The 288,358-nt window shown below is 44.7% G+C and overlaps 1 protein-coding gene across 3 annotated transcripts; it reads right to left on the reverse strand.

Annotated features, from left to right (window-relative positions):
* Positions 1–85,341: 85,341 nt before the first annotated feature.
* BICD2 (BICD cargo adaptor 2) lies at positions 85,342–207,426 on the reverse strand. 3 transcript variants are annotated; one of them, XM_073644556.1, is made up of 9 exons: positions 206,977–207,426; positions 126,259–126,471; positions 103,383–103,535; positions 100,339–100,779; positions 98,705–99,706; positions 98,039–98,190; positions 90,234–90,444; positions 88,456–88,509; positions 85,342–87,267 (listed from the first exon to the last, which is right to left on the reverse strand). In XM_073644556.1, the coding sequence occupies exons 1-8, from the start codon at positions 207,247–207,249 to the stop codon at positions 88,462–88,464; spliced, it is 2,493 nt and encodes an 830-aa protein (XP_073500657.1). In that variant the 5' UTR covers positions 207,250–207,426; the 3' UTR covers positions 85,342–87,267; positions 88,456–88,461. The 3 variants fall into 3 exon arrangements, with proteins under 3 accessions (XP_073500657.1, XP_073500658.1, XP_073500659.1); XM_073644557.1 differs by lacking the exon at positions 88,456–88,509 and having other exon boundaries at positions 206,977–207,425; XM_073644558.1 differs by lacking the exons at positions 85,342–87,267; positions 88,456–88,509 and having other exon boundaries at positions 88,516–90,444; positions 206,977–207,412.
* Positions 207,427–288,358: the final 80,932 nt, after the last annotated feature.

A 288,358-nucleotide genomic window follows, 5' to 3' on the forward strand; every position in this document is an offset into this window, starting at 1 on the left:
GACATCACTGTGTGTATCATCCCTGTACTGTGACATCACTCTGTGTATTATCCCTGTACTGTGACATCGCTGTGTATTATCCCTGCACTGTGACATCACAGTTTTTATTATCCCTGTACTGTGAAATCACTGTATTCATTATCCCTGCACTGTGACATCACTGTGTATTATCCCTGTACTGTGACATCACTGTGTTTATTATCCCTGTACTGTGACATCACTGTGGGTATTATCCCTGTACTGTGACATCACTGTGTGTATGATCCCTGTACTGTGACATCACTGTGTGTATTACCCCTGCACTGTGACATCACTGTGTGCATTAACACTGAACTGTGACATCACTATGTATTATTCCTGTACTATGACATCACTGTGTTTATTATCCATGTACTGTGACATCATTGTGTATTATCCCTGTACTGTGACATCACTGTGTATATCATCCCTGTACTGTGACATCACTGTGTGTATTATCCCTGTACTGTGAAATCACTGTGTATTATCCCTGTACTGTAACATCACTCTGTGTATTATCCCTGTACTGTGACATCACTGTGTATTATCCCTGAATTGTCACATCACTGTTTGTAATATCCCTGTACTGTGACATCACTGTATGTATTATCCCTTTACTGTGACATCACTGTGTTTATCATGCCTGTACTGTGACATCACTGTGTTTATTATCCCTGTACTGTGACATCATTGTGTATATAATCCCTGTACTATGACATCACTGTATGTATTATCCCTGTACTGTGACATCACTGTGTTTATTATCCCTGCACTGTGACATCACTATGTATTATTCCTGTACTGTGACATCACTGTGTTTATTGTCCCTCTACTGTAACATCACTGTGGGTATTATTACTGTCCTGTGACATCACTGTATATATTATCCCTGTAATGTAACATCACTGTGTATATCATCCCTGTACTGTGACATCACTGTGTGTATCATCCCTGTACTGTGACATCACTCTGTGTATTATCCCTGTACTGTGACATCACTGTGTATTATCCCTGCACTATGACATCACTGTTTTTATTATCCCTGTTCTGTGAAATCACTGTATTTATTATCCCTGTACTGTGACATCACTGTGTATTATCCCTGTACTGTGACATCACTGTGGGTATTTTCCCTGTATTGTGACATCACTGTGTGTATTATCCCTGTACTGTGACATCACTGTGTGTATTACCCCTGCTCTGTGACATCACTGTGTGCATTATCATTGAACTGTGACATCACTATGTATTATTCCTGTACTGTGACATCACTGTGTTTATTATCCATGTACTGTGACATCACTGTGTATTATCTCTGTACTGTGACATCACTGTGTATATCATCCCTGTGCTGTGACATCACTGTGTGTATTGTCCCTGTACTGTGACATCACTGTGTATTATCCCTGTGCTGTGACATCACTCTGTGTATTATCCCTGTATTTTGACATCACTGTGTATTATCCCTGAACTGTCACATCACTGTATGTAATATCCCTGTACTGTGACATCACTGTATGTATTATCCCTTTACTGTGACGTCACTGTGTTTATCATCCCTGTACTGTGACATCACTGTGTTTATTATCCCTGTACTGTGACATCATTGTGTATATCATCCCTGTACTATGACATCACTGTATGTATTATCCCTGTACTGTGACATCACTGTGTTTTTTTATCCCTGCACTGTGACATCACTAAGTATTATTCCTGTACTGTGACATCACTATGTTTATTATCCCTGTACTGTGACATCACTGTGGGTATTATTACTGTACTGTGACATCACTGTGTGTATTATCCCTGCACTGTGACATCACTGTGTGCATTATCCCTGTACAGTGACATCACTGTGTGCAATATACCTGTACTGTGACATCACTATGTATTATTCCTGTACTGTGACATCACTGTGTTTATTATCCCTGTACTGTGACATCACTGTGGGTATTATTACTGTACTGTGACATCACTGTGTGTATTATCCCTGCACTGTGACATCACTGTGTGCATTATCCCTGTACAGTGACATCACTCTGTGCAATATACCTGTACTGTGACATCACTATGTATTATTCCTGTACTGCGACATCACTGTGTTTATTATCCATGTACTGTGACATCCCTGTGTGTATTATCCCTGTACTGTGACATCACTGTGTGTATTATCCCTGTACTGTGACATCACTGTGTATTATACCTGTACTGTGACATCACTCTGTATATCATTCCTGTACTGTGACATCACTGTATGTATTATCACTGTACTGTGACATCACTTTGTGTATTACCCCTGCACTGTGACATAATTGTGTGCATTACCCCTGTACTGTGACATCACTATGTATTATTCCTGTACTGTAACATCACTGTGTTTATTATCCATGTACTGTGACATCACTGTGTATTATCCCTGTACTGTGACATCACTGTGTATATCATCCCTGTACTGTGACATCACTGTATGTATTATCCCTGTACTGTGACATCACTGTGTTTATTATCCCTGTACTGTGACATCACTGTGTATATCATCCCTGTACTGTGACATCACTGTGGGTATTATCCCTGTACTGTGACATCACTGTGTTTATTATCCCTGTACTGTGACATCACTGTGTGTATTATCCCTGTACTGTGACATCACTGTGTATTATACCTGTACTGTGACATCACTGTGTATATCATCCCTGTACTGTGACATCACTGTGTATTATCCCTGTACTGTGACATCACTGTTTATTCTCCCTGTACTGTGACATCACTGTATGTATTTCCTTTGTACTGTGACATCACTGTGTATTATCCCTGTACTGTGACATCACTGTGTATAACATCCCTGTAGTGTGTTATCTCTGTTTGTATTATCCCTGTACTGTGACATCACTGTATGTATTATACCTTTACTGTGACATCACTGTGTTTATCATCCCTGTACTGTGACATCACTGTGTTTATTATCCCTGTACTGTGACATCACTTTGTTTATCATCCCTTTACTGTGACAGCACTGTGTTTATTATCCCTGCACTGTGACATCACTATGTATTATTCCTGTACTGTGACATCACTGTGTTTATTATCCCTGTACTGTGACATCACTGTGGGTATTATTCCTGTACTGTGACATCACTGTGTATATTATCCCTGTACTGTGACATCACTGTGTGTATTATCCCTGCACTGTGACATCACTGTGTGCATTGTCCCTGTACTGTGACATCACTGTGTGCATTATACCTGTACTGTGACATCACTATGTATTATTCCTGTACTGTGACATCACTGTGTTTATTATCCCTGTACTGTGACATCACTGTGGGTGTTATTCCTGTACTGTGACATCACTGTGTGTATTATCCCTGTACTGTGACATCACTGTGTGTATTATCCCTGCACTGTGACATCACTGTGTGCATTGTCCCTGTACTGTGACATCACTGTGTGCATTATACTTGTAATGTGACATCACTATGTATTATTCCTGTAATGTGACATCACTGTGTTTATTATCCATGTACTGTGACATCACTGTATGTTTTATCCCTGTACTGTGACATCACTGTGGGTATTATCCCTGTACTGTGACATCACTGTGTGTATTATCCCTGTACTGTGACATCTTTGTGTATATCGTCCCTGTACTGTGACATTTCTGTGGGTATTATCCCTGTACTGTGACATCACTGTGTGCATTATCCCTGTAGTGTGACATCACAGTGTGCAATATCCCTGTACTGTGACATCACTGTGTTTATTATTCCTGTGCTGTGAAATCACTATGTATTATCCCCGTACTGTGACATCAATGTGTATCACATCCCTGTACTGTGACATCACTGTATGTATTATCCCTGTACTGTGACATCACTGTAAGTATTATCCCTTTACTGTGACCTCACTGTGTTTATCATCCCTGTACTGTGACATCAATGTGTTTATTATCCCTGTACTGGGACATCACTGTGTGTAATATCCTTGTACTGTGACATCACTGTGTGTATTATCCCTTTACTGTGACATCACTGTGTTTATCATCCCTGTTCTGTGACATCACTGTGTATTATCCCTGTAGTGTGATATAACGTGTGTATTATCCCTGTACTGTGACGTCACTGTGTTTATTATCCCTGTACTGTGACATCACTGTGTTTATTATCCCTGTACTGTGACATCACTGTGTATTATCCCTGTACTGCGACATCACTGTGTTTATTATCCTTGTACTGTGTGTTAGAACCCTCCTGTTAGTTTTTGCTATCTTTTGTTTTGCGGTCACGTGACCAGCTGCCTATTTATTCCAGCTCCGCCCTTCTGGCTTTGCTGGACTTCAGTGTTTTTTGTCTGTCTCGCTAGCCAGGTGCTTCGGTGCCTATGTCTGTCTAGTTTGCTTGGTGCTCTGGGACCTTTAGTACTTTTTATCAGTTTGTCTATTTGCTCTGCAACAACTTCTGTTAGGAGGTGTCCCATTTTTGCTCCAGTCCTTGGTTCTTTTAGGGACCCCTTCCTTTATTCTATAGGTCTCCGTTCAGACTAGCCGAGGACGAAGGCGGGTCTGTTCACAAGGAACAGGCTGCCCGCTACATCGTAGGGATTCAGCTTAGTCTTACTGTAGGGACAGCATTTCCCATTCTTTCCTTAGTTTATGTTGCAGATAATAACAGTAAGTCCAGTCCAAAAAAAAAAAAAACTAAAAGGAAAGAAATTCGCGGATCAGTATGGTCTCCGTCCAGGAGTTGGCTCAACGCCTGCAGGGATTGTCTTTGGATGGGGCCGAGCTTCAGCAACACGTGAGTAGCTGTCCGGGAGCGCATTTTGTGGAACCGAAGGTAGGACTGCCTGATGTTTTTTATGGTAAACAGCAAGATTTTTTTTTCTTTAAAAATGCTTGCTTGTTATATTTTCATTTGAGTCCAAGATCCTCTGGGAATGAATCATGGTGCATTGGTTTTATTATGTCACTTCTACGCAAAGAACCACAGGGTTGGGCCTTTTCTCTCCAACCTAATGATCCGTGTTTAAGTTCTGTTGAAGAATTTTTTTCTGCTATGGGGCTATTATATGACGATCCTGATCGAATCTCATCTGCTGAGGCAGAGCTCAGGCATTTGAATCAGGGGTCAGATGATGTTGAAAATTATTTCACACACTTCAGAAGATGGGCCTCGGAAGTTAGATGGAATGATCCTGCTCTGAAATGTCTATTTCTTGCTGGTCTGAGTGAAAGGGTTAAGGATTTGTTAATTACATTCCCCGCACCTGAGACTCTGCAGGATGCCATGCAATTAGCTGTTCGTGTGGACAGGATACTGAGATTTAGACAGAATGAGGTAAAGACTCCTGTAATGCCAGGTCCTAGTCCCTAGAAAATCTGCTCTGACGGCGGAGAACCGATGAAGGTTGGGGCGAAGTCGCTCCCTTCTCAGGAAAGATACCGGAGGTTCGCTGAGGGATTGTGTCTTTATTGTGGTAAAGCTGACCATTTGATTTAGTATTGTGAGCTTTGTTTAAGTAAAGAAAAAAAATAGGTCAGTTACGCCCGTATAGCTTGTTTACGCTCTGCAGGAGTATTTCTTTCTGGGAGTACTACTTTGCAGGAAAATTTGATTGAATTTCAGGTATTTGTGGATTGTGGTTCAACACTTAATGTGATTGATAAAGGGTTTTTGGAAAAACTTAAATTGAAATCCAAACCTTTGTCATCACCTATTTCTGTGATTGCAATTGATAACACTCCCTTGAAATGTATTACTCACATGGTTGCTGCATTCCCCCTCACTATCAATGGAGTTCACCAAGAAATTTTGGACTTGGTTATATTAGATAATGTACCCTCTCCGGTCATTTTAGGTTTGCCTTGGTTAAAACTGGACAATCCTTTGCTGCACTGGTCTACTAAGGTGATTAAGTCTTGGAGTCCGAAGTGCTATGATAAATGTTGTAATGGTCGCATTGCGGCTGTGGAAAAAGGGGAATTACGATTTTTGGAGGGTTTTTTCAGAGGAGGAGTCGCAAGTTTTACCTCCTCATAGGGATTATGATTGCGCCATTGAGTTTGTTCCGGGAGTTACTCTTCCCAAGAGTCGCTTGTTTAATCTGACTATCCCTGAAAGAATGCCTTGGAGGAGTACATAGAGACTAGCCTGGCTGCTGATCACATTAGACCTTCTAAATTGCCCGTGGCAGTTGGATTTTTCTTTGTTAAAAAAAAGGACGCGGGTTTACGTCCATGTCTGGATTTTCGTGAAATTAATAAGATTACCGTACGCAATTCCTACCCATTGCCGTTAATTCCTGACTTGTTTAACCAGTTGGTGGGGGCCAAGTGGTTCTCTAAAATTGATCTCCAGGGGGCATACAATTTGTTAGGAGTGAAGGAGGGTGAGGAATGAAAAACTGCTTTTAACACTCCGGTAGGTCATTTTGAGAATCTGGTGATGCCTTTTGGTCTTACCAATGCACCTGCATTTTTCCAGACCCTTATTAATGACATCCTGAGACCTTTGATTGGTAAGACTGTGGTTGTGTATTTGGATGACATTTTGATTTATTCACCAGATGTGGAGTCCCATTGGCAGAGTGTACGTGAAGTTTTGCAGTTATTGAGTGATAATTCACTCTTTGCTAAGCTGGAGAAATGTGAGTTCGCTGTGCAGAAAATTAGTTTTTTGGGCTACATTGTCTCCAGCAAGGGCTTTGAGATGGACCCGGTAAAGGTTCAGGCTGTGCAGGAATGGCCTAGGCCTATTGGTTTGAAATCTATACAGAGATTTTGGGGTTTTACCAATTATTACAGGAAATTCATTAAGAATTTTTCTGTAATTGTTAAGCCTCTGACCGATCTCACCAGGAAAGGTGCGAATACGGACTACTGAGGCCATTGAAGCGTTTGAGTATCTCAAAGAGAGGTTTAGTTCTGCCCCTATCCTTATGCAGCCTGATGAGACCAATCCTTTTTTGGTCGAGGTCGATGCTTTATCTCGCAGCTTCTCTCCTACGGTCGGTGCCGAGGAGGAGGAGAGCATTTTACAGAAAAGAGTTGTGGTGGCGGCATTGGACTCCGTTTTGGAGAATGGGATTCTGAATGATCAAGATGATGCTCCATCTAACACTCCCCATGAGAGGTTGTTCGTGCCTAGAGCCTTTAGGAGAGATTTGTTTGTGGAGTGTCATGAGTTTCGGTTGGCAGGTCATCCAGTTAATTTGGAGACTATCAGTCGCAGTTTTTGGTGGTCTGGATGGCAGAAGGAAGTCATCAAGTGGGTGCGTCAATGTACTGTGTGTGCTAGGTCAAAGGCTTCACATACTCCTGCTGCGGGGTTGCTTTGCCCTCTGGAGGTTCCTAGTGTGCCTTGGACGCATCTCACAATGGATTTTATTACTGATCTTCCTGAGTCCAAGGGTTTTACTGACAACTGGGTGGTCGTGGACCGTTTTAGTAAGATGTGTCATTTGGTTCCATTCATTAAGTTGCCCTGCGCCAAGACACTCGCTAAGGCGTTTGTTAATGAGATTGTCAAGCTTCATGGCGTTCCCACGGATATTGTTTCTGATGGAGGACCTCAGTTTGTGGCTCGCTTTTGGCGTGCTTTTTGTGACAGGTTGGGAGTCCATTTGTCATTTTCGTCTGGGTATCATCCTGAGTCTAATGGACAGACTGAAAGAAAGAACCAGGATGTAGAACAGTTTTTGCGCTGTTTTGTGGCGGACAATCAAGAAGTGTGGTCTGAGTTTCTGCCTCTCGCAGAATTTGCTCTTAACAATCATACATCCTCCTCTGCTGGGTGTTCTTCTTTTTTTTGTTGTACTGGGAGACATCCGTCTTTTGGTTCGTTCTCCAAATTGGGATCGGCGGTGCCGGAGGAGGAGAATTTTTCCGGTGATTTGGAGAGAGTTCGGACTAATGTACAAAGTCCAAAAAGTATTTTGACAGGAAACGTAAGGAAGTTTTGTTTACTGTGGGTGACATGGTTTTGTTGTCCTCAAAGAACCTGCGGTTGAGGATTTGACGCGCCCAGGGGATGGGGACGACTCGGCGCCCGGGCCTTGTTGTTGCCTGATCTTGGGGGGGATGTCGCGGTGGTCAGCTCCCGGGCCCGTACCCTGGGCTCACTCTTAAAAGAAGGGGGAAGTTATATGGGATAGGGGAATGTTCATGACGCCACCCGTGGTGTCTGGTGAGGATCACCAGCGCTGCGACAGTCCTCTGAGGCCGGTGTTTATGCAGCTTAGTTGGTACGACTCCCCACAGGTGGAGCGGCGCCTCAGGGCAGTGTAGGAAAAGGATTCGGGACAGAGAGGACCCAGCCGGGTCAGAGGAAGAATAGGCACACACACAACAGTCCACTTCAGTATCTTTACTGGTGGTGTTCCTGGCACGGTCCAGAGTACTTCAGGGTGAAGGGTGCATATCAGGACTCTCCCCAGTGAGCGGGTGTGGGGCCTCCTGTTCCTTGCCTTTCCTTGATAAGTTTCTGACCTGCCTGGAACTAGGCCTAACTTGGTCTCTGTCTTGCACCTGCTGACCTGGTGGTAGGGCCTTCTGTTGGAGATCACACTCCCTGGTCTCTTGGGCCTCCGTGACTCCTGACCCTGGTACGTAATCAGCTTTTGGTGTTCCTGGGACATATAGTTTGCCAGGGGTTCCGGTTGTTTCTGCTGGATGTAAGGACCCGGTGTCCGGTAAATGGTTTTGGGGTGAGCTGGTTAAGCTCCTCTGCCCCCTATGTTGCTTGCTTACTCCTCTCGCCTTCGGCCACGCTCGGGGCCCTCTCTAGGATCCACACGGGCAGTAGGCCTTGCTACTCTTCACCGCTTTTTTGGCGTCGGCACGCCCTAGGCTCACTAACTCAAGCTCTCTGAGTCTGGACTGAACTGACTGAGCTCCACTGCAAGCTAGCTTCTGCAGGAGCTCCTCTCAACAGACCGACTGAAACTAAGACTCAGACGTCACTGAACTGCCTGGCTCCACCTTCCCTTTATATATCCCTAATGGGCTCCCTCTGCTGGTCTGAGGTGGAAGGTGGAGGTGTGTGAATGCTATCAGGGCCTCATGTGGAGAAGTCCGTCCATGCACCCCTCTGGGATCTGTGGCACCAATGCTCAAGCAGGGCACCACAGATTCCCTCTAAAAAGCTGGGTCCTAAGTTTGTGGGTCCATTTAAAGTGTTTCAGGTTGTTAACCCGTCTCTGGTTAGGTTGGATATCCCTACTTCCTGGAAGATTTATCCTATGTTTCATGTTTCCTTGTTGAAAAAGGCTGATATATCAGATAGGGATTCCACTGTCACAGTTCCTCCTGTGGTGGAAGACGGCGAATATGAAATTTCTCGTATCTTGAATTCTAGATGGCATAGAGGGAGATTACAGTATCTTGTCTCCTGGAAGGGTTTCGGTCCCGAAGATAACTCCTGGGTAAGGGCGGATGATGTCTCTGCTCCTAGGCTTGTTAGAGCTTTCCACCGGAGGTTTCCGGATAGGCCTGGGCCTGGAGGATTCGGAGGATCCTCATAAAAAAGGGGGTACTGTTAGAGCCCTCCTGTTTGTTTTTCCATCTTGTGTTTTGCGCTCACGTGACCATCTGCCTTTATATTCCTGCTCCGCCCTCCTGGCTGTGCTGGACTTCAGTGTTTGACTGTTTCTCTAGCCAGGTGCTTCTGTGCCTTTCTATGTCAGTTCGCTAGGTCCTTCTGGGACCTCTAGTACCTTTGTGTTTGTTTGTCTTTTTGTGTTCTGCAACAAATTCTCTGTTTAGGAGGTGTCCCATTTTTGTCCCAGTCCTTAGTTCTTTTGGGAACTCCTCCCCTTATGCTATAGGTCTTCGTTCAGACTAGCCGAGGACTAAGGTGGGTCTGTTCACTACGAACAGGAAGCCCGCTGCATCGTAGGGATTCAACTTAGTCTTACTGTAAGGACAGCTTTCCGCTATCTTTCCTTAGTACTTGATGCAGATCATAACAACATAACTGTGTTTATTATCCCTGTACTGTGACATCATTGTGTGTATTATCCCTGTACTGTGACATCACTGTGTACATTATCCCTGTACTGTGACATCACTGTGTATTATCCCTGTAGTGTGACATCACTGTGTTTATTATCCATGTACTGTGACATCAATGTGTTTATTATCCCTGTACTGTGACATCACGGTGTATTATCCCTGCACTGTGACATCACTGTGTGTATTATCCCCGTACTGTGACATCACTGTGTGTATCATCTCTGTACTGTGACATCACTGTGTGTATTATCCCTGTACTGTGACATCACTGTGTTTATTACCTCTGCACTCTGACAACACTGTGTGTATTATCCCTGTACTGCGACATCACTGTGTGTATTATCCCTGTACTGTGACATCACTGTGTGTATTATCTCTGTACTGTGACATCACTGTGTTTATTATCCCTGTACTGTGACATCACTATGTATTATGCCTGTACTGTGACATCACTTTGTATATTATCCCTGTACTGTGAAATCACTGTGTGTATTATCCCTGTACTGTGACATCACTGTGAATTATCCCTGTACTGTGACATCACTATGTATTTTTCCTGTACTGTGACATCACTGCGTATATTATCTCTGTACTGTGACATCGCTGTGTATATCATCCTTATACTGTGACATCACTGTGTGTATATTCTCTGTACTGTGACATCACTGTGTATTATCCCTGTACTGTGACATCACTGTGTGTATTATCCCTGTACTGTGACATCACTGTGTTTATTATTCCTGTACTGTGATATCACTGTCTGTAATATCCCTGTACTGTGACATCACTGTGTTTATTATCCATTTACTGTGACATCACTGTGTGAATTATCCTTGTACTGTGACATCACTGTGTATTATCCCTGTAATGTGACATAACTGTGTGTATTATCCCTGTACTGTGACATCACTGTGTGTATTATCCCTGTAATATGACATTACTGTGTGTATTATCCCTGTACTGTGACATCACTGTGTATATTCTCCCTGTACTGTGACATCACTGTGTTTATTATCCCTGCACTGTGACATCACTGAGTTTATTATTCCTGTACTGTGACATCACTATGTATTATCCTTGTACTGTGACATCACTGAGTGTATTACCTCTGCACTGTGACATAACTGTGTGTATTATCCCTATACTGTGACATCACTGTGTGTATTATCCCTGTACTATGACATCACTGTGTGTATTATCCCTGTACTGTGACATCACTGTGTATATTCTCCCTGTACTGTGACATCACTGTCTGTATTATCCCTGTACTGTGACATCACTGTGTGTATGGTCCCTGTACTGTGACATCACTGTGCTTATTATTCCTGTACTGTGACATCACTGTGTTTATTATCCCTGTACTGTGACATCACTGTGTTTATTATTCCTGTACTGTGACATCACTGTGTATTGTCCTTGTACTGTGACATCACTGTGTATTATCCTTGTACTGTGACATCACTGTGTGTATTATCCCTGTACTGTGACATCACTGTGTATATTCTCCCTGTACTGGGACATCACTGTGTGTATTATCCCTGTACTATGACATCACTGTGTGTATTATCACTGTACTGTGACATCACTGTGTATATTCTCCCTGTACTGTGACATCACTGTGTTTATTATCCCTGTACTGTGACATCACTGTGTTTATTATCCCTGTACTGTGAAATCACTGTGTTTATTATCCCTGTACTTTGACATCACTGTGTATTATCCCTGTACTGTGACATCACTGTGTATATTATCCCTGTACTATGACATTGCTGTGTTTATAATCCCTGTACTGTCACATCCATGTGTATATCATCCCTGTACTGTGACATCACTGTGTGTATTATCCCTGTACTGTGACATCACTGTGTATTATTCCTGTACTGTGGCATTACTGTGTGTATTATCCCTGTACTGTGACATCACTGTGTATTATCCCTGTACTGTGACATCACTGTGTGTATTATCTCTGTACTGTGACCTCACTGTATATTATCCCTGTACTGTGACATCACTGTGTATAGCATCCCTGTACTGTGACATCACTGTGTGTATTATCCCTGTACTGTGACATCACTGTGTTTATTATCCCTGCACTGTGACAACACTATGTATTATTCCTGTACTGTGACATCAGTGTGTTTATTATCCCTGTACTGTCACATCACTGTGGGTTATCCCTTTACTGTGACATCACTGTGTATATCATCCCTGTACTGTGACATCACTGTATGTATTATCCCTGTACTGTGACATCACTGTGTGCATTATCCCTGTACTGTGACATCACTGTGTATTATCCCTTTACTGTGACATCACTGTGTATATCATCCCTGTACTGTGACATCACTGTATGTATTATCCTTGTACTGTGACATCACTGTGTGTATTATCCCTGCACTGTCACAACACTATATGTATTATCCCTGTACTGTGACATCACTGTAAGTAATATCCATGTACTGTGACATCTCTGTGGGTATTATCCCTGTACTGTGACATCACTTTGTTTATTATCCCTGTACTGTGACATCACTGTATGTATTATCCCTGTACTGTGACATCACTGCGTTTATCATCCCTGTACTGTGACATCACTGTGTTTATTATCCCTGTACTGTGACATCACTGTAAGTATTATTCCTTTACTGTGACATCACTATGTTTATCATCCTTGTACTGTGTCATCACTGTGTTTATTATCCCTGTACTGTTACATCACTGTGTGTATTATCCCTGTACTGTGACATCTCTGTGTATATTATCCCTTTACTGTGACATCACTGTGTTTATCATCCCTATATTGTGACATCACTGTGTGTATTATCCCTGTACTGTGGCATCACTGTGTGTATTATCCCTGTACTGTGACATCACTGTGTTTATTGTCACTGCACTGTGACATCACTGTGTGTATTATCCCTGTACTGTGACATCACTGTGTGTATTATCCCTGTACTGTGACATCACTGTGTGTATTATTCCTGTACTGTGACATCACTGTGTATTATCTCTGTACTGTGACATCACTGTGTGTATTATCTCTATACTGTGACATCACTGTGTGTATCATCCCTGTATAGTGACATCACTGTGTGTATCATCCCTGTACAGTGACATCACTGTGTTTATTATCCCTGTACTGTTACATCACTGTGTATTATCCCTGTACTGTGACATCACTGTGTGTATTCTCCCTGTACTGTCACATCACTGTGCACATTATTCCTGTACTGTGACATCACTGTGTGTATTATCCCTGCACTGTGACATCACTGTGTGTATTATCCCTGTACTGTGACATCACTGTGTATTATCCCTGTACTGTGACATCACCGTGTGTATTATCCCTGTACTGTGACATCACTTTGTGCATTATCCCAGTACAGTGACATCACTGTGTGCATTATCCCTGTACTGTGACATCACTGTGTTTATTATTCCTGTACTGTGACATTACTGTGTGTATTATCCCTGTACTGTGACATCACTGTGTATATCATCCATGTACTGTGACATCACTGTGTGTATTATCAATGTACTGTGACATCACTGTGTATTGTCCCTGTACTGTGACATCACTGTGTATTATTCCTGTACTGTGGCATTACTGTGTGTATTATCCCTGTACTGTGACATCACTGTGTATTATCCCTGTACTGTGACATCACTGTGTGTATTATCTCTGTACTGTGACCTCACTGTATATTATCCCTGTACTGTGACATCACTGTGTATAGCATCCCTGTACTGTGACATCACTGTGTGTATTATCCCTGTACTGTGACATCACTGTGTTTATTATCCCTGCACTGTGACAACACTATGTATTATTCCTGTACTGTGACATCAGTGTGTTTATTATCCCTGTACTGTCACATCACTGTGGGTTATCCCTTTACTGTGACATCACTGTGTATATCATCCCTGTACTGTGACATCACTGTATGTATTATCCCTGTACTGTGACATCACTGTGTGCATTATCCCTGTACTGTGACATCACTGTGTATTATCCCTTTACTGTGACATCACTGTGTATATCATCCCTGTACTGTGACATCACTGTATGTATTATCCCTGTACTGTGACATCACTGTGTGTATTATCCCTGCACTGTCACAACACTATATGTATTATCCCTGTACTGTGACATCACTGTAAGTAATATCCATGTACTGTGACATCTCTGTGGGTATTATCCCTGTACTGTGACATCACTTTGTTTATTATCCCTGTACTGTGACATCACTGTATGTATTATCCCTGTACTGTGACATCACTGTGTTTATCATCCCTGTACTGTGACATCACTGTGTTTATTATCCCTGTACTGTGACATCACTGTAAGTATTATTCCTTTACTGTGACATCACTATGTTTATCATCCTTGTACTGTGTCATCACTGTGTTTATTATCCCTGTACTGTTACATCACTGTGTGTATTATCCCTGTACTGTGACATCTCTGTGTGTATTATCCCTTTACTGTGACATCACTGTGTTTATCATCCCTATATTGTGACATCACTGTGTGTATTATCCCTGTACTGTGGCATCACTGTGTGTATTATCCCTGTACTGTGACATCACTGTGTTTATTGTCACTGCACTGTGACATCACTGTGTGTATTATCCCTGTACTGTGACATCACTGTGTGTATTATCCCTGTACTGTGACATCACTGTGTGTATTATTCCTGTACTGTGACATCACTGTGTATTATCTCTGTACTGTGACATCACTGTGTGTATTATCTCTATACTGTGACATCACTGTGTGTATCATCCCTGTATAGTGACATCACTGTGTGTATCATCCCTGTACAGTGACATCACTGTGTTTATTATCCCTGTACTGTTACATCACTGTGTATTATCCCTGTACTGTGACATCACTGTGTGTATTCTCCCTGTACTGTCACATCACTGTGTGTATTCTCCCTGTACTGTCACATCACTGTGCACATTATTCCTGTACTGTGACATCACTGTGTGTATTATCCCTGCACTGTGACATCACTGTGTGTATTATCCCTGTACTGTGACATCACTGTGTATTATCCCTGTACTGTGACATCACCGTGTGTATTATCCCTGTACTGTGACATCACTTTGTGCATTATCCCAGTACAGTGACATCACTGTGTGCATTATCCCTGTACTGTGACATCACTGTGTTTATTATTCCTGTACTGTGACATTACTGTGTGTATTATCCCTGTACTGTGACATCACTGTGTATATCATCCATGTACTGTGACATCACTGTGTGTATTATCAATGTACTGTGACATCACTGTGTATTGTCCCTGTACTGTGACATCACTGTGTTTATTATCCCTGTCCTGTGACATCACTTGGTTTATTATCCCTGTACTATTACATCACTGTGTGTATTATCCCTGTACTGTGACATCACTGTGTGTATTATTAGTGTACTGTGACATCACTGTGTACTGTCCATGTACTGTGACATCACTGTGTGTATTATCCCTGTACTGTGACATCACTGTGTATATCATCCCTGTGCTGTGACTAGTGTTGAGCCACCCCCCGTAGTGTTCGAGTTCGGTTCGGGTCGTCGAACTGTTCGTCGAATACCGTCGAACACCGTTAAAACCAATGGCAGGCAAACTAAAACACATAGAAACACATAAAAAACACCTTCAAAGGTGTCCAAAAGCTGACAAACTGCTCAGAAGACACAACTAACACATGGAAAAGTGACAATTACATATAGTCATGAGAAAAGTTAAGAGGTGGAGGAGTAAAAGGAGGGGGAGACACATATATAGGCATGTCATGCCCTTCTAAAACCAAAAAAGTGCGAAGCCGATACGGCCAGTCCGTTCCAGCCTGTGCGACTTCCGTGTCGCCGGGTTTGTGCCAGAGCTGCGGTGGACCCTGACGGCCTGCCCCCCTCTCCCAATACTGGTGCCTGTCCGCTGGTGGGTCGAGCGAGCCCCCCTGTGGTGGAGGCAGGTCTAAGCTTTTTCATTTAAATGGTCTCTCTAATTTGAATGAATACACTTTAAATCCTTTTACAAGGATCTATTGGAGGGCAAGTCTCATGCCAGCAGCCGCGTAATTCCAGCTCCAGTAGCATCCACTAAAGCTGCTGCAGTTAAAAAGCTTTTATAAGGATCGAGCTCGGCTGTCCACCGCAAGGCGTCCTACCGCCAGTCCCAGCCCCTATGCCTTGGGGTGCCTCCTGATGCTCTTCACTGAGTATCCCGGGAGCCCGAAGCATTTCCTTTGAAAAAATTAAGTGTCCAAACTACAGGTGGTGTAGCTTGCTTAACAGCTGGGATAATCCGCTGAATAGCATAGTTTGTAAAGCCGAATAAAGACTTGCGTCCATCAAGTTCGACATGTTAGTTCTGTAATTGCTAAAGTTGATCCAGAGGAGGGCAAAAAACCCAAATGATTTAGCCAATCTTCACCTGAGGAAAAATTCCCTCCCGACTCTGAAACCAGCAGTCAGAATAAATCCCTGTATCAACCCAGTATTTTATTTTATTTTTAAGTATACGCTGAAATTTGCCTGGTATCTAGAAATGCATCCAGTCCCCGCTTGAACTGGTGTAGTGAATCCGACATTACCGTCTCCTCACTCAGTGAATTCCATATTCTCACTGCTCTTACCGTAAAGAACTCCTTCCTATGCTGGTGCTGAAACCTTTTCTCGTCCAGTCTTAGTGAATGCCCTCTTGTTACCGTAATATCCCTCCTTTTGAACAAATCCCGGGCAAGGTCTCTATACTGTCCCCTAACTTATTTGTACACATTTATTATGTCCCCCCTCAACCTTCTCTTTTCCAGGCTGAATAGTCCTAGTTTTGGCAACCTCTCTGGGTATTGCAGTCCCTCCATTCCCTTTATTAATTTTGTTGCCCTCCTTTGTACCTTTTCAAGCTCATTTATATCCTTTCTATATATTGGGGCCCATAACTGAGCACAGTATTCCAAGTGTGGTCTGACCAGTGCTTTGTACAGTGGAAGAACAATGTTCTCATCCTTTGCAGCTATACCTCTTCTGATACATCCCATTACCCTGTTTGCCCTTACAGCAGCGGCCTGACTTTGGGCACTCCAATTTAGTTTGCTATCAATCAAGATGCCCAAGTCCTTCTCCATCTCTGAATTCCCCAATGATTTCCCATTCAGTGAGTACTGGTGACTTCCATTTTTCCTTCCCATATGTATGACCTTACATTTCTCCTCATTAAACCTAATTTGCCATTTAATGCTCCACCTACCCAGCTTATCCAAATCCCTCTGTAGGTCTGCACTGTCCTCTTTTGTATTAATTGTTTTACATAACTTTGTGTCATCTGCAAATATTGATATTTTACTATTTATCCCGTTGACTATGTCGTTAATAAAGATATTAAATAACATTGGGCCTAGTACAGACCCCTGTGGTACCCCACTAGTGACGCTTACCCAATCTGAGGATATTCCATTTATAACCACCCTCTGCCTTTTATCCTTTAGCCAGTTAGCTACCCACTTGCAGACATTTTCCCCCAGCCCCATCATTCTCATTTTGTATACCAACCTATTATGTGGCACGCTATCGAACGCTTTTGAGAAGTCGAGATACACGACATCCACTGGTTCCCCCTGATCTACTCGAGAGCTAACCTCCTCGTAGAAGTCAATCAGGTTTGTTTGGCAGGAGCGATTCCTCATGAATCCATGTTGGTTCGGGATTAAAAGATTATTAGCATCAAGATGCTCCGTAATTGCTTCTTTAATGAAGCTTTCAAAAATTTTGCCCACAACGGACGTCAGACTTACCGGCCGATAGTTTCCGGCGTCACTTTTCGCTCCCTTTTTGAATATTGGCACTACATTCGCCTGTCGCCAATCAAGTGGTACAGACCCAGTCTCAACAGAGTCCTTAAATATAAGATATAACGGTCTGTCTATCACATTACTTAGTTCCCTTAGTACCCGTGGGTGTATGCCATCAGGTCCTGGTGATTTGGTTATTTTAATGTTACTGAGGCGTTTCTGTACCCCAGCTTGGGTTAGATTTGTCATACTTAGTGGAGGATTAAGCTTGTCACTTCTCATTTCTCCTGTTAGTTCTATTTCCTTTGTGAAAGTTGTCGAAAAAAAATTATTTAATAGATTAGCTTTATCCTCATCTTTCTCTATGATTTTGCCTTCCTCACTTTTTATCGGTCCAATATTATCTGATTTAATCCTTTTACTATTTATATACGTAAAGAACAGTTTGGGATTTGATCTACTTTCCCTAGCAATACGTCTCTCTGTTTCCTCCTTTGCTATTTTTATTTGTTTTTTACAGGTTCTCGTTTTTTCCTTGTAACACATTAGTGCCTCCTTACTGTTTTCCTGTTTTAATCTCTTGAATGCCTCTTTTTTGCTATTTAACGCCCCTTTTACGTTCTTGTTCAACCATATTGGTTTCCTCTTATTTCTGGCCCTTTTATTCCCATACGGTATATACCTCTCGCACTGAGTATTCAGAATTCTTTTGAAGGTTTCCCATTTACTATTCGTATTCCTTTGATTAAGTTCTTTGTCCCAGTCAATAAGTTGAAGGTTTTCTATCAGCTGATCAAACTTCGCCCTCCTAAAGTTTAATGTTTTTGTTGTTCCCTTATTGATAACCCTACTGAAGGGCATTTTGAAGTCGATAATATTATGATCGCTATTACCTAGGTGCCCCTCTATCTGTACCTCAGTTATTCTATCAGGCCTATTAGTCAATATTAAATCCAACACGGCCTTCCCTCTCGTTGGTTCCTGCACTAGTTGGGAGAGATAATTATCCTTAATATTTGTCAAGAACCTTTTTCCTTTCTGAGATCTACAGGTTTCTGTTTCCCAGTCAATATCCGGGTAGTTGAAATCCCCCATTACAATCACTTCATTATGTTTTGCTACTTTGTCTATTTGTCCTAATAGCAGATTCTCATTCTCCTCTGTTATATTTGGTGGCTTATAGCAGACCCCCAGTAATATTTTATTATTATTTTTGCCCCCTCTATCTCTACCCACATGGACTCGACCCTCTCTTCTCCCTCTCCTATATCTTCCCTTAGTCTGGGTTTTAGACATGACTTTACATATAAGCAGACTCCTCCGCCTTTCCCCTGTTTCCGGTCCCTTCTAAATAAACTATAATCTAATAAATGTACCGCCCAGTCGTAGCTATCGTCTAGCCAAGTCTCTGTTATACCTACGATGTCATACCTCTCCTCCGATATAAGCGCCCGCAGCTCATCCGCCTTATTGGTCAGGCTTCTTGCGTTGGTCAGCATGCAAGATAAAACTTTGGGGTTATTTAGCATCCTATTCTTCTCTAACAATCTAACTGTACTATCCCCACCCCCCTCTCCACCCTCATTATATTCACTTCTTCCCTTCCCCCTTGCTTGCCTCACATCCCACCTATTTCCTTGGTCCCCCCCCCCCATGTCTCTAGTTTAAAAACTCCTCCAACCTATTAGCCATCTTCTTCCCCAGCACTGCTGCACCCTCCCCATTGAGCAGACACTGCTACTAGGCACAAAGTATTTCCTAGGCTAGATGCAGTTAAAAATTTGTAATTAGATACTCTCGTTGAATGCTGAGAAAGCATTCCATAGAGTCTCCTGGCACGCCATATATTATTCTCTTAAAAAGCTTGGGGTAGGAGTCTAGGGGACCCTTTTATAGCCAAAATCACGGCCCTGTATCGCAATACATCACCTAGGCTGAAGATAAATGGAACTGTAGCACCCCGAGGGCTCGGTTGCTACAGAGGTATTGCACCTCACCCAGAGGTGTGATATCTCACTCTCAGGTAAGGATGGAGTGTGGATCAGAACCACGACACCTGCATGCATTACACCACATTGCCGTGGGGCAGGGCGACCAATATGCCCCTGAGATGGGCACGACAGTCCCTGTCCCTGGCAGGAGTGTGGGGAGGGAACACCGAGGAAGGGGAACCCTGTAGTGCAGGAGCAGGGAGGAAGCAGTTCCTGGGTGCATTGAGAAGGGAGTATAAAAGGTGGGCACCATCTTAGTTCAGTGCAGAGAAGTCTGAGCAGAAGTGACAGGGAGCAGGGGCTCTGCATGAGCTCTGCTCCGGAGGCGGGCCTAGTAACAGAGGCCCAGGCCTGGAAGAGGGAGAAGGAAGGAAGAGGAGCAGAGAAGGCTCCAGGAACGAGGAACGAAGGGATCCCAGGGGTCGCCACCGTACGCCCGAATCCACCTGCGTGGAGGGGTCAGGCCAAAGGGGGAGCCCGGTCCCCGAAAACTAGTGGAGGCGGGAGACGACCCTCATCTATAAACCGGAGGCTGTGACATTTTATGTGGCGCAGCCCCTCGCTACACCCACTAGGAAGGCACCACATAGGGTCAGGGAAACTGGCGCCAAGTTTACCAAGAGGAGGCCCGAGGCAGCCGGACAGAAGCGTTGGTAAGAAAGGCCAGACAAAGGACACACAAAGGGGGTCCTGTGAAGCGCTCCAAAGTTATCTGGGAGTTGTCTGAGCCCCTCACCTGGTGAGCACAGTACGACGTGGGCAGCCGTTACCTGCAGAAGTGGTCTGGATAATAAGAACTGTGAGTAAAGGCCCTGGACTGCATCACTGACTCCGTGTCGTTACTGCTGCTGCCCTGCACCATCACCCCCATCCTCTGCATACACTGCCCTGAGGCTATACTCCTCCCGTGGGGAGTTATACTATGCTCTGCTGCACCCACAACACCAGCCTCAGCGGTCTGCCCTGCAGCGGCGGTTCACTCTGACCGCAATCCACGGGTGGCGTAGTCGGACATTTAAACATCAAAACCACATAAATAGTTCCGCCACTGGTTTGACCACCCTGAGCCACGGAACCGGGTCGCCGCCACGGAGACTACAACCACCAGCATCCACCAAAAAGGGTCCGGCTCCGGGAGTCCCAAGGCCCAGGGGGCGCGTCAGAACATTTTCATCACCTTTCATAATCACCAATGGGACAAGGCAGGGATGTCCTCTGTCCCCTCTCTTATACATCCTAGTGACGGAGCACCTGCTCTCATCAATTCGCCATAACCCTAATATTAGGTGGATTGAGGTGGGAGGCACCGAGTACAAGTGCTCTGCATTTGCTGATGATGTCCTAGTATATATCACTCAATCACATATATCCATCCCTGCTGTTATGGCTGAAATAGATCACTTTGTTACATGGTCAAATTTTAAAATCCAATGCAGTGAAGTCTGAGGCCCTCGATGTCTCCCTCCCCAAATCCATACAGGATTCCATCCAGTCCAACTTTCCCTTTGCCTGGCCCTCACAGGGTATCAAATACTTAGGAATTCCTATTCATAGAGACCTCTCCCGTCTATGTTATCTTAATTTTGGGCCCTTTATTGAACAACTGTTTGTCAGTTAAACTCATTGATGGTGATGTGTGTCAGGGCTCTTTATATCACTGTAAGCAATTGCAGACAGCTGTGCTAATTAGTTTGGCAGGTGTGTCCAATGAAAGGCAAGACTACTTAAGAAGGCTGTCCCACATTATTAAGCAGCCTACATTTTCTGCCAAAATGGGAAAGAAAAAGGATGTGTCGGCTGCTGAGAAGGAACAAATTGTGGAGTGTTTAGGTCAAGGCATGACTACAATCAACATTGCCAAGACACTTCATCCTGATCATCGCACAATCAAGAAGTATGTAGTTGATTCACAGTACACACGTGTGCGTGCTGATAAGGGAAAATTGAGGACTCTTTCCTACAGGCAATTACGTCAGGTTAAAAGAGCAGCGGCAAAAAAGCCTTGTCATAGCAGCAGACAAGTTTTTGTAGCTGCTGGTGCCTCCAACGTCCCCCGAACAACAAGATGCAGAGTCCTTCAGAGGTTTGCAGCTGTGCGTAAGCCATCCTGTCGACCTCCTCTATCCACTGCACAGAAGCAGAAATGGCTCCAGTGGGCCAAACAATACATGAAGACTGACTTCAAAACTGTTTTGTTCACCGATGAGTGCCGTGCAACGCTCGATGGTCCAGATGGATGGAGTGGAGGATGGCTGGTTGATGGACACCCCATGCAAACACGGCTACGGTGCCAACAAGGAGGAGGTGGAGTAATGTTTTGGGCTGGAATCATGGGGAAAGAGATTGTCGGCCCCTTTAGGATCCCTGAAGGGGTAAAGATGAACTCCATAATGTATGTGGAGTTTCTCAAACAGCACTTCCTGCCATGGTTCAAGAAGAAGAACTGTGTATTCCACAGCAAGATCATTTTCATGCATGATAATGCCCCGTCTCATGCTGCACATAACACATCTGCATCTCTGGCTGATATGGGCATAAAAGGGGACAAACTTATGGTGTGACCCCCATGCTCCCCTGACCTCAACTCCATTGAGAACCTCTGGAGCATCATCAAAAGGAGTGTCTATGATGGCGGGAGGCAGTTCACATCTAAGCAACAGCTCTGGGAGGGTATTCTGTCCTCATGCAAAACAATTGAAGCAGAAACCATCCAAAACCTGACAAATTCAATGGACAAGAGAGTTCAGAAGCTCCTTTCGAACAAGGGGTCCTATGTGCAAATGTAACATCACCTAGAATAAAGTTTTGAGTTTAAAACTGTTTGATTTCAGTTTCTAATAACCTGCTAATGCTTATAATTTCAAAAATAACCATTTTTTTGTTCTTTATTAAAATGAAAAGGTTGATCGAAGAGTGTGGGGGATCTAAGAGTGTGGCAACCCAGTAGTCAGGATTACTTCGAATTCTGACAATCTGTCCGTCATGTTGCAGGTAGTGCAGCAAGAAGGCACTCATGTGTCTTGCGCATCTAGGAGCCCCAAAATTATTTTCCGGGCTAGATGCAGCTAAAAATTATTATTAATTTTAAATCTGGTGGAGCTTAGTATAGATGGCCTAATAGAATCAGTACTGCACACTGCTACAAAGCTCAAATTATTTTCCAGCCAAGATACAGATAAACATGATTAGTAATTTTAAAGCTTAAAAGGGTTGGTGAGGTGATTTTAACAAATCATCAAGCTTTTACTCTCCCCAGGATGACACAGGGGTAGAAAAGTCATTTCGGATCCATGATTTGTTCATCTTTATGAACGTGAGTCTGTCTACATTATCAGTGGAGAGCCGCGTGCGCTTATCTGTCAGCACACCACCAGCAGCGCTGAACACACGTTCAGACAGAACGCTGACTGCAGGGCATGACAAGATCTCCAAGGCGTAAGTGGCGAGCTCCGGCCATTTATCCAGATTGGAAGCCCAAAAAGAGCAAGGGTCTAGTGACACAGTCATGACTTCAATGTTTACTTGGAGATACTCCTGTACCATCGTCTCTAGGCGTTGACTATGTGTCAGACTTCTTGTCTCCTGTGGCCTTGCAAAGGATGGGCTAAAAAAGTGGTGAAATGATTCCGCAAAATTGATGTTACCAGCAGATATTGTGTTTCTGTTACGGTTTGAGTGCTGAACACTCGACGGTCCCACGGTTGGCAAGTTGGAACTGTGAGATTCACTACGTGCACCACTGGTGTTTTGTGGAAAAGCACATGTAAGATTCTGCAACAGTCTCTGCTGATACTCCTGCATGCGTGCATCCCTTTCTATGGCAGGAATAATTTCTGCAAATTTACTTTTGTACCAAGGGATCTAACAGTGTGGCAACCCAGTAGTCAGGATTATTTCTAATTCTCACAATTCGAGGGTCATGTTGCAGGTAGTGCAGCAAGAAGGCACTCATGTGTCTTGCGCATCCAGGAGCACCAAGTCCCTGTTGTGTTGGTGGCGAGGTAACAATCATGCTTTCTTCCTCTGTCCTCTCCCCCCAACCTCGCACAACAGAAATGTGATCAAGGTCTCCCTCATCTGATGAGTCTTCCATCAGTTCGTCCTCCACTTCTTCCTGGGCTCCTGCACCTTCCTCACTAGTTTGGCTGCTACCATGCGCCCTGGTAAAACCATCTCCCCCACCCTCACATGCCTGCCGCCTTGGTGCTGCCGACCGTCTGGACCTTGCAGATGTTAGCCCTTCCGCATACAACTTCTCCTCCTCTACTTCCTCCACCTCCTCTTGTGCCACCACCTGACTCCGAATTCTGTTTAACATGTGCTCCAGCATGTAAATCACCGGAATAGTCATGCTGATAATGGCATCGTCAGCACTAAACATCTTTGTCGCCTTTTCAAAACTGTGCAGAAGGGAGCATAGGTCCCTGATCTGAGACCACTCCTCCAGCGTGATTTGCCCCACCTCTGGATCTCGTTGGCCCAGGCTATACGTCAGAACGTATTGCACCAGGGCTTGTTGGTGCTGCCACAGTCGCTGCAACATGTGCAGAGTTGAATTCCACCGGGTAGGCACATCGCATTTTAGCCGGTGAAGTAGCAGGCCCAACGACTTCTGTAGAGATGTAAGTCGCTGAGCTGCGGGATGCGAACGGCGGAAGTGAGCACACAGCGACCGTGTCCTCTGCAGAGGGCGATCTAGTCTGGGATAGTGGGCTAAAAATTGCTGGACAACCAGGTTCAACACGTAAGCCATACAAGGCACGTGTGTGACATTGCCCCGGCGAAGGGCCGCACCCAGGTTTGCAGCATTGTCGCACACGGCCTTCCCTGGTTTCAGGTCCAGTGGAGACAACCATTCATGAAACTGGTTCTCCAGAGCTGACCACAACTCCTCAGCTGTGTGACTCACATTTCCCAGACATTTCAAAGTAAAAACCGCCTGATGACGTTGAGCCCTGCTGCCAGCATAGTAAGGAGGTGTGCAGGATCCCTTCTGCGCAGTTAGAAAGCTTGTGGCATGACCAGACAGGCTTTGGGTGCAGGTGGAGGACCGAGAGGAGGTTGAGGAGGCAGAAGCAGTGGAGGAACTTTGAGATAAAGAGGATTGACGCACAACTCGTGGGGACGGCAAGACTTGGACAGCAGCCCCTTGCCCTGCTGTCACCATAGTTACCCAGTGCCCAGTCAGCGACATGTAACGCCCCTGTCCATGTCTACTCGTCCAAGTGTCTGTGGTGAAATGCACCCTGTCACACACAGAGTTTCTCAAAGAAGCGGTGATGTTGTGTGCGACATGCTGGTGGAGCGCAGGTGTGACACCCCAGGGGTCTGGTTGCCACAGTGATAGAGATATTACGTCTGAGAGCAGGTGGGAGGTCTCTTGGTCAGGGATCCTATGCATGCCACACCTCCTGCCCAGTCCTGGGAGGGGAAGAACTTCCCCTATATAAACCTAGGGCTGAGGCAGGGTTAGTGAGTAGAGAAGAAGTAGAGACAGAGAAGAGCAGCAGATATAGGAAAAGAACATCAGGAGCTCTGTGGGAGCAGTGCTATAAGGAGTCAGGGGCTGGCAGCTGCAGAGCTCGCCCTGACTGAGAAGCTATCACCGGACCCGGAGTCCGAGGCTGTGGGGACTAATCTTTACCCAGCAGCAGAAACCGCCCGGCAGGGGATTTCAGGTCCTCTGGCCAAGAAACCCGAAGGCACGGTCACACGCGTGGGACCAGCACCGCCGTCGTGGAGCGGACGCCACTAGAAGGCCCCGAGTCACCGGCCATACGGGTGAGCACCACACGGTACACTCAGGGACGTGGGCTACTTATACCCGCCTCTAGCAAGGTAGCCAGAAGAGTACAGTCAGTTTGGGAGGCCTACAACTCCGCCTGGCCAGGGGAGATCCCATCTGCTCAAGGACTGACCAGGCCCCGATCGCTAGCCAGTACTCCGGGAGGGTCTATCTTTATCACCAGTAAAGACCCTGAACTACACCGCATCGTCTCTGAGTGATTCCTGCTACCCCCATCATCCACGTCGGCTGCCCTGAGGCCATACCCCTCCCGTTGGGGGTGATACTATCACGCTGCACAATCCTACCACCGGCCTCAGCGGTCTGCCCTGCAGCGGCAGCTCCATAGCTGCATTCAACGGGTGGCGTAGTCGTCCAACATCTACCGCTAATACAACGCCACTTAGTCTGACTCCCTGGGCACGGACCGGGTCACCGCCACGAGACTACAACCCTCAACAGATCCGGCTCCGGGTAAGCTCCTGCATGCGCAACGCTGTGCGACACAGGCCCAGGGGTGCGTCAACTTTTGGCGTAGTCGGCAGGATCTCGTGCCCGCAACCACCGGGTACTGCGTGCCTGAAAAAGACTGTTCAAACTTACCAGTGGTGAAGATTCCCGCCATCCGTGGAGGTTTCCCGCCATCCGGCGCCATCTTCTACCTTCTTCCCACCATCCGCGAAGTTTTCCCGCCATCCGGCGCCATCTTCTGCCTTCTTCCCGCCATCCGTGGAGTTTTCCCGCCGTTGGACGCCATCTTGAAGACGCCGCGCGGGAAGAAGAGGGGCGTGGACTCCGAAAGCGCGCGAGAACTGAAGCCCCGCCTCACGTCCGGACGTTGCGTAAGGTCCTGGAAGGAGCCCAGCAGACGCCGACGTCACAGGAGCGCGACGGAAGGTCCTCAACCCTGACGATCCACTGCGGAGCCGCGGCCTACGGAAGAGGATCATCGCAAGGTAGGCCACGGTCCACTAGGGGGGAGGAAGATGTCGGATACGGAGGAGAGCTTCACTGCCTCAACCCCCGCCAGCGCCACCGCTGCTGCAGTCATGCCTTTCACCATGCCCTATATCCCGGGAGCGGCCTGGCTACCCCAGTACTCAGGGGAGTCACATACCCTGCATGACTTTAGAGAAAAGCTGGATAGCCTCTTCCAGGTGTATCCCCTCACAGAAGAGCAAAAAGTGAGCATCCTGGTGGCCCAATTAACCGGGGCAGCCCAAAGGGAGGTAAAGTCCTGGCCACCTGGGGGGAGAACTGTTGTAGGGATACTAACCCGGCTGAGGGACACCTTTGATACCCGCACTTCAGCCGAGATCAAGCTTAGATTCTACGGGTGCAAGCAGCGAGCACACGAGAGTATAAGGGACTATGCCCTGAACCTACAAGAGGCCCTGAGAGCCATTAAGCAGACCGACCCTGACGGCCTGGGAAACGAAGACAGGCTGTTGACTGAACAATTTATAGAGGGTTTATATTGCAATGCCCACCAAACCCAGTTGCGGGCAATGGCCTTACAGGACCCTCATCTGGGATTTGCACAGTTCAAGGACAGAGCCATCCGGGTGCTCCGAGAACCGGCACCAGGTGGCGTTGTGACTCACAGACGCCCCACTACCACTTACCACCAGGAGGCGGCGCCCTTGTCGGCAGGGCCTGTGGGAGCTGATGCGCAGGCTTTGAACAATGACCCGGCTCTAGACCTGCACCATCAGGTCCAAGAGCTAGCTAAAAGCGTTGCCGCGCTAACCCGAACTGTGCAGTCTTTACAGGTTTCCACACCAGGGAAGATCCAGCTGGCATCCGGACCGGAGGACATCCCGTGGCGTCGACCAAGGAGGACCCCACCGGCCAGAGGAAGACCCAGCGATCGATACAAAGAGGACGGACAACCCATCTGCCGCCGCTGCAATCAACCCGGACATATGGCAAGGTACTGTCCTTTAAACTGGCACAACCTGGGGTAGAGGGCCAAACCCCAGGAAAAAGATCATCAGGCCCATCGAACTGGCGCGACAAATATGTGGGAGGACGTCCAGTCTTGCCTGTGGTACTGGATGGCATCCCTATGAGTGCCCTACTGGACACCGGGTCACAGGTTACCACTATCCCGTACGTGCTCTTCAAGCAGTACTGGAATGACTCGGATATCACCCGCTACCCTGACGACGATTTGAGTATCATCGCCAGCAATGGTCAGCCCGTGCCACAGATTGGATTTAAAGAGGTGACCATTAAAATCGGTAGAGTTGAACTGGCGGCACAGGGACTCATCATTGTAGACATTGACAAGCACGAGAGTCACCCAAAGATAACTCTAGGAACTAATGTAATTGAAAATTGTCTTGCAGAGGTGATTTTCCTTTTACAGCAGGTTGCCAAGAACGCCAGCTCCGGCCAGCAGCGAGTGCTCCAGAAAGAGATCCGGGCACTGATGCGACGGCAACAGATAGAACTCTCCGGTGGTGAGATTGGTAGCGTAAGAATGTGTGACCCTTTCCCTATTGCCATGCCCCCAAAAAGTGAAATGATGATTTGGTGCCGGGCAGCTATTGGTCTGAGAGGTAGAGATTACCAGGCAATGGTAGAACCAGTTTACTCAGACAGTAGGCCCACCATTTTGACAGCACGGGGGGTGGTCAATGTACGCCATGGGAGGGTGCCCGTTCGCATAATACATATCGGGAAGAGGGAAGTGTACCTGCCCCGGTATGCCACGCTAGCCAAATTGTATACCATCAATCAAAATTCCATACAGTCCGTAGAACCCTTGCCTCCATCTTCCCCGGAGGAAAGTAACGGCTCTAAGGAAACAATGGAGGACTGGTGTCAGCAACTACATTTGGGTACTGACTCCACTCCCTCACACCAGAGACAGGGAGTCTATCGGGTGGTTCAAGAGTACGAGAGAGTGTTTAGTAAACACCCGTTAGACTTCGGGCGAGTCAAGGGGGTAGAACACCACATCCCCACGGGAGACCATCTTCCCATAAAAGAGAGGTATCGACCCGTACCCCCTGCACACTACCAACACGCCAAGGGGATGCTTAGGGACATGAAGGAGGCTGGGGTGATCAGGGATAGCTGTAGCCCCTGTGCAGCTCCACTAGTCTTAGTCAAAAAGAAAGACAACACCATGAGGATGTGTGTAGATTACCGGAAAATCAACCGTATCACACACAAGGATGCGTACCCCTTACCAAGGATAGAGGAGTCTTTGGCTGCTTTAAGATCTGCTAACTTCTTCTCTACCTTGGATCTCACTAGCGGGTACTGGCAGGTTCCTGTAGCAGAGGCGGACCGGGAGAAGACCGCATTCACCACCCCGATGGGACTTAGCGAGTTTACCTGCATGCCGTTCGGACTCTGTAACGCACCAGGAACCTTTCAACGATTAATGGAGTGCTGTCTGGGCCACAAAAACTTCGAGACGGTCCTGTTGTACCTGGACGATGTCATCGTATATTCCAAGACTTATGAGGACCACCTGAAACACCTGGCGGAAGTGTTCGAAGCTCTGGCAAACTACGGCCTAAAGGTAAAACCCTCCAAGTGTCACCTCCTAAAACCAAAGGTGCAGTACCTGGCACACGTGGTGAGCGCTGACGGAGTGGCTCCCGACCCTGATAAGATCACCGCAATTAAGGAATGGCCAAGTCCCTCCAGTGTAAAGGAAGTGCGGCAGTTCCTCGGGTTGGTAGGCTATTACCGCAGATTCATCCCCGGTTTCACCAAAAAGGCAGCTCCTATGCAGGACCTCCTGATAGGCCAGTCCCGAAAGGCCAAGAACCAGAAGCCGCCCTTCAAATGGGAGAAGTTAGAAGAAGAGTCCTTCCGCCAGCTGAAGATGGCCCTCACGGGGGATGAAATCCTGGCGTACCCTGATTACAGCCAGCCCTTTATCCTCTACACCGACGCAAGTAACATCGGGCTAGGAGCCGTACTGTCCCAGATCCAGCAGGGGAAAGAACGAGTAATCGCTTACGCCAGTCGAAAACTGCGACCCACCGAAAGAAACCCTGAGAATTACAGCTCATTTAAGCTAGAGTTCCTGGCAGTGGTGTGGGCAGTCACCGAACGCTTTTAAGCACTACCTCGCTTCTTCCCGGTTCACCGTGTACACGGATAACAACCCGTTGACACACCTGGACACGGCAAGACTCGGTGCCCTAGAGCAGAGATGGATGGCCCGTCTGTCCAACTACGAGTTCACAATCAAATACCGGGCAGGACGCTCCAATACCAACGCGGACGCCCTGTCCAGGATGCCAAACCTACCGGACGTAGGAGAAGATCCAGAGGGACTGGAAGAAGTCGAACTCCCCGCGTTCCACCGTCATGGGACTATCCAGTATTCCCATCGGGTAAGGAGTAAGCAAGCCGCTACGTTTAACCCCTTGCCTCACTACAACTGGGAGGAAACGCAAGACAGTGACCCTGCCATCCGACTGGTGAAGGAGATGCTGACTCGGCCAGAGGCTCGCCTTGACCCAGACGCTCCGGAGGAAGCCAAACAACTGTGGGCTGAGAAGAGTCGACTGTTCCTTTACAAGGGGAAGTTGTGCCGCAGAATGGTTAACTCCCGGACGCATGAACTAATCTGGCAAGTAGTGGTGCCACGAAGAGACGCAGCCATGGTGATGGAGGCATACCACGACGGGGCTGGACACTTCGGATGGAAGAAGCTGGAGTTCCTGCTGCACGGGCGGTTCCACTGGGTAGGCATGAGGGGAACCATCGAGAGGTGGTGCAGAGACTGTGGCCCGTGCAACCTAAGAAGGAAGGACCGTGCCAGCCAGAGGACCCCCCTTCAGTCCATCGTCACCAAGCAGCCGTTGGAACTGGTAGCCTTGGATCATGTAAAACTGACCCCAAGCAGAAGTGGCTACGTCTACGCGTTAACCATTGTGGATCATTACTCCCGGTTCTTGGTTGTCGTCCCCGTTAAGGACTTAACAGCTCAAACAGCAGCTAGAGCCTTCCAGCAGCACTTCTGCCGTCCACACGGGTACCCGGACCAAGTGCTGACGGACCAGGGACCTGCCTTTGAAGCGGAGGTCTTCCAGGAATTCTGCAATCTGTATGGCTGCCGGAAGATAAGGACGACACCCTATCATCCGCAAACTAATGGACTTTGTGAGAAAATGAACCAGGTGGTAATGGATCTTCTGAAAACGTTGCCCCTGGAAGAACGCAGTCTGTGGCCTGAGAAGCTGCCCGACCTGGTGGACCTATACAACTACATCCCTGTAGGTTCCACTAACTGTACCCCGGCTTACCTAATGAGGGCAAGGCCTGGTAAGCTACCTGTTGACCTGGAGATGGGAGTCCTGACACCCGAGGACACTTCACCGGAAGCAGACTGGGACACAGAGAGGCAGCAGCAGTACCGGAAAGTACAGGAGAGCGTGGAGCGAAGTCTCTGTCTCGCTAGGGAAAGACAAGAGAAAACTTACAACCAGTATGCTCCCGCTGTTCCCCTGATACCCGGAGAGCAGGTCTTGAAGAGGAAGAGACGGCTCCACAAGTTGGACGACCAGTGGGAGAAGGACCCGTACACCGTACTGCCCTCAAGCCACGATAACCCAAAGGTTTGTACCATCAGTAAAGACGGAGGGGAAACCACAGCCATTGTATCCCGGGATCACCTGAAGAAGTGTCCCGAACAGCTACGGAACCCAGAAGGAGAGCAAGAAGACCCTCGACCCGTAGAGGAAAGGGAAGATATGGTTAGTACTGTGCTCGGAGACTTCCCTCGGTCCTGGACTCAAGTCAATGGTGCAGTTGTGGTACCCGTCCTCACGTTCCTCCAACCAGCATCCCAAGTGCCTACGGAGCAACAGGTAGAGCTGGAAGAGCAGCCGGTCCAGGAGGCAGCAGACTCCACACAAGCAGAACAGGAGGATCAACCCTCTGCTCATAGTGAGCCTGCCGTACCCCTAGTGAGCCAAGGAGCCCGTAGACAGCTGCCCAGTTTACCCTTGTCAGCTCCTACACCCTGTAGTTCAGGGCCAGACAGTCAGCTCCGTAGGTCCACTAGGGCCACTAGAGGCCAGTTACCCGCACGTTGGAGGATTTGAAGTGTTTAAATTGTTTTATTTGTGGTCACCTGTCTGTTACTTGTAAATAATTATGTGTTTCTAGTTATTTTTAGGAGTCCTTGGTGGATTTACCGGGAATCCTTGTACAATTAGTTGGAGCGTAACCCAGGATGGACTAAAAGACTGATAAGGACTCGGGGCAGGACAGACCCCTACCTGGTTACGTCTCCCTGTTTTGGTGAAATGGACACCTTTGTTTTCTTCAAAACTGCACCCGGTTGCGGACACGCCGTAACCATCTTTATGTGTTTTTCTTATTGTATTATTATTGTTTATACCTTGTTATGTTTTTCTAAAAATATGTTTAGTCCCGGAGTACTAAATTTCACTAGGGGGGAATGTGACACCCCAGGGGTCTGGTTGCCACAGTGATAGAGATATTACGTCTGAGAGCAGGTGGGAGGTCTCTTGGTCAGGGATCCTATGCATGCCACACCTCCTGCCCAGTCCTGGGAGGGGAAGAACTTCCCCTATATAAACCTAGGGCTGAGGCAGGGTTAGTGAGTAGAGAAGAAGTAGAGACAGAGAAGAGCAGCAGATATAGGAAAAGAACATCAGGAGCTCTGTGGGAGCAGTGCTATAAGGAGTCAGGGGCTGGCAGCTGCAGAGCTCGCCCTGACTGAGAAGCTATCACCGGACCCGGAGTCCGAGGCTGTGGGGACTAATCTTTACCCAGCAGCAGAAACCGCCCGGCAGGGGATTTCAGGTCCTCTGGCCAAGAAACCCGAAGGCACGGTCACACGCGTGGGACCAGCACCGCCGTCGTGGAGCGGACGCCACTAGAAGGCCCCGAGTCACCGGCCATACGGGTGAGCACCACACGGTACACTCAGGGACGTGGGCTACTTATACCCGCCTCTAGCAAGGTAGCCAGAAGAGTACAGTCAGTTTGGGAGGCCTACAACTCCGCCTGGCCAGGGGAGATCCCATCTGCTCAAGGACTGACCAGGCCCCGATCGCTAGCCAGTACTCCGGGAGGGTCTATCTTTATCACCAGTAAAGACCCTGAACTACACCGCATCGTCTCTGAGTGATTCCTGCTACCCCCATCATCCACGTCGGCTGCCCTGAGGCCATACCCCTCCCGTTGGGGGTGATACTATCACGCTGCACAATCCTACCACCGGCCTCAGCGGTCTGCCCTGCAGCGGCAGCTCCATAGCTGCATTCAACGGGTGGCGTAGTCGTCCAACATCTACCGCTAATACAACGCCACTTAGTCTGACTCCCTGGGCACGGACCGGGTCACCGCCACGAGACTACAACCCTCAACAGATCCGGCTCCGGGTAAGCTCCTGCATGCGCAACGCTGTGCGACACAGGCCCAGGGGTGCGTCACAGGCACACCTTTCTTTGAGAAGTAGTACCGACTGGGCATCTGGTACTGGGACACTGCGACGGACATAAGGTCTCGAAAATTCTCTGTGTCCACCAGGCGAAAAGGAAGCATTTCTGTAGCCAAGAGCTTGCAGATGGTGAAATTCAACCTCTTAGCTTTCTCATGGCTAGGAGGAAGTGGTCTTTTACTTGTCCAAATCTGAGGGACCGAGGGCTGGCTGTTGTGCTTAGACGAGGTTGAGAAGGGTGTCCCCGGCAAACTGCCAGTCTGTGAGGAAGATGCAGGCGGACATGTTAGGTTGCCTTGATCCAAAGGTGGTGCTATCGATGTCGGACAGCGCTCAACACCAGCTGGTGTTACCACCTCCAAAGAAAATGATGACCTGCCAATCACGCTGGCTGTTGCGGGTAAAGAGGTGGCAGGTCTGCGTCCCAAAACAGGTGTGACTGCTGTCCCCCCAGTCACAGAGGATGAAGAGGCCGCGGATGCACAAGATATGGCAAACGGTGGTTGGCCCGGCCGGCTGGGCCGCATTGTAGCACAGTGAGCTTCCCACTGCAACTTATGCTTCATGTCCATGTGCCGGTTCATGCATGAAGTACTCAAACTACGCATTTTTTGGCCTCTACTTAGCTTTTGCTGACAAATGTTACAGATAACACGAGTTGGGTCATCTTTATCGATCTGAAAAAATGCCCAGGCTATGCAAGGCTTAGCACCCATGCGACCTGAAGAGCCACCACGACTTGTGGTCAGAGGCAGAGTTGTGTTTGAGGATGCAGTTGTTGGCGTGCTTCCAGTACTACGTCTCTGTCCAGGAAGGCACAACCTGACCTCGTAGTCACTAGCATCCTCCTCCACCTCCTCTGCTGACCTCATTTCTTGGCTGACTGTGGGTTGACAGTAAGTGGGATCTCCAACCTCATCATCATCACCCTGTGTGTTATCACACCCGTCGTCCTCAGAGCCAACCTGTTCCTGCCCTGACAAAAAACTAAAGTTGTCGCTCCAATCAGGTATTTGAGTCTCATCATCGTCTTCCTCATTGTCTCCACCAACAGGAGTTACAGTTTGGGAACGAGGGTCTACATTATGGTCAGAACCTTCTGCATCTGGTCCTGGATCCGACTCATAAGGGCATCAGTGCAGATCATTTCCTCGTCTGGATTCACAGAAGCTCTGGAGCCGACCTCTGATTCCCAGGCTATAGTATGAGTAAATGTAGCACCCTGAGGATTCGGCTGCTACAGGGGTATTACACCTCAAGCCAGAGGTGTGGTATTCCACTCCCGGGTAAGGATGGAGTGTGGAACTGAGCTCAGTAGGCTGCATGCACTACACACATCCCATTTCCGGGGGACAGACCAATGGTACTCCCACTAGAGAAATGTGCAGGTACGACAGTGTCTGTCCCTGGCTGGAGTGGGAGGGGGGTGGAACATCCCAGTAGTGTAGGGGCAGATAGGGGGAGCAGTCTGGGTAATGCTAGGAGCTCATTGGGTGCTGGTCACCTGAGCTCACACATAGAGGGAGCATATAAGGTGGGAACCATCTTAGAACAGGGTCTTTTGTAGAGGTTTGGTCAGACAAGCAGAACAGCTCAGCCAGCTCCAAGGCCAAGAGAGAGAGAGAGAGGAGAAAGAAGGACCCAGAGGGGGAGAAGAGGGAACTCCAAGAACCCAAAATTAGACCAGAGGGTGAAGAGTTGGCACAAGGGTACCGGATCCCAAGCTGGTGGAGGGCCCTAATCCTTAGCCAGAGACCGGAGGTCGTGGGCAGGATCTGCCACGACCACCCACTAAATCCACCCGGAAGGCAAACCAAGAATAGGGTCAGGGAACCCAGAGACAAGGGTTTACCAACAAGAGGCCCGAGGGAGCCGGACTTAGGTGGATCCCTGGTGGGGAAGGCCAGAGAGAAGGACAAGTCAGAAAGGGAGCTCAGGACCATGCTCCAGAATCACCTGGGGGTTGGCCGAGTCCAGGACCTGGTGGACGCAGCACGGCTCGGGTGGTCACTCAAGGCCGGAGTGACCAGAACAACAGCAGTAAGTAAAACCCTGAACTGCACAGCCCGACTCGGAGTCTTATTACCACTCTCACTGCACCACCACAACCACCACCCTCTACAACTGACCCCCTGAGGCTATACCCCTCCCGTTGGGGGTTATACTACCTGAGCTGCACACACACCACCAGCCTCAGCGGACCCTGCTGCAGCGGCGGCCGTAGTGACCGCAAATCAACGGGTGGCGTAGTCGACACTAAAGAACATCCAGTAACATCTGTAGGACTGCCACACACTGAGCTTGACACCCTGGACACGGACCGGGTCACCGCCACTCGGAGACTACAACCCCCATCTGATCCGGCTCCGGGTATCCCCCAAACAACACTGGCCCAGGGGGCGCGTCAACTTTGGCGTAGTCGGCAGGATTACGTGCCCGCAACAACCGGGTACTGCGTGCCTGAAGAAAAGTTCACCGTTACCTCAAAAAGAAGTCTCCCGCCGGTTCCGGAGGGTCCCCGCCAACGGACCCCATCACAGGTCGTTTCCCGCCGGTTGTCCGCCATTTGCAGCTTTTTCCCGCCATCCATGGAGTTTCCCGCCACTGGGAGACGATTCCCGCCATTTCCAAAGATTTCCCGCCTTGGAAGAGCGGACGCCATTATGGGCGTGCCAGAGGGTGGCAAAAGGCCACCTCCCATTGTGGGCCAGGTCGAAGAATGGCGCCAAAAGCGGAAACCGCGCCCACCAACAGAGACTGTGATGCTGGAAGTGTCCATCAGCGTAAGAGAACTGCCCCTGGAACTGACAATCACAAAGTTGCCCCGGGACCACCCTCAATGTGGGCGGAGACAGAACAAGAGAGCAAAGATGGGTGTCGCCTGGAGCAGTCTGGAGAGAGCGCACCCGGAGACAAGAAGTCTGGAGAGGAGTCCAGAGAAAGCCTACCCGGAGATGGAGGGAGAGTCAGGCAGCACCGACCCAGTGGTCAGGAGCCTGCTGCAAGCAACAACCCCACTAGGCCTAGTGGAGGTCCTGGCACAGCTCCCCCGAGACCGGGAGTGTGCACAGACTGCGCTGGAGGGCCTCGCACGGAGGATGGCCCGGGTGCAGCGAGAGACGTTGGCGGAGTGGAGCCGAGAGATGGCCCAGCAGACCGGAACCCGTCAGCGGAGCACGCCACCCGAGACGAGGAGACAGACCGCCTCTGAGGATGGTGCAGGAGGACTCAAGGCCGGAGACGGCGCCGAGAAGGGAGCTGAACGGACGGAGGCAGGTAAAGGGGACGTTTCTACCCCGAGCCGGGAAACCGTGTACCTGCCCCAGCTCCCCGTCGCAGAGCCCGAAATTCCCCCTGCCGTGCCCGTCGCTGCATCGTCACCGCCGCAGACTAGGCCTCAACCGGAAACCGCGGCCGCGACCCCTGTGACGTCACGCGCTTCGACCCTGAGCGCGGCAAAGCAGGAAATACCATCAGCCTGGTCGAAAGGCCTAGTACCCCCGGGCGCCGCCATTCCAACAGCGCCCCCTACCTCCGCGGAGCCACCAGCCTGGTCGCAGGGCCGAGTAACCACGGGCGCCGCCGTTCTTACGGTGCCCTTTTCCTTTAGCGTGCCCCAAGCCTGGTCGCAAGGCCTGGTCAACCCGGGCGCCGCTATCACCACAGCGCCCATAACACCTAAAGTACCGCACCTGGGTGAGGACCTGTTCGCCCAGCATACGTGCCCGGATGGGCAGCCCTTCATATGGCCACCGGAGTTTCACCATCCCCGACTCCGGAAAGAAAGACCCCTAGATGAGCCCCTGATTCCGGCTCCGAAGCCCGTCAGGAGGACCCAGCCCCCGCTAGAGGAGGCACAGTTTGAGTGGGACCCCACCGGAGGAGACCTCATGGGGTTCACTCAGGAGACTCGGGCGGCCGCAGCGGAGCGTGCAGAGTGCTGCCGCCAGCAGCTCGAGGTCTTTGAGAAGGAGCGGAGAGAGAGGCGGGTCCGGGAACAGCAAGCACAGATAAGGAGCGCGGAGCAGAAGAGCCGGACCAGGAGGAAGCCCCGTGCAGCTCATGGTCCCCGTACCACCGGGACTGTGATTAAATTCAACCTGCAGCATGGGTGGGGCTTCATAAAAGACCATCATACCCCCGGCGACGTCTTTGTCACCCGCAGAGACTTAGAAAGCCATCTGCCGGAGGGACACAGAGGTCGTGACCTGTACGTAGGGGACGAGGTCACCTTCACCCGGCACAAGTGTGCCAAAGGACCCTACGCCCTCCATGTACATCGCCTGACGGAGGAGGAGCTGCGGTGTGAGGAGGAGCAGGAGGACCCGGACGGGTCTAAATCCAAAGAAGGAGCAGGAGGACGCCGTCGTTAAAGTACGGTAAAGAGATTGTAAATAGTTACCCATCGGGGTACAGTGAACTGTTGCTGCTTTAAATAAGTCCCCGTTGGGACAAGAGTGAACTGTTAAACCATGTGTCCCTATTCCCATTACCTGGCCGAGGACTGAGAGCGGCCATATTCCCCTTGTATATAGTTGCGCTTCCTAAGGCGCCCCCTACCGGTTTTATAGTAAACTGTTGTTTTTCTTAAAGAGACTGTCGCGCTTTTCCCGGTCACAAGTTGCACCGTGGCCGGAGGAGCAAGAGTGTTTACAAGGACGTTATTTATGAAGAGTTTTTATGAAAAGTTTTATGTGATGTTTTATATGTTTATGTTTATGAAAAAAAAATTGTATGTTTTGGATGTTTTTATATCTTACAGCCCGAGGACGTGCTGTGATTTACCAGGGGGGAATGTAGCACCCTGAGGATTCGGCTGCTACAGGGGTATTACACCTCAAGCCAGAGGTGTGGTATTCCACTCCCGGGTAAGGATGGAGTGTGGAACTGAGCTCAGTAGGCTGCATGCACTACACACATCCCATTTCCGGGGGACAGACCAATGGTACTCCCACTAGAGAAATGTGCAGGTACGACAGTGTCTGTCCCTGGCTGGAGTGGGAGGGGGGTGGAACATCCCAGTAGTGTAGGGGCAGATAGGGGGAGCAGTCTGGGTAATGCTAGGAGCTCATTGGGTGCTGGTCACCTGAGCTCACACATAGAGGGAGTATATAAGGTGGGAACCATCTTAGAACAGGGTCTTTTGTAGAGGTTTGGTCAGACAAGCAGAACAGCTCAGCCAGCTCCAAGGCCAAGAGAGAGAGAGAGAGGAGAAAGAAGGACCCAGAGGGGGAGAAGAGGGAACTCCAAGAACCCAAAATTAGACCAGAGGGTGAAGAGTTGGCACAAGGGTACCGGATCCCAAGCTGGTGGAGGGCCCTAATCCTTAGCCAGAGACCGGAGGTCGTGGGCAGGATCTGCCACGACCACCCACTAAATCCACCCGGAAGGCAAACCAAGAATAGGGTCAGGGAACCCAGAGACAAGGGTTTACCAACAAGAGGCCCGAGGGAGCCGGACTTAGGTGGATCCCTGGTGGGGAAGGCCAGAGAGAAGGACAAGTCAGAAAGGGAGCTCAGGACCACGCTCCAGAATCACCTGGGGGTTGGCCGAGTCCAGGACCTGGTGGACGCAGCACGGCTCGGGTGGTCACTCAAGGCCGGAGTGACCAGAACAACAGCAGTAAGTAAAACCCTGAACTGCACAGCCCGACTCGGAGTCTTATTACCACTCTCACTGCACCACCACAACCACCACCCTCTACAACTGACCCCCTGAGGCTATACCCCTCCCGTTGGGGGTTATACTACCTGAGCTGCACACACACCACCAGCCTCAGCGGACCCTGCTGCAGCGGCGGCCGTAGTGACCGCAAATCAACGGGTGGCGTAGTCGACACTAAAGAACATCCAGTAACATCTGTAGGACTGCCACACACTGAGCTTGACACCCTGGGCACGGACCGGGTCACCGCCACTCGGAGACTACAACCCCCATCTGATCCGGCTCCGGGTATCCCCCAAACAACACTGGCCCAGGGGGCGCGTCATAAACAGCTCTGCAGACTCAACCATCTGTTCTACCCCATACTCAGACGGACAGCTGGAGACTTGGGAGCTGTGAGGAAGCAAGTGCGATTGGGGTGACACCTCTGAGGACTGGAGTATTTGTGATGTTGAAGTTGAGGTGGAGGAGAGCCCACTTAAAGGAGCACTTGACATCCGTTGAAGCACCTGCTTTTTTTGTGCCTCATCCGGAATTTGTAGCGATTGGCGCGGCTGTAAGAAAGGGATCTTATCACATTGTCCGCTAAAAGAAGTAGACATTTTAGTTTGGCTGGAAGATGGTCTTTCTTCTGCAGATGTTACTGTTGCTTTAACACCTACTCCACGGACACAACCTTTTTTCCCCTTCCCAACATGCCTATTCCCCTTTCCACCAGCAGCAGGCCTTTATCCACTCATTTTGGTGGTTAACTAATTCACAACTCTGGAGTTGTTTGCACAAAAAAACAATGGATGGGAACCGAGCAGAGCTGAGTGGCCAAACTGTGGTATTAGGCCAAAAGTATTGGCTGGGTTAGATGCAGAAAAAAATTATATTGAATTTGCAACCTGATAGAGGTCAGTATAGATGGACTAATAGACCAAGTCCCACACACTGCTAGAAGCCTAAATATTTTTTCAGAGCTAGATGCAGAAAAAAATTATATTGAATTTGCAACCTGATGGAGGTCAGTATAGATGGACTAATAGACCAAGTCCCACACACTGCTAGAAGCCTAAATATTTTTTCAGAGCTACATGCAGAAAAAAATTATATTGAATTTGCAACCTGATGGAGGTCAGCATAGATGGACTAATAGACCAAGTCCCACACACTGCTAGAAGCTGAAATATTTTTTCAGAGCTAGATGCCGAAAAAAATTATATTGAATTTGCAACCTGATGGAGGTCAGTATAGATGGACTAATAGACCAAGTCCCACACACTGCTAGAAGCCTAAATATTTTTTCAGAGCTAGATGCAGAAAAAAATAATATTGAATTTGCAACCTGATGGAGGTCAGTATAGATGGACTAATAGACCAAGTCCCACACACTGCTAGAAGCCTAAATATTTTTTCAGAGCTTGATGCAGAAAAAAAATATTTTTAATTTGCAACCTGGTGGAGGTCAGTATAGATGGACTAATAGAACAAGTCCCACACACTGCTAGAAGGCCAAATATTTTTTCAGAGCTAGATGCAGAAAAAAATTATATTGAATTTGCAACCTGATGGAGGTTAGTATAGATGGACTAATAGACCAAGTCCCACACACTGCTAGAAGCTGAAATATTTTTTCAGAGCTAGATGCAGAAAAAAATTATATTGAATTTGCAACCTGATGGAGGTCAGTATAGATGGACTAATAGACCAAGTCCCACACACTGCTAGAAGCCTAAATATTTTTTCAGAGCTAGATGCAGAAAAAAATTATATTAAATTTGCAACCTGATGGAGGTCAGTATAGATGGACTAACAGACCAAGTCCCACACACTGCTAGAAGCCTAAATATTTTTTCAGAGCTAAATGCAGAAAAAAATTATATTGAATTTGCAACCTGATGGAGGTCAGTATAGATGGACTAATAGACCAAGTCCCACACACTGCTAGAAGCCTAAATATTTTTTCAGAGCTAAATGCAGAAAAAAATTATATTGAATTTGCAACCTGATGGAGGTCAGTATAGATGGACTAATAGACCAAGTCCCACACACTGCTAGAAGCCTAAATATTTTTTCAGAGCTCGATGCAGAAAAAAATTATTTTTAATTTGCAACCTGGTGGAGGTCAGTATAGATGGACTAATAGAACAAGTCCCACACACTGCTAGAAGCCTAAATATTTTTTCAGAGCTAGATGCAGAAATAAATATTTTTAATTTTCACCCTGGTGGAGGTTAGTATAGATGCCCAAAAGGTTTTACTTCACTAGGTGCAGTAAAAAAAATTGTATTCTCTACACAGGTGATGTAGCTTTCAACACAGATAGGCTACTCCACTGACTAACACACTCTGCAATAGGCCAAAAAGGATTTGTTTTGCTAGATTTACCCACATGCTGTGAAAAAAACTTGCACAGCACTGGCACAGACCTGCTTGGCAAAAAGTGATAGGAACTGATGTAACTTAGCCCTGAAAAGGACAGCAATTACAATTAGTCTTTACTCCCAACCTATCTATTTAAGAGCACAGACCTGCCTGATAAAAGTCGTATGAAATGATGTAACCTAGTCCTTAAAAGGACTGCAATCCCAAGCTATCTGTAGATTTGTGCAAAAATTGGCTTGAAATTAACAAAGTATAGCGCACACAGCAATAGCGGTGCCGTCTAACACGCAGCTGCAGCAGTGAGAAAATGGTGGCGACGGGGAAAATGGCTGGGTCTTATAGGGCAAGGACTTGTAACATACACTGCCAATGACACATGCCCTTGCTTGTGTGAAAAAAAGCACTTCGCTCCATGTGTGAGCTGCTGATAGGCTGACAGATTGCACCTCCCCACTGTAAATGCGGGAAAGAGAAAAAAAAAATGGAGATCTTCATTATTCCTGCAGAGATCCATCCCCTGCCCCTCCCCCCGCCCCGCTGTACACTTAAACTGCGTATTAACAATAATTTTCAGCATTACTGAGAAAAAATCCAGTTATGATTTTGGTGCACGAACAGTTATCGAACATAACCTCGAACAGCCGAATTTTTTTCAAATCGTTCGTGTTCGCCGAACGGCTCGAACACCTCCCAAAACAGCTCGAATTTGAGATTGGTGAACAGTTCGAGTCGAACACCACTCATCTCTAGCTGTGACATCACTGTGTGTATTATCAATGTACTGTGACATCACTGTGTATTGTCCTTGTACTGTGACATCACTGTGTTTATTATCCCTGTACTGTGACATCACTGTATGTACACCGCGTGCAGAATTATTAGGCAAATGCGTATTTTGATCACTTTGATACTTTTTATACATGTTGTCCTACTCCAAGCTGCATAGGCTTGAGAGCCAACTACCAATTAAGTAAATCTGGGGATGTGCATCTCTGTAATGAGGAGAGGTGTTGACTAATGACATCAACACCCTATATAAGGTGTGCTTAATTATTAGGCAACTTCCTTTCCTTTGGCAAAATGGGTCAGAAGAGAGATTTGACGGGCTCTGAAAAGTCCAAAATTGTGAGATGTCTTGCAGAGGGATGCAGCAGTCTTGAAATTTCCAAACTTTTGTAGCGTGATCACCGAACAATCAAGCGTTTCATGGCAAATAGCCAACAGGTTCGCAAGAAGCGTGTTGGCCAAAAAAGGCGCAAAATAACTGCCCATGAATTGAGGAAAATCAAGCGTGAAGCTGCCAAGATGCCATTCGCCACCAGTTTTGCCATATTTCGGAGCTGCAACATTACCGGAGTATCAAAAAGCACAAGGTGTGCGATATTCAGGTACATGGCCAAGGTAAGGAAGGCTGAAAAACGACCACCTTTGAACAAGAAACATAAGATAAAACGTCAAGACTGGGCCAAGAAATATCTTAAGACTGATTTTTCAAAGGTTTTATGGGCTGATGAAATGAGAGTGGCTCTTGATGGCCCAGATAGATGGGCCAGATGGATGGGCCAGAGGCTGGATCAATAAAGGGCAGAGAGCTCCACTCCGACTCAGACGCCAGCAAGGTGGAGGTGAGGTACTGGTATGGGCTGGTATCATCAAAGATGAACACGTGGGACCTTTTCGGGTTGAGGATGGAGTGAAGCTCAACTCCCAGACCTACTGCCAGTTTCTGGAAGACAACTTCTTCAAGCAGTGGTACAGGAAGAAGTCGGTATCGTTCAAGAAAAACATGATTTTCATGCAGGACAATGCTCCATCACATGCATCCAACTACTCCACAGTGTGGCTGGCCAGTAAAGGTCTAAAAGAAGAAAAAATAATGACATGGCCCCATTGTTCACCTGATCTGAACCCCATAGAGAACCTATGGTCCATCATAAAATGTGAGATCTACAGGGAGGGAAAACAGTACACTTCTCAGAACAGTGTCTGGGAGGCTGTGGAGGCTGCTGCACGCAATGTTGATCGAAAACAGATAAAGAAACTGACAGAATCTATGGATGGAAGGCTGTTGAGTGTCATCATAAAGAAAGGTGGCTATATTGATCACTATTTTTTTTGTTTTTGCATGTCAGAAATGTTTATTTCTAAATATTGTGGACTGATATTGGTTTACCTGGTGAAAATAAACAAGTGAGATGGGATTATATTTGGTTTTTATTACACAGTACAGTCACAGTACAGGGACACAGTTATGTCACAGTACAGGGACATCACTGTGTATTGTCCCTGAACTGTGACGTCAATGTGTGTATTATCCCTGCACTGTGACATCACTGTGTATTATCCCTGTACTGTGACATCACTGTGTTTATTATTCCTGTACTGTGACATCACTGTATGAATTATCCCTGTACTGTGACATCACTGTGCATTATCCCTGTACTGTGACATCACTGTGTGTATTATCCCTGCTCTGTGACATCACTGTGTATTATCCCTCTACTGTGACATCACTGTGTTTATTATTCCTGTACTGTGACATCACTGTATGTATTATCCCTGTACTGTGACATCACTGTGTACTATCCCTGTACTGTGACATCACTGTGTGTATTATCCCTGTACTGTGACATCACTGTGTGTATTATCCCTGTACTGTGACATCACTGTGTGCTTTATCCCAGTGCTGTGACATCACTGTGTGCATTATCCCTGTACTGTGACAACACTGAGTTTATTATTCCTGTACTGTGACATCACTGTATGTATTATCCCTGTACTGTGACATCACTGTGTATATCATCCCTGTACTGTGACATCACTTTGTGTATCATCCCTGTACTGTGACATCACTGTGTATTGTCCCTGTACTGTGACGTCAATGTGTGTATTATCCCTGCACTGCGACATCACCGTGTGTATTATCCCTCCACTGTGACATCACTGTGTATTATCCCTGTACTGTGACATCACTGTGTGTATTATCTCTGTACTGTGACATCACTGTATGTATTATCCCTGTACTGTGACATCACTGTGTGTATTATCCCTGTACTGTGACATCGCTGTGTAATATCCTTGTACTGTGACATCACTGTGTATGATCCCTGTACTGTGCCATCACTGTGTGCATTATCCCTGTACTGTGACATCACTGTGTGCATTATCCCTGTACTGTGACATCACTGTGTTTATTATTCCTGTACTGTGACATCACTGTATGTATTATCCCTGTACTGTGACATCACTGTGTATATCATCCCTGTACTGTGACATCACTGTGTATTATCCCTGTACTGTGACATCACTGTGTATTGTCCCTGTACTGTGACATCACCGTGTTTATTATACCTGTACTATGACATCACTGTGTTTATTATCCCTGTACTATGACTTCACTTTGTGAATTAGCCCTGTACTATGACATCACTGCGTTTATTATCCCTGTACTACGACATCACTGTGTTTATTATCCCTGTACTGTGACATCACTGTGTGTATTATCCCTGTACTGTGACATCACTGTGTGCATTATCCCTGTACTGTGACATCACTGTGTTTATTATTCCTGTACTGTGACATCACTGTATGTATTATGCCTGTACTGTGACATCACTGTGTGTATCATCCCTGTACAGTGACATCACTGTGTTTATTATCCCTGTACTGTGACATCACTGTGTATTATCCCTGTACTGTGACATCACTGTGTGTATTATCAATGTACTGTGATATCACTGTGTATTGTCCTTGTACTGTGACATCACTGTGTTTATTATCCCTGTTCTGTGACATCACTGTGTTTATTATCCCTGTACTGTGACATCACTGTGTTTATTATCCCTGTACTGTGACATCACTGTGTTTATTATCCCTGTACTGTGACATCACTGTGTATTGTCCCTGTACTGTGACATCACTGTGTTTACTATACCTGTACTATGACATTACTGTGTTTATTATCCCTGTACTATGACTTCACTTTGTGATTTATCTCTGTACTATGACATCACTGTGTTTATTATCCCTGTACTATGGCATTACTGTGTGTATTATCCCTGCACTGTGACATCACTGTGTGTATTATCCCTGTACTGTGACATCACAGTGTGTATTTTCCCTGTACTGTGACATCACTGTGTATATCATCCCTGTACTGTGACATCACTGTGTGTATCATCCCTGTACTGTTACATCACTGTATATTGTCCCTGTACTGTGACGTCAATGTGTGTATTATCCCTGCACTGCGACATCACTGTGTGTATTATCCCTCCACTGTGACATCACTGTGTATTATCCCTGTACTGTGACATCACTGTGTGTATTATCTCTGTACTGTGACATCACTGTATGTATTATCCCTGTACTGTGACATCACTGTGTGTATTATCCCTGTACTGTGACATCACTGTGTAATATCCCTGTACTGTGACATCACTGTGTATGATCCCTGTACTGTGCCATCACTGTGTGCATTATCCCTGTACTGTGACATCACTGTGTGCATTATCCCTGTACTGTGACATCACTGTGTTTATTATTCCTGTACTGTGACATCACTGTATGTATTATCCCTGTACTGTGACATCACTGTGTATATCATCCCTGTACTGTGACATCACTGTGTATTATCCCTGTACTGTGACATCACTGTGTATTGTCCCTGTACTGTGACATCACCGTGTTTATTATACCTGTACTATGACATCACTGTGTTTATTATCCCTGTACTATGACTTCACTTTGTGAATTAGCCCTGTACTATGACATCACTGTGTTTATTATCCCTGTACTATGACATCACTATGTGTATTATCCCTGTACTATGACTTCACTGTGTGTATTATCCCTGTACTGTGACATCACTGTGTGCATTATCCCTGTACTGTGACATCACTGTGTTTATTATTCCTGTACTGTGACATCACTGTATGTATTATGCCTGTACTGTGACATCACTGTGTGTATCATCCCTGTACAGTGACATCACTGTGTTTATTATCCTTGTACTGTGACATCACTGTGTATTATCCCTGTACTGTGACATCACTGTTTGTATTATCAATGTACTGTGATATCACTGTGTATTGTCCCTGTACTGTGACATCACTGTGTTTATTATCCCTGTTCTGTGACATCACTGTGTGTATCATCCCTGTACTGTTACATCACTGTATATTGTCCCTGTACTGTGACGTCAATGTGTGTATTATCCCTGCACTGCGACATCACTGTGTGTATTATCCCTCCACTGTGACATCACTGTGTATTATCCCTGTACTGTGACATCACTGTGTGTATTATCTCTGTACTGTGACATCACTGTATGTATTATCCCTGTACTGTGACATCACTGTGTGTATTATCCCTGTACTGTGACATCACTGTGTAATATCCCTGTACTGTGACATCACTGTGTATGATCCCTGTACTGTGCCATCACTGCGTGCATTATCCCTGTACTGTGACATCACTGTGTGCATTATCCCTGTACTGTGACATCACTGTGTGTATTATCCCTGTACTGTGACATCACTGTGAACGTTATTCCTGTACTGTGACATCACTGTGTGTATTATCCCTGCACTGTGACATCACTGTGTTTATTATTCCTGTACTGTGACATCACTGTATGTATTATCCCTGTACTGTGACATCACTGTGTATATCATCCCTGTACTGTGACATCACTGTGTATTATCCCTGTACTGTGACATCACTGTGTATTGTCCCTGTACTGTGACATCACCGTGTTTATTATACCTGTACTATGACATCACTGTGTTTATTATCCCTGTACTATGACTTCACTTTGTGAATTAGCCCTGTACTATGACATCACTGTGTTTATTATCCCTGTACTACGACATAACTGTGTTTATTATCCCTGTACTGTGACATCACTGTGTGTATTATCCCTGTACTGTGACATCACTGTGTGCATTATCCCTGTACTGTGACATCACTGTGTTTATTATTCCTGTACTGTGACATCACTGTATGTATTATGCCTGTACTGTGACATCACTGTATGTATGATGCCTGTACTGTGACATCACTGTGTGTATCATCCCTGTACAGTGACATCACTGTGTTTATTATCCTTGTACTGTGACATCACTGTGTATTATCCCTGTACTGTGACATCACTGTGTGTATTATCAATGTACTGTGATATCACTGTGTATTGTCCCTGTACTGTGACATCACTGTGTTTATTATCCCTGTTCTGTGACATCACTGTGTTTATTATCCCTGTACTGTGACATCACTGTGTTTATTATCCCTGTACTGTGACATCACTATGTGTATTATCCCTGTACTGTGACATCACTGTGTATTGTCCCTGTACTGTGACATCACTGTGTTTATTATACCTGTACTATGACATTACTGTGTTTATTATCCCTGTACTATGACTTCACTTTGTGATTCATCTCTGTACTATGACATCACTGTGTTTATTATCCCTGTACTATGGCATTACTGTGTGTATTATCCCTGCACTGTGACATCACTGTGTGTATTATCCCTGTACTGTGACATCACTGTGTGTATTTTCCCTGTACTGTCACATCACTGTGTATATCATCCCTGTACTGTGAAATCACTGTGTGTAACATCCCTGTACTGTTACATCACTGTATATTGTCCCTGTACTGTGACGTCAATGTGTGTATTATCCCTGCACTGTGACATCACTGTGTGTATTATCCCTCCACTGTGACATCACTGTGTAATATCCCTGTACTGTGACATCACTGTGTATGATCCCTGTACTGTGCCATCACTGTGTGCATTATCCCTGTACTGTGACATCACTGTGTGCATTATCCCTGTACTGTGACATAACTGTGTTTATTATTCCTGTACTGTGACATCACTGTATGTATTATCCCTGTACTGTGACATCACTGTGTATATCATCCCTGTACTGTGACATCACTGTGTATTATCCCTGTACTGTGACATCACTGTGTATTGTCCCTGTACTGTGACATCACCGTGTTTATTATACCTGTACTATGACATCACTGTGTTTATTATCCCTGTACTATGACTTCACTTTGTGAATTAGCCCTGTACTATGACATCACTGTGTTTATTATCCCTGTACTACGACATCACTGTGTTTATTATCCCTGTACTGTGACATCACTGTGTGTATTATCCCTGTACTGTGACATCACTGTGTGCATTATCCCTGTACTGTGACATCACTGTGTTTAATATTCCTGTACTGTGACATCACTGTATGTATTATGCCTGTACTGTGACATCACTGTGTGTATCATCCCTGTACAGTGACATCACTGTGTTTATTATCCCTGTACTGTGACATCACTGTGTATTATCCCTGTACTGTGACATCACTGTGTGTATTATCAATGTACTGTGATATCACTGTGTATTGTCCCTGTACTGTGACATCACTGTGTTTATTATCCCTGTTCTGTGACATCACTGTGTTTATTATCCCTGTACTGTGACATCACTGTGTTTATTATCCCTGTACTGTGACATCACTATGTGTATTATCCCTGTACTGTGACATCACTGTGTATTGTCCCTGTACTGTGACATCACTGTGTTTATTATACCTGTACTATGACATTACTGTGTTTATTATCCCTGTACTATGACTTCACTTTGTGATTTATCTCTGTGCTATGACATCACTGTGTTTATTATCCCTGTACTATGGCATTACTGTGTGTATTATCCCTGCACTGTGATATCACTGTGTGTATTATCCCTGTACTGTGACATCACTGTGTGTATTATTCCTGTACTGTGACATCACTGTGTATATCATCCCTGTACTGTGACATCACTGTGTGAATTATCCCTGTAATTTGACATCACTGTGTATTATCCCTGTACTGTGACATCACTGTGAGTATTATCCCGTTCTGTGACATCACTGTGTATTTTCACTGTACTGTAACATCACTATGTTTATTATTCCTGTACTGTGACATCACTGTGTATTTTCCCTGTACTGTGACATCACTGTGTTTATTATTCCTGTACTGTGACATCACTGTATGTATTATCCCTGTACTGTGACATCACTGTGTGTTTCATCCCTGTACTGTGACATCACTGTGTTTATTATCCCTGTACTCTGACATCACTGTGTATTATCCCTGTACTGTGACATCACTGTGTGTATTATCCCTGTACCGTGACATCCCTGTGTGCATTAACCCTGTACCGTGACATCCCTGTGTTTATTATCTCTGTACTGTGACATCACTGTGTATTATCACTGTACTGAGACATCACTGTGTTTATTATCCCTGTACTGTGACATCACTGTATATTATCCCTGCACCTTAACATCACTGTGTGTATTATCCCTGTACTGTGGCATCACTGTGTTTATTATCGCTGCACTGTGACATCACTGTGTGTATTATTCCTGTACTGTGACATCACTGTGTATTATTCCTGTACAGAGACATCACTGTGTATATTATATCTGTACTGTGACATCACTGTGTTTATTATCCCTGTACTGTGACATCACTGTGTGTATTATTCCTGTACTGTGGCATCACTCTGTGTATTATTCCTGTACTGTGACATCACTGTGTATTATCTCTGTACTGTGACATCACTGTGTTTATTATCTCTGCACTGTGACATCACTGTGTGTATTATCTCTGTACTGTGACATCACTGTATGTATTATCCCTGTACTCTGACATCACTGTGTGCATCATCCCTGTACAGTGACATCACTGTGTTTATTATCCCTGTACTGTGACATCACTGTGTGTATTATCAATGTACTGTGATATCACTGTTTATTGTCCCTGTACTGTGACATCACTGTGTTTATTATCCCTGTTCTGTGACATCACTGTGTTTATTATCCCTGTACTGTGACATCACTGTGTTTATTATCCCTGTACTTTGACATTACTGTGTATTATCCCTGTACTATGACATCACTGTGTATTATCCCTGTACTGTGACATCACTGTGTGTATTATCCCTGCACTGAGACATCACTGTGTGTATTATCCCTGCACTGTGATATCATTGTGTATTATCCCTGTACTGTGACATCACTGTGTGTATTATCTCTGTACTGTGACATCACTGTATGTATTATCCCTGCACTGTGACATCACTGTGTGTATTATCCCTGCACTGTGATATCATTGTGTATTATCCCTGTACTGTGACATCACTGTGTGAATTATCCGTGTACTTTGACATCACTGTGTATTATCCCTGTACTGTGATATCACTGTGTGTATTATCTCTGTACTGTGACATCACTGTGTTTATTATTCCTGTACTGTGACATCACTGTGTGTATTATCCCTGTACTGTGGCATCACTGTGTATATCATCCCTGTACTGTGACATCACTGTATGTATTATTCCTGCACTGTGACATCACTGTATGTATTATCCCTGTATTGTGACATCACTGTTTATATCATCCCTGTACTGTGACATCACTGTATGTATTATCCCTGCACAGAGACATCACTGTGTGTATTATCCCTGTACTGTGATATCATTGTGTATTATCCCTGTACTGTGACATCACTGTGTGTATTATCTCTGTACTGTGACATCACTGTATGTATTATCCCTGTACTGTGACATCACTGTGTATTATCCCAGTACTGTGACATCACTGTGTGTATTATCCCTGTACTCTGACATCACTGTGTGCATTATCCCTGTACTGTGACATCTGTGTGTGTATCATCTCTGTACTGTGACATCACTGTATGTATTATCCCTGTACTGTGACATCACTGTGTATTATCCCAGTACTGTGACATCACTGTGTGTATTATCCCTGTACTCTGACATCACTGTGTGTATTATCCCTGCACTGTGACATCACTGTTTATTATCCCTGTACTGTGACATCACTGTGTGTATTATCTCTGTACTGTGACATCACTGTATGTATTATCCCTGTACTGTGACATCACTGTGTATTATCCCTGTACTGTGACTTCACTGTGTGTATTATCCCTGTACTGTGACATCACTGTGTATTATCCCTGCACTGTGACATCACTGTGTGTATTATCCCTTTACTGTGACATCACTGTGTGCATTATCCCTGTACTGTGACATCACTGTGTTTATTATTCCTGTACTGTGACATCACTGAATATATAAGAAAAAAGTGTTTCTTCAGCTCACCATTAGATGAATTCCTGTGGCTTTGGGTGTGTACTCCAGGATGGTGCTCGGATAATGCGGCTGTGGTAATCAACAAAAAGCAAGGATCCAGCGACAAACATCCAAATAGGAATATGAATGTGTGTTAAAACTTTATGTTTATTAGAATTCCTTTAAAATCATGCTGCTAAAATTATAAATCCCGGGGATTACGCGTTTCGAACAAAAATGTTCTTAGTCATAACCAAGATCCCTGAAGTGTGACAACACTGAGTTTGTTATTCCTCTACTGTGACATCACGGTGTGTATCATCCCTGTACTGTGACATCACTGTGTGTATCATCCTTGTACTGTGACATCACTGTATGTATTATTCCTGTACTGTGAAATCACTGTATGTATTATCCCTGTACTGTGACATCACTGTGTATATCATCCCTGTACTGTGACATCACTGTATGTATTATTCCTGTACTGTGACATCACTGTGTGCATTATCCCTGTACTGTGACATCACTGTGTTTATTATACCTGTACTGTGACATCACTGTATGTATTATCCCTGTACTGTGACATCACTGTGTATATTATCCCTGTGCTGTGACATCACTGTGTGTATTATCCCTGTACTGTGACATCACTGTGTGTTTTATCCCTGTACTGTGTACATCACTGTGTGTATTATCTCTGTACTGTGACATCACTGTGTTTATTGTACCTGTACTATGACATCACTGTGTGTATTATCCCTGTACTGTGACATCACTGTGTATTATCCCTGCACTGTGACATCACTGTGTGTATTATCCCTGCACTGTGACATTACTGTGTGTATTGTCTCTGTACTGTGACATCACTATGTGTATTATCCCTGTACTTTTACATCACTGTGTGAATTATCCCTGTACTGTGACATCACTTTTTATTATCCCTGTACTGTGAAACACTCTATGCATAATTTTTTGGCAAGTGAGTATTTTGATGACATCTTCATTTTTATGCACATTTTCTATCTCCAAGCTATATAAACTTGAATGTTTACTGGATGAAGCAGATCAGGTGATGTGTATTTGTGCAATAAGGAGGGTGAGACCTAAGAATGCAATACCCTTTATCATGTTGTGCTGAGTTAATAGGCAGCTTGTTTTCCTTTTGCAAAATTGGCCAATGAAGAGATTTAACTGACTCTGAAAAATCAAAAAACTGTTAAAAGTCTTAGGCTTTGTTCACATTGCATTTCCCCGTACATTCACTGGCTCCATCGAGTCTTATATCTAGTATTTTCTGTTTTGTATCTGGCTGTTTTCACCACTGTAAAATATCTTGGAAACCTTACAGGGAACCTGTCAGAAACTTCAACTTTCCACAAATTATTTATATGACTGAGTAGCCCTTTAAAATATAAATCAGATGATCCCTTTGTGACCCAAAAGAAATGCTCCAGCAGTGAAAAATTGTATTTTGCAGTTGTGTCTGGAAATGCATTGGGGCTATAACGATGCACTTACAGCTTCTTAGTCTCATGCTGTATTTCCTACCTATCAGCACCCTCTCCTAGCCGATTGACAGGTCAGTGACCATTTAGCAATACAAACGACCGGTTAATCAGCCAGGGGAGGGTTCTACTTGGTAGAAAATACAGAGTGAGTGTCACGCAAGGTGTGGGAAAGACTAAGTGCAACATGTAGGGAAGAGGGGGAGGAATCCCAAACACTAGGGAAAGGGGGATCGGAGACCCCTAGGCAGATCTAATAACACCCTGCCTACCCAACCATCCCTATATTAGTTCCTCACCAATCGCTGAGCAGGACCCTGAACCCTGTATATCCCTAGAGCTTGGCCCTAGATTGGAAGGGGGATGCGTGAGCACTGGTCAGGCCCCACTGTAACTAAAGACAACAAGGTAGATAAACAAAGGGGATTAATTTAGACTGAGCAGACACCAGAGGAGAAACGCCAACTGTCCTCCAAGGGCACCAGGGAAGAAGCTAACCGACTGCTAGTGCTCCAAGCATGCATAAACGAACATAGATGTATTACCGGCGATTGTCAGAAGCAGACTGAGGGTTTTTAACTCTCATACAAGGGTGTATCAAAGGAGCAGGAGGAAGGTCACCGCTGGGTCTTAAAGGAAGAAGGATTAAGAAGGTGTCTGCAATGCCAAGCGCAGTGACCTTCTACAGCTAGATCCAGAGTGACTGTCTATTACACCTGACACACCCGTGACAGTGAGGCTAAGAAGCTGTAAGTGCATCGTTATAGCCCCAGTGCACTTCCAGGCACAACTTGAAAATGTGATTTATCACTGCTTTGGGTCATAAATATATCAACTGGTTTATTTTTTAAATGGCTACATCATCATATTAAAGTAGTTGTCCACTACTTTTACATTGATGCCCTATCCTCAATGTATGATCGGCCGGGGTCCCGCACTCAGCACCCCCACCGATCAGCTGTTATCGGTGGCAGCGGCGGCCACAGGCCGGAAGTTCTTGCCTGCATTGCTTGGCCGTCCATCTGTAGTGACCACAGCGGCGTACTGCTCATCCGCCTCTCATTGAATTGAATAGGAGGCGGATGTGCAGTAACAAGCGCCGCCCAACTACAACATGAAGGCCAAGCACCGCAGGTAAGGACTTCCGATCATACATCGATTACCTATCCTATGGATAGGACATCAATGTGAAAGTAGTAGACAACTCTAATGGCTTGGGGGGAAAAAATGTAAAAGTTTCTGACAAGTTCCCTTAAAGGTTTAATATATATTTCACAGTAGTGCAAACAACTAGATACAGAAATGAAGACACTGGATCTTCTCAAACACAGATTAGATACTATTAACCCTATAAATACATTTTAACTGGGTTCTATAAACTATCCGAGACTATAGAAATTTGCCTGCAAGGTACATTTTAACTTACAAAAATTGCTGCTGTAGGGAAAAAAAATAGACATGGCCACCCCATAATATATACAATTACTTTCCAAAACTGTTCTAAAAGTATCCCAGGATCCTCTGCTCTGCTCATTAACCAAACTTCGCTGTTGCACTGACAGGTATGACCTCATTATTGCTGCTTTGCTTTTTCACTATTTACGGCCCCGGGGGTAAAAAGCAAGACGATGCTAGATTTTGACAACTTTTTAAAAAAAATTTCTCGACTGATTTCCACTAGAATTTTATAGCAAACGATTCCCATCAGAATGCACAGGGGAAAGAAAAAATCTACATTTACCTGATGATCAATATGCAAATGAACGTCTAGGGGAAATTGAGCTTAATTATCTTCTATTTTCTGTATGAGGGCTAGCTCCTGCGCTGACTCTCAGCACATATGACCCAGATATGAAAATACACAGATGAACTCTTTAATTATCTGCAGATATTTTGTGCTGATTAACGAGATTATCCAGCCGATAAAATGTAAAAAATGAGAGTGGTGGAATGGTGAAAAACAACAAAGTCAGACTTATCTCACCGATACTGGACGATCCCATCTGGAACCCTGCAGATCTTTGCTTCCTGTTCCCTTTTGACACACAGGAAATGACTGTCCAGCCACTCACCGGCCACAATAGTGACCCTCCTCAACTAGTGATTGGATGAGTGATAAAAAAGTCCTATGTGCCGAGAGCAAAAAGCGAGTAGCGACCGTCATGGACCTAGAGGGGGTTTGGAACGGGGAACAATGGGAAATTGTTCAGTTAAGTGTCACTTCTTTTGTTTTTATACCATTCTGATCATTTATGGTAAGATTTTACATGAGTTTTTGGTCAGAAAGGGAACTCTTAAATGACGCATCAGATCTTGATGACGAAAGATAAAAGGTGAATATCTTTACCGATGTAGATTCCGTAATTCGTTGAGAACAAAATGAAATTATCCACGGTCAGTGCAAACCAAAGACATCAACCGATTGAAGGCTGGATTCCAAATAATCTGAAAATCAAAGTAAAATATCGAAATCCCAGGTGGTTGCAATGTGCATGAGTTTCTATCTCGATAACTTATAATGTGATCTTTCCCCACATCCCTGTATGAAATCCTGGTAATGTCATTGCTACTAATGTGACTGTGATGTGGTCGTGGGGAATATCATTCCAGACCTGGGTCAAGGCACCAGATAGGACAGTGTGTGGGGTTAGAACCGATGAGCAAAAAGGATTTTTCAGCACTTCCATCCATAAAATTAATCTTTTTAATAGAAATTCATTTAAAAACAGGAAAATCCATCGTTAGAATCAAACCTGTGGGGTTACTTGATGGTGTTGGATATGTGGCGCCCCTGAGGGTTCGGTCGCCACAGAGGTACTGCACCTCACCCAGAGGTGTGGTGTCTCCTTCTCTCAGGTAAGGAGGGAGTGCTGCCCAGAACCCCAACACCCATATTCAACACTACACTGCTCCAGGCCGGCTGGAAGGGCAAGATGCACTGTGTTTCCTGCTGAGCCCTGTCCCTGGCTGGAGTGGGGGGAACCAAAGAGAGGGGGAACCAGTAGTGGGTGCGGGAGGAGGATGTAGAGTAGGGGAGCACCATAAGAGGAGATATAAAAAAGGAAGCCAACTTAGGGTGGCAGATCAGTCTGATCAGTGAGTGAGGACAGATAGTCTGGGAGCAGAGGCTCATTATGAGCTCTGCTCCACAAGTTGGGGCCTAGTCCTAAAGGCCCAGGAGGGGAGCAGAGGAGTAGGCTCCGTTCTGTTGAAGGGATCCCAAGGGGTACAGCAAGTGCAGGACGACACCCGTATGCCCCGAATCTGTCAGAAGACAGAGGGATCGTAGGCCGCAAGAAGGGGACCGGCCCCTGGTCCAGCCGTGTTACTCTACGTCTCGGCTGGGAAAACAGGAGGCTTCTGGCTTTCATAGTCCAGTTGCCAAAGCCTCATTCCAATCTCCGTGAGGGTCAAGCAGGTCCGGGAACTCCAACGTACAGGAGGGACTTCAGAGAACCCGAGCGGGATTGAGAGTGGGCAGCGCAGGGCAGGAGGGAGAAAGACCCAGCGTGAAGTCTGTCTAGCTAGGAACACAAGAAAGTGGGGTTCTGTCAGGTACTCCTAATCTGCCTGAGGAAGTGCTGAACCCCTACCTGGTGAACGCAGCGCGACGTGGGAGGCTGACAACTGTACAGTGCACCAGTGGAACTGTCATAAGAACTGTGAGTAAAAACTCGGATGACCGCACCGTACTGCCTCCGTCCCTTCTTTTATTTGCGCCAGCTCTCCCTCCCGGCACTACAACGCCCAGCGCAACTTACACCACCTACACTGCCCTGGAGCTAGCTCTACCTGTGGAGAGCTACACCATCCCTGCTGCCGTAACACCAGCTCCAGAGGACCTGCTCCGCAGCGGTGGCACCCTTTAGCCGCAATCCACAGGTGGCGTCACGAACACTATTCTAAAAACCCCCTATTATTATTATTTATTATTATTTATTATTATAGCGCCATTTATTCCATGGCGCTTTACATGTGATAGGGATATACATAACAAAAGCATTTACATAATCTTAACAAAACGAGTCAGCGACTGGTACAGGAGGAGCGAGGACCCTGCCCGCGAGGGCTCACAGTCTACAAGGGATGGGTGAGGATACATTAGGTGAGGGTAGAGCTGGTCGTGCAGTGGTGTTTACTGCAGGTTGTGGGCTTGTTGGAAGAGGTGGGTCTTCAGGTTCCTTTTGAAGGTTTCCACGGTTTCTATAAATAGAAATCTTCCCTTTTTACTGACCGCCATGGGTCACGGACCGGGCCAGCCACCGTGATATCCCCTGTACCAAATAAACCATAAAAATCACTGCACACGTAGAGAGGTATGGTATGCTTTACCATACACTCAGTCTCCTTACTTGACTGCCAGCCCCCACCCCTGGTTCCCAGAGTGACTGCTAAACACAGTGCTAACACAGCTCTGTGTTTCCCATAGCACCTTTTACTTCCTGTGATGTCAGCATTAGTCACATGACCGGCCAGCACACTATATAGCAGGGCTGACTCACTGCCTGCACACACTTGTGCCCTGACAGGCTTGCCTATAGCATCCTCCACTGGAACCACCAATGACAGTGAGTAACCCTTCACCCAGACCAGTACCTTGTTCCCTGCCACTCCTTACTTTTTGTTGACCCCCTTCCCTTATAGGGTTCAGAACATTTAAGGGATCACGTTTAAATACACACGGATCCCTGTACAGGCTTCTCTGGAGCACCGCACCTGCCGAGACCTTAATCTATGGGGGTAATGTTGACTTATTTATTGGATTGGTAAGCTCCCCTCCCCCCCCCCCCTTGTTTTGCCATCCACCATCAACATGTCAATGATAACCCATTCATATTTTATAGGTTTCCTTATCTAAGAATTGCCCCTCACTTCTTCTTGACTGGTAATTCTTCTCCCTTTTTTTCCTGGATGCGTCTATCCACTTGGTAAGTCGCACTTTTTCTTCCAAAAAAATTCTTACTCTTGACCCTGATCATTGTCATGTGGTTATTATGACCTGCTCTCAAAATGCAGCATTTATGTTGATATACCATTTTTTTTCCACCACAAGCGATTTATTATGGTTGAACTTTGTCTGTACCCTGTGAACAGCATTATAACGCGGACATGCTTTCATTCATTGTTTTGTACATATGTATATATGTTGTTTTCTATTTGTTGTACTTATTGTATATTTTTGTACATATTTTCTTACAGCGACATTGTGATCAAGGCCACAGTGTTGGCCGAAACGTCCACTAGTCGCCTCAAGCATCACCCTTTAAATAAAGTTTCACCTAAAGCATACCATACCTCTCTACGTGTACAGTGATTTTTATGGTTTATTACTGACGGAACCACTGGCTCCCTTCACTAGCACCGTGCCTTTCCACTTTGTTGAGCGCTAGCCTTTATCATTTCCATATCCCCTGTACCGGCACCCAGAGGCCCGGCTCCCGAGTACCCCATGGCCCTGGGGGCGCGTCAGATGCACTGATGCAATGTTCCAGAGGTTCTCATTTGGATTCAGGTCTGGGGAATGTGAGGACAAGAAGGCATCAAAGCCTTTATGATCCAGGAACTGCCAACAAACTTTGGCTACAAGAAGCCATGATTCAATTTACACCATGAGAAACCCAGGACCAACTGCACCATCGTAAGTTCTGACCATGGCTGTGAGAATCGCATTCCGGTACATAACAGCAGTCAGGGTGCAGTTGGCTATCATTTGGACGTTAGGGAAACCCTCAAAGGATATGCTTCACCAGAGCATCAGTGAGCCATCAGTAAGCCAGTTGTATGTAGCAAGAAGCATAACGTTCACAATGGCAACTTCAGACTTTTTCACCTCTTTTACGTTCTCAATGAGAACGAAACATAGCGCCAATGATGTTCTCTGGTAAATGCTCCAAAGTGCTGTTCTGTGAGCACAGGTCCCACTACAAGAAGTTGGGCTCTCATACCACCCTAATGGAGTCTAACAGGTTGGTCAGTAACATGAAGACCAGTAGCCCACTGGAGGTCGATTTTTGGGCTTTGAAGTACTCCCCCTGTTTATCCTCACAAGGAGAAGATATTGATCCTTCTGTTGGGTTGATGCCTACTCTATGGAGTATTCCAGCTCTCCATGTGTAACGGCCCATGTCTTGGTATCTGCTCCATGCTCTTGAGACGGCGCCGAGAGACAGAGCAAACTTTTTTGAAATGTATGGATGTGCCCATCTTGGAGGAGCTGGACTACCTGTACAACCTAAATGTGCTGCAGATACAGCCTGATGCCACCAACAGTAACAATGACACTAATAAAACATCCAGCTAGAGAAGACTCAATTAGAAGGATCAGGAGAGAGTAACTGTAGCCAACACTTGCAAAGCCATTCCCTTTTGATGGCTCATTTTGCTGTTGCCGCTTCAGTGCACCTGATGTCACTTTCATTTGCACCAAAGCAGGTGACATTGATTCACAATCATGTCTGTTTCTTAACTGGATATATTGATTTCCCCTAAAGTTTACTTGAATTGGATTTATACAATGGTATGCAAGTGTTTCCTTAATTTATGGAGCACTAATAAATAAAGCCCCAGTGGTCAGGTGACTGCATACAGTGCCTACAAGTAGTATTCAACCCCCTGCAGATTTAGCTGGTTTGATAAGATGCAAATAAGTTAGAGCCTTCAAACTGCAAACGAGAGTAGGTTTTATGAACAGAAGCATAAATCTTACAAACCAAAAAGTTATGTTGCTCAGTTGAATTTTATTAAATTTTAAACATAAAAGTGTGGGTCAATTATTATACAACCCCTATGTTTAATATTTTGTGGAATAACCCTTGTTTGCCATTACAGCTAATAATCGTCTTTTATAAGACCTGATCAGGCCGGCACAGGTCTGTGGAGTTATCTTGGCCCACTCCTCCATGCAGATCTTCTCCAAGTTATCTAGGTTCTTTGGGTGTCTCATGTGGACTTTATTCTTTAGCTCCTTCCACAAGTTTTCAATTGGGTTAAGGTCAGGAGACTGGCTAGGCCACTCCAACACCTTGACTTTTTCCCTATTGAACCAGGCCTTGGTTTTCTTGGCTGTGTGCTTTGGGTCGTTGTCTTGTTGGAAGATGAAATTACGACCCATCTTAAGATCCTTGATGGAGGAGCGGAAGTTCTTGGCCAAAATCTCCAGGTAGGCCGTGCTATCCATCTTCCCATGGATGCGGACCAGATGGCCAGGCCCCTTGGCAGAGAAACAGCCCCACAGCATGATGCTGCCACCACCATGCTTGACTGTAGGGATGGTATTCTTGGGGTCGTATGCAGTGCCATCCAGTCTCCAAACGTCACGTGTGTGGTTGGCACCAAAGATCTCGATCTTGGTCTCATCAGACCATAGAATCTTGAACCAGTCTGTCTCAGAGTCCTCCAAGTGATCATGAGCAAACTGTAGACGAGCCTTGACATGACGCTTTGAAAGTAAAGGTACCTTACGGGCTCGTCTGGAACGGAGACCATTGCGGTGGAGTACGTTACTTATGGTATTGACTGAAACCAATGTCCCCACTGCCATGAGATCTTCCCGGAGCTCCTTCCTTGTTGTCCTTGGGTTAGCCTTGACTCTTCGGACAAGCCTGGCCTCGGCACGGGAGGACACTTTCAAAGGCTGTCCTGGCCGTGGAAGGCTAACAGTAGTTCCATAAGCCTTCCACTTACGGATGATGCTCCCAACAGTGGAGACAGGTAGGCCCAACTCCTTGGAAAGGGTTTTGTACCCCTTGCCAGCCTTGTGACCCTCCACGATCTTGTCTCTGATGGCCTTGGAATGCTCCTTTGTCTTTCCCATGTTGACCATGTCTGAGTGCTGTTCACAAGTTTGGGGAGAGTCTTAAATAGTCAGAAAAGGCTGGCAAAAGAGATCTTTAATCCACACATGTGAAGCTCATTATTCTTGGTGCCTGAACTACTTCTTAATACTTTAGGGGGACCAAACAGAATTCTTGTGGTTTGAGGGGTTGAATAATAAATGACACTCTGAATTAACTTTTTACGTTTTAAAAAAAAAAAAAAAAAATTTGCTGCAGTGCATTTCCCACTTCCAGGCTGATCTACAGTACAAATGTCACAATGCCAAGTTAATTCCGCATGTGTCAACCAGCTAAATCTGCAGGGGGTTGAATACTACTTGTAGGCACTGTATATGTAATTTCCCCCTCTCCCTCTATATCCATCTATCCCTTCCTCATCTAGAATTATTTTTTTTTATCAATTAAAATATAAAGTGAATAACCAAAAGAGAAATCTAAATCATATCAATATTTGGCGACCGGCCCTGTGCCTTCAAAATAGCATCAATTCTTCTCTGTACTTGAGCACAATTTTTGAAGGAGCTCGGCAGGGAGGTTGCTCCAAACATCTTGAAGAACCCCGGATCTTTGGTGGTTGAAGGCTTACTAAGAAATACAGGTAGATACTTATCCACCATTCAACATTATCAGAGAGGAGGCTGATTTGGCTCCAAATTTATTCTGCACCATGACAATGACCCCAAACTTCCAACCAATGTCATTAAAAACTTTCATGAAGGTGAAGAACAAGGAGTCCTGGAAGTGATGATAAGGTCCCCACAGAGCCCTGATCTCAGCATCATCCAATCGGTCTGGGATTAAATGAAGTGCCAGAAGGAATCGGCTCATTCTACACTCACAGAAGATCTGTGGTTAGGTCTCCAAGATGTTTAGAACAACCTCCCTGATGAGTTCCTTCAAAAATTGTGACCAAGTATACCTAGACGATAGAAGAGTTGATTCTTTGATGATGCTTTTGTAGCGCCCCGAGGGTTCGGCCGCTACAGGGGTATTGCACCTCTGCCAGAGGTGTGATATTCCACTCCCGGGTAAGGATGGAGTGTGGACCAGGGCTCGTTTAGCTGCATGCATCACACACACCCCATTTCCGAGGGACAGTTCAACGGTGCTCCCATTAGACAGAAATGCAGGCACGACAGAATCTGTCCCTGGCTGGAGTGGGGAGGGGGGAGGAAAACCCAGTGATGTAGGAGCAGATAGGGGTTGGGTTTCTGGGCATAGGTAGGAGCCCATTGGTTGCAAGTCACCTGGGCTCATACACAGAGAGGGAGGTATATAAGGTGGGCACCATCTTAGAACAGTGTTCAGTCTGAGAGAGGAAGTGACAGAGCACGGCCTCTGTGGAGCTCTGCTCCGGAGGCGGGCCTAGCCTGTGAGGCCAGCCAGCACTGAAAGAAGAGAAGTTCAGACTGTCAGTGCGGAGAGAAGAGGAGTTCAGCCAGAGAGGGCTGACAGGGAGCTGCGGCTCAGTCTGGGCCCAGCTCCACGAGGCAGGCCTAGAGTGAAGGCCAGAGCCAGAGGAGAGGAACAGAAACAGCAAGGAACAGAAAGGAAAGGAAGAAAGGAACAGAACACCCAGAGAAGCCCAGAGACACGAGGGCAGAAGGAACCCCAAAGGCCCAGGAGATTGCGGGTGACGGGTTGGCAGAACAGGGTACCGGATCCCAAGTTGGTGGAGGCGACTAATCCTCAGCCAAGGACCGGCGGTCGCGATCATATCTTGGTGCGACCTCTCACTACACCTACTAGAAAGGCATACCACATAGGGTCAGGGAGGTGAGCACGAAGCCCTCCCAAGAGAAGGCCCGCGGGAGCTGGACAGACATAGTGTCACTGGTGGGGCACGGCCAGAGAAAGGAGTAGAAGGGAGTCCTGTGACACACTCTGGAATTGCCTGGGGGTTGACCGAGCCCCCCCCTGCCTGGTGGACGCAGCACTGCTTGGGCAGTCATTGCCCGCGGAATGACTTGGGACATAAAGAACTGTGAGTAAAGAACTTGAACTGCAACCCCACGTCTCTGTGCTTCATCGCCGCACCAGCACTACTAGTGCTGGGACGCCCGTGCACTATCACTCCCATCATCCACATTCTCTGCCCTGGGGCTGCACTCTTCCCGTGGGGAGTCACACTACCTCAGCTGCATACACCATCAGCCCCAGCGGTCTGCCTTGCAGCGGCGGTCCGCACTGACCGCAATCCACGGGTGGCGTAGTCGGACAATTAACCTAAAACCCATAAAAGACTGCCACGGGTTTGACCACCCTGAGCCACGGGACCGGGTCGCCGCCACGGAGACTACAACCCCCCCAGAGACCTGGTTCCGGGTAGCCCATACACGTGCGCAAACGCAGCCCAGGGGGCGAGTCACTTTGAAGGCAAAGGGTGGTTGATTTCTCTTTTATTCATTTACTTTATATTTTGTTAATTTATAAGAATAAACTATTAACACTTCTATTTTTAAAGCATTCTTTTGCTGCATTTTTTCCACTCGTGCCTAAAAACTTTTTACAATCACTCACACTTATGCATGAGACTCGTCAATCAAGAAAATAAAGGAGACCAGACAGACACTATCCATATGGCGTTAGCTTTCCATGGGTCCAGGGCAAGAAGGTTACAGGAAACTTGACTTGTGGTTTTTTTTTTTGTGAATGTGAAAGAAAAAAATAGATGTCAAACAGTGTCAGAAATGGGTATATGGGCCACAAACAGGTGATTTTATATACAGATGAAAAGTAGTGCAGTTTTATCACAAATTGGACAATTTTTTTATACTGGAGTTGGGAACTCATCGCTGTACAACAGAATATTTGAAAGCTAATACTTGTAAAAAAAAATATCATGGTCCTCTTTCTAAATCAATATTAAATCACATGCTTTCATAGTAAAATAGATCCTTTATGTGTGTCCATACAACAGGCCGGCTTACAGTATGTTCCCCTTCTGAAATTCATGGCCTGTACTTAATGATGGCTACATCTCTCTAAATATAATGAGCATTGCACCATCTAGTGGTCAAATGCTAGAACTACAAACCCTTTCAGATCTATTTTCTTTGGGGAAAGGTGACTGGTTAACCTTCTTTCTGGGATGCTTGTTGAACTGTATAAAATACTGTATTTTAAACATCCTATACATATCACAAAAGTAACAAGGTATGATTCTAACAAAATCTCGGTCATCTGAATTGTACATTTTTTATTTCTTCTTTAATTAAAAACAGAATTTTTTTCTGCAGAAGTTGAAAAAAAAGGGAATACTCACCTCTCACTGATCACCCAAGATCTAGCCAACAGTCTAATGTGTATGCTCCCTCCTTCCTGAATGTCCTCAGATAGAGAAAGGCGGGTGAGATAAGGAATTAGATTTGCATACATGGGGTCACCTGCCAACTAGACGTGTGTGGCCTCTCTCAATGCAAGTGTATTGAGCGAGGCTGGACATGTCTAGTCGAAATATGCCCGGAAGTATGCAGATCACATACTTGCGGTTACAGGACCGACTGCCACGGGTGCCGGCACCGGGAAATCCTCACAGTGCATGCGATGTGAGGATTCACAAGTCTGCAGTTACATAGAGTGACTGCGGGCTTGTATCTTAAGGCTGGACAACGCCTTTAAAAGGGTTGCAGCATTCTTCATTCTCAGGTTTGAAGGTGGGTCAAAAATGTTGGACCCCACCAATCAATAAGTAATAGTATGACATAGTGGTACGCTATCACTTGAGAGGAATATCGTAAGAACTGTATCTGAATGTTTGACAGATAAAATTACAGGAGCCTTGATCTGCATGAATTGTTATACCACCTTTCCGGACACCCAATCCTTTATCTCACCATTTTTACTCAAAGGACAATCACCTGATATTGCTCAGCTATAATTCACAAGTATATCTAGAAGATTTGATGCCGATTTGGAGGCAAAGAGTGTGCACACCAAATATTGATTTGATTGTTTTCTCTTTTATTCATTTCACTTTGAATTTTGTAAATTGCTCAAAATAAACTTAATACTTCTATTTTTTAAAGCATTCTGACTTTAGAGCACCTGCCTAAAACTTTTGCACAGTACGCTAATATAAATATACACTGCTCAAAAAAATAAAGGGAACACTAAAATACCACATCCTAGATATCACTGAATGAAATATTCCAGTTGCGAATCTTTATTCGTTACATAGTGGAAATACGTTGAGAACAATAAAACCTAAAAATGATCAATGTAACTCAAAATTAATATCCCAAGGAGGCCTGGATTTGGAATGATACTCAAAATCAAAGTAGAAAATCAAATTACAGGACGATCCAACTTCAGTGAAAATGTCTCTAGACAAGGAAATGAGGCTCAGTATTGTGTGTGGCCTCCACGTGCCTGTATGACCTCCCTACAACGCCTGGGCATGCTCCTGATGAGGCGGCGGATGTTCTCCTGAGGTATCTCCTCCCAGACCTGGATTAAAGCATCAGTCAACTCCTTGACAGTCTGTGGTGCAACGTGGCGTTGGTGGATGGAACGAGACATGATGTCCCAGTTGTGCTCGATTGGATTCAGGTCTGGGAATGGGCGGGCCAGTCCATAGCTTCAATGCCTTCATAATGCAGGAACTGCTGACACACTCCAGCCACATGAGGTCTGGCATTGTCCTGCATTAGGAGGAACCTAGGGCCAACCACACCATCAAATGGGCTCACAAGGGGTCTGAGGATCTCACCTCGGTACCTAATAGCAGTCAGGCTACCTCTGGCGAGCACATGGAGGGCTGTGCAGCCCTCCAAAGAAATGGCACCCTACACCATTACTGACCCACTGCCAAACCGGTCATGCTGAAGGATGTTGCAGGCAGCAGAACGTTCTCCACGGCGTCTCCAGACTCTGTCTCGTCTGTCACATGTGCTCAGTGTGAACCTGCTGTCATCCATGAAGAGCACAGGGCACCAACATCGAATCTTGGCCAATCTTGGTATTCTCAGGCAAATGCCAATCGCACTGCGCCACCCACTTGTGGTCGTCAGGCCCTTATACCACCCTCATGGAGTCTGTTTCTGACAGTTTGAGGAGACACATGGATGTTAGTGGCCTGCTGGAGGTAAGAGTGTGCAAAGCAGTCATCAAAGCAAAAGGTGGCTACTTTGAAGAACCTAGAATATAAGACATATTTTCAGTTGTTTTACACTTTTTTGTTAAGTATATAATTCCACATGTGTTAATTCATAGTTTTGATGTCTTCAGTGTGAATGTACAATTTTCATAGTCATGAAAATACAGAAAAATCTTTAAATGAGAAGGTGTGTCCAAACTTTTGGTCTGTACTGTTTATATCTATGCATATACAGTACACACACATGTATATACTGTACATATATACAGTACAGACCAAAAGTTTGGACACACCTTCTCATTTAAAGATTTTTTTTTTTAAGGGATCAAAGCTATGAATTAACACATGTGGAATTATATACTTAACAAAAAAGTGTGAAAAAACTGAAAATATGTCTTATATTCTAGGTTCTTCAAAGTAGCCACCTTTTGCTTTGATGACTGCTTTGCACACTCTTGGCATTCTCTTGATGAGCTTCAAGAGGTAGTCAGCGGAAATGGTCTTCCAACAATCTTGAAGGAGTTCCCAGAGATGCTTAGCACTTGTTGGCCCTTTTCCCTTCACTCTGCGGTCCAGCTCAACCCAAATCATCTTGATTGGGTTCAGGTCTGGTGACTGTGGAGGCCAGGTCATCTGGCGTAGCACCCCATCACTCTCCTTCTTGGTCAAATAGCCCTTACACAGCCTGGAGGTGTGTTTGGGGTCATTGTCCTGTTGAAAAATAAATGATGGTCCAACTAAACGCAAATCGGATGGAATAGCATGCCGCTGCAAGATGCTGTGGTAGCCATGCTGGTTCAGTATGCCTTCAATTTTGAATAAATCCCCAACAGTGTCACCAGCAAAGCACCCCCACACCATCACACCTCCTCCTCCATGCTACACGGTGGGAACCAGGCATGTAGAGTCCATCCGTTCACCTTTTCTGCGTCGCACAAAGACACGGTGGTTGGAACCAAAGATCTCAAATTTGGACTCATCAGACCAAAGCACAGATTTCCACTCGTCTAATGTCCATTCCTTGTGTTCTTTAGCCCAAACAAGTCTCTTCTGCTTGTTGCCTGTCCTTAGCAGTGGTTTCCTAGCAGCTATTTTACCATGAAGGCCTGCTGCACAAAGTCTCCTCTTAACAGTTGTTGTAGAGATGTGTCTGCTGCTAGAACTCTGTGTGGCATTGACCTGGTCTCTAATCTGAGCTGCTGTTAACCTGCGATTTCTGAGGCTGGTGACTCGGATAAACTTATCCTCAGAAGCAGAGGTGACTCTTGGTCTTCCTTTCCTGGGGCGGTCCTCATGTGAGCCAGTTTCTTTGTAGCGCTTGATGGTTTTTGCAACTGCACTTGGGGACACTTTCAAAGTTTGCCCAATTTTTCGGACTGACTGACCTTCATTTCTTAAAGTAATGATGGCCACTCATTTTTCTTTACTTAGCTGTTTTTTTCTTACCATAATACAAAATCCTACTGAATAGACTGTTAGAATATCAGCTGTGTATCCACCTGACTTCTGGACAACACAACTGATGGTCCCAACCCCATTTATAAGGCAAGAAATCCCATTTATTAAACCTGACAGGGCACACCTGTGAAGTGAAAACCATTTCCGGTGACTACCTCTTGAAGCTCATCAAGAGAATGCCAAGAGTGTGCAAAGCAGTCATCAAAGCAAAAGGTGGCTACTTTGAAGAACCTAGAATATAAGACATATTTTCAGTTGTTTCACACTTTTTTGTTAAGTATATAATTCCACATGTGTTAATTCATAGTTTTGATGCCTTCAGTGTGAATGTACAATTTTCAAAGTCATGAAAATGCAGAAAAATCTTTAAATGAGGTGTGTCCAAACTTTTGGTCTGTACTGTACATTCACACTGAAGGCATCAAAACTATGAATTAACACATGTGGAATTATAGAGTTAATAAATAACATTTCCCACATGTCTACTTTACATCAGCACAATTTTGGAAACAAAATTTTTTTTTGTTAGGGAGCTATAAGGGTTAAAAGTTGACCAGCGATTTCTCATTTTTCCAACAAAATTTACAAAACCATTTTTTAGGGACCACATCACATTTGAAGTCCCTTTGAGAGGTCTTTATGACAGAAAATACCCAAAAGTGACACCATTCTAAAAACTGCACCCCTCAAAGTGCTCAAAACCACATTCAAGAACTTTATTAACCCTTCAGGTGCTTCACAGGAATTTTTGGAATGTGGAAGAAAAAAATGAACATTTAACTTTTTTCACAAAAATGTTACTTTAGACCCAATTTTTTTTATTTTCACAGGGGTAACAAGAAAAAATGGACCCCCAAATTTGTTGTGCAATTTCCCCTGGGCACGCAGATACCCCATATGTGGGGAAAAAACACTGTTTGGGCGCACAGCAGGGCTCGGAAGGGAAGGAGCGCCATTTGACTTTTTTATTGTAAAATTTGCTTGAATAATTAGCGGACGCCATGTTGCGTTTGGAGAGCCCCTGATGTGCCTAAACATTGGAGCTCCCCCACAAGTGACCCCATTTTGGAAACTAGACCCCCCAAGGCACCTATCTAGATGCATAGTGAGCACTTGGAACCCCCAGGTGCTTCACAAATTGATTTGTAAAAATGAAAAGGTGAAAAAAAAAAACACTTTTTCATTTTTATGAATCAATTTGTGAAGCACCTGGGGGTTCCAAGTGCTCACTATGCATCTAGATAGGTGCCTTGGGGGGTCTAGTTTCCAAAATGGGGTCACTTGTGGGGGAGCTCCAATGTTTGGGCACACAGGGACTCTCCAAATGCAACATGGTATCCGCTAACAAATTGTCGGCTCAAATTGTTAGCGGACACCATGTTGCGTTTGGAGAGCCCCTGTGTGCCCAAACATTGGAGCTCCCCCACAAGTGACCCCATTTTGCAAACTAGACCCCCCCAAGGCACCTATCTAGATGCATAGTGAGCACTTGGAACCCCCAGGTGCTTCACAAACTGATTCATAAAAATGAAAAAGTGAAGAAAAAAAAAACACTTTTTCATTTTTATGAATCAATTTGTGAAGCACCTGGGGGTTCCAAGTGCTCACTATGCATCTAGATAGGTGCCTTGGGGGGTCTAGTTTCCAAAATGGGGTCACTTGTAGGGGAGCTCCAATGTTTGGGCACACAGGGACTCTCCAAATGCAACATGGTGTCCGCTAACAAATTGAATGGAAAATCGGCTCAAATTGTTAGCGGACACCATGTTGCGTTTGGAGAGCCCCTGTGTGCCCAAACATTGGAGCTCCCCCATAAGTGACCCCATTTTGGAAACTAGACCCCCCAAGGCACTTATCTAGATGCATAGTGAGCACTTGGAACCCCCAGGTGCTTCACAAATTGATTGGGGTTCCAAGTGCTCACTATGCATCTAGATAGGTTCCTTGGGTGGTCTAGTTTCCAAAATGGGGTCACTTGTGGGGGAGCTCCAACGCTAAGGCACGCAGGGGCTCTCCAAACGCAACATGGTGTCCGCTAACAATTTGAGCCGATTTTCCATTCAATTTGTTAGCGGACACCATGTCGCGTTTGGAGAGCCCCTGATGTGCCTAAACAGTGGAGCTCCCCCACAAGTGACCCCATTTTGGAAACTATACCCCTCAAGGATTTTATTAAGGTGTATAGTGAACATTTTGAACCCAGAGGTACGACACAGAATTTGATAACATTAGGTCATCATATTGAATAAGTTGTCATTAGTCTTGAGCGCAAGTGCTCGCTACTTGAGTTTGCATCAGGTACTCAGGTATGCACCATGTACTGGGTGTGCTCGAGTGACATGCTCGAGTCCCCGCCCGGATGTTTCACGGTTATTAGACACCCAAAAAAAAACATGCGGGGATCGCTCGTGCATGGCAGGCAATCCCCGCAAAGTTTTTTGGGCCGTGAAGCATATGGGGCGGAGACTCGAGCATGTCACTCAAATACCCATGATACTCAATGCATACCAGAACACCCGATGCAAACTCAAGTAGTGAGCACTTGCGCTCAACACTAGTCGCCATATTGTCATCATTTTTTCTTACTTTTGAAAAAAATCACAACCCCATTACAACCCTAACCCCAACCCCAGCCCTAACCCTAGCACAACCCTAACCCTAGCACAAGCCTAACCCTTGCACAACCCTAACCTGAGAGTTTATTTTTTACGCCGTTCCTCGTGCGGTATAAGTGATTAGACGACCTTATTCTTCGGGTCGGTGAGACTACAGCGATACCAGAATCATATGGGGTTTTTATGACTGACAGCTGTCACACACTAAAAGACGCATTTTTTGTAAAATCTTGTTTTTGCATCGCCATATTTTGAGAGCTATAATTTTTTCCACATTTTGGCAGACAGTCATTTGACGGCTTGTTGTTTGCGGGATGAGTTGACGGTGTTATTGGTGCCATTTTCAGGCACGTGACATTTTTTGATCGCTTTCTATTCCGATTTTTGGGAGGCAGAATAATCAAAAACCAACAATTCAGGAATTGTTTTTTTTGTTTTTTTTTTATTCTGTTCCGCGTGTGGTAAAATTGATAAGGTAGCTTTATTCTTCGGGTCAGTACGTTTACAGCGGTACCACATTTATATCGTATTTCTATGTTTTGCACTTTTACATAATAAAAGCAATTTTATAGGAAAAATTATTTTTTATCATAGCTTTATTCTGAGAGCTATAACTTTTTTATTTTTCGGCTGATGGAGCTGTATGGCAGCTTGTTTTTTGCGGGACGAGATGACGTTTTCAGCGGTACCATTTTTATTTATATTTGTCTTTTTGATCGCGTGTTATTCCATTTTTTGTTTGGCAGTAAGGTGATAAAGCATTGTTTTTTGGTTCGTTTTTTTTTTTTTTTTTTTACCGTGCTCACTGAAGGGGTTAACTAGTGGGACAGTTTTATAGGTCAGGTTGTTCCGGACGCAGCGATACCAAATATGTGTACTTTTATTGTTTTTTTTTGTTTTTTTTATAATAATATTTATTGATGGGTACATTATATTTTTATTTTTGGTGGATTGTTTTTTTTATTTTTTTTTTATATTTTTACAATTTTTTTTTATTTTTTTTTTTCACTTTCTGATAGTTTTTATACTTTATTACTTTGTCCCACTGTGGGACTTTCACTTCCTGCTGTCTGGTGACCCGGATGTTGTCATGACGACATCAGGTAGTCATGGCAACATCCTGGAAGCCACGGCAGACAGCGCTGGAAGCCGGAAGAGGAGGTGAGTATCTGCGATCACCTCTCCAATGCTGCGATCGACTTCGATCGCAGCATCGCGGGGGTTAATGTGCTGGGAGCGGTGCGTGACCACTCCCTGCACATAGTACCGGGTGTCAGCTGTGACAATCAGCTGACACCCGGCGGCCATCGCGCCCGCACAGCCTGTGTGCGCGCGCGATCGCCATGACGTACTAATACGGGTCTGGCTCTTAAGTCCCAGGGCACAGACGCGTATTAGTATGTCTAATGTTGTTAAGGGGTTAATATATAATTCCACATGTGTTAATTCATAGTTTTGATGCCTTCAGTGTGAATGTACAATTTTCATAGTCATAAAAATCTTTAAATGAGGTGTGTCCAAACTTTTGGTCTGTACTGTGTGTGTGTATATATATATATATATATATATATATATATATATATATATATATATATATATATATATATATATATATATATATATATACACACACATACGTACATACATATAACAGAACAACACAGAACAAACAGAGAAAAAAGGGCAAATTGGACATAATTTCACACAAAACCTCCAAAATGACCCGAAGAAAATTGTTGGCACCTTTCCACAGATTTGGGTAAACAACTTTGTTTCAAGCATGTGATGCTCATTCAAACTCACCTGTGGCAAGTAACAGGTGTTGGCAATAGTAAATCACACCTGAAACCAGATAAAAAAGAGGAGAATTTAACGCAATCTTTGCATTGTGTGTCTGTGTGCGCGCAACACTAGGCATGGAGAACAGAAAGAGGAGAAGAGAACTTTCTGAAGACTTGAGAACCAAAATTGTTGAAAAATATCAACAATCTCAAGGTTACAAGTCCATCTCCAGAGATCTTGATATTCCTTTGACGGTGTGCAACATAATCAAGAAGTTTACAACCCATGGTACTGTAGCTAATCTCCCTGGATGTGGACAACAGAGAAAATTTGATGAAAAGGTTGCCATGAATGATAGTCTGGATGGTGAATAAGCAGCTACGATCAAGTTCCAAAGAAATTCAAGCTGTCCTGCAGTCTCAGTGTGCGTCAGTATAATGGTGAACTATCTGCCGACATTTGAATGAAATGAAACACTATGGTAGGAGACCCAGGAAGACCCCACTGCTGACACAGAAACATAAAAAAGCTAGACTGCAGTTTGCCAATATGTACACAAGTAAGCTAAAATCCTTCTGGAAAAGCGTCTTGTGGACAGATGAGATAAAGATAGAGTTTTTTGGTAAAGCACATCATTCTACTGTTTACCGACAATGGAATGAGGCCTACAAAGGAAAGAACACAGTACCTACAGTCAAATATGGTGGAGGTTCAAATAGATGTTTTGAGGTTGTTTTGCTGCCTCTGGTACTGGGTGCCTTGACTGTGTGCAAGACATCATGAAATATGAAGATTACCAAAGGATTTTGGGTCGCAATGTAGTGTCCAGTGTCAGAAAGGTGGCTTTGCATTCTAGGTCATGGGTCTTCTAGCAGGACAATGACCCCAAATATTCTTCAAGAAGCACCCGGAAATGGAATCAAAGCGCTTTTGAGTGCTGGAGTGGCCAGCAATGAGTCTGAATCTAAATCCCATTGAACACCTGTGGATAAATCTTAAAATTGCTGTTGGGAGAAGGCGCCTTCAAATAGGAGAGACCTGGAGCAGTTTGCATAAGAAGAGTGGTCCAAAATTCCAGTTGAGAAGTGTAAGAAACTTGTTGATGGTTGTCAGAAGTGATTGATTGCAGTTATTTATTCTAAAGGGTGTGCAACCAAATATTAAATTGAGGGTGCCAACAATTTTATCAGGCCCATTTTGGGGGTTTTGTGTGAAATTATGTCATATTTGCCTTTTTTTGTCAGTTTTTTTGTGTTGTTCCAATACACACAAAATAAATAAACTAATTGTGAGTAGGATTTATTAAACTATCTTGACTCTATTTTGGTTATTCTACGTGCATCTCTTTGCTTTTCAAAATGGAGACTGACTTTATATGTTTAGATTGAGAGCCTCAGGTATTCCTTTGTCTAACGGACTTAGAGATAACACATAGGAAAGTGAAAATAAGAAGTTGAACCACACCTAAACCATTAAGGCACCTAGACCCTTAAAAGTGGGTGTAGACAGTATTAAGTTTAGCCAATGAGATGTATATATGCTTATGCCAGCACATATAAAAAAAATAAGCTGAGCCAATCATATTGCTACAATGTATGTCCAGTAAATACTTATATAAAGTGACCAATGATGTAATAAATAGAGTTCTGTTCTGATACTAAGCGTGTCAGCATGGCTCTCTCCTTGTACGTACTTGGATTTTACAATTTAATTTGGAACAGTCACAAAGTCTCAGAACATCCCACATTACGTGGTGACGACAAAAAATGGCGCCCAAACAGGGACCCGCTAATCTGTAGGACCGCTGATTCAACCATTTTGCCACCCCCAGACAGACAGAAAACTCAGGACAGATGCAGCAAAAGGTAAGAAGCTTTATTCTTACTCTACCTGAACCTGTCACTTTGTCCTGGTTTCATAGTAAGTGGGTCCATTATTGTTAGACAAAGTACCCTGAGGAGTCCTTGTGTACTGTGTTGAATTCTTGTGTTGTATGTTGTGTGGGAAGTGTGGATTTGGCATTTCACTGGTCATCTGTCAGTGGGGTTGGATTGTAACTATTAGTTGATTGTACCTGGTAGAGCCAACATTGGTGATTGCCGGCAGCAGCCTACTGTATTGCAAACCTATATGGTTTCGACCCCTGAACGTAGGGGCTGATGGTTTCCGTCTGATTCTATATAGTCAGGAAAGGAGACAGAGAAAGAAACCTTAGTGAAAAGTTAGAGTCCCCCGCTGGTTTATATCTAGTCGTGAATTCCCTTTGGAAAAGACAGAAGATGGGTAATCTGTCCACTAAGGAACAGACTGATCAAGATAGGGCTGCTGTCGAGGTGGTGAAGGAAGAGGAAGGAAAGAAATTTGTTCAGAAAATGCATAGGTTTTGTTCAGCATCTGGTTGTCCACCGGGTGGGAGACTTAATTAGGGTTTTTGGATAAGTGTATTTAAGGAGAAGAGAAGATGTTTAAATGATGCTGGCTTGTTAGACCAGGCGCATATGGTGGATAACCCATAAATGTGTAACTAAAGGCGAGTTGAAGGAAGAAAAACATGGTGAAAAGTTTTTGCATGTAAAAGTATGTAACAAAGATGGCAATGATCTACCTGCTGCTCCCAGTTTGACTCTACCCCCTTACATTGTCCCTGAAGGATGGACATCCTGTGTATGCAAGAACCAAAACCCAGATTGGGTGGGAGACCTGCTGTGTATTTGGTGACCACTGTCTACACATAGAAACCAATGAATCTCTTACTCCTAAGCCAGGGTTGTACCCATTGTTCCACAATTCATTTGCATATGACTCGCCCCCTGGGCCGTGGGGCACTCGGATCCGGGCAGTAGGGGAACGATGGGAGTAGTAGTGGCAACCCGGTTCCGTGGCTCAGGGTGGTCAGGCCAGTGGTAGTCCGCTATGCGTTGATGATTATGTCCGACTACGCCACCCGTGGATTGCGGTTATTAGGAACCGCCGCTGCATGCAAACAGCTGGGGCGGATGATGTATGCAGCTGGGATGGTGTGACTCCCCACGGGAAGAGTGCGGCCCCAGGGCAGTATAATGGATGGTGGGAGTGATGGTGGTGAGAGTCCCAGTACCGGTAGTGCTGGAGGCGCGAAGTAGCACACAGACAACAGGTTGCAGTCCAGGGACTTTACTAAAACAGGTAAACTGACCCATAAACAGTCCCGGCTAGGAGGGGACCTGGATGTCTGAGAGCAATGGGGAAATTGGCCCTGGTCAGGGTGAGGGTGTAGGCCTACCGTGCTTTCTGTGCTCCTTCTGGCTATCTCCTCCTTATAGGGTAACAGCCCACGTTTCCGAGCTTTCCGTGTACTCTCGCCTGTATGGCCTGCGACGTGGGTTCCTTTCTGCTCCCGGCCTGGTACAGCTTTACTGGTCCCTTCTGTTGTGGCAGAGCCTCCAGGTTTCTTAGGCCAAGGAACATACAGTCCCCTGCGGACTGGTTATCTGCTGTGGGATGTGGAATCCTCCCAGCCTCAGACACCAAAGTCAGGTAAATTAAGTCCTTTATCTGTTAAGACAGGCTCACTTCGCCTCTTGTCTCTGGCTTGTGGCTCTCCTCCTGCCACACTTCCTCTTAGGTGCAATACAACTTTCTGTCCCTGCTCTGCTCCGGGACAAGTCTCAGTACTGAGACAGGTCATCCAGTTCTCTCTAACCCTGCCCCCAGCACCAGCTTTTATAGGGGCAGCCTGCTCCCCCTACTGGCCTGAGACAGGAGGTACTGCATGCTAATGTTCCCCTGACTAGAGAACCTCCCCCTTGCTCTCAGACACAGCTTTATTACATTTTGTGGCATCCAGGCCAGGGTGACACACATACTATAAGCCCCCAGAGCCCGATCAAGGCAGTGTAGCCCCCCGGCCAGTGTCCAAAGTGCTAGACCCCCACAAGTCTCGGCTATACCCCCATTGTACATCATGCCTGCACTGGATGGGAACAATGCCCCTTCAGGTCCTGCCCTGTTTGTGACAGTCATGTGCATTATTAAAATCGACATTAAAAGTTTGTACAGTTAGACAATAGGATTTTGGAGGGAAAATCCAGGGAAAATGAGAGATGTCTTAAATCTCCACCCCCTGCTCATTTGGAAGAGGCTACATAGAACTCATTCTTGCTTTCCCCCTAACAAGGAATTTTTATTACCGCCATAAAACGTCAGCAAGCATACTGGTATACCCTGGATTTTCCCTCCAATCCTATTGTCTAACTGTACAAACTTTTAATGTCGATTTTAATAATGCACATGACTGTCACCAACACAGGGACCACATTTTTGAGATGTTCACCTTTTTCCAATTGTGATGGTGTGGTTTTCGTGGCTGGGAGACCACCAGGAACCTGGGAAATGGGTTCGGAGCTTCTGAGCGTCATAGAGATATATTTGATATCCATCTTCATGAATATTGGTGACGGCAAACATGATGTCTCCATCTTGGATGTGGGACACCCCCATACCAAGATATGAAATCTGAAGGATTTTTATGTCTTATGCAGCTGGGTGGGTTCACAAAACCGAGCCCCAGTGTGAGGTAAACAAAATGGGTGTCTCTTAGTGTTTTGGCCCCTTACTAAAAACCAGAACGGCCATTTTACTTCATTCTTACCCAGGACATCAGACGCATGCACTCCTCGCTGCGTGAAAGAATCACATTTAATTTCCAGGGAGCCGCCCCCCCCCCACAGAATCTGAGACCATCACCTCGTGGTGCAGGTTTTGCTATTACTTATCCCTTTTATTTTAATAACTGTTTTATGCATATATGTAAATTGTCTGTTTTATAATATCTTGTATATCTTTTGTAAACACTGCCCACTTTCGGGAGTAAATCATTATTATTTACCAGCTTCGTTCTTCTTGTTCTATGTTGAGCAAACACGTTCCTCACCCGCTAATTCACGTTACCTAACGGGTACCCGATCCACCTGTTAAGCGATCGGTGGTGGCAGTATACCAGTATTTATGTGATATTGTGGTTTGAGGGTGGCTGGACGGAGGTATATATACGTTCCTGGAAGGAACTGGTGGTATATATACGTCCTGTCACATCACGTGCCACAATAGTCGATATAAATTAGAGCAGCTGCGCCCGTGCTTATCCTCGGTCAATACCGTGCTTGACCAGCAGGATAAGGGGGCGCCAGAGGGCTGCAAAGTCTGACCAAGTGTTTCGACCCCTGAACGTAGGGGCTGATGGTTTCCTTCTGATTCTATATAGTCAGGAAAGGAGACAGAGAAAGAAACCTTAGCGAAAAGTTAGAGTCCCCCGCTGGTTTATATCTCTAGTCGTGAATTCCCTTTGGAAAAGACAGAAGTTGGGTAATCTGTCCACTAAGGAACAGACTGATCAAGATAGGGCTGCTGTCGAGGTGGTGAAGGAAGAGGAAGGAAAGAAATTTGTTCAGAAAATGCATAGGTTTTGTTCAGCATCTGGTTGTCCACCGGGTGGGAGACTTAATTAGGGTTTTTGGATAAGTGTATTTAAGGAGAAGAGAAGATGTTTAAATGATGCTGGCTTGTTAGACCAGGCGCATATGGTGGATAACCCATAAATGTGTAACTAAAGGCGAGTTGAAGGAAGAAAAACATGGTGAAAAGTTTTTGCATGTAAAAGTATGTAACAAAGATGGCAATGATCTACCTGCTGCTCCCAGTTTGACTCTACCCCCTTACATTGTCCCTGAAGGATGGATATCCTGTGTATGCAAGAACCAGAACCCAGATTGGGTGGGAGACCTGCTGTGTATGTGGTGACCACTGTCTACACATAGAAACCAATGAATCTCTTACTCCTAAGCCAGGGTTGTACCCATTGTCCCACAATTCATTTGCATACTATAAGCCTACAGAGCCCGATCAAGGCAGTGTAGCCCCCCCCGGCCAGTGTCCAAAGTGCTAGACCCCCACAAGTCTCGGCTATACCCCCAATGTACATCATGCCTGCACTGGATGGGAACAATGCCCCTTCAGGTCCTGCCCTGCCTTCCAGCTCCTCCCGACACAACCCAAACAAATGCAGCAGTTATATGTCAGTCTTTTGTTGCCATCCCCAACTTACTAGGACAATTACGCAGTCAAGGTGGCTAGCTCACCTCAACCCCTGCTGCTTGCCCGCAGCACTCGCCCAGATTGCTACCACCAGACCTCACACGCCAGTCTAGGGCAACAGATATTGAAGAGCCCCAGGAGGGATTGTGGCATCCCTGGAATCCAAGTGAAATGCTGGTCATGATGAGTGAACGGTAGACCCCAAAATGTTTCCCATGCCATTTGTTAGAGAGGTAGAGAAAATTACAAAGGCCTTCTCCTGTTGCTGGCAGGATTTAGAGGACCTGTTGTCAGCAAAGGCAGGGGATACCTTTAACCCTTTGTGGCAGGAGCAATAGGGGTCCCACCTGCGGATGATACTTCACTAGACTCAGGGAAGCAGTATTTGAGCAAACTCACCCAGTGGGGGCAGGCCAGGTTAGTCTCCCTGTCAGTCACCCTTCATGATATTCAACAGGATGCTACAGAGTCAGTAGAAAAATATTATATCCGACTCTGGCAGAGATGGTAGGACTTAGGATGAGAACACATCCGAAGTCCACACATGTTTACTGTCCTGTGCCTTTGTTGAAGGTTTAAAGCCTGTGATTAAAGAGCCACTTATAGTGTCCCGAACGGAGTACTGGACCATGTCTCCGGCCATGATATTCCAAGTAGCCAAGGGTGTGGAAGCAACCATGCCCTGAATAACAAGGCACGAACCTTATCCCGAGCCCCTCTTATGGATGACCAGACCCAGCAAGGGGACCAGACCAGGCAAGGACGAAGAAATTTCACATTATAATTGTGAAAATCCTGGACATACGAAGAGAAATTGCAGGCTCCCTCCTAGACCCAGAGGTGAGCATAACCCCCCTCCTCTGCCTTCTCCAGCGGGAGAGTCCGGTTCCCACTAGGAAAATGGCAAACCAGAGTCAGTACCTGTGCGTGTAAGGTCCCTCAGTAATTTTGGTCCGCACCCATTGTCCCCATTTCAGTTGCAGGCGATGATCCTTTGCCTTTTCACATTGACACTGGTGCAGTAAAATCAGTAGTGAGCAGGAAAGTTTTAGATGCTACAGTCTCTGCCTCTTTATGCAGTTTCTTCCTTGTGTTGGGTTGGAAGGAAAAACCATACACACCACTGAAAACCCCATTACAGTTTCCTATCAACCAAATCAGTCGACCCTCAGCAGACTCCTAGTCAGTGACATCGCCTCTGTCAATCTCCTTGGTGCTGACCTGCTGCAGAAGATATGTGCCAACATACAGTATCAGAAGGATGATACTGTGCGCCTCTCCGGTACCCTAAACAATGAGGTTTGCCTACTGTCTGCCTGCAACTATAACCCTTGGTCCATGTTTGTCACAGTATGCTCCAAAGAAGAGACCGCCCAGTTTCTGTCTGCTCTACCATAATATCTCTGCTCTAATGGGCCTGCTGATGTAGGCCACCTTTCTGTCCCCCAGCTAGATTTGACCTAAAGCCTGAAGCCCCTTTGCCAAGAAAGCCACAGTACCCATTGAGTATGGCACAAGCAGATGCAATATCCAAGACAGTGAAGGAGTTCTTAGAAAAAGAGGTTATTGTCAAAATTACATCACCATGTAGTACCCCACTGTTCCCAGTCAAGGGAAAGGTTGAGAATGGTTAGCCTGCATAGTACTGCATGGTCCATGACTTGCGGGCTGTTAATAAGGCCACTGTCCTCGATACGGCCATTGTGCCATATCCTATTGGTACAGATCCCTCACACGGCCACTCATTTTACGATCATTGACATGGCCAATTCTTTTTTCTCAGTGCCACTCCACCCCGATTCTTGGTATGTGTTTGCCTTCATACACCAGAGAAAACAGTATGCCTGAGAGGTACTCACCCAAAGTGCCCAAAATTTGCCCAGCCAATACACGACCGTCATGTCTTCAATCCTAGAGGACTGGCACATACAATCCAACCAGGCAGTCCTTCTCAAGTATGTCGATGAGTCACAGTCTTTACTGGGGTAGCAAAGGAGTATCGAAAACGCTGTCTCTCCTACAGTTCCTTGCAGACAGTGGCTGCAAAGCTTCTAAAAGGAAACCCCAGTTTTGCTGTACAACAGTCACGTTTTTAGGCCACATTATTTCTGCAGGGGTGAAGCAACTCACTACAGGCAGAAAGGCAGCTATTGAGATGCTCATCCTCTCCTTCCAATCTTGCAGCCCTGAGAACTTTCCTTGGCCTTGTCTCAATGCCGCACATGAGTTCAAAATGCCTTGGCCCTTATGCAGCCTCTGTATGATTGCTTATCTACCCAGCCTTTTCAACTGATGTATGAAGCCTTAGAAAACTTCTATACCCTGACACTGACCATCGCATCCACTCCGGCCTTAGACCTCCTAGACTACTCAAAACCTTTAAGGTTGTACTGTCATGAACAAGTCTCAGGAAACGGCAGGTTTCAGTTATGTTACCAATGTCCCACTATCTAACCCTGACCATGAGCTCTTACTGAATGGATAATGCTATTGTTTCCCTCTATGAAACCATAAAATCAGAACTGTGCCCCGACGCATGTCCGCCCAGGAAGCTGAACTCCGTGCCATTGAAGAAGCTTGCAGACATGCAAAAGACCAAACTGCCACCATTTATACAGACAGCCGCTATGCCTTTGGCATAGCTTATGACTATGGACCTATATGGAAAGCTCGCTCTTTCCTCACAGAGGCAGACAAGCCTATCAAGAATTATAAATCCATCCAACGCCTGATGGAGGCCCTACTTTTATTACAAAAAGTTGCCATAGTGAAAGTCAAAGGCCATGCAAAGGATGACTCAACCACTGGTAAAGGCAACCACCTGGCCGACCAGACTTCAAAATCTGCAGCTTACCAACCAAGAGACAACCCTGCTAGAGTGGCAACTGCACAGGTGGCCTCCACCTGTGACCTATGACCTTCTCCAGAAGTTACAGCAACAGGCTGGTGTTGAAGAATTCACCAGATGGCAAGAGAAGGGAGCTGTGCAGTCACCAGAAGGATTGTGACACATGGCGGACAAAGTTGGTCTTGCTCGAGTTCTGTATCCCATGATGGCTCAAGCTACCCAAGACCAATACCCATCTAAGACTGCCATGACAGACCTCGTCCACTGCCATTTGTATGCTCCTGGTTTCAGTGTCACTGCAGCCAAACACGGTCAAGCCTGTCTGACCTGTGTGCTCAACAAGAGATGCACCACCAAGATGCCTATGAGACAAACACCAAGGCCCGCGCCCATTCCAGCATCTTCAGATAGATTACTTTCAACTTCTCAAGGTGCAAACCTACGAGTATGTACTTGTGTGTGTCGACCTCTTCTCAGGATAGCCAGAAGCGTACCCAGTGTGTAAAGCCACTGCCAAGGCTACAGCGAAAAAACTATATCTCAGAAGTCATTTGCAGATACGGGATGCCTGAGACCATAGAGAGTGACCGAGTCAGACACTTTACCGGAGAATTGATGCAGGAAAAAATGTCCGCCCTGGGAGTGGAACAAACCTTTCATACCGCCCGCAAAATAGCAGTAGAGAGATTGAATGGAACCCTGAAACTGAAAATCCAGAAAGACATGGCTGAAACGGGTAGCCCATGAACAGAAAGCATGCGCCTTGCACTCTTCTCAATCAGGTATATGTCCAACAAAAAGACAGGCCTCAGCCCATATGAGGTGTTATTTGGGTCAGCCCCTAGGCTAGGTTTGCTCTTTCCGTAGCAGCTCCTGCTGCAACATGACAGGCTGTCTTATGTTATTGCACTCACAAAACGCTTGTCTTACATATACTCTCGAGTTTACTCTTGTCTTCCAGATCCAGATTCTGTGGAAGGGAGCCACCGCCTGCAGCCTGGGTGGTGGTCAAAAGACACATCAGAAGAGCCCTTGAGCCCTGATATGATGGTCCTTTCAAAGTTCTGCTGACTAATGAGACGACTGTAAAGCTCGAGGGAAAGCTCAACTGGATCTATACCTCACACGGCAAGAAGACAGCGGAGCCCAGGAAAGCCACCAAATGAGTTGGAAGCACACCCTGTGCCTTAACCTTTTTGCCTTGATAAAGGGGCGCTCATCAAGGGCTATGTCCCAAGAGACATTGATTTCTCTCCAGGATAAATGCGCTCCCAATAATCGATAATACCGGTAAATATAGGCACCTAGCTACCAGGAACGTGCAGCAGACCAGCAGTGAAGGAAAACCCACTATTGTGATCCTTAAGGATTGATATGCAAGACTGCAAGATCCATAAATAGGTGAGTACAATATTGATTTGTATGCACCCATCTTAGCGAAGCAGCTACATTTAGATCTGAGCGCTCTGTTTCTTTCTCCTCCTTTTTCTACAGTGGACATATGTCCCAAGAGAGAAGGAAATGGGGAGCTAGTTACCACTTTCCGGTTTAATACCTCAGACTCTGTAGTCAGTTATAAATCTGACCTGTGTAACATGGTCTCCTGCCCTAGGGTTGAGTGGCAGAGTGAGGAAACCTATACTCACCCAAAAGTATATATGCGTCACCACCAACACTGGCTATGGGTCTGATTGTGAGTCCTGGAGTTCGGTGGGGTGGAAGACTGGGCCTACAAACCTTCCATAGCCCGAGATAAGACAGACAGCAAGGGTAGGAGCCTCCTTACTAGAATGATTGTTACCCGTCTTACTTTTAAGTCTGGCAACGGTCTTCCCCTAGACTTGACGATAGAGAACCCCTCTGTTACGGACGCTGGAATATATGTGATGGGCATAAATATCCCGGGGGACACTGAACGATTAGGACACATTTATCTTAAGGATATCAGGGACCGACCTATTCTAAAAAAAAAAAAACCTGAGACCCTGCAGTTGGAATCGGTGTCCATTTTGGTGGTGACAGAATAAAATGGTAAAATGGACAGACTCCGAAAATATATAATAAATTGGGTACAGTAGTTAAATGCAGTATGTGCTGTCAATTTTTTCATAAGAATTTGTGAAAGTTATGAAATGTCCTATAAATGTCTGTTCTATTACTGATCTAAGGATCTAGGCTTTTAGTAGAGATGAATCTGTGCTGCACTTTATGCACATGCTTAGTAGTGAGGCAGGGCTCTGGAGTCAGAGTCGGAGTCGTGGAAATTGAGGAGTCGGAGGTTTGGCTTTCCGACTCCACAACCCTGATTCCTAGTGTCCCTAACCTATGAGGATAAACTAATCTGTGGAAACGGAATACTCTGAGGCCAATTATTGGTTAGAATTGGTAAAATACTCTGTATAGTCTGCACCCTAGACCTCATCTAGGCACGGTGCCCTTCCCTATAAGCAATCAGACAAACCCCATTTCTTTCGCCTGCTTAATTCAGCAATTTTCTGCTAGAGGGAGAAAATACTTCAGAGTTGTATCTGCTCTGGTAGTTGTATCCCCCCATAAACCCTAAACATGTAATGGCCAATGGGGTTAGCCCTTATCCCGGGAATTACACACATTTCCAGAGTTTAACGGGTAACCTTTGACTTGAAGCATCTAGGTTCCTCATACTGCAGTTCCACCAACAATAACTTGGTACAAGGCCATGCCCTCCTGAATTATACAGTAGCTAGGGCTGACTTTGTGATGGATGTGTGGAAATGGTGACTTTTATCCAGTACTGCCAGCGGGATGGGAAGCAGGGCTGTGGAGTCGGTATGAAATGGACAGACTCCAACTCCTAAAATCTATAATAAATTGGGTACAGTAGTTCAATGCAGTTTGTGGGGAATATTTTTTTCATAAGAATTTGGGAAAGTTATGAAATGTCCTATAAATGTCTGTCCTATTCCTGATCTAAGGGTCTAGACTTTTAGCTGAGATGAATCTGTGCTACAGTAAATTTATCACTTACAGATGAGCCATGTATGAGGGAGTCGGAGTTGTGGAATCGGAGTTGTGGAGACGGTGTCATGGAAATTGAGGAGTCGGAGGTTTGGCTTAACGACTCCACAGCCCTGATTGGAGGGCACATGTGCTATTGTTAAATTCCTGATACCATTCCCGATTATGACTCCAAATACAGACAAGCTCCTTGAATACGCAACGAAAAACCAGAGACACAAGCGTGAAACCAGCATTCTTACTTCTTTCGACCCTCACGTGTACATTGACGCTATTGGTATGCCAATAGGAGTACCAGACGAGTTCAAAGCCAGACGAGTTCAAAGCCAGAGATCAAGTAGCAGCGGGATTGTTACAGTGAATAAAAACGTGGTTATCTACTATAACCAATAGAGATTTGTTAATTTTAGTAAGGATGCATTCTGGGGGATAGCTGAACAATTGGGTGCCACCTCGACCATGACCTTTCAGAATAGACTCGCCCTTGACAGGATTCTGGCAGAGAGGGGAGGGGTCTGTAAGCTGGTTGTGTTATCATCCTGTACCCTTTAACACTGCTTCGGATGGTAGCATAAGTAAAGCCCTGAGAGGAATTGATGCCCTGTCCAATGAATTAGCTGAAAACTCCGGTATTAGTAACCACCTCAGTAAGTGGTTAGAAAACACGTTTGGTAAATGAGGATACCTTCTTAGTAACAGAGTGTACTTTGGTGATCATTCTGGTGGCCATTGCGGTACTTGGTTGCTGCCTCGTACCCTGTGTCCGGGGCATTGTTTCAAAATCTATAGACAAGGTTACAGAGCCAAGACCTGTTGCTGGACTGCACCCAGTAATAGTGAAAGATGGAGAGAACTATGACCAACTACTGGATGCTAACTTTTATCAGCACATGGATGTAGCACCCGTATAGTTTCCTTGCTTGTTGTGGCTTGTGTGTGATGGTGTGACAGACAGGCCGATCCAGAGAAGCGGTGAAGGAAGAATAGCTTTTTCTATTAGGGGAGGAGAACGTATCAGGGGGATCCTATAGACGAGCACTTTGGCTGGAATATCCACCCACTGCCACAAGAGAATTGAATTGTGAGATCAGGATTTATTTATCTATCTTGAATCCATTTTGGTTATTCTACGTGCATCTCCTTGCTTTGCAAAATGGAGACTGACTGTATATGTTTAGATTAAGAGTAGCATGCATTCCTTTGTCTAACGGGACATAGTAAAGTGAAAGTAAGTAGAACCACACCTAAACCCTTAAGGCACCTAGACCCTTAAAAGGTGGGTGTAGACAGTATTAACTTTATCCAATTAAATGTATATATGCTCAGGCCAGCACATATGAAAAGTAAGCTAATTATATTGCTACAATGTGTGTCAGTAAAAGCTTATATAAAAAGAGTGACCAATGATGTAATAAATAGATTTCTGTTCTGATACTAAGTGCGTCAGCGTGGTCATCTCCTTGTATGTACTTGGATTTTGCAATTTAATTTGAAACAGAGATATATATCTATACATATAGATATATATATCTATATCGATATCGATATAGATATATGTGCACAAGACAACAATGGCCCCGTTAAGTCCAGAAATAAAAACAAAGACACAAAGTTCCGTTCTTTTTTTTTTTTTTTCATTTTTATTGATACATGTGACTACCCTTACACAGGCAACTTGCTACACACAACCTTGTATTAATGTCATTAACACTTTTCATTCACTAGGCAGACCTTTATAAAAAAGAAGCGCCAATCTATGTGACGGCGAAACCGCTTCCACGTTCTGATCTGTGTAAAGGTTACTTGGCAAGAGTACGTGCATATGACATGTAACTGAAGAACACTTTTGCCACTAAAAATAATGCACAGTAACATAATACAGTACTTTATGAAATCATTTCAAATAAATACCCACAAAACAGATGAAATCATTTGCAGTAACAATATTTTTTAAAGATCAATACTGTAAAAGATGAGCCATATAAAAACCCAACATCTAGAATCCAAACTGTTTTTCCAGCAAACAGAAACCTTTTTCCCCCTCATAACACGTAATTAAAATTTTTCAAAAATTTTTTTTTTTTGTTTCTTTCTTTTCGTCAAGCTGCAAAAAAAATTTGCAAAAACGACGTCCGTTTCCAAGTACCAATTACAAAACAATTTCCTTAGGCCTCAACAAACAGCCGCTGAGCGGAGCTTGTTGATGCCGCTTGCAGATTCTGTTTCCTGAAAACCACAGCAATTAAATACAACATGCAAGAGCAGATATTAATGCGTTGTTTTCCCACATTTGCTAGCGATAGAATGATAAGGCTAAGTCCACCACCGTACACAGGTAACAGATAAGTCCTCGCGTTCCCCCCACCCTCAGAGATGGGCGGACCACCACCACAAATGTGTCAGTAATATATCTTGCCATAATAAAGAGGAAAAAAAATATTTTTTTTTCAAAGCTATTAGTTTTGGTTTGCAGACATTAATTATTCGTCTCAATCCCTGAATTAGCAAGGATCTGCACTGAAAAAGAATCACTGATCAACGGAATTTTTTACAATTTTTCATTTTCCGGAAATATAGACGTAGTATCTCCATTAAAAATATGCAAGATGATGTTTTGTCTTTTGCACTTATTGCTCCACATGGTTTCTTTAATTTTTCCAGAATTTTTTTATTCTTTCTTTTTTATTAATTCCCATCTAACATTTCTCAAAAAAGGCACTACTGGTATCCATAACAAAAGGCTTAGAAACACTCGGTATTTGACAAGTTTAGCATTGACGTTTCTAGATGTACCAGAATTTGGCACAATAATAAAGAAAAACTAAAAAAAAAAAAAAACAAAAAAAAAACCCACAACAAAAAAAATGAAACAATTCCAATTTGGAATTTAATTGGTAACAGTTGTAGAAAATTCGGTTCATCAGCAATTCTTGATTTCCTAAAAATCTGAGTTTTTAGGTAATACTACTTATTAGATGCATTTTTTTTTTTCAAGTGCCTATTACTGTTTTAACCAAAGAAAGTCAAGTTTTTTCCTTGTTACATTAAGCTATTCCTAAGAATAATAATATAGTATGAAAACCCCAGAATTTTCAGACCCTGGATTTTATTTTATTTTTTTTATGAACATGGCAGTTAAAAACCAGCAATTCAAAAAACACACACAAAAAAAATTAAACTGTCGTGGAAAAAAAAAAAAAGCCTTAAGAAGACAGAACATATAAATTTATACATATCCAACATCAAGTGTATTAACCCATAAAACAAAACAAAATCGGTATATTCCCTGCGACGTGCTGATACGTATATCAATACCCAGGGAAAAAAAAAAAAAAAGCCATGTCGAGGCGAATAATGCAGCCACTACATGTTTAGAACATTTCTACATAAAATATAATGAAACAAAAAAAAATATTAAAATATTAAAAAGTGCACAGGTTTAACAATCGGATGTAAAATAATAATAGAATAATAATAATAAAAAAAAAAAAAAAACCTTTACCCAACTTTACTGGAACATTGGATAGTTGAGCGTAGCGTTTTGTTCAGCACTTGTAAGTTTTCTTCCCCAGCAGCATATTATAGTAAAGCTTTTTTTGATTCTGAGATTATATTTCGATAAAACATAAAAGAAATGGGAAGGAACGCTTACTGTAAAACATATCGGATTAAAGGAGGGCGCAGTAGTTTCGCGTCTTAAATATGTTTTTTTTTTTGTGCCATTGGCTCTAATAAATCAAGAGCTAGTTGGATTGGAGGAGTTACGTGCATCGCAGTGCACTGGGATCGCAAGTTCTTCTCCGGGAACTATTCTACGACTGAAAAAATGGGAAAAAAAAATAATTAAAATTAGAAATTTAAAATGACAAGTAGGGAATTTACTGATAAGGAGATGTGCAGATTATGTTAGTTGGGAAAAAAAAATAAAACAAAGCAAGGCCAGGCAGTCATTAGTTTTCCAGGTATATAGAAATAAGCGGTTCGCTCTCTCGGCCACTTTCTTAAAAAGAGCGTTAGCGGGAAAGCGACTTATGCAAGTAGCAAGTTTCTTACAGGTGTTGAACAATATCTGCTAAAGTTCTGGAGTCATAAAAAAAATAAAAAGTGAAGCATTTTTGCACTGAACATGCAGGAAGATAATCAGTGAATGCATTATGTCTTCTACCCCCATGCAGAGAGATAAAAAATAATGTCTAAAGTGAATAATGCATTGGTGTTTATAGAGAAAAGCATCAATATTACAAGAACTAAAAAAATGATATCATTATATAAGAACATGGCAAATATAGGATGCCAACCTAAGAACTTCAGCGCATTCCAAATGTTTGGGAAAAAAAAAACATATGAAAAAGAGCAAATAACTAAAATATAATAAAAAAAAAACAAACAAACAAACAAAAATCTTTATCACTATGCTGAAGAAATAAGAAGTGAATCTGAGCAGATTTTTGTAAAGATGGGGGGCAGTGGATCAGTTTATTCGTGCTAAATATAAGTTGACCCCCAAAAGAAAAAAAATTATATAATATTATTATTATTATTCTAAAATAATATTAATATTAGACAAAAAAAATATTAGGATCAAAAGATTAAGAAAAGACAAAAACAAAAAAGTAAAAAGTGCTAAAAAAATTTGCCTAAATGATTACAAAGTAAAACCAAAAATGCAAAAAAAATAGCCTAACTGATAACAAAAAGACAAAAACAAAAGTTAAAAAAAATAGCCAAAATGATAACAAAAAGACAAAAACAAAAGAAAAACATATGAGTGATCTCGGTTGATGAAATAGTGAAGTATGTGACATTTCCCAATAGTTGTGCATTTCTTTAAGAAGATTTTCTATTGATCAGTTTCTTGCAAGGATACAGAAAAACATTAATTAACGAGGGATATACAAAATCTAAATATTTTATGAAAGAAAAACACAACCCTTTGCCATCATGCAAATTCTCAAAGCTTTTTACACTCCACCACTCGTAAAACCAGGCGATGATTCCTCGATTACCTGAGCCTACTTAGCGGCAGAGTGTCGCGACGCAGGAAGCAAAGTGCTGATGATCTATAAAGAATGGCAGTGATGTGAGAAGAAGCGGTGCCAGGGTCACAGCGTGTAGAAAAAACGAGTAAAAGGGATACAAGCAGGTTAGGGGACTTGTGTTAGGGATAAGGACACAACCCATTCCGACCTGAAGAAGCTAAAATATATGTAAAAAATTGCTAAGAAAATTCCAGAATGAACAGGGCTTTACAATAGTACAAAGTAGGCACTTTAAATAGATTTTTTTTTTCCCCCAAAATAAAACCATTGTGCCGTATTTCAACGTCCGATCAATTAAGACTCGATTATGTTCCTTTTTTTTTCTTTCTGGCACAATTTCCAGTTTTTTTTTTTTTTAACCATTTTATTATTTCCTTTACTTGAATTACAAAACTGCCATAATATAATTCAAGCGTCCTCGCTTTTCCAAAATGAGGCATGGATCCCTAGAGATCAGCATTTCTTTCATTGTAGAGCCCTGTTACGCTATGTGCTTGCATAAATAATGCGGATTTTCTTCTGACAGTGATCCCAGTAGTATTCTATGACAATATAGAATAAGAGGTGTTAATACTATTTACTTACAAAAAAAAAAAAAAAAAAAACTGCCACTAATTCTGGTGTAAATTGGTAAGATGTTTGCGCGCCGGAACGGGGACAACACGCCTCCTTTTCCAGCATGTGTGAAGATTTTGTTTTTTTGGTGTGTTCGTAGCATCAAGTATTCTAAAGTCCAAACTAATTTCTGTATACTGTTAGCTTGTTAATACTTGAGCAGATTTTCCCAACCACGTGGCACATAAGGACTAGAGGTCATTTTTTTTTCTCGATCTGTGCTCCTATTGACTTGGATTAAAATGAAAGATTAGCAAAGCATGCATTAGCTCATACTGCAAGAGATGCTCGTGAAAGGTGGCAGATGGTAAGACCCGGGCTAAACCTCCCTTATTCCTCGACACAACTTTTTACGGCTTACTCACTAAAATTGTGCATGATACCGACACATGCATTACAGCAGGCCAACGACCTAATGGACCAAGTACGGACCACCCCACCAGATAGACGACCTCTGAAGCTTTTAATCACTGCTATGAGATGGGCAAGAATTTCTGCCTCTTAATTAGCATTTCGATTTCCCATCCAAATTCTTCCTCATCTGCAATTATACATTTTTGGATGCGCCCCATGTGTCGTAACCACAAAGCGGCTGAAAATCACTTCCAGACTCGGAGAGACGGGCTGCGATATTTCCAAATTTAACCCATATATTGGTTGTTATATAAAAGGTAATTTTTCTTCATGCATTAACGATAGCTGCCCAACATCTAATACCAGCTTGCGAATATAATGCAAGACCGGACCAAAAACAGTGATTATGGCTTCAGTTTGCAATCCATTTCCCAAAAATAAAAACGAAAACCGCCAGACTGGTTAACTTCGGAAGTGCTGCTCCGTCTCCTTCCTGCATTAACTTGTCGCAAGCCCCCCCCCCCCATACAAGTGTTAGTTAGAATTAAGCTTAGCTTAATAAAACCATTTGCATACACAGTTTAACAACAGACCAGCGCAGGTTAAGTGGCTGAAATATTGTAGCAATTGGCGTTTCATGCGCAGACTATCCAAGCGGGAAAAACAAGGTTCTGCCTTCTCTAGTCACAGCAGATCTTATATTTCTCACTGCAAAACACCTGGTTGTTGAGGACAGAGCCCTCGGACCTGTCCGCGCAGGAGCGAACGTGACTTACACTGGGGTTACTAGTTTTATTTTTGGACGTGGATTTTGTGCGCACGCGCCGGGCCTGCTCGTTGTCAAGCTCCAGATGCTCCAGACGTTGAGTCAGTGCTAGCTTCTGCTGGATGGCCATGCGGAGCAGAGAGTTCAAGGTCTTCTTCTCGTCTTCTGCAGCCGCCAGCTGTCTCTGCATTTCGTCGAGCTGTGTGACATATTCATCGCATCTGGGGGGAGAATTAAAAATATATATTTAAAACACCAGCTATATTTTATGCCAAGAACAGGAGGCTGCTTGGAATGAGTATGGTACAGAGAACATTACTTTGGCGTTATCTATCAACCAACACCCTCTGAAGCCCTACAATGGCCATAGCCCAATGGGTATGGTTTGGCAACAGTGAGACTCTTGAAACTGTGTCACTCTAGTCCATGGGAGAACAAAATTGTACAACCCACGATGGGCACCTTCTCTACAGGCCTTGCCAAAAGTAATGAGCATAAGCTTAGGTGGTTCACATTAAAAAAATGCTCTACACTCAGCACTGCATCGTGGTTCCCATCTAAATGCCCGAAAAGCGGGTTTCGACAGAATCTCAATCAGAGCTGTCCAGTATAATGGCACACATGGATTCACTGTTTAGAACACTCTCCGGCAGTGTCCATCTTTTTAGGTGGACACAAAAGCGCAGTAAACTACACTACTTCACTTTTGTGTCCACCTAAGGAGAACCTCCACCGAAGCCATTCAGCACAGTCACTTTGGTCCACAGTGGCCAAACAGAGTCCAAAGCGACTCCATGTGTTGAATAGCTCCAATGGTGGTTCTGTCTGAACCCGTTTTTTTTTTTTTTTTAATTTGCTTGGAAACCTCTATGCTTCACACACAGGATAAATGTGAACTAGGCACTGCCAAAGTTTTAAGTTTATGCACACCGATTTCAGTCAAGCGTTGGTTAACTATATACAAGTTGATCAACCCTTGTTTAAGACCCATCACGCTGGCTAACAATACTGTATGGGAACAAAATGATTTTTTAACACGATCGTTCTGTTCCCATACAGTTTGCAGGTTGTCGGCAGCATATTGTCCCGTGTAAACTGGACTTTAATGGCATCTCTTAAATCTATCGGCTGATCGATGACAATCTACACCATCCAATGGTCATTGGCCAAATGGGCATTTGAATATCCTCATTTTGTGCTTTTTAAACACCCTCTTCCCTGGCAACAATCCCAAACTACTAGAAACAACCTTAAGCGCCCACTTTTGAGGAACGGTTTACAAAAAAGTCACACCACTTTTTTAACCAGTGGGATTGTCCCAGGAAATAGTAGATTGTTGAGTGACATGTAAGTAGGCTCTAAGGCTTTAAAAATTGCTGCAAAACCGTAGGAGAGATAATGAACTGTAATGCAATGACATGTAGACATATTTGTTATTCCGATTTCTGGGAAAGCGCTCCTTTCCATTTAGTTGTAAACTGGGTGACCTGAATCTGACATGGGTTCCCAGATGATCCCCCTCTATTTATACCTCCAATTTCAGAGCTGCATCTATATAATTACTCTGGAGCTTCCCCCGGGAGCCGCCTTCATGTATTAATAAATCCCTTTGTGCCTGAGCAGCCTCGGGAAGACTTTACTCTCTGCAGTACTAAATGGCTGCAGACTAATTGCTGCACTTACTTCAAGCAACAGAACTTTTCTCCCTTAAATATTCCATTATGTATGACTGGTCCATTCTGTAATATTACTCTCAGCCAGGCTTACAAATAATTCATGTATTTGGGGACCTTCTCTTGCTGGCTGATATATAGCAAAGACTCTATAATTTTTTATTAGGGTGGTGGGGAGGGGTGTAATTTTATATGCCAACTCTAAAAAGGTCTCATTTAAAGGGACTAGCCACAGTGATGAGTGAACTGTAAAATCCTCTCTTTTCATCCTTGGTAATGATTTCAAAATCAGTCACTTTGGTAGTGCCAAAAAGACCCACAATTGAAAACTGTTTTGTAATTTGGAAACATTAAAGGGTTTCTCCAACATCAAACTTTTTTATTTTAAGAAGCACTACTATTAAATAAAGTAGCACTATTTTGTCACCCTATTCCTTTATTTCACTTTTTCCTACTCCCTTCAGCGACCTGCCACCTTCTCCTACTAGCTTCAGTAGAGCCATGAGGAATGCTGGCTTCTGCGCCTGCATTGTTCCCCAAAATTAGGATCAGATTGTTTTGGCTTCTCCGCTCACCTGCCCCATCCATTGCTCTCTGTAGCTGTCCATCCACCTCTCATCTAGGTTTTACCAACCACTGTCTCCATCTTCGCCACCAGCATGTCACTGGGCATGCGGGACTAAAGCCCCCATGTACTTTAGATGGCTGCTGGTCAGCAGCCATCTTCCCAACTCTCATATCAGGAGCACTAGCTAAGCCGGCACTATCTCTTAGAGAACAAAAGAATCGGCAGTCCGAAATCGGACATGCCGGATCCTCATCGGTCACGGAAGAGTCTGGGGCCCCATCGGCTTGTTCAGAAGATGTTAGTCTAATGTGTATGGGGGCCTTAAATGACATTGCCACACGCTCAGTAAAAAGAAGTGTGGAGCTAGTGGATGGACAAGCAAAAGGTAGGGAACACTGAGTGGTAGAAAACCTGCACATGTTCAGTAGAGGAGCCAAGCAGACATCACTGTAAATGTTCTGTTTCAAGCAAGAAGAGGCGATGAAGGAGGAACAAGCGAGAGGAACTTACGGTAGCACCAAGCCCTGGAGCGGAAAGCACCAAGCCCTGGAGCGAAAGCACCAAGCCCTGGAGCGAAAGCACCAAGCCCTGGAGGAAACATTAATGATGATGCTCTGTTTGAGACTCCCCTATGTATGCCAATAGTATCAAACATAACGATCGAAAAGAGGGGAGAAAAAAAAAAAAGAAAAAAAACAGTAAGTGTAGCAAATGATTGGTAGGGAATTTTAAGTGTAAATTTGAAAAATTGTTAGGAATTGAACAAACCCTTTAAAAAAGTCTTCCACAAGTTAACTGTAATTTCCCAATTTTAATGCAAATTGTATACTTCCATGTCTACATGAGCTTGTACTGCTGTGTATGTTCTAGCCAGAGAACTTACAGATATACTGCAGTAGACAGAGCACTGTCATTGATATGACTCCACTGTGAGCGAGCAGGAGCTATAAGGGCTATAAAAAGTCCTATAAATGAGTGTAGGATTAGCCTGCTGTAAATTCCTCTAGCAGTTGGCCTATATATAACCGGTGATCAGATCTGACTGATTAATGTTCTGTACAGGAATGATCAGCACAGATGGGCCGGGTGCTTAAAACCACTTTAATGAAGCCTTTTTGTTTGATTAATAGCATTTGGCAGGAAGGTACGTGACCGGCAGACACAATCAATTTTCAAAGTGAATTCTGCACGTTGTACCAATGCATGTGCCGAAATAATCCTAAATCCAATAGGCAGGGCACCATGATCGCTTCAGACATCAAATGCTAAAACCTCTATTCAGATCAGTGTCAAGGACATAAGGGGATCTTGTTCCTAATAAAAGCAGCAGATTTGCATAGTTATAGAAATGCTGGTAATTTTTATGACATTTACAACTGATTCCAATTTTCTTTAAAAGGGAACCTGTCAGAGGTTTCATGCTGCACCAGCCACGAGCAGCATGAAATTTAGACAGACTCTGGCATTACAGAAATCAGGCTCCACCTTATAACTACATTGGGTTTCAGAGAAAACATCTCTTGGGAAATGAGGAGGGCACGGGAGTAGTCCAGTGGGCGGCTCCATCCAATTTCCCCTGCGTAACTCTGCTTGATTGGGAGAAGAGAGCCCATGGGGGCCGAGCGGGCCAGAGGGCCCGGGGAAAGATGGGGGGGGGCCCATCAGGCCAGAGGGCCGGGGGAGGGCGAGCAGGTGCAGAGAGCCCAGGGGGTGGGGCCGAGAGGGTGCAGAGAGCCCAGTGGGGGGGCCGAGAGGGTGCAGAGAGCCCAGTGGGGGGGCCGAGAGGGTGCAGAGAGCCCAGTGGGGGGGCCGAGAGGGTGCAGGGAGCGCAAGGGGGGCCGAGAGGGTGCAGGGAGCGCAAGGGGGGCCGAGAGGGTGCAGGGAGCGCAAGGGGGGCCGAGAGGGTGCAGGGAGCGCAAGAGGGGCCGAGAGGGTGCCGGGAGCGCAAGGGGGGGTCGAGAGGGTGCCGGGAGCGCAAGGGGGGGTCGAGAGGGTGCCGGGAGCGCAAGGGGGGGTCGAGAGGGTGCCGGGAGCGCAAGGGGGGGTCGAGAGGGTGCCGGGAGCGCAAGGGGGGGTCGAGAGGGTGCCGGGAGCGCAAGGGGGGGGTCGAGAGGGTGCCGGGAGCGCAAGGGGGGGGTCGAGAGGGTGCCGGGAGCGCAAGGGGGGGGTCGAGAGGGTGCCGGGAGCGCAAGGGGGGGTCGAGAGGGTGCCGGGAGCGCAAGGGGGGGTCGAGAGGGTGCAGAGAGCCCAGGGGGGGGCCGAAAGGGAAGTAAGGGCAGGCAAAAACAAGAGAGAGAGTCCACTGGGCGTCTCCCTTTAACTTAGCACTCCAAATAAAGTGCACATGACTTTACTAGGGCAAGAGAAAAAGCCTTGAAAATGATGTGGAAACAAATTACAAACAAATTAGATAGCTATTGCCCAAAGAAGGAGCAGCCATCTTTCCAGACTCCCCGATACACAGGAATGCTCGGCCAAATGCTCCTGTCTTCTCTATGGCAGACTGCCCTGGCAGTGGCTTTTTTCTATCAAGAATAAAAAGGATCGGCCACTATTACAAATGTAAGTACATTTTGTCTCAAGTAACCCTTTTATATCTCCTTCACATACAGTACAGACCAAAAGTTTAGACACACCTTCTCAATTAAAGATTTTCTGTATTTTCATGACTTTGAAAATTGTACATTCACACTGAAGGCATCAAAACTATGAATTAACACATGTGGAATTATATACTTAACATAAAAGTGTGAAACAACTGAAAATAAAATATGTCTTCTATTCTAGGTTCTTCAAAGTAGCCACCTTGGCATTCTCTTGATGAGCTTCAAGAGGTGGTCACCGGAAATGGTTTTCACTTCACAGGTGTGCCCTGTCAGGTTTAATAAGTGGGATTTCTTGCCTTATAAATGGGGTTGGGACTATCAGTTGTGTTGTGCAGAAGTCAGGTGGATACACAGCTGATAGTCCTACTGAATAGACTGTTAGAATTTGTATTATGGAAAGAAAAAAGCAGCTAAGTAAAGAAAAACGAGTGGCCATCATTACTTTAAGAAATGAAGGTCAGTCAGTCCGAAAAATTGGGCAAACTTTGAAAGTGTCCCCAAGTGCAGTTGCAAAAACCATTAAGCACTACAAAGAAACTGGCTCACATGAGGACCGCCCCAGGAAAGGAAGACCAAGAGTCACCTCTGCTTCTGAGGATAAGTTTATCCGAGTCACCAGCCTCAGAAATCGCAGGTTAACAGCAGCTCAGATTAGAGACCAGGTCAATGCCACACAGAGTTCTAGCAGCAGACATATCTCTACAACAACTGTTAAGAGGAGACTTTGTGCAGCAGGCCTTCATGGTAAAATAGATGCTAGGAAACCACTGTTAAGGACAGGCAACAAACAGAAGAGACTTGTTTGGGCTAAAGAACACAAGGAATGGACATTAGACCCGTGGCAATCTGTGCTTTGGTCTGATGTCCAAATTTGAGATCTTTGGTTCCAACCACCGTGTCTTTGTGCGACGCAGAAAAGGTGATCGGATGGACTCTACATGCCTGGTTCCCACCGTGAAGCATGGAGGAGGAGGTGTGATGGTGCTTTGCTGGTGACACTGTTGGGGATGAACTGAACCAGCATGGCTACCACAGCATCTTGCAGCGGCATGCTATTCCATCCGGTTTGCGTTTAATTGGATCATCATTTATTTTTCAACAGGACAATGACCCCAAACACACCTCCAGGCTGTGTAAGGGCTATTTGACCAAGAAGGAGAGTGATGGGGTGCTAAGCCAGATGACCTGGCCTCCACAGTCACCAGACCTGAACCCAATCGAGATGGTTTGGGGTGAGCTGGACCACAGAGTGAAGGCAAAAGGGCCAACAAGTGCTAAGCATCTCTGGGAACTCCTTCAAGATAGTTGGAAGACCATTTCCGGTGACTACCTCTTGAAGCTCATCAAGACAATGCCAAGAGTGTGCAAAGCAGTCATCAAAGCAAAAGGTGGCTACTTTGAAGAACCTAGAATATAAGACATATTTTCAGTTGTTTCACACTTTTTTGTTAAGTATATAATTCCACATGTGTTAATTCATAGTTTTGATGCCTTCAGTGTGAATGTACAATTTTCATAGTCATGAAAATACAGAAAAATCTTTAAATGAGAAGGTGTGTCCAAACTTTTGGTCTGTACTGTAAATTATATCAAATTACAACAGCCTAGATATTTTTCTTGCCTTTTTCATGAAATTATAAATCTAAACTATTTCTAATTATGACGGATATGTCAAGATCAAAGTAAATGAAATACAATGGCAGCAATTACGATTGTAGGAAACCATAAGTGAGAAGAAATCGTGTCCATTCCCTTTCATTATGTAATATAATCAGAGGGCCAGCACTAACTTGTGCCACATATTGTGAATTGTTTTCTGGGGCTTCACAACCTTGGCTGGCGTCTTGGGTTTCAGTCAAACGTCGCCATATAAAACTACTGACCCCACATGAAAGAATCAGGCCTGAGTTTTACAACACCTGTACCCACTTCAAATTACTAATACTTTACAGGCAGAAGGTTTACTAAAGGAGCTACATAGGTTAATGAGGTTTTCTGGGTTAAAAGAAAAAGAAACAAATCCTGTCCTGTCTTTTCTGCAGTTTTTTTTTTAAACAATGTGCTTTAATCACCCTCCCCGGGTCCAGCAGAGTCTTTTCCGCTGTCTGCCCTTGTCTACAGCAAAAATGTCACAGATTACGCTGCAGACAATAACAGACACCGGAAGCAGTGACGGTCACTCAGCACTGGACCGAAGGAGAGTGAGTAAAGCATTTTTTTTTTTAAACAAGCTACACCCGGGAAAAAAAAGAGGTTTTCTGAAACTGGAAAACTCCTATAAATATTGCCATTCATGTGTAACCTTGCGCAACAGACCAACTTGTGGGTATTAAAAAAAAAAATAATAAAAATTAAAAAAAACGGGGGCAACGACAAGTAATGGCAAAATTTTTCATTTGAAGCTTGTTGCCTCTTCCTGCCATGATCAGGATCAGCTGAATGATATTAAGCTGACAAGTTACTGTATATGTTATAGTCAAGAAGTGAATACGCCTGTAACAAGCAATCCTCGGAGTATAATTTAGCTCACAGACGACTGACTGGATACATAAATTATTGGCATAGAAAGGTTTACTTTACAATTCCTCTTTTATGTAGTTTGTATGCATTAGCCAGAGTGGTTAGTGTTGTCAAAAATGGTTCATTTTTGAGGATTTCAAAATACAGTAAAGTGTGTAATACCTCATCTCACCTGAGGAGGCACTGCAGGGAAAAAGGATACTTCCTGCGAGGTTATTTCATTGATTACAGCTGATCATTGGGTTTCCAGCAGAAGGTTAAAATGTGATATCCTTACCATTGAGGGACAAGTCAAAAATAGTGGACAACTCCGCTAAAGAGTAACTAAACTTTTATTTATATATTTAAGAGTTGTGTTCGGCATTTACATGCTGGCCAAAATTATTAGAAGAGAGTTTAGTTATTCTTTAAATAAGGAATTTGTATGCAGTCGTTCATATCTACGTACCTCGTAGCAAACATGGCTCTGAGGGAGGAGAAGGTAGCAGCGTCTTCCTTGAGCGCCTTCAACTCGTTGCGCAGTTTCATCATGGTCTCCGTCACCATGGCTTTCTCATTCTCATACTTGCTCTTCAAGTTGGCGAGAGCGACCTCCGCAGTCTGAAAAAAATAAAAAAAATTAGAACTTCAGGAATTTTATCGTTCTGATCAAATTATTTTTATAGGGATACTTAAGAACTCGTCAATTTCCAACAGCAATTAAAAAAAAATAAAATTGAGGTTTAAAAATGATCAGATGATTCCATTCTAGGGCTAAATTACCATTATATTTATCAATGTAAGGACATTAACTGTGATGTGCCGCAGACTAACAGAAGAATATTACGGTTAAACGCCTTAATCTGGAAAATCAACACTACATATCCATTGGACGCACGCGGCAGGAAACGTTTCTTTAAAGTAAAGATAAGATTGAATAAGAAATAGGATAAGATTGGTCCATTCAATCTAAGAAATGGTTGAGTATTCAGCTGCTCTAGAGATTAATTGCAAATATATTTCCCCCTTTCGAAATAATGAGACATAACCTACTTTCCTCAGAGCGTATCAAGCAATGAATAAATTATAATTGAAAAAAATAATTGCTTAAGCTCCATATCAAATTGGGACTCACTTGTTTGTTGGCTTTGAGCACAGTTCTCAACGTAGCAATCTGTTCCCTCTTAGTGCTCAGAAGAGACTTCAGCTTCAAGATGTCTTCCATGAGTGTTTCTTTGTCTTTATCCACCGCTGGTCCAAGCTCCTGGCTAGCTGCTTGCTGCCGGGATAGCTCCGTGGTCCTGTCTACTGCAGCCTGTAAATGCTTGATCTGATCACGGATTATAGCTATCAGGTTATAAATGTTCATGGGTTCTCTTCTAGGATCAGACACAGGTGATGGGATTGGAGATACAGGAGATCCAGACTCACTATGGCCATTTTCGTTGTTCAACAGACCCTTAGAAAGAAGTATTGGCGATCTACGGCCTTTGCCTTCAGGACTGTTTCTTCCACCTTTGCCCTCCTTATAATAATCCAGCATGACCCGGTTGGGCGTTTCATTATTACACATACACACATGGTGGTACAAATTGGCCAGCTCTTCACTAAATGTTACCAGCTCATCTTGAGCCACAGTGAGGCTTCCTTGCGTCTCTCCAGCTACATCGCTCACTTTCTTTAACTCTTTCTCAAGCCTAACCACTTGGTCTCTGTCTTGCCGTGTGGTCTTCTCAAGCAAGGAGATCTTTTCTACCATGGCTTGTGTTTCACTCTCAAACCTGTTCTTGTCCTCTTCGTATTTTGACTCGCATTCGTCATACTTGGTCTTTACAGTCTTCAGTTCTTCTTTCAGGTCATGTATTTCTGCAGAGGCTACCTTGTACTTGCATTCTAAGATCTCGGGACCATTAATGTCAACCTCATAATAATCTCCATCTTCATGACTATCCCGCTCCTTCTCGTTGTCTAGAGAGGACTGGCGTTCCTTGGAGGCATGAAGTTTCTTCATGGCATTTAGATTTTCGGTGAGCCTGCTGACCTTGTCGTTCTGCTCGGAGAGAACACCTTTGGTGTTCTCTAGTTGTTTCTGAGATTCCTGAAGAGTAGATAACAAACCAACCTTTTCTCTTTCCACCTAAAAATGTTGACGAAAATCATAGTAAATACAATCAAACCATCAAACATGTCACATATCAATGCAAAATATTAAAAATTTCAGCAATATATTGAGCTGTCCTATTATTTAGACTACAGTGTATGGTGGGCTTTAATTACAAATGTAAGCTTAAAAACAAAATTTTAGCAAATGGTACCATAATTTGCTTACTGCTGGTGTCAGGCACTGGGTCTACTACCTACATATCACAAATTGTCCAGTTTTCAAAAAACAAAACAAAAGGGGGCAAAGTCCTACTAGGAGAGCATAGCATAGCACAACTTACGTTCCACTCATGGTATCTGCTCTTATCTACTACTATGGGAGTTCCCAAAACAGTGGAATGGCCATGATGCCCTGACCTATATCATGCCTGGTGGTGTAAACACTCCTATAGAAGTCAGAGAGAGCTGCACTTAAGCAGCCACTCATCTATCCACTGACAGCAGACTTAGCAGCAGTCAGGGCAATGGATCAGGGAACCCCCATTCTTCAGGTCCCTGCAGGGAGACCCACATGTATTAAACATAAAGGTCTACGAAACCCTTTTAAGCTCCATAGCATAGCAGTGGGTTCGGACCTACATAAGTGGTAATATATACAGCTTATACCTGCATCAGTTGTTGCTTGAGTTTCTGTATTTCAGAGATGTTCAGCTCACTTAGCAGATCTGAAACCAGACTTGGCGCTGGATCGTTCTTCTTGGGGGTGGACACTTTATTATCAGCATTCATCTTGATGACTCCATTATGCTCAAAACCATTCACAACGTCATCGTTGTTGGGCTCCGTGATTTCGTCACTGAACTTTAGCCCATCCAAGGAGAAGTTTAGGTGGTTGCTGAACATGGAGTCGTTGATGTTCATGTAGTGGGACAGCTCCTTTCGCAGGTTGTTTTTCTGTTCACGTTCAGTCTTCAAGGTCTCCAGAGCTTCCTCCAGCTGTCTCTCTGAAATCTCTTTTAATCGGATGGCATCTTCGAGCTGGCTATTCAGGAACTCAGTCTCTTCCTCCAGTCTCTTGATTTCATGTTTGAGACCCTCAAACTCCACCTGGAGGCACACCATAATGAAAATATCAAAAACCATAACACATCTTCTAAACATTGAAGCACGAAGACTAGTTATTGCCTACACAAGAGAAAATAAGATTGGGATAACTACTTTCTGTGTGTGCTATTCCAGCAAGTTCGACCACGATCATGATGAGGGTAGCCCCTTCTTTTGAAACCCCCTCTATTTATTAGAGGCATGAGGTACAGTATGTCCAGCAGCCTTTTCAGCCATATGGGATAGCATGTGTCTAATTTCAAGCAATTTCCTTTAATAACTCCAGATCATCAAGACCTCACATCGATAGAATCCGCAATCCGAGTTCACCCCCTAATTCCACAACGTTTGTTTTTAGCCTACAAAATTGCCTATAAAGTATTTTGTTCAAGTCTTTTCAAGTTAGCAGAATAGAAATGGCACCATTTCTGTTAACAGCTCCTGAATTTGCCCATACTTGCCAGAATTTTATAAGATTCCTTACTTAGAGTTGAGCCAAAAAAATAATTTGCAGGGCTCTGTTCTAATGGCCACGTCAGTAGGCTGCCATACCAGATACGTATCTGCCCTACCTTCCTTCTCTTCTGTTTTGTAGGTGTGGAGCACCATCATCGCAGGGCTCTGACTACAATGGCTGACTACAGACGAGGGTCCTGTAAACCATTTTGCTCTACACTACCCTTAATTGAATGATTTATGTTTATCTTTAGACAGAACTCTACCAAAGTCTGCTTTATATCTAGATCATGAAGGTTAAAATTTGCCAAAATTTGTGGCCTTTTTTTTGGGAGACATTGTGCAAAAATAATAAATTCCCTTCATTGATTTCATCTAGTGGATAGAATAGTACAAATATACATATACAAACCACCAAGGGTTGTACTGTATCGCTCAAAAACTGGAATAGAAAAGACACTTAAGCGCAAAAATTTAGCTACTTTTAGAATTTTAACACCAAGTTTTGACACATCTTACGCCAGCGAATCCTGGATCAAGACTTGGTATAAAACACCAGTCTTAATTCCCTCCCATGTCTTTTTATTATAGAGTATACATACCTCTGTCACACAAAGTTATGACTATAGCAATCACGCCTGGGTAAGCAATAACTACAAGTTCTTTACTTATTTTTTTTTTTATCAAGAATACATAGGTGCAACACAATTATCCCTAAAGACCCCCATAAACATGAAAGCAAAGTCATCCAACACATGAGTCGCGCCAGATAACTGTCTTATGTGTTTAGGGGCCTCCAGACTCTACCGTTAGAGACTGTCTCAAGGGGATAAAAAGGGATTGGGCAAGCTGAATTTCAGCATACCCGATCCTTTTTTATCAAAGGAGATTACCCATCGCCAAAGATGTCTGGCAGCAAATTATTTCCCTCTCCTTAAACATATGCAAATTATTTTTATTATTTCGGATGCTCAGCTATGGAAGGTATATAGACGACATTAAGCTGGCTCTGCTTACTTCCACAACTGCAGAGGAACGATATCAGTGACACCAAGTCTATAGATATCTGCGCCAGCCTGTGTGCAGTTATCACATACCCATCCTATTTAATAGAATAGGATAGGTGCGTAAAAGCAGTTAACTAGGACACAGATGCCGGCACATAGCACACACCGATCCTGTTCACCTCCCGATGCAGAAGTGAGCAGAGCCAGATTACCCCCTATAAGGCCACATACCACCGAACTGTGTGCTTGGAGCCTGTATGAGAGCACACAGATCATGGAGTAGGAAACTAAGTTCACTCCATGAACTATTGTATAGCGTCTGTGGATAACAACATGAGAAATATATTATAAGGAAGAATACTGCTGAAACCCAGCATCCGATGAGGCATGCCAAAGCCCTATAAAAGGCACACTATTAGCCCGAAGATTTCTAAAGGTGCTATATTACAGCTCTGTAAAACTCAGGAGTTAGTATGGAGCCATTCTCAGCGATGTGCATCAGCATTAACCTCTATATACTGTGTATTATAATCTTGTTTTAAAAAAAAAAAAAAGTTTAGAAATGTCAGCAGAAACGTAACATCCTCAATTCCGTAATAAAATGTGACATCTTGCTAAACACTGGATTGCAGAACGCAGCTAGGAGTTCCTCTTATTTAGTAAAATTAAAAACCTGAATATGAAAATAAAAAGTCACAATCTATCCAAAAGACAACCAATATTCTGAAATACATAACTACACATGCAGTTAAATGCCTAATAATAAAATACTATAATAAATTATAATTCTAAATAATTACAGACTGTTTGGGGATTTCAAATTTTATATTGAAAAGAATGTTTGCATAAAATAACTGTTCAAACCAAGCACAAGCGATCAGTGCACCCTTGGCGCGGCTGAGCAATTAAAATTCACCTTCCCACCTACTTGTTTTCCATCTATCTCTACCCTACAAGTTCCTGTAAAGTTAGAGGTGTCAATCAAGGAGAAGCGGGATGGAAAGAGATGGAAAAGAAGTAGGGGGGAATGTGCTCAGAACGCCTTGGCCACACCAAGGGTGCACAGTGTGCAAGTGCTTGGTTTGAACAGTCATTTTGTGCTGAAAGATTTCCTTTAAGTGCACAGAGACAACTATTACTTACCTGATTTTGCTTAAGAACTGAAACTTGCTTCTGCAGAGAGATGTTCTCCTCCTCCAGCTCGGTATAATCTTGGAGTAACCTGGCTTCTCGGAATTTGTACTCTTTGATGTCATCGCGTAGGCGAGCTCTTTGGGCCTCCACATTTTGATTCAGCTGAAACGATATAAAGTACAGTATTATATAATATAGCTCTAATGTATAAATGTACTACAATGCAGAGTGCAGGCCTGTGTGATATTACACTGCAGGAACATATCCTATAAAGGTTATATTGTTCCGAAAGATCTATCTGGCGCAGGCAATTTCCAGTAATATGATCATCATACATAGACGGACGGTGATCAATCACCTGATGGAGCCAGTCATCTTCTCAGAAGCAAATTGTTCTAACTCTGAACACTATAACAGGTTAGTGAGACTAAAAGATGAAAATATACTATACAAGGAACATAGATCCTGCGAGTCCTGAACTGTGGGATCACAGCCGAAAAAATAAGCAAGGATTATCTATATGCCTTATTCATTTAAGCTGTAAGAGTTGAGCTCTTTTACTTGCTATTTACGCTTTTTGAATAGACAGTTTATCTTCATTACAATTATGCTAGCACTATATGTGCTGGAACTTCCTTTTCCTCATAGTCATCATATACTGTAACTCGCTTGCCTTGAACTTAAAGGTACTCTCTCTTAAACCTGTATGCAGTTTCACAGACAGGAGAGCAAGAGCAGAAACAAAGAGAGGAGAAAAGAAACAAAGCAAAGAGGAGAGCAGAAACCTGAACCCACTTCCAGTAATTTGATTCTGTGCCACTATAGATGGATTACACTTGACAACAGGCAGTGGACAGCAAGTTATACAGAAGGGAGCCATCTAGTGGCCAGCACTGTGAAGTCATATTTTTTGGGGATATAAGACAACACAAATTTCTGAATAAAATAATTTGCAGAATTTCCATTTATTATATGATCTATCAAATAAAATCACTGCGTCTGAAAAGTATGGTGATCATTTCACGTGATAAAATGACAAATATGCATGAAATGCCATTCCTATGATGCTTTGCAAATACTTCAACCAACAGCTGGAAATCAGAACTAAACTATTTCTTCAGAGCTTTTACTACTACATAAAATAAAATCTACCACCCCCTCCTACCCCCAAAAAAGTGGAGCAATCAAGAGGTAAATGGAAATAAAGGAGGAAGGATAGACAAGGTTGTTACATATCCAGAAGATTAGCACAGGAGATACACAGACATGTAATTATTAGTTCAGCTCTTGGGAGCCGGTTACATTCCTTACCGATTGTCAGAGAAACAGAGAATAGCAGAACAGGGAATGAACGGAAGTGCCCGGATTGCCGTTATTATGCTCTGAGCTCAATCCTGACTGCAAAGCATCATCATAATAATAACAATTACAAATAATATTAATATTAAGAGGGCCGGGAAGGGGTTAAAATAATAAAATACATTATACTCACCTGTCTGTGGCCCTCTTTCGTCTTACACCACTTTTGCTGTTCACAGGTCCTCCGCCCTGGTCTTCGTTTTCTAGTGATTGGCTTCACGATCATGAATTTCGAATTTTTTGAGGAAATATGTAACTAATTAGATTTGTTACAGATCAATATACACATTCGCCGCCTCTGCTCCAATCATTGTGTATGAGACAGACAATCCAAAGGGTGAACATGTGCACCTCTGCTTCTTTCAAGGACGACGCTGCAGAACTCCATTCTCGAGATCACTGAGGAGGTCCCAGCAGTCAGACCAGGGGTGTAACGACCATGGTCGCAGAGGTTGCGAAAGGGCTTGTGCGGGTGGGGGCCCGCCAGCTCCAGCACAATCTTCAACTTTATGTGTGTCCTCGGACAAACATTCAACTGAGGTGTATTGCGGCTCAGAGACTCATCAAGTCCATGCGCAGCAATACACGCTGCCGGCCAAACAGAGGCCAGCCACTGACGTTGGCGTGCACGTGGCTGGGAGCACATGGCCGTGATGTCATGCACTCCCGTCGCTTGCACGCTGAAGTCAGCTGCCGGCTACAGGAGAAGACGCCGCGTGGCGGGGGAGACGAGGGAAGGTGAGTATAATTATTTATTTTTTCTAGACATTAAATAGTAGTGGCAGAATGGAGGAAATACACCAGGATGGGGGATATATATACCAAGATAGAGGGATATACATACCAGGATGGTGCCCAGGCAGGATGAGGGACATATATACCAGGATGGTGCCCAGGCAGGATGAGGGACATATATACCAGGATGGGGGATGTATATACCAGGATGGGGCCAGGATTAGGGACACATACCAGGATGGAGGATATATACCCAGGATGGGGCCTAGGATAAGGGACATATATACCAGGATGAGGCCCAGGATAAAGGGACATATATACCAGGATGGGGGGATATATATACCCAGGATGGGGCTTAGGATAAGGGACATATATACCAGGATGGGGGCCAAGATGGGGTCCAGGAAGGGGAACATACACACGTGGTCAAAATTGTTGGTACCCCTCGTTTAATGAAAGAAAAACCCGCAATGGTCACAGAAATAACTTGAATCTGACAAAAGTAATAATAAATTAAAAATCTATGAAAATGAACAAATGAACGTCAGACATTGCATTTCAAACCTGCTTCCACAGAATTAAAAAAAAAATAAAACTCATGAAATAGGCCTGGACAGAAATAATTGTACCCTGAAAATAATGTGACAAAAGGGACATGTTAAATCAAGTTGTGTCCACAATCTTGTAATCAGTCAGTGGGCCTGTATATAGGGCTACAGATACTCACTGTGCTGTTTGGTGACATGGTGTGTACCACACTCAACATGGAAAAGAGGAGGCAAAGGAAAGTTGTCTCAGGAGATTAGAAAGAAAATTATACATAAGTATGTTAAAGGTAAAGGTTATAAGACCATCTCCAAGCAATTTGATGTTCCTGTGACTACAGTTGCACATATTATTCAGAAATTTAAGATCCATGGGACTGTAGCCAACCTCCCTGGACGTGGCCGCAGGAGGAAAATTGATGACAAATCAAAGAGACTGATAATATGAATGGTAACAAAAGAGCCCATGATAACTTCTAAAGAGATTAAAGGTGAACTTCAAGCTCAAGGAACATCAGTGTCAGATCGCACCATCCGTCGTCGTTTGATCCAAAGTGGACTACATGGGAGACGACCAAAGAGAACACCATTGTTGAAAAAAATCATAAAAAAGCCAGACTGGAATTTGCCAAACTACATGTTGACAAGCCACAAAGCTTCTGGGAGAATGTACTATGGACAGATGAGACAAAAATGGAAGTTTTTGGCAAGGCACATCAGCTCTATGTTCACAGACGGAAAAATGAAGCATCTCAAGAAAAGAACACTGTCCCTACTGTGAAACATGGAGGAGGCTCTATTATGTTCCGGGGCTGCTTTGCTGCATCTGGCACAGGGTGTCTTGAATCTGTGCAGGGTACAATGAAATCTCAAGACTATCAAGGGATTCTAGAGAGAAATGTGCTGCCCAGTGTCAGAAAGCTTGGTCTCAGGCGCAGGTCATGGGTCTTGCAACAGGATAATGACCCAAAACACACAGCTAAAAACACCCAAGAATGGCTAAGAGGAAAACATTGGACTATTCTGAAGTGGCCTTCTATGAGCCCTGACCTAAATCCTATTGAGCATCTTTGGAGAGCGCCGAAACATGCCGTCTGGAAAAGGCAACCTTCAAACACAAGACAACTGGAGCAGTTTACTCATGAGGTGTGGGCCAAAATACCTGTCGAGAGGTGCAGAAGTCTCATTGACAGTTACAGGAAGCATTTGATTGCAGTGATTGCCTTAAAAGGTGGCTCAACAAAATATTAAGTTAAGAAGCACCATCATTTCTGTCCAGGCCTATTTCATGAGTTTAATTTTTAAACAATTCTGTGGCAGCAGGGTTGAAAAGCAATGTCTGACTTTCATTTGCTCATTTTCATAGATTTTAAATTTATTATTACTTTTGTCAGATTCAAGTTATTTCTGTGACCAATGTGTTTTTTTTTTTCATTAAACGAGGGGTACCAACAATTTTGACCACGTGTGTATATACCAGGATAGAGGACATATGTATATGTGTGTGTGTATATATATATATATATATATATATATATATATATATATACACATATATATATATATATATATATACACACACACATATATATACACACATATATATGTCAGGATGGGGCAGGATGAGGGACATATATACCAGGATGCAGAACATACCATACATAAATATATATATCAGGAAGGGGGTCCAAATCTTGCACCGGACTCTAGTTACGCCACTGAGTCAGACAATCATTATATACTAAATATAGGTGGTAATTTGATTTGTTGCGAATGACCCTGTAAAACAAAAAAAAAAAAAACAAAAAAAAAAAAAAGAAGGGTGGATCCCAAACGGTGGCAGGAGCATGCATGAGCCACAAAAACTCATGGGAGCAATTTTTTAGGACAATGGCATTCCTTGGCTTGTTTTGCTGCTGTAGACATTACAGACCGTCCTCTGGATATCAGCGGAATCTGGTGGCGGCCCGCGATTATTCATGTAGGTATCAACTGGGTAAATAATAGTTGTGAAGGGTTGCTTGTCATGAATGATACTTCTGTTTATTTAGCCTTGAATAAAATGGGCTCCGGTGTAAAGACAGATTACCGGTCAGAAAAGGTTTTGTCTGGAAATTCAGTAAACACAATAGGCAAAGTCTAAGTCAATATGGAGGATTATGATATGGGATTTTTTTCCCATTCTTGAGTAAATATTGACACATGCTCAGATCATTTGTATAGTACAAAATTACATTTTACAGGATATATGGTACATTATGTACAGTCAGGAGCTGAACACACTGTCAGCCTCACCGGAGCGAAGCTGCTGCTCAGCATCTCTCCAATCCACCCAAGTAGTGTCTAGTAGGACATTATGGACCAACATGCCCTAATTGGGCAAAATAGTAAAGTTGGCACAGCATGCCAGTAATGGGCTCATGTATTCAGAGCTTTGGATATAGAATAAAATCTCACCAGACCTCCATTGGGCCAGGTCATAGTCAAATTTTTTTCCATTAAGTTAAACCCCACCCAAGCTCTGCTCCCACCTTCTACATGTAAATCTGGACGCCAGGACTTTGCGCCATAGCAAAGAAAAGTTATGCTTTCTGGACGGCTTCTGTTGTGCCCATGAGGCCAACTCTTCCTAGAGTTCTGGAGGTCTTCCTTTTTTTTTTTTTTTTTTTTTTTTAGCCTTTGGGGAATACTACATGAGAATTTTCAAGAATGGGGTAAGTCCACACGAATCTGGAAAAGCATCTGCTGTGGATTTCACGCCTGTCTACACTGAAAGGGGTGGAAATCTGCAATGTAGATTGACACTCTGTGGATTTTCAATTCTGCAGAGTGTTAATTTCCATGAAGAAAGTCCAAAAGTAGGGAGATAAAAATTTTAAAACCTGCTTATAGGGAAACTATCAGCAGAAAATGAGATATTGATTAAATAAGTTGTGTTAAACGTATCACAATCTGTATTGAAATAAAAAAATAGAAATCTTGCAATTTTCTCACTGAACTTTAGGGTTTATTTTTTTTAGACTGTTTTATCAGGACACAAGATGGTCTAAGGGTGAAAGTTATTCCTTGTGGATAGTGTCAAGCCGGCGTAAGGAGACTTTTAGGCCATGTGATGCCGCTCTTGGAATTTAAACATGCAAATAACCACTTCAGAAGGTAGAGGACTTGATCTTTGGCACCATATATTGGATGTAGCAATCCTGAATTTCAACTTCGACCCTTTAACAAGGGTCATATGATTTAGGATAAAAGCCAAAGAAGAAACTCCATTTGCAGGAACATATTTAAGGTTGTTGCCCCTCCTCAGTGCAAATCAGGAAAGCTGATTGGGGTAGATAAGACCCCTCTGACTAAGTTGCTCACCTAGTCAAATCAGATCTCCTGCTTTGCACTGAGGAGGGGCAACACTCTGAAGCAGGTGTCTGCAAATTGAGTTTCTGGGGCTTCTCATCCTAAATCATGTGGCAAGGCCTGTCAAAGGGTCAATATTGACTTTTAGGTTTGCTACATCCAATAGGTGGCGCCAGAGATCAAGCCCTCTTCTCTCTGAAGAGGCTATTTGAATATTCAGGAAACACCACATGTATGATCAGATGTAACTTTTTCTTTTATATTGACACATCTAATAAGCGTGTGAAAAGTTGATTGTGAAGGGAGGGGGATGAAGTCAGCTGTGACATCGCCTCTTGTGATTGGTGGATCCTATATCATCATCACTGTAATCCTAACTCTGCTGATAAGACTGCTCCTGTAAACTCTTCCTGAAAGGACAGGAATTAAGTGTGCAAATTTAAAAATTTACCAATTTTACTATTTAAATCCATTTTTTTTATGATCTTTATTAAAACAATAAGTCATACTGATAATTTCCCTTTAAATCCATTGCAATTTCATCTCATGCGGTCCTACATTTCTAAATTTAAAATAATTGGACAAATTAGTCTATTTCATTACAGAAATCATCTATAAAGTAGATAAATCGTTAGTCGCCTTGTCCAAATTTTTCCATATTTTAGTACATGTGTCAAAGCTTGTAATTGACTGGCTGCTATTGAAACGTCTCCACCTTTTTCTTCCATTACTGTAGTTTTGATAGACCTCCCCAAGTGTTCTTTAGCGTGTCAGGGTACAATATGGTGAGTATCTAAGCATGGCGTCACTTTAGATTATGGTCTTGGATATTCATCATAGTTACAGCTTTACTTGGTGTCAAGACGAGATCGGCTATGTGTTTTATTCCAAGGGGAAAAAAAAGCATAAACACAAAAAGCACAAATTGCAAAACATTAGGTAGAAGAAACATTAAATTAGCAATCTTTATCATTCGGCATCCACACACAACTGCAACATGGGACCTTTAAGGACTTAAAATCCCAGCGTTCCAAGCCCAGGACAATGACCATGACTTACGTCTGATCGTACAATGTGCCACGTAATCGCAATACAAAGGAAGCAGACATTGCCCAAAAAGTGATTTACATACAGCCTGGGCAGAGCCTGACAAGTAATCCACACAACAACAATGGGGTCATTCTCTCACGGGAAGTGTGGCAGTAAATATACGCGACAGATGCCAGCTTATTACACCCAGCGCTAATGAGGGAACATTCATACATAGATGATGGATGGGCACAGCTTAGCCGCAGTGGGCAAAACAATAGTATATCCATTGTAGCTGAAATAATGCATGGTTGAATATTCAGTGGGGACACATGCCACATTCAGGTGGGCAGAAGTGCTCGCAACCAAAGAATGGCCCAAAGGGATTGTCAGGGCACAACAATATTTTTCCCAAAGGACTAGATATGTAAAGCATACTCAACTACTGACACCCACTTGGATCCAGCGTAGGCTGCTCGATGGTCTATGCAGAAATAGGAAGGGGTAATGTAAATCGGACCACCAACTGCTGGACCACCACCGCAGCAGTGCAGAGATAGGAAGGGTAATGTCACTGGACCACCAGCCGCAGACCACCACCGCAATGGTACAGAGATAGGAAGGTCTAATGTCATTGGACCACCAATCGCTGGACCACCACCGCAGCGGTTCAGAGACAGGAAGGGGTAATGTCGCTGGACCACCACCGCAGCGGTGCAGAGATAGGAAGGGGTAATGTCGCTGGACCACCACCGCAGCGGTGCAGAGATAGGAAGGGGTAATGTCACTGGACCACCAGCCGCTGAACCACCACCGCAACAGTGCAGAGATACAAAAGGGTAATGTCACTGGACTACCAGCAGCTGGACCACCACCGCAATGGTGCAGAGATAGGAAGGGGTAATGTCACTGGACCACCACCGCAACAGTGCAGAGATACAAAGGGGTAATGTCACTGGACTACCAGCAGCTGGACCACCACCGCAACGGTGCAGAGATACAAAGGGGTAATTTAGCCAGACAATCAACCGCTGGACCACCATTACAGCAGTTCATCTGCTCGTAGGACGGAGACATCACAAGAAATAGATTCAGACAGAGCAAACTGCAGAGCCGTAGGCAGCAATGGCACAGAGTACAAATGGACTCAATTTGTGCTATTTTTTACTGATGGTGTACATTTTTTCAGACGGGCACAAGAACTAATCAACAAGTACTCTGCCCAAAAATGTTCATTTAAACTCTCGTGTCATTGCAGTCTGTGACTCTATTTGGGTTTCTGTATGACTGTCCAAAACTGGACGCTTTGTACAAACACAATGTGAAAAGGGCCTTATTAATGCCGGCCATGTAAGAATCAAGGCCATATCACTGATCGATAATAACTATCTCATAAGTAAGGGCAGCTATAGGGTTCATGCAGACGTTCGTGCAACATGGTCCGAGCACGGACTGGTCGAGGGACTCTCGACTTGAGTATGACAGCATTATGTCCTTCTGAGGCAGTCACGCTTAGGTCAGGAGACTGTGGCCAGTCTGTGTAATTCGGTCCGTGCTTGGACCATGTTGCACGGACGTCTGCATGAGCCCTTAGACAGTCAGGGCATAAGGCCAGCTGAAAGGAAAAAACTGAAGCTTTTGGTAAGAAAGCGGTTTGGTACGTTGCCATTTTTTGCGTTAGTTTGTTATTGTGGCCCAATACCCTCCTTGCTATAACTAAATGCAGATTTCAAATTTGCAAGCCTAAAATTAAAAGGACCTACAGGGCCTATGTTTTACAGTCAAGCGCCCCCTACTGGTTTTACATGACGCTTTCTGGTCTTAGATGTGTGGAGGCAGATTTGTGATTTCAGGCCTCGTCTATTGCATTTCACAGAAGTCTCCAGGACTTAATTTGTCACCTATAAGACGCACCTCTGTGAATGCTGGAATAAATTCAGCTTGGTTGAGTATGGCTGGAAATGGTCCTCCAAGCAATTTGCTCATTCTGAGAAGGAAACAATCACATGTAAGAAAAGGAACCAGCATAAAAGTTACACACATTTTATATGAGATGGTGTGTATATACAGTGGGTGAAATAAGTATTGAATACGTCACCAATTTTCTAAGTAAATCTATTTCTGAAGGTGTTATTGACATGAAATTCTCACCAGATGTCGGTAACAACTCGTGCAATCCACAAAGGCAAAGAAATCAAACCATAGATGTCCATAAATTATGTGTAATAATGAGAAATGCCACAGGGAAAAAGTATTGGACACTAACTGAAATTTATTTAAGCCTTTGTTGGTGAAAAAGCTTCAAGACGCCTCCTGTATGGAGAAACTAGTCGCAGGCATTGCTCAGGTGAGATTTTGGCCCATTCTTCCACATGAACACTCTTCACATCCTGAAGGTCCCGTGGGCTCCTTCTATGAACTCTGAGCTTTAGTTCCTTCCATAGATTTTCTATTGGATTCAGGTCAGGTGATTGCTCGGCCATTCTTGCAGCTTTATTTTCTCTCTCTCTGAAACTAATTGAGAGTTTCCTTGTCTGTGTGTTTGGGATCATTGTCTTGCTGAAATTTCCACCCTCGTTTCATCTTCATCATCCTGGTAGATGGCAGCAGATTTTTATCAAGAATGTCTCAGTACATTTGTCCATTCATCCTTCCTTCAATCATATGAAGCTTGCCAGTGCCGTACGCTGAAAAACCAGCCCCACTCCATGATGTTCCCACCTCCAACCTTCACTGTTGGTATGGTGTTTTTGGGGTGATATGCAGTGCCTTTTGGCCTCCAAACATGGTGTCTAAATTTATATACACACATGTATATTATACACATAGCACAATAACTGTAGGTGAAAGTCAATATCAATCTCTAGAGGAATCGATCACACTTTCTCAATCAAATCACTGTCAATGTGTAATTACTTTTCAGCCATTACGCTGGTAACTATTGACCAGATGACTGCAGCACTTGCACAGAGGTGGTCAATCATTTCCGTCTCATACCAGCAATATCTGACTTATGGCCTTACATAACCGAGCTGTATCAGTCTCCAGCCCCCGGTATAGTGACACAGGATTTCTTATTCTTACAGGCTTATAAGATAAGTACAAACTAGATCTGTGGAAAAGAATGTGATCATATTATGATCATTCCAACAGGATATTGCATAAAGGAACACAAGATGCAGGCAAAAAAGAAATATCCCAGCAGTCACCCTTTATCTTATCTTTACCTAATACAAATAAAACTGAGAAATATATCAGGAAATCTCTAGTCTCAGGAGATCAGCCATGTCTGCCGTCTGCTGCCTCACTGTCCTGTGCCTGGCTGTAAAACAACTGCAGCTGTATATAGACGGATTATCAGTTATTGTACAGGAGGGGGAGGAGGTGAGCTGTGATATCACCTATTGTGAAAGGTGGATCATGTGTTATCTACTGTATATATAGGTGTTATCAGTGATTGTACAGAAGAGGGAGGAGGAGATGAGTTGTGATACTTATTGTGAATGGTGGATCAGGTGTTGTCACAGCTCATCTCCTCCTCCTGTACAATGTCAGATAGCACCTCTATAAGAAATAGATAAAGCAGAATCCACCATTCACAATAGGTGATGTCACAGCTCACCTCCTCCCCCTCCTGTACAATGACTGATAACACCTCTATATACAGTGGATAACACAGGATCCACCATTCACAATAGATGATGTCACAACTCCCCTCCTCCTCCTCCCTTCACAGTGACCTTTGACTAGATTAGATCATGCTCAGTTTATAAATTCAGAAGACTTATAGGTTAAGGCTCCTTCTATTTCTGTTTCTATCGATGTGGCCAACAGCCTGGTGAGGAGGGTGAAACCGGCAAGATTTTCTATATAGATCAATATATTTTAAATTTTTTACATGTATCAAAATTTTTGGCAATTTTTTTTTTTTTTTTTTTTTTTTTTTTTAAGAGAAGACCTATTACATACATCATATGTTCAGCTCAACGTGAAAAATTTGGTGGAAGGTCCTGTTTAACATAAAAAGTGAAATTTAAAAAATATAAATCATTTTCTGATTCCTTTTAGAAAGAACCTGTCAGAAACATTGCGTTTTTATTTGCTTTTTCCATCGATTCATTTGAATGGTTGAAAAACGCTGCAAAAATGCTGAAAGAATGGACATGCAAAAATGCAGCAAGGCTCAAAATACGCATGTAAAAAAACAGGCGTATGATGCGATTTCAGAAAAAGAACAACCGGGTCCAGCACAGATTCTCCTGGTCTCTGTAATTATCTGCGGCACTGATGTCATATCAACAAGGCTGCAGCCAATTACTGAGCTCAGTGGTTCTGCCTGTGTTGGCGGCATAGGCCACCAAACTCACAGATTGGCTGCAGCGCTGTTACCATGATGTCAATAATAGACACTAAAAGCAGTGAAGTATCAGCTCTGGACCCCGGGAGGGTGAGTACAGCACAGTTTTTTTTTTTTTTTTTCAGTTAATTGCATCCAGGGGACCGGGTTTCCCAAAGCCAGAATACACCTTTAAATAATCTATGCAATGTCAATCTAAAAAAATATGGTTATATCTGCAGCTAGGGCTGCTTGGATATATAAGAATGGCCAATGTCAGGGCCGAAGTCAGAAGTGGCTAGAATGCACACATCCCCCATCCCACCACGCCGGACATGCCGCCTGTTGCCCATCATTTGCTCTTAGTAGCTTAACACTGACATATGTGCCGGTAAGCAGTTGCTCAGGCAGACAAGCAAAGCATGCTGGCATCTGAAGATCAGAAAATCCTAAGGGTACAACAAGCCAACTGAGTATGGGTTTAATCCCAGCCACAATTCAGGAGTGGAGAAAAAAATAAAAAAAACACAAAAAATAAAAAAAACATCTCACCCCGGGGTGGGGTTAAAAGTAACACAAATGTGTCCCGTCTGCTGATTCACTTGTGAAAAGAGCATAATAGCACAGCAAAGACAAAGCCAAAAACAACGCAGACAATAAGGAGGCGGTGTGTGTGTGTGTGATCAATTAGCTCTTCACTAATATAATGAAAACCATGTGCACAACTCAGTGTAGCCTCGATAACAAATAACTAAAGTACTGCTCTGAAAGACGGCAAAAGACGACATTCAGCAGTGTCACGTGAAACGCGTGGACCCTGATGCAAAATCTCCAATAGGGCACTAAAATGTCACGGATCTAGTATTGGTCTTCTCATATAGAGGAAGGGGAACTTTTGAGTCCCCCTTAGACTCCAGAGCCCGGGTGAAACTGCAACCCACTATGGTTACACCCCTGACAATATCCATAACAGTGGTGATCGAGGAGGCGAAATGGCTGTGAAATGCGTCATGCAGTAGACAGGATTGATCTATGCAGTTGCATCCAACAGGGAGAAGTGGTAAGTAAATGACGCAAGAGATGAGGCGCTGATTCGCTTATCTGATACGTGTGAAACTTTTGGGTAATGTTCCCTTCCCTGTTTGTAGGAGCCGGGGAGAAGTACAGCTGCGGCGTCTTCATGACTCACACAAAGAAATTAGTTAAGACTGAAGTTTTCAACTTTAGACCATGACATCATTGTCAGGCTCTCAGCAACTGCACCCGCCAAATTCCAGCACAAGTCTAAGAGGGGGGAGAAAGGCACATGAAGAGGTGGCATTTTCAGCTCCAAAGGCCTAATGCAAAATCTCTACCTCCACCCAAGTGCCCTGTATAAAGATGCTGTATTTTTGTGCAATTAAAAAGGGCATTAAAAAAAAAAAAATCATCACCGGTCTATGCTTACTTTCTGCAGTGATAATGAGCCATCTCTGCACAATCGGCTGAAGCCAATCATTGACCTCAGCGGTAATGCCAGCATGGATGGCGTATCATAGCTGCCAAAAGAAAGCAGAGACTAGCGGGAACCACTGGACTGGCAGCAATGGAATTCAGCAGGGAATAAAACTGGTGGGTATAAATGTAACTGCACACTAGGTGGAAGCACAGCAACTCTTGGGGGGTGCTTTCACACTGCGTTTTGGCACCCGTTCAATGGCCCCATTGGGAATTACGACCGAACCCCCGGCAAAAAGAGATTCGGATGTGTGTGTCGAAGGGGCCATAGACTACAATGGTGCTGACAGAGCGACGTAGTAGATTGCGTCTAGGTGTCCACCTACAGTAGGCGTAACGGCCGAGAATGATGCACGTCAGTGCACATGTTCGCTCTGCCATCACCATTATAGTCTATGGCCCCATCAGGCACATACGTCCAAATCCCATTTTGCGGGAGGTTCGGAGGTAAGGCCCAACAAGGCCACAGAACGGATGCCAAAAAGCAATGTGAAAGCACCCTAAATATTGCTTCCATACACAAGCCACCAAGTTTAGCAGTTCTCAGGAGAACACTGGCCTTCACCTTTTAACACCTATGTACAGGAATCCAACACAGGGACCCTTGGGTTTTGTCCACAGAGTAGATTCTGGCTGGTGGAGTGAGCTGGCAGAAAGAAGGGTCGTCAAGTCAAGGTCAAATAAAGTAGATGAAAGTAGCCACTCCGTGGACAAAACCCAAGGCGCCCTGCAGAAGTCCAGATCACTGTTGTTCACTTCAATGGGAGTTGAGCTTCAGTAACTGAGAATGGCCACTACACAGAGAAAGGGGCTGTGCTGTTTTGGGTCTGTATAATGTTTACATCCTACTGTGACTGGAACTGCAAAGAGCTTATCAGTAGGGCTGGCAGGTGTCCCATACCCCCCTCCTTCCCAATCTTCTATTGATGACCTACACTAAGAAAAGGCCTTCAAAAATCTGAGCAGTGGACAACCCTAATAAGCAAATTATATTAATAAGTTCCATAACTTAATATTTAAAACTAATTTCTGAATATTTTTGCTTAGTCTGGAAAATCCCTTTAAGCAAACTTACTAGTTAACCTCCTTTGCCTTCATTCTGTAGCTGTACACGGTCACGTTTTAGCACCATTATTTCCCATACATAAAGCAGAAGAGAGTTGTTTTCCTTGCCTCATGACCTACTAGCATTACTGTGGATGATGGAACGAGAATCCCAAGGAATATAATGCTGCAAAAGGGCAGAAATCTTTCATTTAAGTGGATAATATCTGCAAGTTCTCCCAGTTTATTAGTAAGTACTCATAGATGACAACCTTGGGAGTAAGGGGTCTCCTAACATTTCATACAACAATTTAGTATTGTATACAGAACAAAATAAGTTCCCAAAAATGCATTAAACCTGCAATTTTATTTGACGCGTTTCGAAGTGACACATGTGGTTGTTTCCTGAGGAAGAAGTGTCTGTCACTTCAAAAAGTATCGAATAAAACAACGTTTAATGATTCTAGGTAATTGACGTCTTCAGTAATTGGCACCACGGAAAGACTCCACAAATTCTCCATACCTTTAAGACATGTATTTAGTCTCTTGTGACTACATACATCTATTGCCCATGACCACGGGACCAACCTGTCGAAGACATTAGTTCACATGACCAATATGGACAGTGATCTTTCAGAATTTATTATTGAACTATTACAGTTTGCACTTACTTGCAACTTTTTTGTCTTTAAAGATCGTTTTTTCCTGCAGCTCCAGGGGACAGCTATGGGGGCAACTTGCGCGCCATCATATGCTAATCTCTTCCTGGGGCTGTGGAAGAAGGATGTGATCTACAATATGAGTGAATTTGAAGACGTGATCTCGTGGTCTAGATAGATTGACAACATCCTATTTGAAAAACAGACTGTCACCTTGACATAAAATCTAAGACAACGTGGTTATAACCGTAGAACCATTAGAGAAGGGTACAAAAGAGCACATACAACTAGAGACCAATTACTAGTGGGTAATTTAAAGAAAAGCCTCTGTGGATTCAGAACCCATCAGATTTATAACTTTCAATTCTAGATGGCCTGAAATTCGTAATATTATTGCTAAATATTGGCCTACATTTCTGATGGATGGTGATTCGGCCAAGCACCTTCTTTTTTACCTTCGATAACTTGTGGATCTAAAAATCTTAAAGACCTTCTTGACTAGAAGCCACTATGTCCCTCCATCTAGACTGTCACCTTTCGGATCAAGTGGCCCTCGTGGGGGGGGGGTCATATACATGTGGGGACTGTACAGTTTGTCAATTTGTTGAGAGAGCAGCTCATATTACCAATTCGGATGATACAAAAGCTTTCTTGATCACACATAATATTACATGCAAAACTGAGAAGGATATATTACATATACTGCCCATGCAGAAAGATATACATTAGTATGACAACAAGGGTGAGAATACTTGAGCATGTGCGTGACATAAGAAATGCAATAAAGTCCACTAATCCAGATCTTAAGACGATCCCCTGCCACTTCTGGGATCATCATAAATCTAACCCTAATGTATAAAAGGTTAAGGGTGGTAGTCGGAGTCGTGGAGTCAGTCATGGAAATTGAGGAGTCGTAGGTTTCGCTTACCGACTCCACAGCCCTGGCTTCAAGCCCTTTATATAAACACAGAACAATTTTTTTTTTATTTCCCTTATGGATTTTTGGTTTCATTTTTGATATCTTTTTTAAATTGTCATTATTTCTTTGTTTCTATGCATTTTTTATTATGTTATCTTTTTGCTCTTATCATTAGTTGCACCAATTTGTAGGGACAGCCAACTACCTAGACCAACTTTTTCATGTATGAATCATCGCTAGGGGACTTTTTCTATTGAACGTTCATTGGACCAATTTAGACCCTTATATTAGTTTATAAAAGCACATAAGAATATGATAATTTATTTAGTACATGTAGCATCTTAGGGTAGGGATTAGAAAACAATGTATTTTTTTATTTTAATTTTTTTTCATCTATACACGTTTTTTTGAATATATATTTAACACTCTAAGACCCCTTACACTGCACTATATAATTTTTATACCCCTCTAAAAAAAATTTAATAATACACATATTATTCACTCTCCATTACACATACAACACATTCACATTTCATAGGGCACTTTATATTTCATTTTTATTACATGTTATACTTAGTTCCTTTTTTTGGTTTTATGCATATCTTTTGTCAGTGTATTTAGTACATGCATCACATATATAATTATTATGTCGCTATTCTGTGTACCGTATATTTTCTTTTTTTTTTCCTTTTTTCTACTCATCCTTTGCAAGTTCCCACATATTTCTTTGTGTCTTATTTAAGGTCCCAGAAATGGTGCTTTTTTTTTATATACAGTACAGACCAAAAGTTTGGACACACCTTCTCATTTAAAGATTTTTCTGTATTTTCATAACTTTGAAAATTGTACATTCACACTGAAGGCATCAAAACTATGAATTAACACATGTGGAATTATATACTTAACAAAAAAGTGTGAAACAACTGAAAATATGTCTTATATTCTAGGTTCTTCAAAGTAGCCACCTTTTGCTTTGATGACTGCTTTGCACACTCTTGGCATTCTCTTGATGAGCTTCAAGAGGTAGTCACCGGAAATGGTCTTCCAACAATCTTGAAGGAGTTCCCAGAGATGCTTAGCACTTGTTGGCCCTTTTGCCTTCACTCTGCGGTCCAGCTCACCCCAAACCATCTCGATTGGGTTCAGGTCTGGTGACTGCAGAGGCCAGGTCATCTGGCGTAGCACCCCATCACTCTCCTCCTTGGTCAAATAGCCTTTACACAGCCTGGAGGTGTGTTTGGGGTCATTGTCCTGTTGAAAAATAAATGATGGTCCAACTAAACGCAAACCGGATGGAATAGCATGCCGCTGCAAGATGCTGTGGTAGCCATGCTGGTTCAGTATGCCTTCAATTTTGAATAAATCCCCAACAGTGTCACCAGCAAAGCACCCCCACACCATCACACCTCCTCCTCCATGCTTCACGGTGGGAACCAGGCATGTAGAGTCCATCCGTTCACCTTTTCTGCGTCGCACAAAGACACGGTGGTTGGAACCAAAGATCTCAAATTTGGACTCATCAGACCAAAGCACAGATTTCCACTGGTCTAATGTCCATTCCTTGTGTTCTTTAGCCCAAACAAGTCTCTTCTGCTTGTTGCCTGTCCTTAGCAGTGGTTTCCTAGCAGCTATTTTACAATGAAGGCCTGCTGCACAAAGTCTCCTCTTAACAGTTGTTGTAGAGATGTGTCAGCTGCTAGAACTCTGTGTGGCATTGACCTGGTCTCTAATCTGAGCTGCTGTTAACCTGCGATTTCTGAGGCTGGTGACTCGGATAAACTTATCCTCAGAAGCAGAGGTGACTCTTGGTCTTCCTTTCCTGGGGCGGTTCTCATGTGAGCCAGTTTCTTTGCAGCTGCACTTGGGGACACTTTCAAAGTTAGCCCAATTTTTCGGACTGACTGATCTTCATTTCTTAAAGTAATGATGGCCACTCGTTTTTCTTTACTTAGCCGCTTTTTTCTTGCCATAGACTTTGTATTATCAGTCTATTCAGTAGGACTATCAGCTGTGTATCCACCTGACTTATGCACAACACAACTGATGGTCCCAACCCCATTTATAAGGCAAGAAATCCCACTTATTAAACCAGACAGGGCACACCTGTGAAGTGAAAACCATTTCCGGTGACTACCTCTTGGAGCTCATCAAGAGAATGCCAAGAGTGTGCAAAGCAGTCATCAAAGCAAAAGGTGGCTACTTTGAAGAACCTAGAATACAAGACATATTTTCAGTTGTTTCACACTTTTTTGTTAAGTATATAGTTCCACATGTGTTAATTCATACTTTTGATGCCTTCAGTGTGAAGGTACAATTTTCATAGTCATGAAAATACAAAATAATCTTTAAATGAGAAGGTGTGTCCAAACTTTTGGTCTGTACTGTATATAATATAAATAATAATAAATATAATGTATATATTTATTTTAGTATATAATATTTATTATAGTATTACATGCATAGCATTTTATTGTTATTTGTATTAGATCAATAAATGATTTTGACATCAATTTTATATTTTAGTCTGCAAAAATAAGACAAGCGCCACACCTTGTCACAGGTTGAGTGTGGTATTGCAGTTGAGCCTCTTTCACTGGACGTCACACCAAATTTTAATTACCGTATACAGCACCCAAATCTGGATGACAATTTATCGGACAGTTTGCCAATAAATCTTTCAGTACATTAATTATAGGGTCCATTTAATTTACCATTTAGAAGGTGTAAAAAATCTTTTATTTAAAAATAAAATTACACAAAAAAAATTGGAGATAATCCACTAACAGTCGGGCAGAAAAGATAAAGTGCCACATCTACAAAAGAAAAGAAAAAAAGAAAAAAAAAAAAAACACACTGCCAGCCAGTACCGAGGAAAGAAAAAGAAAAAAAGAGAAATCCCCATTATAATCAGCCTCCCGGATAATTAGGGCAATTATCAGGAATGGGAATGAAAGAATATTAGCCGTATTACGTGAGTATTAAGTATTAAGTGAGTATGTCGGTGATACAGACAGAAACAAAAAAAGAATAAAAAAGCTAAAATTGTTGAAGGGAAAATTTCAATAATGGGACATTAAATAAAAAAAAGATGGAGAAACATCTGCGGTCGTATTGTGTTTTTTTAAGGACTCTAGCCATAAAGAATTGATATAATCAGACGGGAACCTCACAAAGGACTGGTGATTGCCCCTTGTGTATGTAGCCAGACATCCAGTCTTCTGTCTGGTGGTGACTTGAGTCAAATTATCAGGATCGAAGGGGGCTCTGAAACAAGGCTCTGCAGTCTCTTGAATAGAGGGGAGGTGCACATGCTCAACCTCCTTTCCGTTTATTTTCTATGGGACTGCATGAAATAGCCGAGCACTGAACTCTGCTTTCTCTGGCACTCCCGTAGACAATGAATGAAGCGGAGGTCGAGCACACACCCTTCTGATCCATCCAAAAGAGGGCTCTGGGAACTGGACTCTGCAGAGCCCGATTTTGGATGGATCGGAGGTGCGCATGCTTGACCTCCTTTCCACTCATTGTCTATGGGTCTGTGGGAAATAGCTGAGCGCTGTACTTTGCCTTCTCCAAGAGTCCCATAGTCAAAGAATGGAGCGGAGGTCAACCATCCAAAATGGGGCTCCGCAGAATCCAGTTCCCAGAGCCCAGTCTTGGATTGATTGTAGGTGCGCATGGTCGACCTCCTTTCCATTCATTGTCTATAGGATTGCTGTAAATAGCTGAGCGCTGTACTCAGCTTTCTCCAATAGTCCCACAGACAATGAATAAAGCAGAAATCGAGCACGTGCAGGTCCAATCCATACAAAAAGGGGCTATGCAGACTCCAGTTCCCAGAGTCCCATTTTGCATGGACTGGAGATGCGCACTGTCGCAACATAGGGTTCTGCAGAGTCCGGTTTCCAGTGTCCAGCCTTGGATGGACTGGAGGTGCGCATGGTCGACCTCCTTTCTATTCATTGTCTATGGGACTGCTGGAAATAGCTAAGTGCTGTACTCTGTTTTCTCCAACAGTCCCATAGACAATGAACTTAAAGAAGTTCAAGTTTGTGCACCTCCAATCCATCCAAGACTGGACACTGGAAACTGGACTCTGCAGAGCCCCATGTTGCATGGACATTTTGCAACCATGAGCACCTACAGTCCATCCAAAATGGGGCTTTGGAACCTGGGAACTGGACTCTGCAGAGCCCCATTTTGGATGGATTAGAGGTGCACATGCTCAACCTCCGCTTCATTCACTGTCTATGGGACTGTTGGCGAAAACAGAGTACAGCATTCAGCTATTTCCAGCAATCCTATAGACAATGAAAGTAAAGGAGGTCGATCATGCGCACCTCCAGTCCATCCAAAACGGGGCTCTGCAGAGTCCAGTTCCCAGGTTCCAGAGCCCCATTTGGGATGGTCTGGAGGTGCGCGTGGTCGTAACATGTCCATGCAACATGGGACTCTGCAGAGTCCAGTTCCCGGGTTTCAGAGCCACATTCACAGAACTGTTGGGGGTCTCAGCAGTAAGATTCCCAATGATCAGTAAATTATCCCTTCTCTGATGGATTTGGGGTAATTTACTAATTTGAGAATAATTGTTTAGCGGTCAAAGGTGAATGCAAGGAACCCGAACATTGCCACACAAAATCCCTACTGATCCACACAACGTAATAACTAATTATAAAATGATTCTGTATTTTAATTGACATTCATATGTAATGTAGAGTTTCCCTCTATCTATTGAGTTGGTGGTCTTCTGTGGCTTATACTGGCATCCTATATGCGGTGTTCTCCTTTATGCTGGAGTTGACAAGCACCTTCAGCCTTGGAGAAGTTGTCGAAGGATCCAGGAGCGGGGAAAGAAGCAGTGGAGGATTTGGCTGAGGTTTTAGCTGAGTAAACATTTTTGGTTTGCCTTTAATTTAGTAGCGCGGTAATTCACGCCAAGCGATATTTGCATTTCCAGTTCATTAAGTAACGAAACCTTCCCATTACTTCTAAGTGCCCTTGTGTTTGCAGAGGGCTGTGCGGCCCGTGATGATCTGTTTACTGAGAATCTGTGACTTTGTAATATTTAGCTGGAGGGCTCCATGTCAAACGGCATTAAATCCAATTACACCGAGCGCCTACTTAAAACTGGAACGTTATTTCGGATGGATAATAAATTAGAGGTAGCAGCTAAGTTCACTTTTTACCACTTCAGTAAGGAAGCGGATGGACACAAAAAAGACTAAAAAATTGGGAATTTGTTCTTAGGAAGAACGAACTAATATTTGGAAAGAAAAGTCAACTTTGATCATGTTGGCTGGTCCCATTTATTACATTAATGCGTAATGACATTTTTGTTTTTTTCCTTTTTAACCCCATAGTGACCCTGCAATGATTTTGCTTTGGGAGCCTCACAGCATGATAAAGGGCAAATCGGGGCAACTATAGGCCTCTGAAATAACCCGGTGTGGAGCAGTGGTTGTTCATTCACTTTTAACAGGACCGTTGGAGATCTCCAGCAGTCCCATAAAGAATGATCGAAGCGGTGCATGACCACTGCTACGTTCGTAGGGTGCCTTTAAAGGGGCTGTCCAGTGTTCTGATAAAAGTCTGCTGTCACTGCAGACTTCTGAATCTCGACAGCATGCAAAAGATTGGACAGTCCCTTTAAGAGTCCCTTTCTAAGGATAAGCTTGGGTCAGTGGTCAAATCCATATATTGACCATATACATGAGACTTAAAATGAAAAACACTAAACAAACCAAAAAGGTTTCTATATATTAATATTTTCATGAGAATATGCAGGGGGTTCTTTGCGGCAGAATTAGCAGGACTCTTGTCTGAAAGTGGCCTTACACTAAGGATAGGTTCACACATATTATACAAGTGCACTTGGCTCAGCACTACAGAGTTTCCATCAGGTTTCCAGATAAACAGGATTCCAATAAAAGCCCCAACAGAGTCACTTTAAGGCTATGTTCACATACGTTGTGTTTTTTTCTGCAGCTAAATCTGCTGACAACTTTTCTCTGGCAGGAAAACAGCTGCATCAAAAATGCAGGCTTTCCTGTGCTTTTTGCAGCGTTTTTTTCACTGTCCTTCTGTCTCTATTTAGGCATGTACATAAAATTCTGTGAAAAAAAGACCCCATTTCTATTTTGCCATCAAAAACGCAGCAAAAAACGCAGCAAAAAACGCAGGTTTGTTTTTTTTTTTTACCATCCATTACTTCCTATAGGTGAAAAAAACACTGCAAAAACGCTGAAAGAAGTGACATGCTCTATTTTCCAAAGACGCAAGAAAGGCAGAAAATATGCAGCAAACAAAAAGCAACATGTGTGAAGAGAGAATGCTGGTTTCTCATACACTTTGCAGGTACTGCTAGACGCAGCTGAAAATTTGCATAAAAATTTGCTGCAAAATACCCAACCAAACAAAACGTGTGTGAACATAGCCTTAGGCCAATTGAGTCACTCTGGACCTTGGCCTCCGACCCGGCTGGGTTAATCTCTTTCAGATGTGCACAAAAACGAGGCTGACCTGTCAAGATGGAGGCCACACTGAGCCCAAAGTGACTGCATCAGCTTCATAATAGTGAATGGCTCCGTCAAGGTACCGATGGAATCCTGGTGTTTTTGGTCGATTTCAATGGAATCCTGGTGTTTTGGGTCGATTTCAATGGAATCCTGGTGTTTTGGGTCGATTTCAATGGAATCCTGGTGTTTTGGGTCGATTCCAATGGAATCCTGGTGTTTTGGGTCGATTCCAATGGAATCCTGGTGTTTTGGGTCGATTTCAATGGAATCCTGGTGTTTTTGGCCGATTCCAATGGAATCCTGGTGTTTTGGGCCGATTTCAATGGAATCCTGGTGTTTTGGGTCGATTCCAATGGAATCCTGGTGTTTTGGGTCGATTCCAATGGAATCCTGGCGTTTTTGGTCGATTCCAATGGAATCCTGGCGTTTTTGGTCGATTCCAATGGAATCCTGGCGTTTTGGGTCGATTCCAATGGAATCCTGGTGTTTTGGGTCGATTCCAATGGAATCCTGGTGTTTTGGGTCGATTCCAATGGAATCCTGGTGTTTTGGGTCGATTCCAATGGAATCCTGGTGTTTTTGGCCGATTCCAATGGAATCCTTGTGTTTTTGGCCGATTCCAATGGAATCCTGGTGTTTTGGGCCAATTCCAATGGAATCCTGGTGTTTTTGGCCGATTCCAATGGAATCCTGGTGTTTTAGGTCGATTCCAATGGAATCCTGGTGTTTTTGGTCGATTCCAATGGTAACCCCCCGACGGCACGCTCAGCTGAGAGCACTGTATATGTGCGAACTCAGCCTTAAATCACACACTGCTCACTTTGTGGGTAGAGCAAAGTAGGTCATGGGTGCAGAACGTGCATCATCCCCCACACATAGTAATGCATGCACCATACCTCTCTCAGCTCCTGTGCCAGGGAACTCAGACGCTCGTTCTCAGACACTGTGTTGGCGACGACATTCTTGGACTGTTTCAGCTCGGTTTGTAGTTCTAAGACCTTTTTCATGTAATATTCTTCCTTGGTTGCAGATTCTTGTATGAGCGATTCCTCTCTGCTTTCTCCATCCGCCGCCACTTTTTTATGGTTACTGTGCGCTTGTCCAAATGCCTGCGGGGCGGAGATAACACGTGTTACAGAAACAGACATCGAAAATACAAGCTTCTGAAGAAAGCACAAAATTCCCTGCCTCATCAGTGGTCTAGCTCGGGGGGCTACATTTTCCGGTTATACTTTGTATTTTGTGCTCAAATCTTTCAATTCATTATTCGGGAATAGTTACTGACTCCGCCAATAAGGAGATTAGCGCTCAATAGCCACAAATCTCAGATTCTTGGCTGCAAGCGGAAAAATAAGAGATTCTCAAGGGAGAATAATTTTATGCTTTTCAGACTCCATTTTTATGTTTTAGACTTTTTTTTGTAATGCATGATCAGTGATAAAAAGCTGGAAAAAAAATCTCAGAATAATTTGTATAGATACCGCTCAGTTGACACGAATACGTGACCGCTGGCTCTAACAATGGTGCTTTGGTTATTGCTGTGTGTATGTAACCATACACACCACCAGTATAACAAGTCATGGCTGCCCCAGAGGAAGGAGCCCCCCCAAGATCTGTGTAATTTATGGTATCGTATTCAAGGAGGTTGGGGAAATGGAGAGAGAATCTCTTCTTTCTATTGACAAGTGTATTGGTTTAGGTTACAAATGGCAGCCGTCACTGCGCGCTGTGCCAAACCAGCTTTACATTGAACAGCTGATTCATTTGACTCAGACTAGTTGCTATGTATACAGCTACAAAAATGTAACATATCCTTAGAAACCAGGTCGTCTCAGATTACACAGCTGAAGGCAAAAATACTACTGAGCTAAGGCTAGAAAAAAGTCTTCCATAAAGCCTTTTTGCAAGCTTACATTTTAGAAGAGACATCCTTTAAGGAAGGATCTGTAGCCAGGTCATCAGTGGCCAGTGTTCCTTTTATTTTATTCCCTCTGCTCCCCCAAGTAAGCCGATTTTTGTCTTTTTAAAATCCGACCTACGGCTCCAGAGATATGGGGACTTTTTTATTACAGTTACATGAGGGTGTGGCTTCCAGGATCCTCTGGGGCGTGTCTTTACCCTGTTCTGCATATTACCCTGTGAGCCACGCCCCCAAAGTAACAACCATAACAAACAAAAAGGCCCATATCTCTGGAACCATATGGTGGATTTAAAAAAAAAAAAATCAATCAATCCTCAAGAGAACAGTGGGAATAAAATAAGAGCAAGAACAGCCCACGTATGACCCGGTGACAGTATCCTCTTTAAATAATAATAAAGTTGGAGATGAGAGACTCCTAAGTTTAGAAAGCATAGAACTTGACGAGACGGGAAGAATCTGTGTCAAATTTATCACAGTTGGGACAGCTGTTAATAAATTTACCACATTGTACTAAATATGTTAGACACATTTTTATTCTCTGTACATCATCACATGGTTAGCTTACTTTCCCCCAATATTTTTGTGACAAATCTGGGTTAGTTTTGGACTCAGTTAACCACATTTTCGTTTCTTAGACACTTTTCAAAACTATCTAGTTTGGCGTAAAATGTGTTTAAACACAGAATATATTTGGAGCTCAGTAATTACGCAGGTCCTATTTTTTCGTACAATTTGATCCAGAATTCTATGACGTTTGGCTTAGTAGAGAAGAGGCAAATGGAGAGCACCAGGTATGACCACTATAACTGTAAAGACATTTTTCAGTCCCAGGGTAGAGCTTCATTTTAAGATGCATTATGACAAGCCGACAATCAGCTAACCAGCGCTCATAAGGACGCTAGTTCTTAATTATTGGCCCATGTAAACATGCCGGTTATCACCCAACAAGCAAGGAAAACGCTCATTCATCGGGTGATTGGATCGGTTATGTCCTAAAAATCATTATTATGGGAAGCACCTCATCTGTGCAAACAGGGAACGTGCGGCCGATAACCTGACACTATATGGAGACAGAATGGTTATATTAATGGTCGTTGAAATTCCAATTCGTTTTCGTTGGCATGTGTAAACAAACCAGTAAACATGCAACGACTGATTGGTCGATTGTAGCTCCTTAAAGGGGTTGTCCAGGCTTGGGGCTCAAGTCTGTAGTCACTATATGACTGCAGAATTGTGAATCCTCAGTGCCGGCAGCGGGCAGTCATATGACCACAAGTATGTGATTTGCATACTTCCGGTCACATTAAGACTAGACGTGTCCAGCATCGCTAGTCTGCATGTAACCGCATGTCTGCAAATTACACTGTTGCGGTCACACGCCCACCCACTCAGCAAGTGGAAGGGGTCACAATGGTTGAATCACTGCAAAATTGATTGCATATCCTAGTGACAACCCCCAAGTTACTACAAGAATGCTCTGTCAGTCCAGTAAGGAATAGACCGGTCCTAATCACAGTCAACACGACAGTACAATAGATACTGGAACAGGATGTGCCATCAATGCTACGTACAGATTACAAGGTCTGGTAGACGGACGGAGAAGCCAAAAATGTCTATGCGCACACTTTCGTTTTTTTCTAAAGCAGTCTATCTTTATAATTACTGGATGCACGGCGAGCCGGGTGACTATCCGCCCTCCTGTGACATCTACTGGCTGTCACTTAGCTTCTATAATAAGATTGTATTTGATTTCAGATAAGAAAATCTGTGAAAATAAGATAATAAAAAAACATTGGTCCCATTGGGATACTTTTCACAGGAAAATCCCCAGGGAAATTAAAAAAGCATCACATCAGACAGGGAGGAAATACTATCTGTGCCGAGTCTCTATAAAACCAGCTTCTACAGGTCTCCTAATAGGTGCCATACAATCATTAATAAGCATGCAAATTACAATGGAACAAGGGGTTAAACTAGTTCAATATTATCAGATTTTTTGTTGTTGTTGCTGTACTACTGTAAATGAGGATCCACTACCTGTGCGATAATCCTTAAAGAAACTCGGAAGGTATCATTGTCTACTTTTTCTTAAGGAAAACCTTGAGTGGGAGATCTCCTTCTAAGACAGGGGTCTCAAACACGCGGCCCGAGGGCCGCATGCAGCCCCTGAGGCTGCTTAATGCGGCCCACAGGCACCAGAGCCCCCATATTTGTTCCGGCCTGGTCCTGAGGGCCGCCGAAGTCAGTGATTCTTTTCAGTTGAATGTTCTACAAGTTAGAGATTAGCATGGGCCATTTCTGCAAGATGGGGACCAGGATGAGGTATTACTACAAGACGGGGACCAGGATGGGCACATTACTACAACATGGGGACCAAGATGGGCACATTACTACAAGATGGGGACCAGGATGGGCACATTACTACAAGATGGGGACCAGGATGGGCACATTATTACAAGATGGGGACCAAGATGGGCACATTATTACAAGATGGGGACCAGGATGGGCACATTATTACAAGATGGGGACCGGACCAGGTTGGGCACATTAATACATGATGGGGACCAAGATGGGGCACATTACTACAACATGGGAACCAAGATGGGCACATTACTACAAGATGGGGACCAGGATGGGCACATTATTACAAGATGGGGACCAGGATGGGGCACATTACTACAAGATGGGGACCAAGATGGGCACATTACTACAAGATGGGGACCAGGATGGGCACATTACTACAAGATGGGGACCAGGATGGGCACATTATTACAAGATGGGGACCAGGATGGGCACATTATTACAAGATGGGGACCGGACCAGGTTGGGCACATTAATACATGATGGGGACCAGGATGGGCACATTACTACAAGATGGGGACCAGGATGGGCACATTACTACAAGATGGGGACCAGGATGGGGACCAAGATGGGGGACATTACTACAAGATGAGGACCAGGATGAGGCATTACTACAAGACGGGGACCAGGATGGGCACATTATTACAACATGGGGACCAAGACGGGCACATTACTACAAGATGGGGACCAGGATGGGCACATTACTACAAGATGGGGACCAGGATGGGGACCAGGATGGGCACATTATTACAAGATGGGGACCAAGATGGGCACATTATTACAAGATGGGGACCAGGATGGGCACATTATTACAAGATGGGGACCAAGATGGGGGACATTACTACAAGATGGGGACCAAGATGGGGGACATTACTACAAGATGGGGACCAAGATGGGGGACATTACTACAAGATGGGGACCAAGATGGGGGACATTACTACAAGATGGGGACCAAGATGGGGGACATTACTACAAGATGAGGACCAGGATGAGGCATTACTACAAGACGGGGACCAGGATGGGCCATTACTACAAGTTAGGGACGAGAATGGGCACATTACTACAAGATGGGCACCAGGATGGGCACATTACTACAAGATGGGGACCAGGATGGGCACATTACTACAAGATGGGGACCAGGATGGGCACATTACTACAAGATGGGGACCAGGATGGGCACATTACTACAAGATGGGGACCAGGATGGGCACATTACTACAAGATGGGGACCAGGATGGGCACATTACTACAAGATGGGGACCAGGATGGGCACATTACTACAAGATGGGGACCAGGATGGGCACATTACTACAAGATGGGGACCAGGATGGGCACATTACTACAAGATGGGGACCAGGATGGGCACATTACTACAAGATGGGGACCAGGATGGGCACATTACTACAAGATGGGGACCAGGATGGGCACATTACTACAAGATGGGGACCAGGATGGGCACATTACTACAAGATGGGGACCAGGATTGGCACATTACTACAAGATGGGGACCAGGATTGGCACATTACTATAAGATGGGAACCAGGATTGGCACATTACTACAATATGGGGACCAGGATTGGCACACTACAACAACATGGGGACCAGGATTGGCACATTACTACAAGATGGGGACCAGGGTGGGCACATTACTACATGATGGGGACCAGGGTGGGCACATTACTACAAGATGGGGACCAGGGTGGGCACATTACTACAAGATGGGGACCAGGATGGGCACATTACTACAAGATGGGGACCAGGATGGGCACATTACTACAAGATGGGGACCAAAATGGGCACATTACTACAAGATGGGGACCAGGTTGAGCACATTACTACAAGACGAGGACCAGGATGAGGCATTACTACAAGACGGGGACCAGGATGGGCCATTAGTACAAGATGGGGACCAGCAGGGGCACATTACTACAAGATGGGGACCAAGGAGGGAACATTACTACAAGATGGGGACCAGGATGGGCACATTACTACAAGATGAAGACCAAGATGGGGGACATTACTACAAGATGCGGACAAGGATGGGGACATTACTACAAGATGGGAAAACTACTACAAGATGGGACATTACTATAAGAAGTTGGTCAGAATTACTATATAATGCTAATTGTAAGAAAAAAATCACTATGTGGCCAATTAGGGGACATAAAAAGGAAATAAAAATTGTAAAAACTGTAAAATTGTAAAAACTATAAAACTGTACCATAGCCCATAAAATGAATGCCATTTAAAAGAATAAAATAAAAAAAAGCCAAAAATGTTCAAAAAATGATCCAAAAGGTGTATAGAAAAAACAATATGGTATCATTAAAAACTTCATATCATCCTGCAAAGAATGCGGCCCTTCAAATTCACATTTTTTCTATGTGCGGCCCATATACTTAGCAGAGTTTGAGACCCCTGTTCTAAGATGTCCACATGCTCCAACAATAGATATGAGAAGGGGTTGTCTGAATGAGATACCCGTATTAATCTTAGGGTAAAGACCCCCATATACACAAGACTAAAGTTGGCTAAACCTGGACTGGTCAACAGGGGCCCCCAACTCTTCATCAACATATGAAGTTGGGTGAATGAAAGATCAGCATGTTGAAGTTCCAACAGACGATCATTTGGTTCTTCCGAGTGATCATTCCTGTGAATGCGGGAGTCAGGAGAAATAGCTGTTGAATGTCCATCGGTAATCTAAAGTCTATGGGGGCCTTAAAAGGAATCTGTCAGCACAAAATGACTGCTCAAACCAAGTACAGATCCTTTGTGCCCCCTTGGTCAAACAGTTACGTGCACCTTCCCACCTACCTGTTTTCCCTCCATGGCCACCCTTCTCTGCCTCTAAAAACCAGAACTGTCAATCAAAATAGAGGGGTGGGGCAGAGACAGATAGAAAACAAAGAGATGGGAAGGTGCACTTAACAGTTTGGCCACACCAAGGGTGCACCGAGCGCCTGTGCTTGGTTTGAGCAGTCATTCTGTACTGACAAACTCCCTTTAAGATCAGAGGGAGCACTCGGCTGAGACTAGCTGAAAAGCAGCAGCTGTTGCAAAATGCCCCATAATTCCCTTGATTTTACAGGATGGATCAGCTGAAACGTCACGGGAAAAATTGTGATTGTTCGCATGGTGTTGCACGTGAAACATCAGTTTGCGCACAAAAACAAGTTATTGCTTGTTACTCAATTACAAAAGTGCAGAGCCTAATGGCCACCCATTTTGGATTAAACCCTTGTGTCCAGCATAAAAACATATATATTAATATACTGTATATTAATACAAAGTATTATGTCTGACCTGTAACAGTTTCCTTTCAGTGTTCCATGATTTACAACTTTCTTATTTTTACCATAAAGGTAGATATAATCTGGTGTGTTATTCTATCCATCATATATCTAATTATCGCAGCAACTCCAGCTATATGTAGTGGCTCGAATAACCCTCATTTATATGCACAGTAAATTCTTTTTATTTGCCCCTAACAGAAGAGCAAGATAAAGCAGACAGAATAAATTCTGCAACGTCTGCAAGTGGAAAGAGTCCTCCAGAGCGCTGCTCATTTCCCTCAAGTCGCAGATTTCAAATTGGATTGCAGACGCTGGAGAACAATTTTTTTTCCATTTGCCTAAAGCAAAACTGCAGAGAATTTCTTTTTCTTTTCTTTTTTTTTTTTTTTTGTAATTCTGGGCTAAAATAACTCTGGGACTTTCTTATTCCCCATATTTTAGGTGTTTAAAATAGAAATTGCCATTAACCAGAACAGAGGTAATTAGGAAAAACTAAGGTGCCCTATATGCATTAGAGGACAGCCAGCCACATCTGCCAATTTCATAGGCACAGACTGATCAATATGTAAGGAGGTGTTGCAGCTTAGGCTAAGTTCACATTGATGTGGTCTGCCACACTTTTGTGCATGATAAAAATGAATACTGCCAGATGGTACCTACAGAGACTCTGTAGGCTTCATTGAACTGAATGACTCCATTGAGTTCAGGGTTCCAGTCGGAATAGTTTTTGGAGGATTCCAACAGAAACTCAGTGGAGATCACTTTATTAAAGGGAATCTGTCAGCAGGTTCTGCCATGTAATCTGACAGCAGCATGATGTTGGGGCTGAGAGCCTGATTCCAGCGATATATCATGCAGCTTACTGGGTTCAGCAGTATTGACAGAATCACAGTTTTCTCTGCTGCAGATCAAGCCGAGCTCAAATGCTGAGCAGTGTGTAACCCCGCCCACACCACTGATTAGCTGCTTTCTGTATGCACTTTGCATAGGCAGAAAGCAGCCAATCAGTAGTGGGGGCGTGGCTGGACCAGGAGGCACAAGACACTTAGTCCTGTAGTTAATCTGCTGATATTGAAAGAGCAAAACACAGCCCAGTAAGTGATACATTGCTTGTATCAGGATTTCTGCCCCTACATCGTGGTGCTCTCCGATTTCAAAAGCAAAAAAACTGCTGACAAATTCCCTTTAATGTGAACCTAGCTTTATTCTTATCTCGTCACTAAAAACATACGCATGCTCAGCTAAACCAAGTGTGCATGTGCATTGGGAAATCAGAAAATAATACACAGCCATTGAAAGCATATGCTTATTTTTAGGGGATATCCTGGTAAAGAAAATTTATCTACAATATATTTGTGCCTGATTAGAATTCTTAGAAAGTCCGAAAAAGAAGTCTGCCCCAATGCTTATAACTTCTATAGCTGCCGGACAGAAATTTTGGATGCCCGTTATTTTAACTCATGGTTGGTCGTGACGGATAAAGGGGTCTCTCGTCATAAATCCTGATCTCGAGAGCAGATTTTGCAGAAGAAAGCCACGTCAAGCAAAGTATTTCCAGTGGCCTTTATAGAAAAGATGCAGAATTAGGCCATGTTCACACATGTTGAGTTTTTTCAGCATCACAAAACTGCAGCAAAACTCAACTATGGCAGGAAATCAGCTGCGTCAAAAACGCAGGTTTTGCTGCGTTTTTTTTGTCCTTCTGTCTTTATTTATGCATGTACATAAAGTTCAGCGAAAAAAAAAATCTCATTCTGGTTCTGGCATAGTGGGGGAGGTGAATTGTTCAGGAATAGTTTAGACACTGGCAATGCATTGAGTTTGTATGACACTATTTACTTTCACACTTTGGTCTGCCATTCAGTTGCACAGGTATTGTTCAATCTCACAAGTAGCTCAGCTAATGTTTACACTGTACACATCAGAAATTTAATTAAACTCTCCTAATACAAACAACTTCTCAGTGACCAAGACAAGATAGTAAAATCACAAAAATGAATGAGTTTCACATACTGCTGTACTTGTTTATTTTAACTAAAAACGCCGCAAAACCTGATAGCCATGTTCACACATCATGGATTTTTCAGCGTTTTTCACTACCCATTACTTCCAATGGGTGAAAAACGCTAAAAAAATGCTTAAAGAAGTGACATGCTGTAACATACCTGGCGGCGTCCTTGCATGGTGGTCCATCTCCCACTGTGCAAGAGGGCGCACTTGATCTCCTGTCCAGAATGTCTCTCTGGCTTCCCTCCATGCTGTCTGTTTGTGTCTGTTTCTGCTGCTTAAGGGCGGCGCCCGATCACTTCCTGCCTTTTGTACCTGCTGTGGGTCACACCCCTTGTGCGTCCTCAGCCTATTGCTGTCTGTCACTTGGTATATAGCTCAGCAGCTCCCTTCTATCCCTGCCTGAGCATAGTGTTTCCTTCAGTGTGTGCTTGCACTCTGAAGGTGCCAGGTCCCGTCTCTTGTCTCCTGCTTTTTGTATCAGTTCCCGTGTCTGAACTGACTCCTTTCTGTGTTCTCTTGTCTGTCCTGTCTGAACACGCTCCTTGCCTGTTCGTTCCGCCTCTCTGGGGGCCGTATTCCCAGACCCGCTCCTGTATCCCTCTGCAGTGTCGGTCTCCTCCGTACACTCAGTTCCAGTCTGAACTCTCTCCTGTCCTTTACCTGTTTTGCCTCTATGTCCGTTCCCTTCCTTTTTCTGCAGAGTCTGAACTCGTACCTAACTCCTGCTTGTTGTCTCTGCAAGTACTGTGTGAGTATCTGGCTCTGTCTTTCCCTTCCTGTCTGTTCCGTGTGAACAGAGCCCTGTCCTCCCTGCTCAGCCTTGTCTGCACTCTAGCTGTGCTTGCCTGTAACCCTCTGCCTGTATTGTTCCTGAGTCCCGGTGTGTACTGGGTCCTATCCCGCCTGTGTTCCTACCTGCTAGTGCCTCCCTGTCTGCACTCTAGCTGTGCTTGCCTTTACCCCCCTGCCTGCATACCCGCCTGCCTGCATACCAGTCGTGCCTGCCTATACCCTCCAGTCTGTGTGCCAGCCTACCAGCCTGTTCCTGTATTTCCCTGTGTGGGTCAACAGCCGTGTCCGGGGTCTGTCCTGGAGTAGCACCTGGTCCCTCTGCTCGGTTCCTCCTTGGTGCACTGGCGTCGTATGCCGTCGTGCGACCCTGGTCGGATCGGGTGAATACTTAGTCACGCCCCTCCAGGCATTCACTCTCCGGCACGGTCCAGTGGAATCACTACCAATCACACGCACACGCCGCTTAGCCCGGGCGTGTGCATAACAGCATGCTCAGGCCATGGTTCCCGTTGAGCCCCACGGCCTTCGCTCTTTGAGAAGTTTTTCCAGCGAATACATGCATTAAAATAAAATAAATAAATTTTTTTCCCCCTTTAGCTGAGTTCCAGGCGAGTTACGCACCCGTCCAGATGGATCTATCAGCCCTCGTTCCTGCGGATCCGCCACGTTACTATGGGGATCCAAGACAGTGTCGTGCATTTGTGGAGCAATGCATGCTACACTTTAAGGCCTACCCTCTCTATTTTCCTTCCGATTGGGCTAAAGTGGCCTTTATGATTGACTACCTAGCGGGTGATGCCTTGAAATGGGTCACCCCCCTATGGGAAGCATGGGATCCTGTCATCCTTGACCTGCAGGCCTTCCTGGTGGCCTTTCGTATGGTCTTCGAGGACCCTAACTCTGAAGCCCCTGCTGAAGCTTCACTTCCCAATATCCCGGAGCAGCCCCGACGGGTAATGTGTGTGGGTAGCGCAATAGTCCTCCAGCCCAATGAGACTACTGCCCACCCAGAATCCTCACAGGGTGACTACGCTTTCCGGAATACTTCTCTCAACCTCAAGAGGCAGTCCAGACGTGCTAGACTTAGAGGCAAGCCGTCACGCCAGGGTCTGTCCTCCCTGAGACCTCCTGACCCCAACCTTGAAGTCCCTACTGAAGCTTCATCTCCCTGTATCCCGGAGAAACCCCAATGGGTAATGTGCGTGGGTAGTGCACCAGTTCTCCTGGCCGAAGAGACTTCTGCCCATCCAGACTCCACACAGGAGAACTTCCTGCACCCGGCATCAGATGCTTCTTTCTCTTTAACCGGTGTGCATGTCCAAGGATGCTCCAAAGCTGTGGTTACCTCAGAGTCTGTGCACCTCTACTACCTGGCGGAGGATCCCCTGTTGCCTCCTGAACCCTCCGGGATACCACTCGATGACAAATGGAGAGAGACTTCTCTACACCCGGTACTCAATACTTTGTCCGCTTCGTCCTGTGAGCCTGACAATGGGTACCCCAAAGTGGTAGTTACCTCCGAGTCTCTACACCCCTCCGACCAGGCGGAGGATCTCCAGTTGTCTCCTGAACCCTTCGGGGTGCTATCTGGTAGCGAAAGGACAGAGACTCTCCTATACTCTGTACCTGATACCTCGCTCGCTTCGTCCAGTGAGTCCAACTTAGTGTACTCCGAAGCAGAGGTTACTCCTGAGTCTCTACACCCCTCCGACCAGGCGGAGGACCTCCAGTTGTGTTCAGAATCCTTCGGGGTGCCACCTGGTGGTGAATGGACAGAGACTTTCCTATATCCTGGATCTGATACCTCGCTTGCTTCGTCCAGTGAGTCCGACCTAGTGTACTCTGAAGCAGAGGTTACCCGTGAGTCTCTACACCCCTCTGACCAGGCGGAGGACCGCCAGCTGTCTCCAGAACCCTTCGGGGTGCCACCTGGTGGTGAATGGACAGAGACTTTCCTATACTCGGTACCCGATACCTCGCCTGCTTCCTCCAGTGAGTCCGACCTAGTGTACTCTGAAGCAGTTGTTTTCTCTGAGCCTCTGCACTCTTCTGACCCGGCGGAGGACCTCCAGTTGTTTCCTGAATCCTCCGGGATACCACCAGATAACAAAGAGACAGTGACTTTTCCTCATTATGTACCTGATAACCCGTCTATTTCTTCCTGTGAGCTTGACAAGATGTACCTCGAAGCAGAGATTACCCTTAAGTCTCTGTCCCCCTCCAACCCAGTGAACGACTGGCCCTCGAATTCCCTGCGGAAGATTCTGGCAGGCCTGAAGAAGAGGGGGCGTAAGGGGGGAGGTACTGTAACATACCTGGCGGCGTCCTTGCATGGTGGTCCATCTCCCACTGTGCAAGAGGGCGCACTTGATCTCCTGTCCAGAATGTCTCTCTGGCTTCCCTCCATGCTGTCTGTTTGTGTCTGTTTCTGCTGCTTAAGGGCGGCGCCCGATCACTTCCTGCCTTTTGTACCTGCTGTGGGTCACACCCCTTGTGCGTCCTCAGCCTATTGCTGTCTGTCACTTGGTATATAGCTCAGCAGCTCCCTTCTATCCCTGCCTGAGCATAGTGTTTCCTTCAGTGTGTGCTTGCACTCTGAAGGTGCCAGGTCCCGTCTCTTGTCTCCTGCTTTTTGTATCAGTTCCCGTGTCTGAACTGACTCCTTTCTGTGTTCTCTTGTCTGTCCTGTCTGAACACGCTCCTTGCCTGTTCGTTCCGCCTCTCTGGGGGCCGTATTCCCAGACCCGCTCCTGTATCCCTCTGCAGTGTCGGTCTCCTCCGTACACTCAGTTCCAGTCTGAACTCTCTCCTGTCCTTTACCTGTTTTGCCTCTATGTCCGTTCCCTTCCTTTTTCTGCAGAGTCTGAACTCGTACCTAACTCCTGCTTGTTGTCTCTGCAAGTACTGTGTGAGTATCTGGCTCTGTCTTTCCCTTCCTGTCTGTTCCGTGTGAACAGAGCCCTGTCCTCCCTGCTCAGCCTTGTCTGCACTCTAGCTGTGCTTGCCTGTAACCCTCTGCCTGTATTGTTCCTGAGTCCCGGTGTGTACTGGGTCCTATCCCGCCTGTGTTCCTACCTGCTAGTGCCTCCCTGTCTGCACTCTAGCTGTGCTTGCCTTTACCCCCCTGCCTGCATACCAGTCGTGCCTGCCTATACCCTCCAGTCTGTGTGCCAGCCTACCAGCCTGTTCCTGTATTTCCCTGTGTGGGTCAACAGCCGTGTCCGGGGTCTGTCCTGGAGTAGCACCTGGTCCCTCTGCTCGGTTCCTCCTTGGTGCACTGGCGTCGTATGCCGTCGTGCGACCCTGGTCGGATCGGGTGAATACTTAGTCACGCCCCTCCAGGCATTCACTCTCCGGCACGGTCCAGTGGAATCACTACCAATCACACGCACACGCCGCTTAGCCCGGGCGTGTGCATAACAGCATAACACATGCTCTATTTCCAAAGACCATGCAAGGCACAAAATATGCAACAACAAAAAAAAAAACAAGATGTGTGAACAGAGAATTCTGGTCTCTCATAGACTTTGCTGATACTGCTAGACGCAGCTGAAAATTTGCATAAAAATCTGCAGCAAAAAACGCTGAAAAACCCAACATGTGTGGCTATTGAGACAAATGGCAATCCCTGTAATAGTAGGATGACTTCAGTCCGCCACAGCAGCAGTTCCCTTTAATAGCGAGGCTCTCTGTTCTGACTCATAGGGGTAGTCAGATATTATCAGCACAGGGTGCGACAAATTACAAGAAAAATAAATGGCAGTGGTAAATGAACTATTACGTTTGCAAGAATAATAACAGAGGATCAGAACTCTACGAAAAGATGCTCCCAAAGTTTTATTGGACAGAAAATTAATTTACTTCCTAACACAGATCTTTTTAAAATACAAATTTTTAGACTTCTTTCATAAAGAAAAATAATCCCATCTTATCTAAGCATATTAATATTCATAGATGTAGCTCTGCCAGATCAAGACGATCAAAAGAATCAGACATGTCTCAAGTATCATTCTACAGTGGTCAGTACCAACGTAAAATAAAAAAAAACATTAAAATTTTTTCTTTTACCCAGAAAGTAAAAATCGAAACCTGTGGAGCTTTTTAATGACAGGACAATTTTGAGACAGATTTTTCCTTTCTGCTCCCAGCAGGGTTCCTTGGATAATCCAGCTCTACATGTTAATACTTTTCTACTACTGACCAGCCTGTTCCAAAGGCTCAATCATTATCTCCTTCTAATAGTCGTCTGTGCACCGTATATAACAGGGTTGGAGATCCTGCAAAAATTACCAATAATTTAACGGTAGGAACTGCAGAGTCACCCATCAGGCAGCCTCCCCATACATAGGAGCGCTAGGCTCGAGCGAGCAAAAAGCCACTGCCTTATATCTGCCCAATCCTTCTCTCTCCCAACATCAGCTGTTGAGGGAGAATCGGGGTGACCCCTTACACATCAGATGGCTGTTAACTCCCATCAAAATTAGACAATATTTTTGTATTGGGTATTAAGCCGCAGCTAGACACCTCCGGTAGGAGCTTATCTGTCACGGGAAAAAACGATCAGACATGATACAGAAAGTGCCATATTGCCCTCCAACCCTGACAAATGTCATCGAGGAGAGTTGGAAGTCCCTTATGCACAAAAGTCAGGAGATATCAAGGTGGCTCAGTGGTTAGCACTGTCGCTTTGCAGCGCTGGGGTCCTGGATTCAAGTCGTAATCAAGGACAATATCTGCAAGGAGTTTGTATTTTCTCCCCGTGTTTGCTTGAGTTTTCTCCAGGTTCTCCGGTTTCCTCCCACACCCCAAAGGCTTACTGATAGGGAATGTAGATTGTGAGCACCACTGGGGACAGTGATGATGATGTCTGTAAAGCGCTGAAGAATATGATAGCATGTGAGCATAATATCTTTAAATAATGCGTTTGACCAGCTTAGAGACAGATGATGGCTGCCATGGGAAGTTTATAGGTGCTCAGGAGATTACAGGGTTACAATCCAACAGAGGTGACCATTTACTAACAAAGTCTCAACTTGACCGGGACAATTTTTTTTTCTTGTAAGGACAAAATTGATGTAAAATAAGGTAATTTGCATGCTACCTTTGTCATATAGTTCTCCTTCAATGGAAGTCTTCAAACAGAGGCTGGACAGACATCTGTCTGAGATGGTTTAGTGAATTCTGCATGACCCTGGAGGTCCCTTCCAACTACAACATTCTATCATTCTTTGATTCTTTTATGAAGCATTCAAATTGTCTAAAAATTGATTTCACCCCACCAAAAATTAGAACTTAATAATGTTTATAGAAACCCAATTTTTGCACCCACAGAGGTCGTCAACAAAGTTTGCCTTCCAGAAGTCAATGGAGATGAAGAGCTCCTAAGTGAGTGGTCTCACCATGGTTCCTAACAACTAGAAGCACGCAGAGCTGAAATTCTCCCATGAGCTGGGGAGACGTATGTTGGAGTTGACCATCTCAGACTGATCAAATGATCTTTCCATTATACCCATGGAATTTGCAGCAAAATCTCTTTCGCAAATTGAAGGTGTATGGAAAAGTGAATGCAAGACACCAAGCCACCCATGTTAGTCACTGAAAGACACGTTGTCACGCTCGCAGGTAGTGCACTTGGTTCATGGACTCACTGTGCCACAGAACGGCCGGGTCTGCCTGGGATGGGACATAGCTAAGCGGCTACCAGGTGTTCACTGGAGATCCTGATGGTGGAGACAGACTGGGCTGCAGGTAGCCACTAGGTACCACTCCCAGGCAGACCTCGGTACTGCAGCTGCCAATCCCAAGTGGTCGGGTTCACTGGACGGGGAGACGTGACTGGAGACCCTGATGAGCAGGATATGGAGACCAATGGACTGTACGGACATCTTGGATCCTAAAGATAGGTACTTGGCCGCAGTAGGACCAGGAACTACGGACTTAGGACTGGCCGCACAGGGACCAGGAATTTGGGTATAGTTACCGCCAACAGGGTTTCAGGATTAGGATACTGCCAAAGCGGTCGCAGGAACACGGTCAAATTATATTAGACTAATGGGAACACAGGATACGAGAATAACTTTAACAGACTGAAAAAGGGGGACCTGGCAACATACAGTTACACACACCAACACCACTAAGACTAAACTAGAGAGGTTTGCTCAGGCACCTCCCTATTGGGGAGGGTGCCTCTTACACAAGATGCCTCCCAGCTATTGGGCTGGGAGACACCTTGCAGGTGTTCGCTTTAACTAAATGCCTCCCAGCTGTTAGCTAGGGGCATTTACCATATGCGTGTGCTGCCCCTTTGAGAGCAGGGGAGCGGGAGAAATAGGCGCGCAGGCGGGAGACAATGCGTGTACACGGAGGAAGGAGGGAGAGCAGACGCTGGGACGCTGCCATGGCTGGAGTGGTGAGTATGTCAGTATCCCCGCATGGAGGGAAAAGTGAACCATGCGTGAGCTCTGGCCTCAGACGTTACACACATCCCTGTGTCAAAAAAGGCCACTTTTTTGCTTTCCTTTAATTCCTGGTGCTCTCCTAAGTATTGCACTTTTTTCATTCTTTAAAATCCGCCCTACGGTTTTAGAGATGTGGGCTTTTTTATTTAGTGCATCCAATGTAAATTTTTTTTTTTTTTTTTTTTTTTTTAAACTTTACCAAATGGCTTTCACTCACAGAATTCCCCAGGGTGTGTTTCTTAGCTGCTCAGCATAATCACCCTGTGAGCCACGCCCCCTTGGTAAAGAACAAAAAAAATTTGCATATTTTGGGTGCCCTATTTACTATGCAAAGAAAGGCCAATCAGACTGACAATTTATCAATAAGATTAGAAGCCTTTATAACATAACTAATGGCTGCTCCAGAGAAATAATCCTCCCCAGCAGATGCATATAATTCTATGCTACTCCTATATATACACAGAGGAAGTCAGCGCGGCACTGCCCGGCACGTCCCGGACATCAGATGGTCACACACCCAGGGTGCTTTGTAGGTAACCTCAGATTTGCCTGTCGGCTGCAGTGTGACCTGACTAGACGAAGGACGGATTTGTCTGTAAATGGGTCACCTACTAATGCATAATTCACAGCAGCTACTGGCTGACCGGTCACAAATAGACCGTCGGTGACAGCCGGCAGAGTCTGCGCCTGCAGCAGCAGAAAGTCACTAAGGCAATCTCCGCTCTTCACTCGCTATGAGCTGTGTGTACACGGTGTAATATATCACAATCTGAACTGGGACAAGAGACCATTTAAGAGGATATCCAGGATTTTTAATATTTTTGCTTATGGGGATAAGAATTAACAGGCGGGTACTTGCTAACTACCTCCTTATTCTGCACGAGGACAACAACAGGTGGGGACTTGCTAACTTCACTTCTTTGTTGCTCCCTCCAATCTTTATTTCCAGGGCTGCAAAGGTGTCTACAATATGTGACCGCTGCAGCCAATCACTGGTATTACCTAAGATGCCAAGGTAGACGGCACAAGCTGAGTCGAATGGCTCTTGTAGTCTCTTGTTGTCGACGTGATGTTACCACCTATGCAGAACTGTTATCAATGACCAGAAGGGGGCAGCACACAGGGGGTTTCAGTAAGTACTGTTAATTCTAAAGTTTATCCAGCCAGTGCCATCGGTACCCTGCTTTGAGTAACCAATGTCATCCCAGATTAGCTCCCCAAAGCAAAAGATATACACTGAACAAGCAGGTAATGCTTAAGAAAAATATCCATACAGAATAGGCGGGAATAGTTAAAAGGGTTTTCTCATAATAGACATTTATGGCCAAGAATGGGATGATTGAGGGAGCGGTAAGTGGAAAATCCCCATTTATTATAAATTAGCGTCATTGGTAATAATAATCACTCTCCATGACTGGCAATTGTTTTCTACTTACTTTAAATTAGATTACAAATAAAAAGTGAATGAAAAGATTTATCTCCTTTAATAAATCCCGACATGTCACTTTTAGGGGACAGACGGTGAGCGGTTCCCGGTAGAGATGGTGCCTGATTAGTGACAGAATATCAAACTTTCCTGACAGATGTTCTGTAGTCAATTTAGCAGAACGTGCGGTGATACAGTATCACACATCTGTGGCTGCAAAGAATAGAAGGGATTACATGTCATTACTCCAAAGTGGGAGCCCGGGCGGGCGTCTATCCCAGGGCACAATATAATGCACACAGTGATGTCATGCTACAGGTAGAAGGCTAAGTGCACCTATGTTCAAGAGGTATGGTCACTGGATGGATCTCTAGGCATAAATAACTTATGGTAAAATACTTTTTTCTTTTATGTGAGTAAAATAAATACGATTCTGCATCATCTCGTGTCTGTCCGTGAAAATCGGACCGAACTTGGATTTTCCACAGATCCATATACATGGAAGAACGACTGCCATCCGATTATCAGAGGAAATGATGGATAGCACTCATCCGATTGTTACGGTCTCGTGCAAGAGCCCTAAAACGTATTACTATATTAACAGCTCATTAAAGTTCTCCCAGTAAATGACAGATGGAATCTGATCGTTTGCTCTAAGAGCCCACTCAACTTATCATTTGCACCAATTTGGGTAAACCCCCCCCAGTTTGTTTTAGGTTCAGCTCAATCCCTTCCTTTCCCATTCCCTTCTTTTCCGGTCTAATTATTCTGAACGACCACTGGCTGCCCTCAGAAGCACAAAGAGGATTTTGTACACTAGAAATCCAATTAATTGAATTCCAGCAGCAATGTCTGCTCCCGTGTGCTCCAATATGCAGACAGTGGCGAATGTCAGTGGATGCTTAATGAAGGGCACGCTGCCCTTTTCTCCTGTGCACGGTGCAGAAATCTGACGCCAATTGTCCTTCCCCGGTAAACCCATTGGAGGCTCCAGCTTCATCCAACAGGCACTTGTGAGGCTTTTGTCAATGTCGTGCTCATATTACAGAGCGCATTTGGCGGAGAGAAAAAAAAAAGCAAAACCTGCTCCCAAAACACAGGAAATGCAAAATCAGGCAACATTGTGCAACAATTCATAAAAAAGAAATGACTAATTTCTCATATCACAACTATTAGTCTCCAAAATTTAATTAACTTTTCAAAGGTTTTACCAAAATATCTCAATTAGTAGAGGATAATTACTAGTGCCGACCATGTGCCATTTATCTTCTGGTAGTGTGGTCTGGGTGACCTTTAGGCACCAATGCCAAAATGCATGCTACATTGGCACCCCCGAAAATACTGTTCGTGGCTCAAAGAGAAGTATAGGTTTGTATTTATTTACTCACATGCCGTCCATAGGCCAAGAATAAGACCTCCGACCTAGGAAAAAAATCACTCACAGATGCTATTTTGCAAAAATTGAGCTTTGGTAAGTAAAGGGGTTGTCCACTACTCGGACAAACCTTATACTCACCAGCAGGGCCGGCGACGTCACAGCAGGGCCGGCGCCTGCCCTCACGGGTATTGTGTGACAACCATCCATGCGATTAATCAGTCCTGGCTTTACCCTTCCCGTCTTCGGACAAATCAAGAAATCCGGAGTAAGTGAAAGCTGGCCCAGCTCTCACTTCCTCCAGATGTCAATTACGTCCAAAAGAGAAGAGAGAGTGAAGCCAGCGCTGATGAGCCGCAAAGATTGTGTCACGCCATCCCCGGGAGGGTCAGTGCCGATACCGGAGGAGAGTATAGGTGTCATTATTTTACTGGGCGGAAACAAAGGGATTCAAAAGGGGTTATCCGAGTAGAGGAGAACCCCTTTAAGATATATTCATCTTTACTATGGGAACCCCTTTAATGCAATTTATGCTCCTTATGAAAAGATCTCTCAGTAAATATTAGGAGTGGTATTTTCCAAAGAAAGCATAGACCGTTTCCAAAGCAAACATCTAGCAGGATGTGAGTTACTTGTTGGCTCCTGCCAGAATAACAAGTAGGTAGTTTACATGGAGCATCCTCAAATGTTCTGGCTGGTGTTCCCCCAGTATGAAATAGAGACGCACTGGATTATATTTAAGGGCTTGTCACATTACCGGCATTGCAGACATATCACTCAGATCGGCAGAGGTCTAATCACTGTGTGCCCATTCATCATTTGCTCTTTCCTTTTTTTTAGGCTGCGTGCCCACGTAGCGTTTTTCAAGCGTATATGCTGCGGAATTTCCGCAGTGTATACGCTTGTGAAACGCTAGGTAATCCGCTCCCCATGGTCCCCAAGGGGATTCTGCATGTTCTATGCACATGCTGCGGATTTTTCCGCAGCGTTTATGCTGCGCTCAAAAATCCGCAGCATGTCCATTAATTTTGCGTTTCCGCAAGCGGAATTGCCTTTGTGCGATGCATTAAAAAACGCAAAGCAATTCCGCATGTGGAAAACGCGCGATAAACGCATGTAAGACGCGCAATAAACGCGTGCGGAATTCCGCATGCGTTTTTCCAGGAGAGGACTTGCAGAAATGAAGCAGAAATTTTCTGCTTCATTTCTGCAACGTGGGCACATAGCCAAAGCTACTTTTCTTTTTTGACATGTGGTTTTCACTAACGTCTTTTTGTGGCAAATCCATGAACACCTGATTCATAAATTTTTGCAGAAAGCCCAAACTTGTCCCTAACTACCTTTCGCAACTTTTTAGCAGGAAAAATCGAACATTTTGCAAAATGTTGCTAAAAAGACGCCAAAATATGAACATACATAAAATCACTCCAAGTGTGGGAGCGGAGTAGAGTTGAAACAACTTTTGCAACTTTTTTTTTTTTTTCTATTAAGTTGCATTTCACGAATCTGTCTAAAACATTTGGAAGAGCCAAGTTACCTAAAAATCTGAAAATGAAACCACAAAAGACGACTTGGAGAAAAAAAAAGGTGCAAATCGTTTGAGAAATTTGTCACAAATAAAAAGGTCTCTAAAACTGAGAGATGTTTGTGCCATTAAACTGGTGGAAATGCAATGATGAATCGGGATCTGTGCATCTAGCCGGTCATTAGGATGAGGTGGCCCTAAGAGAAAGTAGCAAACTACTTAAGGCGCCATACAGAAACTAAACTTGTCCGAATCTGCCAATATTGGTGGGATTGGATGACAGTCTAATGTGTAAAGCCCCGGTACAGATTATGAGGTCCTCCCGAATCTCACTTGACAGATGATGTCAGGGGACATAAGCAAATTGTCTCTTCAGAGAGGAAGAGGACTAGAACGCTAGTGTCACCCACTGGAAGTAGCAATCCTAAAAGTCAATATCGACCTTCTAACGAGCCTTGTCACATGACTTAGGATAATAGCCAGAACCAAAATCTCAATTTGCAGACACTGTTTCGGGGTAATGCCCCTCGTTAGTGCAAAGTGTGAGATCTGGTTTGGCTGGGTGAGAAGCGTCTGACCAGGATCCAAGGTGTAACGCTTTCCTTGCGGAGAGTGACATGTCAAGCCTGGCATGCCAAGGTAAGGAGACTATTAAGCCTAAAACTTTTAAGGGGACATAAGGACACAGCATGGCCAACTTCCAAGGGACTATATTTTTGTTTTCTGGGAAATTAAAAGCCACCAAAAGGAGTCTACCAGCGTCTCTCTCCTACAGAACATAGGAGCGTTCGGCCAATAGCCATCTATTGTGTATTGGGTACTTTAGGGAGCCCCCCTTGACAGATGAGGTTAGGGGAGAGAAGGATCAAGTCGTTGGAATTTCGACCACCGATTCTTTTGTTCAGCAGATAACCCACTAGAAGGGGCCCAGAAGCGCTCGGCCAAGGATTCCCGATTGTGAGGCAGTCGGCAGAGAAATCTACCATTCGAACAATTGGACAATTAGGCTTCTATTGACTCCAGATGCCACATGATGACCCATAATAGCCGATGACATTGATCAGACCTCCACCTATCCAACACAAGTGGAATACGTCCAATGAGACATGCTCGGATATTATATAAGATAAGCGCAATTATTAATATTTTCTAGTAAGGTGTAATTAATTTGGTGCAACATTTTTAGAACTTTGTCATCTTTGTGTCGTATCCAAAAATATCTTCACAACTGAATTATAAAGGATTTAACTTCATATAATGACAGCTCAAACTCTTTTATCCCCGAATGACAGCTCAGTCATTTCTCCATTTCTATAATTAAGCTGAAATCGCATCTAAAAGAATGGTGTATGACAATGCTAGAAAAATAGAAACCTCGGCAGTTCGGATCATATAAATGTTTAATTATTGACACATGTAATTGACGTTAGAAGTTAATATGAGGCTCGGCTTTGAAGACGCCTTCAGGTGTGGACAGATTACCATAGACTTTAGGAGCCAGTCAGACCACACCAAAGCCAATATGCAATAATGTCCTAGTAATGAGAGCTACCATAAGGGCTCGTGCACCTGACAGATTATCTCGTACAGATGTCATCTGTATTTTTCACCGATAGCACTCGTACCGATGACGCTTTTTGGTGCTGGGCACATTTCCAACTTTTTTTCTTTGGACTGAGTGTTCTGCGTAAAAAAAAACAGACATGTCCGATTTTAATATGAATGTCATAAAAAAAAAAAAAAAAAATCGGACCACACTCGGATGACCGATTTTCACGGACTGACAGAAAGGGGAAGGTGGACAAATTTTTGTTTCTCTCAAGGTCCGAGAAAAACTGATGTTACTATGATCGAAGTCTGATCAGAATGATCGGAGAGTTTTTCTCATTTGTGGAAAAATCGGTCGTGTGAACCTACCCAACATCTTAGTAGAAAACCACTTGAAAAGCGGGTCAGATTTTTAGGCCCACTGGGCAAATGGCAACTTGGTGTTCCAAGCTTGGATTCCAAAATTGTCCCTAATAAATGGTATAAGAAACTTGGTGTTTATGGGCAGGTTCACTCCAAAAATTCAGAGACTACCAACCAAGGGAGCTAGAAAGGCCTTATATTTCCAATCAGTAGACTATACAATAAGTTACTGGTTATAGTGGGCTACAATCTCTGACGAGAGGACACTCTGAGAAGTCGGAGATGGTTTCATCGTCAGTCGATGTCTGTGAGGTATCTGATCATCCATGGTCACAAGTATTTCTGGCAACATTGGGTGGGACATGGCACAAGTTCATTGTGGATGGTTCATGATTCCATGTTCAAATGGTGAAGAATATGTTAATACAAAGAGTATATTAAAAAGGAACTGTCACTTACTAAAAAAAAATTAGTCAAATACCTTATAAATATCCCTGTGCGCCACTAATTCAGCTGTTTTTTTCCGTTTTGTGCTGGGTCACTCTATTGCAGAGATATGCACAGTTGTTGCTTTTGGTGCGCAGTATGTGAAATCTCTGCTTGTGACATTTCTTTAGAGTTTTCCCTGAGGGGGGGGGGGTGTGCTTTTACCCCTCCCAGACACTGCCAATTACGATTCGACAGCATCTAAGATTGCTATATCAGCTGCTGAGTTGTGATAGGCAGCATCTATGAGGGAGGGGTGAAAGCGCATGCCCCCAGGGAAGACTCTGAAGAAGCGCCCCAAAAAGTGATTTCACATACTGCGCTCCAAAAGCAACAAATGTGAATATTTCTGCAATGGAACGATGCAGAGCAAAAGGAAAAATATCAGCAGAATCGGGGGGACTGCAGGCATTTTACAAGAAATGTACTAATATTTTTGAGCAAGTGACAGGAGTTTTGGGTAGAACATTGTGATGTTGTGTTCTCTTCAATCTATATATCTTACACCCATATCACATGTATTGATGAATGACCTGCATATATATCTTCAAATAAAAATGAAATTGCTGCCTCTGCAGTTTGCCTATAGTCATAACCTATCACGGGGTGCATGAGTCATCTCCTGATGATGCCCCATTTACAAATCTCATTCATTACTTCCACTACTCTCTCTAGTATGGCCATTTCCCTCACTGTAATGATCCTAAGAGTTCCTAGAGTATTTATTGCAAATACGTTGTGTGCGGTGATCAGTCACTAATATTACGGGAACTTGTGGGATTTGTACAGAAGACCTACTGAAAAAAAAAAGTGACTAAAGGTCTTTGTGAATCTCATGACTAGCGATAACAAAAATCCCCACCACACAGTTTTCCTTCCTACTGAAATGCCAAGTCGTAAAACAGAAAAAATAAACACCAGATAAAGTTTTGATATATGCACATGACCCATCTTCATTTTAGAGAAAAAAAAATCAACAAAATTACCTTTTTGCAGCAAAAAAATGTAACCAGATCACTATATTATAGTCTGTAATCACAATGGCGCTCATCGCACCAGCGGAGGTCACGATTTGCCATCGCTGCCTTTTGCTATGAACTTACCCCCGAATGTCAGAATAAGGTCATTGCATTGTCCGAAATATTACAAATATTTTTGCAACATACGAGTGCAGAGTTCTTTCTACCCTTAGGATAAGTCATCAATATCAGATTGCTGGTAGTCCAACACCCAACACACCAACCCATCAGCAATTTGTTGCCCCTGCCGTTGCCATACAATGTACACAGAGTACAGAGCTAGAACAGCATAGAGCTGGAACAGCATAGAGCTGGAACAGCATAGTGGCTATTCTTGTGTTGCAGCCCAGATACCACTAAAGTCCATGGGAGCTGAGCTTCAGTACCGCCGCTATAATGAGCGGATCCGGTTGTGTAGACTGTGCACATCTGGCCACTGCAGGAGTTGCAAACAGCCGACTCTTGGTGGTGTTGGGTGTTAAACCCCAACTGATCTGATAATGATGACTTATTGGAAGTACAAGTCATCACTACAGAAGTCCTGAACAATCCCTTCAAAGAGGACCTGTCACCAGGTCAAAGTTGGCCAGTTTGTGCACTTCATTTATTCCAGCTACTCCCCTGAGTATTCTGGTTTTTGCTTTATTAAAATCCGCCATACTGTTCCAGAACCATGGGCTTTCTTATCTAGTGCTAATCGTTATAAGCTTTACTAAGTGGGCGTGGCTCACAGGCTCCTCTGGGGCGTGTCTTCAGGCTGCTCTGCATAATTACCCTGCAAGCCACGCCCCCTTAGTAAAGTCCGTAAAAAAAATTGCATTAAATCATATCTCTGGAACTGAATGACGGATTTTAATAAAACAAAAACCAGACTACTCAGGGAAGCGGCGGGAATAAAATAAGAACAAAAACTGGCCACTTTTGAGTTGGTGAGAGGTCCACTTTAAGCTTAGTGGTCAAAGTGAAAACTTCAAGGGTTTTGAATTATTTTAAATATAGATTTGGAAAGTATATAAACATCAAAGATTTAAAAAAAAAAAAATAATTAATACATTTGGCATAAAAATTCAATCCAAACATTTTTCTGAGAATATGTTCCCTTTAATGCTAATTTAAGAACAATATGGCTAGATGTCTTCAGCCACGGAGATGATCCTAAGAATATATCACTGCACAGCAAAGGGATTTTCAACCATCTTACGGGGAAACAAGAATCCAACGGCAAATCCACAAAGAAAGACAAAAATAACTTGCAATAAAGGCTCCTGAGAATCTGGCCCAATTCTCCAGCCGTATCGTGTTCCCGACTCAGGAGAAGGAGCAGAGTAAAGACTAGAAAAAAAAAATTAATGAAATAGCGCAGAGACAGCTGAATATCATTATTATATAGATATCCAATCTGAGCTTTAGTCTTACATAAGGGGCTTAAATTAAGCCACAGTCCTGAGATTGGATATGGGGAAACCTGCTGGAATAAAGCGGCTGACCATGTGCTTATAATGTACGATATCAGCCATGAGAAACAAGTGATGTGCGATATCTCAGCCCTAAGCAAAAAGCTGCAAAAATCAAATCACTATAAAAAAAAAAATAATGGAGAACATGTATTCTAGGGAGGGCGCAATAAATTCAGATTTAGCATAATCTCCTGTTCCAATTATCTGGACGGATTTCCGGAGTAGAGCAATATACAGCATGTTATTTAAATCTGATGATCTGGATTTGGATCTTTAGCCGATTCACATCAAAAAACAAAAAGAATTAGATCTAATCGTTCCCGGAAACGTCTCTAAGGAAGAAATAATTGACATTAGTTTGGAGACAATCGAAGATTACGAGAAAACAATGCTGAGGATACAGATCAGACATCATAATTAAAAGAGTATTCTTATCTTAGGGGCTGTTCACACATGGCGTTCTTGATGCTTTTTTAATGTAGAGTAATAGCAAACTGAATTGAATTTCTAGAAGCTTATTCACAAAGTTATTTTATTCATTTTAAAAAATGCAGCATGTAAATTCTTTTGGCCCATGTTCCCACACACTTTTCCTGCTGCTGTTTTGGGATTACCTATCCAAGCAAAATGGATGCATTTTGTACTCCTCCCATTGTGACACTGTTGAATTGAGCATTTTTTTCTCGAAGGGGGGAGGGATGTAGGGGGGTACCCCCTCTATAGGCTGGAAAAATAAGTCCTTATAAAATCTCAGTTGCATTTTTAAGTGCAGAATCAAAGCTTTTCAGTACTGCTTCAAATCTGCACAAAAAACAAATAAAAGGGGAAAACTTGGCAAAAAAAGCAGCAAAAATGCAATCAAAGAATATTGATAATTTAGACACCAGCAGAAAATATGCAGATAAAAAGGAGAAGAAATTGTGCAGCATTTATGGCTTGAAAGAATTACGCAACTTTAAAAAAAGGTTGAAAAATTAAAGGAAAAAATGCACAGTGTGAATTAATTTTTAGAAATCAATCATTTTGTTGTTACTGTAAAAACGGCTTTTTTCTGCATGGGAAAAAAATATATGGAAAACTGCATCAAAAATTATAGGTGTGAAGAAGCCTTAAGTGCAAGATGACCAACAGGAGTTTCGCCTAAATACTTATTCACATGGTGCCGATGCACTGTAGGTTTTTCAGTGATTACAGCTACTTTAATCGCAACCAGGTAGGGTCTGTCCATTGCGTTTTGTTTTTGTTTTTTTATTTCCTGCTTGAGCTCAAAAGCATATATACAGCCACATCACGACTAGCATAGTTTGATCTCTGAGAAAACATGGGGCAGAAGGAGTTAATGAGGCTGTTTAGGCGGCTGCACTGTGTGCAGGAGCAGAGCTGGAGGAGTTGCACTGATGGCTAAATAGGGTAATCCTCAGCTGGGGAGGCAGAAAGTGCAGCCCTGAAGCCCACAAGTCATCTCACTACATCCCCCCCACCCTCTGTGCTTTCTGACCATTCTGCCTCTGGCAATGAAATTGTCAAGGACAAGAGAACAAACAGGGATCCATAAACATTAACACTTCATGCATGAGGCTGAGCCAAGAGAAATAAGATGGGGGAAAGAATGACTTCATCGTCGCCATAACAAGAAACAATGGAAGCAGGAAGAAGCCCCCCGGTATCGACTCTTCATGTTAATGCGCTGCAGACCCAAACAAGACCTGACGACTGTTACCATAATCAAAACCATCTACCACATATAATGGCGACTTCCATAAACGGACAGAAAAGAAACAGAGTTTTATAGTCGGGGTACTTTACATGCTAGGAGTGCATATTAAAGGGTGGTCTGACAAAAACAGACATTAGAGCCCCCTGCATGGATCCTGCACAGCACTGCACAAGGGTTTCTACAGACATCAGAGCCTTATGCACGGATCCTGCACAGTGCTGAATGAGGGTCTCTACAGACATCAGAGCCTTATGCACGGATCCTGCACAGCGCTGCACGAGGGTCTCTACAGACATCACAACCTGGTGCATGGATCCTGCACAGCCCTGCACGAGGGTCTCTACAGGCATCAGAGCCTGCTGCATGGTTCCTGCGCAGCACTGCACGAGGGTCTCTACAGACATCAGAGCCCCCTGCATGGATCCTGAATAGCACTGCACGAGGGTTTCTACAGGCATCAGAACCTGCTGCATGGGTCCCGAATAACACTGCACGAGGGTCTCTACAGACATCAGAGCCCCCTGAATGGATCCTGCACAGCACTGCATAAGGGTCTCTACAGGCATCAGAGCCTGCTGCACGGATCCTGCACAGCGCTACATGAGGGTCTCTACAGACATCAGAGCCCCCTGCATGGTTCCTGCGCAGCACTGCACGAGGGTCTCTACAGACATCAGAGCCCGCTGCACGGATCCTGCACAGCGCTACATGAGGGTCTCTACAGACATCAGAGCCCCCTGCATGGTTCCTGCGCAGCACTGCACGAGGGTCTCTACAGACATCAGAGCCCGCTGCACGGATCCTGCACAGCGCTACATGAGGGTCTCTACAGACATCAGAGCCCCTGCATGGATCCTGCACAGCACTGCACAAGGGTTTCTACAGACATCAGAGCCTTATGCACGGATCCTGCACAGTGCTGAATGAGGGTCTCTACAGACATCAGAGCCTTATGCACGGATCCTGCACAGCGCTGCACGAGGGTCTCTACAGACATCACAACCTGGTGCATGGATCCTGCACAGCACTGCACGAGGGTCTCTACAGGCATCAGAGCCTGCTGCATGGTTCCTGCGCAGCACTGCACGAGGGTCTCTACAGACATCAGAGCCCCGTGCATGGATCCTGCATAACACTGCACGAGGGTCTCTACAGACATCAGAGCCCCTGCATGGATCCTGAATAGCACTGCACGAGGGTCTCTACAGACATCAGAGCCCCCTGAATGGATCCTGCGCAGCACTGCATAAGGGTCTCTACAGGCATCAGAGCCTGCTGCATGGGTCCCGAATAACACTGCACGAGGGTCTCTACAGACATCAGAGCCCCCTGAATGGATCCTGCACAGCACTGCATAAGGGTCTCTACAGGCATCAGAGCCTGCTGCACGGATCCTGCACAGCGCTACATGAGGGTCTCTACAGACATCAGAGCCCCCTGCATGGTTCCTGCGCAGCACTGCACGAGGGTCTCTACAGACATCAGAGCCCGCTGCACGGATCCTGCACAGCGCTACATGAGGGTCTCTACAGACATCAGAGCCCCCTGCATGGTTCCTGCGCAGCACTGCACGAGGGTCTCTACAGATATCAGAGCCCCCTGCATGGGTACCAAATAACACTGCACGAGGGTCTCTACAGACATCAGAGCCCCTGTATGGATTCTGCGCAGCACTGCACGAGGGTCTCTACAGACATCAGAGCCCCCTGTATGGTTCCTGCACAACACTGCATGAGGGTCTCTACAGACATCACAACCTGGTGAATGGATCCTGCACAGCACTGCACGAGGGTCTCTACAGACATCAGAGCCTGCTGCATGGATCCTGAACAGCACTGCACGAGGGTCTATACAGAGATCAGAGCCTGCTGCAAGGATCCTGCACTGCACGAGGGTCTCTACAGACATCAGAGCCTGCTGCATGGATCCTGCACAGCACTGCACGAGGGTCTCTACAGACATCAGAGCCTGCTGCATGGATCCTGCACAGCGCTGCACGAGGGTCTCTACAGACATCAGAGCCTGCTGCATGGATCCTGAACAGCACTGCACGAGGGTCTATACAGAGATCAGAGCCTGCTGCAAGGATCCTGCACTGCACGAGGGTCTCTACAGACATCAGAGCCTGCTGCATGGATCCTGCACAGCACTGCACGAGGGTCTCTACAGACATCAGAGCCTGCTGCATGGATCCTGCACAGCGCTGCACGAGGGTCTCTACAGACATCAGAGCCTGCTGCATGGATCCTGCACAGCACTGCACGAGGGTCTCTACAGACATCACAACCTGGTGAATGGATCCTGCACAGCACTGCACGAGGGTCTCTACAGACATCAGAGCCCCCTGCATGGATCCTGAACAGCACTGCACGAAGGCCTCTACAGACATTAGAGCCCCCTGTATGGATTCTGCGCAGCACTGCACGAGGGTCTCTACACACATTACAGCCTCTGTATGGATTCTGCGCAGCACTGCACGAGGGTCTCTACAGACATCAGAGCCCCCTGTATGGTTCCTACACAACACTGCACGAGGGTCTCTACAGACATCACAACCTGGTGAATGGATCCTGCACAGCACTGCACGAGGGTCTATACAGAGATCAGAGCCTGCTGCAAGGATCCTGCACTGCACGAGGGTCTCTACAGACATCAGAGCCTGCTGCATGGATCCTGCACAGCACGACGGTCTCTACAGACATCAGAGCCTGCTGCATGGATCCTGCACTGCACGACGGTCTCTACAGACATCAGAGCCTGCTGCATGGATCCTGCACAGCGCTGCACGAGGGTCTCTACAGACATCAGAGCCTGCTGCATGGATCCTGCACAGCACTGCACGAGGGTCTCTACAGACATCAGAGCCTGCTGCATGGATCCTGCACAGCGCTGCACGAGGGTCTCTACAGACATCAGAGCCTGCTGCATGGATCCTGCACAGCACTGCACGAGGGTCTCTACAGACATCAGAGCCTGCTGCATGGATCCTGAACAGCACTGCACGAGGGTCTCTACAGACATCAGAGCCAGCTGCATGGATCCTGCACAGCACTGCACGAGGGTCTCTACAGACATCAGAGCCCCCTGCATGGATCCTGAACAGCACTGCACGAAGGCCTCTACAGACATTAGAGCCCCCTGTATGGATTCTGCGCAGCACTGCACGAGGGTCTCTACACACATTAGAGCCTCTGTATGGATTCTGCGCAGCACTGCACGAGGGTCTCTACAGACATCAGAGCCCCCTGTATGGTTACTGCACAACACTGCACGAGGGTCTCTACAGACATCACAACCTGGTGAATGGATCCTGCACAGCACTGCACGAGGGTCTCTACAGACATCAGAGCCTGCTGCATGGATCCTGAACAGCACTGCACGAGGGTCTCTACAGACATCAGAGCCTGCTGCATGGATCCTGCACAGCACAGCACCAGGGTCTCTACAGACATCAGAGCCCCTGCATGGATCCTGAATAGAACTGCACGAGGGTCTCTACAGAAATCAGAGCCCCCTGAATGGATCCTGCGCAGCACTGCATAAGGGTCTCTACAGGCATCAGAGCCTGCTGCATGGTTCCTGCGCAGCACTGCACGAGGGTCTCTACAGACATCAGAGCCCGCTGCACGGATCCTGCACAGCGCTACATGAGGGTCTCTACAGACATCAGAGCCCCCTGCATGGGTCCCAAATAACACTGCACGAGGGTCTCTACAGACATCAGAGCCCCCTGCATGGGTCCTGAATAACACTGCACGAGGGTCTCTACAGACATCAGAGCCCCCTGTATGGGTCCCAAATAACACTGCACGAGGGTCTCTACAGACATCAGAGCCCCTGCATGGATCCTGCACAGCACTGCACAATGGTCTCTACAGATATCAGAGCCCCCTGTATGGTTACTGCACAACACTGCACGAGGGTCTCTACAGACATCAGAGCCCGCTGCACGGATCCTGCACAGCGCTACATGAGGGTCTCTACAGACATCAGAGCCCCCTGCATGGGTCCCAAATAACACTGCACGAGGGTCTCTACAGACATCAGAGCCCCCTGCATGGGTCCCGAATAACACTGCACGAGGGTCTCTACAGACATCAGAGCCCCCTGTATGGGTCCCAAATAACACTGCACGAGGGTCTCTACAGACATCAGAGCCCCTGCATGGATCCTGCACAGCACTGCACGAGGGTCTCTACAGACATCAGAGCCCCCTGTATGGTTCCTGCACAACACTGCACGAGGGTCTCTACAGACATCACAACCTGGTGAATGGATCCTGCACAGCACTGCACGAGGGTCTCTACAGACATCAGAGCCTGCTGCATGGATCCTGAACAGCACTGCACGAGGGTCTCTACAGACATCAGAGCCCCCTGTATGGTTCCTGCACAACACTGCACGAGGGTCTCTACAGACATCACAACCTGGTGAATGGATCCTGCACAGCACTGCACGAGGGTCTCTACAGACATCAGAGCCTGCTGCATGGATTCTGAACAGCACTACACGAGGGTCTCTACAGACATCAGAGCCTGCTGCATGGATTCTGCGCAGCACTGCACGAGGGTCTCTACAGACATCAGAGCCCCCTGTATGGTTACTGCACAACACTGCACGAGGGTCTCTACAGACATCACAACCTGGTGAATGGATCCTGCACAGCACTGCACGAGGGTCTCTACAGACATCAGAGCCTGCTGCATGGATCCTGAACAGCACTGCACGAGGGTCTCTACAGACATCAGAGCCTGCTGCATGGATCCTGCACAGCACAGCACCAGGGTCTCTACAGACATCAGAGCCCCTGCATGGATCCTGAATAGCACTGCACGAGGGTCTCTACAGAAATCAGAGCCCCCTGAATGGATCCTGCGCAGCACTGCATAAGGGTCTCTACAGGCATCAGAGCCTGCTGCATGGTTCCTGCGCAGCACTGCACGAGGGTCTCTACAGACATCAGAGCCCGCTGCACGGATCCTGCACAGCGCTACATGAGGGTCTCTACAGACATCAGAGCCCCCTGCATGGGTCCCAAATAACACTGCACGAGGGTCTCTACAGACATCAGAGCCCCCTGCATGGGTCCCGAATAACACTGCACGAGGGTCTCTACAAACATCAGAGCCCCCTGTATGGGTCCCAAATAACACTGCACGAGGGTCTCTACAGACATCAGAGCCCCTGCATGGATCCTGCACAGCACTGCACAACGGTCTCTACAGATATCAGAGCCCCCTGTATGGTTACTGCACAACACTGCACGAGGGTCTCTACAGACATCACAACCTGGTGAATGGATCCTGCACAGCACTGCACGAGGGTCTCTACAGACATCAGAGCCTGCTGCATGGATCCTGAACAGCACTGCACGAGGGTCTCTACAGACATCAGAGCCTGCTGCATGGATCCTGCACAGCACAGCACCAGGGTCTCTACAGACATCAGAGCCCCTGCATGGATCCTGAATAGCACTGCACGAGGGTCTCTACAGACATCAGAGCCCCCTGAATGGATCCTGCGCAGCACTGCATAAGGGTCTCTACAGGCATCAGAGCCTGCTGCATGGTTCCTGCGCAGCACTGCACGAGGGTCTCTACAGACATCAGAGCCCGCTGCACGGATCCTGCACAGCGCTACATGAGGGTCTCTACAGACATCAGAGCCCCCTGCATGGGTCCCAAATAACACTGCACGAGGGTCTCTACAGACATCAGAGCCCCCTGCATGGGTCCCGAATAACACTGCACGAGGGTCTCTACAGACATCAGAGCCCCCTGTATGGGTCCCAAATAACACTGCACGAGGGTCTCTACAGACATCAGAGCCCCTGCATGGATCCTGCACAGCACTGCACAACGGTCTCTACAGATATCAGAGCCCCCTGTATGGTTACTGCACAACACTGCACGAGGGTCTCTACAGACATCACAACCTGGTGAATGGATCCTGCACAGCACTGCACGAGGGTCTCTACAGACATCAGAGCCTGCTGCATGGATCCTGAACAGCACTGCACGAGGGTCTCTACAGACATCAGAGCCCCCTGTATGGTTCCTGCACAACACTGCACAAGGGTCTCTACAGACATCACAACCTGGTGAATGGATCCTGCACAGCACTGCACGAGGGTCTCTACAGACATCAGAGCCTGCTGCATGGATTCTGAACAGCACTACACGAGGGTCTCTACAGACATCAGAGCCTGCTGCATGGATTCTGCGCAGCACTGCACGAGGGTCTCTACAGACATCAGAGCCCCCTGTATGGATTCTGCGCAGCACTGCACGAGGGTCTATACAGAGATCAGAGCCTGCTGCAAGGATCCTGCACTGCACGAGGGTCTCAGTCTTCTTATGCCTCCAAGTTTTTCATACTGCTATACACGGGAGACATAATAGGTGAAGTGTCAATCACAATCCTGATGACAGACGTGAAGAGCATTGTTTGACTCCAGGATGACAGCCGGAAGCGCGGCCCCCTCCTCTTCTAGCCTCATGTGCCACTGGCTCATTACCTAGGCGGAGAGGGTAGGCGCCCAGCGCCACGCCGCACTGCAGGCCGCCTTCCGGCTATTTTTAAACAGTCTGATTACAAAGACTTTCTGCTTGGAAGCTTAACACAGTCACTTATCATTTTACAGTCCAGCAGCAGATGAGGAGGAAAGAAGGTGCACAGCCTCTGCCCGCAGACCTGGCTGCCCCGCTGCCTTCTGTTACATCCAGGTCGGCATCTACCGCTGCTGAATAGCTGCACATCAGAATGACTATACCGCACGCTATAATACCGAAACATATGCCAGTGCACAAGCCGTCACTCCTAATTAGCACTGCTTGTTTCTTAAGGGGGGGGGGGTGGGAGCTAGCAGTCAATGACATCAGTTGCCATGTGCGAAGAATAAGACGGACATAAGTGAGAATAAAAGTAGCATTCCCATATTCATTATAGCCATACGCACGCCCCATTTATCCTTAAAAGGGTTACAGTTATCCACCTTTATGGAAATTTTGTTTTTTTTCTTTAATGAATGTATTTTGGGCTAAAAAAACATTTTTTCAATTAAATTTTATTAAAAAATTTGCACCATTTGCCATCTGTAGGTACTGCGCTGCACTTGTTCACTGCTGGCTGTAGAAAGAGTTAACTGAGAATCTGTCAGTGAACTCGTTCTGACAGGGAGTTTATGGAGTTAATAAATCTTCCCTGTTTTTTTCTGAGCTCTTCTGTGCTGATTGATGACTGCAGACCACAACAAAGTTGAATAATCAACAAAATAAAAAAAAAATTCACCATTTGGCTTTTGAAGTATCCCAATTGCAAAAATTATTTTTTAGCCCCAACTACATGCATTTAAGGAGAAAAATAGGACCGCAAAAGGTTAAACAACCCCTTTAAAATATAGCTTAATTTTTTGATAAGCAATGGAACTTTTCATTAGTCAACATCGGATCTGCTTCAAAATCCACATAAAAAAATGCTTCAAATACTTTTTGATGTGGAATCTGAAGCAGATCCACTTCAGATTCCATGTCCAAATACGCTGTGTGAACACACCCTTACCAATTTTCTTTTAATTAACTGCTTGCAGGTAACATCCCGGCACCATGTATTGTCACTTTTGCACAGAAAATGAGGTGAAAACCACAGCCTGTCCTGTGTGTGCCCTCCACAATCAGGATTATGGCTGTGGGCTTAACCTCATCCATACATGAAAACCTTGGAGCAGCATCATTCTTGTTTCCACTTACTGTTGTAGAGAAAAGCTAAAAATCCAAAGAAACTTCTCCAGAGAAGGGACATATCACCCGCACATTAAACATATGGGAATAATAACTGGGGAAGTGAGAAACTAAATTAACTGGGGAATTGAAAAAGAGTTGACACTTCAATTGAAGTAGGGATTTCCTGTAATGACCAGGTAATTACAAAAGAGAACCAACCACCAAGGCTCAAAGTACATTCCAAGGCAAGAGCTTCCTCTATTCAAAAGGCTTGTCTTAGACACTTTGGAGGTAGTGGTCAGTGATGAATACTGGGGTTTGCATCAATATGATATTTATGGGAGATATATTTTCGGAGTCGTAGGGAAGAAACGAACATAACACATTCACTCACATCACGAAAGGCCAACCGAACGCCTCCAACTTAATATTGCGCCAATGGATGATGCTATCCATGCCAGGTTTCATTTCTATAGAAAGGAAAAAAATCGCGATCGGAAACCTGATGACAATATCTACCTCCTGGGACCTCCAGGGGCGAAGATATCCTGAAAGTGAAGGACCTCATAAACTTCTAACAGACCTAGCACATCCCACAACCAGCCCCCTGTATGAGCTCACCAAAGGGAGGTATGTGGGCGTAACCTTGATCTAATAAAAAGCATAATTTGGTGTTTTGCATTTTGTCAGTCCTGGAAGGTACAGCTCACAGTGGGTTCTGTCTGTTTTTCTAAGGAGTACCTCACTCCGCTAAGCTCTAAGCCATTTCCGTGACACAGGTTTAGTAATTTTCTTTCATTATAGCTTTTATTCTATGTGATTGTATATACTTTATTATGCTGTTCACATTTTGCTCTGTGAAACGCACCCTTGAAGCCATACGCTACCAGTAATGGGTGTCCAATCGGCCTGTATAAACCTTTGGTGGTGGCAGCTAGTAGTTCCTTTTGTTATTGGGGAGTTGGCAGTGATCGTATCGGGGTATATTGCATTGGAATTGGTGTATATACCATACACTCATTGGGAGTTCCCCAATAACCGGCCTAGCAGTGGAAGAAGCCGCGGCCTCATCCATCACTCATCAGTCAATTGCGTAATTGTCCAGACGATTGGAGGCAGCGGAGTTGTGTCCTCTGACAAACTGGTGGCAGCGGTGGAATCTGCATGATCTCTGCAGTACGTTCCTTGACACTTAAGTTTTAAAGCCCGGAATTTTGTTTTGAATCTGTCACGTCAGGGAACATATAAGACAAAAGTGGTCATACATTATGCATTTCAAAGTTGCATGATTTGTATTTCTAAAGTCATTTGAGAAAAGTCATATACCAGTAAGCATGTGATCGCCTGGCAGCTGATGGGTTAGATTTCATATGAGGTCATGTAAGACTGGACCGGAAGCAGAGAGTCGGCCTCGGAGTGCAGCCTCCAGATTTAGACTACAGTCCATTAGCAGAACGTCTTCCTTCCTTGCTAGCGCACAATAAGATGGCATTAGTCCAGTAGACTGCACTTATCCGCACCATCATAATAGACTGTACTGCGAGGTCTCTTCTTGCCGATTCTTCCTTTTACCTCTGGAGCAACACACTGTCACAACAGATAAGAGTCACATCGGAACAAACAACAGCAATACGGCTCATATCGTTTACGTATAGGTTTTCTTTTCTCTGTGGGATCATCTCCAAAGCTAAAAAAGTAAGACATAGCAGTGATAACTAAGATGATACAATCAACAATCTTAAAGAGAACCTGTGACTTTCCATAAATATATATATAATTATATGTGGTGTAAACGCCGCTGTTCTCCTGAATCCGGCGTAGTTTTTATTTCGCTTCTGCACTTCTCCGTTCAGGAGATCTGGCCCTTTCTTACTTTTGTAGAGTGGGTGTGGCACTCTTCTAGCTGATCACTCCCAGTTGGCTAAAAAAAGATTAGCTCTACATACAGAGAGGAGGGGACCGTATCTCCGGAAGGGAAAGGAGCAGGAACAAAAGAAAAGCAACGCCGGATTCAGGAAAACAGCGGTATTCACACCACAACAAAAAATGTCAAGTAACAGATCCTCCTTTAAGAAGTCTTATAATTTGAATGAGCCTAATTTATCAAAATTGTCCAAAGTAACCAATCTGAGACCTATTTAGGTCAGCTAGATGTATTATAAACGCATTATTGATGGTCCTTTTTAGGCAGTGAAAACCCCACTAGTCCCAAGAACTAAGGAGTCCAGTTTATCCATTTTCTGTGTCGAGATCGCCATATCTGAATACTCTGTCTTCAATGAATTGAATAGAGTTACTGAGACATTGTCGAGTTGCATAATTCCCACTAAAAGGAATCAGTCAGCACAAAATGACTGTTCAAACCAGGCACAGACACTCAGTGCACTCTAGGCATGGCTGATCAGTTCAGTGCACCTTGCCACCTATTTGTTTTGCATTTATCGCAGCCGTTCTCTTCCTTGATTGACAGTGTTGTCTTTGTAGTAAAGAGAAGAGGGCAGGAATAGATGGAAAACAAGTAGGTGGGAAGGTCCACTGAATAATTCGGCCACACCAAGGGTGCACCAAGCGCCTGTGCATGGGTTAAACAGTCATTATGTGCTGATAGACTCTCCTAACTTCAATGGGGAGAGACTGTGGCCCCAATTCATCATTGCCTTTGCACCCAATTCATTATTTTATTTGTGCCTTTTTTTTTTTTTTTTAAGTTTGCCAAAATTTTGCCACAATTTTTGCAAAAACGTTGCAAAAAAAAAAAAAGTTTAAGACAGGGAGAAAGCCTAATTTTGACGTTGCATTAAATTCATACAATCATGTGTGCAATTTTAATGAATTTGGCGCCCTCCAAAAATGGCAACTAATACCCCAAGCCAAAAAAAGGAAAGTGACTTGAAAAAAATGTCAATTATGAATCTGAGCCTGTGTATTTATGGCATCTTTCGCAACTGAGAACAAGGGATAGAACTCTGAAGTTATGGGGTTCTCGGAGGCTATGGGGGTCTTGGAGGCTAGATACTCACTGATCACAATTTTAATGTCTAAGTTGAGAAAATTTAATGACCACCAGTTTACTAACAGACTACGCATACATAAATACTTCCATGCATCTCCATAAAATAAGTAAACAATTTGAAACTTATGTAACGGATTTATCCAGTATGAGAAGTACAAAAACATCCTATAGGTGTAGACACTACATACAGTATTTATGTTCAGCACTGCACAATAATCAGTCAGCACAGTACCCTATACAATAACGCAACGGCCTTGTACACTGGACAATTGCCCAAAACAACAGTCTGTGATCACAATCGTCTTCTCATGCGGCACAGAGAAAGGGTTTAATTTTAAGTTGGCGCCATTTAGAGGAGATTACTGTTTAATTGCAGCCGGAGCTGGTACACAGTGCTAGGCTGGACGATTTCTTTTTGTTTGCAAAGCCTTCTATAGTAGCAGAGGCAACTGTGCGGCAGAAGCAGAACGGGCTCAGGTCCTGGCACTATTCACCGACAGAGGACACCAACCATCCCCACCCCCGTGTGTGAACCTCAAGAAACAAGGAGGAGAGAACGGCAAAACATAAAAAATAAAACCACACACACAAGTCCCATGCAGCTGCCATCTCTTCTGAATAGCCAACAGCATTCTCTGAATACACAAATCTCTCATTGATCTGTATTCAAATGAGATGGTGCAATGCGGAGAGACGAGGTCCTTTATCATCCGTTTCGTTCGTGTCAGTAGATCTGTGCAGAAAGAAAATATTGTTGTCTGCATAGTGCGGCTCTAGAGCTCAGCCAAAAACTAAGGAAATTAAATTGTTATCGACGAAGGAAAGGGAATGTAGCACTAGATGTGACTCATGTATAACATCCAGACAATTTATGGAACGAGTGTTTTAGAACGTCCGTATTTCGAATAAAAGAAAATAAAATACGTAATTTTTATTATCCGGTGTAAACGCCACTGACAACGCCGGATTCGGCAGAACTTTCTCTTGTTCCTACTCTTCTCCGTTCCCGAGATATTGCCCTTGTGACGATATAGATTCTAATCTTAATCAGCTAGACGTCTATATTTGTTAAGCCAAGAGAAATACATTTATAAGTCAACACAAATATAATAGTGTATGTGTATTTCTGTGGCTGGTCAAGAAGGACATACAATTATTTGTACAAGGCCACGGTCCCACTCTCAGTATTTGCTCAGTATTCGGTCAGTATTTTTTCTCAGAAGTGGGAGACAAAACCAGGCGAGGAACAATCAGAGAAAAGGTATAATAGAAACAAGTCACCAAATCTGCATTTACCACCCACTCTTGGTTTTGTCTCCCACTCCTGAGAAAAAATACTGACAAAATACTGATAGTGGGGCCATAGCCTAACCCTGATTGTTGTCTTCTCTTGGTTGCGAAACAATGATGTTTGTTACTATGCTAATTGCATATTATACTAAAGCCAGCTGAATGTTTATTTAAAGAGCCCCCTGCTATACCAACTATGTAAATTGATTAACTCAAACAATGAGACCCCTGCACCTTTACATCTGACTGATGACCTTAACCATATGTGTAAATATTAAGGCTATGTGCCCATGATGCAGAAATGCTCCGGATTTCTCCTGAGCGTTTCTGCATCTCCCTGGCAGAAAAAAAAAGCACGCGGATTGTACATGCATTTTTTCAGCCAGGGACAAGCGTTTGTCACGCGTTTTGTACATGCGATTTCGAATGCGGGTTGTCAAGTGCTTTCCAAGCGATTTTAGCATCACTTGGAAAAGTGCTTGACAGCTTGGTCACACTATATACAGTTATATGAAAAAGTTTGGGCACCCCTATTAATCTTAAGCTTAATGTTTTATAAAAATTGGTGTTTTTTCAACAGCTATTTCAGTTTGATATATGTAATAACTGTTGGACACAGTAATGTTTCTGCCTTGAAATGAGGTTTATTGTACTAACAGAAAATGTGCAATCTGCATTCAAACAAAATTTGACAGGTGCATAAGTATGGGCACCCTTATCATTTTCTTGTTTTAAATACTCCTACCTACTTTTTACTGACTTACTAAAGCACTTTTTTTGGTTTTGTAACCTCATTGAGCTTTGAACTTCATAGTCGGGTTTATGCAATCATGAGAAAAGCTATTTAAAGTGGCCACTTGCAAGTTGTTCTCCTATTTGAATCTCCTCTGAAGAGTGGCATCATGGGCTCCTCAAAACAACTGTCAAATGATCTGAAAACAAAGATTATTCAACATAGTTGTTCAGGGGAAGGATACAAAAAGCTGTCTCAGAGATTTAACCTGTCAGTTTCCACTGTGAGGAACATAGTAAGGAAATGGAAGAACACAGGGACAGTTCTTGTTAAGGCCAGAAGTGGCAGGCCAAGAAAAACATCAGAAAGGCAGAGAAGAATGGTGAGATCAGTCAAGGACAATCCTCAGACCACCTCCAGAGAGCTGCAGCATCAACTTGCTGCAGATGGTGTCACTGTGCATCGGTCAACTATACAACGCACTTTGCACAAGGAGAAGCTGTATGGGAGAGTGATGCGAAAGAAGCCGTTTCTGCAAGCACGCCACAAACAGAGTCGGCTGAGGTATGCAAAAGCACATTTGGAGAAGCCAATTTCTTTTTGGAAGAAGGTCCTGTGGACTGATGAAACCAAGATTGAGTTGTTTGGTCATACAAAAAGGCGTTATGCATGGCGGCAAAAAAACACAGCATTCCAAGAAAAACACTTGCTACCCACAGTAAAATTTGGTGGAGGTTCCATCATGCTTTGGGGCTGTGTGGCCAATGCCGGCACCGGAAATCTTGTTAAAGTTGAGGGACGCATGGATTCCACTCAGTATCAGCAGATTCTTGACAATAATGTTCAAGAATCAGTGACAAAGTTGAAGTTACGCAGGGGATGGATCTTTCTGCAAGACAATGATCCAAAACACCCTCCAAATCTACTCAGGCATTCATGCAGAGGAACAATACCAATGTTCTGGAATGGCCATCCCAGTCCCCAGACCTGAATATCATTGAACATCTGTGGGATCATTTGAAGAGGGCTGTCCATGCTCGGCGACCATCAAACTTAACTGAACTGGAATTGTTTTGTAAAGAGGAATGGTCAAAAATACCTTCATCCAGGATCCAGGAAATCATTAAAAGCTACAGGAAGCGACTAGAGGCTGTTATTTTTGCAAAAGGAGGATCTACTAAATATTAATGTCACTTTTCTGGTGAGGTGCCCATACTTATGCACCTGTCAAATTTTGTTTGAATGCAGATTGCACATTTTCTGTTAGTACAATAAACCTCATTTCAAGGCAGAAACATTACTGTGTCCAACAGTTATTACATATATCAAACTGAAATAGCTGTTGCAAAAACACCAATTTTTATAAAACATTAAGCTTAAGATTAATAGGGGTGCCCAAACTTTTTCATATAACTGTAAATACATGCAACCGGTATGGATTTTATATAGTGTGACTAAGTTAATTAAAAAAAAAAAAAAAGAATAAAAATGGTAAAAAATAAAAACACTATACTCATCTTCCGATGGCCCCCGGTCTCCTTCTCCATCTCCCCGATGGCCCGCGGTGGTGTAAAAGGACCTTTCATGACGTCATTCAGTCATGTGACATGTCACGCAACCACTGACGTCAGCGGTCGCGTGATCTGTCACATGACTGAATGACGTCATGGAAGGTCCTTTTACACCATCGCGAGCCACCGGGGAGCCAAGACGTACCGGATAGAAGACCGCGGGCCATCAGAAGGTGAGTAGAATTTTTTTTTTTTTTTTTACAGGTACTGTGGTACCCGGGTCTGGATGAGAGTCTCCTCTTCTCCAGACCCGGGTACCATCCGCACATTGAATCGCTTAATATCCGCATGTGCACATGTAGTCATGCGGATATTAAGATATTCAATGAAGTCAATGGCGGAAAAAACGCCACGCTTATCCAAAATTGGTAGTGCTGCGGATTTTTCCGCAATGATAATCCGCAGCGGAAATTTCCGCAGCATGTGCACAGCACATGCGGATTATCATTGGGGAACATGGCAGGCCTTATACCAAGCGTTTTTTTAAGCGTTTCTGCGGCGGAATTGCTGCTGCGGAAACGCTTAAAAAACGGATAGTGAGCACACAGCTTAAAAAGGGTTTTTCTATCCTGCTGCAAGGAGAATCACAGAATCAGAGAATTGAAAGAGACTTTACAGGGAGAATACAGGATCAGACTCTCTCAGACCATCCGCTTGGAAGCATGGCTTTAACTAAAGAGACACAGATTTTGATTCTACATGATTATTATTATTATATTATGTATATGGCCCTGACTGGAAAGATACGGCTCTGCTCCACTGACCATCAGTGCACCCATGGATACATTTGGGGAGATCAAGTTGGGTCGATGAAGTCACCTGGCCCCATGGATATGTTGTTTGGGGTTGCCAGGTGGGACCCTCGGTTGCCTGGAACCCATGGAGACATTCCAAGAAGCCAGATTGAGACCGGCCGGTCATCTGGCCCCATGGAAACTCCCGGAGAGGCCAGGGTGGGACCCTCGGGTCTCCTGGCCTTGTACCTCGATGGACTGCTAGCTTTCTAAGCTTGCCGCTACCTTCTCTCTGTGGGGGCACGCCAAAAGCGGGGGCCACTGGTTGAGGTAGTGGGCCCTGGAAGTCCCAAAGTCGCAGCTGTTCTATCCCAGGCGGGCCAGCGGAAGGGTGGGATTGTGTAATGTTGTACCATCTTGGGTATTTGCTGGTACTGTACTATGTGTTTATTGTCCGTTTGGTGGTTTAATAAAGTATTGTCACGCTGTTTTACCCTCACCCTGTGTTGTCTGAGTAGTATTACGCCCACGGAAGACCCCCGGGTCTTCACATCCCTTTTTATAAATCTAATCTTTTTAGCCAAGTGGGTGTTGTCCTCAACTCTGCTCTCTGGACCACACCCAGTTGTCTTAAAAAAATATATATATTTATGTACAGGGAAGATGAGGTCATGTCTCATGAAAGGAGAGGAGAAGAAACAAAAGAAAAACATCGCCGGAATCAGGAGAACAGCGGCATTTACACAAGGTAAAAAATTACATATTTAGGAGAAGTGACAGAAGTGCAACAGTCAGACCGCACCTACGCTGCCAGTCTAACACTACAGAAGAGCGGATCGATTCGCAGGACTCCGGTCCAGGTCAGCGGTACCTGGCGGCTAGACGGAAGGGGGGGGGCACCAAATTTCTTACCTTCCGGCGTGGAATTTTAATTGTCAGGGCTGGTGCAACGTCATCTGTGCAACGTGAAAACAATGAAAAGGAGACTCTTACTTTAATTTAACCGTATCCAAAAACATTGGAACCTAGAGGCTCCAGCCCACACTCATATTTTACTATAATCGAGTGTTTCATTTATTATTATAATTGATTCTATACGTAATTGATTTTCACATTCATTTTCAAGATTTCATTTTGATCCCGAATGTAAAGTGAAAAACACATTAAAAATGCATGTAGCTTTAAAAGAAAATTTACATGGAACTTGTATTAAACGACTCTTTGATAACCATCAGCAATCCAAATGTAAATGGCCGTCATTGCAATCGACCTCATATATTAAGGGGGATCTATCAGCAGATTGCACAATACAAACCACATGCATTTTTTCCCAGCTGGTGTTGAAAAACTGCTATTTTAATCAGCTGATGCATGTTCACTAATGTATAGGATATTTGCAAAAATTAGAAGTACCGTATATTCCGGCGTATAAGACGACTTTTGAAGACTGAAAAATCTTCTGTCTAGTCTGGGGTCGTCTTATACGCCGGTAATGCTTTTGAACTTTCAGAAATTGACATGCGGGGATACTCTGGGGGTGTTAATAAGCTGCCGTGGCCGTATCCCTGCCATGTCGGAGTTAATATAAGGTGGAGGGAGTTAAAATACGGCGGCGGTACGTCCAGACAGTCAGCGCTTCTGTGCTGAAACTGACACATCGCTGCGTATTCCCAGCTCCGGACACAGGGCAGGACTTCTGTGCCAACAGCTTTCACTTGTCACAGAAGCGCTGCGCTGTGTCCGGAGCAGGGAAGTTCGCATCGCTTCTGTGACAATATATAAAAAGCCGGCAATTCAGCAGCGGCATAAGCCGGCACCCGACAATTTAGAATAGAAAGAATAGAGCATCACACATAGATTAGATAGATAGAAACATGTCAGTCACATATATATGAAGTACAGTGACAGTATTGCTTACTGTACTTGTCATTTAGTGTAAAGGATTTATTAAAACAAATAATAGTGTTTTCATGCACTGTCTCTTTAAAAAAGCCGGCCGGCAATTCAGCATCGGTACCCGACAATTTATAACAGACAGAATAGAGCTTCACACATAGATTAGATAGATAGAAACATGTCAGTCACATATATATGAAGTACAGTGACAGTGTTGATTACTGTACTTGTCATTTAGTATTAAAATAAAGGATTTATTATTAAAAAAATTGGCGTGGGGTTCCCCTTAATTTTAGGCTCTAGCGGAGGTTAAGCAGACGACTGGGGCAGATGTTTGAAGCCTGGGAAGGGGGTAATACCCACGGAGCTTCCCAGGCTACTAATATCAGCCCCCAGCTGAATACCTAGTCTTTACTAGCTATTAAAATGGGGAACCCCCCCAAAAAAATGACGTGGGGTCCCCCCTAATTTAATAGCTAGCAAAGGCTAGGCAGACAGCTGGGGGCTGATATTAATAGCCCAGGAAGGGAGCCATGAATATTGGCCCCCTCCCAGGCTAGAAACACCAGCCGTCAGCCGCCCCAGAAATGGCGCATCCATAGGATGCGCCAATTCTGGCACTTAGCCTCGCTCTTCCACGCTGCCCTGGTGCGGTGGCAGGGGGTAATAGGGCTGGGGTTGATGTCAGCTTATAATGCCAGCTGACATCAAGCCCAGGTTAGTAATGGAGAGGCGTCTATAAGACACCCCCATTACTAACCCCATAGTCAAAGTTAAAAAAAACACAAACACCCAGAATAAAGTCCTTTAATTGAAATAAAGACACAAATCTTTATTGTTCTAAATTAAACCATACTTACCATCACGCCCATTCCAGCTGAAGCCAACGATCTCCTGCAATAAAAGAAAAATAATAAACCAACCTCATCCTTACCTTTCCATGGTTCCCAGGACAGCTTCAGCTCTGCTACATCGAGATGACAGGCTGGACCGCAGCAGAACGCTGCCATCCAGCCTGTCATCCCGCAGACACTGAGAAGCGCAGGCATGCTTGCGCTCCTCAGTGTCTCTCTGTGACGGCATCCAGATGAGCCGACAATGAACTCAGCTCACCTCCTGGACGTCCGTCACTGACAGCGTGGGAAACTTCTACTGCGCATGCGGGGAGCAGGAGAATTTTCCCACGCTGTCAGTGACGTGCATGAGGTGAGCCGAGTTCATTGGACATGATCTCGGCTCATCTGGATGCCGTCACAGTCAGACACTGAGGAGCACAAGTATGCCTGCGCTTCTCAGTGTCTGCCGCATGGCAAGCTGAACGGCAGCGTTCTGCTGCGGTCCAGCCTGTCATGTGAATGTAGCAGAGCTGGAGCTGTCCTGGGAACCATGGAGAGGTAAGGATGAGGTTGCTTTATTATTTTACTTTTATTGCAGGAGATCGTTGGCTTCAGCTGGAATGGGCGTGATGGTAAGTATGGTTTAATTTAGAACATTAAAAAATTGTGTCTTTATTTCAATTAAAGGACTTTATTCTGGGTGTTGTGTTTTTTTTAATTACTTTACTAGAAATTCATGGCGGTCATGTCTAATATTGGCGTGACCCCATGAATTTCGGGCTTAGGGCCAGCTGATAATGCCAAGCTGGCCCTAACCCCTTTATTACCCAGTGAGCCACCGCACCAGGGCCCTGGATGAGTTGGGTACAGCGCCAGAAGATGGCGCTTCTATGAACGCGCCATTTTCCGGGGTGGCTGCGGACTGCAATTTGCAGCAGGGGGGGCCCAGAAAGCTTGGGCCTCCCTGCGCTGCAGATTCCAGCCCCCAGCTGCCTAGTTGTACCTGGCTGGACACAAAAATAGGGCGAAGCCCCACGTATTTTTTTTTTTTATTATTTCATGAAATAATTAAAAAAAAAAGGGCTTCCCTATATTGTTGTGTCCGGCCAGGTACAAATAGGCAGCTGGTGGTTGGGGGCAGCCCGTTCCTGCCTGCTGTACCTGGCTGGACACAAAAATATGGCGAAGCCCCACGTCAACATTTTTGGGAAAAATTAATTACAAAATTAATAATTTAGGGACTGCATCTTTATTAACCCCTCAATTGTCATTTAGTGTTAAAATAAAGGATTTTTTAAAAAGAAAATTGGCGTGGGATCCACCATCATTATAGTCTCTAGCGGAGGTTAAGCAGACGGCTGGGGCAGATGTTTGAAGTCTGGGAAGGGGGTAATACCCACGGAGCTTCCCAGGCTACTAATATCAGCCCCCAGCTGAATACCTAGCCTTTACTAGCTATTAGAATGGGGGACCCCCCCAAAAAATGACGTGGGGTCCCCCCTATTTTAATATGTTTATGAGTGACAGTTTTCCTGCTATATACCTGCATGTCATAAGAATTTAAATTAAAAAAGGACCATGTTAAATTCAAATCTGTTTTTTTTTAATTTTTACCGGTGTTTGGTATGCGTTGGAAAAGGGGTAGTCTTATACGGTGAATATATCCTAAACTCTATATTTTAACAGGAAAGTAGGGGGGTCGTCTTATACACCAGGTCGTCTTATACGCCGGAATATACGGTAATTTAGAAATAATTAAAAAATTAGAAATAATTCAGCAGATATCAAAATGCTAGATCTGACCAAGAGGATTTAGGTCAAGATTAATTAAAATGTTATCATGGGGAATAAATCCCTTCCTAATAATATAGATGTAATAGTTGTTCACCTTACGTAAAATATTTCCAAAACACCTCCAAAATGCAAATATCAGAGACTTCTAATCCTAAGGAAAGATTTTTGGGGTTGACCACATGCCTGCGGTTATAGCATCAGTAACATTTGTTCAACATATTGCAGGCATACTTTGAATGGTTTACCCAGGATTTTAGAAAAGTTAGGCAAGAGTAGAGAAAGTTCTAAAAACAAAGAAATAACTTTTTATCAACTGGTGAATCCCCCACCATTCCAGTGTAAATGCTAAAGGAACCCCACAAGTCCTGCAGTAATAACATACTGGTCCATCATACACATAATCGCTGCAGCCAATCACTGACCTCAGCAGAGATGCATGTACAGCATATCACTGTTGAGACTCATGATTGCCTGCAGTGGTCACATGAATAATGCATTGGATGTTATTGTAGCACCCTGAGGACTCGGCTGCTACAGGGGTATTGCACCTCAAACCAGAGGTGTGGTATTCCACTCCCGGGTAAGGATGGAGTGTGGGACTGAGCTCAGATAGCTGCATGCACTACATACATCCCATTTCCGGGGGACAGAACTACGGTACTCCCACCAAGTAGATGTGCAGGTACGACAGCGTCTGTCCCTGGCTGGAGTGGGAGGGGGGGTGGAACATCCCAGTAGTGTAGGGGCAGATAGGGGAGGGGCTCTGGGCATAGAGATAGGAGCCCATTGGGTGCTGGTCACCTGGGCTCACACATAGAGGGAGTATATATGGTGGGCACCATCTAGAGATAGGGTGAGTCTGTGAGTCTGTCAGGAGAGTGCTGAGGAGGAGTTCAGCCAGGAGGGCTGACAGGAAGCTGTGGCTCCGGCTGGGCCCAGCTCCAGGGCCAGGCCTGAAGCAGAGAGGAAGAAGAAAGGCCCAGAGACGCAGAAAAGAGGGAACCCTAAGATCCCACGAGTGAGCTAAAAAGGGTGAAGGGTTGGCAGAAGAGGGCACCGGATCCCAAGCTGACGGAGGCAAAAGTAACCCTTAACCAGGAACCGGAGGTCGTGGGCAAGCTTTGCCACGACCCTCACCACATCCACCAGGAAGGTACACCAAGAGTAGGGTCAGGAAAGCCAGAGAAGGTTTTACCATAGAAGGCCCAAGGGAACCGAACAAAGGTGGATCCCTGGTGGGGACGGCCAGGAGAAAGAGAGAGAGAGAGAGAGAGAAGCTCAGGACCACGCTCCGGAACTGCCTGGGGGTTGGCCGAGTCCAGCACCTGGTGGATGCAGCACGGCTCGGGTGGTCACTCAAGGCCAGAGTGACTGAAGGAACACCTGTGAGTAAAAACCCTGAAACTGCATCTCACGTCTCTGACTCTCCTTTCTGCACTATCACTACCCCCATCATCTACACCTGCTGCCCTGAGGCCATACCCCTCCCGTTGGGGGTTATACCATCCCAGCTGCACCATCCTTCCACCGGCCTCAGCGGACTGTTCTGCAGCGGCGGCCTTGTGACCGCAAATCAACGGGTGGCGTAGTCGACACAGAAACAACATCTACCAAGACTGCCACACACTTAGTTTGACACCCTGGGCACGGACCGGGTTACCGCCACGAGACTACTACCCCCATCTGATCCGGCTCCGGGTAAGCCCCCGTGCGCGCGATGCCGCACGACACAGCAGGCCCAGGGGCGCGTCAACTTTGGCGTAGTCGGCAGGATTACGTGCCCGCAACCGACGGGTACTGCGTGCCTGAAGAGAAGTTCACATTTACCGAAAAAAGGAGTCTCCCGCCAATTCCAGAGGGTCCCCGCCATCGGACGCCATCTCGGATCGTTTCCCGCCGTTTGCCCGCCATCTGCAGTCTTTTCCCGCCGTCCACGGAGTTTCCCGCCATTGGGAGACGGTTCCCGCCATCTGAGAAGATTTCCCGCCCTGGCAGAGCAGACGCCATTATGGGCGTGCCAGAGGGTGGTAAGAGACGACCTCCCATCGTGGGCCTGGTCCCAGAAGAGCGCCAAAAGCAAGGACCGCCCCCACCAGCAGAGACTGCAATGATAGAGATGTCCATCAGCGTGGGGGGACTGCCCCTGGAACTGACAATCACCAAGTTGCCCCAGGACCGCCCTCAGTGTGGGCGGATCAAGAACAAAAGAGTGAGGATGGGTGCAGCCTGGGGGAGTCTGGAGAGAACGCACCCGGAGATGGAGGGAGAGTCAGGCAGCACCGACCCGATGGTCAGGAGCCTGCTGCAGGCCGCCACCCCAGAAGGCCTGGTGGAGATCCTGGCACAGCTCCCCAAAGATCGGGAGCATGCACAGACCGCGCTGGAGGGCTTGGCTCGGAAGATGGCCCGAGTGCAGCAAGAAGTACTGGCCGAGTGGAGCAGAGAAATGGCCCTGCAGGCTGGAATCCGCCAGCATAGGACGCCACCCGCAACGAGGAGCACACCTGCCTCTGAGGATGGTGCAGGAGGGACGAAGGCCGGAGACGACGCCGTGGAAGGAGCTGAAGAGATGGAAGCAGGTAAAGGGGACGTCATCACCCCGAGCCCAGAAGCCGTAAGCCTGCCCCAGCTCCCCGTCGCAGAGCCCGAAGTCCCACTGATCGTTCCTGTTGCTACACCGCCACCGCTCCAAACTAGGCCTCAAGCGGCAGGAGCCGCGGCCACGCCCCCTGTGACGTCACACGCCTTGACCCTGAGCGCGGCCAAGCAGGAAACGCCACCGGCCTGGTCGCAAGGCCGAGTACCCCCGGGCGCCACCGTCTCCACAGTGCCCTTCACCTTTAAAGTGCCACCGGCCTGGTCGCAAGGCCTGGTGAATCCGGGCGCCGCTATCACCACCGAGCCCTCAACCTCCACTGTGCTACCCTTGGGTGAAGACCTGTTCACGCAACATACTTGCCCGGATGGGCAGCCCTTTGAGTGGCCACCGGAGTACCTCAATCTCCGACTCCGGAAGGAAAGACCCCTATGTGAGCCCCTGATCCCGGCTCCGGCGCCCGCCAAGATCACCCCACTCCCGTTGGAGGAGGCGCAGTTCGAATGGGACCCCACCGGCGAAAACCTCATGGGGTTCACCCAAGAGACCCGGGCGGCCGCAGCCCAGCATGCGGAGTGCTGCCGACAACAACTGGAGGTCTTTCAGAGGGAACGACAAGAGAGGCGGATCCGCGAGGAGCGGCTGCAGGTCCAGAGCGCGGAGCAGAAAAGCCGGACCCGGCGAGACCGCCGTGCGGCCCATGGTCCCCGCGCCACCGGGACTGTCATTAAGTTCCAACTGGAGCACGGTTGGGGCTTTATTAGGGATCACAGAACCCCCGGCGACGTCTTTGTCACCCGCAGGGATGTCGAGTCTCATCTGCCGGAGGGACACAGAGGACGTGATCTTTACCTGGGTGATGAGGTCATCTTCACCCGGCATCAATGTGCCAAAGGTCCATATGCTCTCCATGTGCACAGATTGACTGAGGAGGAGCTGCGGTTTGAGGAAGGTCAAGAGGACCCGGACGGGTCTGAAGATTACCCTCAAGAAGGAGCAGGAGGATGCCGTTATTAAAGTACGGTACAGTGAAGCTGTAAATAGTTACCCGTAAGGGTACAAGAACTGTTACCAGTAAAGTATAGTCCCCGTAGGGACCAGCAAACTGTTACCCGTGTGTCCCTATCCCTAACCAGGCTGAGGACTGTGAGCAGCCATCCCTTATTCCCACTGGCCGAGGACTGAGAGCGGCCATACCCTTGTAAATAGTTGCGCTTCCTAAGGCGCCCCCTACCGGTTTTATAGGAGGATTACTGTTTTCCTCCCAGTGACTGTGGCACTTTACCTGGTCACAAGTGCACAGTGGCCAGAAGCTCAAGAACATTTTATATAAAAGAGTTTTATATGAAAAAGTTTATATTGCTAGAATCTGATAATGTTTATAATGTTTTATATGTTGGTGTATGTTTTAAAAAGTTTGTATGTTTTGGTATGTTTTATTCTTTTACAGCCCGAGGACGTGCTGTGATTTACCAGGGGGGAATGTAGCACCCTGAGGACTCGGCTGCTACAGGGGTATTGCACCTCAAACCAGAGGTGTGGTATTCCACTCCCGGGTAAGGATGGAGTGTGGGACTGAGCTCAGTAGGCTGCATGCACTACATACATCCCATTTCCGGGGGACAGAACTACGGTACTCCCACCAAGTAGATGTGCAGGTACGACAGCGTCTGTCCCTGGCTGGAGTGGGAGGGGGGGTGGAACATCCCAGTAGTGTAGGGGCAGATAGGGGAGGGGCTCTGGGCATAGAGATAGGAGCCCATTGGGTGCTGGTCACCTGGGCTCACACATAGAGGGAGTATATATGGTGGGCACCATCTAGAGATAGGGTGAGTCTGTGAGTCTGTCAGGAGAGTGCTGAGGAGGAGTTCAGCCAGGATGGCTGACAGGGAGCTGTGGCTCCGGCTGGGCCCAGCTCCAGGGCCAGGCCTGAAGCAGAGAGGAAGAAGAAAGGCCCAGAGACGCAGAAAAGAGGGAACCCTAAGATCCCACGAGTGAGCTAAAAAGGGTGAAGGGTTGGCAGAAGAGGGCACCGGATCCCAAGCTGACGGAGGCAAAAGTAACCCTTAACCAGGAACCCGAGGTCGTGGGCAAGCTTTGCCACGACCCTCACCACATCCACCAGGAAGGTACACCAAGAGTAGGGTCAGGAAAGCCAGAGAAGGTTTTACCATAGAAGGCCCAAGGGAACCGAACAAAGGTGGATCCCTGGTGGGGACGGCCAGGAGAAAGAGAGAGAGAGAGGGAAGCTCAGGACCACGTTCCGGAACTGCCTGGGGGTTGGCCGAGTCCAGCACCTGGTGGATGCAGCACGGCTCGGGTGGTCACTCAAGGCCAGAGTGACTGAAGGAACACCTGTGAGTAAAAACCCTGAAACTGCATCTCACATCTCTGACTCTCCTTTCTGCACTATCACTACCCCCATCATCTACACCTGCTGCCCTGAGGCCATACCCCTCCCGTTGGGGGTTATACCATCCCAGCTGCACCATCCTTCCACCGGCCTCAGAGGACTGTTCTGCAGCGGCGGCCTTGTGACCGCAAATCAACGGGTGGCGTAGTCGACACAGAAACAACATCTACCAAGACTGCCACACACTTAGTTTGACACCCTGGGCACGGACCGGGTTACCGCCACGAGACTACTACCCCCATCTGATCCGGCTCCGGGTAAGCCCCCGTGCGCGCGATGCCGCACGACACAGCAGGCCCAGGGGCGCGTCATTATCACTGCAGGACCCCCTGGAATTACAGGAGCAATGGTCCTGGAGGGGCCTGGAATTCAGTAATATCTATTTCCCTACCCTGGAACACCCTATAACAACTGAGGAAGGCGGAAGGCCGATGAGGAAGGCGGAAGGCCGATGAGGAAGGCGGAAGGCCGATGAGGAAGGCGGAAGGCCGATGAGGAAGGTGGAAGGCCGATGAGGAAGGCGGAAGGCCGATGAGGAAGGCGGAAGGCCGATGAGGAAGGCGGAAGGCCGATGAGGAAGGCGGAAGGCCGATGATTAAAGGTTTCCTGATTATAAGGGCAATGAGCTGCCAAGAATGATGATTTTTATGCCTGCATAAACGATTCAACCACCCAACAAACGAGTATTCTCATTCGTTGGGTGATCACCTTCATGTGTAATGGTTGTACAAGAGGAGGAGAAAGAGCACCTTCCCAATAGTGGGACCCATACCGATCCTGAGAACCGGGGTTCTGAAATGCCCCATGTGAATGGAGAGGTAGTCGATCATACGCACGATCCATTCAATCTCTATTATCGCCGGAGATGGCCAAGAACAACATATTCCCGTTAAGAATGAATGGAAAGGCAGCGCGCATGGTCAGCCTTCGCTTCAGTCACACGACGTTCTTCAGAACGCAAATTCTCATGATAAATGGGGGTCCCAGTGGTCAGACCCGCCCGCCGCCCCCAGGGATCGGGACATTATATTAAACCCTATCTTATCGATAGAGGATAACTTCCACATTTAATGCATAAAGATTGTAGCGGTTTCTATGAGTCAAACAGTAGAGGCGCGCAAAGAGCATCTTTTTCTAAAGGAGCCCAGGAAACTGAGCTTTATATTGACAGCCAATGGAGGGCGACATAACTACTTCTAAAGGGTTTAATTGAGACTCCACAATGAAAACACAGAGCCCACAGAAGACACACTAAGGAGCTGTGCCAGGTTAGTTTCACCTTAATGGTTTCTTGTAGTCTTCTCCTCCTCCTCCATAATACACAGGAATCCATCTAAGACCACTATCAGTATTTGGGCAGTAATTTTTCTCAGGCGTGGGAGCCAAAACCAGGAGTGGGTGGATAAATGCAGAATTGGTGACTTGTTTCTATTATACCTTTTCTCTAATTGCTCCTCACCTGGTTTTGGCTCCCAATCCTGAGAAAAAAATACTGAGCGAATACTGAAGGGACATTGCTTCTTATATCACTCCATCCAGTAGGAAGACGGACACCATAAACAAATCTCTGTGTTCACAGAGCGTTATCTCCCAGTTAAGAGGCAGGAAGTCTCACATAGCGGTCAAGAAAGTGAGACAGTGTAGAGCCAGACTTTAGTCTCTTATCACTAAATCACTTTCACTAAATTAGTATGGATTTTTTTTTATTACCGTATATTATTTGAGAAAGGGTTCTCTTTTATGGTATGACGTTTCCCAGGATCTAATAGGTCCTTTTTACATTTTCTCCTTGGCATGGAGGTTCAGTTTAAGCCGAGAAGCTGGCGTTCTTATTTTGGTATCAGAAGATGACAATTAGTGGCCATATACAAAGGCAATACCGGGCCGACACAGTCCCGCTGACCTCTACGTGTGTGGCTGATCCTGCCGCGGTACAATTGCAGAGTCTTGCTTTATTTCAAACCTTTTTTTTGGATTTACTGTACTCCAATTTTGTAGCAATAAAAATGGCCATGCCGCAGTGTGCTGGGATAACTTATGGGGCTATTTAGTATGCGTGGCTCTGCGGGGTTTGATGACCAATAAAATCGGTGAGGTCTTCACACGGCGCATCTCTAGGTGAACAATTTATCTCCTCCCGCTGCTGAATGTAGACATCCTCTTACGGGTCTGAAATCAATCCTTTTCCGCAGCTTTCCACTCAGGCCGGGGATTTTTAATAGATCTTTCCAAACCGGGAACATAAATCTGAAAACAATCTTCTTCCACAAAATACCTTACAAGGCACCATGGTATCCGCAGGCCGTGTGACCAACGTGTGGAGCCTTGCAGATCCATCGAGACCATTAATCTGAAGTGTGGCTACAATTTCTTCTTCTATGTCAAGGAAAATAAAACCTATGAATAAGGATATTGTGCAAATAACTGGATGCTGCCCTTTATTATTCCATGACTAAAAGGCATATAGGAAATTCAGGTCAGAAGATTAGTGATCAGCACTAATGATAACCACATTTTACAGAAGGACTTAGGAAGGCTTGGACTGGCCCACAGGAGAACCGGAAAATCCTCCGGTGGGCCACCACCCACTTTTATGAGCAGTACTTGGCACAATACACTTTAATCACTATGTACAGACAAAGGCAGCATCTTATTCATCTAAATCTACCCAGTTCATTGTTATATACATTTGTGATTGAAGATAATGTCTCATTTGCATGTAGCTGGAAAGTGGGGCCCTGAAGTTGGTTACTGGTGGGCTCTTGGCACCTCAGTCCGACACTGGACTTAGACCTTTATGGGTGGCCAAAATTGTATGCAGATCTTCAGATCATTGGCAGTATTGGCCTGTGTTTAGTTCTAGTTTAGTAATGTGTTTCCATATGAAGTTTCAGGCACATAGCCCCATAACAACTGTCCACACTGCCTCGGAAGACCCCCATACATAATAGATAAAAGTTTTCTCAATTCACCAATTTTGTCAAAATCGGCCTACCATATAATGTATGCTCTTAATTTGAAGAAACCTTTTCGCGGTGGCTTATCCTCCCCAAGAACAAAAATGATCAGGCATGTTGAAATCCAACAACCTGATCCTTCTTACTGTCAACATTTGCTCCTAGGAGGAAGTCGGGACTCCTCCATTTACATTAGTATAGTCTGCTGAAATCTATGGTTCAGCTGACGTTGATCTAATGTGTGCAACTAGGTTTGGGGCTCATGAGCACAGCTCTCTAATGGCGTACAAAGTTATGCAACATCGGTCTATTATTTGCCAGCAAAAAAAAAATATATATATATATATATATATATATATATATATATATATATTTTGTCTTGTGTAAATGCCGCTGTTCTCCTGATTCCGGCGTTCTTTTTCTTTTGTTCCTGCGCTTCTCCATTCCAGAATTATGGTATTTTTTTCTTGAACATACATCTGGTATTTTTAGCCAAGTGGGAGTGGTTCCTAAGACAACGCCTTGAGAGTAGACTTGAGGACTACGCCCTCTTGGCAACAAAACTAGATTTACTTACAGGGAAGAGGAGGCCGTATCTCAGGAATGGAGAAGCGCAGGAACAAAAGAAAAACATCGCTGGATTCAGGAGAACAGCGGCTTTGACATCAGCCACAGAATTACATATTTATGGCAAGTGACAGGTCCTCTTTTATTCCCTTAGGCCTTATTCACACGTCAGTTTTTTTGTAACCAGGAGTGAAACTTACAGAGAAAAACTAGAATTGAAAGATTGATACCTATTCTGTGTTTTGGAATACAAATACTGATGTGTGAATGAGGCCTTAATGAGCAGGACTGAATGGGCCTGAAAACAGTCCAATTTTATTTATTTTTATTTTTTTATTGCCCTTCCTCACTACAGAAGTCATCATTTTTTCCATTAATGTGCCCCCTTCAAGCTTTGTTTTATGTTGGACAAATTAAATTAGTTTTAGAGCTATTTTGGGGGCGCATCTAAATTACTATGTAATTATTATTTATTTAGATTTTTGCAATGCAAATATAGAAAAAAAGCGATTTTTTTTTATTGCTCACATTTCACACCAAATAAATGTAATAACTTGGAAAGTTCGTACAACAGGTTATGTGGAAAAATATGTATAGGTGTATATGTATATTTTTATTATATATAATTAAAATGTAGAGAAATGTAAGAAAAAAAATAAAGATTTAGTATTTTTTTTGTTGTAGAAACTTTATTTTTATGCAGATGTTTTATGCATATTGATATTTTTTTACAGATTTTGACGCCCCAAAAAAAAATCTAGGAAAAAGTTGTTGTTTTTTTATTATTCAGTTACAAGGAGGGAAAAAAAAACCTACTATGATGCCAAGCACAGTAAATTTTTGGCCGCCATAAATGAACCAATGTCCCGATGAACGAGCATTTTGCATGATAATTAGGAACAGGCCTATTTTTTTCCCCCAAAGAATCAATTATCTAAAAAAAAAACATAAATTATTTAAAAAGTCACCCAAAAAAGTGTTGTACCTCTATATATCTCACAGATTTCATGCCAGGTTTCTGTAGGATTTATAACAAACAGTCCACAAATGCGCTAATGTAAAAGTAATAGTATAATAACTCTGTAGAATATCTTGACATTTAAAAAAAAAATTAAATAAAATTTAAAAAAATTGGTTCACTCGAGGGGGTGTAAACCATAACTTCGAAAAAGAGAAAACACTCTGTAAACATGTAGAAAGTGGTCAGGGAATGGGAAGGGTAAACACTGTACGGATCTGCGGCTCACATCCGGCAAAGATACACGTCTTCCATTCAGTGTTAATGGAATCAAGCTGGAGGGAACAGAAGTGGCGGGGGGTTGGGGGCCCGAGAACTAAGAGGTATGAGGCCTGGAGAACGTTTACATACAATCTCAGAAAGTAACATAAACCAGAGCGCGGATTCTTCATGTTGAAGTAAACTAGCAAACAAGACAAAAACGCAACAACTGTGTAAAAAGTTATAAAGAGCGATAAAAAAAAACAACAAAAAAACAAGTGATCAAAAGTATATTTTCCATCACGTCTAACGATAGATAATCCCTTAATTGTTTCATTGTTGTAAATAGTGTCAAGCCAAATTAGCTTAAAGGGGCTAAGAGCGACTCAGGAGGACGCACAGTGTCCCTATTAAAAAGGTTACACAGTGATCCATTCAAAGAGACTGTCTGCAGCGGGTCAGGGGGGTCAGTGTCAATTAGTCCAACCGACCTTGTGACTAATTAATAACTGACACTCACTTAAAAGCTTCCAAATTCGGAGGTTACCCCATATGCGGACCGCCCACTCCAACCCAAAGCAATGTTCTTTCTACCGTCTGTTTTCACACGAGTGCATACATGAGTATAATCAGGGATTAAACTCCAGCAGTATGCCATCTTCCAGCATGGCGTCTCCCCGTACCACCCCCCAACAGGGTTCACACGCAACTGTTATGTACATTTTAGTGGTTTAGTTGCCATGAAAAAATGTTTTATTCGGTATCCAAAAGAGGGTGTTTTGGTACACCCTTGCCATGACCAGACTCAGTGCACAGTTAAGCCCCCAAAACTCAAACTCGTACACAGGCACTCTGCACCCCCACACAGGCACTCTGCACCCCCACACAGGCACTCTGCACCCCCACACAGGCACTCTGCACCCCCACACAGGCACTCTGCACCCCCACACAGGCACTCTGCACCCCCACACAGGCACTCTGCACCCCCACACAGGCACTCTGCACCCCCACACAGGCACTCTGCACCCCCACACAGGCACTCTGCACCCCCACACAGGCACTCTGCACCCATGCTCACAGTGTCATTGCTCAGTACTGTGCTGCAGACAGGAGCGAGCGATGAGAGACAGCAATAACACTGTGTGAGTGCAGCTGCCTGGTCCATGCAGAAATGAGGAGCCTCTGATTGAGTTCAGACCGTGCTTGCTTGAGCGCTGTCAAAATATTGCGAGATAAACTGAAAAAACAAAGTGCAATAGGATCTAATTTGAGTAAAAAGAGGACAACACTGCACAAAATGTGCTCACCTGGTAGGGTTGTGTGCACACAACCACTCTTGAAGCTTAGGCTCCTACAGACTCACTAGGAGAGATCAAGAGAAAAACTGGAGAGGGATGGGTTAATCTGCGCTGCAGTCAGTGATGATGGAGGAGATCTAGATCCAAGAAAGTGCGGTTTATTGGTCACTGCATTTCGAAGTATACAAGTATACAAAGTGATCACCGTAGTTTGTCCTGATGAAGAAGTTGTATACTTCAAAACGCGTTGATCAATCTAATTATGTCAAGGTGCTCACTTGGCCGACTCCTATAGAAGTGAATGTAGAGAACTGCGCACATGCATTCTCCACCTGGATGCAACGTCACGAGTCCTCATATATGGCTGCGGGCACGAGTCCTCATATATGGCTGCGGGCACGAGTCCTCATATATGGCTGCGGGTAGCACCTATCCTTCTGTGGATATGCCGAGAATGTCTAAGGTTGGAGTAATCCTTTAAAGAAAACTTCCAGCACGGAGATATAAAGTTCCCTAAGGGAAGGTGCAGATGACCATATTTTGAATCCAAGTGCAATTCGACAAAACATCGGATCGCACTCAGACTAATGTTATTTTATGGTGCTTTCCACGTGTCCGATTACTTTCCTTGGTCCAAGGAAAAAAAATAAAATTGCAGCATGCCAGAATTTGATCTGATATTCGGATCGCACTCGGCCATGCAACTCAATGAATCCGTGGAAAACATCGGACTGCACTCTGATGACATCTGAGTGCAATGCTATTTCCACAGACTGATGCAATGGAGAAGATAGAGAAATTTTGTTTCCATCTTCTCCTCATCCGAGAGAATCGGATCACACTATGCTCAAATTCTGATCATTGTTATTGGTAATCGGCCACATTCTCTTGGTGATATGAACAAGCCAATAAAGGGTATTATAAAAAAAAACAAAACAGATGGAACATACCGTACATGTCAAATGGGGCCATACAGTGACAAATGTAACATAACAATGGCTGCAAAAGTCTTATCAGGTGCCCAAATGAACCCAAAATCACTGTTTTTTCTGCAAAACTTCCCTTTTGATCACTGCAGATTACAAACAGCTGCCTCGGACTCCGGCTTCCTGCCCTTAAAATAAAAGTCTCCTGCTGAGATTTGGGGCTGAACGTTAACATGTGTCCCGACAGGACCAGAAATCCTTTCTAGAAATGCCTGAGCAGAATGTAGTCCAGAGTCTACGCCTGGAAACGCTTTCCACCAACAACAGAAATCTTTGTAAAGGGGCTTTGAAGTGCGGGGAGAGATATTCCACGTGAGACCCTGCGGGTCACCCAGTGTCAGACTGGGCTGCCAAGGGCCCATCAGTAACCAACTCCGGGGCCCCACTTTTCAGCTTCATGCAAATGTGACATTTTCCTCAATCACAACTTTATATAACAATGAACTGGGTGGTAGATTGTTAGATGAATAAGATGCTGCCTTTGTCTGTACATAGTGATTCAAGTACTGCTTATATAAGAGGGTGGTGGCCCAACGGAGGATTCTCCTGTTCTCCCGTGGGCCAGTCCAAGTCTGGTGTCACCTCTTAATCCTTCCCAAGTGGAAAGATCATTGTTCTGTACACTTCAGCATTGCCAAAGCTACAACATTATCTACAGTCATCCCTAATTTTTCCATCCTTGAAAGAAAGAAGACAATTTTGGCCGTTCTTCATTGGTAACTTAGTAAAGGCTGAAGGGACTTGAATGGTTTAAAAGCCTTAAAGGTGACTTGATGAATCTGTCAGGACCATTTATGAATGGCTGTGTAGGTCCTAGTGCAACAATAAAAATGATACTTGTCTTGTAACCTGATTTGCCAAAGCAGAGAAATCAAGCTTTGAAGCCCTATGCAAATTAGCCCCAAAGTGCATCGGGGGCGTGCCAACGCACTCAACATTTATCAACACTCCCCCGATGCACTTCAAGTCTAATTTACGTGTGTTTACGTGTGGTTTTAAAGTTTGATAACTCATCACTGGTACACTTGTATCATTAATATTGCTAGACTAGGACGTATATATAGCAAATACCACTGGCTTCAGTAATAAAATGATCAAATAGGTACCCTTTTAATGAAACGGTTAATAGCCAATAATATCAATAAATTATTATTATGCACTTTTTGCCTATCAAGTCTCTGTTCCCCTGTAAGCAGATTTGTACAGGCAACGTCAGCTAAAAAGTGGTGTTCTTTTATGGCCAACGGCAATGTCCTCATGGCTAAATCTGCCCCAATCTTCCCAATATGGAGCAGATCCACTTTTACTCCATAATGAAGTGTGTCCAGTGTCTGTACGTCATCGGTGCTGTTCATGAAGGGGGCTGGCTAAACGGATGATCAGAATAGCCAAGTCAGCACCCTTCCCTTTCTATGCATCGGCACTGGTTTAGCTATTAAAATGAACCAGTCAGCCAACCCCTTCTCAGATGGCACGGATGATGCGCTCACGCAGGAAACTTTCTCCTATGTCAAGCAAAAAAAAAAACAGAATTGGAGCGGCTAGGACCTGGAGGACCACATCGGATATCTAAGGATCAGGGCACTTTTTGTAGTACAAGTACATTGCCAAGTTCTAGATTTAAAATTAAGGAACGCATCTGAACACTTAGTCCCTGATACAACAAGACTGGCATACAAAACGCCAGTCTTGATGTAACACTCGCTGGAGTAAGATGCAGCAAACTTATCAAAGAGGTGTGAGCTTCCTTAATGAATCCAATGCACGTTTCAGCTGCCTTGTGCCACCGCAATAAATGTACGCAGGCTCGGACTGGCCAACAGGAGAACAGGAGAATCCTCCGGTAGGCCGTCCCTGTGAAGTAGTGCTGTTAAGCAGTGCTATTATACTTGATTCACAATTTGCACAAATAGGTATAATCTAGTCATTCATTAAACAAGCTAGCCAAATTAATATTACATAGAAGCAAAAGTAAATTTGTGTATTAGGGTCGGGTTATTTTTGCTTGTAGCTGAACAGTGGGCCCCAAGAATCAATGTTACTGGTGGGCGTTTGCTATCCCAGTCCGAAACTGCGTATTTTATAATTTATGCCACTTTTGACATTTGTGGCATAAATTGAGAATGATGATGAATTTGCTTGTCACGCTAGGCTACACCCTCCAAGAAAATCTCCATCCACTTTTAAAAAGTTGAACAAAACTTGCATAAAAACGCAAAAAGTTGCAACATTTTCTTTTGCAAATTTAGTGACATTTCTCTTTTATGCCTCAATTCTGGCAGAAACTGATGGAGAAGGACTATAATTATTTTTAACTGAAAAAAAAAACAGAAAACCTATGGATTTCACTAAGTCAAGTGCTACAAGAGCCGGTATACAGTAGCTGGCTATGACAATCTGTCCCAAATGCAAAGAGACTCCCGCATGCAGTCAGGCAACACAAAGTGTCATAAATATCAATCAAAAACATTTCAAAAAGTCATCAGCAGAAAAATGCCCAGGGCTCATTGGCTACGGGGCTCCTGGGGATTGTCCGGCTCTGCGTGGGGAGAGACCGCGTCAGAAATCTGACAAATGTGTGCGAGGCTCAGACACCGAGCGAGAAAGAGAAAAAACTAAAAATAAATTCTATGCACATATAAATAAAAAAATCTAGAAAAAATGGTGACTAAAGAGGATCGAGACCATGTCACATAGCAAAAGTGATTGGTGAACAAAACATCAGCAAAAGAAACTCCCTAGATCTCAACCTCATTGAGGACTTGTGGTTAATGCTCAAAAAGTGGGAGGAAAAACAAAACACAGAAATTGTGATAAACTCCAAAATACTGAGGAGACAAGAATGGGCGGTCATCTGTCAGGATTTGGCCCAGAAGCCAGGAAGGAGGACAGAAGTCTGGAAAAATTAGGGGAAAAAAAACTGTAAATATTGAGTCTTTGTAGAAACTCGATGTATTTGTCAATAAAAGTTTAAAAACGTAAATATTTATAACTGAACATCATTAACAATATTAACATCTGTCTACAAGATCTAAAAGCAATGAAGCTGCAAACTTTGCAAAACTCAAAATTTGTGTCAGTCTCAAAACTTTTGCACATCAAGCAACCCATATGGGGTGGTGAAAAAAACGCAACAAAATCTGCATCAGCGTTTTTGATGGCAAAATAGAATGTGGTTCTTTTTTTCACAGAACTATATACACTGAAAAAAAAAAAAAACAAACTATGAAACGCTGAAAAAACGCAGTAAAATCTGGGTTTTTGATGGAGCTGAATTCCTACCTGAGATTAAGTTTTGCTGCAGATTTGTGACGCTGAAAAACCCAACATGTGTGAACATAGTCTTAATCTCAAAAACACAACGCCTCCCCTCCTCCCATTGATACAGTTTATTCGAGGGATTGATACATCTACACCAAGCTACTGGCATCCATCTCTAGCTAGTTGGCACAAATCCGTAATGTCCAGGGCACATACCAAAGCCATTCGAGCATGTAAATGCTTCTTGAAACCAATGTGACCTTGCACTTCATATTTGCATTTCATGGCTACTTAATTCTAACAATTAGAAACACTATAAAATAGAATATTATGACCATCGAAGCCGACATATACATGCATAAGCAGCAGTCCGTCGGGAGCGCGTGTGTATTAAAGGGATAAAGGATTTATGGAGGTGTCACATTTTATGGAAATATAATCATAAATCTACTAAAACATACTTTAAAGGGAACCTAGCAGCTGATTTAAACCGCAGTAAGCAGGAATCAGAGCCTGGATGAATGATTGCAATGTTTTTCGCTGATACGCTCCGGCATTTAAAAAAAAAAAACATTATTATTATGCTTTGCATCATATTCCACAGCGCTTTACAGATATCATCATCACTGTCCCCATTGGGGCTCACAATCTTCATTCCCTATCAGTATGTCTTTGGAGTGTGGGAGGAAACCCACACAAACACAGGGAGAACATACAAAAAGTTCTAAAAGGATTATAGTCAACTCAAAGATTGCATTCCTTGAAAATGACAGCCTCTACTAGTGCTTCACTGTGATTATGGGTAAACTTCAATTTACAGACCCGGGTGAAGTGATGTCAATGTCTAAAAATATCCAATATGTTATTACTAAGAGTATAATTAAAGAGAAACCAAAAATTATTTCTAAAGCTCTGTGGACTGCCGCCATGATTTTTTTAATCACTCTAGTGAATCTAAAAGTAAAAACAGAATCAAGTTCACACATAGTACCATTTTGACTATAAAACTCCTAGGCAGACCTATGCGTCTCCATGGTAACAGACTACAAACAAACCCTGCGTAGTCTGATCCTGCAGTCCTCCGCATCTGCCCAGTCTCCTTTCTAAACTAAAACTTTTAAAGTCATTCTTTATATTGTCTCTCTGTACTCAACCTCTGCTATATTCACACAAAACATTATTATTTAGAAGCACTTTGAAGCTTATCCGCTAGAAAATCCACATCAAAATAAGCTTCATATACAAGTATTCATTAAATGGAAAATCCACTTTGCTGCTTGGTTTTTAAAAAAATAAAAATAAATAAAAAACACAGAAAAAAAAAAGAATTCTTGAAAATAATCCATTAATCTGTGTGTGAATTTATTGTTATAGCAAACAGATGAGTTTTCTAAAATTGCCATCTTTTAATTTGATAGAGCTGCAGTTCTGTTCCGGAATCCAACGGAAATCCAGCAAAAAGAAAAAAAAAAAAAGAACTGCATTGCTTTCAGTGGGAAATCCACGGCTCTGTTCAGATGGAGACTGTGGTGGTTAACCACTTGCAGATTAGCCCTATAATGCAAATGGAGACTGGAGGCTGCTCAAATTGCAAAACGGCGGCAGAAATTCAAGGATGACCGGAGAATTTCTGACACAGATTTGCAGATTCCGCACTTCAAAGTTTTCCATAGGATCTATTGGTGATCATAATCTGGCATCTCATCATCAGCCTGATATTTAAAAATGAAACATTTTTCCTTGCACATGAATGCAGGTATGATGGCTTAGTTGCTTGGTTACAAGTCTCTCTACAAATTGCTGTTCATGACCCGAACAGGATCCGGAGCCAGAGCTGAAATAAAATACTTCGGAAATGAATCACACGACATAGGGGTCTCTCTCCCCCAGCATTCCCGATTAGTCATGACTTGAAATACAGTCAATAACAGCTAGCAGGTTTCATTCGGAAACATAACTCATCAAGTGCGAGCAAGTATATATTTGTACTGTAGATTCATAGTGGACAGGGGCTGGAATGATACTTTTCTACATAAACTGTGCTGGAGAAACAACACAATTGTACAAATGTTACTTTGCAGGGAAATGAGTAATGGGAAATTAAATTTATGAGTAGTGTTGAGCATTCCGATACTGAAATATCGGGTATCGACCGATATTCGCGGTATCGGAGTTCCGATACTTTTAGAATATCGAATACCGGAATTGGAAGTTCCCATAATGCCTGCGCTCTGCAGTGTCTCTGAAGGATGACAAGCTGGATGGCAGCGCTCAGCTTACTATACTTGTCATTTAGTGTTAAAGGATTTATTAAAAAAATAATAGTGTTTTCATGCACTGTCTCTTTAAAAAAGCCGGCCGGCAATTCAGCATCGGTACCCGACAATTTACAACACAAAGAATAGAGCATCACACATAGATTAGATAGATAGAAACATGTCAGTCACATATATATGAAGTACAGTGATAGTGTTGGTTACTGTACTTGTCATTTAGTATTAAAATAAAGGATTTATTTTAAAAAAAATTGGCGTGGGGTTCCCCGTAATTTTACTCTCTAGCGGAGGTTAAGCAGACGGCTGGGGCAGATGTTTGAAGCCTGGGAAGGGGGTAATACCCACGGAGCTTCCCAGGCTACTAATATCAGCCCCCAGCTGAATACCTAGCCTTTACTAGCTATTAATATGGGGGACCCCCCCCCAAAAAATGACGTGGGGTCCCCCCTATTTTAATAGCTAGCAAAGGCTAGGCAGACAGCTGGGGGCTGATATTAATAGCCCAGGAAGGGTGCCATGAATATTGGCCCCCTCCCAGGCTAGAAACACCAGCCGTCAGCTGCCCCAGAAATGGCGCATCCATAGGATGCGCCAATTCTGGCACTTAGCCTCGCTCTTCCCACTGCCCTGTAGCGGTGGCAGTGGGGTAATAGGGCTGGGGTTGATGTCAGCTTATAATGCCAGATGACATCAAGCCCAGGTTAGTAATGGAGAGGCGTCTATAAGACACCCCCATTACTAACCCCATAGTCAAAGTTAAAAAAAAAAAAACAAACACCCAGAATAAAGTCCTTTAATTGAAATAAAGACACAAATCTTTTTTGTTCTAAATTAAACCATACTTACCATCACGCCCATTCCAGCTGAAGCCAACGATCTCCTGCAATAAAAGAAAAATAATAAAGCAACATCATCCTTACCTTTCCATGGTTCCCACGACAGCTTCAGCTCTGCTACATCGAGATGACAGGCTGGACCACAGCAGAAAGCTGCCATCCAGCCTGTCATCCCGCAGACACTGAGAAGCGCAGGCATGCTTGCGCTCCTCAGTGTCTGGCTGTGACGGCATCCAGATGAGCCGAGGTCATGTCCAATGAACTCAGCTCACCTCATGCACGTCACTGACAGCGTGGGAGAATTCTCCTGCACTCAGCGCTTCAGCAGGAGAATTCTCTCACGCTCACCGCATGCGCAGGAGAATTCTCCCACGCTGTCTGTGACGTGCATGAGGTGAGCTGAGTTCATTGTCGGCTCATCTGGATGCCGTCACAGCCAGACACTGAGTGGCGCAAGCATGCCTGCGCTTCTCAGTGTCTGCGGGATGACAGGCTGGATGGCAGCTTTCTGCTGTGGTCCAGCCTGTCATCTCGATGTAGCAGAGCTGGAGCTGTCCTGGGAACCATGGAAAGGTAAGGATGATGTTGGTTTATTATTTTACTTTTATTGCAGGAGATCGTTGGCTTCAGCTGGAATGGGCGTGATGGTAAGTATGGTTTAATTTAGAACAATAAAGAATTGTGTGTTTATTTCAATTAAAAGACTTTATTCTGGGTGTTTGTGTTTTTTTGTAACTTTGACTATGGGGTTAGTAATGGGGGTGTCTTATAGACACCTCTCCATTACTAACCTGGGCTTGATGTCAGCTGGCATTATAAGCTGACATCAACCCCAGCCCTATTACCCCACTGCCACCGCTACAGGGCAGTGGGAAGAGCGAGGCTAAGTGCCAGAATTGGCGCATCCTATGGATGCGCCATTTCTGGGGCGGCTGACGGCTGGTGTTTCTAGCCTGGGAGGGGGCCAATATTCATGGCACCCTTCCTGGGCTATTAATATCAGCCCCAAACTGTCTGCCTAGCCTTTGCTAGCTATTAAAATAGGGGGGACCCAACGTCATTTTTTTGGGGGGCCCCCCATTTTAATAGCTAGCAAAGGCTAGGTATTCAGCTGGGGGCTGATATTAGTAGCCTGGGGAGCTCCGTGGGTATTACCCCCTTCCCAGGCTTCAAACATCTGCCCCAGCCGTCTGCTTAACATCCGCTAGAGACTAAAATTACGGGGAACCCCTTGCCAATTTTTTTTTTTAATAAATCCTTTATTTTAACACTAAATGACAAGTACAGTAAGCAACACTGTCACTGTACTTCTTATATATGTGACTGACATGTTTCTATCTATCTAATCTGTGTGAGATGCTCTATTCTTTCTGTTCTAAATTGTCGGGTACCGGTGTATGCCGCTGCTGAATTGCCGGCTTTTCATGTTTCACTGTGAGCACTGTTCCCATCGATTTGGGCAACCACCTCCCCCAATACATTCTACATTATTGTTAGTTGTTTTCCTTCATGTAGAATTAACCTACAAGGAAAGAAAGGGTTTATTTTCATTCCGATATTTCTGTCCCATTGACTTGCATTGGTTTCCGGTATCGGAATCGGCGATATCCGATACTTTTTGAGTATCGGCCCGATCCAATTTGATCCGATATTTCCTGATATCGGAAGGTATCACTCAACACTATTTATGAGACTTCACATTTTGATCATTTTCTACAGTGATGGCCATAAGACAAAAAAGGGATCACATGTAGAACGCTACACCCCATTTGTAGACTGCCCAGAATGCAGCAGCGCCAAGAGATAGAGCGAAGCAGGGTCACATCCAGAAATGCTATTTACCTGCAGATATATAGCTTAGTAGAGCAACAGCTACAGGGAGAAAATGTTTTTGCTTCGATTTTGCTTTAGTTTTTTTGTACTTTGTACACACGAGGGCATGGTTCCCCCTTTTTGGGCTGTGTCTCTTGTCTAGCTTTTGCGCTCTTCTGAGGTCCATTTTGAGGTCTGTTGTCACATAGATGGCTGAACTATAAAAGTTTTTGGGTTGATCCTGATTGGTGTCGGTGGAACGGCTTTTGCGCTCTTGTGATCAAAATGGTGTCAACTATCAACCTGAAGGAAACAAAGATTAGACCTGATGGCAGTGAAGAATCGCGTTTCATTGTATACAGTCAATGAAAAATTGTCAGCATTATAGTCTGATAAGGTAGAAAAAAAAAAATCAATAAAATTTGTGCTCCTTGGGCAGACTACAGTAATCATGCCCCCTTTGCTCTACCACCGCCATACATACAGGTATCCACAGCCTCCAATTCTCCTTAAACACTCCCCTTTCCTGCTAGCTATGATTCCTTCACCTCTTGGGTATACTTCCTTCTCACCCCTCCCCCGCCTTCTTTCTTTAGCTATCTCCCCTACACCTTTCTTTTGTATTGTTTTTTCCTATTAACAAAAGTTTGTACTTTTGTCATTTTGAAATGTTACTTCTTTGTTTGTTCCAAAATGCTCAATAAAATATTTACAGTTTAAAAAAAAAAAAAAAAGTCAACTAAGTCCCCTATGTTATTTATTACTATTTATATACTTAATGAAGGGTGTTTGTTCATTTGTTTTTATCCTAGGGAGAATTGAAGCTTTATTCTCCCTGCAGAAGTTAATTTCCAAACATTGAGGCAGTGCAGAAAGCTGATAAGGTCACAGGTCACTGTGAGCGCAGCTGTAATCCTTCATCGACATGCTGATTGACAGCCTGCTCTGCAGCGTGTGCACACAGAACAGGCTGTCAATCAATAAGCGAGGGAGTGATTGCAGCATGCTCACTGTGCTGTGAGCCCCTATGACAGCTCCTGACATCACCCCAATGACAAGAAACTGGCAGCTGCAATGGGAATATACCTATATCTACAGGTATGCAGCCCTTCTGTATGTGACCTTTAAGAAGGTCCATTAAGGGTCCATACACACAAGCCTTATGCACATCAGGAAAACCCACTGTGTAATACAGAATCATCATTGTATATCAGATCTTAAGAAATTAGTAATTATCCGGAACGGGAGATGTGACCGATAAACTGGACGTCATTACATACGAAAGCTAAACCGTACATCTCTGGTTATGTGACCCGTGGACGATTCCCAAAAAGGGGGCACAATGAGTACATTGAAAAGTTATTTGGAACAATTTAGGTACAATGGATGGTGAAAGTCTGATCTTGAAAAATCTGTTTAAAAATTATCTGTCACCAGATTTTACAATACAAACTCCATACATTCCTAAACAAATCGTGGACTTGATAAGGCTGGTGTATTTACTCCCCCCAAAAAATCCATGTTAGAATGGATGTATAATCCTTTATTACAGTTTTAAGCTCGGCCTCAGCCTGATTGACAGCTTCTCAGTGTCCCTCCTCCCTGCTGAGATCTCACACTGCTCAGTATAAGCCGCAACTATCAGGCTGGGTGGTCAAAAAACGAATACATTTGGTCTCGTGAGCTCTCGCACTCTATAGCTGGACTCCTAAAATGCTCATCATAATATCAGGTTTTTACACCCCTTCTGACATGGATTTGCAAAGTAAGTACACCAATGTCATCTGGTCTAAGAGAACTATATTGTACTGTATGCAGTATTTTATGGTGAAATCTGGTGGCTGATCCGCTGTAAACATAGCGCTCGACAAAGCATGGAAGCTACAGGTTTATTAGAAAACATTTCTAAGCCAGAAAAATCAAAGTCCTCGTAAGACCCGAGCCAAGAATGTTCACGTCAGAAGGAACAAAGCTCCTGGGCGATTAGCGCACAATATATTAAATGCACCCAGTGGGCTACATGAAGTTATTTTGACGAGCCCCCCGCCCCCGCTGTCTCGTTAGCATCGGAGGGGATCGGTATTGTAGTTTCCATGGTGACATACAGAGTAAAGATTCCGTGTGTCAGACGCAGATCCATCCTGTCACTGTCAGTCACCATAACATCGGGAAATCGCTTCAGATACCACGGATATGTCTGAGACTTGCGTGACCAGAGAGGAGACATTTGTGGGAAATACAGATGTGATAATACGGCTCTGCGTCCGATCAGTTCATGATGGACAAAACCATTCTGCTCATTAGTCGGACTGGTTTCAGATTTTCATCCAGAAAAAAACTGATGATATTCCATCTCTATATCCGTTTTTTACATCCATATGGCATTTTATTTATTTTTATATATCGGCAGTTGATAAAATTTCCAAAGTCCATTTAGTTTCCTATGTTAATTGTTAATGGCAATGTATCCTTAAAAATCAGATTTAAAAAATACAGAAGAAACTAGTGCATGCTAAAAATTTTCTCACGCGGATATTTGCTCCATGTGAACAAAAATGGTCATCTGAACAGTCCGAAGAAATAACCTTGGTCAGAGTCCCGTCCACGTCAGGTCAGTCTTTTCCAAGGACGGCACTCATGTGATAGTAGACTTATAGTGGAGAAAACCGGAGGATCTCGGTGGTTGCAAAATTAGCATCAGCTACAGAATGACTATTTTCGTGCCTAAAGGCAAGAAAAATAGCTTGGAAGAAATATGAGAGATCTATGAAAATAATAATGTCACAGCCACATTGGCCCCGGGAAGCTGAGATATGAAGAGCTGTTTAGAGAAGATACCATAACGCAAAGCTGTCTACTGCATGAATGTCACATGGAGGAAGCACTGTGGTTACCAATGATCTTTTTGGCTAGTAAAATGCCATCTACAAGGACCACAGCTGGCCATAAACACAAGCTTTCATTTGGCTGACCGCTCACTCTTCCGATTCCCCATACACATAAGTGCTCAAGAGTTTTCAATAGGGAGAGAGGGAAAAAAAGGCCTGTTCCTTCTTGAGAACTTTGAGAGTCGACAAGTTCCCTTATATATGTGTGACGCGCCCCCTGGGCCGCGTGTGTGTGGGGATACCCGGAACCGGACCCGTTGCGGATGCTGGGGGTTGTAGTCCTCGTGTGGCGGGGACCCGGTCCCGTGGCTCAGGGTGGTCAACCCAAATGGCAGACAGTCTATTTATGTGATTTTTATGATATTAAATGTCCGACTACGCCACCCGTGGATTGCGGTCAGAGTGAACCGCCGCTGCAGGGCAGGCCACTGAGGCTGATGTTGTGCGCGCAGCAGGAAATAGTATAACTCCCCATGGGAGGAGTATAGCCTCAGGGCAGCAAGTGTGGATGTTGGGGGTGACGGTGCGCGGGAGCAGCAGTAACAACACAGAGTCTCTGTAATGCAGTCCAGAGTATTTACTCACGATTCTTTATCCATGTTACTACAGCTGGTCATAACGTCCCACGTCGCACTGTGTTCACCAGGTGAGGGGCTCAGCCTACTCCCAGATAACTTTGGAGCGTTTCACAGGACCCCCTTTGTGTGTCCTTTCTCTGGACTGTCATACCCCGCCAGTGACCTCGCTTCTGTCCGGCTGCCTTCGGCCTTCTCTGTTAAACCTTGGCGCCGTTTCCCTGACCCTATGTGGTGCCTTCCTAGCGGGTGTAGCGAGGGGCTGCGCCACGTGAAATGTCACAGCCTCCGGTTTCTAGCTGAGGGTAGTTCCCCGCCTCCACTAGTTTAGGGGATCGGTCTCCCCCTTTGGCCTGACCCTTCTACGCAGGTAGATTCGGGTGTGCGGTGGCGACTCGCCGGTCCGCACCCCTGGGGTCCCTTCGTTCCTTGTTCCTGGAGCCTCCTCCGCTCCTCTTCCTTCCTTCTGCTTCCTCCAGGCTCCGGTCGCTCTCTTCGGCCTGCCTGCGGAGCAGAGCCCATGCAGAGCCTCTGCTCCCAGCCTCCTTCTCTCTCTCTCTCTCTGTCCTGGCAGGGCCTCACAGGCTAGGCCCGCCTCCGGAGCAGAGCTCCACAGAGGCCCTGCTCTGTCACTTCCTCCCTCTGACTGACTGCCTGAACTAAGATGGTGCCCACTTCTTATACCTCCCTCTAGGTGCACCCAGGAACTGCCCTCTCCCTCCTATGCACTACAGGGTTCCACCTTCCTCGGTGTTCCCTCCCCCCACTGCAGCGGGACAGGGACTGTCGTGCTCTACTTGGAGCATATCGGTTGCCCTGCCCCCTGGAAACGTGGTGTAATGCATGCAGGTGTCGGGGTCCTGATCCACACTCCATCCTTACCTGAGAGTGAGATATCACATCTCTGGGTGAGGTGCAATACCTCTGTAGCAACCGAGCCCTCGGGGTGCTACATGTGCTCAGTTGAGGGTTCAAGAGTTTTCGATAGGGAGAGAGGGGGGGGGGGGAAAGCTGCTCTAAGACTTCTCTGGCCGCAGCTCATCTCCCCTGAAAACCAAAAGATGGGGGGGTTGAACTTGCAACGAAAGGCCTGATCCTTCTTGAGAACTTCGAGAGTCAAGAAGTTTCTACACACGAGATGATCATCCTCCCAAAATTATTGACCAGAAAGACTTTGCCAGCATCAAAAAAGTGCTAAAAGCATTCAATTCTTAATTTTTTTGTCTTATTTGATATATATTCTCTTGTGTCATCCCAGACAAGGAGGGTAAACGAAAACAATCCAAATACGTTTCAAGACCATTTGGCACCAAATTATTGGGTTTGGGTGACTTTCGTGTAATTTTGATGGAAGAAACCAAGAAAAAAAACTTTTTTTGAGCTTTTTTTGGGGAAGGGGGGTAAATTGCTAAAAATCACCATTGAAAATTACCATACACCATCTAATTTCTCAGCTTCCTGGACTCTTGGAGAAGTGATAAGGGAAACAAAATAATGTAACTAATTGCAGTCACATAGGGCCTCTTAGGTTATGTATAAACATATGTCTTCATGGATGGGCCTGTCAGCATGGCACCAAACATTTCTCCAACAAACCAAACCCCTTTTTTTTCGGCCATGCCCCCCATTAGCACTTTCACACACTCGAAAGGTGCGTTTGGATCTCAGGGCTAGTTTTGAAAATGCACCACCCTAGTATTGCGCACAAAAAACTTCCGAAAGTGCTTCTTTCCAGAAGACTTGCCAATTCTTCAGAGTCCAAGAGATACATAGAAAAGGCAAGTGAGTGATACTATGTTGCCTCCATTTTCTCCTCAGGATAAGGAATGCAGTTCTAGAATATGGCAGGTTATAAACTAGAAATAGAAATGGATTTTGACCCATGATCTAAAACAGGAAAGCGAACCAATTCTTTTCCTGCTCGGCATAAGAGTAGCCAGAAAGCAGCACATACATCACGCTCTGACACACAAGCTCCTTCACCAGCGAGGCAGGGAATGTGCTTAGATATTTGCTCCTGGATCCAAATAATCAGCGTGCCAATGGTGACCTGAACTAATATCTGGTCAAAAATGACATTTAAAACTGGCAGACAGTACCCCCTTTAAAAGGGACTTTCCGGGGTCAGAAACCCCTGTTCCCAGTCTGCAGTTCGCATAAATAAAAAAAAAAAAGAAAATGCGCTTTATTCACCCTCCCCAAGTTCAGCGCTGAGTCTTTGCTGCTGCTCACTGTGCCCGATATGGTCTTCGGCACTGACGTCATGATGACAGCGCTGCAGCCAATCAGTGAGTTCAGCGGCTCTAAGCAGCTTGTGCCGTGAACTTGGGCACAGCCACTGAGCTCACTGATTGGCTGCAGCGTCGTCCACAAGGTCAATAGCACAGTGGAGAATCAGTGCTGGACCTGGGATGGGTGAGTAAATCCCAATTTGCTTTCTTAAAACAAACTGCAGCAGGAGAACAGGGGTTTTCCGAAAACAGAAAAACGCTTTAATGAGTGGGCCACCGATCAGACCCGTCGCTAGATGGAGTTTCGGCACCCCCACCGATTAGCTGTCACCAGCTATGAAGGGTGTCTAGATTTACACAGTTTCCGGAGTGGAACAGCAGCCCTCCGTCACACTGTCGGTACAGCAGATCAGATCCTATTCAGATATAAGGAGTTGTTGGGGGGAGTCTCCATCTTTTTGTCACATAGGGAAAACACTGCGGTCAGTGACGATTTGTATTTGCACTACAAGACATAAAATCATGAGTCTAGGTATATACAGTGGGAGAACTTCGCCTCTACATGCAGCAATAATTTAACACGGCAAAAAAATGTTCCCTTGTGTGGGCTTTCCAGTTTGCTGAATTCTTGTCACCAGAATTGCTGCACATTCCTGGAATACCATCTTATTATCACAGTACTAACAACTTGTACAGGGACACAAGAGGGACTTATGGAGGACTCAGCCTTCACTACAGATAAGACGGAAATGTGGAAAATGCTCTACAGAAACCAGAAAGATCTGTGTAATGATGTGCCTGTCTCAGCGGGGATATACCCCGAAGACGTGTGGAGAGAAGACATTACACTTTCATGTTAAACCTTATGTTCTAACCGATTGTTCCTCATGTAGATTACATTTCTGAAGCTCAAAAATGGCTAATAGCTCGATGCTAACTAGGTGGCCATAAGGTCAGGGTACACTGCCAGACGATAAATCGTCTTAAAGAGGTAGGAATAAGTATCACCATAGTATAAGTATCATCAGGAGGTCAAACAGGAGAGATGGAATCAGGAGATCAAACAGGAGAGATGGAATCAGGAGGTCAAACAGGAGAGATGGAATCAGGAGGTCAAACAGGAGAGATGGAATCAGGAGATCAAACAGGAGAGATGGAATCAGGAGGTCAAACAGGAGAGATGGAATCAGGAGATCAAAAAGGAAAGATGCACCAAATTCCACCAAGGGTATTCAGTCATGGGCAATCGATCTGGTCAAGATTGCCAGGATCCACCATGGAAAATGTAATGTCTATGGGAAGACTACACTGTATATGGTAATCTGGATTATGCATCACAACCAGATCTGTACATAACAACTAGAATGAAATGCAGACATTCTATGAACTACAGCACCAAAAAGTTACACTAGTTCAGTCATTAATGGGGTTGTCCACTACTTATTGGTGACCTATACTGAGGACAATTCATCCATATCAGATTGGAGGTGTCCAGCACCCGGCACTTCATCCGCAGCAGCCAATACACAGTGTACAGGGCCATATACAGTTTATACCAGGTCAATGGCGGAGTTTGCTGATCAGTGGGGGTAAAGGGTGTCAGATCCCCAGCTATCGGACACTGATGATCTATCATACGGGAAGGTAATCAAAATCACAGTCCTAAATAACCGCTTTAAGCATAATTCTCTATGTACAAGAGTTAGGCCTCATTCACACGTCCGATTTTCCCAAAGTGCTATCCGTGTTTTTCACAAATAGCACTAGGGGCCATTCACAAGTCTGATTTTTTTTCCTCGGACGAGTGGTCCACAGAGAATATCAGGGACAGGACCGATTTTGATCTGAGGATTGGATCAAAATCAGAAATGCAAATCAATGGGCCCGTGAAAAAAAACTAAAAATCAGACTGCACTTGGATGACATCTGAGTGTGGTCTGATTTTCATGGACTGTCAGAATGGAGAAGGAGAAGACTTTTTTTTTTTTTTAATTTATCCTCGTACAAGAAAATCAGATGACACTTGGACGGACCACTGATCAGAATAAATCGGTTTGATTTTCTCATATGCGAAAAAAATCTGAGGTCTGAACAAGGCCTTACACTTCAACAGACGTCAATGATCCTTCTGTACTCAGGGGAAATAATCCACCAGAGATGGAGAAGGAATATGAAGCCCCACAGCTTGTTTAAACATTGTGGATTTTCCGTCCAAATTTGCAGATGGAAAATTTGCTGCGGATAGTAGGAGCCAAATAAATGAGATTTCTACATGTAGACTGACCTGTGGCTTGGAACATTTGTGGATGACATCTCATCACACCGTCGCATGCACAAAGAATAAGAGAGACTATTGGCCCAATGTTAAGGTGAGTAAATGAAAAACCTGAGTTGCAATTAATAAAACATTTTTATTCTGCGCCATTCACTTATATATCAAATATCACTATATAATAATCAGATGCCTTAGTGGAATTAGGTCTCTTGTGCACTCGGACATATTTTGTGATTTTTGCTCATGATGTCTAATGCTTATTCTAGCACCGCAGACATGCCATGGGCCACATATATTAAGGGTGTTAGACTCAGTGTGTCTCAGTGGACACTTTATCAAAGTTTACATAAAAGCGGGCACAACTTAACGTATTTGTAAAATACGCTACATTTATTAAAGCATTGTACCAATTTTATAGGCTTGAAATTAGTCTTAGGGCTCATTTAGACTCCATTTTCTCACGGACGAGATCTCTGTTTTTCAGGGACACAAATAGTACCTATGGAGCGGTTCATGTGATCGAGTATTTTTGCTGATGTGTGGTCCACACAGAATCACAGACATGTCCGATTTTCATCCAAAAAAACGAGCCAATGCAATACTATCAGTCTGTGAAAAAAACATCGGACAACAATTGCATGCCATCCTAGTGCTGTCTATTTTTCACGGACTGTTTGCTAAGAGAAGCTTAAAGGGGTTGTCCATTACTTGGACAACCCCTTCTCAATCCTCATGTTTCCCTTTTGTAAAATATTAACACATACTCCCCTATGATGCAGACACTGGCTCTCCCGGAGATCGTGTAATACGGTTATGTCATGCCATCCCTGCGGACAATTAGTGCTGGCTTCACTCTGCCCTTCTTCAGAGGTATCACATACATCTGGAGGCAACGAGAGAGCAGCAGATCTGACTTCCCCCGGATGTATGTGATTTATTCAGGGGCGGGGAGAGTAAAACCAGCGTTGATTGGTCACAGTGATCACGTGACATAATGTCACGCGATCCCTGGGGAGCCAGTGCCGACACTGCTGGAATGGTGCCAGCACCGGAGGTGTGAATAAAGGCGCAGTCAATATAAATCAGACCAAGATCGGAATGCAGTGCACGGACTGGCCGGCGGCTCTCCCTACTAGCTCCGTGTATTTCTATGCAGCTGTCACGCTCGGTTCGGTACAGCTGCCGGCCAGTCCATGCACTGCATTCCGATCTCAGTCCGATTTATACGAACGTCGGACTGCGCCATAAGCATTATTATTTTACAAGGAGGAAACATGATAACTGAGAAGGGGGGGGGGGGTTGTCCGAGAAGTGGAAAACCTCTTTAAGAAACCTTTATCAGTTGTTGTTTTTTTTGCATAAGAAAACCGGATACTGACCAAACATTGATTAAAATCTGTTCAAAAATACTGATGAAAATCGGACTGTAATATAAGAAAAATCACTGACATCTGAATGAGCCCTATAAGGGAACCAAACAAGAGGTGGAATAAACTTAGACTACACAGTCCAAAGATGCACCAAGTTTAATATCTCAAGCACTAGACACGGTGATAAATTTGGCACATTTTAAGACAGTCTATAACTATTACACGATTACTAAATCTGCCCCAATAGCCTTTTTGCTATTTTAATTGTCATTATTAATCGCTTCTTCCCTTTTTTTGCAGTGATCTCATTTCCTGTTTACAGCTATGATCTACTTTGCAGATCCAGTGACATAGGAGGAGGATGGAAAACCCCAAAAGCAACAATGTAGACAATCCGGCAAATAAAACACAAAATAAACACTGACTGATAAATATTGCACCAATGTAACAGTTTAGAGCAAAGCTGCACTCACATCTCAGCTCTAACCCCCAGATATGAGGCTAGAATTGACAAGTCTATCAATTTACAATGCATTTTTCCCAGGCTGCATTTTTTTTTCCTTTCCATGGCTAATTCCTTATCCATAACAGGATGGAGGAGGGGAGGCTGAGAGCTGAGCAGATGTCTTGGGAAGGGCAGGCATAGCCCGGTGTGCGCAGACTCCCAGCACAGTGGATGATGCCACATCTAAACACATTGCAATGGGTAATGCAGATCTCCGCTCACTGCCAGCACAGGCCAAGGATGCCAGACGATGGCACAGGCGGCATGCAATGCAAATCTCAGTCTGAGCAGCATCTATGGAGCCCAAGAACACGGTCAAAAATTAAAATTTTTCTCCCCAAAAATATATTTTGAATGCCAATAGGCTGCTGCGTCAGCGGCAAGAAGTGGTTAACCCTTAGATTGCTGGTACTAGATATTCCGATATGCATTTCAGCCCTGACAAAACAAGACCAGGGCCATGCGTTGGAGAAGTAAGATATTAAGGATTGTGGTGAAGGGCACAGGGTCACAGAAGACGATGGATTATACCGAGCGGCATGCTTGTATCTTATGGCAATGCTATCCAGGTTGAAGCATTCGGCAGCAGGGTTGGTAATAATGATGCTGGCACACCATGCGGCACTATGCCAGGGTATGCCATGTGGATGGCAGCATTGATAGCACTATGACATGTGCCTAAGGTGAGAAAACCAGACAGTTCTAGGAGGTGATAGAGACGTCCTTAGGGCAAAATGTGATACAGCACATGCTGTCAGGCAGACAGAGATCCCAGTACCTGGGGTGTATGCAGTAGGCACTGCCACAGTGTAGGGCCCCCATGTTAGGCCTGCCATCTAGACTAACATACCGGATTACAGTGATACCAGTGAGGGACACTCTGGGGCTGGAGTACAGCGCAGTGATGGCAGTGGAGGCCTTCAGTGCAGTTTAATGACAGGCCGTGCTCAGATTTGCATTGGAGCCTCTATTGCATATTCCATAAAAGAAAGACAAAACCTGGCGCAGCCTGCCCAACAATACTGGTCAGTAATATGCCAGACACCATGATGGTGCAGAGTGCAGGTGAGAGACAGCAGTGCGGCTCTGCAGTGGCAGCGCAGTATCTAGAAATGTACCGGCTTCAGTTCTAAAAAAAACATTTTTTGAATAACTTATTAATATTGTGTAATTGATCATTGCTAAATATTGGTCATTTGTGAAGGAGTCAGGACATGGGCGTATCTACTCCACAGTCTGGGTGCAGTGACTGCAGTCTGGTAATATAGGTTAGCCATAGTGTGGATCTGCAGTGACGAAACAGTGGGTATGCGTTCTAGTGACGGGAAAGAAGTGTAATTCAGTAATAAGGTATGGGTATGCCAGAGCTATGATTATAAAGTGCAGTGATAACAGCATAGATCTGTATTGCAAAGTATGCAGCGACAGCAGAGTGCCGGTATGCAGTGTAGAGCGGCGACAGCAGAGTGCGGCTATGCAGTGCAGAGCAGCGACAGCAGAGTGCGGCTATGCAGTGCAGAGCAGCGACAGCAGAGTGCGGCTATGCAGTGCAGAGCAGCGACAGCAGAGTGCGGCTATGCAGTGCAGAGCAGCGACAGCAGAGTGCGGCTATGCAGTGCAGAGCAGCGACAGCAGAGTGCGGCTATGCAGTGCAGAGCAGCGACAGCAGAGTGCGGCTATGCAGTGCAGAGCAGCGACAGCAGAGTGCGGCTATGCAGTGCAGAGCAGCGACAGCAGAGTGCGGCTATGCAGTGCAGAGCAGTGACAGCAGAGTGCGGCTATGCAGTGCAGAGCAGTGACAGCAGAGTGCGGCTATGCAGTGCAGAGCAGTGACAGCAGAGTGCGGCTATGCAGTGCAGAGCAGTGACAGCAGAGTGCGGCTATGCAGTGCAGAGCAGTGACAGCAGAGTGCGGCTATGCAGTGCAGAGCAGTGACAGCAGAGTGCGGCTATGCAGTGCAGAGCAGTGACAGCAGAGTGCGGCTATGCAGTGCAGAGCAGTGACAGCAGAGTGCGGCTATGCAGTGCAGAGCAGTGACAGCAGAGTGCGGCTATGCAGTGCAGAGCAGTGACAGCAGAGTGCGGCTATGCAGTGCAGAGCAGTGACAGCAGAGTGCGGCTATGCAGTGCAGAGCAGTGACAGCAGAGTGCGGCTATGCAGTGCAGAGCAGTGACAGCAGAGTGCGGCTATGCAGTGCAGAGCAGTGACAGCAGAGTGCGGCTATGCAGTGCAGAGCAGTGACAGCAGAGTGCGGCTATGCAGTGCAGAGCAGTGACAGCAGAGTGCGGCTATGCAGTGTAGAGCAGTGACAGCAGAGTGCGGCTATGCAGTGTAGAGCAGTGACAGCAGAGTGCGGCTATGCAGTGTAGAGCAGTGACAGCAGAGTGCGGCTATGCAGTGTAGAGCAGTGACAGCAGAGTGCGGCTATGCAGTGTAGAGCAGTGACAGCAGAGTGCGGCTATGCAGTGTAGAGCAGTGACAGCAGAGTGCGGCTATGCAGTGTAGAGCAGTGACAGCAGAGTGCGGCTATGCAGTGTAGAGCAGTGACAGCAGAGTGCGGCTATGCAGTGTAGAGCAGTGACAGCAGAGTGCGGCTATGCAGTGTAGAGCAGTGACAGCAGAGTGCGGCTATGCAGTGTAGAGCAGTGACAGCAGAGTGCGGCTATGCAGTGTAGAGCAGTGACAGCAGAGTGCGGCTATGCAGTGTAGAGCAGTGACAGCAGAGTGCGGCTATGCAGTGTAGAGCAGTGACAGCAGAGTGCGGCTATGCAGTGTAGAGCAGTGACAGCAGAGTGCGGCTATGCAGTGTAGAGCAGTGACAGCAGAGTGCGGCTATGCAGTGTAGAGCAGTGACAGCAGAGTGCGGCTATGCAGTGTAGAGCAGTGACAGCAGAGTGCGGCTATGCAGTGTAGAGCAGTGACAGCAGAGTGCGGCTATGCAGTGTAGAGCAGTGACAGCAGAGTGCGGCTATGCAGTGTAGAGCAGTGACAGCAGAGTGCGGCTATGCAGTGTAGAGCAGTGACAGCAGAGTGCGGCTATGCAGTGTAGAGCAGTGACAGCAGAGTGTGGCTATGCAGTGTAGAGCAGTGACAGCAGAGTGTGGCTATGCAGTGTAGAGCAGTGACAGCAGAGTGTGGCTATGCAGTGTAGAGCAGTGACAGCAGAGTGTGGCTATGCAGTGTAGAGCAGTGACAGCAGAGTGTGGCTATGCAGTGTAGAGCAGTGACAGCAGAGTGTGGCTATGCAGTGTAGAGCAGTGACAGCAGAGTGTGGCTATGCAGTGTAGAGCAGTGACAGCAGAGTGTGGCTATGCAGTGTAGAGCAGTGACAGCAGAGTGTGGCTATGCAGTGTAGAGCAGTGACAGCAGAGTGTGGCTATGCAGTGTAGAGCAGTGACAGCAGAGTGTGGCTATGCAGTGTAGAGCAGTGACAGCAGAGTGTGGCTATGCAGTGTAGAGCAGTGACAGCAGAGTGTGGCTATGCAGTGTAGAGCAGTGACAGCAGAGTGTGGCTATGCAGTGTAGAGCAGTGACAGCAGAGTGTGGCTATGCAGTGTAGAGCAGTGACAGCAGAGTGTGGCTATGCAGTGTAGAGCAGTGACAGCAGAGTGTGGCTATGCAGTGTAGAGCAGTGACAGCAGAGTGTGGCTATGCAGTGTAGAGCAGTGACAGCAGAGTGTGGCTATGCAGTGTAGAGCAGTGACAGCAGAGTGTGGCTATGCAGTGTAGAGCAGTGACAGCAGTGTGAGTATGCAGTGTAGAGCCAGCCCTGTGATTATAAAGTGCAGTGACAACAACATAGGTCTGTAGTGTATTGACAGCAGCATGTCTCTGTAGTGGCAGTGTTGTGATAAAAGCGTGTGTATACATTGTAGTGCAATGACATTTGTTGATCTGCAATGCAGTAACAGCAATGTGGGTATGCAGTGTAGTGCAGTGACAGCAGTGTGGTGCAACGACAGCTCCAATTGGCAATAGTGCAGGGTCTGCAGTGACCAGCAGCAGTAGTTGTATGGGTCAGTAGTGCAGTGACAGCAGTGCGCGTACACAGTGACAGCAGTACAGTATCGGCTGCAGAAGGGCCGTCTCTAGTGCAGTGACAGTGGTGTGTACTGTATAGAGCAGTACCAGGACCAGTACCAGCAGCAGTACCAGTACCAGCAGCAGTACCAGCAGCACACCCAGCAGCCCTAGCGCCGGCGCTCACCTCCTTGAGCTGCTCCAGCTCCTGCCGCGCGGTCTCGTACTCCAGCTCCAGCTCGTCATACTGCTGCTTCAGCTGCTGCTTCTCGTCCAGCACCACCAGCCCGTACTCGGCCGCCTGGATCTTCTCCCGGGTGGTCTCTCCCAGCTCCCTGAACAGCCGCCTCACCTCAGCCCGGAGCCAGTCGGAGCCGGACTGCATCACCAGCTTGTCATACTCGTCCTCCTCCATGAGGAGAGCCATTCCCGGGAGGGGTGCAGGGCTCACGTCAGTCATCAATAATGTCGGGATCCTCTCCCTGCACCCCGCTCCTAGCCCCGGATCAGCCGCCGCATCCTGCGCCCGGCGCTCGCCGCAGACACTGGCAGGAATGCAGCCTAACCCTGACGACTGCGAGTATGAAGCGGGGAGCGTGTGACAACGCCGGCCAAGAAAGCGCTGCGAAGGGGAAAATGTCAAGAAGGAGGGACATGCTGGACTGTGCTGCAGGGAAGGACACTTGGTAGACGTTCCCTAAGTGTCTGCTAAGGGCAAGACGCATGCGCAGTAGCGACACGGCGCTGGAGGGCGGCCACGACTAAGGGCAAGGCGCATAGTGAAGATCAAAGCCGGAGGAAGCGGAGATGTTTATCTGTCCCTGGTGAGATCTGGGGAGACCTCAGACCTGCCTGTACACAATGCTGACAGTAGGATCCATTGTTGTGCTCAGTCCCATCACTAAATGCAGCAGATCAAGGTCATTCCTTCCAGAAACCTTCACCCACTTCCATTATATGTAAGATTTAACACTTTAAATTGCAAAATCCAATTTTTTTCAAGGATCTGCAGCTTTGATGTTGATTGGCCTGAGCAGTGATATTTCTGCTTGCGATAATCATTAGCGATTTATGGGTTAGCGCCACACCTGGTCATCTAACACAATGGTCCTGCAACCAATGAAGTCGTGTAATCACACCCGTAGGGGTCATTCACACTATTATAAAGCTGCAATCACACTATTATAAAGCTGCAATATTTTCTTGTTGGTTATCCAGCTGCAAATTCTCACCTGATTGTGGCTCTTATGATGTGAACTACCAGCATTATAAGTGTTGAGACTAGCAGTTACAATACAGAAGCCTTTAGGTCATGTTAATTATTATTAAGCCACTAAACTATTAAAGAGGTTTTCCCAAAATTGCAAGTTATACGCGATCCTAAGAATGATAGTCCAGAACCCCAAAAATGGGGCTCTGCACAGCATGCTGGACCCCTGCTTCATTCATTGTCTATGGGGCTGCCATTACTAGTAGAGCCTGCACTAGACAGTCCCATAGACAATGAATGGAGCAGAGTCAGTTATGTGCAGCCCTGCAGATCAAACCCAAAGAGATCAGCAAGTTATCTCTTGTCAGTGGAATTACTTGCTATTTAGGGGACAAAAAAAACTTTAACAGCCAGATGGGAAATTTGTGATGTATTGAGGTAGCCATAGACAAGTATTTGACCAATTGTGACAGATTTCACCCCAAGGGCTCATGCACATGGCTGAATTTTCAGTCCGAGTGCGATCCGACAAAACATCTGATCGCACTCGGACCAATATTATTCCATGGGGCCGTGCACATGCCCAATTTTTTCTTTGGACTGAGCCGGTCTGGGGAAAAAAAATCGCAGCATGCCTGAGCTTGATCCGATATTGGGATTGCACTCCGCCATGCAAGTCAATGAGTCCGTGGGAAACATCAGACTTCACTCGGATGACTTCTGAGTGCAGTCTGATTTCCATATCCTCATGTTTTTTCTCCATCTTCTCATCTGAGAAAATCTGATCCTTTATCCCTGTACATATTCACTTGCTAGTCTGGTTGGTGTATTGCCATACACTACTACTCCCCTCTTCCCTGGGTGGGGAGAGGGAACAGACTAAGGGCGCATTCAGGAACTCAACACGGTACGAGACCCCGGCGTCTTCACCATTAGAAGTAATCTGGGGAACAGGGCTAGCTAGGGCGCCCCTAGTGCTAGGGACAGGGAAGGAGCCCCTGGCCCCGGGATACCTGACAGAGTCGTGACAATCACTTTATTAGAGGGATCTATCTTCATTTATGTAATAAAAATTGTATGTAAGTGGCCTCCAAACCCCGGCTACACTGATATCAGAAAGTACTCATGTGGGGTACAGATGATGGCAGTGATGGGTCAGCTCCTGTCTCCTCCTTAGTGTTTCTGCTCATCATTAACAATCTCCTGCAGCAGCTTATCCCAAGAATTAGTGACACAGGTGCTGAGCCTTCTATGCTCTGGCAATAACAAAAAAATGAAACTCACCCCACTCCCACAACAAGTGGGTCAGTCATCTTCTCCTCTGCAGTCCCGCTGGGTCATCGCCACTGGTTGACTTTTTGTAATGTGTATGGCATAGTTGAGGCATCTAACATGACTTCCATCTTCTGAAAGAACATACAGTAGGTTACGAAATGTAGAGATTCACATAAGATTGTTCCATGTAATGCAATCTGTAGCTTTACCATAAAAATCAGTTCTTCTTATACCGGTGGTGAAAGTCGTCGAATCTGCCGACTTCTGCGGGACAGACCGACTCTCTAATGTGTTGGTTTGTCGAGAAGGATGGGGTATATGGCTATAGCTTATTCCTTTCTCCCCATTAATGGGATTGTCCACGACTGGTATATTGATGGCCTCTCTGTAGGCATATCGGTCAGTATGAGATTGTTTAGGGTCCGGCACCAAGCACCCCACTGATCAGCTGAAATTCTTTCTGCCAGTGGCCAAAACTAAACAATGAATGGGTGGAACACAGTAGGTAGTTTTGTACATTGCTTAGTGTCCATATCTGAGTCCAAATGGATCTTCCAAGTGAATTGTGACTCTGAGTCACTACTCACGGACAAGCCATGATGTAGTCAGGAGATCCGAGGTCAGATACCAGAAGACACGTAGTACACAGGGGCAAGGCAAAGGCGTGGTCAGGTAACAATCCGGGGTCAACAGCTAGGAGGGCACATCAAGACAAGGAAATAGGATGATGGGATAGTCAGTGGCCAAGTCCGGGGTAAGATACCTGAAGTCAGAGAGGATCAAGAGCAGAAGGGATAATCCACATGAATAGTCAACATATCCTAGGTCCAGCAACAAGATTAGAGAAACAGACACAATGCTAAGCACACACCAAACAAAGCAAAGCTACAGCTGACATTGGACTGCTCACAGCTAGCCAGCTAAATGGCTTGCAAATCATTATGGATAGGAGGCACCCAGAGAAACAACTGCAGGCTAGGCCAGATTGAGCAGCAGGGCTGTCAATCAAAATGCTGACAGCCCAGCACGCCCTAGGATCAGATTGGATGACTGGACTGTCTCTCACAAAACCGATAGTCCAGCACATCACAGATCCCATAGAGCGGCTGAACCGTCACTTACACTGTCCCTCGGCCACAGTCAATGATGAAACCGTGACATGAATCTTATTTTTTGTTGTTAGTTTTGACCTTCCATTGTGATTTAGCCATGCCTTAAAGAGAACCTGTCACGTTGTACAAGCTGTCCTATCTGTGGACAGCACGCTATAGAGAAGGAGAAGCGGAGCAGAATGATATATTGGTTCATTAGGAAAGATTCATTATAACTTGTATTTTATTTAGTTTGAATGCATAAGAGTCCAGTGGGCGGTGCTACTAGTGATTGACAGCTATCTCTGCTTGCACAGTATAGGTACAACGGTCAATCACTGGGTAGCACCGCCCACTGGACTCATATACATACAAGCACATGGATTTTAATGAATAAAATGTAAGTTATACTGAAACTTTTTCACAAATGTGTCTATGAATGTGATCAGCGCTTCCGACTCTATAACATCCCGCTTGCAGCTCAGAGACCATTTTTTACATGAACTTGTAAGACTTTTTGTAAAATGCTTGTTCCTGTTCATTGGCCTATGGCAGCCGTCAGCTAACAAACAAAAGCTACTAATAATATAAAAGAAAGACACAAGCAGAACATCATCTTCCAGGAATGGGAGGTCACCTGGAAACGTTTGCTTTGCTGTTACATTGGTATCAAACTTGTGCAAAACAGAAGGGCTTAAAACATGTCAAGGAAACCAGCTGCCATTAGATAACCAGTCTGGAGGCAGTGATAGGTGAAACCACAAATGAGAAGAAATGACCACCCCGAGGGCACAGGGGGTACAATTACCAGACTCAATAGACAATGCAACATGTTTACCCTTGCAGATTGCTACATTCTCACGGCCCTGCACCTCCTTTTCTAAGTCTGTGTGCCCACTATGTGTTTTTCAAGTGTTTTTGCTGCGGAATTTCCGCAGCAAAAACGCTTAAAAAACGCTTGGTAATACGTGCCCCATGGTCCCCAATGATAATCCGCATGTGCTGTGCACATGCTGCGGAAATTTCCGCTGCGGATTATCATTGCGGAAAAATACGCAACATGTCCATTAATTTTGCGGACACGCAGCGTAATTGCCACCATTGACTTACATTGAATCACTAAATATCCGCATGACTACATGTGCACATGCGGATATTAAGCGATTCAATGTGCGGATGGTACCCGGGTCTGGAGAAGAGGAGACTTTCCTCCAGACCCAAGTACCATAGTACCTGTTAAAAAAAAGAATTTAAAATAAAAAATATACATTATTCTCTTTATGTCTTGTACGGCTTGCGGGGGTGTGAAAGGACCTTCCATGACGTCATTTAGTCATGTGACAGGTCATGCGACCACTGTGACGAAATGACGTCATGGAAGGTACTTTCACACCCCCGCGAGCCGTACAGGACACTGGACGCACCGGAGAGAAGACCGGGGGCCATCAGAAGGTGAGTATAATTTTTTTTTTCTTTTTTACCATTTTTATTCTTTTTTTTTAACTATTAACTTGGTCACACTATATAAATCCATGGTGGTTACATGGATTTATATAGTGTGACCAAGTTGTCAGGCACTTTCCAAGTAATGCTAAAATCGCTTGGAAAAGCGCTTGATAACCCGCATGCGGAAATGCATGCAAAAACGCTTGACAAACGCTTCTACCTGGCGGGAAAAACGCATGTAAAAACCGCATCCGTTTTTCCTGCCAGGGAGATGCAGAAAAAATCTGCAGCATTTCTGCATCGTGGGCATTTAGCCTTATAATATCTCTTCCTTAACCTCAATTGTCATCAGAAACTAATCTATTGTTTAATGAAAACCTTTTATTGGATTTTTTTTTATTTAAACTGAGCACATCCAACAATTGGTGCAGCTCAATGTCAATAAAGGATTCTTAAAACAAAATCTGTCCAATCATATCACCCTCATACGTAATAAGAATTTTGATTCTATACAGGTCATACCTATAGAACTCATCCAGATTCACACCAGAAAAAGAAAATCAGTCCTCAATACCAAAGAGTCCTACTGTATATACAGACTGTGCCGTTTGTTTCCAGATGGACTAAATGAGACATTGGAACTAGTATAATATCATTCACAGTCATACCTACCTACCCACACATGTCGGGTCGTTCAGCACCAGGCTTCTCTGTGTGTGGTTGTCCCCCGACATGAGCGAAAAGTGAGACGGAGAGACTCTTCAGAATATTCATCATGATAGACAGCGGTCACCGGACCGTTTGATTACTCACAATATGTTATAGAAGCAATCTGATCTGATGTTTGTACACAGTGGGTTCCGTTTGATTATACACTCGGAGGATCGTATATATTATACATATTCTTTATGAATATGCGATTTGGGTATATATCTTTGCCCACAATTTTTCATGAGTTAGCCAATAATGTTGGTCTGTATTTAGACTCGACAATTTTTAGACATAACATTTGAATAGCCATTTACCATGTGAGACCTTTAAAAGTAAAGAGATTAACTGTGATTGGATCCCTAGTTTGAGAAACCGCACCCACAGGTAATGAATAAGGGTATAAATAGTTCATATGGGACATATTGTATCAAACACCTGATGAAGCCTTATATAGCTGAAACGCGTTGTGTAATGTTTTTTAAAAAATACTCTTTATTCAATTTGTATGTGAACACGACAACTGCACTTACATGTAATCACAGCAATAAAAAATATTCTGCTGGAAATCAACAGTTTTTGGCTGTTAGCCCTCTGACAACCAAATTGGGATTCCTTCTTACAAACGGAAGCGCCTTCTAGATTTTCATGTAAAACTACGTTTCTGGGAGAGTAAAACCACCCGCCAGGGTCCACCGGATGGGCAGCATGTCGGTGAAGAGATCTTTTGTATTCTCAAGTAACATTTAGTGTTGTGCCTAATTTGAACAATCTTTTCAGGTGATTAAATTAATTTTTAACTCACTCTAATATACTACATCATATTTACTACGCTTATTTAGCGCTCCCCCCTCTTTTCCCTCGATTTTCCCTTTACAGGTTCTGTATCATGGTAATAAAGAGCGCCCAGTATGTAAAGCATTAGCATCAGAGAGCTAGGACACTGGAGAGCAGCAGAGATGGAATACCAGAGCAGTGCTAGAACACCGAAGCGAAAGAGAGCAGCAGTGCTAGAATGCCGAAGCAAAAGAGAGCAGCAGTACTGGAGCATAGAGGAGAATCCGCACTGGGGAGCGGAACCACAAGTGATCAGCAGTGCTGGAGCACAGGAGATAAGCAGTGCTGGAGCACCTGAGCTCATGAGAGCCACAGGACTGGGTAGCCGGAGCACAGGAAGTCAACAGAACTGAGGAGCTGGAGCACAGGAAAGTAACAGTGCTGGAACACTGGAGCAAAGGAGAACCACAGGACTGGGGAGCCAGAGCACAGGAGAGCAGCAGTGCTGGAACACCTGAGCACATGAGAGCCACAGGACTGGGGAGCCAGAGCACAGTAAGGCCACAGGACTGGGGAGCCGGAGCACAGAAGGGCAGCAGCGCTGGAACACTGGAGCACAGGAGAGCCACAGGCCTATGGAGCTGGAGCACAGGAGGGCAGCAGCACTGGAACACTGAAGTACAGGAGAGCCACAGGACTGGGGAGCCGGAGCACAGGAGGTGCTCCAGCTCTGGAAGACCAGAGCACAGGAGAGCAGCAGTGCTGGCATACCACAGCACAGTAGTGCAGCAGCACTGGAACACTGAACCAAAGGAGAGCCACAGGACTGGGAAGCCGGAGCACAGGAAGTGCTACAGCTCTGGAACACCAGAGCACAGTAGTGCAGCAGCGAATGAGCACAGGAGAGCAACAGTGCTGGAACACCACAGTACAGTAGTGCAGCAGTGCTGCGGAACTGGAACACAGAGAGCAGCAGTGCTGAAACTCTGAAGCAAAGGAGAACCACAGGACTGGGGAGCCAGAGCACAGGAGAGAAGCAGTGCTGGAACACTGGAGCCACAAGACTGGGTAGCCGGAGCACAGTAAGGCTACAGGACTAGGGAGCCGGAGCACAGAAGGACAGCAGTACTGGAACACTGGAGCTTAGGAGAGCCACAGGCCTGGGGAGCTGGAGCACAGGAGGGCAGCAGCGCTGGAACACTGAAGTACAGGAGAGCCACAGGACTGGGGAGCCGGAGCACAGGAGGTGCTCCAGCTCTGGAAGACCAGAGCACAGGAGAGCAGCAGTGCTGGCATACTACAGCACAGTAGTGCAGCAGTGCTGCGGAACTGGAACACAGAGAGCAGCAGTGCTGAAGCACAGGAGAAAAGCACCACAGTGCATTGCCTGTAACACAGTCTGGTGCAACGCTCTGACTCTCCAGTGCTGCTCCTCTCCTGTGTTCCAGCTCTCCAACAGTAGGAAGGAATGCGCACCTGTTCATTGGATTGTCCTGTATAGAAAGTGAATAGACTTGAACTGCAACACTGTCAACATGTGAACAACTGTAGTGCTGTTTTTGGAAGAATCCTGGACAGTCCGTTTAAAAACTTGGGGAAAACTGTAATGCTAACTTAGCTTTCAAGTGGTTTCTAAAAACAGAAATAAAAAATGTATCTATTTCTCTCGCTATTTCATATCTATTTCTATCATGTCCTATCTATATTAAGTTCTGTAGTTTTGAGTTGTTTCAGACAGATGTTATCAATTCACATAATAATTTGTTTCCAACTGCTACAGTCAGAGCCAAAAAGATAATTGCTACATTTAATCAAAACACAAAACTCTTCACCAGAAACCAAACAACATTGTGTAATTTAAAGGGAAAGTGTCATCAGGAAATTATATTTTAATTAAGTTTATGGTCGATATAGTTACATTCACATAAAGGTGATAAGTAAGGTGATTTTTTTTCTTTAGGTTGCACATACAGTACTTTAGAAAAGTTTAGGCAGGTGTTGAAAAAATGTTCCAAAGTAAGAATGCTTTAAAAATATAAATGTTAATAGTTTATTTTTATCAATTAACAAAATGCAAAGTGAATAAACAAAAGAGAAATCAAAATCAATGTTTGGTGGCCGCCCTTTGTCTTCAAAACAGCATCACTTTTTATAGATACACTTGTGCACAGTTTGTGAAGAAACTTGGCAGGGGAACATCTTGGAGAACTAACCACAGATCTTCTGTGGATGTCGCTGGTGCAAATACCCTGTCTCTTCATATATATTACGCCACCCGTTGGCGCAGCTGGATTAGTGGACCCACTGTGCCACAGGGCCGGGTCTGCGTAGAAGGGGGCGTAGCTAAGCGGCTACCTGGTGTACACTGCAGCTCCAGATGGTGGAGACAGGCCGGGCTGCACGTACCCGCCAGGTACCACTCCTAGGCAGATGCCGATACTGCAGCAGCTGACCCAGGAGTCGAGTTAGCTGACACAGACTAAGGCTGTGTGCCCACGATGCGTTTTTTAAGCGTTTCTGCAGCGGCAAAAACGCTGCAGAAATGCTTAAAAAACGCATGGTAGAAGGCCTGCCATGATCCCCAATGATAATCCGCATGTGCTGTGCACATGCTGCGGAAATTTCCGCTGCGAATTATCATTGCGGAAAAAAACGCAGCACTACCAATTATTTTGCGGAAGTGCTGCGTTTTCGCCGCCATTGACTTGCATTAGAACGCGTGCATTCCGCTTCACTAGATAAGGACATGCGGATCGCACGCATTCCAATATGCGGATGGTACCCAGGTCTAGAGGAGAGGAGACTCTCCTCCGGAACCGGGTACCATAGAAAACTGTGAAAAAAAGAATAAAATAAAAAATAAAGATTATATTTACCTTCTGACGGCCCCCGCTCTCCTTGTCTTCACTTGCCGGCAGCTAGCGATGGACTGAAGGACTTGCGCTGACGTCATAGTCACGCGACGCTGACATCGGCAGGTCCTTCAGTGTACCGCTGCCGGCAAGGGAGAACGGAGGGACACCGGGGGCCATCAGAGGGTAAGTATATATTTATGTTATTATTTTTTACCATTCTTAAGGTCACACTATATAAATCCAAGCCGTTTGCATGGATTTATATAGTGTGACCAAGTTGACAAGCACTTTCCAAGTGATGCTAAAATCGCTTGGAAAGCGCTTGTCAACCCGCATGCGGAAATGCATGTGAAGAACGCTTCACATCAGCATGTCCCTGTCAGGAAAACGCATGTACAATCCACATGCTTTTTTTCTGCCAGGGAGATGCAGAAACGCTCAGGAAAAAATCCGGAGCATTTCTGCATCGTGGGCTCATAGCCTTAGGCTACATTCAGACTAGTAGGGTAAGGTTTATTGCAGAACGGTGACTGACACGGAGACTCAGGCGGATACTTCTGGGATAGGTTGTAGCTGTCCGGATACTCTGGCCGCACCAGAACCAGGGGACAATGTTGAGGGCGCTGGCCACACCAGTACCAGGTGACAATGTTCGAGAAACTGGCCACACCAGGACCAGGGGACAATGTTTTGGGCGCTGACCACGCCAGGACCAGGGGACAATGGTCAGGGCTGTGGCCACACCAGGATCAGGTTACTTCGGGAACAGGACTGTCCACACCAGAACCAGGGGACAATGTTCAGGGTTATGGCTGCAGCAGGACCAGAGGACAATGTTCAGGGCACTTGCCTGCCAGGACCAGGGGACAATGTTCAGGGTACTGCCCACACCAGAGGACACTGTTCAGGGCGGTGGCCACACCTGGGCCGTGCATACACTAGGCGAGCTGTCAGGAAGTGCGACGTGCACAGGTAGAAGACTTACCAGCAGACCACGCAGCGGGGCCGGAGCAGTGAGTATGCCAGCTTGCCTGAATGGAGGGGGAAGGGAAACCATGCAGGCAAGCTGGCAATGGTGTTACATTGGTGTCTACCTGATGGTATTGCATGTTGGCAATAAGTCCGCCATGAGGTGATTTGGAGGTTGTTTTAGTAAAAAGGGCCATAGGTGCATGTGTTTTTCATGAATTAGACAGGGTCATTAGGTGCACTTGCAGCAGATATCAGTGGGATCTTCAGCATAGCATAGCTGAGCTGTGCTACAACCCGGCTGGCTGTCAAAATTTTTATTAGACAGGGTCAATAGGTGCATCTGAGCATACTGGACTGACAGCATTACAACTACTTAATCCAGAGGGGAAAGAGAGCACTGGGGGGAGGTCATCATTTTTGGGGATGACAGCTGCAATCAGAGAAGATTTCAAAACAGGTTTTTTTGTGATTTGTTCTGCATGTAAAGAAAACTGAGACCACAATATGATTTTGGGAATAACCCTTTAATGAATTTTTGCACATTTTGCTCTAAGTGACCATGTGCCCCCTTTTAACGGCTACTCACTTTTGCCTCATGGATTCAGTTTATAATGGACCCCACATCTGGGCAGCACGGTGGCTCAGTGGTTAGCACTGTTGATTTGCAGCCCTGGGGTCCTGGGTTAAAATCCTACAACATCTGCAAGGAGTTTGTATGTTCTCCCCGTGTTTGTGTGGGTTTCCTCCTGGTTCTCCCGTTTCCTCCTGGTTCTCCCGTTTCCTCCCACACTCCATAGACATGCTGATAAATTTATATTGTGAGCCCCAAAGTGTAAAGCGCTATGGAATATGTTGGCACCATATAAGCAGAGCATAATAATCTGTTACCAAACAGCCACATGACAGACCGCATTCACTTATAATGAGGTCTTTGGGTATAGATATTTTTCCCAAAAAATGTATTGAAATCTGTAATAGATATAGGCGGATTATAATGAGGGCAATCCGGGCTACCGCCCGGGGCCCCGAGCCTGCAGGGGGCCCGCGGCTCCGGGCGGGGTGTCTAATGCCGGATTGCCCTCATTATATGTGCGGGCCGCCGCGGCACATTCCGGTAGCAGTGGCAGGAGGGGTAGCCCCGGACCGCTCCCCCAGCAGCGGCGCACGGCCGCTACTTCTTCATCGGCCGGGCCAGCACTGCAGCAGTTAACTTCCCTGTGCTGGCCCGGCCACGTCACTGCTAGGAGACACGGCCCTGTGCGCGGCCGTGTCTCCTAGCTGTGACGTCACGCAGTGTGCGCCCGGCATGCACTGCTACTTACCACCGGAGAGGAGCAGCAGGAGGACTGGAGCGGAGCAGGGGGATGGTGAGTCTGTGTGTGTATGTATGTGTGTGTGTGTGTGTATGTGTGTGTGTGTGTGTGCAGGCAGATATCATTGTGTGATGTCTGTTTATATGTATTTTTGTGTTTCAAATGTGTTTATGCGTGTATGTATATGTCTGTATATGTTTGTGTATGTGCGTGACCGCATGCGTGACTGCGTGCGGCCTCCTGCTGAGTATAGTTGGCGCCGTGCAGCCTCCTGCTGTCTCTGGGGGGGCGCCGTGCGGCCACCCACTATGTATAGATGGCGCTGTGCGGCCTCCCGCTGTGTATAGATGGCGCCGTGCGGCCCCCTGCTGTGTATAGATGGCGCCGTGCGGCCCCCTGCTGTGTATAGATGGCGCCGTGCGGCCTCCCGCTGTGTATAGATGGCTACGTGCGGCCTCCCGTTGTGTATAGATGGTTATGTGCGGCCTCCCGTTGTGTATAGATGGTTATGTGCGGCCTCCCGCTGTGTATAGATGGCTACGTGCGGCCTCCCGCTGTGTATAGATGGCACCGTGCAGCCTCCCGCTGTGTATAGATGGCTACGTGTGCTCAATATTGAGTCATACAATTAATGTAAGGCTATGTGCCCACGATACAGAAATGTTCCAGATTTTTTTTGAGCGTTTCTGCATCTCCCTGGCAGAAAAGACGCATGCGGATTTTACATGCGGATTGTACATGCGGATTGTACATGTGTTTTCCTGCCAGGGACATGCGGATGTGAAGCGTTCTTCACTAGCATTTCCGCATGCGGGTTGACAAGCGCTTTCCGAGCTATTTTAGCATCACTTGGAAAGTGCTTGACAACTTGGTTACACTATATAAATCCATGCAACCAGCATGGATTTATATAGTGTGACCGTAAAAGAATGGTAAAAAATAAAAAATATATACTTACCTTCTGATGGCCTGCCAACATCAGCGATCGCGTGACCCGTCACATGACTAAATGACGTCACGGCAGGTCCTTTTCAGACCATCTCGAGCTGCCGGCAAGCCAGGACGCAACGGATAAAAACACCGGGGGTCATCAGAAGGTAAGTATAATATTTATTTTTTATTTTATTCTTTTTTTACAGGTTCTATGGTACCCGGGTCCGGAGGAGAGTCTCCTGTCCTCCACACCCGGCTACCATCTGTAACATACCTGGCGGCGTCCTTGCATAGTGGTCCATCTCCCACTGTGCAAGAGCGCGCACTTTATCTCCAGTCCAGAATGTCTCTCTGGCTTCCCTCCATGCTGTCTGTTTGTGTCTGTTTCTGCTGCTTAAGGGCGGCGCCCGATCACTTCCTGCTTTTTGTACCTGCTGTGGGTCACACCCCTTGTGCGTCCTCAGCCTATTGCTGTCTGTCACCTGGTATATAGCTCAGCTGCTCCAATCATTCCCTGCCTGAGCATAGTGTTTCATTCAGTGTGTGCTTGCACTCTGAAGGTGCCAGGTCCCGTTCTGTGTTCTCTTGTCTGCCTATCCTGGAGGCTGTATTTCCAGGCCTGTCTGAACACACTCCTAGCCTGTTCCTCCTGCCTTCTAGGGGCCGATTACCTAGACCCGCTCCTGTATCTTGTCTGACCTGTCTGAACACGCTCCTAGCCTGTTCCTCCCGCCTTCTAGGGGCCGATTACCTAGACCCGCTCCTGTATCTTGTCTGTCCTGTCTGAACACGCTCCTTGCCTGTTCGTCCTGCCTCTCTGGGGGCCGTATTCCCAGACCCGCTCCTGTATTCCGCTGCGGTGTCGGTCTCCTCCGTACACTCAGTTCCAGTCTGAACTCTCTCCTATCCTTTACCTGTTTTGCCTCTATGTCCGTTCCCTTCCTTTTTCTGCAGAGTCTGAACTTGTACCTAACTCCTGCTTGTTGTCTCTGTACTCCCGTTTGTGAGTTTGTGGTCCACTCGCTACTTCACTGCAAGTACCCTGCGGGTATCTGGCTCTGCCTTTCCCTTCCTGTCTGTTCCGTGTGAACAGAGCCCTGTCCCCCCTGCTCAGCCTAGCCTGCTCTGACTCCTTTGCTCACCGCTCCGGCGGTTCTAGCCTGCTCTGACTCCTTGCTCACCGCTCCGGCGGTTCTAGCCTGCTCTGACTCCTTTGCTCACCGCTCCAGCGGTTCTAGCCTGCTCTGACTCCTTTGCTCACCGCTCCGGCGGTTCTAGCCTGCTCTGACTCCTCTGCTCACCGCTCCGGCGGTTCTAGCCTGCTCTGACTCCTTTGCTCACCGCTCCGGCGGTTCTAGCCTGCTCTGACTCCTTTGCTCACCGCTCCAGCGGTTCTAGCCTGCTCTGACTCCTTTGCTTACCGCTCCGGCGGTTCTAGCCTGCTCTGACTCCTTTGCTCGCTGCTCCGGCAGCCTTGCTCCGCTCTGACCCTTTTGCTCACTGCTCTGGCAGTCTCGCTCCGCTCTTATCCTTTTGCTCACTGCTCCGGCAGTCTTGCTCCTCTCTTGCTCACCGCTCCAGGCGGTCTCGTCCTGCTTTACTCTTGCTCACTGCTCCGGCAGTCTCGCTCAGCTCTGACCCTTTGCTCACCGCTCCTGGCGGCCTTGTCCTGCTCTACTCTTGCTCACCGCTCCAGGCGGTCTTGTCCTGCCCTGTTCTCGCTCACCTCTCTGGGCGGCCTCACTCTGCTTTGTTTGTCCGCCACATCTGTGGTTCTGTTCCTGAGTCCCAGTGTGTACTGGGTCCTATCCCGCCAGTGTCCCTACCTGCTAGTGCCTCCTTGTCTGCACTCTAGCTGTGCTTGCCTGTACCCCTCTGCCTGTATTGTTCCTGAGTCCCAGTGTGTACTGGGTCCTATCCCGCCTGTGTTCCTACCTGCTAGTGCCTCCCTGTCTGCACTCTAGCTGTGCTTGCCTGTACCCCCCCCGCCTGCATACCCGCCTGCCTGCATACCAGTCGTGCCTGCCTATACCCACCAGTCAGTGCGCCAGCCTAACCAGTCTGTTCCTGTGTTCCCCTGTGTGGGTCAACAGCCGTGTCCGGGGTCTGTCCTGGAGTAGCACCTGGTCCCTCTGCTCGGTTCCTCCTTGGTGCACTGGCGTCGTATGCCGTCGTGCGACCCTGGTCGGATCGGGTGAATACCTAGTTACGCCCCTCCAGGCAATCACTCTCCGGCACGGTCCAGTGGAATCACACACACACGCCGCTCAGCCCGGGCGTGTGCATTACACCATCCGCACATTGAAACGCATGGATTCCGCATCTACAGATGCAGGGATACGGATTCCATGCGTTCTAATGCAAGTCAATGGCGGCAAAAACGCCGCGCTTCCGCAAAATAATTGGTAATGCTGCGGATTTTTCCGCAATGGTAATCCGCAGCGGAAATTTCCGCAGCATGTACACAGCACATGCGGATTATCATTGGGGAACATGGCAGACCTTCTACCAAGCGTTTTTTAAGCGTTTCTGCAGCGGAATTGCCGCTGCGGAAACGCTTAAAAAACGCATAGTGGGCACACAGCCTAAAAAAAATTATTATAATTAATATTGTGCCAAATTAATTTCACGTGAACTATCACATGATCTATCACAGGGGATCATGTGACATGTCACGTGATAAATCAGGTGTGTGGGGGGGGGGGCCCGCGCGCTTCTAAACTGCCCGGGGCCCTTGCTACTCTTAATCCACCCCTGGTAATAGAATAACTTAATTCTGCAGAGATTCTTATTGTATCATTTTCTCCTATAATGTTCCTTTTTGGAATTGGTCACGTCTTTCATAAATATGCGTCTCGTCACTTGCACCCTATTTGTATTGCACATTATTTTTCTGATTTCATTTGATGACTATACCCAATGATATTTTTGGGTGGTGACATTAAGTTTTACAAACTCTTAATCTGAGTTTTCTAAATAAAACCTATTGTGCTCAGTGCATGGAGCTTTGCATACAGTTGTGAGGCATGACTGGAATTTTTCCGGGCCCTCATGACATTCATGGTAACAAAGATACAAGGAATTCCATATAGTCCCTGCAGTCAATGGGAGGTGGCTGCACGGCCAGGGAGCTGGGTGACAAATTGTTTTCTCTGTAATCACTGCTCTCTTCCCTCTGTGCTCAGGTCTGATTATACATTTCCTGTTGATAGCCGTATGCTCTGACGCCAGTCCCGTGGCCGGTATGAAAACAAATGTTTTTAAAGAAAATATATAAAGAAAGGGAAAATGTAACAACACTAAAAAGTAAACAAACTAAATGCAAAATAACAATAACAATTTTTATTTCTATAGCGCCAGCATATTCAGCAGAGTGTACTTGTACAGGTACAAAGTGCTACTGGGTGAGTTGAAGAGAGAACAGGGGATAGTTAGTTAGATTAGTCTAAAGAAATGTGTTTTTTAGGGCACGCTTGAAATTGTCACGTCAATAACATGAGCGGGGTTCACAACCAATGAACTCCGTTCACCTCAATGATATCATCGCGAGCGCTGTGAGAACTTTCCCATGGCGCTCACAGTGACGCCATTGAGGTGAATGGAGTTCATTGGTTGTGAATTCCACTTTATTGACGTCACTGCGAGGCACTGCGATGTGCGAGCACGCACAGCTCAGTGTCTCTGCTACCTGACAGGCTGAACGCTAGCATCATGCCAGCTTTCAGTCTGCCAAGCAGATTTAGCGGAGCTGGACACGCCGCAGAACAAAGGGATTAGTATCTGCACATCGGAGAGGTGAGGAATATGGTTGTTTGTTTTTTTTAAATCTTTTCCAGGGGACAAGGGCATCTGGAGGATTATCTTCACGTCAAGGAGTATTATGTTGCTTTATTATTTTATTTTTATTGCAGGTGACTTGGGCTTCAATGGAATGGGCGTTATGGCAAGTATAAGGCTTTTGGTTAAATTTAGATTTATTAAAGGAGTCTGTGTGTTTATTTCAAATAAATTATTTTATTCTGGATGCTGGTGTTTTATTTCACCATTTGACTATGGGGTTAGTAATGGGGGCGTCTCTCCACTACTAACCCATGGGCTTGATGTCAGCTGGAAATACAAAGCTAACATCAACCCCACTCGCCACCGCACCAGGGCAAGTGGGAAGAGCGGAGGCTAAGTGGCAGAATTGGCGCATCTTATGGATGCTCCTTTTCTGGGGGGGCTGAGAGCTGATGTTTGTAGTCTGGGAGGGGGGCAATATTCATGGCCCCTTCCTAGGCTATTAATATCAGCCCCCAGCTGTCTGCCTAGCCTTTGCTGCTTGTTAAAATAGGGGGACCCCACGTCAATTTTTTTGGGGGGGTCCCCCATTTTAATGACCAGTAAAGGTTAAGTATTCAGCTGGGGGCTGATATTTATAGCCTCAGAACCTCCATGGATATTAGCTCATTCCCAGGCTATAAACATCTGCCCTCAACTGTCCGCTTTCCCTCTGCTGGTTAATAAAATTACAGGGGATCCTGCCCAATTTTTTTGTTTAAACAAATTCATAATAATAATAAAAAAAAAATGAGCAACATATAACTGGTTGTAGTTAATAATAATAGTCTGCAACAACAAAGGTGTGAAATACAAAATCACAGAATGTAATCATCAGCCCCCAGTAGTATGTGTTGTCGCTCATTGGTGTACCATAAAAACACAACACAAAATGGCAAATGTATCAACCAAAAACTATTTATTTTATACAAATTTAAGCTCAACATATTGTGACCAAAAATGTAATATTTACACATGTGAAAGGCAAAAAAAAGGCCCAAAAATGTAAATACAAACAATATTATAAATTATGATACTTGGGGGGAGGGCATAACATGAGTCCTTGGACTGAGTGTGGGGAAAGATGGTGGAGCAGAGATGGGAGTGAACACATAGGGGGTTACACACTGCGGTGGAGTAAAAATCCAGGGTCCAGAGTGGCAGGTTGATGATCATCATTCCAGCCTGAAAAATTATAATGTTGTGGGCTTGATGTTACTGATGTTGGTTGTATGTGAACAATATTTTGTCCAGGATGTGATGCTTGGCCCTGTACAGAATGGGAAACCGGTGGTGGAGGCGGATGGGCCTGTAGAGTCTGGCACACAGGAGGAGGAGGAGGCTGAAGTAGGGCTGCTTGCTGGGCTGACTGCCCTTGTTTTGGGTCCAATGATTGGTTTTGATTTCCCTCAGAAAGCTCCCACCTTTCTAGGAAATCAAAATCAACCATTGGACTGTTTGGGGGGATGGCGGCACTGATTACAATTTGAATAGCTGCCCTGGTCCTCAGCCTCAATTCAAATGGCACCTTCCTTAAATATTGAGCCAGACTCATACAGAATGCCTCCTCACCTTATTCAAGCACAAACACCTCGCTATATGGTTTTTTTGGACTTGGGGGCCCTCCTTCTCCGGGTTTGTTGCAAAAGGCTGAAGGGCGGCTGTAAGGAGCTGTCTATGGGAATACTTGAACTTGAGGTCGTAAGTGCCTCTTCCTCAACCTCCTCACGAGTTCCGACATTATGTTCAGAAGGTCCACTTGTATCCACAACCTCCGAACTAGAAGAACTTCCCTTTTTTAGATCTGAAAAAAAGAAAAACATTAAACAAAAAAAAAAAAAAAACAGGGTAACTGGAACCAAAAATTGAAGCTGGTCATAATATACAGTTATATGAAAAAGTTTGGGCACCCCTATTAATCTTAAGCTTAATGTTTTATAAAAATTGGTGTTTTTGCAGCAGCTATTTCAGTTTGATATATGTAATAACTGTTGGACACAGTAATGTTTCTGCCTTGAAATGAGGTTTATTGTACTAACAGAAAATGTGCAATCTGCATTCAAACAAAATTTGACAGGTGCATTAGTTTAGTTGAGTTTGGATACATGTGTGCTTTTTTTCCTGGCAAAAATCGGGCTGAACTCGCCTGGTCCGAGTGCCGTCCGTTTCTTTTCTCGCACCCATTGACTTGCATTGGCGAGTCTCGTCCGTGATATGCGGCAAAACGCAGCATACTGCGATTTTTTTTTTCTCAGCCCGATTTCTGCTGCGCAAAAAATCGCAGATGAGCTGTAACTAGTATTGAGCGAGTATGTTCTATTAACCCTTTTGCCAAGTATGCTCGGGCCGAGCTCCGAGTATTTACAGCTGCTCGGTGATATGTTTGAATCGCTCCCGTGTGCATGATTTGCGACTGTTTGACAGCTTTATTACATGTGAGGAATGTCTATTTCTTACACATTCCTCCCATGTAATAAAGCTGTCAAACAGTTGAAAATCATGCACACAGGAGTGATTCAAACATATCACCGAGCAGCTGTAACTACTCGGAGCTCGCCCGAGCATACTCGGAACAGAACATACTCGCTCAACACTAGCTGTAACCCATTGAATAACATTGGTCAGAGTGCAATCCGATTTTTTATCTGCTTTGCACTCGTCCGTTTTTCTCGCAGATGAGTATGAGCCCTTGGAATGGGGATAACTTCAATCTTGATACAAACATTTTAATTTACATTTCACTGATGTATGCAACTGTCACTTTGTTACCAACCAATATGGTGTTTATAATTGGGCACAGTATGGTATTGTAATTTGCACACTATATGCAATATACAGAGGGTACTGCATAGGGCAGCTACACTGAAAAGATGGTCAGTGGGAATTATTGAAATTTATGGCCATATTTAATTTTGTGCTTGTTCTTCAGACTGGTGGTTGGGGTATATGGCCATGTGTCACGGGTATGTCAGAGGTAACAGACAGTCTCCCTGCAGTTGGTTGCAGGAGATCTCTATGTTTGGCATTGCAGACAGCTTCTTAGATGAGAGGCTGTCTTTAGGACCTAGCGGCTACCTCCCTCTGCTAATTACCTCTCTGGCCTGGGTGTATATATACCTGGTGTGTCTGAGAGGGAGTTGCCTGCTATATTCATTTCTACTTCCCTCTGTTTTGTCTACCTGTGTTGTCTATAGAGTTTAGTGGAGGTTGACTAGTGCTCATCTCCTCCCATCCTTAGCCGTAGCCATACGCCAGGGAAAGTAGGGCGAGGCATGCGTGCGGCAATTGCTGAAGAGGCAATATAGGGACGATAGTTGAGATAGGGTGACGCTAGACCAGACTAGCAGGTCTCCACTTCCCCCTTTCCCTAATTTCTGGGCTTTACTAATTTTTACAGGACTTTCATCCAAAATGACTCTGTTATAGTGAAACCCCTTACTGACATGACTAAGAAGGGGTCTGATTTTTCCAAATGGTCAGATACTTCCCTCCAGGCTTTTTCTTCCTTAACCCCTTTCTGACGTATGACCTAATAGTACGTCATGGTGACCTGGGCCGATTGGAACAATGACGTATTATTAAGTCATACGGCGATCGCGCCCGCATACAAGCAGTGCGAGGCGATCGCCGGTTGTCAGCTGATTATCACAGCTGACACCCGGTACTATGTGCAGGGAGCGGTCCCCACCGCTCCCCTCACATTAGCCCCCTCAATGCTGCGATCGAAGTCGATCGCAGCATTGCGGTGGCAAGGGAAGGTAATCGGGATACTCACCTCCTCTTCGGGCCTCCAGCGCTGTCTGCCGCGGCTTCCCGGATGTTGCCATGACGACCCGATGTCGTCATGACAACATTCAGGTCACTAGACAGCAGGAAGATTCTTTGGTCATGCGCAGTGCATGACTAAACTATCTTCTCCCTGTGCAGCGCTGACAGCCTGTATGGCACTGGGATGGTGCTCCATCCCTATGCTATGCAGGCGATCAGAATAAAAAAAGTGAAAATCCCAGAGTGGGACACAGAATAAAAGTCCAAAAAGTGTTAAAAAATGAAAAAAAAAAAAAGTAAAAAAATTGTAAAAATTAAAAAAATAAAATAAAATAATAATCCACCAAAAATAAAAATATAATGTACCCATCAATAAATATTATTATGAACAAAAAAAGCAATAAAAGTACACATATTTGGTATCGCCGCATCCGGAACGACCTGACCTATAAAACTGTCCCACTAGTTAACCCCTTTAGTGAACACGGTAAAAAAATAAAAATAAAAAACGAAGCAAAAAACAATGCTTTATCATCATACCGCCAAACAAAAAATTAAATAACACGCGATCAAAAAGACGAATATAAATAAAAATGGTACCTCTGAAAACGTCTTGTCCCGCAAAAAAACAAGCCATGATACAGCTCCATCAGCCTAAAAATAAAAAAGTTATAGCTCTCAGAATAAAGCGACACAAAAAAAAATATTTTTCTATAAAATAGCTTTTATTGTGTAAAAGCACCAAAACATACAAAAACAATATAAATGTGGTACCGCTGTAAATGTACTGACCCGAAGAATAACGCTGCCTTATCAATTTTACCACACGCGGAACAGCATAAGAAAAAAAAACATAAAAAAATTCTGGAATTGCTGGCTTTTGTTTATTCTGCCTCCCAAAAATCGGAATAGAAAGCGATCAAAAAATGTCAAGTGCCTGAAAATGGCACCAATAAAAACGTCAAGTCATCCCGCAAAAAACAAGCCGTCATATGACTCTGTCGGCCAAAATATGGAAAAATGCGTCTTTTAGTGTGTGACAGCTGTCAATCAGAAAAACCCGATCTGATTCTGGTATCGCTGTAATCACACCGACCCGAAGAATAAAGTAGTCTAATCACTTATACCGCACGAGGAACGGCGTAAAAAATAAACTCTAGGGTTAGGGTTAGGGTTGGGCTAGGGTTAGGGTTGGGCTAGGGTTGGGGTTGGGATTTTTTTCAAAAGTAAAAAAAAAAAGATGACGTTATGGCGACCAGTGTTGAGCGCAAGTGCTCGCTACTTGAGTTTGCATCGGGTGCTCGGGTATGCACTGAGTATCGCGGGTGCTCGAGTGACATGCTCGAGTCTCTGCCCCATATGCTTCATGGCCAAAAAATCCTCGTGGGGATTGCCTGCATGCATGAGCGATCCCCGCATGTTTTTTTTGGGGTGTCTAATAACCATGAAACATGCGAGCGGGGACTCGAGCCTGTCACTCGAGAACCCGTGATACATGGTACATACCCGTGTACCTGATGCAAACTCAAGTAGCAAGCACTTGCGCTCAATCCTTGAGGGGTGTAGTTTCCAAAATGGGGTCACTTGTGGGGGGGTTTCCACTGTTTAGGCACATCAGGGGCTCTCCAAATGCGACATGGCGTCCGCTCTCAATTCCAGCCAATTTTGCGTTCAAAAAGTCACACAGTGCTCCTTTCCTTCTGAACTCTCCCGTGCGCCCAAACACTGTATTTTCCCCACATATGGGGTATTGGCGTACTCAGGAAAAATTTCACAACAGTTTTTGGGGTCCATTTTCTCCTCTTACGAAAATAAAAAAATTGGGGCTAAAACATTATTTTTGTGGAAAAAGTTTGATTTTTTTATTTTCACGGCTCCATGTTATAAACTTCTGCAAAGCACTTGGGGGTTCAGGGTGCTCACCACACATCTAGATAAGTTCCCTGAGGGGTCTAGTTTCCAAAATGGTGTCACTTGTGGGGTTTTTCCACTGTTTAGGCACATCAGGGGCACATCCGCGTATTCAAGTAAATTTTACATTCAAAAAGTCAAATGGCGCTCCTTCCCTTCCGAGCTCTGCCGTGTGCCCAAACAGTCGTTTTCCCCCACATATGGGGTATCGGCGTGCTCAGGAGGAATTGCACAACAAATTTCATGGTGCAATTTCTCCTGTTACCCTTATGAAAATGCAAAATTGGAGACTGAAAAAAACATTTTTGTTGCAAAAATGTGAAAATTGTATTTTTACGGCTCAATGTTCTAAACTTCTGTGAAGCACCTGGGGGTTCAAGGTACTCCCCACACATCTAGATAAGTTCCCCGAGGGGTCTAGTTTACAAAATGGTGCCACTTGTGGGGGGTTTCCACTGTTTAGGCACATCAGGGGCTCTCCAAACGCAACATGGCGTCCACTAATTATTCAAGCAAATTTTACATTCAAAAAGACAAATGGCGCTCCCTCTCTTCCGAGCTCTGCCGTGCGCCCAAACAGTGTTTTTTACCCACGTGTGGGGTATCTGAGTGCTCAGGGGAAATTGCACAACAAATTTTAGGGTCCATTTTTTCCTGTTACCCCTGGGAAAATAAAAAAAATTGGGTCTAAAGTAACATTTTTGTGAAAAAAGTTAAATGTTAATTTTTTTCTTCCACATTCCAAAAATTCCTGTGAAGCACCTGAAGGGTTAATAAAGTTCTTGAATGTGGTTTTGAGCACCTTGAGGGGTGCAGTTTTTAGAATGGTGTCACTTTTAGGTATTTTCTGTCATAAAGGCCCCTCAAAGTGACGTCAAATGTGATGTGGTCCCTAAAAAAATGGTTTTGTAAATTTTGTTGAAAAAATGAGAAATCGCTGGTCATCTTTTAACCCTTATAACTCCCTAATAAAAAAAAAATTTGGTTCCAAAATTGTGCTGATATAAAGTAGACATGTGGGAAATGTTATTTAGTAACTATTTTGTGTGACATATCTCTCTGATTTAAGGGCATAAAAATTCTAATTTATTTTCGCCAAATTTCCATCTTTTTCACAAATAAAAGCAAGTGATATCGAATAAATTTTACCATTATCATGCGGGATCCTTTGAAGCGTTCCAGAGTAATAACCTCATAAAGTGACAGTGGTCAGAATTGTAAGAATTGGCCTGGTCATTAACGTGCAAACCACCCTCGGGGGTAAAGGGGTTAAAGAATCATTTTGCCACTGCACCTATACTCAGTCAACCCGATGTTTCCCAACTCTTTATTGTGGAAGTTGATGCGTCGGATGTGGGGGTTGGGGCTGTGTTGTCTCAGGGTTCGTCCCCTGGTAAATGGCGTCCATGCGCCTTCTTTTCTAAAAAAATTTCTTTGGCTGAGAGAAATTATGACATGGGTAATAGGGAACTTTTGGCAATCAAATTGGCGTTCGAGGAATGGCGACATTGGTTGGAGGGGGCTGTCCATCCTATTACTGTTATTACTAACCATAAGAACCTGTCATACCGCCAGTCAGCTAAACGTCTCAACCCTAGGCAAGCCAGATGGTCCCTGTTTTTTACTAGGTTCAATTTTGTTGTCACTTTTCATCCAGGGGTCAAAAATGTCAAGGCTGATGCTTTGTCCCAGAGCTTCCCTGGTGGTGGTGACCATGAGAACCCTGCCACGATATTACTGAAAGGGGTGGTCATTTTGGCACTTTATCCTGAAATGGAGGGTGAGGTGTTGGAGGCACAGTGGGACGCCCCTGCCTCCTGCCCTTCAGGAAAGTTATTTGTACCATTTGATCTGCGCCGCAAAGTAATTAAGGAACATCATAATTCTGTGCTTGCTGGGCATCCAGGTGGTAAGGCAACCGCAGACCTCCTCTCTCGTCGTTTTTGGTGGCCGGGGTTGCATCAGGATGTAATTGAACACGTAGCTGCTTGTAGTATTACGTGCGTTTTAAGGTTTCGCATACCCGTCCGTCTGATACTCTTCTTCCGCTACCTATCCCTAGTAGGCCATGGACACACTTGTCCATGGATTTTATTACCGACCTACCGGATTCTGCAGGCAAAACTGTGGTTTTGGTGGTAGTAGATAGGTTCAGTAAAATGGTTCACTTCGTCGCATTACCTGCACTTCCAAATTCCAAGACACTTGCTCCGGTGTTCATAAATGAGATTGTGAAGCTTCACGGGGTTCCCTCCAATGTGGTGTCTGATCGGGGGACCCAGTTTGTTTCCAAGTTCTAGAAGGCATTCTGTTCTCGACTGGGGGTGCAGCTGTCCTTTTCCTCTGCCTTCCACTCTCAGCCGAATGGTCAGACCGAGCGTGTCAATCAGAACTTGGAGACATACAGTACAGACCAAAAGTTTGGACACACCTTCTCATTTAAAGATTTTTCTGTATTTTCATGACTATGAAAATTGTACATTCACACTGAAGGCATCAAAACTATGAATTAACACATGTGGAATTATATACTTAACAAAAAAGTGTGAAACAACTGAAAATATGTCTTATATTCTAGGTTCTTCAAAGTAGCCACCTTTTGCTTTGATGACTGCTTTGCACACTCTTGGCATTCTCTTGATGAGCTTCAAGAGGTATTCACCGGAAATGGTCTTCCAACAATCTTGAAGGAGTTCCCAGAGATGCTTAGCACTTGTTGGCCCTTTTGCCTTCACTCTGTGGTCCAGCTCACCCCAAACCATCTCGATTGGGTTCAGGTCTGGTGACTGTGGAGGCCAGGTCATCTGGCGTAGCCCCCCATCACTCTCCTTCTTGGTCAAATAGCCCTTACACAGCCTGGAGGTGTGTTTGGGGTCAATGTCCTGTTGAAAAATAAATGATGGTCCAACTAAACGCAAACCGGATGGAATAGCATGCCGCTGCAAGATGCTGTGGTAGCCATGCTGGTTCAGTATGCCTTCAATTTTGAATAAATCCCCAACAGTGTCACCAGCAAAGCACCCCCACACCATCACACCTCCTCCTCCATGCTTCATGGTGGGAACCAGGCATGTAGAGTCCATCCGTTCACCTTTTCTGCGTCGCACAAAGACACGGTGGTTGCAACCAAAGATCTCAAATTTGGACTTATCAGACCAAAGCACAGATTTCCATTGGTCTAAGGTCCATTCCTTGTGTTCTTTAGCCCAAACAAGTCTCTTCTGCTTGTTTCCTGTCCTTAGCAGTGGTTTCTTAGCAGCTATTTTACCATGAAGGCCTGCTTCACAAAGTCTCCTCTTAACAGTTGTTGAAGAGATGTGTCTGCCTCTAGAACTCTGTGTGGCATTGACCTGGTCTCTAATCTGAGCTGCTGTTAACCTGCGATTTCTGAGGCTGGTGACTCGGATAAACTTATCCTCAGAAGCAGAGGTGACTCCTGGTCTTCCTTTCCAGGGTGGTCCTCATGTGAGCCAGTTTCTTTGTAGCGCTTGATGGTTTTTGCAACTGCACTTGGGGACACTTTCAAAGTTTTCGCAATTTTTCGCACTGGCTGACCTTCATTTCTTAAAGTAATGATGGCCAATCGTTTTTCTTAGCTGCTTTTTTCTTGCCATAATACAAATTCTAACAGTCTATTCAGTAGGACTATCAGCTGTGTATCCACCAGACTTCTGCACAACACAACTGATGGTCCCAACCCCATTTATAAGGCAAAAAATCCCACTTATTAAACCTGACAGGGCACACCTGTGAAGTGAAAACCATTTCCGGTGACTACCTCTTGAAGCTCATCAAGAGAATGCCAAGAGTGTGCAAAGCAGTCATCAAAGCAAAAGGTGGCTACTTTGAAGAACCTAGAATATAAGACATATTTTCAGTTGTTTCACACTTTTTGGTTAAGTATATAATTCCACATGTGTTAATTCATAGTTTTGATGCCTTCAGTGTGAATGTACAATTTTCATAGTCATGAAAATACAGAAAAATCTTTAAATGAGAAGGTGTGTCCAAACTTTTGGTCTGTACTGTACCTCAGGTGTTTCGTCTCCAAAAATCAGGAGGATTGGGCATCCTACTTATCGCTGACAGAATTTGCCATCAATAACTATCGGCAAGAATCCACTGGCAGGTCACCGTTCTTCGGTGCATACGGTTATCACCCACAGTTTGGTACCTTTAGTAGGGGAGGAGCTTCGGGAGTATCTGAGGAGGAACAGTTTGCTTTGTCGCTCAGTATGGCAGGGTGTTCTGAGTAATGTAAAGATCATGGGAGACAGGTATAAACGTATGGCAGACAGAAAACGCTTGCCAAGTCCGGACCTGAATGTGAATGATTTTGTGTGGTTGTCTACCAGAAATATAAGATTGAAGGTTCCTTCTGGGAAGCTGGGACCTAAGTTTATTGGTCCCTATAAAATAACCGCCGTCATTAACCCAGCAGCGTTTCGTCTTGAACTTCCTCAGGCCCTTAAGGTCCACAACGTGTTCCACGGGAATTGGATGTTTCGCCCCCAGCAGTTTGCCCCCAGAAGTTCGCCCCCAGCAATTCGCCCCCGGGTACATTTCACTCCCGCACATTTCGTCCCCAGCATTTGGCCCCGAGGATGTTTTGCCCCCGCACATCTCACCCCCGCACATATCGCCCCAGTTCGAAACGTCCGGGGGAGAAACGTGCAGGGACCAAATGTGCGGGGGCGAATCTTCCTGGGGGCCAAATGATAGGGGCGAAATGTGCCTGGGGTGAAATGTGCCTGGGGTCGAACAGATGGAGGCGAACTGCTGGGGGCAAATTGCTGGGGGCGAACTGCTGGGGGCGAAACTTCCTATAACCGTGTTCCACAGGTCCTTACTCAAAAGGTATGTGGAACCTCTTGAGCCCTCACCTCTATCACCACCTCCAGTAATGGTTGATGGTAATCTGGATTTCCAGATTTCGAGGATTTTAAATTCTCGTCTCCAACGTCATTCTCTACAATACTTGGTGCACTGGAAAGGCTATGGTCCAGAGGAGAGGATGTGGGTTTCAGCATCAGAGGTGAACGCTCTCAGATTGATTCGCTCATTCCATGCCTCTTTTCCTGAGAAACCCAGTCCTGAGTGTCCGGAGGCCACTCGTAGAGGGGGGGTACTGTCACGGGTATGTCAGAGGTGACAGACAAGTAAACAATGGTGCAGCGGTCTCAGGGAGCGCCAAAGGAATACTGGACAATTTAGTAGATGTCAACCGACTTTTATTCTTCCTCCAATACCACTGCCACAACGCGTTTCAACGGTCTAAGCCGTCTTCATCAGGTGGGGTAACGGGGAATGTTACAATGACAGCTTTATAAAGGGGTGGTATTTTACAAAATTTAGACCACGTGTTGTAATCAATTAACCCTTTCATTGAAAAACTTCATATAATACATTCTTAACCAATTAACCTCTTATTTCCCCTGGAAACAGCATTGTGCACTAAAAAATCCCTACATGGATTCTTAAAATCACAATTCTTAGTAAAAACTTCCTATTTGTAAAAAAATAAATAAGTTTTTTTTTTTTAAAAAAAATATATTTATTACCAACTATTAAAAATTATTAAAATCATCCTGGGGACCTTCTTGGGGTGTCTTGACAGTGTTATACTGCAGTTTCCAGCCCCCAATTCAAAAGTTGAATTTCTTAAAGAGACAGTGCACTTTCATATAAAATGGCCGAAAATAACCCTGTACAATTACCCACTACGATTATAAACCCCATAAAAGTTTAAAATGGATACATTCTCGCTTTACCTTGACTTTAATGAGTTTTTTAGGAAACTCACTGTACAAAGACATTTTTTACTTGAAGAAAAAAATGGTAAAAATGTTAAGAGAAAACCCCCCTATGATGAACAAGAGACAGAAAAAGATAGAACCACAATAGATGAAATGATACATGTAGACATCAAACACCCAAATAAAAAATTTTATCCTTTACACCATAAGGGGTCACATATTGAGGCATTCCAACAATTAATATTAAAGGAAGTAAGGTCAATTCCCCGCATGAAAATGAGAGATAATTTGAAAAAAGAAGAGAGAGCAGCCATTGAATCTATCAGAGAAAATAATGATATTATCATTCGTAATGCAGATAAGGGAGGAGGAATTGTCCTTATGGATAGATCTTGGTATGTGGAAGAGGGCATGAGAATATTGAGTGATACGGAATTTTATGAGAAGTTGGAGGATGATCCTAATATCAGTATCTTTATAAAGTATAATCTTCTAATTAAGAAAGCTTATGAAAAGGGAATACTCAATAAAAAAGAAAAGAACTTTTTAGACATTGCACAATATAGAATACCTTTTTTCTATTTTCTGCCCAAACTGCATAAAGACCCAAAAAATCCTCCTGGACGCCCAATAATATCAGGGATCCAATCCATTACAAGTAATCTATCGCATTATGTAGATTTATTTTTGCAGACATATGTTCTGAGATTAACATCATATCTAAAGGACTCGTCACAATTAATTAAAGAATTAAGGGCTCTACCACCCATGGAGGGATGCGTTTTTCTCTCTCTGGATGTAGTGGCGCTCTACAATAATATTTCACATACATTGGGAATAAAGGTCATCAAAGAGGTTTTAACTGGAGACACTAATATGCCTATAGACCAAAGAGAATTCATTCTGAACGCAATAGCGTTCATATTGGAGAACAATGTGTTTTCCTTTGAGGATGGGTTATATAAACAGATCAAGGGCTGCGCGATGGGGACGAGATTCGCACCAAGCTATGCTAACCTTTTTATGGGTGCGGTGGAATCCGTCCTCATCGCGCAGCCGGGATCATCCACGAGTGGAGTACTTTTCTATAGGCGCTTTATAGATGATTTATTCATTATATGGCATGGATCAATGGAGGAGGCATTGAGCTTTGCGGACAAACTAAATCACAATGATTGGGGGTTAAAATTCACGGCCACAGCATCATCCACTTCTCTCCAATTCTTAGATCTATGGGTACAGTTCGACCACCTGGGGAGAATATTCACATCCACGTTTTTTAAACCAGTAGATGTGAATAGCTACCTCAAATTCAACAGTGGACACCTTCCTGGATGGATCAAAAATGTGCCTTATGGGCAGTATTGGAGAGTCAGGAAAAACTGTACTCTGGATTCTGACTTTAAGGTGGAATCCAAGATTCTCAAAAAGAGATTTTTGGAAAAAGGCTATCCAAAAAAACTTTTAAAAGATGCATATAAAAGAACATGCACTCTATCACAGGACTCGTGCTTGGACAGAAGGGAGAATCCGGATAGGGCTTCTGTAAGGACAGAGGAAAAGACAAAGTGGAGTTTAATTACTACATTTTGCCAATCCAGGTCGGTAGTACGGGAGTTATTACAAAAACATTGGTTTATTTTAAAAGGTGACCCCATTCTCTCCAAAAGTATCCCAGAGAAACCAAATATTATCTTTAGGAAGAATAGAAGTTTAAAAACCTTGCTTGCTCCTAGCAACACGAATAGAAAAAAGAAAAAAATAAGGGATGTGACGACTAATCCTAACACAGGAGGCTGCTTCACATGCAATACACCTAAATGTATGTGTTGTGGCGTTATAATCAATAATGCAAAAACCTTTAAATCTAATACCACTAATGAGGTTTTCCAGATCAAGCAGAGATTAACATGCCAATCCACCTATGTAGTGTACTTGCTGGAGTGCCCTTGTGGCTTGCAATACATTGGCCGGACAATTCAGACCGCCCATGCCCGATTAAATAAACATAGATCTAATATAAGGGCAGGATATCAATTACATAGTGTCTCCAGACACTATGCAAACCATCACCACAAAGACCCGAGTAAGATGAAAATAACCATTATTGACCACATTGTGGATAATGGACCAGAACGATTGAGTACACTTATAAAGAAAGAAAGTTTTTGGATATACAAAATGGGCACTTTGTACCCTGAGGGTTTGAACCTTACGATTGAAAACACATCAAACCATTAAATCTGAGAAGGTTTAATGTTGTCCCTCTCATATCTTTCTCGGGTTGTCATCAGCCGTTTAATGATGGCTTGCGGGGCTACCTGCACAGGATTAAAGGTATGGTATGACGTAGCATAGCAGGAGATTTGCTTGCCCTTTCGGGCTGGTATTTAGTTCTTTTTTCATGTTGTCGTCAGTTACTTAGTTTACTGGAAGCATAGGTTCCGATCATGATAATGGATAGCATTGGGTTTTATGAGTTTTATTATAGCAGTGGGCAATTGTACAAGGTTATTTTCGGCTATTTTATATGAAAGTGTACTGTCTCTTTAAGAAACTTAACTTTAGAATTGGGGGTTGACAATCGTAGTATAGCATTGTCAGGACACTCTGGTAAGGTTCCCAGGGTGTTTTTAAACATTCATGGGGTTTATAATCGCAGTGGGCAAGGGTACAAGGTTATTTTCGGCCATTTTATATGAAAGTGTACTGTCTCTTTAAGAAATCCAACTTTTGAATTGGGGGCTGGAAACTGCAGTATAGCATTGTCAGGACACTCTGGTAAGGTTCCCAGGGTGTTTTTAAACTTTTATGGGGTTTATAATCGTAGTGGGTAATTGTACAGGGTTATTTTCGGCCATTTTATATGAAAGTGCACTGTCTCTTTAAGAAATTCAACTTTTGAATTGGGGGCTGGAAACTGCAGTATAACACTGTCAAGACACCCCAAGAAGGTCCCCAGGATGATTTTAATAATTTTTAATAGTTGGTAATAAATATATTTAAAAAAAAAAAAAAAACTTATTTATTTTTTTACAAATAGGAAGTTTTTACTAAGAATTGTGATTTTAAGAATCCATGTAGGGATTTTTTAGTGCACAATGCTGTTTCCAGGGGAAATAAGAGGTTAATTGGTTAAGAATGTATTATATGGAGTTTTTCAATGAAAGGGTTAATTGATTACAACACGTGGTCTAAATTTTGTAAAATACCACCCCTTTATAAAGCTGTCATTGTAACATTCCCCGTTACCCCACCTGATGAAGACGGCTTAGACCGTTGAAACGCGTTGTGGCAGTGGTATTGGAGGAAGAATAAAAGTCGGTTGACATCTACTAAATTGTCCAGTATTCCTTTGGCGCTCCCTGAGACCGCTGCACCATTGTTTACTTGTGAGATATCTCCATGCGGAGCTAAAGCGGCAGGAGCGGCCTGGTCTATTTGGATGTTTGAGGACCTGCGGTATCCAACCACCGGGTTAAACTACTGAGGACCTGCGGTGACGTGGTATCTGGTCCAGCAGGATCGTGTGACCACTTGAGGAGCACGGAGTTGCGAGGCAAACACCGACAGGACGGTACTACAAATAGAGGTGTACCGGAGCCTCATTAATTACACGCTTAATCTTGGTTGTGTAGACGTACACAACCTTCACAGGTGAGTGTACTGGCATTTTTTAAATTAAGCAAATAGCCCTGTGAGTCTACACATGCGCCCTTTCTTTTCTTTTCAGAGGTGACAGACAGTCGCCCTGCGGTTGGTTGCAGGAGATCTCTACGTTTGGCATTGCAGACAGCTTCTTAGATGAGAGGCTGTCTTTAGGACCTAGCGGGTACTTCCCTCTGCTAATTAGCTCTCTGGTCTGGGTGTATATATACCTGGTGTGTCTGAGAGGGAGTTGCCTGCTTTATTCATTTCTACTTGTGAGGCTTAGCAGGAGCAGTACTTCGTCCTCTCTGGAGCTTGAGGCCGTGTGCATATTTGGAGTCATCTAAAGCTAAGCTATTTCCCCCTGTTTTGTCTACCCTTGTTGTCTATAGTGTTTAGTGGAGGTTGACTAGTGCTCATCTCCTCCCATTCCTAGCCGTAGCTATACGCCAGGGAAAGTAGGGCGAGGCATGGGTGCGGCGATTGTTGAAGAGGCATTATAGGGACGGTAGTTGAGACAGAGTGACGCTAGACCAGACTAGGAGGTGTCCACTTCCCCCTTTCCCTAGTGTCTGGGCTCCCTTTCCCTTTTCCCTCTGTGTTGCACTAACTCCTGGCATGACACCATGTTGCTGCATACAGAAACACTGTTTTTTGGAGGGGGGGGGGGGTTTCTGCAAGTATCCACACCAAAATATGCTATAGTAATCTGTTTGAGTGTTTTGTTGTACTTTCTCATTTTTTGGTGCAGAATTGAAACAGTTTTTTGTTATGTGTTTTTTATTGCAGAAATGTTGGTATTCTGCACTTAAAAATGCAACTTTGTTTTTTTTTCTCAGGCTTCCCATAAAAGCCTATAGGGAAAAAAATGCACCAAAAATGCACAGTTCCACAACACCTTTAAATGCACAGTGGGCATGAGTTTTTATGAAATCACATCCACTATGCTGTCAAATACAGTGGATTTTCTGCAGAAAAAAACCTCACAGCCTTTACGCTATGTAGGAGCATGGCCTAATAGTGCTCTGTTGTCTGAAGTCTGCTGATCCTGCACTTCCCTATGACCACAATTTACATGCAAGCAACAAATCTGTAGCAGCTATGCAATAAAAAAAATATATATATTTTTTCACATTGCTAAGTTTGCACAAATAGTCACAAACACAATGTGAATTACCCATCCTCAAACATTACTCATCCAGATTAAACGCTCTTTCATTTTTTAGTCTCTTGACTCATGAGTCATGAATGAATCCTTTGGTGCTGGCAGCAAGTTTAGGGTTAAAAGCCGTCTGTGCAGTTTGTTCTCAGTGACCTCCAATTCTGTCACTTGAGGCAGAAAAGATGAACAATCTGAGATGACAATAGTCCCTGTCTCGGCGCTCCCATGTGTCACCACCAGACAACACCTCATAATTAACATTTTTTTTTCCTTTATTCACAGAAAAATCTCCTAGCTCAGCATGTTGAGACAAAATGTGATGGGGGTCGGAAAAAAAAACATAATATCAAGGAATGTCAAAAATGTTTTAGACGCCAATAGAGCAAGTACAGGACATTTCCCAACCCTGACGCGTTTCACTGTCCATTGTCTAAAGTGTATGGATTATTCAACAGGTTCAAGATTTGCATGAAAACATCAACATTCGCTCTCGCAGTAACGGTGGAGAATTGTTCCCATAATAAGAATTAATGTCATACCTCTATGATATACCGTTACTTTATAATCTGTAGGGGTCTAGGATCACTTATGATGAGAAGAGACCACCACAGCGCAGGGAAAATGTTAGGCCATGTTCCACGTGATAAACCACTTTTGCTCTAAAATATGCAATAGCTTTGATTACTGGGGGGGGGGGGGTGCGTCTTTTTGATGAGTTTTGGTGCAGTTTTAACACATTGTTTTTTTTTATGTGGCTTTAGTTCAGAAATCCATAAAAAGCATTTAAAACACATTTGCGTTTTACGTGCCTTTTTTCAGGCTCCCTGTAGGAAAAAAATGCACCAAAAAATTACACAGTTCAATTAAGTCTCCAAACAGACAGTGAGCAATAGTTTTCATGAAATGGCATCCACTTTGCTTGAACTGTCAAATGCAGCAAATATTCTGCACAAAAAAACGCAGCAGAATAAACGTTGGATTTGCACTGAGTGGGAACATCATCAATCACACACCTACCGACCAGGAATTAACAACATATCCTTGGAATATGTTATGTATGACTTCTAAAGGTGGAAAATCTCTTTATGGAATATCTTTTTTTACTGGGTATCAGCAGCAACCATATATATACACCAGGATGTGCAGGACCCATGTTTAAGAAGAATGTGTGTAAGGTGCCCCAGCGAGGTAGTTATGGGTGAGATGTAGCTCACACTCGCTCTGACGCCTTATAGACAAGATGTGTCCTCCCTCTGATGTGCTGCGGTGTTTGTGGTGCTTTCCACTTACTTCTGACCATCCAGTCTCATCTGCCTCCAGGCGTTTTTCTTCCGAAACCAGGGCAGCAATGAATTCAGAGGACACAAAGTTCATAACAATAACTGGGACTTAACTGAGTAACTGAGAGTATGTACAATATTTACAGGCAGGTATAAATGATAAGGCCCAATGGGTTGTCTTCTTTCCCATATGTACTTGATACAACTTCAGCCTTGGTTCCCAATTAAGGTGAAGCATCTCTGTTGCTCTGCTCTCTAGCCCTAGAGAATCTTCCTCACCAGTGACAGTATATCCGGATCCTAGTTCTCCCCATGTCCTAGACTTGAGTCCTAACTTCTTCTGCAGCCTGAAGACAGAATGTGCCCCCCAGGTCCTCAATGACTCTCTCGAGGTTCCCAGGTCAGCTAAGGGGACTCTTGTGGAGGGATTCCCTTAGCTGATGATCTACTGTCTGGGGTCCTAGGCTCACGTCTGCCCAAGCAGCCAGTATATGGAGCCTATCACTTTTCTGAAGCCCTGTACACATCTGAGCTATTCACTTGCTGTGCTCAACAATAGCACTAAGTTCCCCCTCCCTCTACTGGGATGGATAATCACAGCTAACCCCTTAACTTGATCTAACTGCAGCCCAAAGACATCTAACTGTCCGGAACATACTCTTTAACCCTTTTAGTGCCAGAGAGAAGCTACTTCCTTCACCACTACTACATGTGGACGGGCTCTGGATGAGAAGAAATTGTCATGGTGCCTTCCTCATGGTCATCCAATGGGTCCTTGGTTGAACCCAACAGAATGAGTATTGAAATAATAGTCACTCCCATGATCAGTGGTTTGAGGGCAGGTGTGTAACTGTAATAGGTGCACATGTTGCAATCGCACCCAGGACCTGGAGGCTAGGGGGTGCCTCAAAGGTTTCTGCAGCCGCAGGGACTCTAACATATTACTTGAGCACGCCCAAGATACTCGCTCGGATAACACCCGAGCACGCTGGGATAACACAATATCAGAGAATGCTCGCTCATCACTAGTTCCTATGTTTTAAAAATGTTTACAAATATTTAAAAAATATTAAATAAAATGAAATAGGCTATGTGCCCACGATGCAGAAATGCTCCGGATTTTTTCCTGAGCGTTTCTGCATCTCCCTGGCAGAAAAAACGTATGCGGATTGTACATGCGGATTGTACATGCGTTTTTCCTGCCAGGGACAAGTGGAAGTGAAGCGTTCTTCACATGCATTTCCACATGCGGGTTGTCAAGCGCTTTCCAAGCCATTTTAGCATCACTTGGAAAGTGCTTGACAACTTGGTCACACTATATAAATCCATGCAAACGGCATGGATTTATATAGTGTAACCGAAAGAATGGTAAAAAATAAAAAATAAATATTTACTTACCTTCTGATGGCCCACAGTGTCTTTATCCGATGCGTCCTGGCTTGCCGGCAGCTTACGGTAGACTAAAGGACCTGCCGACGTCAGCGGTCGCGTGACCCGTCACATGACTAAATTACGTCATGGCAGGTCCTTTTTAGACCATCGCGAGCTGCCAGCAAGCCAAGACGCATCACTAAGGACACCGGGGGCCATCAGAAGGTAAGTATAATGTATATTTTTTTATTTTATTCTTTTTTTTACAGGTACTATGGTACCCGGGTCCGGAGGAGAGTCTCCTCTTTTCCACACCGGGGTACCATCCGCTCATTGAAACGCATGGAATCCGCATCTGCAGATGCAGTGATGCGGATTCCATGCGTTCCAATGCAAGTCAATGGCGGCGAAAATGCCGCGCTTCCGCAAAATAATTGGTAGTGCTGCGGATTTTTCTGCAATGATAATCCGCAGCGGAAATTTCCTCAGCATGTGCACAGCACATGCGGATTATCATTGGGGAACATGGCAGACCTTCTACCAAGCGTTTTTTAAGTTTTCTGCAGCGGAATCGCCGCTGCGGAAACACTTAAAAAACGCATAGTGGGCACACAGCCTCAAAGGGATTTTCAGAGATTTAAAAAAAAAAAATAAAGATGCTATAAATAACAAAGCTCTTATGTTCACCATGTAAATTCCCCACCGCTTTGCCGATCCTGCCGGTCCTTGTTAGCTGTCCTGCATCAATGATCTGGTGGCTATCCTCATCTGATGGCTGCTGCAGCGAGTTACTGTCCTCGGTGGTCATGTGCTGATCATGCTACGATCACCGATTTGCTGCAGTAGTTATCTGAGGATATTCCTAACATCGTCATTGCATTATAACTGACGAGGACTAATAGTGCTGGAGCAGCGGAGGATTCACCAGATTACTAGAAGTTAATCCATCCTTGGCTTCTCATACAGAAGTGCAGACTGTTACACACATCTGCTGGTGGATGTACACAGGCTACTTTCTTTCACAGTTGGTGATGGGACTAAAAAAAGAATAAGATACAAGAACATTTCTAAATCATACAATACTGTGAGTCCAATTTTGAGAAAGATTGTCCACTCCTGGTTTATGGTCTATCACACAGAGTATATAAATATTATTGGGTGTGACATAACAAGGACTAAGAACTAATATACTGGAGTCATTTGAGCATGTAATAAGCTTTCCAAATCTTGCTCAATATCATTATACTAAAGGATAAAAAAGTGAAGAGTTTTATAGGCCTTTTTGTAGCTATATCCATGTTTTATTTGATCCTCATCATGTACAGGAGATCCCTGCCCTGGAACAAAATGCATAAACCTATCTGTCATATGTTATATACAGTGAAGCAAGAGAGGCAGATTGGTCCGATATGTTTAAACTCTGAAAGTATCAACCTTCACTAAGATTTTGTCTGAGTCTTGTTTGGCACACGGGCGTCGGTGCAGAAAACAGGTGAGGCACGCATGACATTGATAGCTGGGATACTGGAAACCGCAGGCAAGTGGGAGATGTCCTGGAGACTATGGACAGGCTGCGAAGATGCTGGAAACCACAGGCAGGCAGGAGACATCCAGGAGACCATGGACAGGCAGCTGGGATGCTGGAAACCGCAAGCAGGCAGGAGACGTCCATGAGACCACGGACAGGCAGCAGGGATGATGGAAACTACAGGCAGGAGATGTCCAGGAGACAGACAGCTGGAATGCTGGAGACCGCAGGCAGACAGGAGACATCCAGGAGACGATGGACAGGCAGCTGGGATGCTGTAAACTGCAAGCAGGCGGGAGACGTCCATGAGACCACGGACAGGCAGCTTGGATGCTGGAAACTACAGGCAGGCAGGAGACATCAGGAAGACTGCAGGCAGTATAGCCACTCAGAGTTTTAGAATTATTGAAGTCTTAATACAAAGACACAGCTATTTCAAACTGTCCTGAAACTCTAAAAGTCACAAACTTTTTTCGCAGATCTGCAAAACCTATCGTCAGTTATCATAGGGCACAATGGATATAAAAAATATTATGCCATGGCATCCTATACTTGCCACATGCACATGTCCCTCCTAGCCTTTTAAAACCTTTTAAAATTAATGATTTTTTTTCCCTTAATTATTTTTAAGCTTCACTTCCAGCACCAGGTTTGGAGACAACACCCAATTGATATGTCACTCTCCTCCGGGGCAGCAAGTGCCCAACCTAATGTAAGTATTTAGACAAAAAATCTAAATGACTGCTGTAATTGATTACTTGTTTTCAGGTCTTGTCTCTGTGCAGGGAATATACAGTAGATAGTTTGCCTCAATAATTATCACACACCCTAAATTAGTACGACCTCAGCATTATCTCAGCTTTTTTATAAATCGGTGCCCGGATACTCACACGTGTGCAGACATGGGTTATTGTAAACAATTGCATCATTACTTTTAATTATAATATTTTTGAAAGTTTTAGGCTTTTCGAGCCGGAGTCATTATTGCATTTGTACCTTTTTTGTTTTAGTTTTTGGTTGTTTTCACCTGTTTTTCCTTTGCCTCTGGTTCTTTTATTTTGCACCTTCTTCAAAGTCTAGTTTCTATGTGTTTTATATATGTTTATTTTTTATGTTTTCCATTATGGATTGTATTTGAGGTTTCCAGAAGTGTTCACCTGATTCACCAATTGCAACTTTTAAAAAGTCTCATTTTTTGAAAAATGTATTTCTGTTACCCCAGAAGTAATTTTATGTACGCCAAAAGTAATTTTGGAACAAATTAAACGACATGTTATAGAACCACGAGAATTTTGGGCTAGAAAGTCACAAAAGAAGCTCAAGGTAAAACTAAAGAGCATTTTTTATTTTAGGCAAAAATTTATGAGCACCACAAATGTGGCTGAAAAAATGTCAGATAATATCATAAAGACAAAAAAGGAAAACTGTCTTAAAAAAAAGTACAAATGATAAATCAGACACTTTGATCCAATGCTGAATAGGATTAGCATATTCTGATACACACCTGAAACTTACCTGTGATTTGGGGAAAGTGAAAAGTTCTGAGTAACTTTGTAACCAAATAACAATGGTTGGAGAAATGGGTCAGAGCATCTCTAAAATGGCATATCTTGTGCTCCCAATTAACAGCGGATACTACCTACCAAAAATGATCTGAATCGACCACAGCGTCATGGGCACCTATGTGTAAGTGGAGCAAGGGTCCTATCCCCCAAAATAAGACGAGAGAGAGGTCATTAATTATATGTAATCTGTTACAGTGTATCAATGTCTCTACTCTACACCCTTTAAAGCAACAATCTTTTTTATGGAGAAAAATAGTCACAGACCGGTTACTGAACCAATTCTAACTCCTGTACACCACCCAGTGGTGGGACAAGGGTAGGGAGGGTAGGCACCTGTCTAGGGCCCTACCTCCTGCCTCCCTGAGGGGGGCGCACTTTGAAAAAAAAAAACTTGACAGTGCTGAATGCCTGTGGCCACCCGCCACCTTCCTTCAGCCACAGTTATTAAGCACACAGATGGCCGGGGCACACAGGGGAGCAGTGTCAGTCACTGACACCACTCACCCCTCTCTCTGCCTGCACCTCAGCTGTCGCTACATCCTTGCACTGCGCTGTCAGACACAAATACAATTAATGCCGGCGCTGCCCGGAACAGGAGCAGAGGAGCTGTAATCAGAACCATCAGAACGCAGGCCACTTCCGGCTTACACACTGAAGGAGACGGCGTACGCAGGGTACATCAGATGGTGCAATGCAGTGATGTTATTGCGCCGTCCAGCGGCCACTGCTGTACCAGATAGAAGAGGAGACAGAAGCACGCTGGACTGGGAGACTGGATTAGGTGAGTATAATCATTTTTTATATTTCTTATTTTACTTTGCCAATAAATATGGGCTATCACTATAGTTGTTGGATGTGGGGACATTATGAGGGGTTGGATGTGAGGGTTACTATTAGGTTCTGGCTGTGTAGACATTATGAGGGGCTGGATGTGGGGACATTATGAAGGTCTGGCTGTGTGGACATTATGAGGGGATCGATATGGGGACATTATGTGGGTCTGGCTGTGTGGACATTGTGAGGGAATCGATGTGGGGACATTATGAGGGTCTGGCTATGTGGACATTGTGAGGGGATGGATGTGGGGACATTATGAGGGTCTGGCTGTGTGGACATTATGAGGGGATGGATGTGGGGACATTATGAGGGTCTGCTGTGTGGACATTATAAGGGTTTGGATTTGTGGACATTACGAGGTTCTGATGTGGGAACATTATGAGGGTCTGGATGTGGGGACATTATGAGGGGCTGGATGTTGGGGCATTATGAGGGACTGAATCTGTGGACATTATGAGGGGCTGGCTCTGGGGACATTATAAGGGGCTGGCTGTGTCGAAATTATGAGGGGCTGGCTGTGTGGACATTATGAGGGTCTGGATGTGGAGACATTATGAGGGTCTGGCGGTGTCGACAAGTGTTTACTTGTTGATACTGACTACGTCTCATCAGTACTATGATTCCTGTATGGTTCACAGTCTGATAATGACTAATAACAACATCTCCCAGCATCTCCTTACCATTGTTAAAGACATACTGGGAGTTGTAGGTTCATGAGATACAAATGTATATTGGCCTGACTTGACATTACAACTGATTGCTTTACCACGTTTGGTGATGTAGTCATGTACTTATGGTGGTTCTGATGATTCTGATGATGTAGTCATGTACTAATGGTGGTTCTGGTGATGTATTCATGTCCTGATGGTGGTTCTGGTGATGCATTAATGTACTGAGAGTGGTACTTGTGATGTATTCATGTACTGATGGTGGTTCTGGTGATGCATTTATCTACTGATGGTGATTCTGGTGCCGTATTCATGTACTAATGGTGGTTGTAGTTACCTATTTATTTACAGATGATGGTTCTGGTGCCGTATTTATGCCCTATTGATTTGTATTGTATTTATGTACTGATGATGATTTTGGCTTCATATTCATGTATTGATAAGAATAACCATCACTACATGAATACATCAAAATAACCACCATCCATACAGGAATATGTCACCAGAACCACTATCTGTACAGGAATATGGCACCAGAATCACCATCAGTTTTGTTGCAAACTGTATGTGTCTCATGACGCACATAAAAACAATAATGTATATTTCAGTGAAATTTTCTTCTTTTTCCTCGTGGACTGATCTTTCACTCTCAAAATTCCCTATTCACAGGTAAAATCTGTTTTCAGTGAAGACATATTTTCCCATTACTGAGATAGGAGATGACAGTTGGTGCTCATAAAGTTCTATGGAGGAATGCAACTGTTGTTTCAGGAGAACGTGCAGCTGAATGTCTGTGTCCTCTCTCCATCTCCATCGAATTTTGAAAGCACCAACTGTCATCTATATCAGCAATGGAAAAGTAAGTATTTACTGAAGACTGATTTTACAGGTGTTACCCATGAATTGAGGATAAATGGAGGAGAAAGAAGCAGAGTTCTCTGATAAAATGTATTGCAAAGTTGCTTATTTTCATGTGCACTATTGATTCATGAAATAAATATTAAAATCACAATTACTTTTTAATGCTGTATACATATAGTTTTATTGTTTTTGTTCAGTTGCCAAGAAATACTACAACATAGCTGACAAAGGGTATTTCAAGGTATCATTTTGCACAGTGTAGAAAATACACTTAGACAGTTATTGTGGTCGAGAGCAAGAGCGATAAACATATAGCTGCCTATTATATTGTGAATGCCGCTCAAAAAGTAACACGGAAACTAATATGGTAAGTAAAAGAAAAGAAAATATTCATGCAATATTGTGTACGGGTATAATAAAGATATTTGAGGATCTTGGACAATTGAATACAATGCAATATTTTATGCATGAACGCACTCCTATGTACAATATACTGTATGTGTATATGTACGCACAGTACTGTGCAAAAGTTTTAGGTATGTGTAAAAAATGCTGCAAAATATAAATGTTAAGTGCACCTAGAACTTATGCTGTTTTGAATGCAAAGTGCATTCACACCAAATATTGATGTGCGTAGAATTCTCCTTTGTTCATTCACTTTGCATTTTAATTGCTAAAAAATAATCTATCCCACCACACTGTATGATGGTCCCCAGTATTCCCCCACACTGTATTGATGGCTGCTACCAGTAGTAACCACACACACTGTATGATGGCTCCCAGTATTACCCCCACACTGTATGGATGGTCCCCAGCAGTCCCCGTGCACTTTATTGATGGCCCCCAGTATTCTCTCCACACTGTATTATGGCCTTTGGTATTCCCCCCATACTGTATGGATGGCCCCCAGTTTCCCTCGACACTGTATGATTGCCCCAGTATTTCCCCCACACTGTATAATGACCCCCCAGTATTGCTCCCACCCTGTATGATGGCCCCCAATATTTTGCCCACACTGTACGGATGGCTTCCAATAATTCCTCCATAGTCCAGTAGTCATACCACACTGAATGGATGGCCCCCAGTAGTCCCCCCCGCACTGTATGGATGGCCCCCAGTAATCCCCCCATACTGTATGGATGGCCCCCAGTAGCCCCCCCCTGTATGGATGGCCCCTAATAGTCCCCCCACACTGAATGGATGGCCCCCGTAGTTCTCCTACACGGTATGGATGACCCCCCAATAGTCCCCCCACACAGTATGGATGGCCCCCAATAGTCGAGTAGCCCCCTTACACTTTATGGATGTCTCCAGTAGTCCCCCCACACCGTATGGATATCCCCCAGTAGTCCAGAGGCCCCCCCACATTGTGTGCATGGCCCCCAGTAGTCCCCTCACACTGAATAGATGCCCCCAGTAGTCCCCCCACACTGTATGGATGCCCCCCAGTAGTCCTTCCACATTGTATGGATTGGATGGCTCCCAGTAGTTCCCCTGTAGTCCTACCACACTGAATTGATACCCCCCAGTAGTCCCCCCATACTGTATGGATGGCCCCTAGTAGTCCCCCCACACTGTATGAATGACCCTCAATAGTCTACCCACACAGTATGCATGGCTCCCAGTAGTCCAGTAGCCCCCGCCTACACTGTATGGATGGTCACCAGTAGTCCCCCCACACTGTATGTATTTCCCCCAGTAGTCCCAGTGGCCCCCCTCAATGTGTGGATGGTCTTCAGTAGTACACTCACGAGTGCTATTAAAATAAAAAATCTTCTAGTCACCTAACCATAGATCCTGAGTAGTCCATCAGCAGACAGGTCCAAGGCATGGGTGGACCAATGCAATGATGTCATCTCTCCGGGGCACGCAGAGTCCCGGCATGATAATGTCATTTTGCCACATGCCCCCGCTTCGTCCATGCGCCTTCCTGCTTTTCTGTAGATTGCAGGCTTAAATCAACATGCAGTCTACAGAAAGCGAAGCTGCAGTGCAGGCTGCTCCACTGCGCAGCTCACGTCTATACAGTATAGAGTAGCAGTAGCTCCGGGTGTGCCCTTCTGAGCGCGTGACCCGGGGCAACAGCACTCTCGGCCTCTCTCCCCCTTGGTAGCTATGCTACTGGCTATGGAGCAAAAGAAAGAAAGAAAGATGATGTCACTATTCAGATACAAAATAAATCATATATAATATATAATTGCATCAGGTGTCAAAGCCCAGGCGAAGTGCGCCTGGGACGTTCCTACTTTGGGGTTTGTACCTGCTATCATGCACTGACATCACTTTATATTCATTTACATATGATGCAACTATATATTATACAGTATATGATTTATTTTGAATCTGAATAGTGACTTGTATCTATAAGTGTCCTATGTGTGACATGCAGAGGTGGCGCTGTTGCTTTAGAAGTGTCCAGCAACTAGAGGGGTTGGCACAGTCATGGGAGACAGGGAGGGTTTTGGCAGAGCCTCAGGGGGATTGTGGGGAAGTTGTTTACTGTCTGGCTGGAGCCGAAGAGAAAGGTGGTGTGTGTGTGTTCTGTATCTCACAGAAGCGCCCCTGCAAGTGAAAAGGATTCAAGTCAGGAGTGAAGCTAAGCACAGGTCAGGTACAGTTCCTGAACTAGCAGTGCAGAGTATTGTCAGGCAGAAAGATAAAGACTGGAAGAAATGGTGTCACAGGGATCATCTCCCTCAGCAAACCCCCCCCCCTCCTCCATCTCACTGTGCAGTAAAGAATGCTGTGTTCATTAATGTGTCTTTGCATTAGTACTGTGCTGTCCTGTACTACTGGGAAGACTGTGAACTGCTCTGCTGCTAAGGAAACTGTACTGTTTGTCACTGGAGCCTGTTGCTCATAAGACTTAACTTGCACTGGCTGTGCGTCTGCTTATTAAATACTACTGTTCTACCATTTATGGGGACTCTTGTCAAGTGTGTCTGGTCAGCAAGTGAAACAACCTACTTGTCTGTGCCTCAGGGTCAATACCCCTGTGCGCCTGAGAGAAGCTGCAGCACATGGTCTATGGTCGCCCTGAGTAACGGTTCCCCCAGGATTCCAAAGAATTCATGTAACCTGTCTCGCCCCTTTCTGAACCTAGCGGCGTGCATGTAACATATGAATTTGTAGCACTTGCTTTTTACTTTTTAATATTGATACCTAGCACACTTATATGTATATTGTTTTCTCCTTGTGTTGATTTATATTTATGAATGTATTATTTATATTCATATTTATCTATTTATTTATTATTAAAGCACTAGTCGCTTCATCAATTAGCTTATTGAGTCTCAGGCTATGTTCACACGTTGCGTTTTTGCTGCATTTTTTTTCTGGAGCAAAACCTGTTGTCTTGACAGTGAAATTACTGCCTCAAAAAAGCAGGGTTTCCTGAGATTTTGCTGCGTTTTTGTTGCGTTTTTAGCGCGGTTTTTACTGCAGTTTTTGTCAGTGTTCATTTGTCTCTTGTGCCCAAAAAAATAACCTAATTCAACTTCCTCAGGTTTTGGCACCAAAAACGCAGCAAAACCTGATACCTGCGGTTTTTTCAATGTTTTTTCCACCACCCATTGCTTTGAATGGGTGAAAACCGGTGAAAAAAGTGACATTTTGCGTTTTGCAAAACCCAAGGTTTTGCACAAAATACTGAGGAGAAAAAAACCAAGCTGTGTGCATGAGATTTCTGAAAAAAAAAAAAAGAACAGAAAAATAACACTGAAAAAACGCAACGTGTGAACATAGCCTAAATCACCCTAATTTATTCAATTAGTAAATATTTAATATTCATTATATTTATATAAACACGATATAAACATTGTATCAGTGTAATCTTGGCATGATATTATGTGGAATAATTCTTTTTGTGGTACACCCCTATACAATGCTTTTTAACTTGTGTTATGTCTTCTCCCCTAAACTGTTTTTATCAAGATTTTTTGGTCTATAAATAAAATTATTATATGGTATTGAACATTTTCTGGTTGTATGTCATGTTTATAGGTTTCCTAATTCTTGGATATACAACCACTTGAGATATATACAGTGTATATATATATATATATATATATATATATATATATATATATATATATATATATTTTGCTGTGTTTCTAATAACTAGCAGGCCTGCAAACGTCTTAGTGATCCAGATGTAGAAGTTAACATTTTGCATTATGGATACCACGTTCCCTTCATCCTGAAATATAAACCCAACGAAAAGCCTAAATGAAGGATCAGTGATGAAAAAAGGAGCGAATCTTCATAAACGGTTGCATAGAAAATCTAATCACAAATTGACATATGATGCTGTCTGAAAAATCTCAGGCAACCAGAGGACAAATAAAGAATCCGGTCTACCCATCTGCTGCCTGCATCAAGAAAGCAGGTGTTTGATACACGAGGCAGAAGTCACATATCGAATGCATCAGCAGATGGGGCTTCTCTAATAGAAACATACTTCAGACTCTCTGCTTTGACCTGCAAATATTTATTAACTTGCCAGTTACCTGCCAGGAAAGCCCATCATTATTCTGCAATTTCCTAGCAAGATGTGGTGGCAAGGATTGGTAAAGAAGAGAGCCACCACACTAGATTGTCAGTGTCTGTGCACCATAATCAATGCTCTTGTCTGCTATGCTCAATCCCTACTTGGTAGGACAAGCCTTTGACAATGGCCTGATCATGAAGTGTCCACCTGCTGTGCCCCCCAGCAATTCTCTGTAGTCTGTATGCTCAATTTTCCTGCAGCAAGACCACAAGAGAAATTAAAGGAGTTGTCCAGGCTTGGGGCTCAAGTCTGCAGCCACTCTATGTGACTGCAGACTTGTGAATCTTCACATTGCACGCTGTTAGTATTCTCTAGCACCGGGAGTGGGCGGTCATACAGTATGCAATTTGCATACGTCTGGACACATTTCAACTAGACTTTGCTGGCCTCGCTCAATGCACTTTTTGTATTGAGCGAGGCCGCACACGTCTAGTGGCGACGTGACCGCTTGTATGCAAATTACATACTTGCGGTTACGCACTCACCCTCTCCCAGCACCTGAAAATCCTGACAGCACGCAGTGAGAATTCACAAGTCTGCAGTCACATAGTCACTGCAGACTTGAACCCCAAGCCTGGACAACCCCTTTAAGGCTACTTTTACACATCTGTGTTTTTTTTTTCCTGCAAAAGCGTAAAACATCGCTTTTCTAGTATATCATATGTTCGGTCCTCTTCTTTGACGTGGACTCAGGAGCTGAGCCCGCAGTTTTCACAGCAGATGATGGCTGTGTTATTCAGCCATCATCTGCCTCTAACAGTTGTGAGTGAAGCGGAGGAGATCTGCCCGCTGCTGTTAACCTGTTAAATGCTGCTGTCGGTTTGTGACAGATACTGTACATTTACAGTGTGCAGCCCTGGGGGTGCGCTGTTCTAATCGCCCATCATCCTATTCACCCTACGACGTGTTTATGGGGCGATGACTGTTTGCCATGACAGCTAGGGGTCTATTGAAGAACCCCTTGCTGGTCATGATGGTGCTCCGTTGAAGTCCAGCCTGTAGCTTGCATTCAAAGGAAACAGTGATTTTTGCTACAAACAGCAGTACTGCGGTACTCAGAGATGGGTGCATCAAACACACCAATTACATTTTTTTGCTTTACTTTGTCTTTTAACAGTGGGGTATCTCTTTATTACAAAGGTCATGATGATTGCGTTGTTAGAGCCCTATATACATTTTTTTATGGTGGAATAAAATCTTTGTATTAAAAAAAAAGATTGATTTTTTTTTTACTTTTTTGAAAAAAAAATTTTATATTTAAATTTTATTCATTTAGATTTTACATTTTTTTCAGCCCCTTCCATACAAACCCTCCATACAAACCTGAATAAACACCACTGTCTATTTAGTACATAAACTACTTGTATTTTTCAGACTATAAGACGCACTTTTTTCCTCCAAAATTTGGGAGGAAAGTGGGGGGTGTGTCTTATAGTCCAGATGTTCGGTACCTTATATAGTCCTGCTGTGGATGATTAGGGGGGGAGCGGCAGCATTGAAGGAGCGGGTCACAGGAGGCAGACGTCGCCTGCTGCAGCTAACACTGTGCCTGCTGTTAAAGACAATGAATATTCACTGCTCCCCAAGCCCATGGGCGTGGGGAGCAGTGAATATTCATTCTCTTTAACAGCGGGCACACGTGATCGCTGAGCAGCTGCGGGAGCCGCGGCTGTGGCTAACAGTGTGATCGCTATTAAGGAAAATGAATATTCACTGCTCCCCACGCCCTTAGTCCCAGGCGTGGGGAGCAATGAATATTCCGGCAGCTGACCTCAGCGAGTGAGGGCGCATGGCAGTGATGTCATGCACTGCTTACACGCTGAGATCAGCTACTGGCATCAGAACAGAACACTGCTAGAGCAGAGGGAAGGTGCCACGCATACCAAGATGGGGGGGCATACATACCAGGATAGGGATGAGGGGGCCATGCATACCAGAATGGGAATAAGGGGGCCATGTATATGAGGATGGGGAGGCCTTGTATACTAGGATGGGGGGCCATATATAACAGGATGGAGGGCCATGTATACGAGGATGGGGGGGCCATGTATACCAGGATGGGGATAGGTGCCATGTATGCCAGGATATTGATGAGGGGCCATGTGTACCAGGGAGGGAAAGGTGCCTTATATACCAGGATGGGGGCCATGTATACCAGGGTGGGGATAGTTGCATTGTATACCAGGATGGGGGGCCATGTAAAGCAGGATATAGGGCCATGTATACCAGGATGGGGATGGAGGCCATGTATACCAGGATGGAGATGGGGTCACGTATATCAGGATGGGTGGGCCATATATACCAGGATGGGGGCATATACAGTTATATGAAAAAGTTTGGGCACCCCTATTAATCTTAAGCTTAATGTTTTATAAAAATTGGTGCTTTTGCAACAGCTATTTCAGTTTGATATATGTAATAACTGTTGGACACAGTAATGTTTCTGCCTTGAAATGAGGTTTATTGTACTAACAGAAAATGTGCAATCTGCATTCAAACAAAATTTGACAGGTGCATAAGTATGGGCACCCTTATCATTTTCTTGTTTTAAATACTCCTACCTACTTTTTACTGACTTACTAAAGCACTTTTTTGGTTTTGTAACCTCATTGAGCTTTGAACTTCATAGCCAGGTGTATGCAATCATGAGAAAAGTTACTTAAAGTGGCCACTTGCAAGTTGTTCTCCTGTTTGAATCTCTTCTGAAGAGTGGCATCATGGGCTCCTCAAAACAACTGTCAAATGATCTGAAAACAAAGATTATTCAACATAGTTGTTCAGGGGAAGGATACAAAAAGCTGTCTCAGAGATTTAACCTGTTAGTTTCCACTATGAGGAACATAGTAAGGAAATGGAAGAACACAGGGACAGTTCTTGTTAAGGCCAGAAGTGGCAGGCCAAGAAAAACATCAGAAAGGCAGAGAAGAAGAATGGTGAGATCAGTCAAGGACAATCCTCAGACCACCTCCAGAGAGCTGCAGCATCAACTTGCTGCAGATGGTGTCACTGTGCATCGGTCAACTATACAACGCAGTTTGCACAAGGAGAAGCTGTATGGGAGAGTGATGCGAAAGAAGCCGTTTCTGCAAGCACGCCACAAACAGAGTCGGCTGAGGTATGCAAAAGCACATTTGGAGAAGCCAATTTCTTTTTGGAAGAAGGTCCTGTTGACTAATGAAACCAAGATTGAGTTGTTTGGTCATATAAAAAGGCGTTATGCATGGCGGCAAAAAACCACAGCATTCCAAGAAAAACACTTGCTACCCACAGTAAAATTTGATGGAGGTTCCATCATGCTTTGGGGCTGTGTGGCCAATGCCGGCACCGGGAATCTTGTTAAAGTTGAGGGACGCATGGATTCCACTCAGTATCAGCAGATTCTTGACAATAATGTTCAAGAATCAGTGACAAAGTTGAAGTTACGCAGGGGATGGATCTTTCAGCCAGACAATGATCCAAAACACCACTCCAAATCTACTCAGGCATTCATGCAGAGGAACAATTACAATGTTCTGGAATGGCCATCCCAGTCCCCAGACCTGAATATCATTGAACATCTGTGGGATCATTTGAAGAGGGCTGTCCATGCTCGGCGACCATCAAACTTAACTGAACTGGAATTGTTTTGTAAAGAGGAATGGTCAAAAATACCTTCATCCAGGATCCAGGAAATCATTAAAAGCTACAGGAAGCGACTAGAGGCTGTTATTTTTGCAAAAAGAGGATCTACTAAATATTAATGTCTCCCTTTTCTGGTGAGGTGCCCATACTTATGCACCTGTCAAATTTTGTTTGAATGCAGATTGCACATTTTCTGTTAGTACAATAAACCTCATTTCAAGGCCGAAACATTACTGTGTCCAACAGTTATTACATATATCAAACTGAAATAGCTGTTGCAAAAACACCAATTTTTATAAAACATTAAGCTTAAGATTAATAGGGGTGCCCAAACTTTTTCATATAACTGTATATACCAGGATGAGGGATATTAGTACAGAATTGGGGCACATTACCCCTATAACAGTGTCAGAAGCAGACCCTCCCCATAACAGTGCATCATGACCACATTTTTTGCTTCAAATTTTTTTTCTATTTTCCTCCTCTAAAACCTAGGTGTGCCTTATGGTCCATTGCGTCTTATACCCAATTTTTTTCTGCTGGTGTTTTGGGGGGTATTTTTAGCTTTTTTCTACATTTTGTTTAGCATCTCTTTAATGCCATTTCCCAAACATTTTTTTAAATCTATTAAAGAATCAAGGTAATGCTCAAAAACACGCACAAGCGACTTCTGGGTGCCTTTATCACCTTTCCATTGACTTGTATTGTTAAGCATTGAGCGGAAAATGCCAATACATTGTACAGTGCTGTGCAAAATTTTTAGGCTAGTGTGGAAAAAATGCTTATTTTTGATCAATTAACAAAATGTAAAGTGAATGAACAAAAGAGAAATGTAAATTACATCAATATTGGGTGTGACCACCATTTGCCTTCAAAACAGTATCAATTCTTCTAGGTGCTTATACTTGCACACAGTTTTTAAAGGAACTTGGAAATAAAGTTTTTCCAAACATCTTGGATAACTAACCTGTCACGATTCTGCCTATTGGTGTGTCTGGAGGCAGTGAGTGACAGTTCAGCCGTCTAATCTAGGACAGAGGCATGCCGAGCTGTTAGTATGGCGATGGACCACTCATTCATCCAATCAGAGACTGGGTCATGCTGAGCTGTCAGAGTATTGAGTGACAGTTCAGCCGTCCAATCAGAGCCAGAGCATGCCGGGGCTTCCTCCATGTATCTGCTATTTGAGTGATTACCTGGCTGTTTAGCTGGATCTCTGCCTCCAATTAGCGCCAATTGTAGCTTAGCTCAAGTGGTGTGTGTTTGCTCTGTACTTTGTTTTCTTGTATTTCATCTTTGTTGCTAGACCTTAGACCTTGCCTTTGACCATCCATTTGCCGTGCCCTTTTGTCTTGATCTGCTACCTTCCCAGAATTCTGACCTTGGACTGGGTTCTGACCATGCCTTTGCCTTACCCCTTTGTTTATGACGAGCCCTCTTGGTATCTGACTCCGGAACTCTTGACTACCCAACATCACGGCTTGTTCATGAGTAGGATGTCTCTTGTGCAAATCCTTCTGTCTCTTAATGTAATCCCTCACAGACTTAATAATGGTGAGATCAGGGCTCTGTGGGGCTGGATCATCACTTTCAGGACTCCATGTTCTTCTTTATGCTGAAGATAGTTCTTAATGACATTGACTGTGTGGCACCCCAGGGGTCTGGTTGCCACAGTGGTAGAAATACCATGTCTGAGAGCGAGCATGGGTTTTCCTGGTCAGGAGCATTATTGCATGCCACGCCTCCTGCCCCAGTCCAGGGAGGGGAGGAACCTGCCCTTCATAAACTGGATCTGGGGCGGGGTTAGAGAGGCTAGTTCCAGAGGAAGGGACAGATGAGCAGCAAGGAGCTCTGTAGGAGACAGGAGCTGAAGACCAGGGATTGGAGCTGATAGAGCTCATCCTGGCAGAAGACGCAGAGAACCGGACACCGGAGTCCGAGGCTGTGAGGATATCCACATCCAGCAGCAGAAACCACCTGGCAGGGGATTTCAGGTCCTCTGGCCATAGAAAGCCTGAGGCTCAGTCACATGCAAGGGACCGGCACCGCCACCGAGGAGCGGAAGGTACCAAAGGCTCCAAGTCACCAGCCATACGGGTGAGCACCACACAGTACACTCAGGGACGTGGGCTACTATACGACTACAGCAGGGTAGCCAGGAAGAGTGCAGTCAGACGGGAAGGCCTACACCTCCACCTGGCCAGGGAAATTCTTGTTCGCTCACAGACTGACCAGGCCTCTAATGTTAGCCAGTACTCCCGGCAGGGCCTTCTTCATTACCAACAGTAAAGACCCTGAACTGCACTGCACGGACTCTGAGTCATTTCTGCTGCGCCCATGCACCACAACCCTCACCATCTACACACGCTGCCCTGAGGCTATACTCCTCCCGTGGGGAGTTATACTACCCTTTGCTGCGCACACAACATCAGCCTCAGCGGTCTGCCCCGCAGCGGCGGTTCTCAGTGACCGCAGTCCACGGGTGGCGTAGTCGGACATTTAAACATTAAAAACCAAATAAACAGATCCGCCACTGGTTTGACCACCCTGAGCCACGGGACCGGGTCGCCGCCACTGATGATATTGCATGATCAACAAATATCTACCTGTATTTCAGAGATTGAAAGGGGTTGGATGCAGTCCTAGGAGATCTCAGGGTGTTACACACGTCTTTTCAGGACATTTGGAGGCTTTCCAATATTGAGAATCGCGATAAATCAAATTTTTAAACTGATGAGTTCAATATTCAAAACATTCTATCTTCTCTAACGGTCGGCTTATACCAGGACAGGTCACCAGTGAGAAGGAGTCAAGTCACACCCAAATCTAATGTATTCAAAAGGTAAATCTCCTCCAAAAATTACAACTATTTCCTATATAATGATCTTCAGCTTTTCAGGTTTGCCCACTTGTGACTTATTTTATGAAAATATCAAATATATTTGTAGAAACACGTCTAACTAATTTTTTGTAGCCAACACACACCAGGTAGCAGCGAGCACATGAATCCTACGTGTTGGTAATGATGGCACAAGTTGTAGGATGCGGTTGGTCTCTGAATCTTGTAAGGACTATTGCATTATTTGTGAGCCTCACCGAATGTGCCAGTAACACAACGCTTGCAGAACACGAATTCTCACATCATGTGGGTAGCCAGGAGCGAGGAGTATAATTATCAGGAATTGTTGGGAATACACCCTGGATGTACTTGGATAAAAACATGCCTAAACCTGACCATGGAATCAACAGGAGCCACAACAGGCTGTCCCTATTTACATACAGACGCCTGCCTGCAGCGATGCATCATCTGCTTGTTTTACATATATTTTATTTTACAGTGTGATGGTTGGTATCATGGCCTATGAAAAAGCATGATGGGCTACACACTGTGTGTGGCCACCTTAGTCTTCCTGAAAAAGAAGGGAATTAACATGGCTCTGTTAAAATATATTAGTAAATTCAGTGAAATAATTTCCCCAGTCAGTGCAGATGTACAATAACAAATTATATTGTGGTACCTTTTTAACCAGAAAAATCGATATAAATCTTTTTATGCCCAGAGATGACAAAAGTATTTTCGGAGTGATACCTTTATTGGCTAACCAGAAAAAAATATATATATATTTGCAAGCTTTCAGAGCACAGAGGCTCCTTCTTCAGGCAGGATTATTAATTCATTTGCAAACCTGCCTGAAGAAGGAGCCTTTGTGCTCTGAAAGCTTGCACATACATTACAGACCAAAAGTTTGGACACACCTTCTCATTTAAAGATTTTTCTGTATTTTCATGACTATGAAAATTGTACATTAACTGAAGGCATTAAAACTATGAATTAACACATGTGGAATTATATACTTAACAAAAAAGTGTGAAACAACTGAAAATATGTCTTATATTCTAGTTTCTTCAAAGTAGCCACCTTTTGCTTTGATGACTGCTTTGCACACCCTTGGCATTCTCTTGATGAGCTTCAAGAGGTAGTCACCGAAAATGGTCTTCCAACAATCTTGAAGGAGTTCCCAGAGATGCTTAGCACTTTTTGGCCCTTTTGCCTTCACTCTGCGGTCCAGCTCACACAAACCATCTCGATTGGGTTCAGGTCAGGTGACTGTGGAGACCAGATCATCTGGCGTAGCACCCCATCACTCTCCCTCTTGGTCAAATAGCCCTTACACAGCCTGGAGGTGTGTTTGGGGTCATTGTCCTGTTGAAAAATAAATGATGGTCCAACTAAACGCAAACCGGATGGAATAACATGCCGCTGTAAGATGCTGTGGTAGCCATGTTGGTTCAGTATGCCTTAAATTTTGAATAAATCCCCAACAGTGTTACCAGCAAAGCACCCCCACACCATCACACCTCCTCCTCCATGCTTCACGGTGGGAACCAGGCATGTAGAGTCCATCCGTTCACCTTTTCTGCGTCGCACAAAGACACGGTGGTTGGAACCAAAGATCTCAAATTTGGACTCATCAGACCAAAGCAAAGATTTCCACTGGTCTAATGTCCATTCCTTGTGTTCTTTAGCCCAAACAAGTCTCTTCTGCTTGTTGCCTGTCCTTAGCAGTGGTCTCCTAGCAGCTATTTTACCATGAAGGCCTGCTGCACAAAGTCTCCTCTTAACAGTTGTTGAAGAGATGTGTCTGCTGCTAGAACTCTGTGTGGCATTGACCTGGTCTCTAATCTGAGCTGCTGTTAACCTGCGATTTCTGAGGCTGGTGACTCGGATAAACTTATCCTCAGAAGCAGAGGTGACTCTTGGTCTTCCTTTCCTGGGGCGGTCCTCATGTGAGCCAGTTTCTTTGTAGCGCTTGATGGTTTTTGCAACTGCACTTGGGGACACTTTCAAAGTTTTCCCAATTTTTCGCACTGACTGACCTTTATTTCTTAAAGTAATGATGACCACTCGTTTTTCTTTACTTAGCTGCTTTTTTCTTGCCATAATACAAATTCTAACAGTCTATTCAGTAGGACTATCAGCTGTGTATCCACCAGACTTCTGCACAACACAACTGATGGCCCCATCCCCATTTATAAGGCAAGAAATCCCACTTATTAAACCTGACAGGACACACCTGTGAGGTGAAAACCATTTCCGGTGACTACCTCTTGAAGCTCATCAAGAGAATGCCAAGAGTGTGCAAAGCAGTCATCAAAGCAAAAGGTGGCTACTTTGAAGAACCTAGAATATAAGACATATTTTCAGTTGTTTCACACTTTTTTGTTAAGTATATAATTCCATCATAGTTTTGATGCCTTCAGTGTGAATGTACAATTTTCATAGTCATGAAAAAACAGAAAAATCTTTAAATGAGAAGGTGTGTCCAAACTTTTGGTCTGTACTGTATACTGTATACAGGTGCATCTCACTAAATTAGAGTATCATCAAAAATCATTTCAGTTCTTCAATACAAAAAGTGAAACTCATATATTATATGGAGTCATTACAACCAGTTATCTATTTCAAGTGTTTATTTCTGTTAATGTTGATGATTATGGCTTACAGCCAATGAAAACACAAAAGTCATTATCTCAGTAAATTAGAATAATTAACAAAAACACCTGCAAAGGCTTCCTAAGCATTTAAAAAGGTCCCTTAGTCTGTTTCAGTAGGCTCCGCAATCATGGGGAAGACTGCTGACTTGACAGATGTCCAGAAGGCAGTCACTGACACACTAAGTAAATGCAAAGTAAATGTTTTGTTTCATTTGGAAATCAAGGTCCCAGAGTCTGGAGGAAGAGTGGAGAGGCCACAATCCAAGCTGCTTGAGGTCTAGTGTGAAGTTTCTACAATCAGTGATGGTCTGAGGAGCCATGTCATCTGCTGGTTGTTACGCACACGCCCGGACTGACTGGCGTGAGCATGCTTAGTGATCCCACTGGACCATGAAACGAGGAGTGCCTGGAGGGGTGTAACTAAGTATCAACTCGGTCCGACCAAGGTCACATGGCGACTCAGTCGACTCCGTGAACCAGGGAGGAACGGAGCAGAGGGACCAGGTGCTACTACAGGTCAGACCCCGGACACAGCTGTTGACCCACACCGGGGAATGCAGGAACAGGCAGGTTAGGCTGGCATGCAGACAGGTGGATACTGGCATGCATGGCTGGTATGCAGACAGGTGGGTATTGTCAGGCACGGCTGGTATGCAGACAGGAGGGCACTGGCAGGCACGGCTGGCATGCAGACAGGTGGGCACTGGCAGGCACGGCTGGCATGCAGACAGGCGGGTACTGGCAGGAACGCAGGCAGGATAGGGTCCAGTACAAGCTGGGACACAGAAACGGAGCCGCAAGTGCGGTAGACAAGCAGAGCAGAGCAAAACCCGCAGATACGGTAGACAAGCAGAGCAGAGCAAAACCCGCAGATGCGGTAGACAAGCAGAGCAGAGCAAAACCAGCAGATGCGGTAGACAAGCAGAGCAAAGCAAAACCCGCAGATGCGGGAGACAAGTAGAGCAGAGCAAAACCCGCAGGTGCGGTAGACAAGCAGAGCAGAGCAAAACCCGCAGATGCGGTAGACAAGCAGAGCAGAGCAAAATGCACAGCTGCGGTAGACAAGCAGAGCAGAGCAAAACCCGCAGATGCGGTAGACAAGCAGAGCAGAGCAAAACCCGCAGATGCGGTAGACATGCAGAGCAGAGCAAAGCCCGCAGGTGCGGTAGACAAGCAGAGCAAAGTCCGCAGGTGCGGTAAACAAGCAGAGCAAGCAAAACCCGCAGGTGCGGTAGACAAGCAGAGCAGAGGAAAACCCGCAGGTGCGGTGAACAAGCAGAGCAGAGCAAAACCCGCAGGTGCAGTGAACAAGCTGAGCAGAGCGAAACCTCAGGTGCGGTGAACAAGCAGAGCAGAGCAAAACCGCAGGTGCAGTGAACAAGCAGGGCAGAGCAAAACCGCAGGTGCGGTGAACAAGCAGAACCAGATACACACAAGGTACTTACAATGAAGTAGCGAGTGTACACAAAACTCACAAACAGAAGTTCAGAGACACAATGAGTTGGAGTTAGGTGCAGGTTCAGAAACTGCAGAAAAAGGGAAGGTTCGGACATAGAGAGAAACAGGTAACGGGCTAGGACACAGTTCAGACAGGAACTGAACCAGGAATAAGATACAGGAATAAGCCTGGGAACTCAGCCCCCAGAGTGGCAGAGACAGACTAGAAGTCACAGATAGGTAACAGGCCTGGGTATACAGCCCCCAGGGGCAGAAACAGACAAGATACAGGACGGGACCTGGCAACTCAGTTGCACAGAACACACTGAATGAAAGTGTTGCTCGGGCACCCCCTACTGGGTGGAGGGAGTTTAAGTATCCAGTGACTCACAGCAATAGACTGGGGACGCATTAGGACTACGCACACTGTAGCTTTAAGAATCAGGAAGTAACAGCGCCGCCGCCCTAAGCCAGCAGACAAGAGACATACAAACAGCAGGTACTGGAGCAAAATGTGCAGCCTGGCCTGATAGGTAAGATTGCAGTCTTGCATGGTGGGAGGTGGTAAGCCATGCAAGCACGCCGCCAGGGATGTTACAGTACCCCCCCCCTTTATGCCCTCTCTTATTCCAGCCTGCAATGATTTCCTGCAGAGAATTTGGAGGCCGATCCTTCTCTTCAAGAAGATTACCTCTTCTGTCCACTAGAGGGAACAAAACTGGTCTCACCATCTTGGTGACTATGATGCTTCCTCCCATCGAGCCATCCTCAGCAACTGATGAAGTGGGTGAAGTACCAGGAACAGGACACAGGAAAGTCTCTCTCCATTTGTTAATATCGGGTAGTACCCCAAAGGATTCACGGGACAACTGGAGGTCCTCCACCGGGTTGGAGGGGTGCAGAGACTCGGGGTTAACCACCGCTTTGACGTACACTTTGCCAAGCTTACTGGATGAAGTGGGCAAAGTACCAAGTACAGGGTGTAGAAAAGTTTCACTCCATTTGTTATCAGGTAGAACCCCGGAGGATTCAGGAGACAACAGGAGGTCCTCCGCCTGGTTGGAGGGGTGCAGAAACTTGGAGGTAGCCACCGCCTTGATGGATGTATTGCCAGATTTATTAGAGATAGAGGATCCTTGCTTAGGGTCCAACTTCAGTCTGGTTTCTGAGATGACATGTCTGCGAGGCGGGGCGGTACCTGAAGCCAGATCATTGGTACAATCGTGGAGACTGTGTGGGGATATTGCCTCCGCTTCCCTTCCTTCGGAGACTTCAGCGCACAGCGAGTCAGCGACTAGCAGATCTGGTGAAGAAGAAGAATAAACTGCTGACTGTCCTGAAGATATGGGGACTGGACACCCCTTGCACCTCAGCAGTCCCCCAGGAAACACCATGCAGGATCTCCAGACCTGAGCGCGCACTAGATCTCTCGGCTCTGGACGACCTGTGGGTAAACCAGACAGAACCTGGAATGTGAACTTCTTCATGTGTAATGCTCCAATCTGGAGCTTAATTTGTACAGACATATTTTGACTGTTTCTGAGTAGGGCTCTTCCTTCCGCTGACAATGCCCAAACCGGCTTCTGGAGTTGTCGGACGGGAATCAGACACCGACTCTTCAAGGCTTTAAGCCCGAAACTTCCGGTAATCCGAGGCCTTCACTTGACACGGAGACAGTCATGGTCATCTGTGAAGAGGAAACACTAACGCCGAGGGCAGCCTCTCCTACAGGCCTAATCTCTTGGGATTCTCCAACCTTCTCTGTACAAAGACCGTCAGGGGGTCCCAAACAACCGCAGCTGGACCGCAATCCGATTTTGTGACTGAGTTCTGGCCTCTGCTTTGCCTGACGAACATAGTCATCCTTCATGGATTCTGTGCGGATATCTGCCTCTACAGGCTGGGGAACAGGAGGTCTTTGGGAGGACAGAACCTGGCGTGACGGTTTACCTCTACGCCTTGCACGTCTGGACTGCCTCTTGAGGTTGGGAAGAGAAGTATTCTGTGGAGCATTGTCATCCTGTGTGGATTCTGTGTGGGCAGCAGTCTCTTCAGGCTGGAGAACTGGTAGGCTACCTACACACATTACCCATCGGCGCTGCTCCAAGATATTGGGAAGGGAAGCTTCAGCAGAAGCTTCAGAATTAGGGTCATCGAAGACCATTAGAAAGGCCACCAGGAAGGCCTGCATGTCCAAGACGATAGGATCCCATGCTTCCCATAGGGGGGTAATCCATTTCAAGGCATCATCCGCTAGGTAGGACATCAGAAATGCTACTTTAACCCGATAAGTGGGAAAATAGTGAGCATAAAATTAGAAATGTAGCATGCATTGCTCCACAAACGCATGGCTTTGTTTTGGATCCCCATAATACCGCGGTGGATCCGCAGGAACGAGTGCTGATAGCTCCATTTGGGCTGGTGCGTAAATCGCCTGGACCTCAGCTTGAGAAAAAAATAAATACATTTTCCTTGGTGCACGTATCTGACGCGCCCCCTGGGCCGCGCGTGTGTGGGGATACCCGAAACCGGACTCGTTGCGGATGCTGGGAGTCGTAGTCCTCGTGTGGCGGGGACCCGGTCCCGTGGCTCAGGGTGGCCAACTCAAATGGCAGTCTATTTGTGTGGTTTTGTGATATTAAAATGTCCGACTACGCCACCCGTGGATTGCGGTCAGGATGAACCGCCGCTGCAGGGCAGACCGCTGAGGCTGGTGTTGTGGGTGCAGCTGAGTGTAGTACAACTCCCCACAGGAGGAGTGTAGCCTCAGGGCAGTGTATGCGGAGGATGGGGGTGATGGTGCAGGAGTAGCAGTGACGACACAGAGTCAGTGATGCAGTCCAGGGTCTTTACTCACAGTTCTTATTATCCAGACCACTTCTGCAGGTAACGGCTGCCCACATCATACTGTGCTCACCAGGTGAGGGGCTCGGCCGACTCCCAGGTATCTCCGGAGTGTTTCACAGGACCCCCTTTGTGTGTCCTTTCTCTGGCCTGTCATACCCCGCCAGTGACCTCGCGTCTGTCCGGCTGCCTCGGGCCTTCTCTTGGTAAACTTGGCGTCAGTTTCCCTGACCCTATATGGTGCCTTCCTAGCGGGTGTAGCGAGGGGCTGCACAACATGAAATGTCACAGCCTCCGGTTTCTAGCTGAGGGTAATTCCCCGCCTCCACTAGTTTCGGGGACCGGTCTCCCTCTTTGTCCTGACCCCCCTACGCAGGTAGATTCGGGCGTGTGGTGGTGACTCGCCGGTCCACACCCCTGGGGTCCCTTCTTTCCTGGTTCCTGGAGCCTCCTCCGCACCTCTTCCTTCTCCTTCCTTCTGCTTTCTCCAGGCTCCCGCCTCTCTCTTAGACCTGCCTGCGGAGCAGAGCCCATGCAGAGCCTCTGCTCCCACCTCCTGCTCCCTCTTCTTCTGTCTGTACTGAACTAACTCCCTGATCTAAGATGGTGCCCACCTTTTATACCTCCCTCTAGGTGCACCCAGGAACTGCCCTCTCCTGCACTACAGGGTTCCCCCTTCCTCGGTGTTCCCTCCCCCACTCCAGCCAGGGACAGGGACTGTCGTGCTCTACTTGGTGCATATCGGTCGCCCTGTCCCCCGGAAATGTGGTGCAATGCATGCAGGTGTCGGGGTCCTGATCCACACTCCATCCTTACCTGGAAGTGAGATATCGCACATCTGGATGAGATGCAATACCTCTGTAGCAACCAAGCCCTCGGGGTGCTACATATTCGCCAGACAAGAATTCAAATGTCTCTGACAGCGAAGGGCCGTGGGGCTCAAAGGGGACCATGGCCTGAGCAAACTGTTACGCACACGCCCGGACTGACTGGCGTGAGCATGATTAGTGATCCCACTGGACCATGAACTGAGGAGTGCCTGGAGGGGCGTAGCTAAGTATCAACTCCGTGGCTCAGTTGACTCCGTGAACCAGGGAGGAACCGAGCAGAGGGACCAGGTGCTACTCCAGGTCAGACCCCGGTCACAGCTGTTGACCCACACCGGGGAATGCAGGAACAGGCAGGTTAGGCTGGCATACAGACAGATGGGTACTGGCAGACACGGCTGGTATGCAGACAGGTGAGTATTGGCAGGCACGGCTGGTATGCAGACAGGTGGGCACTGGCAGGCACGGCTGGCATGCAGACAGGTGGGCACTGGCAGGCACGGCTGGCATGCAGACAGCAGGTAGGAACGCAGGCAGGATAGGGACCAGTACAGACTGGGACACAGAAACGGAGCCGCAAGTGCGGTAGACAAGCAGAGCAGAGCAAAACCCGCAGATGCGGTAGACAAGCAGAGCGGAGCAAAACCCGCAGATGCGGTAGACAAGCAGAGCACAGCGAAACCCGCAGGTGCGGTAGACAAGCAAAGCAGAGCAAAACCCACAGGTGCGGTAGACAAGCAGAGCAGAGCAAAACCCGCAGGTACGGTAGACAAGCAGAGCAGAGCAAAACTCGCAGATGCAGTAGACAAGCAGACCAGAGCAAAACCCACAGGTGCGGTAGACAAGCAGAGCAGAGCAAATCCCACAGGTGCGGTAGACAAGCAGAGCAGAGCAAAACCCGCAGATGCGGTAGACAAGCAGAGCAGAGCAAAACCCGCAGGTGCGGTAGACAAGCAGAGCAAAATCCGCAGGTGCGGTAGACAAGCAGAGCAGAGCAAAACCCGCAGGTGCGGTATACAAGCAGAGCAAAGCCTGCAGGTGCGGTAAACAAGCAGAGCAGAGCAAAACCCGCAGGTGCGGTAGACAAGAAAAGCAGAGCAAAACCCGCAGGTGCGGTAAACAAGCAGAGCAGAGCAAAATCCGCAGGTGCGGTGAACAAACTGAGCAGAGCGAAACCGCAGGTGCGGTAAACAAGCTGAGCAGAGCGAAACCGCAGGTGCGGTGAACAAGCAGAGGAAAGCGAAACCGCCGGTGCAGTGAACAAGCAGAGCGAAACTGCCGGTGCGGTGAACAAGCAGAGCGGAGCGAAACCGCTGGTGCGGTGGACAAGCAGAGTGGAGCAAAACCGCAGGTGCGGTGAACAAGCAGAGCAAAGCAAAACCGCAGGTGCGGTGAACAAGCAGAGCAGAGCAAAACCGCAGGTGCGGTGAACAAGCAGGGCAGAGCAAAACCGCAGGTGCGGTGAACAAGCAGAACCAGATACACACAACGTACTTACAATGAAGTAGCGAGTGTACACAAAACTCACAAACAGAAGTTCAGAGACAACGAGTTGGAGTTAGGTGCAGGTTCAGACACTGCAGGAAAAGGGAAGGTTCGGACATAGAGAGAAACAGGTAACGGGCTAGGACACAGTTCAGACAGGAACTGAACCAGGAATAAGATACAGGAATAAGCCTGGGAACTCAGCACCCAGGGTGGCAGAGACAGACTAGAAGTCACAGATAGGTAATAGGCCTGGGTATACAGCCCCCAGGGGCGGAAACAGACAAGATACAGGACGGGACCTGGCAACTCAGTTGCACAGAACACACTGAATGAAAGTGTTGCTCAGGCACCCCCTACTGGGTGGAGGGAGTTTAAGTATCCAGTGACTCACAGCAATAGGCTGGGGACGCATTAGGACTGCGCACACTGTAGCTTTAAGAATCAGGAAGTAACAGCGCCGCCGCCCTAAGCCAGCAGACAAGAGACATACAAACAGCAGGTACTGGAGCAAAATGTGCAGCCTGGCCTGATAGGTAAGATTGCGGTCTTGCATGGTGGGAGGTGGTAAGCCATGCAAGCACGCCGCCAGGGATGTTATACTGGTGTAGGTCCACTGTGTTTTATCAAGACCAAAGTCAGCGCAGCCGTCTACCAGGAGATTTTAGAGCACTTCATGCTTCCCTCTGCCGACAAGCTTTTTGGAGATGGAAATTTCATTCTCCAGCAGGACTTGGCACCTGTCCACACTGCCAAAAGTACCAATACCTGGTTTACAAACAATAGTATCACTGTGCTTGAATGGCCAGCAAACTCGCCTGACCTTAACCTTCCTTATCTTCCTCTTGTGAAGAGGAAGATGAGAGACACCACATCCAACAATGCAGACGAGCTGAAGGCTGCGGTCAAAGCAACCTGGGCTTCCATAACACCTCAGCAGTGCCACAGGCTGATCGCCTCCATGCCACATTGCCGCATTGATGCAGTAATTGATGCAAAAGGAGCGCCCACTAAGTATTGATGGCATTTACTGAACATACATTTCAGTAGGACAACATTTCAGATTTTAAAATAATTTTTCAAGCTGTTGTTATAAAGTATTCTAATTTACTGAGATAATGAGTTTTTGTGTTTTTCATTGGCTGTAAGCCATAATCATCAACATTAACAGAAATAAACACTTGAAATAGATCACTCTGTTTGTAATGACTCTATATTCGTATAAGTTTCACTTTTTGTATTGAAGAACTTAAATGAATTAACTTTTTGATGATATTCTAATTTAGTGAGATGCACCTGTATATACAGTGGGTACGGAAAGTATTCAGACCCCTTTAAATTTTTCACTCTTTGTTTCATTGCAGCCATTTGGTAAATTCTAAAAAGTTCTTTTTTTTTCTCATTAAAGTACACTCCGCACCCCATCTTGACTGAAAAAAAACCAAACATGTAGAAATTTTTGCAAATTTATTAAAAAAGAAAAACTGAAATATCACATGGTCATAAGTATTCAGACCCTTTGCTCAGTATTGAGTAGAAGCACCCTTTTGAGCTCGTACAGCCATGAGTCTTCATGGGAATGATGCAACAAGTTTTTCACACCTGGATTTGGGGATCCTTTGCCATTCTTCCTTGCAGATCCTCTCCAGTTCCATCAGGGGAGGAGTCCTGAGGAGATAATTTGCATATTCCCACTGCATTTTGGGGTAAGTGAAGAGTCTCCGCGAGCTCAAAGAACACTGGATTTTGGCTGTTGGAGCTGAAAAGAGGACATCGGTAAACCGCGCGCCGGTAGGCGCGCGCATTTTGAAGCTTTTTTTTTTAAGCTTTTTTCACTGTTTTCAGAACATTAACAATAAGAACATGGAAGAGTCCAGGAGCCATTTGGTGAGCTGCATATCCTGCTACATGTTCACAGACTTGCCAGTGGAAAAGCCAAACTTCACATGCCAGAAATGCAAGCTTGTGTCCCTGTTGGAGGAAAAGTTGCGAAATCTAGAAGAGAGGTTAACTACCTTGAAAATCATTAAGGAAGGTGAAGAGTTCTTAGACAGAGCAGAATTATCTCTTCATGATTCAGAAAGAGAAGAAATTCGAACTGCACCTGACGAAACAGAGGAATGGAAGCATGTGACCCACAGAAGCAGGAGGATCGAGAGGCAGTCAGCACCCATACTGCTCAGGAACCAGTACCAGGCTCTCACGCAGGAGAACCATGAAGAAATACAGCAAAATAAGACTTTGCCAGCAATGAATAACCTTGTAAGCCCTCAGAATCCTCCTGGATGGAGAAAGAAGAATGTTGTGAAGAAAAAACGGAGAGTGGTGGTCATGGGGGATTCCCTGTTAAGAGGAACAGAGGCCGCTATCTGCAGACCAGACATAACCTCAAGAGAAATGTGCTGTCTTCCAGGAGCAAAAATTAAAGATGTGTCTGACAGGATATCAAGACTCTTCAGACCTACAGATCACTACCCATTCCTGCTAATACATGTGGGGACAAATGACACCGCAAGAAAGGACCTGGAAACCATCTGCAGTGACTTTGAAGACTTAGGCAAGAAAGTGAAAGAATTGGGAGCGCAGGTGGTCTTCTCATCCATCCTCCCAGTGGATGGCCATGGAACAATGAGGTGGAATAAGATTCTACAGGTGAACAACTGGCTACGTCGATGGTGCCGTCAACAAGGATTTGGATTTCTGGATCACGGAATGAATTACCTATACGATCGACTACTTGCTAGAGATGGGGTGCACCTTACGAAGACTGGAAAACATGTATTTGGAAGTCGCCTTGCTACACTCATCAGAAGAGCTTTAAACTAGAACAATGTGGGAAGGGAAGCAAAAGGCCAGAAAAAGCCATACAGCTGACAAATACTATTGAGATCTCTGCTACTGGAAGTGGAAAGGAAGAACAAAGACAAAACAATTTAAATAATAAAAATATGGGAGGAAGAGAAACCAATCACAAACTAAAATGTTTTTATACAAATGCACAAAGCATGGGCAACAAACAAGGAGAATTGGAACTACTAATGCAGGAAAAGGAATATGATGTCATTGGAATCACTGAAACTTGGTGGGACGATACACATGATTGGAATAAAAGGCTAAAAGGATACAACTTATTTGCAAGAAACAGACTTGATAAACGAGGAGGAGGTGTTGCATTGTATGTTAGAAAAGCGTATATCTGCACAGAGATTGAAGCTTCAGAGACTGGGAGTTCTGTGGAAACTGTTTGGGTAAGAATACAAGGAGAGAACAACGGAAAGGACACCATTGTAGGCATTTACTACAGGCCACCTGGGCAAGCTGAAAATATGGATGAACTCTTTATGTATCAAATGACCAAGTTCTCCAAAAAATATGACGTAGTGTTCATGGGAGATTTCAACTATCCAGACATTTGTTGGGAATCTCTCTCAAGTAAAACTAACAGGTCAAGCAAATTCTTATCCTCTCTTGCTGACAACTTTATCTTCCAAAAGGTAGGGGAGAAAACAAGGGGATCTGCTACTTTGGATCTAATCATAGAATCATAGAATCATAGAATGGTAGAGTTGGAAGTGACCTCCTGGGTCATCTGGTCCAACCCCCTGCTCAAAGCAGGATTCACTAGATCATCTCAGACAGATGTCTGTCCAGCCTCTGTTTGAAGACGTCCATTGAAGGGGAACTCACCACCTCTCGTGGCAGCCTGTTCCACTCATTAATCACCCTAACTGTCAAAAAGTTTTTTCTAATATCTAATCTGTGTCTCCTCCCATTTAGTTTCATCCCATTGCTTCTAGTCTTTCCTTGTGCAAATGAGAATAAAGATGATCCTTCTACAATGTGACAGCCCTTGACATATTTGTAGACAGCTATTAAGTCTCCTCTCAGTCTTCTTTTTTGCAAGCTAAACATTCCCAAATCCTGCAACCGTTCCTCATAGGACATGGTTTGCAGACCAGTCACCATTCTGGTCGCTCTTCTCTGAACTTGCTCCAGTTTGTCTATGTCTTTTTTAAAATGTGGTGCCCAAAACTGTACACCGTATTCCAGATGAGGTCTGACCAAAGAGGAGTAAAGACCGATAATGACTTCACGTGATCTAGACTGTATGCTTCTGTTAATACATCCCAGAATTGTATTTGCCTTTTTTGCTGCTGCATCACACTGTTGACTCATGTTCAGTCTATGATCTATTAGTATACCTAAGTCTTTTTCACATGTACTGTTGCTTAGCTCTATTCCTCCCATTCTGTATATGCTTTTTTCATTTTTATTGCCCAGATGTAGTACTTTGCATTTTTCCCTGTTAAAAACCATTCTGTTGGTTGCTGCCCACTGCTCCAGTTTATTTAGGTCTTTTTGAATCCTCTCTCTCTCTTCTCTAGTATTAGCTATCCCTCCTAGCTTTGTGTCATCAGCAAATTTAATCAGTTTACCCTCAATTCCTTCATCTAAATCATTGATAAAGATGTTGAACAATACAGGTCCCAGGACGGAGCCCTGTGGTACCCCACTTGAGACATTCATCCAGCTGGATGTGAAGCCATTTACAACCACCCTTTGAGTCCGATCACTAAGCCAGTTATGAATCCACCTAACAGTTGCCTGGTCCATTGCATACTTGGTCATTTTTTCAATAAGGATGGTGTGAGATACTTTGTCAAATGCTTTGCTGAAGTCAAGATATACTATATCTACAGCATTTCCCTGATCCACCCAGTCAGTGATTCTGTCATAGAAGGAAATTAAGTTAGTCTGACATGACTTGTTAGTTACAAACCCATGCTGACTCTGGTTAATCACTTCATTCTTATCCATGTTCTTACATACATGTTGTTTAATAATTTGTTCAAAGATCTTTCCTGGTATAGAAGTCAGACTCACCGGCCTATAGTTCCCTGGGTCCACCTTCTTCCCCTTTTTGAAGATAGGAACAACATTTGCTCTTCTCCAGTCTTCTGGGACTTCTCCTGTTCTCCAAGAATTTTCAAAGATTATGGAGAGTGGTTCTAAAATTTCTTCTACGATCTCCTTCAGTACTCTGGGGTGTAATTCATCTGGACCTGGAGACTTGAACTCATTTATGTTAGCTAAATATTCCCTCACAATCTTTCTGTTTACAGATAACTTGGATTCCTCTATTCCTTTAAAAGGACATTGAAGATCAGTTGATGTTACATTTTCTTTCTGAGAGAAAACAGATGCAAAATAGGAATTAAAAAGTTCGGCCTTCTCAACATCCTCTCTTACCATTTCTCCATTTTCATCCTGTAAAAATCCTATAGCATCTTTGACTTTTCTTTTACTTTTGACATACCCCCAAAATCCTTTTTTATTGCTTTTGACATCTCTTGCAAGCCTTAATTCATTGTCAGCTTTAGCTAACCTGATACGTGCCCTGCAGGATCTGCAGACTGCATTATAATCTTCTTTAGATATGCCTCCCTCTTTCCATTTAATAAACATTTCTTTCTTTCTTTTTAGCATGTGTTTAAGTTCTGTGTTCATCCATCCTGGTTTCCTTAAATGCTTCCCATTCTTCCTACTTTTCGGGATTGTTAACGATTGTGCTTTGAGAATCTCATTTTTAAAAATTTCCCATCCTTCCTGGACATTTTTGTCCTTAAGGACATCCAGCCATTGGATCCCTCCTATTCTCTTTCTGAGTCTCTTAAAATCTGCCTTTCTAAAATCTAACCTTGAAGTTTGAGTCTTCACATGTCTTCCTCCTCTAGTTATCCAAAATTCTATAATAGCATTAATCCTTATAAACAGGGAGGAAATGGTTGAGGAGGTAAAGGTGGCTGGGACCCTAGGAGGCAGCGATCATGCTATTATAGAATTTTGGATAACTAGAGGAGGAAGACATGTGAAGACTCAAACTTCAAGGTTAGATTTTAGAAAGGCAGATTTTAAGAGACTCAGAAAGAGAATAGGAGGGATCCAATGGCTGGATGTCCTTAAGGACAAAAATGTCCAGGAAGGATGGGAAAATTTAAAAATGAGATTCTCAAAGCACATTCGTTAACAATCCCGAAAAGTAGGAAGAATGGGAAGCATTTAAGGAAACCAGGATGGATGAACACAGAACTTAAACACATGCTAAAAAGAAAGAAAGAAATGTTTATTAAATGGAAAGAGGGAGGCATATCTAAAGAAGATTATAATGCAGTCTGCAGATCCTGCAGGGCACGTATCAGGTTAGCTAAAGCTGACAATGAATTAAGGCTTGCAAGAGATGTCAAAAGCAATAAAAAAGGATTTTGGGGGTATGTCAAAAGTAAAAGAAAAGTCAAAGATGCTATAGGATTTTTACAGGATGAAAATGGAGAAATGGTAAGAGAGGATGTTGAGAAGGCCGAACTTTTTAATTCCTATTTTGCATCTGTTTTCTCTCAGAAAGAAAATGTAACATCAACTGATCTTCAATGTCCTTTTAAAGGAATAGAGGAATCCAAGTTATCTGTAAACAGAAAGATTGTGAGGGAATATTTAGCTAACATAAATGAGTTTAAGTCTCCAGGTCCAGATGAATTACACCCCAGAGTACTGAAGGAGATCGTAGAAGAAATTTTAGAACCACTCTCCATAATCTTTGAAAATTCTTGGAGAACAGGAGAAGTCCCAGAAGACTGGAGAAGAGCAAATGTTGTTCCTATCTTCAAAAAGGGGAAGAAGGTGGACCCAGGGAACTATAGGCCGGTGAGTCTGACTTCTATACCAGGAAAGATCTTTGAACAAATTATTAAACAACATGTATGTAAGTACATGGATAAGAATGAAGTCATGTCAGACTAACTTAATTTCCTTCTATGACAGAATCACTGACTGGGTGGATCAGGGAAATGCTGTAGATATAGTATATCTTGACTTCAGCAAAGCATTTGACAAAGTATCTCACACCATCCTTATTGAAAAAATGACCAAGTATGCAATGGACCAGGCAACTGTTAGGTGGATTCATAACTGGCTTAGTGATTGGACTCAAAGGGTGGTTGTAAATGGCTTCACATCCAGCTGGATGAATGTCTCAAGTGGGGTACCACAGGGCTCCGTCCTGGGACCTGTATTGTTCAACATCTTTATCAATGATTTAGATGAAGGAATTGAGGGTAAACTGATTAAATTTGCTGATGACACAAAGCTAGGAGGGATAGCTAATACTAGAGAAGAGAGAGAGAGGATTCAAAAAGACCTAAATAAACTGGAGCAGTGGGCAGCAACCAACAGAATGGTTTTTAACAGGGAAAAATGCAAAGTACTACATCTGGGCAATAAAAATGAAAAAAGCATATACAGAATGGGAGGAATAGAGCTAAGCAACAGTACATGTGAAAAAGACTTAGGTATACTAATAGATCATAGACTGAACATGAGTCAACAGTGTGATGCAGCAGCAAAAAAGGCAAATACAATTCTGGGATGTATTAACAGAAGCATACAGTCTAGATCACGTGAAGTCATTATCGGTCTTTACTCCTCTTTGGTCAGACCTCATCTGGAATACTGTGTACAGTTTTGGGCACCACATTTTAAAAAAGACATAGACAAACTGGAGCAAGTTCAGAGAAGAGCGACCAGAATGGTGACTGGTCTGCAAACCATGTCCTATGAGAAACGGTTGCAGGATTTGGGAATGTTTAGCTTGCAAAAAAGAAGACTGAGAGGAGACTTAATAGCTGTCTACAAATATGTCAAGGGCTGTCACATTGTAGAAGGATCATCTTTATTCTCATTTGCACAAGGAAAGACTAGAAGCAATGGGATGAAACTAAATGGGAGGAGACACAGATTAGATATTAGAAAAAACTTTTTGACAGTTAGGGTGATTAATGAGTGGAACAGGCTGCCACGAGAGGTGGTGAGTTCCCCTTCAATGGACGTCTTCAAACAGAGCCTGGAAGACATCTGTCTGAGATGATCTAGTGAATCCTGCTTTGAGCAGGGGGTTGGACCAGATGACCCAGGAGGTCCCTTCCAACTCTACCATTCTATGATTCTATGATTCTATGATTCTATGATTCAGGTTGGATGGTGAACGTTGGTGGACAGCCATTTTCAGGTCTCTCCAGAGATGCTCAATTGGGTTTAGGTCAGGGCTCTGGCTGTGCCAGTCAAGAATGGTCACAGAGTTGTTCTGAAGCCACTCCTTTGTTATTTTTTTCTGTGTGCTTAGGGTCATAGTCTTGTTGGAAGGTGAACCTTTGGCTAAGTCTAAGGTCCAGAGCACTCTGGAAGAGGTTTTCATCCAGAATATGTCTGTACTTGGCCGCAGTCATGTTTCCTTCAATTACAACCAGTTTTCCTGTCCCTGCATCTGAAAAACACCCCCATAGCATGATGCTGCCACCACCATGTTTCACTGTTGGGATTGTATTGGGCAGGTGATGAGCAGTGCCTGGTTTTCTCCACACATACCACTTAGAATTAGCACCAAAAGTTCTATCTTCGTCTCATGAGACCAGAGAATCTTATTTCTCATAGTCTGGGAGTCCTTGTTTTTGAGCAAACTCTATGCGGGCTTTCATATGTCTTTCACTGAGGAGAGGCTTCCGTCGGGCCACTCTGCCATAAAGGCCCGACTGGTGGAGGACTGCAGTGATAGTTGACTTTGTGGAACTTTCTACCATCTCCCTACTGAATCTCGAGCTCAGCCACAGTGATCTTGGGGTTCTTCTTTACCTCTCTCACCAAGGCTCTTCTCCCATGATTGCTCAGTTTGGCTGGACGGCCAGGTCTAGGAAGACTTCTGGTGGTCCCAAACTTCTTCCATTTAAGGATTATGGAGGCCACTGTGCTCTTAGGAACCTTACGTAAAGCAGAAGGAGTAGAACCATCTCAAGGAGAATCACAAGGAAATGGACAGCATGTGACTTAAATATGAATGTCTGAGTAAAGGGTCTGAATACTTATGACCATGTTATATTTCAGTTTTTCTTTTTTAATAAATTTGCAAAAATTTCTACATTTCTGTTTTTTTTCAGTCACGATGGGGTGCAGAGTGTACATTAATGAAAAAAAAATGAACTTTTTAGAATTTATCAAACGGCTGCAATGAAACAAAGAGTGAACAATTTAAAGGGGTCTCAATACATTCCGTACCCACTGTATTTTTTTCTGGTTAGCCAATAAAGGTATCACTCTGAGAATTCTTTAGTCATCTTTGGGCATAAAAGTATTTACACCCATTCAGTGCTAAAATACACTAAGAGCTTGATTTCATCATTTATGCGGTTTTTTAAGTAACTTTTCTTTTTTTTCTCTTGTGGTACTCATTGACATTGAATTCTTCTTTAAAATGGTGCATCTGGTTTATGCATTTTGGCAAAATGAAAAATGTTTTCCATTTTTTGACTTTAACCTTTTTTTTTTGCAAATTTTTAATGCAAGAAATCACAAAATGTCTGCAAAAAATTCCATGTATACATAAAAACACTCCAGGGGTAGGACTGGGGTGTATATGCTCAAACAATTTTGTGACTTTTTAAAAAGTGGCAATTGATGAAACAGGCAAAAACAGCTGGAAAACCCCAAACCTCTGGCAAACTTAAAAAAAAAAAAAAAAAAAAAAGACAAGCACATATAAAAAGATGAAAATTAAGCGAAGAATTGAGCTCAAATGAGGCAAGTGGCAAATAGGCAAAAAAAACCACCAAAAATTATACAAAAGCACAAATGCAGTAATGAATTGAGCCTTATATATTCACTTTATTAGAGGCAGATCTAATCTAGCAGCATAATGGTTTTAACTTGGTTTTCAGAACAGCAATGATCCGTTGAGGCATCGATTCCACCAGGAGTTGAGTTGAAGTTGTTGTGCAGAAATACTGTCCCATGTGGACAGGGTAGTTTATCATTGCCACAAATTAAGATACTGACATTTTCTAAACAGCCCATTCTACCTCTTCCTAGAGATGCTCTATAAGGGCTTATACCCATATGTGTGAAAAAAAAAGTTCAGATATCTGGACTTAAAATACGGGCAAGTGTCATGCAATTTTCATGTGAGTACAATGCAATTTTTCACACCTAGCGTGATTGCGATTTTAACATGGAGTTTTACATAGAGGAATTCTATATACAATTTACACATAGTTTTCCAAGGAAATATTTTTCACTACATATATAAATATATATATATGTACATATAAATATATATATATATATATACCTTATTTTTCGGACTATAAGACGCACTTTTTTCCTCCAAAATTTTGGAGGAAAGTGGGGGGTGCGCCTTATAGTACGATATACATAAATACTGTGGCTGTGGGTGGTGGGGGATGTGGGGGAAGCGACAGCGGTGGAGTAGCGGGGCACAGGAGGCAGCAGCCGCCTGCTGCAGCCTACACTGTGCCGCTACTAAAGAAAATGAATATTCACTGCTCCCCACGCCCATGGGCATGGAGAGCAGTGAATATTCATTTTCCTTAATAGTCAGCACACTGTGCCTGCAGCGCGGCTCCTGGTATGTATGGCACCCTTCATCCCTGCATGTATGGCCCCCCTCATCCCTCTTCCTGGTATGTATGGCACCTTTCATCACTGCATGTATGGCCCCCCTCATCCCTTATTCCGGTATGTATGGCCCCCCACATCCCTCTTCCTGGTATGTATGGCACCCTTAATCCCTATATGTATGGCCCGCCTCATCCCTCTTCCTGGTATGTATGGCCCCCCTCATCCCTGTATGTATGGCCCCCCTCATCCTGGTATGCTTGGCACCCCCTGATCCCCGTCACGCTGCACAGAAAAAAAGAAACAATTATACTCACCGCCTCTCTCCTCCAGCGCTGTGTCCCGCTCTGTGCTGGAATAGTCACTACATTTTTTGCTTAAATTTTTATATATACAGTACAGACCAAAAGTTTGGACACACCTTCTCATTTAAAGATTTTTCTGTATTTTCATGACTATGAAAATTGTACATTCACACTGAAGGTATCAAAAGTATGAATTAACACATGTGGAATTATATACTTAACAAAAAAGTGTGAAACAACTGAAAATATGTCTTATATTCTAGGTTCTTCAAAGTAGCCACCTTTTGCTTTGATGACTGCTTTGCACACTCTTGGCATTCTCTTGATGAGCTTCAAGAGGTAGTCACCGGAAATGGTCTTCCAATAATCTTGAAGGAGTTCCCAGAGATGCTTAGCACTTGTTGGCCCATTTGCCTTCACTCTGCGGTCAAGCTCACCCCAAACCATCTCGATTGGGTTCAGGTCTGGTGACTGTGGAGGCCAGGTCATCTGGCGTAGCTTCCCATCACTCTCCTTCTTGGTCAAATAGCCCTTACACAGCCTGGAGGTGTGTTTGGGGTCATTGGCCTGTTGAAAACTAAATGATGGTCCAACTAAATGCAAACCTGATGGAATAGCATGCGGCTGCAAGATGCTGTGGTAGCCATGCTGGTTCAGTATGCCTTCAATTTTGAATAAATCCCCAACAGTGTCACCAGCAAAGCACCCCCACACCATCACACCTCCTCCTCCTTGCTTCACGGTGGGAACCAGGCATGTAGAGTCCATCCGTTCACCTTTTCTGCGTTGCATAAAGACACGGTGGTTGGAACCAAAGATCTCAAATTTGGACTCATCAGACCAAAGCACAGATTTCCACTGGTCTAATGTCCATTCCTTGTGTTCTTTAGCCCAAACAAGTCTCTTCTGCTTGTTGCTTGTCCTTAGCAGTGGTTTCCTAGCAGCTATTTTACCATGAAGGCCTGCTGCACAAAGTCTCCTCTTAACAGTTGTTGTAGAGATGTGTCTGCTGCTAGAACTCTGTGTGGCATTGACCTGGTCTCTAATCTGAGCTGCTGGTAACCTGCGATTTCTGAGGCTGGTGACTCGGATAAACTAATCCTCAGAAGCAGAGGTGACTCTTGGTCTTCCTTTCCTGGGGTGGTCCTCATGTAAGCCAGTTTCTTTGTAGCGCTTGATGGTTTTTGCAACTGCACTTGGGGACACTTTCAAAGTTTGGCCAATTTTTCGGACTGATTGACCTTCATTTCTTAAAGTAATGATGGCCACTCATTTTTCTTTACTTAGCTGCTTTTTTCTTGCCATAATACAAATTCTAACAGTCTATTCAGTAGGACTATCAGCTGTGTATCCACCAGACTTCTGCACAACACAACTGATGGTCCCAACCCCATTTATAAGGCAAGGAATCCCACTTTTTAAACCTGACAGGGCACACCTGTGAAGTGAAAACCATTTCCGGTGACTACCTCTTGAAGCTCATCAAGAGAATGCCAAGAGTGTGCAAAGCAGTCATCAAAGCAAAAGGTGGCTACTTTGAAGAACCTAGAATATAAGACATATTTTCAGTTGTTTCACACTTTTTTGTTAAGTATATAATTCCATATGTGTTAATTCATAGTTTTGATGCCTTCAGTGTGAATGTACAATTTTCATAGTCATGAAAATACAGAAAAATCTTTAAATGAGAAGGTGTGTCCAAACTTTTGGTCTGTACTGTATATATATATATATATATATATATATATATATATATATATATATATATAAGAAATATATACAGATAGATACATACATAAATCCAGAAATATATATACATAGATATAAATATGTGAGTCTGATATATATTCAGTGCTTTGCTTGTGTTGCTTACTGTGCATGTAATTTATTATTAAATTAAAGAATTAAAAAAAAAAATGGCATGGGGTCCCCCTAAATTTTAATATCCAGCAGAGGGAAAGCAGACAGTGGGCAGATGTTTATAGCCTGGGAAGGGGGTAATACCCATGGAAGTTCCTAGGCTATTAGTTTCAGCTCTCAGCTGTATACTTACCATTTACTGGTTATTAAAATAGGGGACCCCAAAAATAAATGTGGGGTCCCCTATTTTAACAACTAGCAAAGGCTAGGTAGACAGCTGAGGGCTGATATTCATAACCTAGGAAGGGGCCATGGATATTGGCCCCCTTCCTAACTACAAACCACGCCATTTTTTTCAGAAATGTATTAATTTAATGCCAAAATACATATACAGTAAACGACACAGTCACTGCACTAATTATATATGTCACTGACATCTTTCTAACTATTCTATGGATATATCTATTCTCTCTGTTCTATAATGTCTTGTACCGCTGTGATTTTACTGTACGTGGATGATGAATTGTTGGGTTTCAAGGAGATAGGTGTGTGAAAATTGGGCGGCACTCGCCTGGTCCGAGCGATTTTTTTCTCGCACCCATTGACTTGCATTGGCGAGTTTCGTCCGAGATACTCGGCAAAACGCGGCATGCTGCGATTTTTTTCTCTGTTCGATTTTAGCTGAGAAAAAAAAATCAAAGATGAGATGTAACTCATTGAGTAACATTGGTCAGAGTCCAATCCGATTTTTTTATCAGATTGCACTCGTCCGTTTTCCACACAAATGAGTATGAGCCCTTAGACTTAGATCTGTGGACCGTGAAGACCAGGGATGTAAGGAAAACTCACTGTCATGTTCTTGGACCCAATTCATGACTATATGACCTTTGTGCCATGGTTCTGACTATATGACCCTTCTGCCATAGTGAAAATAGCTGCTATGAAAAAATGAAGTTGGTCGGTCACAATACTAAGGTAAACCCTACTGTCCAGATGTCCATCCACAGGTATGAGAGTACCGAGGGTGTGTCATGACACCAAGAGGGGCAAACATCCCAAACTATGTGTCTGCAAATGGAGTTTTTGGTTTGACTTTTTATGTTAAGCCATGTAGTAAGGCTTGTTAAAGAGTCAAAATTGACTTCTATGATTGCTACATGCAATAGGTGGCACTAGATTTCCTGTCCTCTTTCTCTCTGAAGAGGATTTTTGCATATTTATATTCCAAAGAAGAAGCATTGCATGGGCCTATTAGTCTCCTTACACCAGTGTGGCGCACTCCACAAAAGGAAAGGTTCCCGCCAATTAGACTCCTTCAGAAGCGCCTCTCACCCAGCCAAATCAGAACTCCTGCTTTGCACTGATGAGAGGGCAAACACCTGAAACACGTGTCTGCAAATTGGATTTCCGATTTGTCTATTTAAACAAAGTCATGTAGCAAGGATCTTTAAAGGGGCGATTTTGCCTTTTAGGATTGCTACGTGCAATAGGAGGCGCTAGAGTTCCCGTCCTCTTCCTCTCTGATGTGGCTATTTCCATATAGGAAACCATTCACTGCACCATTGCATCTCCTCCAGCAGCCTGAACTGTTAACATTTGTCATTGATTCATGCCAAATTCTGACTCTACTATCATGGTGCAAGAGAAGTCTGCATACACCTGACCAAACAATGTTATTCCTCTTTGCTTTGATCCAATTTTTGCCCACTGGAGTTTCACCTTACTATTTTTCTTAGCCAGCGATGGCACTTGAGCTGGTTGTCCGCTGTTATAGTCCATCCATGCTAAGGGACAATAAGTTTTGCGCCACTGTTTTGCTTGATTGTCAGAACGATTCTTCACGTCCTCCTTTTATCTTTTAGTTGACAAGTTCTCGCTGGATGTTTTTCCTCTATCACACCATTCCAGTTATACTCTTGACACTGCTGCACTGGAAAACCTCACAAGGTTGGCAGTTTATACATACTTGCCCCAACTAGTCCAGTACCGATGACTATGTCTTACTTAAAGTAGCTCAGATCGGTCCACTTTCCCATTCTAATGTGGATTCACACTGAAACTGATCCATGGAAAACTCGTTCACATGATTTTATGGTGCACTCTGGGGTCAAGTGTCTGATTTCCATGCAGGGAGGATCCAATTGTCAAAAGACAGGCATCTTCTGGAGTGGCCATTCAGTGCATATATAAAGCCAATGTAATAATGCCATACAATGCCTACATAAAAGGGCTATGCAATGCCCAAGTAGAGATAATAGGATGCCATAGTAGTAAACTTTGTGACCTGTCTTCCAACATGTCTTTTGGCTGCTTGCCATATTTAGTTTCTTCTTCCTTTTCTACAATATTACCTATATGTAATCGTCAATGTATCTGGTGAAATTGGTAAAAGTTAACCGATAGCATCCAATTAGTTTTCCATTTATTTATTTATTTTATTTAATTATTTTACTCACTTATATAGCGCCATTAATTCCACAGCACTTTACAGACATTATGGGCACTGTCCCCATTGGGGCTCACAAGCTAAATTCCCTATCAGTATGTCTTTGGAGTGTGGGAGGAAATCGGAGAACCCGGAGGAAACCCACGCAAACACAGGGAGAACATACAAACTTCTTGCAAATGTTGTCCTTGGTGGGAATTGAACCCAGGACCCCAGCGCTGCAAGGCTACACTGTTAACCACTGAGCCACCGTGCTGCTTTTCCATCTGACTAAAATATTCTATCTACTATGTCTTTTTCTTTTGGATATGGCATTATTACGGATCCTTGTTGTACAGTTCTGTAATACTGCACTCATACAAATCAATGCACCAGTACCGTACCGCTATATTCCTCCAGTATCCAAGCTTTTTTTCTTAGAAATTCATGCTGTGTTGGAATATTTGCTAGTCATTGCGTCTAGGGAAGATCAAAGTGCCATACACAGGCGCCATATGGTGCCCCTTGACGTGCCTAAAGATCCACGATACATTTTTTTTCTGTAGTATCCGTTTAATGGTGATTAATTCATCTGGCTTAATCAAAGCCTATATTCACACATTGCATTTTTGCAGTGTTTTTTTTTTAGCAGACAAAACCTGTTCTTTTAGTAGTAAAAACGCTAATTTTTCAGCGTTTTGCACATTTTTTTTTTTTTGCTGTGTTTTTGGGTACGGATTACTTGTATGATTTGTCTTGGTTACATTTTTTGCAGTGTTTTTGAACTTTCTCATTACTTTTTGTGGGTAAAAAAGCACTGCGAAAGCACTGAAAGAATTGACACGCTGCAGATTTTAAAATATGCTGCAGTTTTCTAATTCAGTTAGGAAAAATAAAAAGAAGCGTGTGCATGAGATTTCTGAAATATCATAGCGTTTGCCAGTACTGTGAAAAGCAGCTTTTTTTTTTGCATTTAAAAAAGCTGCAAAAAAACAACAACTTTTGAACATAGTCAAGTATTGATCAGCTTCGTTCGTTGGACACTGGACCCGCAGGAACGGTGGGAGTCTGAGTATTGGGATCCCCAGAGATCGTACAATTATCACCGATTCTGTGGATAGATAATAAATGTTTATTCTGGTAAAAAAAATGTGTTTTACGTCTCGGACTTAAAAAACTGCACCCCTCTAGAAGCACGAGGCTAAAAAAAAGTCTCTGGTATCTAAGCAAATGCTATTAAAGCTGTTGGATGGAAGTCACAAAACTCTCATGAATTCGGTGTGTGGATGCAGCTCAATGTGCTTCTATGGATCTCATGACAGTTGTTCTGTCAGCTGTTGTACGAGGAGCCGGCGTATGGCGTTACAGCCGTGATCTCCAGCCTTTAGCTTGGAGTTACACACAGACTATTTGTAATAAAGCAGGAGCTATGAGTATGTGCTGGTTTTACTACAATTTTTACGTTTCTTGCAGTTGCATTCAAAGATGTCCTGTGTATGTAGTGCAACAGATAGACACTCATGTGTAAAGGATTGTCAGCAGTGCTCCAGACTGGAAAAAATTATTTTGGAGCAATTGGTTCCTAAACTGCGAAAATTAGGCGCTTTCTAAAAAAATTTTTAGCTGCCAAATCTAAATTCAGAGGCAGTAGAGAATTCACCGCACACTTATGGTTGAAGTGATGCAAAGTTTTTATTTGTGAAAGCAAAACATCCGTTTAGATGAAGAAAATTGCGACAAAATAATAATAACAAAATGTTTCGAACCCCCACCAAGTTTTTGTCACATTGTCGTTGTTTCAGAGGAAATAGAGGAGACCTTTACAGAGAGGGAGGCCAGGTGGCTGCTGCACTGTCTTGTTTCTTTATGGTGCTCCCGCACATGCAGCACACATAAGTGTGGGTGCACTATGAAGAAACAAGACAATGCAGCAGCTATCTGGCCAATCAGGGGCCAGAAGGTGACATCAGCTTACTTGTCCAGTGACATCATACGTCGTCCATGGCTGGAACACTTAAGTCAGCTGCAGGCTACGGAAGAGGATGCCACATGTCGTCGGCACAGAGGATGGTAAGAAGAATTGTTTTTTTGTTTTTTTTAATGTGTTGGGAATGAGTGGCAGAATGGATATTATATCAGGGTGGGGGATATTATGTAAGGAAGGAGCCCAGGACAGGGGGAATTATACCAGGAATGAGCCAGAATGAAGGACATTACATCAAGAAGGGCCCAGGATGGGGGTCATTATACTAGTAAGGAGCCCAGGTTAGGGAAAATTATACAATTTAGGGGCCCAGGATGGAGGATATTACACCAGGAAGGAGCCCAGGAAGGAGGACTTTGCATCAGAAAGGGGACCAGTATTGGGGGTCATTATACTAGTAAGGAGCCCAGGATAAGTGACACTATACTAGGATGGTGAACAGTGTTATAGGATGGGGGACATTATATCAGTAATGTGCCCATGATGGGGGACATTATGCCACGATTTGGAACATTGTTACAGGAAGGGGCCAGGATGGGGGACATTATTACAGTAAGGGGCCAAGGACAGGGGACATTATATCAGGAGGGAGCCCAGGATGGGGGACATTATTACTGGAAGGGGCTCAGGATGGGGGACATATTACTAGGAAGGGCCCATGATGAGGGACATTATACCAGGAAGAGACTCAGGACTGGAAATTTTAATAGGAAGAGGTCCAGGACAGGGGAAATTATACCAGGAAGGGTGCAGGATGGGGGCAATTGTACCAGTAAGGAGTCTGAGATGGGGAGCATTATACAAGAAAGAGGCCCAGGATGGAGGATGTTACACCAGGATGGGGGTAATTAAACCAGGATAGGGCCCACTATGAGGACATTACATCAGGAAGGGGCCCAGGAAGGGGAACATTATACCAGTAAGGAGCACAGGATGGGAGACATACCAGGAAGAGGCCCATAATGAGGGACATTCTATCAGGAAAAGGCCCAGACAGTGAAAATTATAAAAAGAAAAGGTCCACGACAGGGGATATTATAACAGGAAGGGTCACAGGATGGGGGACATTATACCAGGAAGGGGCTTAGGATGAGCGACACTATTACAGGATGAGGGCCAGGACGGGGGACATTATTACAGAAAGAGGCCAGTACAAGTGACATTATTACAGAAAAGGACCAGGATGGGGGACATTATTACAGGAAGGTGCCAGGATAGGGACAACACTACCTGGAGGATGAACACGTATGTCTTTCTATGACCTAGAACGCTACAAAGGCCCATACATCTAACCAACACGGAGGTGGGGTTCCATGGGACTTTAATTACACCACTAGGTAAAGTCTATGGTGTCATTCAAAACTACAGCTCTTCCAGAAAAAACAAGCCCTAAAATAGCAATGTCGGCAGAGAAATTAAAAAGTTATGGCTCTTGGAAGAAGAAGAGGAAAAAAAACAAAAATGCAATTAACAAAAATCTCCCGGTGGGGAAATGGTTGAAATGTGTCAGGAATTACAAACATTTGCAAAAATGTGCATTTTTAACATTCTCAATATTATCTGTAGTGTGACGTAAATATGTACAGGAAAAATACATTATGTACACGATACGTAAATGTGTAAGAATTTATAAAATTTATGAAAGTGCTTCACTTTGGAAAAATCCTTTTGCAATGTGCGCATGGTCTGAACGATGCCCTGACAGGTTTCTGGGTTAGGACATGTCACACTCACTGTATATATGTGACACCTGCTTGTGACAACTAAAAGCACAACCTGGACTAAAGAATGCCAGGAAAAGAAAACATACAAATCATACAAAAAATACTGGCCAGATGGAGAACAGATGCATGGACCCTGCAAAAACTGTCTGCAGTATGAAAAGTGCTGGTGTTTGTGCAGCAGAATGTGGTGACATTTTAAAACTCCAGCTCCGCAATTATGGACGTGTCATTTTTTGGACAAGTCCTCCCCCTAGTGGATGATTATAGCTCAGCGCACGTGGAAAAAAAGATTGCCGCAACTTAGCGCTACTTTCTTAATGCAAATGGAAGGGACGAACATGATATAAAAATATTTTGATTTTTTCAACTAAAATGTAATTTAACTGGTTGACATGAATCGTGTGTGTGTATATATATATATTTTCATTTTTTTTATATCTTTTTAGTCTTTCTGGTTTATTACATCATATAAACACAATCTATCGCCTCTATTGATTATGTATTTTTTGGTAAATATTTGTAGTCCCCAAGAAACGACAATACTGGGAGGTGAGAGGTTCCTAGGACTCTGCATTGTGCTGATCTCCAGTTATACCTCCAGAAACTGTGGGTAAATTCACAACTGGGTATTACGGTTCCTCTTGCCATTGGGGTGTGATTTGATTGCTAATACTCAGTTTACAATTAAATTATATATTTCTAGATGGAATATGAGAGGAATAACATAATATGGACAATTAATATTTAATACATTGTAAATTGTGAAAGTCCTAGTGCTGGGACCTTCATTGATTCCGAGATCTAGAAGTAGATCACAGCTCGCAGATTGTCACCTGTCTTCACTATAGGGGCTTGTGCACACAACCAATTTTCCCGGACAAGTGTTATCCGTGGTTTTCATGTATAGCACTCGTACCTATGATATTTTATGGAGCTGTGCACATGTCCAATTTTTACCTCGGACCGAGTGGTCCAAGAAAAAAATTGGAGATGTCTGATTTTGATCCGAGGGGTGGGGTCAAAATCGGCAATGTAAGTCTATGGGTCTGTGAAAATCAGACCACACTCAGATGATATCTGTGTCGGGTCCGATTTTCGCGGACTGAGAAAAAGAACACGGCAGCAAAACTTTTTTTTTCTCTCCCACGTATGAGAAAAACTGATGCCACTCTGATCAGAGTGTGATGAAGGTCTGATCAGAATAATTGGTCTGAAATTGACATAGGTGGAGACATCAATCATGTGAACCTACCCTAAGAAGAGCAGTATTGTGGCCCCCTCCTCCACATTAATACAAAGTTGGTCTATTTGTAGATTTAACAGCTTCTACTCTTTTCGGAAGGACTTCTACAAGATTTTGGAGTTGTCTGCGGGAATATTTGAACATTTTTCTAGAAGAGCATTTGTGAGGTCAGATACTGATGTTGGGGAGAGACCGGGTTGACAATCTCTGTCCTAGGTCATCCCAAAGATGTTCAATAGGGTTGAGGTCGGGGCTCTGTGCAGCCAGTCATGTTTTTCTACACCATTGTTTCCCAAACCCAGTCCTCATGGCCCCCAACACATCATGTTTTCTGGATTTCCTTAGTATTGCACAGGGGATGGAATTATTATTAAGGCATCAAAAACTGCCAAAGGTTCTCTCACCCAGGGGTGGATTAAGAGTAGCCAAGGCCCCGGCAGTTTAGAACGCGTGCCCCCCCCCCCCAGGTACCCAATGGATCACGTGACATGTCACTTGATCCCTTTTTGATAGATCATGTGAGTAACACACAGGTGCTCTGGTGCAGATCTGTAGAT

The sequence above is a fragment of the Phyllobates terribilis genome, unplaced genomic scaffold (assembly GCF_046119375.1).
Source record: "Phyllobates terribilis strain yellow unplaced genomic scaffold, ASM4611937v1 Scaffold_8__6_contigs__length_399053987, whole genome shotgun sequence".
Lineage (NCBI taxonomy): Eukaryota > Metazoa > Chordata > Amphibia > Anura > Dendrobatidae > Phyllobates > Phyllobates terribilis.

Excerpts from the sequence above, each read along its gene's own strand:
- BICD2 (XM_073644558.1), bottom strand. The coding sequence starts at position 207,249 with ATGACTGACGTGAGCCCTGCACCCCTCCCGGGAATGGCTCTCCTCATG. Across the intron at positions 126,472-206,976 it reads AGCTGGAGCAGCTCAAGGAG|GCATTTGGACAAGCGCACAG; the intron begins GTGAGCGCCGGC and ends TCCGCCCCGCAG. Across the intron at positions 103,536-126,258 it reads TGGCACAGGAGCTGAGAGAG|CTGAATCAAAATGTGGAGGC; the intron begins GTATGGTGCATG and ends ATATCGTTTCAG.